This window comes from Martes martes, assembly GCF_963455335.1.
Source record: "Martes martes genome assembly, chromosome: 7".
In the NCBI taxonomy this organism is placed as follows: domain Eukaryota; kingdom Metazoa; phylum Chordata; class Mammalia; order Carnivora; family Mustelidae; genus Martes; species Martes martes.
This window is the reverse complement of record NC_137894.1, coordinates 106558696-106847053: the sequence shown is the minus strand read 5'-3', so window position 1 is coordinate 106847053 and position 288358 is coordinate 106558696. Positions and strand designations below refer to the sequence as shown.

Below are 288358 nucleotides of genomic sequence, written 5' to 3'. Positions count from 1 at the left end.
GACCAGAGGCAGCCTTAGATCAGGAGCACCTGGCTTCCCTCAGCTACTCTTCCAGACCTCGAGGAGTTTCTGCTTAAAACATGAACATTACAAACCCTCAAGTTCTTTTCTCTCCAGGGGTTCCTGGCTGCTTTGAGACACATACCTCAGTTCCAACAGAGAAAGAGAAAAGCAGCCCCTGAGATCTAGGACCTCGCCTGGCACTCATAGCTGGCCCTCGGCATTCTCCTGTTTAACAGTAATATTTCCATAGAACACCAACATCAGACAAGGTTGTTCTGTGACCTTGATGGACCAAAGCAAAAACAAGATTACTCCATAATCATGCCTGGACTCAGACAAAAATAAGAACACTGTCCAAACCACAGAAATGACCAAAGATGCCCTTTTCCTGGCTTATATGAATGACTGATATTTCATTACTAAGTACAGCTTTAGCCTTGTCTCACTCCTCTCAGCCTTTTCCATGAAAATAAGATACCCAAGCATAGAATCACCCCTGCTTCTGATAATATCTAATCCAGTCGAAGTCCCACCTCGTTGAGCCCTCGAGAAGCCCCTGAGCCAAGCCTCACTCCTGTAAGTTCTCTGACCAAGATGCCCCCCGGCTCCCCACGGTGTTGTGAGCCTTCACTGCAACCACTCCGGGACCCCAGCACCAGGTGAACCTGGTGATCTCTGGCGAGAGGGTATGGACACTCTGGACTGGAAGTCAGGCCCAGCCGCCTTGCCATTCTGGAGGAAGAAATGCTAGTTGGGCCAGCTAGTCAGCTAGAAAAGCCTGAACTACTTCGCCAGTGAATCAGTAAGACTGTCTGCCCGTTGGGTGTGTATCACCCAGCTTGCTCAAGAGCGGGGAGGTGAGGTCCCAGGCAGGGCAGCTTCCTGACCCGCACATGGCACGTGGGGGCCCAGCAGGTGCACCTGCGGCCTGCCTGGCTTTCTGCGGGCTTGGGGGCCGACTTTGGGGGTGGGTGGGATCTGCCCCAGACATAGCTGCTCCCTGTTGCCCATCTTGTCAAGTCAATCTCCCCAACACAGGTTCAAAAGCCAGTCACACCTCCACTCTTTTCCCTGCACCATTCTCCTTCCCGAACCAATTCCCTTGTGGATCCTCTTACTATTTTATCCACCACAGCTGAGTTGGAGCCACCATGGCGGCCACCAGCACAGCCTTTGCCACAGGTATGGGTGTCTGTGCCGCTGGGCTCTAACCTCTGAGCCTCCTTCCCTCTTTTAAAGCCCTGCGGAATGATTAACTCCCATCCTCCCCACAGTCATGCGGCTTGAGCCCTGCCGGCTACTTGCGCTGATACGCAGCTGCTCTCCACGTGTACCAAGCAAGCTCAGGTTACAGTAGCTGTCATCAGCTTGACTTCTGGGTTTGGGGTAATCTTGTGGACGGTATGTTTGTTTGATTTTGATGGGGTGGTGGGAGTGAGTTTCGGGTTGATCATTGCCCCCTGGTGAGCCCAAGGCCCCAGCGCCGAGGCCACACCTGTGACCTTCCTTTTTTGGCCACTCTCTCCCCACTGCCTGAGTCCAGAATGGTGACTGCCCGGCACCCGGCAAGCTCTCAGGGCTCTAGCAGAAGGTCAGGCAAGGACTGATTTCCTGTGAAGCTGAGGAATGATTCCGATTTCTCAGGAGATCCTCCATCCCACCCCCAGGCGGCCAGCATCTGTGCTGACAGGAAGAGGGCAGAGGGACCTGTTCTCAGGCATCCGAGAAGCTTCTAGGCTCTCCTGACCCGGCCTGGTTGTTCGTTCCTAGCTCTGAGCTTCATGGCCTTCTGGTCACAAAACATTGACCCTAGAGTATTGTTTTTCTAAAACGGAACATTTGCCAGCCCAACAACCCCGGGGACCAGCTTACTTCTGTTATGGGTAAGAGTTAATCTCTGATGTCCTTCTCATCAACCATCTCTTGTAAACACCTGATGACACTTTACACAGCAAGGTCAAAGATATATCCAGACACTTTTTTTTTTAAGGGGAGCATTAGGATAAAGGATACTCTCCTGCCTTAAATAGAACCAGATTAATGCAAATACAAGAAAGGGAGAAATGCCCAAAATACAATGCTACCTGGAAAAAAAGCAAAGGTTGCAAAATAGTATATATACCATGAGCTCATTTTTATAACCCTCTATTTTTAATGCTTTTATGTGTAGAAAAAGACTTGAAGGGATATTTACCAATCTGTTATAGAAGGAGAATTATGAGAGGACCTTCCATTTTTTATAAAGTCATGTCCATTATTTTTGCAATCCGTAACTAGTTTTTTAAAAAGGAGACTTGAGATAGCAACTCTTCCTCTCAGCCATTTATTTTTTGCTTTATCATTAAAAATTTTACTTTTCAAGGAATTTTTATGTATATCTTTGTTTAAATTTTTATTATCTGTCATTTCTAATTTCTTCTTTCCTTTAAGAAAAGAAATCTCAAAGCACAATATTCTCACAAGCTTCACACTGATAACCAGCCTAGGGAAATGCAAGAAGCAGAGATCATTCCAGAGCCCCTCAGAAAAATCGTTCCTTAGGGAAGTGGTTGAGGGGCAGTTATTCATTTATTTACTCAACAGACCTTAAGGAGTCCTGCTGAGTGTCAGGCTGTGTGCTTGCCACCAGGGCCAAACAGTTGACAAAAAAAGAGATTAGAATTTCAAGGAGACACTCTAGACTCTTGGATTCTGCTCAGACGGCAGGCTCATCCCCCAACAGCACAGAGCCATGGGCAAGCATGGGGAGTGGAGAGTCAGGCTGTCTGAATTTCCACCCCAACTCTACCACCTAATAGCCTCAGGGGCATTTGCCAGTTAGGGTCTGGGTCAGATGCTAATAACAACAACCAGAAATAACACAGGCTTAAACAAGATAGAAGTTTATTTTTCCTTCATTTAAACAGACATGTCTGGAGGGAGGCAGTGTGAGGCTGGGACAGCAAGTCACCATCACCAAGGACTCAGGCTCCTTCTGTCCTTCTGCCCTGCCATCTTCAGCTTGTGGCCTCCTTTCTCAAGGTCAGAGGTTGGTGTTGGAGCCTTAGCCAACAAATCCGTCCTCCAGGCAGGCAGCTGAAAGCAGGGCAAGAGGGTAAGAAAAAAAGCCCATGTAAGCCCACACCCTTTTTAAGATGCTTTTTTGGAAATGTAGCCCAGTGGCCACTACTTGTGTAATGCAGGGATAGCTGCCTATGAGGGAGTCTGGAAAATGTAGAAAAATGTCAACTTTGAGCTGTCCCCATTGCCTGCTTAAGTGGACTCCGGCTTCTCTTCACAAGTAAGAAATGGACTTTACGTCCTACCTGGGTACCTAGCTGTCTCTGCCCCAGGGTCCTATCATCGCCTGTTTCCCCAATACTAGAGGATTCGGTAAGATGATACTTGCGAAGCCTTCAAATGTCACTTCTCCTTTGAAGCTTTCCTCAGTAAAGTTGGTCACTTATTTACTTGTGGATCCAAAAGCACATTCTTCACGCCCAAATCCTAACACTGGCTGGGGTTTATTATAATTTCACATGACTCTCTCTACTGCTGGACTTTGAGGCCAAGGGTGAGGCCTTCCTTATTCACCTTTGTACCTGGAGTGCCAGCACACTGTAGATTCTCAATCTTTATGGACTAAATCAAAGAATTACCCTCTATTTCATTTTGATGGAACTTCTGGAACCAAGTTTATTTCTAAACCCAAATACCCTCTGGGCCCTAAACCATTATCTTTGAGAAGTCACTTTTATGTTTTGGTCTTAGGCCTGAGACAGAGTGGGAAAAACAATGCCACTGGCCTCTAATAGCTGCTTTGTCCCTTACCTGCTGTGTGACCTCAGGAAAATTGCTTAACCTCTCTGAGTTCTAGTTTTCACTGGAAAGTGGGGGTAATATTAATGATGCATTGTACGGCGTACATAGATTAAATGATGGTGTTCAGCATAGATCTGGGCATGGACCAGCACTCATTGGTAGACACAAGCATCTTTGGTCTTCTTTTGTTATTTTCCCCTGTGTTCTAATAGAGCTAGCCCAGGCAAGTTAAAAATAGCCAACACTTTTTGAGTGTTTACTGTATGCCAGGTGTTACCTTGAGGTAGGTATTATCATATCACCCCATTCTACAGATAAGGATACTGAGGTTCAGGGAGTCGGAGCAGTCTGGCCCCAGCACTCATGCTTCTCTGCATGGCACCCCACTGCCTTTTGTGGAAGATTTGGCAATATTTAGCAGTAGCTTATCCCCAACAACTTGTCCAGGGTCTAGCCATTGACCATTTCTCTGGGTGCTCCAGAGCCCACATCACTCTTGGGGTAGACAAGGAAGATTCTGGGTCAGTTTCCTCCCAGGGATGATTTTCTCAGCTTAAAAGTCCCCTCAGAACCCAGCAGCTCTTCCTACTCCTCAGAGAACATCATGAAAAGTTCAGTTTAAGAGCCTGAGAACAGCTGTGACCTCAGAGCTGTTGTCATTGTAAGAGTCACCCCTAACTCATGAAAATCCAGCCTGTGAAAAATTCAGACTTATAAAAAAAGATCAATGTGTATGCATGGGAGGGATGATGTACATTATCTAAGGATAATTTACTTTATAAAGTATGGCACCTAAGCCTTCCTTTATTTGGCAATCTTTCCCTGTGTACTTACAGTGATTTCATTTTTTTTAAAAATTCCATTTATGGGAAAGTTCACAAGGACACAGCTGTTAAGCCAAGTGAGATACACCCATATAATTCTGTGATCTTGATATTGCCAGGAAATTGCTGCAAACACTGCCCTATGTTACCCTTTCCCTTGTATTCTTCTCTTCCAAATTTTCCTCTGAGCAGGTACTTTTGAACCCAATTATAAGAAGAACATTGTTGAAAATCTTTCAATTATCACAGTAGAGAGAAGTTAATTTTGGCTGTGCCGGGAGCTCCCCCTCATCCACTACTATCCTTTTTCAGCACTGGAAAATTACAAAGTTTCTTTCCCTACTGTTTTAAAACTTGCCAGAGCCTTTTGGGAATCAACCTAAAGGATCTGGCCCCCAGCCAGTAGCAGAAGGGTGGGGGCAGATCACTCGTGACATCACCGAACTTGGAGGCTAGCAAAGGAAGAGATGGTTCCAGGAGCTGGCCTCCTGAAGCTGGCCTTGGTTCCTGGGCATGCTGTGTCACACGCTACCTCCAGTGTGCCTTTCTGACCAGACTGCCTGTCATGGGGAGTGAGATTACTGGCCAGAGAGGGCAGAAAGCAGCGGGGAATAGGAGGAGGACTGGGGATGAGAATCCATAAAACCTTGGAGAGAGAAATGAAGTGTATGTTTTCATTACATTTTCAGAAAGTTTAAACCCTACTTGAATATGAAACAGAAGTTATGGGTTGCCAGGGACTAGAAGCTACTCAAACACCACCAGCCTCAGCCGAAAAAGAATGAGGCAACCAAACATTGGATAATTTTTGTGATTGGCGTTCTAGAGGAAGCTGGAGCCAGCTGCAAGTTTACATTTCAGGAAAAACCTGGCCTGGTGAAGCCTCTTCTGACTCATGCTTAGGGGCTAGAGCTCATGTCTATTGCTGGAAAAGGTTCACATTTCCTTGTAAAGCAACAAAATGCAGAGATGGGACTCAGGGCTTCTTAGAAATCCCCTACAAGCTCTTCACTGAAATCCTGCACTGGCTTCTTTTATTTTTTTTTATTTATTTTTTAAAGATTTTATTTATTTATTTGACAGAGAGCAAGAGCACACATAAGGGGAGGGGGGGAGAAGCAGGCAGAGGCAGAGGGAGAAGCAGACTTTCCCATGAGTAGGGAGCCCAGAGCTGTGGGGCTCTTTTCCAGGACCCTGAGATCAGGATCTGAGCTGAAGGTAGACACTCAACCAACTGAGCCACCCAGGTCCCTCCCTCAACCCACTTCTTTTAACAGGGCTTGTCAGAGTGAGGCCTACAGGAGTATAGGACACAGATTTAAGGAGGCCCTCACTCTCAGGGCTCTGCAAGTACACAGTTGGTCCCAACAGGGAGGGCCTCCTTAAATCTGGCTCCCTGGAGCCTTGCTTTGTGCACTCTCCTCCCCACCCTGTCTTTCAAAGTCCCCACTAGGCAGCCCCCATTCTAAGTCCCCTTGGTTTGGGATAGGGTGTGAGATATCTAAGAGCTCCTCTGAAGATTCAAATGTGTAACCAGGATGGAGAGACACTGCCTTAAGTGAACAAGGGTTGGTGGTAATTGAATCCAACTAAAAGCCATGAATCAACCTTGACTTCCTCTCTTCCCAGCATGTTAAGTGGGGAAAGATTCTTGCCAAATTCATTTTGGTTCAGTCTCTTCACTATATTATAGGTCACAAAGGGTCCTCTATCCAGTCATCAGATAAATTACAGGACATCCAGCTGAATTTGAATTTCAGATAAACAACACGTGATTCCAACCCAACAAGGCATCCGATGTGTCTGTTTGCTAGATCTGGTGATCCCCATTTTGCATGACACGTCAAAGTATGTGGATTTGATTGCGGGCAGCATTTCCTAGTTTGTATTACAAAACAAAGTTGCAATGGATATAACAGTTATCATGTTAAGAAAAAAATTCCGTAGTCAACTAAATTTGTCAAACAGTGGGTTAAACCAAGTTAGCCAGGGTTTTTTTGACCACAAAACTTCTTGGAGACTTTAATGTGTAAATGTACACTGTGCCCCTTCAAGTTGGAGAACTAGTTAGTTCTTACATACCTGGGGGACATCTTAAATAACAGATATTCGGAAAAACTTAATTGTGGAAAATCCTACAGTGAGAGGTGGGGTGCTGCTGAAGGGTTTTAAGCAGGCAAGTGACAGAGACCAGTGATTGAGACAGATAATTCCACTTGGAGAACTATTGATTTTTGAGAGGAACAAGACTGAAAGCAAAAGACTGAGACAGAAGGCATTATTAGTTTGTTAGCGCTGACATAACCAAATACCACAGACTGGTTTCAATGACAGAAATTTATCTTCTCACATTTCTGGAGGCTAGAAGTCTAAGGTCAAGATGTCAGCAGGGTTGGTTTCTTCTGAAGAATCTCTTTTTGGCTTGGAGATGGCCATGTTCTCCCTCTGTCTTCATGTGGTCTTCCCTCTGTGCATTTTTGTGTCCCAGTCTCCTCTTCTTGAAAGGATACCAGTTATGTTGGATGAGCTAACACTCAATGGACCTCATTTTACCTCAGTTACTTCTTCGAAGTTTCTATCTCCAAATACACATTTCTGCAGTACTTTGGACTAAGCCTTCAACATAGGAATTTGGGTAGGGGGATACAATTCAGCCCATAGCAGAAGATATTACAGTAATCCTACTGGATGACAATGCAGTCAGTATTAATTAAGTTGGTGGTGTGGAAATGCAGACAAGGGATTGGATCCTAGAAATATTAGAGGCAGGACTGAAGGGACAGATGAGTTGATTAGATGTGGTGACTGAGCAAAAGTAAAGCATAGTGTCTAGCAGAGAATAGCACTCAAATATCTTTATTTCCATCTCTACTTTTCCCTGAGTCTGGAATAGAATCTTTCATGTAACAAAAATCTACACTCATGCAGTGTTGGTGTTGGACTGAATTCATGTCAAAGATAGAAGCATGAACAACACAGTTATTAAATATTTCCTCCTTATTTCAAAAAAATGACCACTAGTTTTTGTATTGGGGTGATTGACTAATCTCTGCATCATCTCTCCCCACCCTTGGAAAAAAATATTGAGCATTATGGGAATGCCTGGCTTACCTGTGCCAGATTCATTCTGGCTCCACTGAATGGAGTTCTCGTGGTTTCCAAGGAGAACAAAGGCTTAGTGAGGAAAAATGTCTTGGATAGACAAGGCTCCCCCGGATGCTGAGGTCCTCAGGCCTCTTAAGACACATTGAAGACCAGCCCTAGTCTCTGTCTTCAACCTAAGACTTAGCCAGAGTAGACAATAACTTCAGAGAATTGAAGTCCTGGTCAAATTTTGATCATATGAAAACAATTACTGAGTGGTTTATACAGATGAACAAGTAGCCAAAAGATATTTTTGGGGGTGGCCTTCAGTTGTGAAGGATCTATAGAATTCCACAAAAAAGAAACTCTTGAGATTGCTGGAGTTAGGAACTCCAGATCCACAGGTCAAGGCAACCTCTGAGTACCAGCTTCTAAGCTCTCCTGGCCTTATTTGGCCTGGGTACCAAGAACATCAACAACTGGATGGCTATAGTATGAAGGGGTGTCTTGGTAACACCCTGAAATTCTGCCAGACCTACCACAGGCTAGGACCCATCTTTGCTGAGGTGTACAGAATTCTTGTTGATACAAGTGTTCTTTAAATTAAAAGCAATAAATTCCTTTTGGTTTAACTTAAAAAAAAATCAGTTGAGGGAACTTGGATTCTTTTCCCTTTGTCTCCTGAGGACTGATGCATTTCTCAGCCTTTGGGCCTTTCTACCTATTAAATAAAAGTGTCAGCCAATGTGCAGCCACTGCCTGTAATCCTCGTCTCTTCTGAGTCTTTAATCTTTCCGTGGCTTCTTCCTTTCAGCCTACACTTGAAGTTTACCTCATTCCAAAGATTTTCCCTTGACCAGCCATCTTGTAGCATTAATATTCTGCCTTGTCATAGAGCTGGAGTCTTGCCCTGTGCTCCTTATTCAAGTAATAGCTACTTGAAAGGCAGGAAGGAGTTCCTCCCTGACTCTCCCTTGGCTTCCAGCATGCACCTTGATGATGGCAAATACTCAGCCTGTTGTCCTGAATCTGATGTAAAGCTTCTACTACTACCTCCTCTCCTTTCAACACTCAATAATTCCTAGTATGCTCCACAGTTAGTATCTTTTCTCCTTAATTTAAATTCATCCCACAACAATTTCAGTCCATTTCATGCTCCATTTGTAGTACCGTGTTTGCAAAAATGGTCAAAATCATCCCCTTCTGTGTATCCATGCCCCTTTTGCAATGTAACTTTCCATTTCCTCCCATCAAGGGATAGAATCTATTTTTCCAACCTCTGAACTGCTTTGCCAACAGTAAATCAGAGCAGAAGTGATGTTGTGCCTAGCCTTTGAGAGACTTGGTGAGTTTCTGTTCTCTCTCTTAGAATTCTGTCCAGCTACCACGTGAACAAGCTTAAGCTATGTGAATGACCACACAGCCAAGTCAACTTTGTCGCATCTGTTGGCTTTAGCTGACAGCAAGTTAACTTGCAGAAACAGAGCTCCTTAGCTGACCTGTAGCTGACCATGGATGCATGAAAGAACCCAGCAAAGACCAGAAGAGTATACAGTGGATCCCCCCAAACTGCTGATTTCCAGAATCATGAGTTATAAATGGTTGCTGTTTTGAGCCACTGAGTTTTGGTGTTGTTTGTTCCGCAGCAATATTTAACTACACACCATCCAAAATGTTCTTCTGAACATTTGAAGAGTGTAATGAACTTCCAGCCAATCAATATGGCTCCACAAGTTTATGCTTTTATGCAATTTTGGTGCTCTAAACTCATAGTAATAAGAGATAAAATAGGAAATAAAAACTGGATAGCTGGCTCATGGGCAAACATCTCAACAAACTAGAAATTTACAGTGCTCCAGGAATGAAAGCAAGGAAAGGTCACTGGGAGTTTGGTCTCTGCAATGTAAAGGGAATTCCACTTTAGTCAGAGGATGAAAGCATGTTTACTGTTGAAGCCAAGGGTTGGTGGGAGGTAGGTAGTGCCCCCAATGTCAACAGCTCATGAAAGGAGGCTTTAAAATAATTGCCAAGTATTACCATCCAATCAGTCATTCTCCCCTTACCTCCCCCACCTACTTTGCTAAAACCAGTGGTCAGTTTTCACTCTTCATTTTACCTAGCAGAGTTGATCCTCTCAAACTTTCTTCTTTGCTGTAGAAGGATACAACACTTCCCTGGTTTCCCTTCTACCTCATTGGCCACTTTCCTCAGTTGTGTTTTTTCCTTTTTTCTCAGTTTCACTTTCAGTGGTTCCCCCTCATCTTCTCAAACTCTTGATGTTGGAGAATGCTTAGAATCTGTCATTGGTCTTGTTGTCTATCCATCTTCACTCCTTTGGCGACCTTACGCATGTTCCTGGCTTTTAGATATCTAGATCCTGGCCACTTCCAATTTAAATTTCCAGCTCAGATCTCTCTTTAAACTCCAGGACATATATCCAGCAGCCTACTTGATATCTCTATTGGGATGTCTAGCAGAAATCTCAAATTCAAATGAACTCCTAATTTTCCCCTGCCCTACCTGCTCTACCCTCAGTCCACCCCATCTCAGGTAATGGCCACTCTGTCCTCCCATTTCTGAGACCCCACACCTTGATATAACCATTCTTTCATTATCTTTCAACAAATGTATCAGGAAATAATGTTAATTCTATCTTCAACGTTTGTCTAGAATCTGATCATTTCTTATTCGGGATCATGGCTTTTAGCAAACAGTAAGCCTGGGAAAGTGAGAGGACACAGTCTCATGAATGGAAAATGAATAAAAGCTACCTGCTGGCTCAGTGCCTAGATCTATAGTATCCCCAATCTCACCAAAAGACAGAAGCTTCCCTCACCCCAGCTTCTGAGTCCAGGTGAGGCAACTGCGAAACTAGTATTTGGGGCAAGTGGGAAGAGAAAAAAGTTAAAACCTTCCCAAATAAGATTTGGAGAGCCTGCAGATCAAAATTCTAAATCCTACCCAAAAAAGTAATGTTAATAAAGTAAGTCAACATATTATTTGTCCTAAATAAAATTATTCTATAGAATAGCCTGAAAAATATTTTTTAAATGAGTATGTTTTAGTGTCTCCAAAGAAATAAAGGACTAGCTTCTGTTTTTTTTTTTTTTTTTTTTTTTTAAAGAGCATGAAACAAACTGAGGGTTTTGGAGGGGAGGGGTGCGGGGGGTGGGTGATCCTGGTGGTGGGTATTAAGGAGAGCACGTATTGCATGGAGCACTGGGTGTGATGTATAAACAATGAATCTTGGAACACTGAAAAAACAAAAAGTTTTTTAAAAAGAGCATGATATGAAACACAAATAAGCATAAACAAAATAAGTTATGTAAATATGAAAAATAAGTTATTAGAAATCTTCAATTTAAAAATGATAGTAATTTGAATTTAAAATTCAATCAATAAGATAAGCTCTAGACTGAAGATAAAGATATAGAGAATTAAAGAATTGCAAAATAGCACTGAGGAATTTACCCCTACACAGCCAAAGATACAGAGAGAGCAAAGATATGAAAAAAGACAAGGCCCATAGTTTAAATAGCGACCACACATGGCAAATAGGAGTTCCGAAGAAGGAAACGAGGGAAGCAATCTTCAAAGAGGTAAATAGGAGAGACCTTTCCAAGACTGAAAGAAGAGAAGAATCCTCAAACTCCATGTCCTAAGATGACTAAAGGAAATTCATGCTTGTCAGATATGCTGAAGCAAAACTGCAGGGTGCTAACATTAAAGAGAAGAGCTCAGAAATTTCCAGAGGGGAAATATTATATTATCTACAAAGGAGTGACAACTGCATAACAGAGTTCTTATCAACAATAACAGAGTAAAAAACTCCACTAAAAGAACTATTAAAGGATGTTACTCACTCAGAAGAAGATGGAGTCCAAGGCATTAAATGCAAGAAATAGCGATAAAACAGCAATTGATTATATTTATCAGTAAGTTCAGTTAATTATTGACCATGAGGGCATACATATTAACGTATTTTTGGATTTAAAGAAAAAAGGGTACAATTCAAGCTCTACACAACAATAATAAGATAGGGGTAAAGGAATACCATGTTTAATCTCTATTAGGCCTATGCAATAGTAAAGAGAAGGATAGAAATTCTGAATAACTTTGGCTTTTGTTAAAAAAGTTTATGGCTAAATATGTGTGTCTAAAAAATTAAAGGGAACCACTGTAATCAATAAATACATTTATACCTATTCAAGCATTCTAAGTATATGGACATTTTATTAATACAGAAGGCAGAAAAGGAGAAATTTACAAAGCAAAAAAAAAAAAATTATAGTAAGGAGAAAACCCAAAATAAGAAGACAGAAACACAAATATACCACACTAGAAATAAAGGGATTACATTTATCTACTGAAATGGTTATCAGAGTAGATTTAAAAAAAAAAATCTAGCTATAAACAGACACATGAAAAAGTGTTCATCATCATTAGCCATCAGGGGAATTCAGATCAAAACCACATTAAGATACCACCTTACACCAGTTAGAATGGCAAAAACTGACAAAGCAAGATACAACAAATATTGGAGAAGTTGTGGAGAAAGTGGAACCCTCTTACACTGTTGGTGGAAATGCGAATTGGTGCAGCCACTTTGAAAAACAGTGTGGAGATTCTTCAAAAAGTTAAAAATAGAGCTACCCTTTGGCCCAGCAATTGCATTACTGGTAATTACCCCAGAGATACAGATGAAGTGAAAAGAAAGGCCATGTGCACCCCAATGTTCATAGCAGCAATGTCCACAATAGCCAAACTGGAAAGAGCTGAGATGCCCTTCGACAGATGAATGGGTAAAGAAGATATGATCCATAAATACAATGGAATATTACTCAGCCATCAGAAAGGATGAATACCCAACTTTTGCCTCAACATGGATGGGACTGGAGGAGATTATGCTGAATGATGTAAGTCAAGCAGAGAAAGTATGGTTTCACTTATTTGTGGAACATAAGGAATAGCATGGAGGACATTAGGAGAGGGAAGGGAAAAATGAAGGGGGGGAAAATCGGGTGGCAGAAGAACCATGAAAGACTATGGATGCCAGGAAACAAATTGAAGGTCTAGAGGGGAGGGAGGTGGAGAGATGGGTGAGCCTGGTGATGGGTATTAAAGAGGGCACGGATTGCATGGAGGCCTGGGTGTTATACACAGACAATGAACCCTACATCAATGAACCCTACATCAGAAACTAATGATGTACTGTATGGTGACTAACAATCAATCAATCAATCAATCAACATCCAGTTATATGGCTCTTGTAGGAGACATAATTAAAACCAAACCAAAAGAGAAACTTTGAATATAATGGAATAAAAAAGCTGTACCATGAAATAACAAAAAGAAACCAATACAGCAATAGTTATATCACACTAAATAGAATTTCGGGCAAAAAGAACTACATAATATTAGAGGAAATAATCCACCAACATGTAGCATTCATGACCCTGTACACATCTAACAGCATAACTCTGAAAACAACAAAAGCACGGCTGAGAGAAATGTAAGGAGAAACCAACAAATCTATCATCATCGTGTAGATTCCCGAGATCAAAGAAAATGAAAACATATCAGGAATGTAAAAGATTTGAACAACAGGTTTACTAGATATGTAGGAAAAAGTCCTTATGCTCAACGTTAAACCTAAATTCATATTTATTTAATCTTAATTCTTTTGAAATCACAAAGTATACCTCCACAAATATGAAAAGATTATAAAGACCATATTCTCTGATTATAGTGCAATGAAATTTGAAGTCAACGATGAAAAGTAGTAAAAAACAGTCACTACAACATATGTTGGAAACCAGTAATCTACTAAATAACTCATGGGTTAAAAAGGAATTTACAATGGAAATGATAAAATATTTAGAAGTAAATGACAATGAAAGTACCTCATATCCCAACCTGTGGGAGCTTGTCCAAAAAAAAAAAAAAAGTACTGTTAGGGATATTTTGGGAATAACTGGCAAAATTTGAATAAGGTCTATATATTAGATAATAGTATTAAATTTTCTGACTTCGATAGTTATACTGTGTTGTGAGCATCTTTGTGCTTAAGAAATAGTCACTGAAATATTTAGGGATAAAGGCATAGAAACTTATTCTCAGATGGATCAGTTGATGACAATGATGATGGTGACAATGATATCTAGAGAGAAATAACAAAAATGGTACGCAGGAGTGAAGGGTAAACAGGTGTTTTTCATACTATTTTTATCACTTCTAGTCAGTTGGAAGTTTGAATATCAAAGTAAAAATTTTAAAAAAGAGAAAACCTACATAATGCAGTTAGACTTAAAGGGGACTTGATTTAAAAATCCAAATAGCTCTGTCTTTCAAGAGGGATAGTGCTTTGGCAGACTTAGTTTCCCTTCCGAAGATTCTTGGGTTCACTGATTGAATAAAACAAAAACAACTGTTGTGTGAGAAAACGGCGGGTTCTGCAAATGAGCAGAAGAGACCACAATGCCCGCTGTGTATGAAACAGCATCTCGGGGCTGCCGGCACCGTTCGTTAGGAATTGCCTTGGGGATAAACACAGACTAGTGACTAAACAATGATGTCACACAATTGTTTTAAACAAATGAACCAAAAGGCAATTTGTGCCACATTCCAACTAGGTCATAAAACTTCATTTAAGAAGTTTTGACCCTAGGATTTCCCTAAGCCTTTCCTAATACTTTGTTTTGACTCCTCTCTCCATGGGCCATAATTCAAAACAGTGCAGCCCAATCTCGTTTTCAGTGTTTCCTGTGAAATCTGGCCCTTTACTTCAGAAGAGTGCTGGAGTGTCAACACATGATTGAGAAATTGTTTCCAGACGCTCAACACTATAGAGAACGATCTGACGGTGGAAGGGACAAAAACATGAATGTGGTGAACGCCGTGGGATCACGGGATCACCAAGGAGTAAACATAAGCCAGGAGGAAGGAGGAGAGAGAAGTGAGAAGAGAGAGGAGATGGACGACCAACGTGTGGTTTCGAGAAGAACTTTTTTAAGACTCAGTTTTGGGGAAAATCTACCAGCCCCCACATGTTCACAAGATCTCTCCGCTGCCAGGTAAGCCTTTTTGGTGAATAAGGAGAAAGCTCTAGACTGAGGACCTTGGGAAGGCTGCAGGGTGGAGAGGCATTACTAGAGATGGAAGAGGAGAATACAGAGTCCCGATGTGTGACGTCACTGGTTTCTCAGTCACTAGATGATGGTGGGCTGGATGGGGCAGGCCACGTGGATTGTTTGGGGACCTTACTCGTTTTGCAGCAGGCTCACTTTGCAGGCCTCCTCTCGGACACCCCTCTCCCTGACCCACCAGACCCACAGTCTTAGTCCTGCGTTACTTCACTAAGTCAGAGGGACTCTTGGGCCAGCGGCACTCACAGCACGTTGACAGCCAGCAAATGACGCCACTTCTGTAAGACAGCACAGTTTAGGTTTTTGATCAATTCTTGACCACTCTATTTTATGTCCAACTCTATTTTAATTAAAATAGAAGATAGAACATGGGACGGATCCTGGAAATGCACATTTTATCACTAGCAAGTATAGTGGGTCAGGAACTACCTGCAACGTGTATGCTGTGCCTAAGTACCATCATCTTTTGGGAGATGGCTATGCTTATGGGGGTTCCAGCCCTGGACCTAGTTCACCGGACCAGACCTCTGTCACAGCTATTTCCCCATCGGAAACCTTTGTAGCCTGGATGGGTCAAGCTGAGAATTCCTAATCTACCAGACGTAAGTGCAAATATCTCTTTCTAACCTTTCTTTCTTACCATTAGTTATTAGGATAAAAGAAGAAAAAGATGACTATCTGAAAATAAATATTTCATAGGAGCACTCAGTGAAGGTTCTGGTGCAATTTGGGGGGCGGGACATAGAATGTAGTGCTAGAAGACAGCAGTGTTCAACCTTTTCCTATGACTCCACCTTTTATAAAGATGCCTCAAAGGCCAAATCATCACTGCCATCATCATCACCATTGAGTCCATCTCCACCCCTCACTCCTGCAAAAGTTTTCACTGAACACCATTTGAAAACCTCCACCTTAAGAAAATGAGGCCCAGAGAAATTGTGTGCCATACCCCAGCATGCCAGCTCATGGGTGACAGTACTGGGACCACAGCCCTTTTGCCCACGGAAGCATGTGCTCATTACCCGGAAGACACCACATCACCAAAAAATGGATGGCAGAGACTCCAGTAATTTTCAGTGTAAGAGAGACCCTGTCTGACTCAGCACACACACAAAGATGTTTTCAAGCCCTCCAAGTACATGCAGCCAGGCTAAAACTCTTTGTAGCATTCCTATTAACATGTAGCAGACTGTGTCTCCAGGAATTGGTAGGCCCTCTCCTCCAGCCCAACATGAGGTCCGGGCTATCGAGACGGTGTAAGAAAGCAAACGAGCCAGACATGTACAGTGTGTGTATTCTTAGGAACTCTTGGGCCGATCCCACAATAGTGTCAGCCTTCTCCACTCTGGGCAGGACTTAAATCAGGCATGCCATCACACTGTTGGGCAAGGATTTGGTTCCTTTGTTTTTTTTTCCCCCAAGAAGAATAGGGAGAAAGGATAGGAAACAACGCCACATAATAGCGTGGTTATTTTAAACCTTTGTCCAGTTCACCCACATACTGACTACCCGTTAAGTAAGTTTTACAATAATTCTGTGAGAGCATAAGAGCAATATTTCCCTTATTCTGCAAACAAGGAGAGAGAGGTCACATGATTTGCCCAAGGCCACTCTGTCATTTGGTGACAGATGGGATGATCAGTCCCGGACTGAAGGAGGAATACTCCATTTTCTCTTCCAGCAGATTCTAGACCGGATTCGGGTTCTGTCCTTCAGTGAACAGGTTGTAGACCCAAACCGAGGGACTGTTCCAGTTTGAAGAAACAGAACCGAGAAGACATTTCCATGATGCATGGATCAGAAGGAAAAACCACCACCGTAGAAAAAGGGTAACAGACATCATAGGATTCCCTCTGACCTCTGTGTTTACAGGCCATCTATATCCAAATACAGACTTATATTTGGTGAATAAAGAAGTTGTAGTACCATAGATTTGCATACTCTTTACTGGCTGAAACTCCCCTCCCCTCTGAAGGGTTTTAAATGAGTTTAATTCACCCCTGACATAAGGTTGTACAAACTTTTTAAATGAAGAGTGGATGCTGAAAGGAAAGATCCATGGTTGTGCCAAAGCAAACCCAGAAGTGAGAGGGCTAATTTGGCAGCTGTCAGGACAGATCAGTGCATGGAGGGAGAAGCGGGTGGAAGGGAGGACGCCCTGTCTACAAGGACAAAGCGGGGCATGTGAGTCCAATTTTCCAAGCTTCTTCTCTTCCAGGGGGAGCCACCTGTAAACCCCCACATGCCTTTCCACCTCGTCTGATGGAAGCAGAATGCAACCTCCCGCACGGAGTCATTTCTAATTTCAATGGCATTACTAGGGCCTGAGACATCCACGCTCAGAAGTCCTGAAATAACACGGGTTTCTCTGCAGCTTGTCTGAGCACTCCTGGAATTCCTTTAAAATGCAGAAGGATGAGTAACCCTGGGTTCATTTCTGCAATGAGGGCCGGGGAAAGGCCCAGACGCAAGACGCCAGCAGTGCAAATTTTGTAAAGCAAATCTAGCGAGCAAGCTATTCCTTCTCAGATCCCAACCTGTTGAGAATTAAGATGTCTTTCCGGCAACGCAGGCATTCCTGCTTCAGTTGTACCTGCGGCTTCAGGAAACTGCAAGGTGGGACAGCCCGCAAGAAAGCTAGCATCAACCACAAAGGATGGTCATGGCTCAGGCGGAACCAAACTTGGTTACAAAGGCTTTTCATATAAGGAATCGCTTCCTACTCTAAGAAGAGTTTCTGATCATCCCAGCAGGGATCCTGGGAACTTCAGAACCTTACAGTAAATATGAATACCAAAGAACAAACTCAACAAATTCCTTCTCTCTCTTTCTCAGGGCCCAACGACCAAAGCCCCCCGACAACTCTGGGGAGTTCATCCTCCCTTGTGTACGGGGAACTGGAAAGCTGTCCTTGGTGTGGCAGCTGACTAATCCATCGACCTTGGGCTAATCATTTAATTTGGGATTGGTAATTCACAGTCAAAGCCGTGATTACTGTGATCTAACAGAAGTAAGCCTGCCTGGGCATGGGGACCCAAGGGTTATAATTTTAAGGATTTATTTCTTGGGAGTGGAGGCAAAAAGCCGATGGAAATAAAGCAGCCCAGATTTGAATGCCTTAGCTGTGAGTTTTACCAAGACTCCCACACCTTCCGACAAGGGCTCCCACACCTTCCAACAAGGGCTCCCATACCCTTCCACAAGCCCTGAGGGCTTTCTCATGGGCCTGGGAAGGCATAACCCATGTTAGCTCAGACGTCTAGAAGCAGAGGTGTACGGTTCATCAGACTACACATGGGACACTTGGAAGGCTTCGGAGAAATGAACTTTTCGCTCACCATTGTCTCACTAGAGCAATCTTCTGGAAACGTAAATGTAATGTTCTCATCCCTTGCTTAAAATGGCTTCCTACTGTTCTGAAATAAAAGCCGAACTCCACAATACAGTTTACACATCCCCGAGTGATCCAGCCCCTCCCTACCTCTCCGGATCCCTGCTTGCCTTCTTCCCTTTCATCTAGCCTCAAGGACGCTACTGCATTTCCTCCAGTGACCAAGCCCTAGCTTGAGCACCACATTGCCCCTCTTGCCTTTTTAAATACCTGTTTCTCTTTCAGTGCTCAGCTCAAATATCACTTCCTCTAAGAAGCCCTCCTCCAATCTTCTCCTATTCGATCAGATAAAACCTAGTGTTCCTGTAGACCCTCCTATTCTTTTCCTTTAGGGCCTTTATCACGGTTGGTAATTACGTACTTACCTGTTTACTTATCGGATTCCTTCCAGACTCTCCCACCAGATTTTAAGCAGTATCTATTTGCCATGGTATCTCTGATGTCTACCAACTACCAAGTGCCTGGCACATACCAGACACAAGATCCAGCGATCTCACTAGGATGAAGGTGATGTTAAGTGGAAGACAACAAGCTTATTCGAGAAATGGAGAACACTGCCATGATCCACACCTGCGGGCCTTATTGGGCAACGGCCTCTGACACTCCAGCAAGCCCAACACCTGCTTTTGGAGGGACGCTAATACCTCTGAATAAAACAAATCCATTCTTTTGTTTTGGTTGTTGGGAACACTGGGGGAATTTGAGAAGAGATGAAATCCCAAACTTCCTTGTTTACTTGCTTTAAGCAGAGACCCAGCCTGAACGCCTTCCACCACCTGCTCCGTCTCTGGGGAGTGCACAGGGTGAAGTGAGGGAGGCTGTGTGGGGACACTCTGGCCTGACTGTGGGATCCAATACAGCAGATACGTTAAAATATGCTGATGTGGAGTTATGTGTCTTCAATGCACTGAGGGCAAAAACCCAGAGAAAGGTGGTTTAAAACAAAGCATTCATACAGAGCCAAGAATGTTCCCGAGTCAATAGTCCTAGCCTTTCTCAGTCTGCTTGTGAGGCCCTGGGTCTCAGATGGACCTGCCACCTAGAGATTACTGTCCACTAAACCCAACTGACATCAATCAAGCACAGACTGTATACAGTAGGAGCTCGGGAGATAGCAGGAGATGAGGAACATAGACGGCTACTGATGTATCTAAGGAGACAGACAGGAACAGAATTATTCAAGAATAAATCCAAGGTGACACAGAAACAGGACTGTGATGGTCGACCCTGCTCCTGTGTAGTGACTTTCCTTTGCATTAAGGATGAGATCCCTATCAGCTGCGGTCATTCAGGAAGTCTTCCTGGAGGAGATGAGTTTGAGCTTTGAGGGAAAAAAATGAATTGGCCAAGTAAGCCAAACGGCGGGTAACTAGATCCACAGTAACCAGGCTGCTGGGACGACCAAGAGTCCGCGCTCACGCTGTCATCAGGTGGGATGCCTCTATTCAACCATTTAGGGAAAAATAACTCCCTTCGTGGCATCTATAATAGATTGCCCGGCAGTGAGATGATAAGGGTGAAACTTCGTTCTGCTTCTCTACCAAAAGTTAGGATGCGATGTAGTGCCAGTGCCTCTCTGATTCCCTCACTAATCCAGGGTCCCAAGTAATAGTCACTTTGTTCCACCAGCTGAATCAGGCACCCCACCCCCGCCAAAAGAGTAAAAAAAATTTTATAACTTGGACTGTGCACTTTTGCTTACTGTTCGTTATCTTTCCTGTTTGTCTGAATCATTCTCCAAGGAAACATTGAAGTTCCAGCAAATTTTAAGCAGCTGTGTCCACTTTGCTTCTGTTCACCTAGGCAGAGGTGAGGAGAAAAGCACAAGGCATACCACGACAGCAATTACTTTCCATGCAGAGTCAGAGATTGGAAGTGAAGCTAAAACATCTTCGGCTGTAATGGCATCTCTTTTAAGGTGAGCCATTTCCCCAGGGAGAGATTGCAGCTTGGAGTGAACGCAGGACAATAAAAGATCAAGGATGTCTTTCTAAGGCTGCATACAGCGGAGCTGACACATTGAAGCTGGTCTGCTTCTGACCTCTTTAAAAGCCAGGACAGCAGTGAAGTGCCCACATTACATTTGCTATAAGCTGGCCAAGCAACTCTCCTTTTTTAAGCCACAAGCCCCCAGTATCTCTAGAGAATAGGCAGGGAGGAACAATCTGGGAGATCAGGCCCTTGTCTCAGCTAGCGTCCCTCAAGATTGTCTGCCCCAGAGAAGTGTTCTGCACTTCCATCTTCCCCCGTCTGTCCCATTCTGGAAGTCTATCCAACTCTCTGCTCTTTCCTCCCATGGTTTCTGCACCTTCATTATCGAAGGCCAACGGAATAGTGCTAGACTGTGCATACGCACCCTCTGGGTGATCCTTCTCCATTCTCCCTATCGTATTTCATAGTTAGACCTCAGAACTGATTCCAGCAGCACTGAGGTCAGAACTCCTGTTAAAGCTAAAGCCAAATTCAATTTTGTTTAGAAAGTAGTCCCTTGTCATCTTCATCTTCAGATAGAAGACCTCTGTTTTCCCAGAAAATAAAATAATGAAAAAGAAGTAGCCCAAGGTGGGCAACTGTGCAAGCAAGCGAATGAGGTCTCTCTAGTGGTGGGAGGAAGGTGGATCCTCTGTGGGGGCGTGGCCAGCATGTCCTGCAGACAGAGCATGGGGAACTTTCATTGTCTGTTGTGGGTTTCCTGGATAGGAGAAAGAGATGACTGGGACTCTACTAATGACCACAATCTTTGGGTTAGGTCTCTCAAACTTTAACATGTGTGCAGATCCTCCTGACTTTAAAATGCAGATCTCCTAGGGCGCCTGGGTGATTCAGTCCTTAAATGTCTGCCTTCAGCTCGGGTCATGATCCCGGGGTCCTGAGATGGAGCCCTGCGATGGGCTCCCTGCTAGGTGGAAAGCCTGCTTCTCCCTCTCCCACTCCCCCTGCTTCTATTCCCTCTCTCATGGTGTCTCTCTCTGTCAAATAAATAAATAAAATCTTTAAAATAGAATAAAATAAAATAAGATGCAGATTTCCTTTCACTCTGGTCTGGGACAGAGCCTGCATTTCTACCAAACACCTTGTTGATGCAGATGCAACAGATCCCAGGCACATTTTGATCCCAGGCACATTTATTTACTGCCTTCCTACCCCCACCTGGGCTATGTCATTTTATCAAAACAGTATGGTAGGAGTGAGACCCAATTACTAGCCTCCTGAATCATCCATTGTTAGAGCTATTTCTCGCAGTTAAATTTAAAAAGCCCCTCCCGGTAGTTCCCCGTTGCACAAGAAACCAATCTGTAACAAGACACTTGAGGCAAGCAAGCCACTATGCAAAACATTTTTGGCTCTTTCTGCCGCCGGACAGGTGGCTGCCAGTTGATGTTGGAATAGGAAGTTTTATATGATAGTGTTGATGGTGGTGCTGGTTCTGAAGGCGGTGAGGAGTACTTTGCTGTGGCAGCCTCAGCTCCCACTCAGCGGCACCCCCTCCAACCCTCGGGCTAATGGGAAAGATGAGGAGGAAGCTGGAAGAGAAGCATGGGCCATTTGCAGACTGGGGGATATTATTTTTCACTTTCTTTGCTACTGGGCATCCCACGCCTTTTATAAATATTTATAGGACAATTTCCTTCTTGAGAGTGCCCAAGTGTGAGGGAGGGTGAGGAGGATGGTTGAACAGAGAAAGTAAGGAAAAAGTGCTGCTCAGGTGAATGGAGAGTAGAAGGTGGGGGAAACCCCCCTGAGGGCTTGTTTTAGGCCCGTTTCCTCACAGGCATGAGGAGGAGTTGGAATAGGTTGGAGATGTCAAGCCTGGGGTCTGTGGTTTAAATTAGCAACTCCCTGCAGTTGTAAGCCACGTGTGGTCGATGTGTAAATTTTTCTAGGGTGAAAAGCCATAGATTTCAACGGATTCTCATAGGGACATGATTTACAAAAGGTTAATTGTCACCTTTTCAAGCAGGATCATCTAGCCCCTCCCAGAGTGAGTATTTAGAGTCCAAGTCTTCTAGAAGCTGCAGACCTCAAGCTCAGGTTATGGGATTTGGAGGGACAGGACAGCCACTTAGAATCATTTTCTAGCAGAGGCGAAAAGGGGTCAGCTACCGGCAGCCTCATTTTACAGAAGGAAAGCGGAACTACAGTCAGTTCAAGTGACTCCCCTAAATCACGGGGTTAGAAGATAAGGCTGGACTAGAACCCAGACCCGGCACACACAACACTGGTCTGCATTTAGCGAAAAGCCCCCTTCAATCAGGCCATCGTCGCCTGGGAAGGGCAAGAAATTTGCGGCCACAGCGCCAGGAGCCCAGCTGGTTATTTCTAGCTTGCTGAATGTCAAAAATCCAGGCCGCTTCTCACGGCAGCCTCCGCTTGTCAGACCAAATCAAGGCATCCAGGCGTCAAGCAGGCGAATAAGCTGCCTCCAGCACCGGCCTGGCGGAGCCTGCCCGCCTGCGCGGTGCACCTGACCTTGTCGGAGCACAGTCCGCAGGCGCGCCCCGCCCCCGCGCCCAGGGAGCCTGCTCCCACCTGGAGCCTCCGCGTCACGCCTGTGTGGCCACCGTGGTTTCTTAGCGCGGAGCCAGCTTGGCCACCTGTTTTGGCCGAGTGTGACCACAGAAGACGGTCTCCCACGGCCTTTGACCCCAGCCAGGGCTTGGGCAGAACCCTCTGGCTTCTCTCTGGTCTGTTTTGGAATCTCCCACCTTCACTTGCTTTTCTTCTCAACACACCGCCCACCCCTGAGCCCAGGTCCTCCCTAGGTCCAAATCAATGAGCTTGTTGGTGTCTGCAGAATCCAGTTTCGAGGATGCGAACAATCCTGAGTGTCTGCTGGTGGTTTCTCCTCCCAGCTTTCCTTCATTGAACAAATACTGGAGCATTTGCTGGCTAGGCTTTGGATGCAGCAGGCTGGCCTCGACCCTCCAGGGTGCTGACAGTCTTCTGGGGGAAGAGAAGGTGATGTTTTAAAGCTGTGATTGGATGGATTGCATTGGGGGTTGCTAGAGGAAATGGAGGGCTGGGGGCAACCAGCATTGTGGGCAGGGAGAACCCCGCAAGGTGTAAGGCTTGAAAGAAGGCAGGGTGGCTGTGGGTGTAAAGAGATGGGAGTGAGTAGCGTACGAGTTGGGGAAGAGCCAGAAAGGGACTCCTGAGCCAAAGAAAGAGGATCCTGACAATGTAGGGATTTGGAGGCGGTTTTGTGGGTTGGGTTGCATTGTTTGTTTTGCCTTGGAGGGTTTTTAACAAATGACCCATCAGATTTGACTTCCTAGGTGTCCCTGGAGGCAGAACTCCTGTAAGTCCCAGTACTGGGGCCTAGCAGCGTTTTCAAGGGCAGGGGCCATGTCCTCCTATGTGGGGCTCAAATGTTCTTCACCCCCTCCCTGTTTTTTTCCACCCTTTATCCCCGCCGTGACTGGTTTGGCCTTCTGTGTCCCACTGGCCCTTCTTGACCTTTAGGTAAGTCGCCAGGTTGACAGCGCTCCCAACCCATCACCCTGTTTTCAATCATTTATTTACTGGTCTCCGTTATAAGATGTTGCTATACGCCAGGCATTGTGCTAATCACTGGGGGGTGCAGAAAGGAAGATTCACATGTTTCCCGATCTAGAAGAGCTTAGAATTTATCCAGTGGTGCCTCGGAGTCATCTGGAAAGTTTTCAAAAATACAGCCGACTGGGGGGCCCCTGGGTGGCTCAGTTTGTTGAGCATCAGACTTTTGATACTGGCTCAGGTCATGATCTCAAGCATGGTGAGATCGAGGCCCTGCGTTGGGCTCTGCACTGAGCAGGGAGTCTGCTCAAGATTCTCTCTTTCTCTCTCTCCCCCTGCCCCTCCCGCAGCACCCCCCATCCCCCCCACACACTCTAAAATACATCTTAAAAAAATTTTATAGCTGATTGAACATCACCAGACTGACTAAATTGGAATCTTTGGGGAGTAGTTTCCATGGAGCCATATTATTTAAACTCTCCTCCAAGTAACTCTCTTGAGCCGTTAGAACCATTGCTCTTTGGAGGAATTTCTCTAAAAGCTGCTCCTCTACAGGGTCGACGGGGAGAACAGATCTGGAGTCTGGCTCCTGGTCTTAAGAAAGTCAGAAATCACCAGAAAGGAAGACAGGGGCAAGCTCAGTCCAATGAGCTGTAAACCTGGGACATGCTCGCATGCCTTCAAAGGAGGAGGAGGGGTAGCACTGGGGGGGTAAAAGGAAGGGCAGAGTAGAATGTATTGGGATGTTGGGGAGGGCTGGGCCTGCCCTGAACGGACAGTGCCTCTTCCTCAACCTAAATTACATACATTGTCTGGTTAGGAAGCAGGAGACCAGCTTGTTGACACAAAGACTTCTTTTCAGGACCACCTTGATTGTCATGGTCAAGACCTAGGGATGTTCACACTGACCAGTTTCAAATGGTGACTGTGATGAATGACAAAAAGGAATTGGCAAGCCCATTATTCACAAGGCCGCATATCTCCACCAGCTACGCCTGAGCACTAGGGCAACTGAAGCAAAGGGGGTCTGTTCACCCACTCTTCGCAGGAATAGCCACCCTCTGGGGGATTCCAGGGAGAGGTTCTCCTGTCCAATCATGCCTGGAATCTCACAGCCCCGGGGATGGGTCTTCAAGGGGTTTGAGAGGATTAAATTTCCAGTTCCACTTGCTGCCTCTTGGTCTGAGAAATCTAATTGTTAAGTATTTATTTGTTGAAAGCTAACTGTGGGCCAAGTCCCGTGAAGGCTCAGTGACTATACATGTAGTCCACCTGGGAAGGTAAGGCACAATTACATGTAAAAGTAAATAAATATAAGATAGATATTTCTAGACCAGCCTGGAAGAATTGGCTTGTGGTTGACTGGGGCTTTGTATCCTGACCACTTAGCCCCCCAGCCTGGATTTGAGTACAATGTATTCTGGGTCATATGCAGACGTGCGAGGCATGGTCTTTGCCCTCAAGACGCTTGCAATCCAACAGGGAGGACGGAATATATCAGTATGAAATATATAAAAAGTAGCGTAGGCTGGGACAAGCAAGTGATTCAGTATTTGCTTTGGCATTAATAGGGCTTGTCCTGAAATATCCAGCTCTTCCCGCCTCCCACCCCCACCCCACCCCACCCCACCCCATACCATGGACATCTTTCAGGAAGATAGTTCCGATCACTTTGGAATTCATCTTATTGGAATTAGTCAGACATAAAAGCCTCTTCTCCCACCATGATCAGACCCTGCGATCTGGCCCCCGGGCTGGCTCTCCCTTCTCCCTCCACTCCTGTACCTCCCCTCCATGTCAGTTACACACCCATCTCTTCTATGAGGAGCTGAGTCACCCTGGGTGGGAGGGTGAGAAAGAAGAAAACTTAATGCCCGATCATCTCCAGAGAAGGGGGAAGGAGAGTTCCACTTAACAGGAGCAGCGTCTCACAAAGGCCAAGCATGTGAACTGGTGGGGGGGGGGGGTGTTGCACTTCTTTCAGTTACTTCCCAAAAATGCTTGTGATCTAAAATGACAGGCATCAAGAGCATCAAGCCTAGGCAAGCAGGTGAAAAGCGATTTCCATTGGGACAAATTCTCTGCGTCCCTGTGCGGGAGCCAGTGCCCTGAAAGCTGGAGGTGGCCTCAAAGAGGCAGGTGGGAGGAGGTCAGTTCATGTCTCCCTGAGAGGAGGTGAGCGGTCTGGCTCCTGCTTAAAAACCTAGGTGTGAAGGGCACCTGAGTGGCTCAGTCGTTAGGTGTTAGCTGCTTTCGGCTCAGGTGGTGATCCCAGGGTTTTGGGATCAAGCCCCGAGTCAGGCTCCCTACTCTGGGGGAAGCCTACTATCCCTCTCTCACTGTCTCTCTCTCTGTGTCAAATAAATAAGCTAAATCTAAAAAGAAAAGAAAAGAAAAAAAAAAAAACAACAAAAAACCTATGTGTGTTTGATTTTTTTTTAGGCCTGACCAGAGGAAATTACAGAGGCTTTGCCTGGCAGGTGTGGGGTGGGGGGGAAGGCTGCCACTGCACAGCAGCCTTGGGGCACAGCCCGCCTGTGGCTGTGGTGGGAGGAGCAGTCACGCACCTGGGGGGCACCCTCGCTGGCCATGTGCTTCGTATATCTGCGTTCCTCGCTGGGAGGCAACCTGCATTTCTGTCTCTGTTTGAGGCTTGGGCAGCAGTCCTCTGCAGGTGCCCATCTCAGCTGAGTCCTACTTCGAGGGGGAGCATGGGTAGGGGAGGAAACCGTGAAGACACTCTCCCCACTGTCTCAGTACGCAGGACTTTTCCACCTTGAGCCCTTCCCCCATTTCTCTCCTCCAACCTCCGGGGCCCTAAAACTGCCTTTTCTTCAGGGACTTCCGCAAGACACAACCCTCACCTCTACACTGATCCATCAGACCCTGGCTGGTTCACAGTTCCATGGGGGAAAATGGAACAGGGGACGGGCACCTTCTCTGATTTTAGACTCTTGCTTGTACCATCGCAGCGAGTGATTAAAAGCTTCTTGCTTTAATTGGCTACTCAGACTCCTGACAGCAAAGCCTGCTCTCCCCCACCCCCAGCTGAGCTCCTGACAGGAGGGACTCCTCAAGCTCCCTACCCAGTGGGAGCACACACTGCAAGCATGGCCCCATTTCTGTCGGAGCCTATGCCTTCTCCAACAGGAGTTCTAATCGCAGTTCTCCACTCGGTTTCTCTTTCTCTCAAGACACAGCAGTACCCAAGGACAAAAAGAAACCCAGGGTTGCCATGGGGGCTGGGCAGGGAGTCAGTAGGAAAGGAAGAAACAATGAAGCAGACCCCTGCCAGATCCAGACTCAGAGACCAGCTTCTTCCCATCTACACTGCCGTGCAAGAATCAAAGAGCCAGCAAGGTGTGTGACTTGTCTAGGACCACCCAACGAGAACCCAGGTCCTGATTATTTCGGAACCGCCTCCTGGATCTTTCCACTTCCTGCTAAGGCAAGAGCAGGGTTCTCAACTTTGAATACGCCTAGAATCAATCACCTGGAGGGCTAGTTAAAACGCAGCCAGCCCCACTCCCAGGGCGTCTGATTCAGTAGGTCCAGGGTAGGGTCTGAGAATTGGCATTTCTAACAAGTGTCCAGGTGCGGCTGATGAGAACCACTGGGCTAGATGATAACCAAAAAGCAACAGAGAAAAAGACTGGAAACTAAGGGAAGGAAGGAAGGAGAAAAGGGGTAGGGGTCACGTGGTTTAGGAGGGCAAGAAATGAACCCCAAGTGCTGGACCCTGGGAGGTTTTCCTCTTCCTCACCCACCCTGACCTCAGGCTTATGTAGAAGTCTTCAAGGCATTCTTTAAGCCCTCCCCCACCTTCCCACTCTGATCCACAGGTGAGGCCAAAATCTCCACTTAACGTCCTTAGAGCTGGTGCGTGAAAAAGACCAAAGCGGGCTCCTCTTCCAACACCCCTCATCTCCACCTCCCTGCTCAGAGGCTGCACAGCTGCCTGCCCTCTGTGAAGCCCATGAAGCCCGAGGGCTCCTGTCCCAGAAGCCCTGAGGATAGAGAGTCATGGGGGGGGTGTGGCCAACGCGCCCACTTCTCCCTGGCTGCCTCCATGCCCGCACAAGAGCCCTGGAAGAGCACGGCACTCAGAGAAAGGTAAGTTGGGGGGGGGGGGGCGGCTCATTACAATAGGATGGGTGGAGGAGCTGAAAACCACAGCTCATATTGACTCAGCTCATCTTTCAAGTTCTCCTGAATCATCAGTGAATGCGGACTTGCTTTCATAGTCATCAGGTCTGAATGTGGGTCATAAACGTGTTTGAATGTAACAGCACAGAAGAGAGCCAGGAACGCATGAAAAAAGAGTTTCCAAGTGGGTGTGAAGCCCCAGGGACGACCCTCCTCTCCAAATCTGTTAGCTGTTCGATTGGCTCCCAGTTGGCCATGGCAAAACCAAGGCACAGGTGATCTGCCCAGGGGCACAAAGCTGTTCTAGTGACAGCAGGAGGAGGGCCAGAGGTCAGTCCACACCAGGGCTGAGAGAAGGAGCCCTGCACCTGAAGCAGAGGCGCTGGGAGGGCAGCTGGAGCTGCAGCTCCTCCCCAACCCCCCACTGCCCCCAGCTGCCTAGGTGAGCCATGGAGAACCACCCCAAAGGCCCCTGCTGTGAGCTTGTGGCTGCCCTCGCACTGACGCTCAGAGCGTAGAGACTTATGCCTCCTTTCATTGTTGCTGTGAACTCCAGAAAAAAAAAAAACTGTGAATGGATTTTCTGTTTCAAAAAACTGAAAATATTTCCAGAAGACCTAAGAAGAATCTGGGGCTTTGAGGTCTTTCCTCTCCTCCCTATTTCTCCAGCCCCACGGGTGGGGAGCTACCAGGCAGCCCTCCTTCAGTCCCTGTGGGAAGCGCCTGTGTGTGGCTGCTGGGTGTCCCTCGCCACCCCAGAGGAGGTGGGTGAGGCCCTCAACGTGCTTCCTTAAAGCCACGGGGAAAGAGGAGGTGCTGATTCACCCACAGCTGCTTCCTGGAATTGCAGTGCCGGGCTGGCAAATGAATGGTATTTTTCCAAGGTGATCCAGAAGTGTTACGACATTCCTGCCCTATCCCCAGCAGACCTTCCTGTAAGTCAAACCATAAAGTTACCCGAACCATGCATTCCTGAGCAGTCAAGCTCATGAGGTTCCAGACACAGTGTTTCCAACGTGCCTCCACAGCTCCCGAGAGAGCTGAGATCCAGTCACCCCCAGGACCTCTGGACTTCCCTAGCGGGGCCATGCATCGGTCTGGCCGGCCCTGGAGTCATGTGGAGGCCTATGTGTGGCTCCAAGTCATCCAGGAAGTGCAGGACTGGCCTGATGCCCCTCAGAGGACCGTCAGCTGAGAAAGGAGTGGCGCCTTGAGCCTGCTTTGTCCTGCAGTTCACAAAGACCCTTTCTCTCCTCCTGCGCAGCTCTCCAGCTGGTCTGAATAGAGAGCTATCGGGTCCCACACTGAATCGGTCTTGGCTTTTTCTCAGAAATAAGGCACCGGTTTGCGAGTGCCCCTGATTAACCCTTGGTCTCCTCTCTCTCTCACGTGAAGGAGGCGTGAAGGAGAATCAAGTATCCTCTGTTCTTGAGTGTAGAGGCTTTCATTTGGGGATGTGTAGACAGGGGCGAGGAGAAATTCTGGACTTTTCATCTTCTGCCTCTGAGACAGATGGCGGTGGGAAACAAAAAACATAAACCTACTTGGTTCTCCTTTCCTCATCCCTTTCCCAGTAAGTGGAAAGCTACTGAGTGCCGAGGTGTCTGGGGACCGAAACAGCAAGAGCTGAGGACCAGGGCCTTGCTAAGAGCCTCCTCCGGGTTGACCTGGAATCCAACGTCACCCTCCCTCCCCCTTGGCCGGTGGCTTCTGAAGCCTTTGGATGGGAAATGCTGACCGAGCGGAAGGTCCTTGCTTTTAAACCTAATTCTGCAGTTACGGTAAATAGAATATAACTATAATTTGTCCTTAGAGTTAAGAGTTTACAAGGTATTTTTTTTTTCCTCGTCACGGTCTTATGAAGTTGTTATTATTGCTGTTGAATCAGTAAAGCGCAAGGTTGAGGGTTTAATAACTGGCCCAGGGTGAATGCAGAGTCAAGTTTCAAATCCATAGTCTCCTGACTCAAAGTCCATATTCTTCAGAAACAAGGCCTGACTGGCTAGGACATTGTGTTTTCTAGGGTAAGGAGAGCCTGTTCCCTTGGAGCTGGAGGACTGTGATTGGTATTATGTTTCTTGGGCAGGTGTTTTCTGTTAAGTGCAGGCTGACTTAAATTTGGGATAGGGCCGGACCCCTGGGGCAGCCTCTGTTTTATGGGTCCCTGATACATGCATTGGCTTTATCAGAACCCTAATGTTCTGAGAAGATACAGGTTAAATGGAGAAGTCTGCACTGCCCACGACCTTGTGGAATTGTTGGTCTGCAACAAGCATGTGGTGGTTGTGATATTGTAATGTATTCTAGATTTGGTTTCTGACCCATTCCTGACATGGAGCTCCTAAAACCCCTGGAATTTCCTGTGTTGAGAGCAAGAAAAGATGTCTTTTGTTATGCTAATGAGGTGTGTGTGTGTGTGTGTGTGTGTGTGTGTGTGTGTGTGTGTTTAAAAACAGCTAAGGACGGGACTGCTTGCCAGTGGAACCAACCACCTGATTAGAGGGTTGGAACATCCAGTCTCCCCCACCCCCACCCCGCCTTTCCCCGCCCCTCTAGTGAGAGGGGCTGATGATTGAGTTTAGTCACCAATGTCTAATGAGGTAATCAATCATGCCCGGGTAATGAAGCTTCCATTAAAAACCCAGTGAGGTTCGGAGGTGAACACACGGAGACTTGGCCAAAGTAGTGGGCTCTGAGAAGCATGGAAGCTCCCTACCTCTCACTGTTCCTTGCCCCATGGATGCATCCCTTCCATCTCTCTGTTCTTGAATTCTATCCTTTTCTAATAAACCAGTAATCTAGTAAGCAAATGTTTCTGGGAGCTGGCTTTAGCAAATTACTTAAAACCAGGGAGCAGGTGGTGGGGACCTCCAATCTCAAGCTGATCAGTCAGAAGCACAGCTGATAATCTGAATTTGGAATTGGTAAGGGGGGTGGGTCTTGGTGGACTTAACCTGCAGGGTCTGATGCTATCTATGTGTAGATGGTGTCAGAACTGGGTTGAATTGTAAGGCGCTGGAGCTGCTTGGAGTTACCGCCTCATTGAAACTGGTGACCAGAACCTTCGTGGTCCTGACGGGGCACAGAATGAATAGGGTGGCATGTCTTATGCTCTCAGTGTACACTGAGAAAGTTTTTTTTTCTTTTATTTTTTTAAATAATATTTCTTTTTGAGAAGTATTAATGTAAGGGTTATTGTTTATTTATAATTTTACTATTCTTATTGATACAATTGACATGACCTGGTGTATAATACCATGATTTGATGTGTGTATGTATTGATGATATAAGATTCTCACAATAAGTTAACACCCATCCCCTCACATAGCCACATGCTTTTTTTTCTTGTGATGAGAACATTTTTTATAAAGATTTTATTTATTTATTCATGAGAGACAGAGAGAGACAGGCAGAGGGAGAAGCAGACTCCCTGCTGAGCAGGGAGCCCAATGCAGGGCTCAGTCCCAGGACCCTAAAATCATGACCTGAGCTGAAGCTTAATGACTGGGCCACCCAGGTGCCCCATGATGAGAACTTTAAAGATGTATTCTCTTGGTAACTTTCAAATGATAATAGTATTGTTAACTATAGTCACCATGCCATATATTAGATCCCCAGGATTTGTTTATCTTCTCCCTGGAAGTTTATATCTTGACCATCTTCACTCGTTTCACTACCCTTCCTGCCTCTGCCAACCACCAATCTGTTCTCTGTATCTATGAATTTGGTTTTTGTTGTTGTTTTAGATTCCACATATCAATGAGATCATACAGTATTTGGCTTTCTCTGACTTATTTCACTTAATTCCCTCAAGGTGCATCCATATTGTTGCAAATGGCAAGATTTACGAGTTGGGTTTTTGTTGTTGTTTTAGATTCTACATATCAGTGAGATCATACAGTATTTGGCTTTCTCTGACTTATTTCACTTATTTCCCTCAAGGTCCATCCATGTTGTTGCAAATGGCAAGATTTCTTTATTTTTTTTTAATCCTGAGACAGAGAGAGAAAGAGAGCAGGAGGAAGAGCAGAGGGAGGAGAGACAGAATCTCAAGTGGACTCCCTGCTGAGCACAGAGCCCAATGCAGAACTTGATCCCATGACCCATAAGATCATGACCTGAAAGGAAACCAAGAGTCAGCCCTTAACTGAGCCATTCAGGGGCCCCAAGATCTCTCTATTGTTTAATGGCTGAGTAATCCATTGTGTGTGTGTGTGTGTGTGTGTGTGTGTGTGTGTGTGTGTGTGTATGTGTATGTATCCCATCTTTTTACTCATCTGCCTGTCGATGGACATTTCGATTGTTTCATGTCTTGCCTGCTGTAAATAATGCTGCTGTGAATTAACATTGGGTGTATGTTTCTTTTCAAGAGAGTGACTTTGTTTCCTTCAGATAAATACTCGGAAGTAGAATTGCTAGAACATACGGTAGTTCTATTTTTAATTTGAGGAACCTCTGTATTCTTTTCCATAGTGGCTGCATCAGTTTACATTCCCACCGGCAGGGTACAGGATTCCTTTTCTCCACATCCCTGCCAACACTTGTTTCTTTTCTTTTTGATACCAGCCCCACTTGCAGGTGTGAGAGTCCATCTTTTGTCTTAGATGTGCACTTCACCGATGATTAGTGATACCGAGCTCCTCTTTACATACCTGTTGGCCATTTTGTAGGTCTTCTTTGGAAAAATATGTATTCAGAGCCTCTGCCCATTTTTAAAAATCAGGTTTACAAAAATCCAGTTGTTTGTTCTCTTCCTATCAAGTTGTAGGAGTTCTTTCTATGCTTTGGATATTACCCCCTCATCAGGTATATGACAAGCAAATATTTTCTTCTGTTTTGGAGGTTGCCTTTTCATGTTTTTGATGGTTTCCCTTACTATGGAGACTCTTCAATCTGATATTGTCCCGCTTGTTTATTTTTACTTTTGTTGCATTTTGTTTTTGCTTTTGGGTGTCAAATCCAAAACAGTCACTGCAAATACTGATGGTAAGGTCCTTACTCCTAAGTATTTTTTGTTTGTTTCTTTTGTTTTTTAAGGGAGTTTTATGATTTTAGGTCTTACATTCATGTTTCTAATCCATTTTGCATTGGGGTGTGTGTGTGTGTGTGTGTGTGGTATAGGACACTGACCCAGTTTCATTTTTTTGCAGACAACTGTCCAATTTTCCCAACACCATTTATTAAAGAGCTTGTACTTTCCCCACTGTATTTTCTTGGCCCTTTGTCATAAATCGAACATATATGGTCGCTCCCATTTATGGGCTCCCCATTCTATTCTGTTGATCTATGAGCCTATTTTTAATGCCACTACGCTACTGTTTTGATTACTGTAGCTTTGTAATATAGTTTGCAATCAAGGAGTGTGATGCCTTCAGCTTTGTTCTTTATCAAGATTAGTTTGGCTATTTGAGATCTTACATGGTTCAATACAAATTTTAGGATTATTCTATTTCTGTGAAAATGCCATTGCAATTTTGATAGTCCTTGCATTGAATGTGTGGATTGTGTTGGGTAGCACAGAAATTTTAACCATACTCTTCCAATCCATGAACATGGAATATCTTTCCATTAACTTGTGTCTTCTTCAGTTTCTTTCATCGATGTCCATAGTTTTCAGTGCACAGGTCTATGACCTTGGTTAAATTTATTCCTAGGTGCCTTTTTGGTGCATTTGAAAAATGGGGTAGTTTTGTTTTTCAGACAGTTTACTATTCGTGTATAGAAAAGCACTACTAATTTTTGTATGTTGATTTTGTATTCTGCAACTTTACCAACTCTGATTATTCTGACAGTTTTTTTGGTGGAATATTCAGAGTTTTTCTATATATAATATGTCCTCTGCAATAGAAATAAATATTTTCCTTTCTGATTTATGTCTTTTGTTTCTTTCTTACCTAATTGCTCTGATTAGGACCTTCAGTTGGATAAGAGTGGCAAGGGTTGATATCCTTATTTTTTTTCCTGATCTTAGAGAAAAAGCTTTCAGGTTTTCACTGTTGAGTATGATGTTAGTTGTGGACTTGACATATATTTGGTCTTTATTATGTTGAGGTACATTTTCTCTATACCCAATTTGTTGAGGGTTTTTATAATGAAAAGATGTTGAATTTCATTAATTTTTCTGCTTCTACTGAGATCATATGATTTATACTCACTTTTTTATTGAGGTGTATCTCATTGATATTGGTATTGAATCATTTTTACATTTCTGGAATCACACATGATCATAGTATATGGTCCTTTTAATGTATTGTTGACTTCAGTCTGCTTATATTTTATTGAAGATTTTTGCCCCTCTGTTCATCAGGGATATTGGCCTGCAATTTTCTTTTCTTGTGGTGACTTTCTCTGGTTTTGGTATCAGGGTAATTCTGGCCTCATAAGATGAGTTTGGAAGTGTTCCTTCCTATTCTATTTTTGGAAGGGTTTGAGAAAGATTTGCATTAATTCTTGAAATGTTTGATGGAATTCACCAGTGAAGTCATCTAGTCTTGGTATTGTTTGAAAAGTTTTAAATTATTGATTCAACCTCCTTACTAGCGATCTGTTAAGATTTTCTATTTCTTTATGTTTCAATCTTGGTAGGTTGTATGTTTCTAGGATTTTATTTCTGCTATATTGTGCAATTTGTTGGTGGATACAGGCATACCTCAGAGATTGTGGTCCAGACCACTGCAATAAAGTGAGTAGTGCAATGAGGTCAAATTAATTTTTTGGTTTCTCAGTACATATAAAAGTTTATACTGTAGTCTATTAAGTGTGCAATTATAGGTCTAAAAATGTTCATACCTTAATTAAAATACACTTTATTGCTTAAAAAATGCTAACCATTATCTGAGTTTTCAGCAAATTGTAATTTTTTTGCTGATGGAAGGTATTACTTTGATGTTAATGGTTGTTGACTGATCAGGGCAGTGGCTGCTGAAGGTTGGGGAGGCTGTGGCAATATCTTAAAATAAGTCCACAATAAAGTTTGCTGCATTGACTCTCTTCCTTTTCATAAATAATTTTTCTATAGTATGTGATACTAATTGAAAGCATTTCACCCACAGTAGAACTTCTTTCAAAATTGGAGTTAGTCCTTTCAAACCCCATCAATGCTTTGTCAATAAAATTTGTGTAATATTCTAAATCCTTTGTCATTATCTCAACAAACTCCACAGCATCTTCACCAGGAGTGGATTCCACTTCCAGTAACTACTATCTTTGTTGATCCATAAAAAGCCATTCCTCATCCTTTCAAGTTTGAGTTTATAGCAATTCAGTCATATCGTAGGCTCCACTTCTCTCCCCTCCTTTTTTTAAGGTGGGAGAGGGGGAGGGGGCCTGAGAGAGAGAAAAATTTTAAGCAGGCTCCATGCCCATCCAGAGCCCAACACAGGGCTCGATCTCACAACCTTGAGATCATGACCTGAACTGAATTCAAGAGTCGAAACTCAACCATCTGAACCACCCAGGCTCCCCAAGGTTCAACTTCTAATTCTAGTTCTCTTGCTATTTCCCCTCACGTCTGCAGACTCCACTGAAGTCTTGAACCCTCAAAGTCATCTTTGAAGGTTGGAATCAACACCTCCCAAACTCCTGTTAATGTTATTTTGATCATGTAGTTAAAAATACTCTTCATAGCATCTAGAATGGTGAATTCTTTCCAAAGGGCTTCCAATTTCCTTTATCCAGATGCATTGGAGGAATCCTTATTTGTGGCAACTATAGCCTTATGAAATACATTTCTTAAATAACTGGTCAAAGTCAAAGTTACTTCTTGAACCATGGGCTGCAGAATGTATTTTATGTTAGCAGGCATGAAAACCAACTGTACTCACCTCCATCAGATGTCTTGGGTGACCAGATGCATTGTCAGTAAATGGTAATATTTTGAAAGGAATCTCTTCTTAGCAGCGGGTCTCAAAATTAGGTTCAAAATATTCAGTAAAGCATGTTGTAAACAGATGTGTTGTAATATAGACTTTGCTCTTCTATTCTTAGAGCACAGGCACAGTAGATTGAACATAATTGTTACGAATCCCTAGGATTTTCAGAAGAGACAACGAGCACTGGCTTCCACTTAGTCACCAGCTGCATTGGCCCCTAACAAGAGAGTAGCCTGTCCTTTGAAACTTTGAAGTCAGGCTCTGACTTCTCTGAATTTTATTTATTGAAGTATACTCGGTATACAAAGTTACATTAGTTTCAAGTGTAAACATAATGATCTGTGTAGGTGCCATCTGTCATCATATAGCATTAATACAATACCATTGACCATATTCCCTATGCTGTACCTTTTACCCTCATGACTTATTCTATAACTGGAAGCCTGTATCTTCCACTTCCCCACTGTTCAGCAGAGTTCTGGAACTAGATTCTTTATATTCCAACTGCCCTTTTATTTTTTTAATTTAAAAACATTTTAAATAGGGCACCTGGGTGGCTCAGTCGGTTAAGTGTCTGCCTTTAGCTCAGGTCATGACCCCAGGGTCCTGGGATCAAGTCCCACATCAGGCTCCTTGCTCAGTGGGGAGCCGGCTTCTCCCTCTGCGTGCTGCTCTCCATGATTGTACGCTTGCTCTCTGACAAAATCTTTAGGGGAAAAAAAACATTTAAAATTAATTTTTGAGTAAAGTTGACACTGTTACATTAGTTTCAGGTATACAATATAGTGATGTGACAAGTGTGTACATTATGCTATGCTCACCACACGTGTAGCTGCCGTCTGTCACCACACAGCAGTATTACAACACCTTTGATTATATTCCCTCTGATGTGCCTTTTATCTCCATGACATTCATTCCATAACTAGAAGTCTGTGTCTCCTACTCCCCTTCACCCATTTTGCCCATCCCAACACCCACTTCCTGTCTGGCAACCATCCATTTTTTTCTCTGTATTTATAGGTCTGATTCTGTTTTGTATTTTTATGTTTTTTTTTCTTTTCTTTTTTTGGTATCCACATATAAGTGAAATATATTTGTCTTAGTCTGACTTATTTCATTTAGAATATCTTCTAGGTCTCCATGTTGTCGCAAGTGGCAAGATCTCCTTTTTTATGCCAGTACCCCATTGCGCGTGTGAATACATATGTAATTATATATATGTCTGTGTGTATATACTCTTCCTTATCCATTCATCTGTCAATGGACACTTGGGTTGCTTCCATATCTCGGCTATTATAAATAATGCTGCTATAAGCATAAAAGGGCATATACCTTTTCAAATTAATGCTTTCATTTTCTTCGGGTAAATATCCAGTAGTGATATTGCTGGATCGTAGGGTAATTTTTTTTTTTTTTAAGATTTTATTTATTTATTTGACAGAGAGACCGCAAGCAGGCAGAGAGGCAGGCGGCGGGGTGGGTGGGGTGGGGTGGGGTGGGGGGTGGGCGGGAGCAGGCCCCCCACTGAGCGGAGAGCCCGATGCGGGGCTCGATCCCAGGACTCTGAGATCATGACCTGAGCCGAAGGCAGAGGCTCAACCCACTGAGTAATTCTATTTTTAACGTCTTGAGGAACCTCCCTCTGTTTTCGGCAGGGGCTGCACGGGGTTTGCATCCCCACCAACAGAGGGTTCCTTTTTCTCCAGAGCCTCAACACTTCTTTCTTACCTTGATTTTAGCCATTCTGGCAGGTGTGAGGTGATATCTCATTGTGGTTTTGATTTGCATTTCCCCCATGAGGAGTGGTGTTGAACAGAGATCTTTTCATGTGTCTGTTGGCCGATTGTAGGGCGTCTTTGGCAAAATGTCTATTCAGGCCCTCTGTCCATTTTTAAATCTGACTGGGGCTTTTTTTTGGTATTGAGTTGAATGCATTTTTGCAACCATCTTCTCCCATGCAATAGGTTGTCTATTTGTTTTGTTGATTCGAGTTGCCCTTTTAAACAGCAGGTTTTTCCTGTGCCCGGGCAGATGGATCTGCTCCTGGTCTGTTGGTATTATCCCTCCCCACTGCAGTTCATGGCGTCAGGGGCGGGGAGTCCCTTTATTACTGTGTCTCTGTCTCTCTTGTCATTCTCTCTGTGCTCTGTCCCTCGTTGTGAAGAAGCTGTTCCGTTTTCCCTCCATTCTCTATCAGGAAGAATTGTTCTATAAACAGGCGTAGATTTGGTTGTGTTTATGGAGGAGGTGAGTAAGGGTTTTTCTCTGTCACCATTTTGGGCCAGAAGTCTTCTGACTTCTCTTTAACTGTGAAAGTTCCAGATACACTCTTCTTCCAAAAGAAGGCTGTTTCCTGGGCACCTGGGTGGCTCAGTGGGTTAAGCCTCTGCCTTCGGCTCAGGTCATGATCTCAGGGTCCTGGGATCAAGCCCCGCATCAGGCTCTCTGCTCAGCAGGGAGCCTGCTTCCCTCTCTCTCTCTGCCTACTTGTGATCTCTTTCTCTCTCTGTCAAATAAATAAAATCCTTTAAAAAAAAAAAAAAAAAGAAGGCTGTTTCCTCTACATTCAAAATCTGTGTTTTGGTGCAGCCACCGTCACCTAAGTGAGAGCGTCTTGGTGACCTGCTGCAGACTTGACACCAGCACCTGCTGCTTCACCTTGCACTTGGGGATTACACAGATGGCGTCTTTCCTTAAACTTCCAGAAGCTCTTGTAGCTTCAGACTTCTGCAGCTTCCTCCCCTGTCTCAGCCTTCACAGAATTGGAGAGAGTGACAGCCTTGCTCTGGATTAGGCTTGAGTTTAAGGAAATGTCATGGCTGGTCTGATCTTCTCTTCAGACCACTCAAAACTTTCTCTGTATCAGCAATAAGACTGTTCTGCTTTCTTATCATTCATGGGTTTACTGGACTTGCACTTTATTTAAGATTTATTTATTCATTTGACAGAGAGAGTACAACCTGGGTGATCAAGGAATGAAGAAGCAGGCTTCCCACTGTGCAGGCAACCTGACGTGGGACTGGATCCCAGGATCCTGGGATCATGACCTGAGCCAAAGGCAGACACTTAATCGACTGAGCCATCCAGGCCCCCTGGACTAGCACTTTTGATTTCCTTCAGGAACTTTACCCTTGCATTCACATCTTTGCTCTTTGGCACAAGAAGCCTAGCTTTCACCTTATCTTGGCTTACAATATGCCTTATTCACTAAGCTTAATAATTTTTAGCTTTTAAAGTGACAGATGTGAGATTCTTCCTTCACCTGAATACTTGGAGGCTGCTGTGCATTATTAATTCGACTGGTTTCAATATTGCCATGTCTCAGGAATAGGGAGGCCCAAGGAGAGGGACAGGGTTTGGGGAAACAGCTGGTTGTGCGAGCCATGAGAACACACACATTAAGTTTGCCATCTTATATGGGCATGGTTTGCAGTGTCCCGAAACCATTTGTAACATCAAAGATCACAGATCCCCAGAACAAAAGAGGTATTTCAAACTTCTTCTTTAATATTAAAAGAATTCCCAAAATGTGACAGATATATAAAGTGAACAAATGTTGTTGGGGAAAAATAGTGCCCATAGACAGGCCCAATGTAGGGTTTTACAAATCTTTTAATTTTTACAAATCTTCAATTTGTAAAAATTAAACATCTGTGAATCTCAATAAAATGAAGTGTAACAAAATGGGCCATGCCCAGAATTGTTCATAAGAGTTTGTTAGGATCCTTTGTATTTCTCTGGTATCAGTTGTAATGTCTCCTTTCATTTTCTCATTTTATTTGAGACCCTCTTTTTTTTTTTTTTTTTTTTTTTTTAGTTTACCTGAAGTGTTTCCCATTTATCTTCTAAAAAACCAAACCAAAACAAAAAAACCCTCTCACTCTCATTGGTATTTTCTCTATTTCTTTTAGTCTCTATTTAATTTATTTCCACCCACCTCTTTATTTACCTCCTTCTACTTTGGGCTTCATTTGTTCTTGTCCTAGTTTCCACAGGAAAGTAGGTAAAGTTAGGTTGTAGGAGATCTTTCTTATTCCTTTAATGTAAGGGTTTATGACTTATAAACTCACTCAGTACTGCTTTTGTTATATTCCCTAAGTTTTGTTAGGTTGTATTTCCATTAATCCTTTGTCTCAGGGTATTTTTAAAATTTCTTTTGATTTCTTCTTTAGCCCATTGGTGGTTCAAGAGGATGTTGTTAAATCTCCATCTATTGGTGAATTTTCCATTTTTCTTCTAATAGTTGATTTCTAGTTTCACAACATTTTCTCTGTCCTCAATGTTATTTTTTCTATACAAGTGCAGTGACCCCAGCTTTCTACTACAACTATAACAGATTATTCTGAAGGTATATATTTGCCTTGACCAGTGATTTTTATACTTTCATATGCTTTCCTGTTGCTCCTTTCCTTTCAACCTAAAAAAGTCCCTTTAACATTCCTTGTAAGACAGGTCTAGTGGTGATGAAATCTTTGAGCTTTTGCTTATCTGGAAAACTTTGTCTCCAATTCTGAAGGACAACTTCGTTGAACATTCTTGGTTGGCCATCTTTTTTTCTTTCAATGCTTTGCAGGTAAGAAGGGAATGACAAAATATATTCAGTTTCTGCCCCCCAAAAAATTTCTAATAGTTTTTTGTATAACAGGCTTTTTTTTTTTTTTTTCCCTTGCTGCTTTTAAGATTCTCTCATTGTCTTTAATTTCTGACAACTTAATGTGTCTCAGTGTAGATCTCTTTGGGTTCATCTTACTTGGAACTCAGATTTTCCTGGATATAGAGGTCTGTTTTCTTTCTGAGGTTAGGAACACTATAACCATTACTTTCTCAAATAAGCTTTCTGTCCCTTCTTTGTTTTCCTTCTGGGATATCGACAATGTAAATATTGGCCTGCTTCATGTTGTCCCATCACAAGACCCTTAGAAGTTATCTTAACTCATTTTTCTTTTTGTTCTGTCAATTGGGTGAATTCTATTGTCCTGTCTTCAGACTTATTTATCTTTTTTTACTCCTTCATATAGTGTGCTGTTGAACCCCTTTATTGAATTTTCCAGTTCAGTTATTATATTCAGCTTTCTGAGTCATTTGGTACTTTCTTATATTTTCTATCTCTTTGTTGAAGTTCTCACTTTGTTTATACATTGTTCTCCTGACCTTGGTAGCCACCTTTGTGATCGCCATTTTGAACTCTTGATCAAGTAAATCACTTATTCCCATTTCATTAAAGTCTTTTTCTGGGGTTTTATCTTACTCTTTCATTTGGAATATAGTTCTCTGTATTTTTAATTTTCCTTGACTCTCAGTGTTGGTTTCTATGCATTACATGAAAGAACCACCTCTCCTAGTCTTGATGGAATGGCCTCATGAGGGAGGTTGAACCTTATTATTTAACCCTGCTCTAGATCTTTGTTGGTTGCTTGGACAATCACAAAGGCGTGTGGGTCATCTTTGTTCTTAGTGGCTCCCAGTAGTTGAGGGTGTGTCAAGACAGGTCAGTGTCCCCAAGGGGAAAATCTCTGTCAACACCTACCACCAGGCTGATTGGAAGCTGGACCCTCAGACAGTAGCTTTTAAAATATACCAATATAGTTCTTTCAGGGGAAGCCTGGAGATGTTTCTGTCCTCTCTGCACTGAGCTGTGGAGGGAGAGACCATTAAGAACGGTTTCATTGTTTCCTACTGTCCCATTGAACCTGTGAACATAAGCCTAGGCTACCAGACTCTCAGGGATGTGTCCTTAAGCAACAACTGCAAAAGCTGAGATACCAGATGTATGTAGAAGCTCCCTTTTTAGAGATACCAGTGACCTGGGCTGGAGCAGAGATAGAGTGCCAAGATGACACTCACTGGCTTCCCTGGTCCCTGGAGAAGATTGTAGTCAGCAACTACAGGACCTCGGGCTTCAGCTTTTAAGATCTGCAAATTGGCCTTTCTTATGGTAAGACTGGACATTTCAGTCTGCTGCCTGTGCACTGTGCCTTGAGATGGTTAAGAACAGCTTCTGTTACAGTCTGGTGAAACCCACAAATGTAAGGCCCACTGGTCACCAGTTAGGCAATCAAGTGGTGCCTCTCACTGGCAGCTATAAAACCTGGGGTGCCAGATGGGTGCACAAATTCCTTTTGGGGAGATACTAGTGACTGGAGTGAAGGAGAGTACAAAGATGGCACCTGGTGGCCTCCCCAGTCTTTGGAGAGTATTGTGGTTGGCCCCTAGGTATGTGTTAGATTGGAAGCCTGTGCCTCGGGCCATAGGTTTTAAGATAAGCAAATAGGCCTCTTATGGAAAGACTTGGCATTTAATGATGTTTTCTGTGCTGGGCCCCGCTGGGGAATAGCCATGTTGAGTCCATGCTGTCAAAAACTGTTTCTTAGTTTGCTATAGCCTTGTGGGTCTCATGGACACAAACTCCATTGGTTTTCAGAACTAGATGTTTTAAAGTTCCATCTTTCAGGTGGAAGTTTTTAAACATTGGGTCAGGGGTGCCTGGGTGGCTCAGTAGATTAAGTGTCTGTCTTCATCTCAGGTCATGATCTCAGGGTCCTGGGATCGAGCCCCATGTTGGGTTCTCTGCTCAGCAGGGAGCCTACTTTGCCCTCTCTCTCTGCCTGCCTCTATGCCTATTTGTGATCATTCTCTGTCAAATAAATAAAATTTGGGTCACCAGATATGAGGTCTATACCCTTTACTCCTCAGGGAGAAGATTGGAGTTTTGAGTTCCTTCCTGGTTGTGTGTCACAGCACTAGGGGGTGAAGTTTCTGATAAGACGATCTCTACCTCTTCTACCCATTTTTTTTTTTTAAAGATTTTATTTATTTATTTGTCAGAGAGAGTGAGCACAGGCAGACAGAGAGACAGGCAGAGGCAGAGGGAGAAGCAGGCTCCCTGCTGAGCAAGGAGCCCCATGCGGGACTCGATCCCAGGACGCTGGGATCATGACCTGAGCCGAAGGCAGCCGCTTAACCAACTGAGCCACCCAGGCGTCCCTCTTCTACCCATTTTTATGTGGGGTTTTTTCCCCTCATTTACCCCATGTGTGGAGTCACTTGGCTAGTTTCTGGATTTCTCTCAGAGGAAATTGTTCTGTATGCAGCTGTAGATTTAGTATGTCGCTAGGAAGAGAGGAGTTTGGAAGCCTCCTATATCGCCATCTTGAACCAGAACTGTAAAAGCTTAACCTTTGGGGTTCTTAGGCTGCTCAATCAATTAAGTGTCTGCCTTCAGCTCAGGTCATGATCTCAGGGTCCTGCAAATGAGCCCCACCTCAGGTTCCCTGCTCAGTGGGGAGTCTGCTTCTCCCTCTCCCTCTGTCTCCCTTCCTCCTCCCTCCTCTCCCTTCCCTTGCTCATGCTTTCTCTTTCTCAAATAAATAAAATCTTTAAGGAAAAAAAGAAAAAGCTTTACTTTCTCCTGCTACTCTTTTGTTCCTCAAATCTTAATTCAAGTTTTCACTTCTGTTTTCAAACAGTTGAGTATTTCACTTCTAAGAACAACCATTTCTTAATGCCTCTGTTTTTCTCTGCTGAGCTATTTGCCCCAGAAAGGTCACCAGTAGCTGGAAATGGAGACTGGGGCCAACACCGTTGGTTACTTGATGAAACTATTCTTTCTTTTATCCCTCCCACACTCCTAGAACCTGATTTGGTTGTCCTTCCTTATCTTTCAGTAGAGATTGAATTCTTCTGTAGCCCCAGTTGGCTAAGTCGTAATTTGTCTAAGACTTAGACTCTAAGCCACTGGTTCTGTATTTTAATTGCGTGGTGAAATCATCTGGGAAGTTTTAAAAAATGCCACCAATCCCACCTGGGACTATAGGGTGCCCTTGGGGTCAGTGGCTTGGCTTCCATTTCCCTTCGCAAGTGACTGGTTTTAGGTATGATCATGTGATGCTAAACTGGTCAATGGGAAAGGGAATAGGAAGCCAGGAAACTTCCAAGAAGACTTTCTACTTAAAAAAAAAAAAAAAAAAAGCCTTTACAAAATTGAAGTCATGATTTGGGGGTGTCCTTCTTCTGTGTTGTCTGTATGTGTAGGAGCTTTGTTTAATTTAGGAAGTGATCTGTGGATATTACCTCATTTGATCCTCCTATCCTCTGAGGTAGTTAATAGCTCGCTATTGGTGACGATTCCCATTTTACAGTCAAGGAGACTAAGGTTCACGTAAGTTTCAATGCTTTCTCCCCCATGACATTTCATCCCAACGACAACCGCCCATAGGAGCAGAGCCAGAATAAACCCAGCTCAGCCTGGTTCTGGAGACCATAATTTTCAACCTATTAGCAGGGGTGTGCTGATAAGCTGCCAACTATATAAAAAGCAAAAACTTCTGATAAATGCTACAAATATTCGTGGTATAAATATTCTCACTATGCCCAGTTTCAAGTTATGCTGTGAATTCACCAAATACTAACTTAAGAAGAGTTGTGCAGTTGATTCTTGTGAGCCTGTGTGAGCCAGCTTCAGCAAACCGCTAGAAAGTGAGGCAAGTGCTTAAACCCAGCCTTTGGTGCTAAGAACCACATTTCTTTCCAACTTCCAAAACAGAGCTTTCTCTTAACACATGCCTCCCCAGAGCAGATTTTTTTTTTAAGATTTTTTAAAGATTTTTGCAAAGATTTTTTGAAAGATTAAAGATTTTTTTTTAAAGATTTTTTAAAAGATTTTAAAGACTTTTAAAGATTGTCAGGGAGGGAGGGAGAGAGAGAGAGAGAGAGAAAGAGAGAGGGAACACGCAAGCAGGGGGAACAACAGGGAGAGGGAGAAGCAGGCTCCCCGCCAAGCAGGGAGCCCAAGTCAGGGCTGGATCCCAGGACCCTGGAATCCTGACTGGAGCCGAAGGCAGTCACTTAATCAACTGAGCCACCCAGGCGTCTCCTAGAGCAGGTCTTTAGGCTGGAGTTCTGCCTTGTTAAGATGGGTGCTTAGCTCTTGTTCCTTGAAGGTAGATAAGCACCATGAGCAGCAAACCATTAGAGGTAAACTTCAGAGGTGTTGTAATGCCTCCAGGATGCCAATGATGCAGACAGGAGTCCCAGGGGCCATTTCTCATTCTTTGGTGTAGTGAGCCAGGAGAGGCTTTACCCTTTGCTTTGCCTGTTTGCCATCTGAGTTGCTGTGCCTTTTGTACACACTTGCTGAGCCCCCCAAACAATGCTGTGCCAGATTCATGGCTGTGTGGTAGAGTAAAACAGGGCCTGGGGCATATGGCCAATGGAAGCATTACAGTAGGACAACTCTGGGCCTGTTCCAGTGGGCCAGGGGAACTAGCACAGTTAGAGTGTGCTTGCTAAGCCCATTTCAAACTGTGGCATGGTAGTCTCTAAAGGCTTGCAGAGACCTCTCTGATCGTTCAGGCTGACCTCCTGCTCATCCTCCCACCAGGGGCTATAGACTGTGTGAAGATGTCCAGTGATGGTAAATTCCCTCCCTGCCAAGGAAGTGACAGTACATTTGAGTACTTTTGTAAAAAAAAAAAAAAAAATTTTTTTTTTTAAGTCATAACAAATTCTTAACCCCTGTTAGAGCCTGACATCCTATTTCTGATGCTGGGGCTACACACTTCCAGGCTAGTCTCTCCGCATATGGCAAATCCATCAGAGTAGACTAGGTTACGCTACAGTAATGAAATGCCACAATCTCACTGGCATCAAACAGTAATAAAAAGAACTATTTCTTGTCAGGCAAACTGTCCAACAAAGGCTGGCTGAGGGCTTGGCTCAGGTAAATCACTGGGGATGTAGGCTGTCAGAGTCCAGGTGTCGTCTCTCAACCTAGCCATTCACTTGGAGGAAGGAGTCTGGTCCGCTAGAAGAAAAGGACAGTCTCTCCCCAGCACTGAACTGTTCTATCTCACAAATATTGTACATAACTCTGCTCTTGTCTGTTAGAACTATTCTTGTGGCCTTACCTGTCCATAATGAAGTCCATAATGTCCACCACCTGTCCAGGGGGCAGAGAGCTGGAAATACTCAGAGATCAGCCTTCGTGATTATCACAATAATTTTTCATATATTTGAAGGCAGTTAGGCCATTCTCCTGCCTTCTTCCCCAGGCTCCCCCCAGTTTACCTCCTCATGACTGTCTTCTATACTTTTTGCTCTCCTCATCAGTTGACTTTCCTCAGAACGTGGTAGAGCTTTGTGTCTCTTCAGGCCGGGTGTCTAGTGTGGTCCAATCTAATCTTGGCAGAGCTCGGTGGAGCTTATCCACTTACCCTCTGGGGCCCCATGTTTGGAATTCTGGAACCTCAGATTGCTGCGTCTTTAGTTTTGTGGCCATAGCCACAGAACCCTGCAATTGTATAGTCACTATTCACCGGACTATAAGCTCCAAGATGGTGGGGCCCGACGGTTTGACTTGTTGTAGTGTCCCCTTCACTTGGAAAAAGGTCTGATAAATCCTAACGTGTTGACTGCATACACTTACTCTTTTCCTCTGCCTCCTTTTTCACTTGTACTATGAAGTCCTGACTCTATCTTGTCCTGACATAATTAGCTTTTCAGACTCAAGTACAGGTTATATTCATTTCTTAAATCTGTTCCAGCATATAGGTATGAAAGACTATTGCAGGAGTCAAAAAATGTGTGTTTGACACCCAGCTCTGATTATATCCTTCAGTACCATGTTTAAGCCCCTAAAAGCTGCCAGGTGCCATGGATACAATCATGAGGAAGACCACCGTTCCACTGAGTAGGTTAATCCAGGCAAACCATATAACGACTTCAGACTGTACATTCCATGAATGCAAGGCTCTTTGGGTGTTTTTTCGTTCTAGTTTTCCCAGAAATGAGATCATGCCCGGCAGATAGTCAGTGCTCAGTAAATATTAGTTTAATGACTATGTGGACTTCTAAGCTTTGGTTAGCTCTTTTGTATCGGAATCTGCTGGGAGGGCATATGTAGTTTGAAAACTTAGTAGCTCTTTGTTCCATTGTCTAGTTTTTGTATTTCCTCGTGTTGCTTGCTTGATATAATGAGATTAAAGAAAGGTGTGAAATTTGTCTGTTAATCCTAAGGGAGTACAGGTTATCTAAGGTTATAGAACACTATTCCAGATTAGTATCCATCTGTTAGTTACCATACTTAGACTCCCATTGTTCACTGAATCCAGCTAGGCCACAAGTTGGTGAGACTTTGTCACATATGCTAATGAAGCTCAGATATGTGAAACCTATCCTACACCTCTGAACCAACTAGTTTGGATACCATCCAAAAAGAAAATGAGATTAGGCTTTCCAGATTTATCTCTATGAGCAGTCATGATCAGTACCATTTCTGGTGCTCCTAAACTACTACTAGAGTAATTCTGTTCTGCAATTTTGCTTGTACTTGCTTAGATGATCTATATAATCTCTTTATTTACCTTGGGCTACACTCCATTTTGCCAATGACTTTTGTAATTGTTTATATCTTAAATTCTTTTCCTCAAGGAAAAACACAGGAAGTAGTGCTGAGAAATCTTTTTCTTTCATTGTGTTCTAGTATCAGTCTCTAGAAGGGGGCATACCTTCTCTTGATCTTGTGCTGATCTTTAGAAAGCCATTTTTCCTTTCCATGTATGAACATGAGAAATAAGGCAATCAGGTATGAGAGATTGACATAACGATTTTAGAAGCAAGTGATCTGTATGAGCCTCATGGGAATTCGGGATTGAGAGGGTATGCAGAGAGGGGATGTGGTTGTGAAAATTGCATGGAGATGGACAGGGAGGCAATCGGAGTGATAGTCTTGTGTGAGGCATGAGCAATATGGCACTGACCAACCATATCCCTCTGCTCACCTTTAGTCATGAGAGCACAAGCCTGGAAGAACTTGAGGGATCATCTAGGTTATGACTGACACTGTCAGGTCAAACAACTCCTAGATTATCTCTGGTTTCTAATTTGAAATATCTGCAAAGAAAATTCTCGTCTCAACCTCTGCAAGCCACTTGCATGTTTGACCACCCTCAGTGCCTACATAATTGTTGCTCTGTTTAGCTGGAATTCTTCTAGCTATGGTCCAAGCCCTTAGAAGAATGGAACCTCTGTGGGTTAGAACTGCCTTGGTGGCCTGAGAAAGGCAGTCCTGGGAGGTGTGGAAGGATGGTACATGGGAACAGGGGTGTAATGCCCAGTTTCTAGTAAGAATACATAGGACTTCAGGGTCTCATTTTATTAGGGACGCTCATCACAGGGATCTTCGTCCAAGAAGTCAAACACCTTGGTTCTACTAACGGAATGCCAGGACCTGGGGAACACCTTGAACACACATCCTCTTTCCTCTGAACTGGTCCACAGACATGCTGAGTATCCAGAGGGTGACCAGCAGGTACTGGGATTGGGGTATGGTCTCTGTTACCTGGTCAGGAGGGACTTAAATGTGCCTTCGGGTTAAATATGAAAGAACAAAAGCTTTCCTGAAAGACTTGAGGAAAGAGCTACTTTAGGATAAACCAGATATTTCTTAGCCTCTTTTTTATACCCAGCAGCACAGTTTCAAGCACAGTACGGGTCATGCATGTCCATCAGGGCAGCAGCATGAACTCAAAACAGCCTGCAAGAAGTTTTTAAAAGAGTCTCCTGAGAAATCTCTGCAGCAAACCAGCCAGAAAAGCAAAAGCCCCCCGGCTTGGAGCTGGCACAGCCTCCCTGTCAGGTGAGATGGGCTACATGAGGAATACGGGCGTCCCCTTCTGCCCCCGTTCTGGTGGACAGCCCCCCGGCCCCGCAACCTTCCCTCGGTGCTCTGCAATCACGGACAATCATTGCCAATACCCACTGACCATTTTCTCTGTCCCAGCCCTGGCTGAAGTGCTTGACCTAGAATAATCTGGTGAATTTCTGCGGTAGTAACAGAAGGCTGGCAAGGGCTATTCTCCCATCTCACAAATGAGAACATTGTCATCTAGGGGCAGGAACGCCTTTCCCGAAGAATAAAGGGCAAATCTGGTTCCGGGGTCTGCATAGTACTCCAGTTAGTGCTCCTAAACCCCTTCGAGGAGGCAGGAGCACGCTCACAGGTGGTCTGTACCAGGGAGGGGCTGACGCAGAGGGATGCTGAAGACACAGGAACCCCTGAGAGAAAGGCGATGGTAGCGGCCCTTTCTGGGTTCTCAAAAAGCCTATGAGATAAATGTGCAGATCAGGATTTTATGGAGTCCTGGGGGTTGGAAAACTGCCTCCGACTGGTTGAGCTCTGAAAAATCAAAATGCTAGAGGGAGAGCGCACAGAAGGGATCAGCTCATGGGGGTGAGTGAGGGAGGTGGCAGGAGGGGACGAGTGCCTGCCCAGAGAGTGGAGGTGAGGGTGGGGGCAGCCGGGACTGCATGAAGCTGACCATGGCATTCTTTGTTGTGGTTCTAATTCAGCACAGGAAGGAAGGGAGATTACAAAGGCCCATTTATAACCACGCTCCGTCCACGGTGTTCAGCCTGCAACTCTGTTTGGAGAAACATCTGACCCTGGGTTGATTTCCACTGCAAAGTCTCAGGCTGTCTCTGAGTCTTATCCTTGGATAATGTAAAATAAGCTATAGGACCCACCATGACTGTGCGCCAAGGGTATTTTCATTTTGCGTCAGTGCAGCCAGATGAAGCAATCAGGGTGACCAAATTTGGGACTAAAGATTGGACAAAATATTGTGGTGTTGGCCCACGATAATGGTTAAGGCCAAAGCAGCGGTGGCTGGGATATTTGTGAGGCCACGTATAATAAAATTAAGATCAATAAGTGAGAAATGGGTGTTTTTATTTTTCTTCTTTTCTTTGCTACCAGGCTCTCGCAGCTCTGTAGCTGTCCCAGCTGCCACGGTCGGCCCCACACTACACACCTTCTTCCCAGTGATGCCATAGTTGGGTGGTAAGTTACTGAAAACAGGAGTACCCTGGGGTTGGGGGGCGCAAGAAAAGGCCTGGAAACCCCTCCTCGGGTCAGAGTGCTCCTCAGGGGTTCAGATGGGGTTCAGATGTCTCAGTATGACCCAGACCATTTCCTCTTCCTCGGAGGCCCGGATCCAGATTGCATCACTCTGGCCTGCCCCAGTTCCTTGGAGGGGGGTTAGTGGCTCCAGGCCCTTGACACACAAATCATATAATCTTACTGCTGATAAATGGTTCTGCAGACAGGATGACTAATACTGTCCTGCCCAGCTGGCAGTTTATCTAGTGTTCCCTGCAAAGCCCAGTCTACACCCTTCTTGTTTTCAAAACCCTACAAAACCGGGAAAAATAAAATTGGCCTTGATAGAAGGCACTCACGAACCTGACTAAAAGTGGGGATTCTGGAGTTAAACTGCCTGGTTCAAGTCCTGACCGTAATGCTTTAGTGTAGGACTTGGGACAAGTCAGGTAATCTCTCTCTATTTCAGTTTCCCCATCTGTACAATAGAGAGTGGCCACTTCTTGGGATTTGGAATGAGTAAATACACTTAAACATTTGGAAGAGGGCCTCACACCTGAATTAAATGTCAGTCATTAGTAAGTGAAAACATCTTCTGGGGTCAAAGCTGATCAAAGTCTCAACATATCAGTTCTCCTTTCAAATTCTCCACCCTTCATGGACTTAATGGGGGGATAGTTTGGGAAAGTAGGGAGGGATGGGAATGGGGATGAGGACAAAATGGGGAGGACAGTAGGGTGATAAGGCCTGATTGTTTTTCAAGATTCCTTACCCGAGAGGCAAGATGGTACTGCGGGAAAGGGTAAGTGTGACCTTGTCTTGACTCCCATGCCCTCAGCTGAGCGGGAGGGAAACCCGGCAGCCCTAGCAGCCCCAGCAGACTCAGCACCTGCTGACCAAATGGCTCATGTCCAGTCGATTGCAGGAAGTATGGGTGGGTGAACTTGCTGATCCTCAGAAAGGACCCAAGATTTAGAAGAATGGATTAAAGATGTGAAGAGCCCTAACCTTGGACTTGGAGACTCTTGGAGCTTTAGGTAAACATCCTGTACCTCTCTCTCCTCACATAGAGGAGGGAGGAAGCAGCAGCACTGGAAACCCTCTCCTGGCATGATCGCTGATATTCTGTTGGGTAGGCCTGGGATTGAAAGAATGGACTTAAACCAAACTGGGCAGCCCAGGTAGTGGGTCTGAATAGATCGCGAAAAGGGAAGCTGCTGAGTGATTAAAGAGAACATTTCGGGCCTTTGTGGGGCTATGATGGTTTTTGTAAATAAACACAGGAGGTATGCTTTATTGTTCATCCTTCTTTACCTGTGGGGAGTAAATAAACCACATCAAGTAGCTCCTCAGCCCCACACAGCCATAGAAGAATGAGCTGGCACCTAGCTATGAAGGTTCCTGGTCCCCTCACTGCCCACCGAAATAAAAAAATCCCTCCCTTTCCAGAAGTCTGGTGGATTAGAACTTCAATGATTTAGGCTCTAGACTAGATACACTACTTCCCAAGTCTGAAACCTTTGGGCAACCAATTAAACTTCCCTGAGCCTTTCCCTTCTTATTTATAAAATAAACTCTGGTAGTCACACTGGAAACGGTGGTAGAAGGACCCAAAGATGTAGTGAAATTGTGTAGCTTGGGTGTGTCTCTGCACCACTAGGCGCTAAACAAAAGTAAATGGAGGTCCCTAGTGACTCTGTTCATTCAAAAGTCCCTTTTCAGCTGGCAATACAAAAAGAACTCAGGACAGATTTTCAATAGTGGCTAGATACCCTTTGGCTGCTCTGTACTTCTGCACTGGGTTTGTAAACAGAGGCCATGTTCTGGCCAATCTTTGTGTGCAGAAGTGATGCAGCGTATCCTTCCTTGGAGATGTAGTTAAGCACCTCCTCCCTCTTTCTTCCTTGCTATATTGGAAGCTATATTTTCCAGACAGCATATTTATGAGATCCAAGAGGGCCATTGAACTTGCACTATGTTTTATGCGACTGAGAAATCAACGTTGCGCTGAGGCACTGAGACAGAGGCCTGCTCTGTCGCCGCACAGCTTAGCAGTCAGTACCCTGAGTCAGAACAGAAGTTCTGGGCAGTAAGAGGTCAAGTCCGCTTAGGGAGACGCAGGTTCTATCAGCCTTCCAGGAATTTGCTTTAGGAGTTCTAGCCATTCTGCTCAAAACCTTTTAAATATCTCATCTCCTAGTGGGGATGGGACAAATCATCCTAGACAGAAAGTTTGCTTTTGCTACAAAATGCATTTATTTCCAGACAGACAAAATTCTCCAGCTGCATATATGAGTACATATTCTAAGGTCCTTCGGTAAATGTCCTGTTTGTAAGAGTCATTTCTAATTATTAAAATGCATACCAAGCATTTTTGTTTCTTAAAATATAACTTAAATAACCTGCTAATGTGTAAGCCGTAAGTCTGGTCATTGACATGAGTGGCGTGCGATTCTTCACTGAGTGTGGTGCGGTATCAACACATCATCCCACGCCGAGCTTTCACAAGTCCTTGGGCAGCAAGCCCCTGGCTCACCTGCTGTTTGCGTGGACAGCTGCCCTTGTGGCAGCGAGCCCTCTTCTGTGGACAAAGTTATGTGGAGACAAAGAAGCATGATATATGCAACATGGAGAGGCATTTCACAGAATGCAAACACCATTCAGGTACATAAGTGGTCCGGAGCATGAAAATTCAGTGCACACGAATCTGTTTACACTAGCCGGGCGCGTGGCACCATCTCCCTGGGCACTCAATAAATATCCTTTCAAGTGAGGATAAGAGAATAAGCTGGAACAGTTGTCTTGGTGCCCAACATCTGTTTTCAAGACAGGGCTTTATGCTGTGAGTTTTGTTTCTTCAGAGTAAATCACTCTGCTTGGAAAGCCATTCATTTCCTTACCTTCAAATTCTTCATTAGCATTTATAGACTTCTTGTAGTCTGCTGGTATCCGGTGCTCACTGGCTTAAGAAGAGCACAGGGTGGCCCAGACCAAGTCTCGATTTGCCTGTTGACGTGAAAAGCCGGTTGGCTCAGAATTTCTAGGATCGAGTTGATTCTTCACACCTTCTCTTGTGTTGGTTCCTTCTAACATCCCAAGCCCAGAGGAACCATGGAAACTCCTAGGTTGAGCAGTATACTTCTTCATGAAATCTCATTTCGGTATCCACTCTTTCCAGCACCCTGGCTTCATGAGGACTTGAAAGAGTTGACCTCCTGAAGTTCTGTCCTTTAGAGTTTTCCACCTGCGCTCTGAAGGTAAGGTTCTTGTTCTAAGGCTGATACTGGGGAATGCCCCACAAAGGAAATTCCTGGAAAGTCTGGATCTGCTTGTGATTCTCATATCATGCCTTTCATTCCCCATAAGGCTAAGGTTGCAATTCTGGAGACACAAAGGAAAAGTTTCTAAATTCATCCTGGTTAATCATAGGAAGATGTCCCTCATCAATTGGGGTTAAAACTGGCTCTTCCTTAATGAAGTCAGGGTCGAAATTACTGACATCTTCTCGGGATTTCTGTCAAAAGGAAACAAGGGTCAGATTTTAGGCACAGGAGGCTCTCCTCTTCCCTGGGCCTGCACCCTCTCCGGGGAGGTCAGAAGGGCTCTGCAGCCCTGGGAGCCGCAGTATTTACAGTTAGGACCATTAGGACTAAGCGCGTTGTAGTAATTCTGCTGTGCTGTGTATTGTTATGGGCATTTGGGAACCCCCACTTCACTAACCCCATGGAAATCTTGCCGAGAAGGCCCGCCTCAAGCTGGGAGACGAAGCAATTACTTTGGTCACCTGATCCAGCCCTCTCAATCACCCTTCAGTTGGCATTTCCCCAAAGTGCCACTTCTCGACGGGCTCTACTGAGGGACACACATGCTCGGTTGTCAACAGAGTGTAAGTTCACACTTGCCTCACCAATTGCTTATACACAGGACTCTAGGTGTGAAGAGATTTTCTTGAAAGACGTGGAAGCACAGAGTTTAGGAAGCAACTGCCTCTTGCTTTACTCACCAGTTGGCTTCCTGTTGTCTCGCTGGCAAAGCCTTCCCTCCTACCTTAGGCATTGGCAGGGGAGGCCTGGTAAAGGAAGTGGCTTGACGGCTGGGTGCCTGGTGCCCAGCCTTGGGGGCTGTTACAGATTAAGCTGGCTGTATGTTTGGAAATGTTGATATTGTACATCTTTATAAGCTAATGCTGGAAAGCTCACTTCTGCCAGTGTTAGACCTCTCATTTTTCTTACCTAAGTTGAAGATATGTTTCTGCTTTCTCCACTGTGGATCTCTTGACCCAAAGCCAGAGCTAGACCACCCTCAGGAGTGCCCCCTCAGCTACCTTGCTTGGGAAGGTACCCCTGCCGTGCCCGGTATTTCTCGAGTCAAAAGGGATTTGGCCTGAACTCTAGGCAGCAGTAGCTGATCCAGACCCAGGCTCTCCAAGCCAAGGAGCCAGGTTCAGTGAGGTGGGTAGCATTTCATGCCTTTTCTACTTCCTTGAGGGCTTGGGAAAGGTACCGGGGGAGTGTGAGGAAACTTTAAGAACACTGAATTTCTCAGCCCCACTCTTTTGGGGAAACGTAGAAAGTTTGAGGTACTTTATGCTCCAGAAAGTTTAGGTTAAGGGAGAATGGATTCCAGAGCAAGCAAGAGGTAAAAAATTTAAGAGAAGTAACCTGGAAGGAGAGAGAGGCTGCCTCAAGGGCCAGCCTCCTCCTGGGTGAGCCCACCTTGCAGGGGTGAGGCTGAACTTCTGGTTCGGTTATTCCATAGGGGACAACAGAGTTTGGTAGAACACGGAGACATTTTAAGAAAGAGGAAAGTCTACTCTGATGGTCTTAAACACTTACAATTCTGGGTCTGAAAGGTGGTTCTACTTGGCGATGGTTCAGCTGGGCCCAGTCGATTTCCTTAAAGAAAGGATGTCTCAAAATGGCATGCTCTCCGCCCTGCGTAAGGCTGCCCAGGCGCATGGTGGGGTTCTTGGTCATGAACTGAGAGGGGAAGAAAGAGAGTCGATCATTCAATAACATACAACAATTAGGTCACAAGATGGTAGACATCAGCCCTGGCAGAGGAGCCTGTGTGAGGCTTTCTGGCTGATCTTGCTTAACTGGCTGAATTTTCCATTATGGGCACCGCCAGCATGAGTCATTCCTGAAAGGCGCATTTGCTTGTGTGTATTTATGGCCTTTGCCACTTCCATTTCAGACGTGGCCACTAAAATAAAGTTGAAGGGTCCAGTTTTCTTCACTGTAAATACCATGTATTTTTCTTTCCCCTTTAAAGAAAAACTCTTTATAAAATAGTGTGCCTTTCTCCAACACTGCAGTTGCCGACAGCCCACAGCTTATGAATAGGGCTACTTTTAAGAACAGCTGTGCCATTTTCTGAGGACCTGACCAGCCGGTCAGGGTTCCTACTCTCTGACAAGACCACAGAGAGAAGAGTGAGGGTCATTATTTTGAAGATCTGTGGGAAGAAGCTGCGAGAGTAAAAAACCCCAAAGTTGGCCACCCTTCTTTATGCAACAAAGATGCTCTCTTCTCCTACCCTTCTATTTTGAAATGGTGAATGACTGAGAAGCTTCCTACGTAGACCATTTAAGCAATGTGTGTAGATAAATCCTCTGTATATATACCAATTGGGTAACTTCCCTTAGGCTGAGCTCCTATCAGGATATTTGGAACTAAATCGTCTTTGACAAAAAGGCCCATAAGGTGTTCTGATCCTGTCCAAACCAAGGATTCGCACAGGATAATTTGCTTTTCAGGGCCAGAATGTGATTTTTCAATTTTAAAGACACTCAAGCTGATTTAAAATAATAATTCAAAGTAAAAATGGCCTTGGATTAAAAAGTTTTGTGGTAAAGTTTAAATCGAGTTATCTTTAACCAGGTTTGATCTGTGAGAACAAGAGAAGATCTCGCTCTGCTGTGGAATATTCAGAGTAAATAAAAAGCCCCTGTGGCTGAAGGTAGTGTTGGGAGGCGGCATCCCCGCCTGGCCAGGGGTCCAGAGCTACAAAGCCTCCACTGGGGACCCTGGGGTGGGGAGAAGGCTGCAGAACTCCCTAAGCATAGCTGACAGGAGAGACCTCAGAACATGCTGAATAGCTCTCCAAGGGAGCCAAGAAAAAATGCAGACACCAGTGTGGTTTAACAGCTTTTCCTCCCTCCTACGGACGAAGAATTCAGGGCCATAGGTGGGGCTGGAGTGGAGATGCAGCCCAAAAGTCTGAGGGGCTTTCAGGGCGGCACACGTCCAGGCATTTAGCTCAGTTCTGTGAGAGCGAGGCATTCATGCTGCCTAGGTTCTCTTGGATCAGCCTGTGCACTCAGAAAGGAAGGGGGAAATATGTACACGAGAGAAACATGCACAGGGATGCAATCCCTAATGGAACAGGCATCTATTCTAAGAGCTAACTAACAAATAATGCTGCAGAAAACCTCAGAATACAAGGATGGTAGAACAGACCCCAGTGGCTTGTGGGAAATTCCCAGGCCTGCCAGTGAGGAGAGCAGAGGACATCTTGTGAGTGTGCGGGTACAACTTGTTCTTCTGGGCAAAAGGAACAGTGCCTGGCTCTCACTGCCAGAGTGGCAGAAGCCCAGTGTCCAGCAGACTTTGTCCATTCTTCTTTGGCCCTGGCACTGAAACCAGACTTCCAAGGGGCACTGTGGAGAGGCACTGGGCGTGAGGGAAAGGAGACCAAATTACGGCTGTTCTTCCTCTAAACGCTGCATCCCTGGAAAGGAAGACCGTCAGAATAACCCTTTCACTAGCCTGATACCTTCTCTTAGGTTCTGGTAGGTCCTTCTGAATAACCAGACAGTTTTGTTTTGACCTTTAATATCTTGTTCTGAGCCCGTTAGACACAGCCATTCTCCAGTTTAAAAGGGAGATCAATTTACAAAGGTTTACGTGGTGTCTAGTGCATGCAAGGCCGTGTACCAGCCATTGTGGGGACAGAGATGGCAAAGACAGTGCCTGTCCACGAAGGAGCTGATCGAGTGAAGGGGGAAAGGCCAGCGAACTTTGTGGCCGTCACAGCTGGGTGAGATGAAAAGAGAAGGCGTGGCGGCTTTGAGGAGGGGCTGGTCACGACTCCTCGGTGGCACTTGATGAGAGAGGAGGGGATAAAGGGAATGAACATAGGCCTGAAGGAAGAAGACAGTCGTGCCCAAAAGCCAGCACAGGTGCAGAGGAACATACAGTGTGGTATGACTGGCACGTGCGGATGGTTGGGGAGCCAGGGGAGGGGTGGAGTGCCAGCCCACGGGAGCCACCGGAGTCCTAGAGAGAGGTGAGTGAGGCAGTCTCCAGCCACAGTGTACTGGGTACGTCCTGAAGGAGGTGGTAAGATTATTGGTGGTGGGTGGACAGTTAAGAGGTGGAGAAAATAGCTGAGAGGACTGGACAAGTTCAGAAACGAGCAAGGTTTCTGGTTAGTGGGAAGGCAAAGATAGAAGCAAGTCCTAGAGGGCTTGGGGAAGAAGGAACACAATCCCCACGGGCTGGCCTTGCAGTGAGGGTGAGCAGGAGTGCAGGGTCACGCGGTCTGCTCTGGCTGACTGCTGGAGGGTTGGTACTGGATAACAGACATCAGTAACAAAAAAAGGGCAATAGATTACTGGTAGCATTAACCACAGAAGCAGTAACATTAGTAATAGCAGTGTTTTGGGGGAATGGAACAAAAACATCCAGCATTTCTCAAGACCTGACACGGCACAGATCTGGGAGGCTGAGCTCAGCTTTGCATTTGAAGTGTGCAGACATCCCCATGGAAATGACTAGTCATGTAAATCCAGGGTGCAGGCGAGGATTAGAGATCTGTCTGAGATAGCGACATTTGGTGAGAGGGTAAGAGATGAAGCTGGTACGGCAGGCAAGACTATGGAAAAGGAGAGAGAGTATAGAAGTAAGACCAGCCCCAGGCCTCAGACATCTTATTTGGCTCACACAGCATGTTTTAAAATAACTTTAATTACTTGTAAAATATTTAAAAACTAGGAAATGTCATTTAGGAGTCAAGTTTCCCACTTTCTCTTGGAAAATAGAATATTCCAGAACACTAAACTTGCACTGGTTGATATACAAGGCCTAGAGTCTAGCAGCGGCTGTCTTTTCAGATGGAGCATATCATCCCTGGTCAGCCACATGCCCCACCACTCCACACTGCCTCACAGCTAGCGGGCTTCACTCACTGACTTTGCATGGTTCTGAGCCCTGGCACAAGGACAGAAAAGCCAGGGTAGGGCTTCCGGTTCAAGATGGCAAGCTAGGAAGACCCCAAACTCACCTTATCCCTGGACATATCAAATCAACACCTATTTTATAAAGCAGTTCTCCCTGGAGAGGAACTGAGGGGTGACCGAACAGCTTCTGCACAACACAAGCTAGATGGAGACATGATAACATGCTCATAAAGGGAATACTCAATGTTGCAAACCGAAGTGGGGAGGAATAGTACTGGGAGACTTTGAGTAGATTCAATTGCCCTGGAGCACAGAAAACAAATTTAAGAGTACAACTAGAATATAAAGCATTCAGCCCTAGAAGCTTGACAAATGGCAGGAGACGTGCTAGAAATCTCTCCAGGCTGGAGGGGCTGGCGAGTATTATGAGCGCAGTCCCCCTCCACCTTGGTAGCATGGAGAGGAGCAAGGTCCAGTGCCCTAGTGAGCCTGACACCTCAGTGAACCCTGGGCCCGTGGTCTGGGGTGACCCCAGCAAGGCAGCCCCCAGGGCACCTGTGCTCAGCACTCACTACAGTTCCAGACTTCCTGCCAAGGTGACCCAGCACACCATACCCGAGACACTCCAGGCCACACCACTTTGCCTCCAGATGACTTGCTAGTGCTCCCCCAGTACAAAGTGCTCTGGACCTTCTAACTCAGTTCCAGCAGCCCAACCAGGGCCCCCCTGTTAGAGCACCTTGGGCAGCAACAACCTTGGCTACAGGTGCCTATTGTGCCGAATACCTGGGGACCCCCTGGCTTGCACCAGCTTCAGCTATCCTGCTAGAGTGCCTTCTGCTCTCTGGGAGGGCCCAGCCCATGCCAGCTGTCCTGCCAGGGCACCCTCTGCATAAAGAGCTGCAGGACTGTCTCAGTCCAAACCCACTTCAACTCCTGCCATCCCAGCAGGGCGCCCCAACATGGAATGCCCCAGGACTCCCAGCCCACCCTAGCCTCTCCGGTGAACCAAAAAAGGCACCAGGTACACATAGTCTACACAGGGACAACCCTACAACAGACCATTCTTTCAGCTCTAGGAGAAGTAGCTATTCTGCTTAATTCATAAAAATTAACGGAAAGTCAAGCAAAATGAAACAGAGGAATATGTTCCAAATGAAAGAGCAGGACAAAAACCTCAACAAAGAACTAAATGAAATGGAGATAAGCGATATGCTGATAAAGAGTTTAAAGTAATATAGAGATTTTCACTGGACTGAAGAAAAGAATGGATGAAATGAGGACTTCAACAAAGAAATAGAAAATATAAAAAAGAATCAGCTGAAAAATATAATAAAGGAAAAGTACATGAGAGGGATCAATAGTCCATTAGCAGATGCAGAAGAATGGATCAGTGATCTAGCAAACAATAAAGGAAAGCCCCAAGCTGAACAGCAAATAAGAAAAAAGAATCTTTAAAAATGACAAATTAAGGGATCTCTTAGACAGCGTCAAGCAAACAAACATTCGCACTATGAGGTCCCAGAAGAAGAGAAGAGAGAGAGAGAGGGGGACAGAAACTTATTTGAAGAAGTGATAGCTGAAAACTTCCCCAACCTGGGGAAAAACACAGACATCCAGTTCCAGGAAGCAACGAGTACTGCAAACAAGATGAACCTAAGGAGGCTCACATCATGACACGTAATTAAAATGTCAAGGATTAAAGATAGAGAATTTTAAAAGCAGCAAGAGAGAAGCAGCTAGTTACTTACAAGGGAAACCCCATGAGACTATCAGTTGGTTTTTTAGCAGAAACTTTGCATATATCATGCTACTCTCTTCTGGCCTACAAAGTGCTGAGGCAAAAACCTAAAACCAAGAATACTTTAAACAGCAAGATTACTATTCAGAATTGGAGACAAAGAATTTCCCAAACAGAGGTTAAAGAAGTTCATCAACATTGAACTGGCCTTACAAGAAATGTTAAAGGGACTTTTTTTTTTTTTTTAAAGATTTGTATTTATTTATTTGACAGACAGAGATCACAAGTAGGCAGAGAGACAGGCAGAGAGAGAGGAGGAAGCAGGCTCCCTGCTGAGCAGAAGCCCGATGTGGGGCTCGATCCCAGGACCCTAGGATCATGACCTGAGCCGATGGCAGAGGCTTTAACCATTGAGCCACCCAGGTGCCCCTTAAAGGGACTTTTTTAAGTGCAAAAGAAAAGACCATAATTAGAAGAAAATTATAAATAAAAAAATGTAAAATGTGACTACATATACATAAAACATGGAATGGGGAGTAAAAAAAATTTTTTTAGAATATGTTTGTTTTTAGAATATGTTTTAGAATATGTTTGGGGCGCCTGGGTGGCTCAGTCAGTTAAGTGTCTGCCTTTGGCTCAAGTCATGATAACAGGGTCTTGGGATTGAGCCCCACAGTGGGCTCCCTGCTTAGTGGGGAGTGTGCCTCTCCCTCTACCCCTCTCTCCCCCTCTCCACTCGTGCTCTGTCTCTTGCTTTCTCTCTTTCAAATAAATAATCCTATTTTTTTATTATGTCCACTTAGCCACTGTATAATACATCATTAGTTTCTGATGCAGTGTTTAGTGACTCATTAGTTGCATATAACACCCCATGCTCATAACAACATGTGCCCTCCTTAATATCCATCACCCTGTTACCACATACCCCCACCTTCCTGCCCTCTGATACCCTCAGTTTGTTTCCTGGGGTCCATAGCCTCTCATGGTTCATCTCCCTCTCTGATTTCTCCCCCTTCAGATTTCCCTATCTTCTCCCATGGTCCTCCGTGCTATTGCTTATGTTCCACTTAAGTGAAACTATATGATAATTGTCTTTCTCTGCTTGTCTTACTTTACCTAGCATAACCTGCTCCAGTTCCATCCATGTTGATGCAAATGGCGGGTGTTCATCCTTTCTGATGGCTGAATAATATTCCACTGTATATATGTACCACATCTTCTTTATCCATTCATCTGTTGAAGGGCATCTCAATTCCTTGGCTATTGTGGACATTGCTGCTTTGAACACTGGGGTGCATATGGCCCTTCTTTTCACTACATCTGTATCTTTGGGGTAAATACCTAGTAATGCAATTGTTGGGTTGTAGGGTAGCTCTATTTTTAACACCTTGAGGAACCTCCATATTGTTTTCCAGAGTGGCTGTACCAGCTTGCATTCCCACCAACAGTGTAAGAGAGTTCCCCTTTCTCCACATCCTCGCCAACTTTTGTTGTTTCCTGTTTTATCAATTTTTGCCATTCTAACTGGTGTAAGGTGGTTTCTCATTGTGGTTTTGATCTGTATTTCCCCGATGGCTAATGATGTGATGTCTCCAAAGGCAAGGGAAACAAAAGCAAAAATGAACTTTTGGATCTTCATTAAGACAAAAAGCTTCTGTACAGCAAAGGAAACAGTGAACAAAACTAAGAGGCAACTCACAGAATGGGAGAAGATACTTGCAAATGACATTACAGATAAAGGTCTGATATCCAAGATTTAAAAAAAAAAAAAGAATATGTTTGAACTTAAGTGACCATCAACTGAATATGGACTGCTATATATTTAGGATGTTATATGAGCCTCACACCAAAACCTATATATAGGGATAAATTAACAGTTATACCATAATAGTAGGGAACTGTAACACCCCACTTATGTCAATGGGTAGATCATCCATTCAGAAAATAAATAATAAAACAATGAATGACACATTAGACCAGATGGACTTAAGAGATATATATAAAACATTCCATCTCAAAACAACAGAATACACTCTTTTCAGACAACAGAATACATTCTTTTCAGGTGCACAAAGACTATTCCCTAGGATAGGTCACATTAGGCCACAAAACAAGTCTCAATAAATTTAAGAAGATTAAAATCCTTCCTACATCTTTTCTGACCACAACAGTATGAAACTAGAAATCAATCATAAGAAAAAAAAAATGGAAAAAACACAAAACATGTCAAGACTAAGCAACATGCTACTAAGCATGTAAGAAGTAATAATAATAAAAAAAACCCCTGAAGATAAATAAAAATACAGTAGAACAAAATCTTTGGGCCACAGCATAAGCAGTTTCAAGAATGAAATTTCTAAAAATACAGGCCTACTTTAAGAAAAAAGAAAAATCTCAAACTATTTAACCTTATACCTAAAGGAACTAGAAAAGGAAGAATAAAGCCTTAAGTTAGTAGAAGGAAAGAAATAATTAGAGCAGAAATAAATAAAACATAGACTATAAAAACAATAGGAAAGATCAAAGAAACCAAAACCTGGCTCTTTCAAAAGATAAACAAAATCGATCAACCTTTAGCTAGACTCCTTCAGAAAAAAAGAGGACCCCCAAAAATCAGAAACAAGAGAGAAGTCACAACTGACACCATATAAATACAAAGAATTGTAAGAGACTGCTACAAAAAAATTATTTGCCAACAGATTGGACAACTTAGAAGAAATGGATAAATTCCTAGAAACATATAACCTTCCAAAACTGAATCAGGAATAGAAAATCTGAACAGACCAATTACTACTAATGAAATTGAGCTAGTAGTCAAAAAACTCCCAATAAACAAAAGTCCAGGACCAGATGGTTTCACACATGAATTCTACCATATAGTTAAAGAAAATTTTATATCTATTCTTCTCAAACTATTCCATAAAATAAAGGAAAGCTTCCAAATACATTCTATGAGGCCAGCATTACACAGATACCATAACCAGACTAGACAGTACAGAAAAAGAGAACTATAGACCAATATCCCTGATGAACATAGATGCAAAAGTCCTCAACAAAATATTAGCAAACGGCATTCAACAATCCACTAAAAAGATCATTCACCATGATTGAGTGGAATTATTCTGGAAATGTACAGATGGGTAAATATTTGCAAATCAATTAACAAAATGAAAAAAAATCATATCTCAATAGATGCAGAGAAAGCATCTGACAAAATTCAACATACGTTCATGATAAAAACTCTCAACAAAGTGGGGATAGAGGGAACATGCCTTAACAAAATAAAGGCCACATAAAAAACCCTCAGCTAATGTAAGTCAGTAGGGAAAAACTTAGAGCTTTTCCTCTAAGATCAGGAATAAGACAAGGATGTCCACTCTCACCACTTTCATTCAGCATAGTACTGAAAATTCTAGTGGCAGCAGTATCAAGAAAAAGAAATAAAAGACATTTAAATTGTCAAGGAAGAAGTTAAACTGTTACTATTTGCAGATGACATGTTACTACATATAAAAAATCCCAAAGACTCCACCAAAAAAAGCCTATGAAAAATAATAAATTCAGTAAAGTTGTAGGATGCAAAATTAACACACAGAAATCCATTGGCATTTTTTTTTTAACGATTTTATTTATTGATTTGACAGAGATCACAAGTAGGCAGAGAGGCAGGCAGAGAGAGAGGAGGAAGCAGGCCCCGTGCTGAGCAGACAGCCCGACGTGGGGCTCGATCCTAGGACCCTGGGATCATGACCTGAGCTGAAGGCAGAGGCTTTAACCCACTGAGCCACCCAGGCACCCCCATTGGCATTTCTATATACTGATAACAAAGTAGCAGAAAGAGAAATTAAGAAAACAATTCCATTTAGTATTGCATCAAAAAGAATAAAATCACTAGGAATAAACTTAACCAAGGAGGTCAAAGACCTATACTCTGAAATGTATAAAATACTGATGAAAGAAATTGAAGACCTCACAAACAACTGGAAAGATATTCCATGCTCATGGATCAGAAGAACTAATATTGTTAAACTGTCTACACTACCCAAAGTGACCTACAGATTCAGTGAAATCCCTACCAAAATATTAATAGCATTTTTTCCCACAGAGAAAACAATAATCCTACAATTGTATGGAACAGATAAAATAAATAATCCTACAATTTGTATGGAACCACAAAAGACCCTAGATAGCCAAAGTCATCTTGAGAAAGAAGAACAAAGCTTAAGAGTCACATTCCCAAATTTCAAGATATGCTGCAAATCTATCAAACGGTATGGTTCTAACACAAAACCAGACACATACTTCAAAAGGCCAGAATAGAGAGCTCAGAAATAAACTCATGCTTATAGGTCAATTAATCTATGACAAGGAGGTAGTGCAATGGGGAAAAGACAGTCTCTTTAATGGCTCTGGGAATACTAGATAGCTACATGCAGAAGAATGAGACTGGACCACTTTCTTACACCATATACAAAAATAAACTAACAAATGGGTTAAAGACCTAAATGTCAGACCTGAAACCATAAAACCCCTAGAAGAGAACATAGGCAGTAATCTCTTTGATACTGGCCTTCACAACATTTTTCTAGGTATGTCTCATCAGGCAAGGGAATCAAAAGCAAAAATAAATCATTGAGACTATATTAAAATAAAAGCTTTTGCATAGTGGTGAGAACCATCAACAAAATGAAAAGGCAACCTACTGAATGGGAGATGATATTTGCAAATGATATATCCAATGAGGGGTTAGTATCTCAACTATAGAAAGAATGCACACAACCCAACACCAGAAAACCAAAATTCCAATTAAAAATGAGCTGAGAACTTTTATAGACATTTCTCCAAAGACTTACAGATGGCCAACAGACACATGAATAGATGCTCAACATCATAAAATCAGGGAAATGAAAATCAAAACCACAATGAGAATCACCTTTCACCTAGTCAAAATGGCTAGAATCAAAAACACAAGAAATAACAAGTGTTGGTAAGGATGTGGGAGGAAAGGAACCCTCACACACTCTTGGTGGGAATGTAAACTGGTACAGCTGCTGTGGAAAAGAGTATGTAGTTTCCTCAAAATGTTAAAAATAGAAAGGGGCGCCTGGGTGGCTCAGTTGTTAAGTGACTGCCTTTGGCTCAGGTCATGATCTCAGGGTTCTCCAATCGAGCCTTGCATCAGGCTCCCTTCTCCACGGGAAGCCTGCTTCTCCCTCTCCACTCCCCCTGCTTGTGTTCCCTCTGTCACTCACTCTCTCTGTCAAATAAATAAATAAATAAAATCTTTAAAAACATAGAAACACTGTAAGACCTCATAATTCTACTTCTGGGTATTTACCCAAAGAAAACAAACAAACAAACAAAAAAAAACAAACACAAATTCATAAAGCTAGATGTCACCTCTATGTTTATAGTAGCGATATTTACAACAGCAAAGATATGTAAGCAACCAAGTGGCCACTGAGGTGAATGGGTAAGGAGTGGTATATATGTGCAATGAGATATTCCTCAGTCATAAAAAAGAATGAGACCTTGCCATTTGTGACAACACTGCGACAACATGGATGGACCTAGAAGGTATTATCCTAAGTGAAAGAACTCAGAGAAAGACAAATACCATATGATTTCCATTATATGTAGAATCTAAAAATTAAAACAAAAAGCAGAAACAGACCCATAAAAACAGAACAAACTGATGTTGCCTGGGCAGTGGGGGATTGGGGGAGGTCCTGTGGGGCATGGGCAAAATGGGTGAAGGGTAGCCGGAGATATGGAACAAAGAAGTGACAGTGATAGAAGACAGCATAGCGACCCGAATCAGTGGTATTGTAATAGCGTCGGATGGTGACAGACGGGAGCTCACCTTGTGGCGAGCAGAGCAGAACACAGAGACTTGTCAAATCATTTATGTTGTACACCTGAAACTACCATAACACTGTGTGTCAACTATACTTAAATAACTAAATAATTATTAAATAATTATTAAATAATTAAATAAATGTTTTAAAAGGTAGGAAAGATGAATACCATGAACCAGAAGCCAGGACAGGTACCACTGCGAGGAGGAGCCTTATAGCCTCTTCATGACTACTGCTCCAAAGATACAAAGGTGGGAAGTTAAGGGAACATTTATCACTAGCCCAGTCCTGAAAGCTCTGACAGTGCATCCTGCTGGAAGTATGCAGAGCGAGGAGGAGCGGGACTTGCTGCCCTAGGCCAGGCGCAAGACTCTCCCTACACGCTGCACTCCCGCTGCCGTGAAGTGATGCATGATCCTTCTTGCAGAAAACGTCCTCTGTTTGCTTATGTCCCTAATGGGACCCAAATGCCGAACAAGTTACCAACAATGTTTGGAGCAATCATCTGTCCATGTCTAAGGTCATACGTAAACCTGCCTCGCCTCAACTGACCTTTCCCCCGACCGTGGTCCAAACGAGGAAGTCAGCCAAGGAAGAAAAGAAAGTGACTTCAGGAAAGATTCTGGACACATTTACTAAAGGAAGCAGAATGTTTTCTAGGGTCAATAAAAGTGCTTTATAAGCTGCAAAGAGTAAGTGAGAAGGCCAGGGTGGAAAATCTGCTTCCACCCCAAATGTAAGTGTCAAGGTAACTGCAGAGCGGGGACAGGAGAGGGGTCAAGAATGCATGCATTCAATTCGTAGTTTCCTTCCTTTTGGGGTCCTCATTGACGTGGAATTTCACTACCAAAGCAATCAGAGATACATAGAGGCTTAATGGTTCTTTCACGGCTGCGGAAAAGGTAGGTCTACGGGGAAAACAGATCTGTGTCCTCTTGAAGGTAGCTCTCCAGTGAAACATAGGCTGAGTTTGTACAAGAATGTCCTGGGAAGCCTCCTATACACCAAGGAAAGGACAGAAGAGCTCCTTTGATAGGCGGGCACAGAGTTTAACTAGTTAGGCTCTGCAGTTTGACTCTGTGTGTTCGTGTACCAATGAGCTGTGTGACCTTGCACAAATTTCTTACCTTCTCTGGGCCTCAGATTCCTCAATTATAAAATGGAGATCTTCCTGTACTTCATAAGGATGTTATGACAAGAAAATGCCTGGCACAAAACAAGCCCTCAATAAATGCATTAGTAAGCATCTTGTTAAACCACTTGTCGGTCCATCCTGTTCCACCTAAAGCCAGAGCCATGGACGGCACACCTCCGAGAGTGAAGTCTGACGTCAGCCTTGACCCCGAGGCTCATCTGGCTTTCCCTGCTACTCGACTTTGTGGCCAAGAAAGACACAACAAGATCTGTTTCTGCTTTCACAGTTTCCAACAGTGGGGTTGTTAGGATGGTCTCTGGAAAATAGTTTTTCTGACAGCAAAGATTTCTAGAGACCATCTTAAAATAAGAAATATAAATAACAGTCAGGTTTTGCTGTTCAGTTGTGTCTGCTTGAACAACAGAAGGGAGATACTGAGTGCAGGATGAAGGGTGCACTGGGGCAACTTCTTTGTGAACCCAGAGCCGGGGGCAGCACTCGCATGTCTGGTAAGCTCTGCTGTGCCCCAGGAGGCTTTGGTTGTCAGTAGTCGAGTGTTCCAGAGGACAGACTTTAACCCCGTATAATAACGTCTCTTGAGAAAACAGGATCCAAATGTACTTTGAAACTCATTAAAATGTAGGCAATGGCTATTTTTTCCTCTTTCAAAATCTGTCTGATTGCAGAAGAAGACGACTGGTATATAAATAAACCAATTAGTCTAATAAGATTTTCTTCCAGGAGGGAGAAAACACTGTATTTTCTCCTAATAGTTGGATTTGGCTGTTGGACAAACAAAATGACCTTCTCCTTTCATTCAATTTCAGACCAAAGAGCAGAAAGCGTTAATGCTGGCAAATCATAAGGGATGGAAACCATCCCACAGGCCATCCCATCAATATTCCAGGGAGATGCTCCGAAATGGGAAGAAGGCATTCTAAGGCTCTACAGAGAATGCTGGAGGAGGGAGGGCAGAGAGAGAACACAGGACCCAGAATGGAGTAGGGTTCACAGCTATGATGGCCAACCTCACCAGGGGCATCCAGTTTATGGGGGTGACAAAATGCATGCCTGGGTGTGTCTGCTGCAGTCACAGGTCTGTCACCAGTGTAACAGGCAGAGACTAGCCTCTTATGAAGACCAGCCCTTGACCACCTCTTTCCAGCCCTTCGTGCCAGCTGCACTGGCGAGGCACAGACCTGGGGATGACCCATCCTGGCAGCACCGGCCAGCCCAGAGCACAGTTAAGAGGGACAAGGGGACATGTGAGCTAGCTGCTGGGGCAGCAGGGGAGGAGAGAGAAACCAGGGCTTTAACTTGGCATTGCTAAGTCCCTTTTCCACAGGCGAAGGCAGAGACAGATATTTAAACCTGAGATGAGGCTAGGATGAGGCTTAGAGGCCGGTGGGAAGGATACACAATGTGTTTTTTTAATAGCTCTGGGGAAACAAACTAATCTTCTCAAGTACAGGTTATTATATGGACTGGTGTTGCCATGGAATATTGGAAGCGCCAAGAGAAGGAAAGCTGTTCTAGCTTGTTCAGATTGGGTCCGAGCGGACTTTACTAGACAGGCCTGGAACTAGTGATCTGCACGCCGATGGCAGTAGACCACCTGGCCATTCTCAAAGCACAGAGAGATCCAGATCCAGACGGATTTGGGCGGGGAGCAGCTGTAGGAGTGGAAAAAAGAATTGTACATATTTTAGGATTATCTGCTCTCAGTTTGTGAACAATAGTATTGGTGTTTTGATAGAGATTACATTCTATCTGTAGATTGCTTTGGGCAGTATAGACATTTCAACAACATTAATTCTTCTAACCTATGCGCATGTTATATCTTTCCACTTATTTGTTATTATCTTTCCATTTATTCCATGTTACACTGTCAAATAATCCTTAAATTTGTATGGACACAAAAGACCCTCAACAGCCAAAGCAATCTTGAGAGAGAACAGAGATGGAGGCATCCCAATCCCAGATTTCAAATAATGCTACAAAGCTACAGTAATCAAAAACAGGATGGTACTGGCACAAAAAACAGACACAGAGATCAATGGAACAGAACAGAACCCAAGAATAATCCCACACTTATATGGTCAATCTATGACAAAGGACTATGAATGTGCAAAGTCTCTTCAATAAATGGTGTGGGAAAACCAGACAGCTGCATGCAAAAGAATGAAACTAGACCACTTTCTTCTACCACACATAAAAATAAACTCAAAATGTTTTAAAGATCTAAATGTGAGATCTGAAACCATAAAACTTCTCAAAGAAAACATAGGCAGCGTCTCTTGGGCATCGGCCTTAGCAACATATTTATGGATATGTCTCCTCAGGCAAGGGAAACAAAAGCAAAAATAAACTATGAGAAATGCACCCAAATTAAAAAGCTTTGCACAATGAGGGAAACCACCAACAAAACAAAAAGGCAACTTACCGAAAGGGAGATGACATTTGCAAATGATATATTCAATAAGGGGTTAATATCCAAAATACAGACAAAACTTAGACAACATCAAAAACCCAACAATCGGATTAAAAAATGGGCAGAGGGCCTGGATAGACATTTTCCCAAGGAAGACATACAGATGGCCAACAGACTATGAGAAGATGCACAACATCACTCATCAGCAGGGGAATGAAAATCAAAACCACAATGAGCTATCACCTCACACCTGTCAGAATGGCTAATGTCAAAAAGACAAGAAGCAACAAGTGTCGGCAAGGATGAGGAGAAAAAGGAACCCTCGTGCACTATTGGTGGGAATGTAAATTGGTGCAGTCACTATGAAAAAAGGTATGGCAGTTCCTTGAAACATTAGAAATGGAAATACCATATGATCCAGTAATCCCACCTTTGGGTATTTACCCAAAGAAAACAAAAACACTAACTTGAAAAGATATATGCTTCTCTATGTTTATTGTCACATTTTTTGACAACAGCCAAGATACGGAAACAACCCAAGTGTCCACCCATAGATGAATGGATAGAGATGTGGAATATACATACAATGGAATATCACTCAACCATAAAAGTAATGAGATGTTGCCATTAGTAACAACATGGATGGACCTAATATGTATTATGCTAAGTATAATAAGTCAGAAAGATGCCATATGACACATATGACATATATGTGGAATCCAAACAAAACAAAACAAAACCAGAAAAAGACTCCTAAATACAGAAAATAAACATGGTTGCCAGTGAGGGGGTGGGGTGGGGGAGAATAGGCAAAATAGGTGAAGGGAATTAACAGGTATAAACTTCCAGTTATAAAATAAATAAATCACGGCATGAAAAGCATAAGGAATATAGTTAATAATATTGTAATCATTTTGTATGGTGACAGATGGTAACTACGTTTATCGTAGTGACCATTTCATAATGCATATAATTGTTGAGTCACTCTGTTATAAACCTGAAACTATCATGATATGGTATGTTAACTATATATCAATTTTAAAAAGGTACAATTTTTGTCAATGCCATAGATTAATAAGTGGTAGCCATTATTACTACTTTATATACATATCTATGTTATATGTTCTTGTATTATAGCAGGTATTGACCTAAGTGTTTTGAATTTGTTCCGTATAATATTTATAGGGACCCTGATTATCATTCCCATTTTACAGATTGGAAAACTGAGGAATAGTCCAATCTGTAACCTGTTCAATGCCACCTAGTTCGGGAGTGGTAGAGCTGGGATTCAAACCCAGGCGTATCTAGCACTAGAAGCCTTTGCTTTCAGTCACTGCGCCAACCCTCCTCTTGAGGCAACCAATCTTCTCATTTGGATTCTGGATTAAAGAAACCAGTGTGGATTGACAGGTTAGGAGGAATCACAGGATGACATTCAGGACCTCACTTGAATAGGAATGCACAGCACTTTGTGTGCTTCCCAACGTTACACCTCCTTCGCTGGCCCATGGGACCAGGGGGTACTGAGAGAAAGGGGAGAGAAACCAGTCTTGAACCTAAAGAATCCTTTAGTCTGACTACCTTGCTTTACTTGAAACAACTGGGTGGTCTTTATATTGGAGAAAAGAAGATAAAAGGGCACTGTTGAAATTTTCAAATACCAGGAGAGTTTTTGGCAATAAGAGGCACTTCTAAATAAAAGAAATATGTTCGGGGAGGGGGAATTAAAGGGACATATATAAACTTATAAAGGCAATTAAAGTAAGTTTAATACTCAATGCCATGAAGTGACAGAAAGGGGTTTCCCAGGAAGAGCATGACGGTCTTACTAGAAACATCTGAAGAAGAACTTCTGGGATTTGTCAAGGATGCCAGATGCCCTACATGGCATCAGGTGGGAAGGGAGACCAATGGCTCCATGGACTATGGGCTGTTAACAAGATTCTACAGTCTTATCTTCCCTTTTGTCTCTTTTCAGATTTATCATTAAAATTTCTGGGAGAGAAGAGCTAACATTCTGACATGAAGGTGACCGTACCTCCTCCCTCAGCTAGAGAAGCCACATTTTCCTTGGGTCTCATGTGGACTTGTCTTTGTGAAAAGTAAAATGAACAAAACTTGCTCAAGCTAATCTCCTGGGGCTGGTCATGAAGAAGGGGGCACATGAGTACATTTGGAAAATACCAATGGATCAACACCTATACTGAGAAGTTACTTATAACTAACCTACATCAGAAGTTTCTCCAGAGACGCAGTACACGGTATACTTTATTTTCTCCTCATGAAAGCCAGTAGAGTAAATGCCCCGTCCTGTTGCAGTTCCCGTAAGGGGGCAGAACCAGTGCTAAAATCTACAGTGGGTTTGTTGGCCGTATTTTTCATGCTGTCAGTGATTAGAATCCAACAGCCTTTCTGTGGGCCTCTACTTAACTCCTTTTCAGAGCTTTGAACACTCTGATTTTCCTGTGTTTTATAAGCATTATAGCTTCCCCTGAATCCCAAGGCATAGAACAATGTTGGTTTAGAACAAGGCAAAGGTCAGAGGTGAGTCCCAGAGATCGAAGTCCAAGGTCAGGCACTTGTGACAACACTTGTGTTGGCCAATATGGTTTTATGCCTGGCAAATGACTGTCTCAAGTATCCCTGACTGATGGGGCAGGTTTTACCACTCTCCTGAGTGTTAAAGGAAAAGAAAGCTCTACTCACTGTGGCCACTCCACAAGCCCAAAGCACTTCTTCATTTCAGATGTGATTCCCCCCAAATACAGCTATTTAAAGGAAGCAAGTACTAAACAGGGGTCCTCCAGAGAACATGACACAGTGCCTTTTATTTCCTCCTGATGAACCTAGGCCAACACCCTTCTTAATATAGGATACACATTATCTATGGTGTCCAAACCAAACCTGACCATCAACTGCTAAAAATTATTGATCTTTGATAACTGGAAAGGACACATGAAAGAAAACAAAGTATACTAGTTCTGTTCACAAGAATTTTTCCAGCTTAAAACAGAAAGCTCTTCTGACCCACAGATCTCGGTTAGCAAATCACCCCATAGAAAAGGTTTCCACGCTCCTTTTACAAAACCTCTGATATCTTTACCCTCATGGATGAGATATGGAGATTAAAAAGGCAAATGGTATTAGTACTCCATTTAAAAAAGAAGAAGAAGAAGAAGGAAAAAAAAAAAAAACTCCTTCACACTGCCAGCCATAAATAAAACATTAGGACCTCTATTCTTAAGTGAACTTATGAGTTAAAAGGGGGAGGAGGGAAGCTGAGAACAGTACCTTTCATGAACTATGATAAAAAATGCCAAATAAGTCTGTGGGAGGATCAGTGTGCTGGTGTTTTTCTGTCTTCTGCCAACACTAGCATTGATCTATCTGTAAGGAAGTGGTTCATTTCTGAAAGATGTAATCGCACTAGCAGTTTCAGTAAGAGGGCTGTGGAGCAGCTCCATTTCCTCACATGGGAACTCCAGTCCCGGTAAAGCGCTGTCTGGTTGCATGTTAACCTTCTCTCTTGCTAAAGGATCTTTCGGTAAATTTCTTTTGGATTTTCCCCATCACAGTGTTGGAAAATCAATTCTAATGACCCAGAGTTGGATCCTCTACCTGGTCCCAGTTTTTCCTCCACCTCCTCAGCCTCCTTCAGGCTGACTGCCTCCCTTGAGCATCTCGAATTCTGCCAGGAGGGGAGTGGGAAATGGAGGGGGTCAAATTCAATGCTGCTCTCATCAACTGCCTGGCAGCAGACATGGGACACACTTGATCCCAGCATTAATTGTGATTCTCCCTTCGTGCACAGAAGCAAACAGAATTCCTGCAGACAAAGCACAGATGATGAAATCTGAGAGTTGTGAGGACAGATCAAACCCACACAAGCACACACACACTTTAGTTCCTATAAAGCTCAGGAACAAAAGCACTCTGTAATCTCCCTCTAATGCCGAGTTTACAATGCCTCCTGAGCGGACAAAGGTGACTCAGGAGAATACACCAAACTCCTTTCAGCACTTATTTAACCTGGCCACCTGTGTAAGCTCAGAGACAAGGGCATTGACTTCACCTGACTCAGCACTGAGACTCGTGATCCCTCGCAGGAGATGATGTATCACAAAGGAAGATTCACCTCACAGAAAGGCCCTTCTTAAGCTCTGTGGACTCGTGAGGGCTTCCCCAAGTCTGTCTCTCTCTCTCTCTGGAGCTACATGAGGGAAAACTCAGCGCAACCACAAAAATTCTAAGCAAACTCCGTATTTTCTTCTGTGTTACAATTATTAGCATTTTGGGATGATTTAGTGACAGTTAAGGAAACTCAGCCAACAGAAAGCATGTATTATTCTAAAACCAAGGGAAAGAAAAACATTTTTAAAAATCGGCTTTAAAGACATAAACCAGAGTGCCTTTACACAAGTGTGTCTTCATATATCTTTTCTGTGTTAATTAAGTCTGTGGGTAGTGCCAGTTTTTATAATATATAAGCGTGAATGGGTGGGACTGTTTTGCTTTTAGAGCATGGACATGTGAACATTTCACATACACATTTAAAGGGAAGATGAGAAATGAGAGACAGAAGGCCAGGCAAGAAAAACAGTCTTCCCACTGCAGTTTTTTTGTGTATGTGATGTTATTTTTAGTTGTAAGGATTACTGGTTAATGATTTGGGAATTTTTCCCAAGTAGAAGTCCTGGGCTAAACACTGTTATTCCAGCTCCCCTCTTCCTGATGGTTCTATGCCGCAGGGGAGTGTCCTCATAGGCAAGTCCTCTGCCTCTTGCCCCGTCAATATGAAATGCCTGGACATCCACACACTAAGAACTCAAAAGTTCACAACCTTGGGGGGCGGGTGGTAAAGGTGATCAAGGGAAGGACTATGGTTGGAGAGTAACATCGATTTGGGAGTTCTGTTGGGTGCGACACCGGTGCCCATCCTGTTCAACCACTCACCTTCTATGGAACAGGGGCAAGAACACCCCCTTATTCCCACGTCAGGGGACTCACATTATTACACCATACCAAGCCACAAGGTCCTTGACATCCATGATTCTATGGTATGCTACAAAAATGGGTATCCAAACAGTTTCTACAGATAATAATACCTTCCAGTTTAAAAGGTAAGAAGGAATTCAGAAAACATTTTGTTTTGAAGGGAAAAAAAAGGCAACCAAAATATTCATCAGACACCAATTCCAGGAACAGGGCTGACCTTATGTTCCAAAGAAAAGAGCATCAGGAAATCTCAGAAGCCAAGTAGGGGATGGCTCACCACGCTGAGAGTGGTGCAGGAAGAGGATGTGAAAGGCTGGCTTGGAGATCTTGGCCCTTCCTGCCTTGGTGGGAAAGGGCGGACCCAGCCTGCAGGAAAGGATCCCACAGGGCAGCAGGGGAGCAGCTCAGGGCAGAGTTCACCAGAGACGGCTCTCTTCTTCACTGCTCTTTGTTTAAAAATCCTTCTTTGGGGTACACATAGTTATTCAACTTGGGGTTGAGAAATACTTCTTGGGAAGGTAGGGAGACTGTTTATGGCTGGTTAAAGAATGAATATGCTAAAACCACAGATAGATTTTATCTTTTAGCATAAAAATGGACACCCAGTCCAGGACCTTGAGACTCTTAACAGCAATCAAAAGGCACAGTTGGATCCAGATCCACTGTTACTGAAACATTTCATAACAAATTCAAAACTAAACTGGAAAAAAAGCTGGATCAGCCCAATAGCTAGTATGTGGCTCACATTATCTCTTCTTTTTTTTGTTTGTATTGTTAAACCATTTTGTTTCATTAAATGAAGGCTGAGTTCACTTCTTCTACAGTCTGTACTGTGTGTGTATACATATATACATTTATACACACACACACGGGCACATATGTATACACACACCTTGAACTTGTATACAATGGATTCATATGTTAATTTTCAAAATTTGCTGTTGAGGCACCTGGGTGGCTCAGTTGGTTGAGTGTCCAACTCTCAATTTCAGTTCAGACTGTCATCTCATGGTCATGAAATCAAACCCTGCACTGGGCTCCACACTGAGCATGGAGCCTGCTTGAGATTTGCTCTCTCCCTCTCTAACCCACCTCCCTCCCACCCCAGCTCTCTCGCTCTCCCTCTCAAAAAAAAAAAAAAAAATTGCTATTCTGGAAATTTTCAAATATACACTAGTATGTAAACATCACGAAGCCTTGACACTTATGAAACATGCCCAAACTTGTTTCATCTGCTCCTCTCTGCCACCCTTGGATTATTCTACCAAAAAAAAAAAAAAGAAAGAAATTCCCAATATTTCATCTGCAAATGCCTCCATCTGATCTACAATATTTCTTTATAAATATCCAGAATGATCACTTAAACATGAAAAAACATTTTGTCCTCATACTTGCTCAAAATCTTTCAATGCCTCATCTTGGCACTCCTCCCCATGGCCTCCAGTGTCCTTCATGCTCAGCCTCAAGTCCTCTAACCCCCATGGCCCCATACCTTTGCTCATTACAGTCCAGCCACATTGCTAGAGAGTTACTCGAACAGACTCTTTCTCAAGATCTTGGTGTACTTCTTGAACCTAACTTGTCTTCAACCTTTGGGTTCAGCTTAAATGTCATTTCCTCAGGATGCCCTTGCTGGATGACCTAGATTAGGTTTGGTCTACCTGTTATATCTTCTCAAAGTGCCTTAGACCTTTTTTAAAAATCAAATGGTAAGTTAATGAAAATATTATTTTATTTAACATCAATTATAAGGTAATGATAGTTATTTGTAGAATTCCTTTTCTCTTATTTGATTTCTTCCCCAACCAAGCTGGACTTAAATTCCACGAAGGCAAAGATGATGTCTGGCATGGTCCTCTCTGTACCCCCAGCCTGTTCCTAGTACCGGAGCCTAGCAGACCCATGGCTGCTATGCATACATGCATGGATTCATGCCTGTTAAATGAATAGGCAGATCAGTATCTATTTGGCTATTTACATCCCATATATGTGTCCTTGGTTGAGATAGAAAGCTCCTGGATAAATGCAATATAGTTCTCTCTGGAATAAAAATGGAACCCAGCCTCGTGTACAATTTAGCACTTAACAAACTTGACGATGTTGGTGGACCTTGTTCAGGGAGAGGATGATGATAATGACACATTATGTTATGAAATTACTCATAACTCAACAATACTAGTAACTTACTCCTGTTTTGCCACTTTGCAAATGCTTTCATGTGTACGCCCTTATTTGAAGTGGGTGCCGTTGGTGTCCTCACCCCTGCTTTGCAGACATAGGCTGAAGAGCAGTGCCAAGAGTGGAGGAAAGTCCCCTGCCTCCCAGGCTAGTGTGGACTCCTTCCATGCTACCACATGAGGCTGGGTCACCTCCCTGGATCTCAGCTTCATCAATCAACCAGGGATTCAGACAAAGAGCTATTTAAAGATTTTCTATCTTGGCAATTCTGTGTGTTTTTAACAGTCACCAAGCTCTGTGACATGAAGGGTGATAACAAGTGATTATAATCCAAAACTTAGCATGCAGGGCCTCCTGACAATTTTTAGGACCATACAGGCCACCATGCAATGGAGTCAACATTCAATGTTAGGAACTCTTGAAGTCACCAAACTCCCAGAACCATAAGTGGCAGGGCGGGGGGTGGCGGGGGGCAGGTCACAAAATCCTAGAAAAGGGCTTGAAGTCTATATTTTTAAAGAGAGCAATGCACTTTAAACTGGAATTGCACGACAAAATGAAGGCTTGTTCAGAGTCCTTAAAAATGTCTCAGCTTATGTAACTTTTTAACACAGACCGATTCCCCAAGCCCTCAGTTATCTGGCCTAGGACTATTTGTTCCTTAGCTAGGACTACTCAGAAGTTACTGCAGGCATCAGTTTCTGAGTGGCTCACACTGTAAAACCACTGGCTTACTGCACCACAAATAAAACTAGTAGCCACGTTTTGGATTTATATGTTTATACAACCTGAAATCATTCCTTCCTAACCTCCTAAGTGAATCCTCTTCCATGGTCACTCTTTGAACTTTGGTGGGTCCTAAGCCATTTCCTCCAACCTCCCTCTATTCTTCAGCCTCTACCCTGTTCATATCTGTGCCCAAGATCTTATTAATGGAAGTAGAAGAAAAATGGGGAATGTAGCCTAGCTCAGAACACTGACAAGGATTTAAGAATATTTGGATTCTGATCCCAGGGTTTTGGTCTCTTTGTCTGTTTTTCTATTTTTGTTTAAATTGTGGAATATACAGAATATGACATTTACCTTCTTAACCATTTTTAAATGTATAGTGCAGGAGCATTAAGATCTTTCAAACTGGGGGCACCTGGGTGGCTCAGCTGGTTAAGTGTCTCCCTTCGGCTCAGGTCATGATCCCATGGTCCTGGGATGGAGCCCCTTGTCGGGCTCCCTGCTCAGCGGGGAGCCTGCTTCTCCCTCTCCTACTCCCCCTGCTTGTGTTCCCCCTCTCGCTGTGTGTCTGTCAAATAAATAAAATCTTTTTAAAAAAATGGTTAAAAAAAAACCATTCAAACTATTGCGTGATCATCACCACCATCCATCTCTAGAAACTCTTCCATTCTTCAAAACTGAAACTCCATGCCCCTTAAACACTAATTCCCTACACCCCCTCCCCTAGTCAAAAGCCAAAAAGCAAACACCATTTTGCTTTTAGTCTCTATAAGTGTGACTTTCTAGGTCATTCTTGATACTTCATAAAAGTGGAATCATACATTTGTCCTTTGGGGTTTGGCTCTTTTCATTAGGCATGCCTTAAAAGTTCATCGTGTTGTAACATGCCTCAAAATTTCCTTCCTTTTTAAGGGCGAATTATCATCCATTGTATGCATATACCACATTTTGTTTATCCATTCATCTCTAGATGAACACTTGGATTGTTGCCACCTTTCAGATATTGTGAATAATGCTGCTGTGAAGATTGGTGTACAAATATCTGTTCAAGTCCCTGCTTTCAATTCTTCTGGCATTACATCCAGAAGTAGAATTGATAGGCCGTGTGGTAATTTTATGTTTAATGTTTTGAGAAAATGCCTGCCATCTTGTTTTCCACAGTGGCTGCACCATCTTACCTTCCCATGAAAACTGCACAAGGGTTCTAATTTATTTGTTTAAGGTGCTGAATGGCCTTTGGTGAGTCATAATTTCTCTGGGCCTCAGTTTCCATATCTATAAAATGAGGGGATTAGAATGGACAATCTCTAAAGTTTCTTCTAGCAATAAAAAACTATATTGTTCTAATTAAATCAAGTAGCAATTAAAGCCAGAAAGCAGTATGAATGGTTTATAAGCATGACTTGATACCTTAAACCTTCTTCCTAATACAATAAACAAAGTAAGCATTTTTCAAAGAAAAGGGCAAAAAGTCTAAAAATCTTTTCATAGACCCAGCTGCCATTGATGACGGTAGTGGCCACCTCCTGAGCATCTCCTCTGCTGAACACTGTTCCAAATATTCCCCACATACTAGCTCATGCCCCACTTGCACAGATAAGGAAACTGAGGCATCCGCAGAACTACACTATGTGCCCAGGGGAACACAGCCAGATAGCAAAGAGCCAAGATCTGCCCATGGGCACAGGTTCTTCACCACCAAACCTGGATGAAGCCTTTCCTCCTCGGTGTTTCTCCTCAAGTCCTGAGTGTTCTTAACTGTTTTCTTTCTTTTCCTTGATCACGTTCCCATTTAAATGTCTCAGCCCTCTGCAAAGAATAGCTGAATTTCCTGTGCTATGGCATTTAGGCTTTTTATTTTTAGGCATAGAGGCTGAAATGTACAAAACTGTCCCAGAAATCCTCTGGGTGAATGCTTTTTAGTAATTTTATCTGATACCTTTTCAAGTGTTTTTCAGAAAATCACTTTTAAGGGACACTCCTTGAAGGAAGAAGAAACAGGATCCTTATAGTGTTCTGGATAATAATCTTAAGACGTGGATTTTATTACCTTGATTTTGTAAGCAAAGACACTGAGATTCAGAGAGGTGTGGTAGCTCACCCAGGTCACTGAGCCAAAATAGAATAGAGCTGGGAGGTAAGCCTGTCACCAAGCGAAGCCCACACTACAGGGAGACACCTCACCAAGAACACAGAATGCCACTAAGGAAAATCACTGCCAGGTCAATGACATATCACAATCTCAGGTGCTGTCTCTACCCAGTTGAGCAACCAGTGTCTGAAAGAAAAATAAAGGGAAGTGAAGAGGTTCACAGGTTCCCTGGAGCAAATCTGCAAGGAGAGGGAACTCTGTTTGCAATGAAGATTAGACTCTCTTTGGGCACCAGAGGCCCTGTTTTCACTTAGAGCAAAGATTGTGGAGGGAGGATATTACTGGACAACAAATATTCTAGTTACAAAACAAAAATTATATATATACACACATATATATATGTATGTGTGTGTGTATATATATACACACACACATATATATACACACACATATATATACACACACACATATATATACACACACATATATACACACACACATATATACACATACATACATATATGTACATATATGTATGTACATATATATATGTGTGTGTGTGTATATATATATCTCAAAGATATAGTTTAAAGTAATTGGACTTATCTGGTTAAGAAGAAACCATCTTAATAGTTCCATATGGTTCTTAATCTTGCTGAGTACTAATTCTAGGTTTTATAGGGATTCGGTGAGGGAGAGTAAGATCTAGGTCCCAGATTTAGTTGGGAAAAACTCTCCCAAGAGGGTTCTGAAATACTAGAATAAAGTTCAGGACTTCTAAAATTTTGAATAAAAAAATTAAGAGAAGCACATGTGAGTGATGGCCAACTCAAATGATAAGGTGACCTCAAGATTTCCACCGGATTCTGACAAAAGGTAGGAGATATTTAGCAAAGAAATGACCTGCATTGTTAACCCTACATGGAGAAATAAGTCATTTCCTGCCCTTCATGATACTTAGCATAATGACATTTATATACCAAGCCAATGATGGACATTTCTTTATGGTTTGAACTAGTATTTTCATTTGAATTATAAACTCTGAGGTCTTTCTTGTAAAAATTAAAAATGCTGCATGAGCTACAGTAAGTGAATGGAATATGTACGCCATGAAAAACAATGAAAAACAAAGAAACAGTAACAATGGTGGCGGTTGTCAGCCACAGGGGGTTAGCACACCTGAAGAGCCAGATTATGGACCATGGTACTGGAGAAGTAATAATGCAGCATAAGCCTGATCCTGTAGCATGATTAGGTTGTGTTAAAGTAGCTTAGGTCATCAGAGTTGGCTGGGGCCAACCTAGGTGAGGATAGTTCCCTTCCAGAAGTTTAGATGTTTCAGGGCACGAATCCACAGAGACAAGCCCTCCTCTGTCTTTTATTGATGAAATTATAAAAGCCACACAGTCTTTGTTTCCTGAGTCGAAAACTTCCACCAATGATACGAATCACCTGTTCTTCCGAAAACAGGCTAGGTAGGAGAGATTTGGTAGAATCCAAAGTGACTTCACTTTTGTTTCTATAAGAGATTAGTGTTTCCTCAATATCAGGAGAGTTCTGGCACGTAGCCTTGAGAATCAAGTTACCAATTACAGTTCACTTTGGCAATATCTGCCCGAGAAGGTTTTCTATGATTATCTCACTTGTAGTGATAGGGAGAACTCTCAGGGACAATCATGCCTTCAGCCCCAGTACATGGTGACCTGCATACAAAATGTTCTTGAAATGGCACTGATTATGACTGAAGATTTCTAAAGAGAGATAAGTCTCCAACAAGATAGCCAATATTTCCCAAATTTAGTTTTTGGTCTCAAATCACTGAAAAGGATATAACTTGAGGAAAGTAATTCTTATCCCCTAGAAACTATCTGACAGAGAATGGATTGTTCTGGTCTTTCCCTACTTGATGAATTGCCCTTTTATCCATCTTTACTCCGCTATGCCTCTAGTACGTGATAATACATGATTTGTGAATCCAACTAATGTGGTTATAGGAATGACAGAGATCACATGTGCTCTTTCATTTTCAACATAAAAGCATCAAATCCATGTTTCCTCCTCTCTTCAAAATAAGGCTTCCAGCACAGTACATGTATGCAAAAAAGACTTTTTATGATACACTAACCTCACTGCACCTGACTCCTGGGCCTGGCACCTCAGTTATTATTCATTAGAATAATATGGACGCACAGGAGATCTGCAGAAGTCAGGAAAACCTCTCCTGGCCCCGCCCAGCACTAAGGGAAAGACCCCTTCAGCCCAGAAACACAGTCAATACCCAAACAAAGCAGGAATGGCATTCACCTGATCCAACCCCCTGGCATGTCCTGACTGTATAAAGGGGGTGCACCACTTCACCTACGCCTCAGCCACAAGCTAAAAATACTTGATATTCGGCAAACAACGTTATCAGCGGCTCGCAGCTGGCCCAGAAAGAACTATTGCACTACAGAAGACGACACTCTGGTTCTTTACTTCTGCAGATTAAAACTATCCTGCAGTTAGCACTGGTCGCTCACCAGTGCAAGGTACTGGAAGGACCCAAAGCAGCACACACAGCCAGCTGGTTTGCCGTAGGCTGGAAGCTGGCTGGGAAAGGCACACTTACAGATTTCAGGATCCCTGTGGCATCTTCATGGAGCCATGTAGGGTAGACCACTTCATCATTCAGGATGGCCTCAAAGAGGTCATCTTCGTTCTCCGCCTCGAAGGGTGCGTGACCACAGAGCATCTCATAGAGCAACACGCCCATCGCCCACCAATCTACTGCGGGTCCGTAGAGCATTTCCTGGAGGATCTGGGCGGAGGGGGCAATGGGAGAACATCTGATGAACGCATGTGTCCTGAATGACTAGGGAAAACAATGGATTGGGAAATAGGCTTCATTTCATCTCTAGAGAGCTGTCTCTTCTGTGGTTCAACTCAGAGGACTTTCCATCCAGGTTATCAAACATCTGCGGCCTGTTTCAGCCAAGGTAAAGGCAGGTTCAGATCCAAAGCAGAGAAGTTTTGGGCACAGTGTCCCTGTAGAGGGACGAGGACATCGGTCTCGCTCACTCACATGGGTAAGACTGAGGGACTTGTCTTTACTTCCGCTAAATGGGGCTGGGATCAAAGTACCGAGCAGGGACAACGAGGAAAATAAAGCGCTGTGAGTAGAGCACACTCTGTCCCCGTTCAGGGCGAAGGCCTAAAGCCCCTGCAAGGTTTACACAAAATGTTGAACTCAAATCATTATTTGTAGGAACCAAGGACATTTTGAGGCACCCTTCATCCTGTGAGGCATCAGGTGTCCGCTTTCAGCGCGCCCACAGAGCTCAGTACACAGAGGCAGCCCGTGGCATTGATGCTTGGGATTCCCCAAGCCGCACTCACCTCTGGAGCAATATAGTCGGGCGTGCCACAGAAGGTCGCCGTGGTGACTCCATTACAGATGCCTTCCTTGCACATTCCGAAGTCCGCCAGCTTACAGTGGCCCTCATGGTCCAACAGCACGTTGTCCAGTTTGAGATCTCTGAAAGAAAGAGTGAGCAGCATGTGTAGGACAGCCAGGCCCCACACCCTGGTGGGCCGGCTTGCAGGGTGAGTGATGAGACCACACCAAGCAAGCTTCCAGCATCCACCTCACAGGAAACAAACTTCTCTGGGTTATCTTGGAAAAAGCTTTGGGTCAACTCTCAAAATTTGCCTCATGGTTCCTAGATGATGGTCCCATGTGAATAGGTCACCACGTCTAACAACTGAGAGGTCTGATGGCTCCCCCCCTCATGGTGGGGGGGGGGTCTTCATGGTTGCTATAGGACCGTCCTTCTGGAGCCTCACCCCTCCTCCCCCCACCCGCCGTGGGCTGTGGTGGGGCACCCATGGCTCTGTGTTCCTATCCCTGCTTTGGGAATCAAGTTCTGCTGGCCTGCTTGGCCTTAGGGAAAGATTGGTGTCTGTCCAGCCCAGGATCACGTTTCAGCTCCGAGAAGGGAGGGGATGACCGAGCGGGCGGGACCAGTTTCCAAGCTGTGCCCTGGGAGATGACGAGTTGATACAGCCTGACCACACAGGTCTTACAGAGAACGGTCACCGGAGACACCCAGGAATGAAAACAGAGTCCTGTTTTCTAGGAATCCCCGATAAGTGAGATAAAAGCAGAGGAGTTTTCCAGGCACACGTCAATGGGAACACAGAGCAGTCCTCCTCTCTGCTTGGGCCCTCCTGGCAGCAGTCTCCCCAGGAGTAAGCAGTGTAAGCAGAGGTGTGCTGGGTCTCTGTGCACCCATTGCAGAAAAGCAAGCTTTTTCCACCCTAAACCAAACCCGGCCTCGTTCCCCACCTCCATACAAAATCCCACTTTCTTTTTTTTTTTTTTTTTTAAGATTTTATTTATTTATTTGACAGACAGAGATCACAAGTAGGCAGAGAGGCAGGCAGAGAGAGAGGAGAAAGCAGGCTCTCCACGGAGCAGAGAGCCCGATGCGGGGCTCGATCCCAGGACCCTGGGATCATGACCTGAGCCGAAGGCAGAGGCTTTAACCCACTGAGCCACCCAGGCGCCCCCAAAATCCCACTTTCCAACAAGCAAGTGTTTTCAGTGGGCTGTGATCCGTGGGAAGTTTCCTTCCACCACAGCCCCCACACAGCAGAAGCGAGATGTATGTAACCCATGGGAGGGAGGACTCTCGAGACGCAGGGCGGCGGGTAGGATGACTGGGAGCATGTACACGGGAGGGAGGCCACTGCCAGGAGCGTGGTCTTTCTCACCTGTTCTTTCAGGAGTGGTCGCAGACCCCGGGCCCTACTAGCGTCTGCTTGTCTGGACCCTCAGGGACAGACAGCGCACATCAGAGGTGGTCAAGGTTAGAGATTACAGTCTGCCACCCCAGGAGGGAGCAAAACTATGGGGGATCGGAGTGAGCCCGCGGGTGGCCTCCGTCAGCACCATGTTCTAGCCCAGCCAGCCAGGCCCGTGTGGACCTGCGCCCAGAGCCTGTTCTCCCACGTTGCCCAACAAGGTTACTGGGTCTCTGAATTCTCCTGAAGCTGTTAGCCTGCTGAGGGCTCATAAAGGATTTTCTTTGGTAACAGAAAACAAGTGCTAACAGAAACCTACAACGGTCTCAAGAACTGACCTGTGATTGCTCAAGGGAGTTTGTGACTAACATCCCAAGTTCGAGGTTTAATTGGATATTACTCAGTTGCTGTCATGGGTAGCAGGAATTGTTCCGGGAGAGATGAGTGCTTGCGATCAGCGCTGTAAGCCACCCAGCACCGTGCCCTCTGCACAGAGAAGTCCGGGAACCCGGCCTCACGGCCTGGAAGACAGACCCAAGCGTGCAGGGGGTGTGAAGCATCCCCATTACAGGAAGCCTGAGGCCTCGGAGGGAGGTTATACACTTCAGTCCTGCCATTTCAGACTCATTTTTGGCATTCTTCAGAACTGTGTGAGGCCCAAGGGAAATGCCGTTGCTGGTTTCATACCAGGTGCTATCTAACAGACAAAACTCCCGCACTGGGCTCCCAAGGGGCCTCGATTAAGAGCATATTATAATCCCAGGCTACGAGTTCTGCCCTTTGTCCAAATATCTCACACCTTCTCTTTAAATTCTGTCCTGATATCCCGGGATAGTCAACATTGTCCCTGGAGTACTCAGTTCATGCCTCTATGACGGTGCACCGGGCACTGTATTCCAGAAGACTCTGTCTGTGTACCTGTCTCCCCCCTTGCTGGAGCTAAAGCCTTCCTCCCACCTCGCTCCAGCTTGAGCATGGCAGAAGGTGCTGACCAAAGAGATAAACAGAAGCATTTCTCACAGACGACAGTGAGCTGTCCTAGCCAACTCAGAGCCTGTCTTATTTTTAGGGGAAGAAAGGAAGCTTCATAAACCCCACTGGGATCCTTGTTCCAAAGTAATTAAACTTAGGCAAAGGGATGTAACTTACCCCTTAGAGATGGATTCCAGAGGGAAAAGAAGAATCCTGAAATATAAGCTCAAATTCTTCACTTTGGTGAAGCTGGAGAAGGGAAACTACTTTCGGAAAGGCAATTATGGACCCAATCATAATACTTTGCCTTGGCTTGCAGCCAGATAAAAGAGTAAAATAGTGACTGGGTTAGTCAAATGGATCCAAAGGTTAAAGATCCATTCATGGCCACGGTCAGCTTCCTTTCTAAGGGTAGTCATTTTTACTTAAAAAAAAATGCAAAAATCACCCATGACTATGACTTTGAAATAGGCAGAGGTCAGTTTTTGGCTTTGGAGTAGTTCCTCCGCCTCCAATGCCAACATGTAACTCAACAGCCAAACTTAACAAGGCTACACAATGAAGATCACAAGTTCATACAGGGCACAGGCTCAGATCCCAAAATGCCAAATACACAATTATGGGCTCATCATTCATTAGTGCATTGAACACCAGTATTTCATAGCTCTAACTTCTGTCATACAAGCAGAGAAGGGTAGAGAGAGTTATTTTACACATTGTTGTTGCCTGGTAATCAGGGTTAAAATGCCCACAGTGGTTTCACAGAAGCATCCCAAGTGGTTGAGGACAAAGGAAATTCAGAAATTCTATTTATTGTATTTCCACCGTGAACTATTCCAAGAGTCATAAAACAGAACAACACGAGTCTTTCTGCTTAGATCACTGGAATCAGTGACTCTTCCGAAAGAAATAAAGGAAGGTGAGTTGAGAGCTGGCTTCTTGAATGAGAATGACTCTAAGAGACTATTCAGTAACTATTTTTAATGTATTTGAAATTTATCATGGAAAATTTCAAATCTACACAAACGTGCAGAAAATAGAACAACTCCCGTGGTGAGTTGCATGCCCAATTTTGTTTGTGTATACCTTCACTCCTGATCTCATCCATCTTTCTTCAAGTTTTGAAGCAAACTGAAGACATAAAATCATCCCATCTATAAATATTTTAATATCTGAATCTAAGGGACAATAATTCTTCAATAAAATATAACTTTGATATTGCTTATTATAAAACATATAGTCAATATACTATTACAAGTATATTGCTTTTTGTGTGCTTGTTTGGGTAGGTGTGTGCATGTGTCCATGAAGAAAGATTCTATGGGTAAGAAAAATAGTAGAATAGTAGCTACCATACACTGAATGCTCACCAGATGGTAAGTGCTTTAACCATATTATTTTATCCTCATAGCAACTCTCTGAGCTAGGATCTACAGCAACATCATTTAGTTACCCAAGGGTAAATCCAGGATTCAAACTCAGTTCTGCTCACCTCCCTCCAAAGCATGGGGTCATCACCCCCTAGAGCAGGCAAATACTCTCTTATATACTGGTATTACATTGCTGGCTAATTGGAATAAGAACTACCCGAGAATCAGTAAGTATCCCAAGACTGAATTATGACAAAGGGACATTTTTGTGCACATCATTATAAAATGCATGATCAAAATTTACCAAAAAAATTTTTTTTGCTTTGGTTTTTAGTTTGTGCATGGAGAGGGAATTCAATGGATTTTACCCAAACTTTGAATGTATGGGAGTAGTAATGTGCACACCAAATGTGTCTCTTGTGGCCAAATATTCAGAAGATAAATCACTGCTCTCTCCTGAGGAGGAGAGGCTGGTGGGTGGGTAAGGGTGAAGAAGTAGATGAAAAGAATGAATTTAATATTATAATCACAATTTCACAACAAAACCATTTAGGGCTAGCTTGTATTTTGAATGTCTGGGTTTATATAAACTTGCAATTTCAAGGCAAGACTGATTGTGTTAAATTGGTAAAAGAATGTTGAGGGGCGCCTGGGTGGTTCAGTCAGTTAAGCATCCAACTCTTAACTTGAGGTCAGGTCATGCTCTCAGTGTTGTGAGATGGCCCCCCGCAGGCTCTGCTCTGGGTGTGGAGCCTGCTTAAGATTCTCTCCCTCCCTTGAGCTCCTACATGCACTCTTTAAAAAAAATGGTGAAACATCACTGAAATAGCAAAAGTCTAATATCTGATTTTATCATCAATTAGATAGAATGCCATTCATGTATTATTTAACCCAAGATATATTCAGCCATTCACCCACCCCATAAATCTTAGAGGACCATCTCTGAGCCAAATAATATGCTAGGGGCTCAGAGTCCGGAATGAGACAGGAGATAGCAGGAGCGTGATAAGGCAGGGGCCAGTCAAAATTCCAGTTTTTGGCCTAAAAAGAAAGAGAAACCATCAAGAAAGTTTTACACAGGAGATGGATAGCATTAACTTGTGATTTTACAATGAACCTCCAGCTGCAACGTGGATGACAGGTTGGAGGGGGTTGAGAGAACTTGAGGAGACTAGCTGGAAAGCCACTGAAGTGTTCAGAAAAACAATGATGGTGGCCTGGAGTAGGGTAGAGCAGTAAGGCAGAGGGAACTAGATGGTCCCAGAAGGATTAGGTGGTAAAAGTAATGGGATGTAGTAATGGAAGGATAGAGACAGTAAAAGGGAAGAAGGCGTGAGCATGTTCTGGGCATGTTCTGGCTCACAGAATTTGTTTTGGACATATTGAGCTATTTTTTAGACATCCAAGTGGAGACATTTAAAGGCAGCTGAATATACATGGCTAGAAGTCAGAGGAAAAGCTGGGCTGGAGATATAAATTTGCGAGTCATTAGCAGGGTGTGGATAAGTTCACCTGGGGAGAGGGAACGGAATGAGAAGGGTATCCTAAGGATAAGATCCCTGGTCTTTTTTACACTGGGTCCACAAATACCGGTGATAAATTAGAGCCAGAGTGGGTATACTGTTGAGTGCCTAGGGAAGTAAGTTTCCCAAGGACCCAACTCTTCTGCCTCCAAGTGGGCCATCCCTTGTCTTGCCAATGCTTAAAGGGTTAGAAAACATTAACCCTTTACATTCAAAATCATCTAATGGATTCTTCCTAGGTCTGACCCTCAACCCCAGCTACGTGCCTTTGTAAGCACAAACTTCAGTATTCTAGTTTACAAAAGGGTACATTGCCACATCTTTTGTAATAGCAAAAACTTGGAATTAAGCCAAATTATTTATTACTGGGGGAATGGCTAAACAAATATGGTATATACATGACAGACTTTTACGGAAGCTGCTAAAAAAAAGTCCTTTATAAAATACTAAAAATGTAAAGACATTTTTAATGACAGAAATTTTATCTTTTGAAAATTATTTCTTTTGTGATTATAGGAGTAATATTTTCATTACATAAAATTCAGTCATTCCTGAAAAAAAAATCACAGGGAAAATGATGACAGTCTCACAGTCTTCAAATCTTTTCTTCTTAATACTATACTAAAATGTATTATGAAGTAACTTGCTTTTCTTACCTAATAAATATTTTGGACATATTTCTATATCCTGTTGATCTGTCACATTTTCTGTAATGGTTATCTAAGATTCCATTTGAAAAGTGTATCACAATTTAACTAGTCCCCTCTCCATGAACATTTAGACAGCTTTTAATTTTTTACAACATCAAACCAGAAAGTAACAAACATTATTTACATATGTGTAGGAAGGTTTACTATGGATAGGTTTTTAGAAGTAGAAATGCTGTGTCAAAGGATATAAATGTTTATAATTTAAACAGATGTTGAGCAATTGCTGAGAAAGTTTGCACCAATTTATACTCCCACCAATAGTGTACAAGAACATCCATTTGACTTCCTTATTCAAATCAAACATCATCCTTAAGTCCTTGCCAGTTTGCTAGGGAAAATGATCTCATTGTTTTAACTTCATTTCTTGATTATTAATGATATAGCTTTTAAAAAAATATGTTTAATGACCATTTGTATTTCTTCTGTCTGTTGCCTGTTCACATGTTTTACCCATTTTAAAATTTGAGTTATCTTTCTGATTATTTTTTAGAAGCTCATTACATATCATGGATAGTAGTGATTTGTTATAGAGATTGCAAACATTATTGCCCAATTTGTTTTTAAGTTTTATTTATGGTAACGTTCATATTTTTATACAGTCAAATCTTTTCATTTTTCCTTTATGGCTGCTGGACTTCATGACTTATTTATAAGCTGATACAATTCTAAGTGGAAAAGCAGGATACAAATAATTTTTCAATATTCTCTTAATTATGGTTGTTAGAAAGGTAGAGGGAAGAAAGCAAAACAGGGGAGAAGAAAGAAGAAGAAAGATGGAATAGTAAGGAGGAAGGTTAAAAGTCTATTTCTGGGTGATAGGTTTATAAATAGCTTTTCTTTGCTCTGTGTTTTCTAAATTTCTTATGGGAATTACATATTATTTTGATAAGCTGGAAGAAGTCATTAAAATATATGTTTACATGTCTTGGTTTTAATTCTTTTCTTTGGTTTCTGTACCATTTATTGCCGTAATTCCCAAGGAAGATGTGTAGGGGTTATAATTCATTGGTAGAGATGGAAAGGATTTCTTTTTGCAATGCAGGCTACAAGGGGATGTTGAAAAAAAAAAGTCAACTTACTTGGTTACAGAACCTGAACATTTGTGGGCTCAGAATTCCAAACCTGTTGCCACAAGCTCATTATTCACTCCTGAAGTTACCTCAAGTGTCTACCAAATACATAATTGTGGATGACATTGATTTTTCGACTGCCCCATGATGTGTCCCTGTATTCTTAACCAACTTAAGCATGAAAATGAGGCCTCTGCTTTAAAAAAAAAAAAAAAAGGCCACATTCCTAATTATTAAATTGAGACCCCTTGCCATTTATCTTCACGAAGTGCCATTTTATCTGGTTCGATGGGGCTGATCCATTGGAACAAATTAGGAACAAATATGTGAAACATGTAAAATGACTCATTTTCTAATGAATAAAGTTCACAAGACATTTTCCAACTCTGAAAGTATCACCACCTCTCCTCTGAGGCTCCCCCTATCCTTTCATAGTTCTCCCAACAGCTACTTCAGTTGGGAAATGATCATAAAAATGACCCTGTACAAGCCCAGCTATTACACTCCCTTTAAAACAGGGCCAGGGACTCACAAACCAATCCCCCGTAGGCCAGGTGTTGGTTTCCATCCAGGTCTGGTGGTAGATGCCCTCAATACATAGGCAGCGTGTTTCCACCATCACCGCTGTGTACACATAGGACCAATTTAACTTGCGCAAAGGGACCGAGAGATTTCCCCTTGCCTTGTCTTACAGTTGGAGGGAAAAAATGTACAAGGAAAACACTCATTGCCTCTCTGGACAAATGCAGGAGGCCATGAGTGTGATGAACGTCACAGTGTGCCAATCATATGTCTCCTTAGGGACCACCAAATAAATGAGCCGTCAAGCTGACAGTTGAGCCTTCTCTCTAAAGTTTTTTACTCCAAGCTCCACATCTCTACTCCCAGGAGGGATGAAATTCCCTAGCTGAAGTGGCACAAATTTATTTAGTAGTTCCCTACAGTACTTTTCTTTTATACTTGCCAAGAAAACCTCTCTCACCGACTCTCCCTGCCAAAAGGCTTCCTACGTGATCCATAGCTGCGTTCCGCGTGCAGATGCCCTCAGCGAGGGAAAGCAGGCAGGTAGGATGGAGAGCTTTGGACAAAGACACCAAGGAAATGACCGATCCTTGGTGGTGAGGGGTCTCTTGACCATTGGGCCTCTCTCTGACAACACAGAAAGGATGCCAGAGCAAAGGATACACTTCGCCAACAGTTCTTTCTTTTCTATCCTTATAAGTAAGGATAAGGCGATCAACACGCTGAATTCCGCTGAACTCCTCAGGCTTCCCCGGTGCAGAGAGCTGGGTGCAGCTGACCCATGGAAAACCACTTGCCAGGGCAGCTTTGCTTCCCAGCCATACAAATCCAGCAGCAAAACAGATCAGAGAGTCACAGGATTCTGAGAGGCTGCAAGCTAGGGACAAGATAGGTGTGGCAGAGTTCCCTGCTGGCTGCTTGTAGGGCGTGTTCAGGAAGATAAAGGAAGGAATGATTTCCAGTGGGGAGGAATCAGAACATGGGTCCTTCTTAACCCCTGTCATCTTAATGATGACTGGGACAGCTGTGGCATGGGGATGGGGAGGGGCGGATGGAACCTTCTAGGTTTATGGAGCACACACAGCACCAACCCCAACAGATGGCCCCACAGAATGAAATTGTTAAACCTTAGAGGGCACACAGTGCTGGGTAAATAAATGTTAGCCATTGTTGTCCCCATGATTACTGTTATTAAGGGGATAAAATGTCGTGGCTGTCCTCCTCAGAAAGATTAGCCAGACAACTGAGGCATCAATGCAAATACACAGACTAACAAGTGAAGGACCAGTGAGACTTCTTAGCCTGTCGAGCTGTGGCTGGTGCCCTCCGAGGAAACCCAGGGCTCTTCTGACTCGGGGGTACTAGACTGTCAGCAGCAAGGTTGGTCCCTTGAAGGCATTCTGTCGAGAAGAAATAGTAGTGTCTTGAGAGGGGACACGGACACTGTTGGGGGGGGCGGGGGAGGGGGGAGGAGGGGGTGATAAGGAGCCCTTTACAACAGGAAGGAGTGCAGTTTATAGCACCAAGCTCAGGAAGAGATATGCTGTTTTTGGCAACTGGCCAACCACTAACATTTGCCAACCTTAGTAATGCCTTGCACAATATCAAAGGGGAGGGGAGACAGACTTCTGACTTGAACCAGAACTTAACCCACATAAGCCGGTCTCATTTGATTATCTGCCCTCTCCGTCAGAGAGTACACCTGAACTATTTAAACGGTAGTCTGTAAAACCCAAGAGAATATCTGTGGTTTCAGGACCACTCCTAGGTCCTTGGAATTAAATAAGAACCTCATATTTTATTTGTTATTTTTGTTGTTGTTGTTGTTGTTGTTGTTGTTATTATTACCTTTTTCTTTTCAGAACCTCACATTTTTAGTTCTGGGTTATAGTTGGTATTGCTGTGTTCTCTAATTGTGTTTTGCATTAAGCCTTGTTTTCTCCAACATGATCACAGTCTCCAAGGGTAGGCCTGGAATATTTCTGGGGTCATTTCGAGAGTATCGAGCTGGACATATGACAGCAACACACATCTGAGTCCCTTTACGGGGATTTACTGATCTCGTCCTAATGCTGGGCATAACACAGCAAAGCGTGCAGAAGACACCGAATTCACCCCTAAGAAACTCTCTGTTGAAGAACTCACTGCTACTTCCTGAGCACCTACCCCTTCTATCCCTAGCACTTAGTCTTACAACCAGGTTTCCCAAAACATCCATTTTGTTGAGCAATCCATTTGAGTAAATGTGGAGACATCATCCAAAGACTATTTCCAATTTTATGTAGTAGTATTCTTAATAAAAGTAATCTCTGAGATGCATAAGTAAAAGCCATTATAACTTCCTAAGATCTTAAAAGTAAACAATTCACGAATTAGGGAGAAAATTATTTTTTAGCCTGTGTCTTAATTAGCTTCGAAAGTTATCACCAAACCTCTAAGCAAAAGTTGCTGATGAAAAGATCTTTTGAGAGACTAACATTCTTGTTGCCTAAATGCTGGACTAACCTTGACCCAATAAATGGTGGTTACTTCAGTTTGGTCAATTTTTCAGCACCTCAGATGCTTTGTTAAAACATTAAGGTCGCAAGGTGCTAGACTTTAGTCACTAAACCTGGATTTCACTCCATAAGTGACCTGTGTGGCAACATTTTCTGTCCATATGTATATTACAGAGGCATTTAAAGATCTTCTGCAAGCATAAGGTTTCATATACCAATAATAGTGGGGTATATTTTACACTTCCTGGAGAACTGGACCCCATGCTGATGATCTTATCTGATAACAAATCCAGAGTGACCAATTCTGGGGACACAGCAAATTCAGACTAGTAGCCAAGCATGGAGTCCTCACACATGTGGCTAGACAGAGACCAAGGGCAAATTCTCCACGGGGCTCTTATGGAACAATATAGCTCCCATCTGCCTCCCTCATTCTGCTTCCTTCCCTAATCCCCACATGACCTTGGAGAGGTTGTTCAACCAACCTCTGATTCCAAAAGGCAGTATCGTGTGGGGTTAAGGGTATAGATTCTGGAGATGGGCTGCTTGGGTTGGAGTCCTGGCCCTGTGTGATCTTGGGCAAGTTAATTAACCATTCCATACTTGTTTCCTCCTCAAGAAAGGCAGGTAATAGTTCCTGTACCATGAGAATGGAGTTATTTAATGTGAATTATTTAGATCAGTGCCTGAATGCATTAAGTACTAGAGAAACCTTAACTATTATTTCCTCATCAGCAAAAAAGATAACACATTCATGGCCCATATTCCTTAAGATTTTTATAAGAATCAAAACAGATGGAGAGTATACACAGACTCTGAAAATACTGAATAACATTGGCAGCCTTTGAGTTTGGGGCAGGTAGGTCTACTATATGATAAAGTGACAAATCTGGCTTATAAACTGCTCTGTGGGTAACAGAGCAAGGAGCCAAAGTAGGGTGTTCATCCATTGCTGGGGCCTGGCACTAGCAGTGAGCAAAATGTCTCAAGAACTGGTTAAACTCCACCAGCCACCATACCTTTGTCTACTTCACCATCTTTGCTGAGATCAAACACTGAGGAATTAAGATAGAGGAATGAAGCATTCACCTACTGATGGACACTTGGGTTGCTTCCACATCTTGGAAATTGTAAATAATTCTGCGACAGACATAAGGGTGCACATTTCTTTTTGAATTAGTGTTTTCCTTTTCTTTGGGTAAATACCCAGTAGTGAAATGACTGGATGATATGGCAATTTTTGAGGAATTATAAGAAAACAAACAAAGGGAAAAAGAGACAAACAAACAAAAACCAGACTCTTAATCACAGAGAGCAAACTAGCGGCTGCGTGAGAGGAGGTGGGTGGGAGGGATGGGTGAAGTTGATAAAAGGGGATTAGGAGTACACTTATCTTGATAAACACTGAGAAATGGAAAAATTGCTGAATTATCGAATCACACATTGAAATTAATAAAATACTGTATGTTGATTATACTCAAATCAAAAATAAAAAAGATACAGGAATGCAGATCTCTGTTCATTGTCAGCAGCCCTGCTCAGTGCCATGAGAAAAGTTTGGTCCAAGTTAAGGTTCATCCAGTTCCATCCAGTCTGTCAAACGTACAAATGACCCATTCTTCTAAGCAGAATAAACTGACAGAGGAACTGTAATTCTCCAGAAATAAAACACAGAATTCCCAACAAGTGACATGGTATCGGTTCCTCATAACTCAGTCAAATAAAACTCAACCGGGGCAGCCAGTCCTTGCTTTCTGCCCATTCCCTGTCTAATTATTTAGGACATGAACCCAATAGCGGACGCTGGCCTCATACATTCAGTGATGTGATAAGACCCAGATTCTGCAAGGCCACTTTTGGGAGAAGTTATTTTGTTTTTCACTGGTACAAACACTGGTGTGAGGGATGAAGGTATCTGTTCGACAGGTCCAAACCTAGTAATATTTTTTTAGCATGTGTTTTCACAAATGAGCAATCAGCTCCAGGTGTCATGTTCACGATTAATAATCTCTGTTAAGGGGCACCTGGGTGGCTCAGTGGGTTAAAGCCTCTGCCTTCGGTTCGGGTCATGATTCCAGAGTCCTGGGATCAAGCCCCACATCGCATCGGGTTCTCTGCTCAGCGGGGAGCCTGCCTCCCCCTCTCTCTGTGCCTGCCTCTCTGCCTACTTGTGAACTCTGTCTATCAAATAAATAAATAAAATCTTTAAAACAACAAAAAAAGAATCTCTGTTAAGGCCATTGCACTGGTGTTTGGCTTCCTTTCCCACAGGAAGCCAACAAAGGTTATGGGGATTCAACGGAGCGGGAAGGCAGAGAGCTCAAATTCCAAAATCCTGCCTCAGGTTATGATTCTTTATGATTTTATGATTTTATAATTTTATGATTCTTATTTTCCCAACTAAAATGTGACCTCCATGAGGACAGGTGCTTCATTGTTTTCATTTTTCTATCCTTATATTTTGAATTCCTTTAGGTGCTTCAAACAGTGCCTTGCCCATAGTAGGTCCCTCATGAATGACTGTTCCTCTGAATGGAAAGCCGCCTCTCTGCCCACTGGTATTGGCTCGGTTCTGAGACCCCAGTGAGGCTGGATTAAAGAGAATGTGGAGGGCTACCAAGAAACTGGGTGGATTCTGGTTTGTGCAGGGTCCCTGGCACCCATCCGGGACTTCAGAAGCCAACATGAAGCTGGAGTCCTGTCTCGGGGACGACCTAGGATGACCAGGTCAGCACCCCAGGAAACTCTGTGGCTCCAAACACACTCTCAAATCCATCCTACTCCAGACATTAATCCTTCCAGACTAGCAAGCGAGATACCAGGAGATACCAAAAAGGAAAACTGGCCCTGCTTGGTGACTCCCTGTTCACGTCTGGCATATAGGTGAGAGTAACCTTTGTTCCTATAAAAGAAGGATATTAAAAATTCTGCCAACTGTCTAAACAGGATTTACACGGCTTTAACTAGCCACTACAGGACACAGTGAACCTTGGGGCAGCTTCGGTCATGTAGGCAGAGACCATGAGCAGAGAGCATAGGAGGTCAGGTAGACTAGCTGAGGGCAGCTGAGCGGTGGGGTGGAGGGGTGTGAGGTGTCCGTGAGCAAGTCAGTGTCTCAGTGTACCCGGAACCTTCTTTTTTTTTTTTTTTTTTAAAGATTTTATTTATTTATTTGACAGAGAGAGAGTACAAGTAGGCAGAGCAGCAGGCAGGGGGAGAGGGAGAGGAAGACTCCCCCTGGCATGAAGTCCGATGTGGGGGTCAATCCCAGGACCCTGGGATCATGAACCGAGCCCAAGGCAGCTGCTTAACCAAATGAGCCACCCAGCTGCCCCTACCTGAAACCCTCTGAAGGACATGTACCCTTCCCTCCCCTCAGAGGTAGCATGGGAACTCAGGGTAGACACACTAGGATGCTGGTATTACCTGGTACCCTGTCTGGTCAGTTAGTCAAGGGGCAAGAAAACTTGTCCTGAACCAAAAGCAGAACTTCTAGACCCAGCTCTGTCACCTGGCTGGGCCTCAGTTTCTTCATCTGTAAATGACGCGATGGTACTGGATGACATCTCTCCCCCACTTCTCCACCCCGTCACCGAGCACTGACAACTACTCCTCCTGACTGTCTTCAGAACCAGACGCCCTCTCCCCACCGCACTGCCCTGGCCTCCATATAGCTCCATCATGTCCCACGTGGATCACGGTCTCTCCTAACTGGTTTCACCACCTCTACTCTCCCCCCTTCTTTGTGCTGGGCCAGCTGTTTTTCTGAAATTCAGTTCTTGAATGCTTGTACCTTTAAGAGGCCCTGACTAACTTTAGCACCCACAGCTCTCCACAGTGGGGCCTCTGCCTGCCCCTGCAGCCCTATTTCCTCCCCCAGGACTCTCCCTCTGCTCAGATCCCCTGCTCTCTTGCAGACCTCTCTCCCCTCAGGTACACCCTGCTGTGCCCTTGGATTAGCACTCACCTATAAACCACTACCAGCCTCCAATGAAGTAGAAAAAGAATGAATGAATGAATGAATGAATGATGAATAAATGAAGTAAGTAGCAATGAAGTTAGAAGAAAAATTAAGACTAAGTGCTTAGAAGCTTTTATAACTATTGGACAGTACTTTTATGTCTGTTGAATCTACTTTATGTCTTTTTAAAATTTTATTTTTCTAGTGATTTACTTTTACCACATTTTATAAAAATACTGGTCCTAAAGGGAGCCCAAAGGGAAAAGAACCCACTGGCTTACCACCGCCCCTGGCCTTGCACCTTTCTTCCTTCCTCTCTCCTGGGCAGATGACTTCATTCTCCCTGAAGCCTCCGCATCCCTTCCTAGGACAAGCTTGGTGTATCCCCTCCATGCTCCAGCAGTATGTGGTGCATGCTTCTAATTACAGCATCGACGGTACTGACTGTAATTGTTGGCTTCCCTGCTGGACCTCCCCATGCTTATTTCTGCTAACCTTGGAACAAGGTGCCTGGCCTAGGGCTGAGTGGGCAATTAAGTGTGGACTGAACTGGACAAGCCCAAAGTTTCTTACCCTAAACTGGGGTTGCATTCCCTTTACCCAAATACTCCTTGGGCGTAAAATCCTTCTGGCCTGTGTATCTCCCTCCCCTGCCTCGCTGGTGTCCGGTACAGAAAGGGAGCGGAGGAAACATGGAAGAAGTGACAGAAGCTGCTTTCTGTATCTGCTGTGAATGTTTGATGCCACCCGTCCAGGAGCACTGTTCCTTCTCCAGCGCTCAGGCTGGTACTCCAGTTAACAGAAGGAAGCTGGGCTTGTGGGTACAACAACCGGTGACTAATGTGTGTGCCTGGTGATTAAGCATCCTTACAACAGAGCGGTATTATAACCAGACAAGACAAATCACCCTGGTACATCTTGCATAAAATTAAAAGGTCAGTCCAGGAAGAGAAGGAATAATGAGATTCCCGAACTCCTTCATCAAGCTGAAAAGCTCATTTGATTTTTTTTTTTTTTCAGCTCAATGGAAAACTCCAAAACCAGAAAGGATGGAATATTACATAGAAACTACTTAAAAGCTCCACTTAAGCCTAAACCGAAGAACACGATTTCCATCATATGGAACTCATTTCTTTTTGAAAGTTGATAAACCAAAAATTTCACTGGAAACCAGCCGGTTGCCTGTGTTTTTCAGAGAAGGCAGTCTGGGAACACATTTCCTGAACCTCAGCTTCTTGGGTTCCACTCCTGGATTTCCCCCCTGATGCCACAGAAAATGTCTTTTCCCTCCTCTCTGTTGCAGAACCCCTTTTTTAAAAGGGGTAAAATGATCACCTGCCCATTTATAGGATGTAGTGTACGGAATCCTCCCGAGAGCTTCCTGAGGGCCTTAGACGCACAGAGCCAGGGAACCTAGGCTCGCTTACGGTTAGTAAAAAAACAAAACAAAACAACAACAACAATAAAACCAAGCAAGTCACAGAGACAGGACAAGTGATCTTTTTCCCATTGGAAAAGGGACTCTAATCCTCATTCCAATTAAGAAGCAGAGAATCAGCTGATAAAGAAAATTATCAAAATTTAAGATCTGAAAAAGGTGAATTATCTTGGAAACAGAACATTTTCACGCGCTGATCTAGGTGACACAGAAGCAACTGAGTTCCACCTACTCAGACAGGTCCCAGTTTCCTTCTGAGTTTGATGACCATTCCAGTGTTGTCTCTGCCTATAGAGCCTGAATCCCATCGACAGAGATGTGAACTTGGAGTTTTTGATCTGGGTGACTGACACATTCCTGCCCAGAAAGGTAGTGCCATCTCTCCTCCTCTAACTTTCCACTGAAAGAAATGAGGTCAGAAGTGCCAGGAGGCAGCAAGGCCAGGGCTACGTAGGCGGAGAACCATGGGCCAAGGCACGCTTTCTTTTCTGTAAGAAGTATTTATACCATCCTGTTGGCACACATGGGGAAGGCTGTCAGCTTCGTGGTTTGTGCCACAAGGAAGTTGAGACAGCCTCCAAGCCATTGTTTGGAATTGCTTTTTCTTTCTTGTGTGGCTCAGGTGGCAAAAAGCTTCCTCTACCCTGCCAGGCCCTCAAAGGGTGGGACTCGGGGCCATTGGGGAGGTTCCGCCTGTTCTGGGCTGGGAGTTGCCCCAGCAGCTCCTGGCTGGCTGGAGCCAGATGTAACAGGGGTGAGTGACCTGAGGCAGAACCCTTTCCTAGGGACAGTAAACATGGCCCGCTCTCCCAGGATCCCCCAGAGAGGGCTAGGGAGAGGGCATTCTGGAGGCTGCTGTTTGTCCTGGGTGTTGCTCACCTGCGCCGCTCTGGCTCTCAGGAACAGAGCCCCAGCCGTGATCATTCTCTGTCCTAACAAACGGAGACTGTTAACTATCCCACCTGCTGAGTCAAGGAAAACCCCCTGCGGCTGTATGAAAAGGGAAAACTGACAGTGTTAGCAGGGGCTCTACCTGAGTCACAAAACCAGTCAGATGAGGGTTTACTGCACAGCGGTGGCTGTGTTTTCAGGTAAATCCCAAGGCAACTAACCCCTCCTAAGTATCTCCTTTGTGGGCTCTTCCTCTGCTCTCCCTTAAAAGGTAGGCTGTTCCCTAAGGTTCTGTGCTTGGCCCTTGCTTAGTTTTCTTTCCAGAACGACTGCTAGACCAAACGGTGCCTTTGCTCAAATTAGAAAAAGGCGCCCCTTTCTCAAGACATGTTACCACCAGCTCCTAGAATATTCAGTGTTATGACACAAATCTTCAAGGACCCTGAGGGGGTGGCTCTCTGAGGGCTGTTGAGTGCACAATGTGCCCAGCTGTGCAGTTGCTGTGTGCAACTGAATCCCATGGATTCAAATGATACCCGAGACAGATGGCTCCCCGATTTCCATCTCTACCATGACACCCCTCTCCAGAGATCCACACCTGCATGATAAATTAGAAAGAACTGATTTAGGGGCATAGCTCCTAGGGATGTCAACCCTTCAAACAACAAAGGAGGAAGCCTGGATTTTACCCAACTGCTCTCTTCACTCAGTTAAAAGTTTTAGAGTTCTCAGCTGGGAATCTGGAAATCATCCTTAATGTCTACTCCTTGGACCCCAAACCCGATTCCTTGGCATCTTCTCACTCTTCCTCTACTGTATCGCTCCCTCCCTCCTCTCTCCACCTCCCACTGTCTTGGCTGACTTCAAGTCATGACTATTTTTTTTTAAGTTTATTTATTTTTAGTCATCTCTACACCCTGCATGGGCCCCAAATTCATGATCCTGAGATCAAGAGTCTCCCGTTCTTCCGACTGAGCCAGCCAGGGGCCTCACCACGCCCCTTTCTTGGCTGACTTACTCTAAAGCCTCTTACCTGAACTCCTGGCTTCCAGGCTTGCCCTCTGTACCCTGTTTAACACACGACATTTATTTCCTGTGAGTCTCTTTCTCAAAAACCTCTGATGGCTTCTACACACAAGCAAACAGAGCCCACACTTCGTAGCCTGGTCTTCCAACTCCTCCGTGTTCTCGCCCCAGCCTACTGCCACCTCCCCCTGCTCTCCTCTTCTGGTCACACTGAGTCCTTGTGATTTCTTAGCACAGGATGCTGTTCTGTCTCCAGACCTTCATTCCTATCGCTCCATCTCTCTGACCTGTATTTCCACAGTTGGCTGTTAATGAAAACCTAGGGCTCAAATCCCATGTCTTCTCTAAAGCCTCTGCTGACCCTCTCCGTTAGAGTTAATAAGTTCCTTTCCTGTGCTCTCATTGCATTACATTTTCCTTTGAGCATTTATGGTACTATGTCATAAACTGTCAATTTATATAGCATTTGGAGCCCCCAGTAGACTAAATTCTTGAGGGCAAGGATACTGTTTTATTTATCTTTTGGTCATCAGAGCCAAACCCACTACAAAGCATTTGTGTAGGATATATTCAATGAGCGACTCAATGGCGAAGTCCTCATGGTCAAACAAAGTCCAGAGCCCACTTGATGATGGTCTACTCTGAACCTATATGTTTGTTTGAAAGCACCAGCCAAACAAGGACAAACGAGGGCACAACAGCACGTCAGGTGGAGGTGAAGGGCACTTTCCAAACCGAAAAGTCCATTTAAAATAAACACACAGGATGCCTGGGTGGTTCAGTCAGTTAAGCATCTGCCTTCAGCTCAGGTCATGATCTCAGGGTTGTGGGATCGAGCCCCATGTCAGGTTCCCTGCTCAGCAGAGAGTCTGCTTTTCCCTCTCCCTCTGTCCCTCACCCCATTCATGCTTTCTCTCTCTCTCAAATAAATAAATAAAATTTTTAAAAAATTCTCTGTAAAACAAACACATATTTATGCTATAATTCACAATCTTATATGCTATAACTCACAACCTGCTTCAAATGCAATTCCTAGAAAGCATGAGCTCTGGCAGAGGACTGAGGCTCGGCACCAGGCATAGGGTTGGCAGGATGTAGGGTCTGTTCGGGAGTCCCCTTCTGCCTCTGCCCAGTACTCTGGACCCTGGACTGGCCCAGCCCCACCACCCAGGCTAAGAATGCCTTACCAGAATCTGAACATTCCTCAGAACAGTGCTCACCTTGAGCAGGTGAGAACCTGGATGGGAATGAAGTGACAAGATGCTTACAACTCTAGTTAGTAGCACTGTCTTGAACAGAAACAACAAAAAAATGTGAGTGTAAGTTTGGACAGAGAGCAATAACACCCTCAGGCTCCAGTCTTCAAGGAACATTTAGTGAGAAGAAGTCAGCAGAGAAAGACCACTGCTAATACAGGGCCTCATTTCCAAGATAAACTCCACCACCTTAGCTGCATTTTTTATCTTTTCCCTATATAATACTGAGAGATATGCATACCCACTCTTATCTGAGACCAGATTCCCCAGCTTCTGGCAAAGAGATTACCAAGAGCACGCATTTACCAAGTTTGCAGAGGGGTAGGCAAACTTTGCCTTTCTGACACAGAGGAAAATGTGGGTGTCTCACATACCACTGTTCTTTATATACTCTCCTGAAGAAGCCTGACAAGCACATAAAGAGGGAAGAACTTGAAAATCCAGCCGATCATACATTTTTTCCAACCACCTGGGCTTCTGTCTCCCTTTCCCTGTCACTAGAATGGCCTTAATAATATCGTAAAACAAGCTAATCTCTATCACTCTGCCTACAGAGGAAAACAGTCCTCTTTTGCTATGTAGAGAAGAAAACTGCAACCTCTGTATTGCCTTGGGTTTAAGATCCATTCTTGCTCCCTTCCCTCGAATGCCTCCCAAACAGGTAAGTTCCTTAAAACTAATGACCAAAACAAAGCAAAAACAAAAAACTTACCAACTGCCAGTATTCTCATTTTCATCGAATCAAAAATTATCAGATTTTGTGATCTGTAGTTTCTTCGAATTCAAGAATCATAGTGGTTAGTACACATTCCTCGTGTCAGTTGCTGTGTTAAAGGTTGGGGACCAGCAGGAACAAGAAAGTTTATGCATATAGATTCACCTTCAAAGAAAATAGAATCTACATAATTCTATCTGAAGGCACCAATGCCTTATAAGAGGCTTCATGGAGGGGTACTTGGGTGGCTCAGTCATTAAGCATCTGCCTTTGGCTCAGGTCATGATCCCAGGGTCCTAGGATCGAGCTCCGCATCAGGCTTCCTGCTCAGCGGGAAGCCTGCTTCTCCCTCTGCCAATCCCCCTGCTTGTGTTCCCTCTCTCGATGTGTCTCTCTGCCAAATAAATAAAATCTTAAAAAAAAAAAAAAAAAGAGGCTTCATAGAAGGCCACTGACTACAGGATCCCTTCCTCTATTAGGACCAAACTATTACTTTCAGTGTCTGCTCAGGAAGTCACTGTGTGGTCGAGAGGAAGAGGAGGTGGTGGGGTGACTGACAGCCTATCCCATTCTTCATGGAAGGCTCGGGGAAGGATAGCGTCTGATTCTCTAGGAGACCCACTCTTGGCACTGGAGAGAAACTTTTGGGGAGAGTGACAGGAGGCAAATGTTGGAAAAAGAACAAAGAAAGATGAGCTTCTCAGAGACAGCCCACCCAAGAACCCAGGGGGTTTGAACTTGGCTTAGGAGGGTTAGTGTCACACACTCAAAGGAGCCTGCATTCCTGGGCTGGCATGGACAGTGACATCACTTACCCTCCACATATTCCCCCCACCCCTGCCCCGGGGCTGGGACCCTGCCACAGCCCGGCTGATTTGAGGCCTGAGGCTGCAGTGTGGCAAAGTTCCTCCTGCTGACTCACGGGAGACCACAGCAGTGCGGAGAAATTCCATGATGAAAGATGATATTCCTGACATTTCTCTTAGCTCTCAAATTTTCCAGCAGATTTTCTTGAGCAGTCTTTCCGTCTTCCAAACTTTGGAGGGATGGCTCAATGTTTCCAAAGTGAGGTGGAAAAGCTCACTTGTGGTTGTAAAATTCTAACACTGCCCTCATTTTCTCTGAGGGACCCACAAGGGGAGCTACTGAAATGGAAGACTGAACCAGGCCTCGTGGGTATTGATTTGGAGCAAAAGAACACCTGGGGCCTTTGGAGGAAGTTAATCAGCGGCCAGGGCCAAATGGAGTGTGGACAGTTCCTGATGGCCTGGCCTTGGGCCCCTTGTTTTTGTTTTTTAAACTGAACTTTAGTTGTGTAGACGTCTGAATTCTATTTGGCTAAAACTCTGTGACTGGAATGTCCTCATCAGACCCTATTCTGAAGCTCTTTCAGTTTGAACCCCAGATAAAATACACGAGCTGTTCAATAATGAAACACGTGGGGAGAGGTATCTGTCTCTTTCATTTCCCTTTTCTTTAGCTCTATGGAGTAAAACTGAAAATGAAAAACTTACTTGTCTCCTTCCACATAATTTTCACAAATGGTGGTTACTTTTACATCTTTATATGTTTGCACTGGACACCTGCTTCTGGTGGGCTGAGTCCTGGCCCCATCCTCCTCACTGTGACATCGTAAGGCACAGAGTAGGTCTCAGTGAATATGTGTTGCCTGAATAAATGAACGACTGACTGGATGCGTGGATAAACAAATGAGTGGAGGCCCATAAAGTTATGACCATAAATTTATATCACATGGAAATATATTAAAGTGTCATGTAAAGGAAGTAAACCATGGGACTCCAGGAAAGGCAATGCGCCCCAGTGTGTCTTTGATACCAAGACAGTGACGTACACTAAAAAAGGCGTTGTAAAATAGTTAGTTGCTACATTTCCAACTCATACACTAAGAGCAGATAGTCTCTGAATGGAAAATGCTGGGAGAATTCCCCTCCTACAGAAGGGGACCCCTCTCAGTTTGTAAAAATATCCTTTTTCCTTTGGTTCTGCCATTTCACAGAGGGGGAAAAAAAAAGCTGTAGCATGTGGACACTTCTTTGCAGGGTGACTGTGCAGTATACTGACCAAAATAGGACTCTGTGGATGAAAGGGGGTGTTGGGTGAGGAGGTCACAAGACCCAACTGGGACTTCTCTGGGCAAACTAAGACATGGGGGCTGACGATGTCTTTCCCCAGGTCAGTGAATCTAAGCCTACTCAAAGTTGAAGCAATTTCCTGAAATTCGGCTTTTGCTGAAAGTGCTTGTTCTTCATTGAATTCTTCTCATGGTGAATTCCTTGCTGAGTTTTTAATCTTAAGAACTAATTCTCAGAAAGTACAGTATCTTGAGTTTCTCTGGTAAATTGTCAGTTCTAGAGCTGAACGCTTTAAACACAGTGTGACACAGGCCACCCTTTCTAGGTTATGGGTCAAGGGAGATACCATGGAACTATCTCATGCCTGGTAACAAGCCCTTGCCTCTCCCTCCTTTTGGATGAACACAGAATGTGAAAATACACAATAGCTGCAGGGAAGGGGACAAAGTACAGCCAGCCCCTCAGACGGACTTCTGAGGGAAAGTGCTTCTTAACATATTTACTTCCTCTGGTGGTGCCACAGCACAAAGATTACCCTCAGCCTTCCCGGCCATAAAAACTTCAGTTTTTCCCATTCTTGCTGCCAAAGCTGAAATGCCAAGAAATGCTGGGAACTGTGATTATACACACTTCATATTTTACATTCTGAAACCCCAAGGAATAAGCTGTGGAGAACAGAGTCCTGTTTCTTCAATGGCAGCGGAACAGATACTGCACTCAAGCTCCGTCCAGCGGGGCCGCGTATTTGCATGGGGAGAAACAAACAACGACCTCACAGACTCTTCCAGTCTGTGTCTACCTTCCTGGCATCCGTGGCAGGCCTTGGCTAACTTTTCTCATTTATTTCTTTTTTGCTGTTGTTATTTTTTAACTTTCTGAATTACTCAACCAGATTCTTCTGGGGGGGGAAAAATCACTACCCCACATAGAAGTCAGTCATAAGGAAACTCAGTTACCGCCTTTGACAGGTTTGAACCTGTCTGTTCACGGAGGAGGAAACAAAACTCCACTGTTCTTTGGGCCCAAATCGTATCCCTTTCCTCTGTGGGGCAGTCACGTGGCCGGCCAGCAGCCTGCAGATTTCACTGTGTCAAAATTGGTTTCCCCAGCGGTAAGTTAATTTCACGGCCACCGCCACGGCGCATTTTTCCCAATTCCACCCTCTAGTGTGGGAGTTAAAACAAACTAACACAAAAGCAAAATAGGCTTCCTTCCCGCCCTCCAAGAATTAACGCAAGAGCCACAGGTACCCCAGGAAGGGCTGGCAATGACAAGACCTGTTCTCCCAAAGGGCGAACATCCTGACTCACTATCACCTGCTGTCCTCTATTGCTCATACTCCTATTTCTTTGTCAAAGGAGCGTTAAAGTCCTCACAAGGTGAACTTGGGAGGGGCAAGGCTTCTTACTGCTCGGATTAAAGGAAGATTTAATACTCGCTTCTTGCTTAATTTGCACGATTCGGATGCCTCTACATGTTCCCTGTGTTCTCAGAGACCGGAGCATACGCAGGATTTCTCCCCCTCCCCTGGGGCAGCGCTCGCTCCATGGCCTTGCAGAGAAAGGCTGAGAAGCTCCTGGTAGACCAGCAAGCCCCTTGTGCGGGAAGGCAGGCACCAGCCAGCCAGGGTGGAAGTTATGTGCTGCTGCTCCTTAATCCAGTTATAAATAACAGCTGATGCAACTGCTCTACGTGTAAGGCTGGAAATAAATTTCTCTTTGTGGCTATGTAACTGCAATAAACTTTTATAAGCCTGTGACACGATCTGAACAAACCAGCACAGTTTCTTCTAACAAGAGCAGAATTCTTTGCAGGTTTGAACCCTCACCCACACACCCTTCCCTGAAAAGAAAAGGAGGCTCAACTGCTACCTTTTTTTATACTTTAGAGCTGGTCTTTCTAAAGACTTAGGAAAAACCTCTGTGCTTCCAGCGTATCCAATAGTACCATTTGTCTTTCCACAGGAAACAGTCAAACATGGAGCTGGTATACGCACAAGGCATTTGTGAAAGGACACAGAGGAAATGGGTAACTGCTTGCCTTGAGAAAAAGAAACCGGGAGGCTGGATTTAGCGTCCCCTGTAATCTTTTTAGAAGAGCTATACATTTCTCCTTTTTTCATCACATGTATGCATTATGTCATCTAATTAAATGACACTGACGTTCTTCTCCATTTTCTCAGATTAAACAATACCTTGTTTACACCCATTGTCATATCACTTTTCTCTCCCAGTGCATTCCCCCAGACATGTGTTGGCTCACTAGCTAGAAATAAAAACGAAATGAAGAAATAAGAAATAATGCTATGTCCTGCACCAGAAACTGAGGGATACCAAATGAAAAAGAAAAATCAAAGCAAAGTTCCGGATGCGAGTCCTAACAGAGCCATGACAACTGACAGAAAAAGTGTGCGTCCTTTGGCTTTTCACTCTGCACTGTCCTGGACATCCTGGACAACACCCCTTCCCTCTGATAATTCCCTCGCAGGCCCCATCAAGAGATTTCTCCTCATCTTTGGTCTCTCCTTTTTTTTTTTTTCTTATTTCTTAAAAAAAAAAAAAATTGTTCTCAAAAATCACAAAAGTAACACAATCGCACCACAAGCAGTGATACAATATGAAGACACATAAAAAATTAATAATTGGGGCACTTGGCTCAGTCATAAAGCGTCTGCTTTCTGCTCAGGTCATGATCCCAGGGTCCTGGGATCAACCCCCACATGGGGCTCACTGCTCTACAGGAAGTCTGCTTCTCTGTCTCCCACACCCCCTGCTTGCATTCCCTCTCTCGCTGTGTCTCTGTCAAATAAATAAACAAAATCTTTAATAAAAAAAAAAAATAGTTGTCCACCCCATCCCAAACAGCTTTGTTTCCATTCTTCCACAACTTTCCCCACACATATATCTATGTTTAGATGGCTTTTGCTACTTCTTTAGTACAGAAAAAATGGGACTGAAATGAGCATACATACTACTGTTTAACTTCTTTCTTTTTCACTTATTTATCTGTCAGGGACAATTCCCTGCTACCCCCGCCTCTCGCCATCAATAAATGAAGATCTAACTTGGGACGCCTGGGTGGCTCAGTTGGTTAAGCAGCTGCCTTCGGCTCAGGTCATGATCCCAGCGTCCTGGGATTGAGTCCCACATCGGGCTCCTTGCTCCTCAGGGAGCCTGCTTCTCCCTCTGCCTCTGTCTGCCAGTGCTCACTCTCTCTTGCTCTCTCTCTCTGACAAATAAATAAATAAAATCTTAAAAGAAAAAAAATGAAGATCTAACTCATTCTTTCTTTTCACAGTTGCACAGAATTCCACAGAATGGGTATGTCATGATTAGGTTCAGTCATTTCCTTACTGAATCTGCCCACCCCTTCACCATTCACTGTTCAAGTTTCTTCCCTAATCACTTTTTCTCCTTACTACTGATAATGTGCATGGAGCATTAACTGATACCAGACCATAAGCAAGTCCTGCGAACTGAAAGCTCACAGTAATCCCGGGGACAGGTGGCACTGTTACGCCCATGCCGTAAATTAGGAAGTGAAGACTTAGAGAAATTAAGAGTTTATCTGGAATCACAGAGCTGGTACAGGGTGGAAGTAAGCTTCCAATCTGAGTTTGATTCCAAAGCCTCGTACTTCCCTATAAGCCAATACTGCCTCATTCTCATACTGCTGCCATGCAACCAGACTAGAGTCTGGTCACCGTCTTAAAGGTTAGCCTGGCATTTATGACTCTGAGATGGATCATCTGACTAGGAGTTCCACAGGTCTCTCTAAATTGAGGTGTTCGCATCTTCGTCTCCCCAGCCCCCACACCTGTGCTCATCCTGTGTCTCATCTCTGGCAATTCACCCTGGAGCAAGGCACTGATAGACCTGAGTGAAAAATGCCCACCTTTTCAGAGTGGACAACAGCCAGGGACCACTCATTCTGGGGTTCACGACTACCTCCTCTGTTTTATGTGCACAAGGAGGCTGACCGCTATACTATCAAGGTAGGCAGGCATTACATTCTTTTAAGATCTACATGGAAGGAAACCTTGAATGCTTTATCTTGACAGCCCACAACTAACTTCCCAGCACGCCTGCTACTCCAATAGTCAGCATGAACAAAATTCAATTAAAGCCCCAATCTGACCTGGGAGAGGCAACACAAGTATTCATATTAGTTTAATCAATTGCTACTTCAGATACTTCTAGTTTGACAAGAGAAGAAGACTATAACAAGTCAACTGGATATTGGCTCAAGAATCTAGAATAAAAAATTACACAGATGGCTTATGATTGCTCAGAAATCAGTGACTGCAACAAGAGAGCCAGAATAAATGACACCACATCACTAGGATTTTCCTTCTTTGACAGGTAAACTACACTGGAAGATCCAGATTGTCCTCAAATATCTGAAAGGCTTTCTTGTAGAGATCTGTGTTTTTTCCCTTTACTCCATCAAGGTGGTCCAGAACCAATGAACAGATGATACAGGGAGACCCTGTTCAAGCCAGTATAAAAGTGAAATTTCTAACAGTCATGGGTGCCTAGAAGTGGAGGTAACAAGCTACTCTCTGTTTGGAGGTGCTTAAGCATAGGAAAAAAGGACCACTTGGGAGGTTGCTAAGCATTCATGCTTTGAAAGAGAAAAGCATATAATGTTGAACTCTCTTCCAACTGAGACTCTAGAATTTTATCAGTGGGATATGGGACAGGTAAGTTTTGATGAGTATCAAGAATGGTGTAGCATGGTGATTGTGTATGTGGAAGAGAAGGTCTGAATGGGTACTCTGGAGGCTAGAGGAGCAGTGCCAAGGGAGGAAGGAGCACTGAAAGGCCACACACACTCACTGCCACCTTCCCACCGTGTGCACCGTGCACACACCTCCAGACCCAGATCACCCAGTGATGTCATTCTCCAGAGTGTGCGGCAGCTTGCCTTCCGTTTTCACTCACTTCTCTTTGCAACTGAACTACGAAATTCATCAGTGTCTGAGCATTTCTGTCAAACACTAACAGGCCACCTGCACCAAGTTAGGAAGTCTGCTAATACATAAAATTCGACATTTGCAAGACAATGGAAAAAACGTCCGCCTTCAAGCACACATTGCAGACCGTATGTCTATCAAGACAAGACCTCTTGCCTATCAAGAGGCAAACTCTCCGTTTGGCTATTTATCCTGCCAGGCTTAAGTACTGGGATCTAGGAGAAGGATCTGGTCTTAACACATCTGAAAACATAGCCCCAAGACTAATACGCATGGCTCAGTGAACTGAAAGAACGACAGAGCCGTCACCTAATCCTCAGCTGTTCCCTCACATCAGTCCACTGCGTTTTCAACTCCAGCAGGTGCTACTCTCATCTGGGTTGAAATCATTTCCACGTAGATTTTGTACTGTCAAGCCAAGTAGTTGCAGAGCGCCTTGCTTAATGTACTAGAAGTCATTAAAACACCGAATATATGTGTAAATAAAGGGACTGTATAGACTGAGTATTTACATGCCCCTCCAATTCATGCTGAAGCCCTAACCCCACAATGTGATATTTGGAGACAAGGCCTTTGGGAAGTAGTTAGAGTTAGATGAGGTCAGAAGGACGGAGCCCTCATGATGGGATTAGTGCCCTTGCAAGAAGAGATACTAGAGAGCTTGCCTCTTCTCTTTCTCCTGCCTTGAAATGGAGCAGCAAGAAGCTGTTGTGACAACGTGCAGGCCTTTTCACTGCGCAGTACCTCCAGGAATCTGGTTCTAGGGAAAGAATCCAGGACTGAGCCAATAGACGGATCCAACAGATAAAACAGATTACAAGAATATAAACACATCATTATTAATAATAGTAAATCAACTTAAATGTACTGTGAATTAAGGAGGCCCACCTGACAGACCATTCTGCATCACTTAGTATTAGTGAAAGATGAATGGATAAAGAAGATGTGCTGTATAAATACAATGGAATATTACTCAGCCATCGAAAAGAATGAAATCTTGCCATCTGCAATGATGTGGTTGGAGCTAGAGAGTAGTATGCTAAGCGAAATAAGTCAGAGAAAGACAAATACCGTATGATTTCACTCATATGTGGAATTGAAGAAACAAAACAGATGAACATAGGGGAAGGGAAGGAAAAATAAAATAAGATGAAAACAGAGAGGGAGATAGACCATAAGAGACTCTTCACTATAGAGAACAAACTGAGGGTTGCTGGAGTGGGGAGGGGTGGAGGGATGGGGTAACCAGGTGATGGACATTAAGGAGGGGCCTTGATGGAATGAGTGCTGAGTGTTACATTCAACTGATGAATCACTAAACTCTACCCCTGAAACTCATAATACAGTATATGTTAACTAAATTGAATTTAAATTAAAAAATTTTAAAAAAGAATGTAGGCAACTTTAATGGTAAGGGAAAATGATTATAACATATTAAGTAATTAAAATATCAGGTTAAGAATGTTTATATAGTATGACTTCAACTTTTTTTCTTTTTAAAAAAGTAAACACATTTAAAAACTTTAAGAAAACAGATCAAAAGAAAACTGGTTATCTTTCAGTGGTAGGTTTCTAAGTTATTTCATTTTTATTTTTTGTATTTTAAATTTTCAGCAGTATTGTATGTTACTTTTATAATGAGAAAGGTGAGAATAAATTTTATTTAAAAACTTTAAAATGCAGGGGAAAATCATTGTTCTCATTAATGAATATATACACCATGAAGACGACATGCATGTTTTTATGAGAAGAATAGTTTTGTACAGCCTAGTTTGAAGATATAGCCCCTTAAACTTTAGGGTGTAATATTCAATATCTTACACATACTGCAGAAAAGTGACATCACCGGGTTTCCTTCTTCACTCTATGTGTAAACATACAGTAGGTTTAAGGAACTTACGAAGCAATGTCCAGTTTATAAAATGACTGTGAAAAACTTATTACCTTTACTTTTAGCTGAAAGGCATAAAACTTGAAATCGATACACAGTGAAGTCCTCTGAATAGAGCAGACAGATGGAATGTAACTCTGAAAGGGATTAGCATCACCTTAAGCAAAAAGCATACAACTTCTAAGTCATCAAATATAGAGATGTGATAGAAGAAACGGCAGAGACCATCGCGGTTTCTCAAACTTAAGTACTGCATGGCCCCTTTCTAAAGAACCTTTGAAGAAGCACTGACCAAGTCTTTTCCTATGAAATAACTTTCCTTTGAGAATTATAATCGCAAGGGAGAACTGAATCCTTATAACAGGTGAAAGAATTATTTATATCAAAGTGAAAATTCAAATTTTAAAATTCTTAAGGAATTAGAAGGATAAGTTGAAAACCACGAGGATGGATTCTCAAGCACTCTTTTCAGTAAAGCAAATTCTCAGAAGGCTTTCATTTGCGAAAAGACACTACCTTAAATTCTGAGCAAATCATGGGTTTGGATTAGTGTAATGCTGGAGACAGACAATGAATGGGCTGGACAGGTGAGTTCCCTGTCCTCATGAAGCGGCCGGTATGAAGAGACGCACAGGTCAGGAAAAGTGTGAGGGGTAGGGTATTACAGGAAACCAGCAGACGGGATAGGAACCTAAGCAAGCTCATGGTTCGGGAGTGAGGAGCCTGGGAAGTTTCCTAGCAGAGGTGACTGAGCTGAGACTGCACAGGTTCACAGGAGTTAGCCTGGCAGAGAAGGCAGAGAGCATTCTGTGCACCTGCCAAGGCCTGTCGGTTGAGGGAACTTGGCGCCTTCATGGATTCAGAAACTGGCATAGGACCGTAGAGTTCCATCACATACTGTGTGACCTTGAACACGTTATTTTACTTCCCAGAGCCTCATGTTTCCTTATGCGTAAAATAGGGATAATTCCATTTGCCTTGGAGAGATGTCCTAAGAGGTTACAAATTCATTAAGTAGAAGTTCCTCACAGAGACATTTATCCTTAGAGAGAAACGCTAAGTTCACGTGGGTGCTATTCTGTATCGCAGAACCAGCTGGGGTCCCCTCCCTCCACTCTGCCCCAGTGCACCCTGCTCCAGCCCACGATTCTCTCTGCCACTCCCTGACTCTGCAGAGCACACTCCCCTCCTAATGGCTCTGTGTTCTTGCCATTCCTTCCACCTGGAATGTTCTTCCCGCAGATATTAACACAGAGCCTGCTTCCTCATGTCCTTAGGTCTCTACTCATCTCCTCAAATATCCTGTTCTCCCTGAATCTTATCTACCCCTTACACCACTTTCACTCCATAGAATTTATTGCCCTGACATTCAATACATTCACTTTTTGTTTATCTGACTACCTGTGCTAGAATTTAAGCTCCTTGAGAACGTGGGGTTTTGTCCGATTTGTTTCCACAGCTTAGCACAGTGCCTTGCACATGGTAGAGGCTTAACACATATGTGTTAAAGGACTGAATAAATACCCCCGGCTTGAGGGAAGGCCTTTCTTTGGCCTTCTTTTACTCTCTGGGGACCCGACATAAAGCTTTGCACTGAGTAGGCATTTCATAAACACTTCTTGAACTGAACAACTGAAACACTTTTTACAAATGTTCACCTGATACCTAAAGACTGAGTGACTGTATTTTTATTGCTTAGCAAATATATCCAGGATTGTATTTAATTATAATGAAGCAATAGGCTGTTCAATCAATTTGGTGGGGAGAAGAACAATGCTGGTGGTCTGATTTCATCAGTGCGTGGAATCAATTAACAGATTTATCCATTAGTTCCAAAGAACCACAGCCCCTGTTGATGCAAAAGGTCAAGTGCGGATGAGGTACGCCAGGATCAATATTCTGATTTAATAAGTACAGAAAGTGAAGTACAGAAACAAAATGTTTCAGGGCTGAAATTTCTTTCTGCCATTAATCTGGGTCCTTTCAGAAACTGTATTGCCGGGACTAAGCTGCCAGGAGATGGGCTCCAGTAATGGTCCAAAAAAGTTCTTGAATCTCCCCTCAAATGAAAAACCAAAAATTTGCTTCAGTACCAGAAAAGGTAAATCCCAAATGAGTTCCCAGCTGCTTCCCCCATACATTAGAGTTGAAATTTAAACAAAATGCAAAAACATAGTCTCCACGTCTTACAATCTGTCCCATATGCTCCAGGGCCTCTTAAGGATTTAGGATAAGTATGTGGTTAGTATACTAACTACACACAATTTCAAAATATTGCTAAAATGTAAATAAAATGATTTGGTCTGAAAGGAAATTACAAATTTAGTTTCCTATAAAAAGACCAGTCTTGGGGCGCCTGGGTGGCTCAGTGGGTTAAAGCCTCTGCCTTCGGCTCAGGTCACGATCCCAGGGTCCTAGGATCGAGCCCCGCATCGGTCTCTCTGCTCAGCAGAGAGCCTGCCTCCTCCTCTCTCTCTGCCTGCCTCTCTGTCTACTTGTGATCTCTGTCTGTCAAATAAATAAATAAAATCTTTAAAAAAAAAAAAAAAGACCAGTCTTGAGTCTGCTTCTCCCTCTGACCTTCTTCCCTCATGCTCTCTCTCACTCTCTCTCTCAAATGAATAAATAAAATATTAAAAAAAAAAAAAAGTGTCTGGGTAGCTCAGTTGGTTAAGCAACTGCCTTCGGCTCAGGTCATGATCCCGGAGTCCCGGGATCGAGTCCCACATCGAGCTCCCAGCTCCATGGGGAGTCTGCTTCTCCCCGCTCATGCTCTCTCCCATTCTCTCTCTCTCTCTCAAATGAATAAACAAAATGTTTTTTAAAAAGACCAGTCTTCGGAGGGTTGGTATTTATAAGCTACAACTCCAATTTCTGTAAAGAATTCTTGAGGAACTGTCTTCAGAATAATTTCAGCCCAAGCCTCTGCTACAAAGAAAACCCAAATTGGGGTGCCTGGGTGGCTCAGTGGGTTAAGCCTCTGCCTTTCGCTCAGGTCATGATCTCAGGGCCCTGAGATCGAGTCCTGCGTTAGGCTTTCTGCTCAGTGGGGTCCTGCTCCCCCCCACCCCACTCTGCCTGCCTCTTTGCCTACTTGTGAGCTCTGTCAAATAAATAAAGAAAATCTTAAAAAAAAAAATTAAAAAAAAAAAAAGAAAACCCAAATCAGCTGATAGCACATATACATGGACTAACTTCTTATATTGACCTGGCATGTTTCAAAGAGCTTTCACACTTTCACTTTCATGTGATCTGAGCTTCATCTATACCCTGCAGGGAAACCATGTCAGTGTACAGACAGGCAAAGAGGCTCAGAGCACTCTGCAACCTGCCCACATCTCCAGGACCAGCAGGAATCAGGGCTGAGTCTGGCACCCGGATCTTCTGAAAACCAAGCCCATACTTTCAGTTGAAAGCACATATAAGTGATCTTTTTCTATCCCCTTATAGCACTGTAATTTAAATGGAATTGCACTTTAGCAACACTGACTCTAAATGATGCGATATATCAAAAAATTTTGTAAGCCCCAGAGCCAAATTTAGGCAGATTTCTAATGGGGTCTGGTCTCCTAGGGTTCTGTCCTTGGCTCACTGCTCCATTTAAGACACTCTTGTTGGGTGATGTCATCTGGTCCCCATAATCTGAACTAATAGCTATGTCCTGATGACTTCTAACTATGTGTTCCAGCCCATCTTTTTCTACTGAGCTTCAGACTCATATCCACCTGCCCATTTCACATCTCCATGGGAATGTGTCTCAGTTATCTGACATATTATGTTTCTACATCTCCTCATCTTCCTCTTCTGCCCAGACGTCTTCCTGCACTCATGATCTCTCCCAGATAATGGTAGCATCATGCGTTCGACCTTCCGACTAAACACCTAGAAATGACCCCAGGTTTCTCCTTCACCTCCTGGACCCACCCAGTCACTAAGGTTTGACTGTTGTGCTTGCTCGTATCTCTTCATCTTATGCCCTTCCCCTCAGCCCTCCCACCACCGTCTCGGTTCGGGTCCTCATTATCTTCTTACTTGGAACACTGCAAGAGTCACAAATTGAACCTCCCCCTGCTACCCGCATGTCCATGTCTGTATGCTCCCTCCCCCAAATAAATATGAAGTGTAAGTCTACTCAAGTCAGGCAAGGTGCTGGAAACACCTCAAAGCTTCTTCTTCACCTGCTACACAAAACCCAAATTCCCTGGCATGGAATTTCTGTCTGACACTGTGAGTTTCCTATCAAATAACTATCCTGCCCCCTTTTTCCTTAATAAGAAAACCTTGATCTGTAGCTGGAACATGGACACATAATGATTTCCCAGCCTTCAGTGCAGCTCAGTGCGGTCATGGGACCAAGTCTGGCCAATTCCTTGGTAAGTAATGTGTGGAATTTCATTCTCTTTAAAGAGAGCTAACTCAGCTGGGAGACGTGTTCTTTGTGCTTCTTACTGCCTGGAACGAATACAGAGATGACTCTGGGAGCTTTAGCAAACGCCCTGGGCCATGAGGTGGCCTTGAAGATGGCTGAGCAGAAAAGATAGAAATCTCGGTCCCAAATGACTCCATGGAGCTTTTGTGGCACAGCTGGACTGCCTACTTCCAGACTTTTTATGGGAGAGAAAAATACAATTCTAACTGGTTTAAGGCACCATCATATCCCATTTCCTATTAGAGGCAATGGGACCCAATCGTAAGTGATACAGAACTCAAATATCTCAAGTATGTTAAGCCTTTTCATAGCTTTGTTTCTGCCAACCCCTCAAGCTTTATCTTCCACCAGAGTTCCAAATTTAAGTTCCAAAATTCTTGTAGTTTTCCACTCCACCCACGTATTCACCATGAATTTTCATGCTTTTCAACTTCTGCTCAAGCTTGCCCCCTACCTAAATACCTTCCTTATTTCTGTTCAGGTTTTAACTTTCATCACCTTCTACAGAAAGTCTGCCTAAACCTCCACGTTAGGGTAAGTGGCCCTTCCCTGGGCTCCCATAATATGCTGGGCATACTCCAATTCTAGAACCCACATGCCTTTATTCATGGGCCATCTCTCCCAATCCACAGAAAGAGCCTCAAAGGGCAGATACCACATCTATTCCTTTGGTATTTATATCTCCTAGTAAAAGTGGGAGCTCAGTAAATATGTTCTGAGCTCAACTGCATTCTCCTCACTGAAACAAGAGTGAACAGTATCAAATGACTCCAAATGTCCTGATTAGCTCCTCATGTCAGCAGTAAGTTAAAGGTTGAAACAAAATATTCTAATAGTTTTATTTTTCCTTTTTTTCCCCCTGGGATGGAAAACAAATTATAGGTGAAAACATCCACTCTGAGAAGCAATTTACTGTTTGGATGTTTCAGATTTGAAATTTCCTCATCTATAAAAGAGAACTTGGCATTCTCAGAGGCCTCGCCTGGCTCTAGTATTTTTATAATTCCATTGTTGAATATAAACACATAAAATCGGACACAAGGAATTCACTGTGAATGGATGGTTTGTTCTTCCAGCAACTGGCAGCAAAATGACCAACCTTACCAAACTTTTAAATAAATTACTTACAAGGAGTGTCTCACAAAATCTTGAAGTCATCAGATGACAATGAACACTCTAGGATAATGAAATGCCTATTGTGGGAGGCTATGCCTCCTAGACTCCAAACTCATTGGCCTCCTTTAGAGCCCCAGAACTTGCCATGCTTCCTCCTGATACTGGGAACCGGCATTTGCTATTCCTTCTGTCTTAAGTGCTCTTTCCATCCCCATTCACTGGCCACCTCAGCTCAAGAGTCACTTCCTTAGAACGCTCTCCTGTCTTTCTCTGACCACACTGAATTATGGTATTAGAAGTTCTCACTCATTGCAATGCTCTCCTCTTCTTCGTGGCATTGGCCACCACTGTGATTTTCTGTTAGTATGATTGATATCTTTTTCCCTCATTAGACCACACCCTCCTCAAGGGAGTATTTTGGTTTTACTCATCATTGTACTCATATCCTTGGCAGAGAGTTGATGCTCAATAAACACTTGCTAAAGGGAGAAGAAAAGTGGCCAAGTTTCATTGGGAGAAACGTCCAGCTATTCTAATAAGCTGGAAATCCTCTGAGTTCTTCTTCACATTTCTGAAAAAGGATCTTGAAGCCACTTTCTGGTGATAGTGGAAGGACAGGCACTGAGTGAGCAATCCGTGACAAGCTAAGAGAAGCAGCAGGAATGTGACTAAAAACATTTGGAGTTTTAGTAACAATCCTAGGTAAGGGCTCACAGGCAAAATCGGATGTGAAAGTTACCAACGTATGGAGAATCCCATGGCTAGCACATCCTGAAGAAACAAGGGCTATATTGAAAATAACAAATGACGATCTGTCGTTGTTTTCGCAGCAAGCAGATCAAGGAAGAGTAGACTTACTTCTTGGAGAAGGAATGATGTTATCAAACGGCAAAGAAAGAACAGAGCTCCTAATCTGGCTTTCATCTTTACCTGAAAAGAAGATTTTTCCCACTAGAGTGAATACAACAAATAAAAATATCGAAGTGAATTCCGATATAGGTGAGGTAACAGTAAGAGTCCAAAATTCCAGGTTCAAATGAAAGACATTTGGGGACCCTGAAATTCTGCTGGTAAGAAATACTTAGGAGTGAGAAGTTCCCTGGAGATGGGAATCTAACAGATGTTGTAACAGATGCTATGGTTTCCAAGAGGGGGAGAGGTAGATATCAGAAAACAATGACTCAAGCATGTGATAGTCATCATTGACTGACCCATGCACAAATTGGTTGGAAAATAGATTAACTGTGAATTCATGGACAGAGAAGGAATGCTCACGGAGGTGGCTCTCCAAACAAAACTATGCTAATTTTAAATCACGCAGGTGTCTGAAGTCAGCAAGGCATCTGATGATCCTAAATGATATCCTTGATAAACAAGAGTCAGATGATAGTAAAGACTGGTAAATCCCCACAGCTCCAGTAGCTGTTTTCAGAGATTAGCTTAACAGACCTTATCTTGGAGCGAGCTCGTCAATCTTCCCAAATTCTGAATTTAAAAAAAAAAAAAAAAGTCAAATGAGAGAGAGACTGTTCCCTCAATCTGAGGAGAACTCAAAGGTGATTTTCTTTAAAAGTTCATGTGCTATGTTAAGCACACATGTAAAAGACAATATATTTCAGGTCTGGAGTCTCTGTTCCACATCTGGACAATGGGACAACAAAATCACCACAGCAGGCGCGTGGGGCTTTTGGAGGAAACACTGATTACCATGCACACTGCATGCCAAGAAGTGCACAGGGCACAAAGTGACCAGACTCATGGGTTCCAAGTGTGTATTATAATGTACTATGGGGGCACCTGGGTGGCTCAGTGGGTTAAAGCCTCTGCCTTCGGCTCAGGGTTCTGGGATCGAGCCCTACATCGGGCTCTCTGCTCAGGGGGAAGCCCGCTTCCTCCTCTTTCTCTCTCTCTGCCTGTCTCTCCACCTACTTGAGATCTCTGTCTGTCAAATAAATTAATAAAAAAAATAAAATCTTAAAATGTACTATGTTCAAGTGTAAATGGTAAGGAGGAATCAAAACTCAAACCGTGTTCTTCTATAAAGGCTTTCTCACGAAACATATTTTAGATACATTCTATGCCTTGTCAAAAACAGCAAATCCACTATGGGCTGGCTGGCTTTAGGGGTTTGGGGTTGAAATGTCAATGACAGTTGAATTCCCCTTTAATACAGATTATGAAACATGATAGAAAATGGGGGCCTGTAATGCTGGAGGGCAGGTAAATGGGATGCATGCTCCTTTGTCTTCTAACTTTTCTGTAGGACTTGACTCTGAAAAAAGCCAATGGCCGTTGTAAATTATTCATGAGCTCTATCTGGGCTCCCAATCAGCCAACAAGCCCAGGACAAAGGAATGAATAGTCTTTTTTTTCCCCTTAGCAAAGTGGCTCATTGACTGCTTACTTCCCAGCCCTTTTTTCTTGGTCTCTGGGCCATGGCAGCCCCAGACCTTCCAACCAAATGCAAAGGCACAAACCCTGCTCTTGCTCTATCTCCAGGGAACTGGGCTTCTATTCCTCCAGGAAATGCAAGTGAACACATCTGAGAATCAGGGTCAAGCGTAAAAGCACAGAAATGTAACTGGCCTTTCTCCTCTCACACAAGGCTTGGCTGGCTGAGAGAGAGAGAGAAGGTCAAGGAGCCTAAGGTACTTCTAAAGTCCTAGTGGACAATGACTTACCCATGGTGCCATCTTTGTAACTTGCTGAAAAATAAAAACCTCCCCTAACAACAAACAAACAAACAAATAAACAATTAACCGTGCCCCTACAGGCACACCTCAGAGATACCACAGGTTCTGTTCCAGATGGAGCTACCTGAAACAAGTAAATACATTTTTTGCTTTCCCAGTGCACATAAAAGCTATGTTTACACTATACTGTAGTTCATTAAATTGGCAGTAGCATTATGTCTAAAAAAACAATGTATGTATTTTGTACGTACGTACATTATGTCTAAAAAAACAATGTACGTATCTTAATTTTAAAATACTTTATTGCTAAAAAATGCTAACCAGCATCTGAGGTTTCAGCAAGCTGTAATCTTTTTGCTGGTGGAAGTTCTTGCCTCTGGGATGATGACTCCTGACTCATCAGAGTGGTGGTTGCCAAAGGCTGGATTGGCCGTAAAAATTTCTTAAAATAAGACAACAATGGAGTTTGCCACATGATTGACTCTTTCTTTCATGAACCATTTCTCTGGAGCTTGTGATGTTATTCGACAGCATTTTTACCCACACTTCTTTCAAAATTGGACTTCTTTCAAAATTGGACTCAGTCCTCTCAAATCCTACCCCTGCTTTATCAACTAAGCTTATCCTATTCTAAATCCTTTGTGCTCATTCCAACAGTCCTCATGGCATCTTCGTCAGGAGTAGATTCCATCTCAAAAAACCACTTTCTTTGCTCATGCATAAGAAACAACTACTCATCCATTCAAGTTTGATTACGGGATCTCAGCAATTAGTCCCATCTTCAGGCTCTACTTCTAATTCCAATTCTCTTGCTATTTCCACATCTGTAATTATCTCCTCCACTGAAGTCTCAAAGCCTCAAGGTCATCATCCATGAGGGTTAGAATCCACTTCTTCCAACTCCTGCTCATGCTAATATTTTGACCTCATCCCATGAATGTTCTTAATTGCATCTAGAATGGTGCATCCTTTCCAGAAGGTTTTCAACTGACTTTGCCCAGATCCATTTCAGGAATCACTATCCATGGCAGCTATAGTCTTTATGGAATGTATTTCTTAAATAATAACAACTGAAAGTCAAAATGACTCCTTGATCCATGGGCTGCAGAACGGATGCTGTGTTCGCAGTCAACGAAAACAACATTCATCTCATTGCACATCTCCATAAGAGCTCCTGGGTGACCAGGTACACTGTCAGAGCAGTCATATTTTGAAGGGAGTCTTTTTCTCTGAGCAGCGAGTCTCAAAAGTAGGTCTAAAATATTCAGTAAACCATGTTGTAAACAGATGTGCTGCTACAGAGGCTTTCTCATTCCATTCATACAGTCTATAGTCAGAGTAGATTTAACATAATTCTTAAGGGTCTGAGAATTTTTGGAATGGCTCATGAGCATTGGCTTCAACTTAAAGTCACCAGCTGCATTGGCCCCTAATAAGAGACTGAGCCTGTCCTTTGAAGCTTTGAAACCAGCATGAACTTTGCTTCTCCACCTCAGAAAGTCCTAGATGATATCTTTTTCCAAAATAAGGCTCATTTGCCTACATTGCAAATCTGTTATTTAGTGCTTTCTCCTTCACTGATGATCTTAGCTAGACCTTCTGGACAACTCACTGTAGCTTCTGTATCAGCATTTGGGGCTTCACCTTGTACTCTGATGTTTATGGAGATGGCTTTGCTCCTTAAGCCTCAAGAACCAACTTCTGTGCTCCACATCACTCGGCATCAGGGAAATACAAATCAAAACCACAATGAGATACCACCTCACACCAGTCAGAATGTCTAAAATTAACAAGTCAGGAAATGACAGATGCAGGCGAGGATGCGGAGAAAGGGGAACCCTCCTACACTGTTGGTGGGAATGCAAGCTGGTGCAACCACTCTGGAAAACAGCATGGAGGTGCCTCAAAAAACTGAAAATAGAGCTACCTTATGACCCAGCAATTGCACTACTGGGTATTTACCCTAAAGATACAAATGAAGTGATCCAAAGGGGCATGTGCACCTGAATGTTTATAGCAGCAATGTCCACAATAGCCAAACTATGGAAAGAACCTAGATGTCCATCAACAGATGAATGGATAAAGAAGAGGTGGTATACATATACAATGGAATACTATGCAGCCATCAAAAGAAATGAAATCTTGCCATTTGTGACAACGTGGATGGAACTAGAGGGTATTACACTTAGCGAAATAAGTCAATTGGAGAAAGACAACTATCATATGATCTCCCTGATATGAGGAAGTGGGGATGCAACGTGGGGGGCTTGGGGGGTAGGAAAAGAATAAATGAAACAAGATGGGATCGGGAGGGAGACAAACCATAACAGACTCTTAATGTCACAAAACAAACTTGAGGGTTGCCAGGGGGATGGGGGTAGGGAAAGGGTGGTGGGGTTATGGACATTGGGGAGGGTATGTGCTGTGGTGAGTGCTGTGAAGTGTGTAAACCTGGCGATTCACAGACCTGTACCCCTGGGGCTAATAAGACATTATATGTTTATAAAAAAATTAAAAAATTAAAAAATTAAAAAAAAAAAACAAACAACTTCTGCTAGCTTCAAATTTTTCTTCTGCAGCTTCCTCACCCATCTCAGCCTTCACAGACTTGAAGAGAGTGAGGGCCTTGCTCTGGATTAGGCTTTGGCTTAAGGGAATGCTGTGGCTTGTCTGATACTCTACCTAGACCACTCAAACTTTCTCCATATCTGTATTAAGGCTGTTTTGCTTTCTTATCATTCATGTGTTCACTGGACTAGCACTTTTGATTTCCTTCAAGAACTTTCCCTTTGCATTTACCACTTGGCTGACTGGTGCAAAAGGCCTAGTTTCCACCCTATCTTGGCTTTCAATATGCCTTCCTCACTGAGCTTAATCATTTCTAGCTTTTGATTTAAAGTAAGAGACACGTGACTCTTCTTTTTCACTTGAACACTTACAGAGGCCACAGTAGGGTTATTAACTAGACCAACTTCAATATCATTGTGTCTCAGGGAATAGGGAGGCCCAGGGAAGTCTTGAGAGAGATGCTGGAATGGCTGGTCAACGGAGAAGTCAGAACACATGTATCCATGGATGAAATTTGCTGTGTCGTGCGGGTGCAATTCATGACGCCCCAAAACAATTACAATAGTAACATCAAAGGTCACTGATCACAGATCACTTTAACAAATGCAATGATAGTGAAAAAGTTCGAAACATCCCTAGATTACTAAAATGTGACAGACACAAGTTGAGCAAATTCTTTTGGAAAAATGGCACTGGTAGATTTGCTCAACACAGGGTTGCTGCAAACCTTCAATTTACACACACACAAACACACACACACACACACACACACACACACACACATATATATATATATATATATATACACACATGTACATAAAACACAGTATCTGTGAAGTACAGTAAAGCAAAACACTGTAAAATGAGTATCCCTGTATTTGGATAGGTCAGAGGCATCATCCTCAAGATCATTTTGGCTCTGATAAGGGTCATCCCAGGACATGTCTGATAAACGAGTCTATCTGATGCTCCCCAGGTTCTCTCTGTGCTCTCTGGATCAAATTCACACCTTGGGTGACCCAACTGTGCCCTTTACTGTGTGTGAGTCCCAAGGACATGGTTTTCACAGGCTTATCCTTAAGACTCTGCTCTCAGGCCGGTAACCTGAATGGAATTAAATTGTCCTGTGAAATAAATCCACAGGATAAAAATAGCTTTCGAATCTATCCTAATTAAATATGTCCCCTTCAAAGTCAACCATATCAGTTAGAGCTTGCATCTGGGATTCAAGCTGAAGAGTAAATTAAATTCTCAAAATTAAACTGCAAATGCCAAGAATTTAAATAAAATTTCTCAAGATGTGGCCTGATACAGCTCCACAGAAACGACATCAGGTTACAGTGTCCACCCTCCTTTCCAGACCAACCACACAAGCAGAATGAGAAGCGATCACATCCTACACATGAAAGGAAGTCCACCGCCTTGTAGCTGCGTAACATGGTGCTCGAGTAAAGCCCCTAAGGATTCAAGAAGATGAGGTTTTTTTGTTTTTTTTTTTTAATGATTTCATTTATTTGACAGAGAGAAATCACAAGTAGGCAGAGAGGCAGGAAGAAAGAGGAGGGAAGCAGGCTCCCTGCTGAGCAGAGAGCCCAATGCGGGGCTCAATCCCAGGACCCTGAGATCATGGCCTGAGCCAAAGGAAGAGGCTTAACCCACTGAGCCACCCAGGCGCCCCCAAAAGAAGAGTTTTGACCTTAGTGCTTTTCTCCACTGCTCTGGTCTGAGGTTTATGTCCCTTCCCTCCTGCCTGGGGCCAACCCAAATTCACAAGGTGAAATCCAACCCATAAGGGGCCTTTAAAAGGTGCTTCGGTCATAAGGGTGGAACCTCCTGAATGAGGTTAGTGCCCTCATAAAAGAGGCTCCAGAGAGTTCCCTAACCGTTCTGTCAAATGAGGACATAGAGAAAAGACAGCCCTGACTAGACACCAGACCTGCCAGCGCCCTGATACTACGCCCCCAGAACAGTCAGAGACCAATTTCTGTTGTTTAGATGCTCCCCTCCCCCACCCCCCAGTCTGTGGTGTTTTGTTAAGCAGCCCAAAAGAACAAAGACACACACTCTGTGTTGTTTCCATGAATTAAAGTCGCCCTATCACCAGAAGGGGACTAAGAAGCCCACTCTGGTACTCGGAGTCTGCAAGTCTCTCCTGAGGAGATGGGGTAGCCCAGTGGTTAAAGACACAATTTGAGTTGTGGCTTTACGACTAGTTAACAGTGTGGTTATTAAGCCTTTCTCAGACTCAATTATTCACCTAAATAATACCAATAAGGTTTCTCTCATATCATAACAGGGCTAGGAGGATCGGAGAGAAATGCAGGAGAAGAGTCGGTGTCACAGTGCTCCATGTAGCTCTTGTTGCCGTTGTTAGTATTTTTTGGATTTACAAGAGAAGTCCCTGTCAAGCGGGGAAGTCATAATTCTTAAAAATTAAATGTGAGGAAGGCTCTCTCTGGGGTAAGCAGAGCAGAGATGATAGATGGATGGATGGGTAAGCCACGGAGAGGAGAACAAAAGCAGAGTTCATGGCCCAGAGTCCCATGCTACCACCAGGAGACCTCTGAACTCCCTCCACCATCAGACACTGGGTCAGCAACCTCCCCCAAATCCTATACCGGGCAGGATGCTGTGGCAGGAGCAATCCCACACTGGAGCTGCCGGAACAGACAGCCTGGTCAAGAGGGCTCAGAGCACAGGCCATTGAAGGCCACCCGTAAAGCCACCTGTGCAGCTCTGTGGCCAAACAATGAACGGAGAGTCCTGGCTACTTCCAAGCAGAGGACTCCCGCGGCTGGTATCCAGCCTGGTTTGGAACTCTGCGCCCACAGGCCCCCAACCCCGGGCCTCACAGCTGGGGCTGAGACAAAGGGCTACATCTAGTTGAGGCTTTAGGGCCCTGTGCTGAGAATTTACATTTCTGTATCCTACCTGTTGTACCTGCTTTGCTTTCTCTCTTCCTTCTGGCATCAATGACCAGCCCTGACGCGTTCTCTCCTAGCCTTGCTCCTCTCTTCCTATTCTGACTCCTAGGATATTTAAGAATATTCCGCTTTCAAAGCTCTCTTACACTTTTATCATGATGTCAATACGGTTCTGAGCCCACAAAAGGAACAGCTTTAGCAAGGCTAAGAAACAGCCAGTTTCAATCAGGGAATTCTTTACTTTGACATTCACGCTCCTGAGAAAATGATTTTTTTTTCCTCAGAGGAAAGCAGCAACTGCATCTCAAGAGAAAGAAGGAGTTTATGTGGTGACTAAGTTACAGTGTCATTGAAAAGGAAGATACCGACCTCAGGGAACAAATGAGGAAGTTAAGAATAAACATTATCTAACACTCAACTATTGCACTTCCCACCTTACCTAATCTTATGCCTGAATAAAGTTTCATCCACCCATACCCCTTGCATTTTGAGATCTAACAATGGCAACCAGATTTTAAGTCCAAAATATATAGTATATGCAAAAGACTGTGTGCCATGAAATGGAATCGAATAGTATTCAGGAGGGGGTATAAATGATAATGTTTATCAAGCAGGACACCGCTCATCCATAGTTCACCTCTTAGCTCCTAGACTGGTGAGCTGCAGCCCCAAATGAACGAGATCCTCATCACGGAAATTAGGGCAACCGACAGCCGCGCTCTTTGGTGTAGGTATGGATTCTGAAGATGGAATGGATCGCTTCCAGGGAAAACAGGAAAAGGCAACAGTGGGTTCAGCACCTTGTAGAGTCTGGCCGTCTGAATTCATGGAGTCTCCGTGGAGCCACTGAAGCCGGTCTCATGCGGACCACATGGGCGCAATTCCGGTTTCAAGAACACTAGGTTATTCATTTATTCTACCGGACACTCACACCTTCACGAGTTTAATTCTAACGAGGTTTCAGCTGATTACCAGGAAAAATGGAAGGGTGGATGAAGTCAGGAGGGCAAACAGCGGATCAATCAGGAGAGGGGTTACCAGAGACCAAAACTCACCGATAGATGATTCCTTTCTCGTGTAGGAACATGAGCGCCGAAATGATTTCTGCTGCATAGAAACGAGCTCGTGCTTCATCAAAACGACGAGACTTCTGAATGTGAAACATCAAGTCACCCCCATTCACAAACTCCATCACGAAAAACAGACGGTCCTGGAGAGAAACACAAGAGAGAACCCAGCGTGGTGTAGCCGTTAGCCTAGAGCTCGGTCAACAGGCTACTCGGGGCTGCGGCAGGGACGGAAGAGGTCATTGTCACATGGGGCTTGGAGGGAAATGCTCTGTCGGGGTCAGTGCGAGGCATGAGGGCTGTGGGACTGGACCCCTGGGATAGGGGTGTGGCTGGGAAGTGACACCCAGATCTAATTCTAAGGAATTCCACACAGCTTTGATCTCCGCATTAAATAAAAAGTAGGAAAGCCTCAGGAGCCCCCGGTTCTCATTGCTGCTCTGCACCTTAAACACCGTGCAACCCCGAGCTTAATTTGTTTTTGGACATTTGCCATTAGTAAAGTAAGAACGATGACGCTATCCCTAGCTGAACCATGGGGTTCTGGAAAGCGGAGAAGCGCAACACAATGGAAAGGTACGTGCCTTTCCTCTGGAACACGCAGGGTTAAGCACAGAACGCAAGGGACGTCTAACAGGTCCTCACACTTGACCAGGGAACACGCATGGAAAAAGGAAACCGTTTTAGACAAGTCTGGCCAACAGGAGTCTAACGACAGCCTCCGAGTGGCTTCAATGTTAGAAATTCCATTCAGCCCAACAGAAAATTCCCGAGTCAGTAGTGGAAACGTGCAGAATAGTGCGATGTTGTCCACTTGGAAGGAGTGCTCAACCCTGCTGATGGAATGGGCTCTTCAGGGCACCTGGGGGGCTCATTTGGTTAAGCGTCTGCCTTCGGCTCAGGTCACAATCCTGGGGTCCTGGATCTGATCCCATATTGGGCTCCCTGCTGGGCGGGGAGTCTGCTTCTCCCTCTGCCCCTCCCTGCTGCTCACGAGCTCTCATCTCTCTCCTCTCTCTCTCTCTCACATGCTCTTGCTTTCTCTCAAATAAATAAATAAAAATCTTAAAAAAAGAGAGAGGGAGAGGGAAATGGGGCTCTTAAGATTCCCCATGCAGTATGCTTAGTACTACACAAGTGGTATGAACAAAGTGCCTTTATTAAGACTTCAATAAAAGAAATGTGGAGGCTCCATGAGAAAGCGTGTCTCCCAGCCGGGTACTATGTTTCAGGAACCCCTAAGATCAAATTTCCTGACTCCCTCCACAGGCATTTATGAAGTCCACGGCTAGCCCAGTGCCGAATGGGGTGCCAGGCATCCAATAGAAAGGGCATAAGACAGATTCAACCTCTACCCACATAGTCTGGTGGGGGAGACACACGTTACTTAAAAAAACAAGGAGTTATATATACAGGTAAACATACAAATTCTGGGAAATCCTGTGAAGGAAAGTGGAGAAAGCAGGGACATCTGGTCATCTACCTGGGGGTCCGTGGAGGTCTCTCCAAGCAAGGGACATACAGGCTAAGGCCTATGAGAGCACCCTGCAGGGCCAGCCATCATCCTTTTTGGGGTAGGGGCTGGGGGGGGGTCATTTGGTAAGGAAATTGGTATTTGCCAGTTCACGAAGGATGTGTTTTCAGAACTCCTCTCTGCCTGTGGTTTGAAGCACTCTGGTTTTGCTTAGCGTTACCACATGTCCACAGCCACACAGTGGAGAGAGGCTGTGCCTGGTGCCCTTCCTGCTCCGAGTTCACCCCTGGTTTCATCAGAAAACAGAACTCGTGACCTCTCTATTCCCGATTTTAAGGAAGACCTGAATTCAAAGGAAAAGAATCCTCTGGCTCTAGGAAACTTCTCTCTGTTCACGAGAAGCACAACTGTGAGAGTAAAGACAGAATGGTAAAATTCACACATGTGAAAACAAAACCCAAACATTAACAAAACAACCGTTCCGGTTCGTCAACTGAAAACTCAACAACGTAGACCATCGGACCAAGCCAGGGGCCTTCACTCGGGTGTGACTGACGAGCGGCGCAGCAGACCTGGGAGGGACAAGTCCGGAAGAGCAATGGTGTTCTTCCTTTTCTCTACGGGAAGGACTTGGGTGGAAAGAGCAGGTCAGCAGTGGTGCAGGATGGAGGGTATGTGGCGAGACTCATCTAAGAACGTGTCCACTCGGGCAGGTGTGACGCCGATGCTGTGTTCATTTGGATGGGGAGGCCAAGGCCAAGGGGGACCCAATGAAGACGCAGATGCTGAAGCCACCAGACCACCCCTCACAAGCTGGTCAGCCTTACACATTTTTGTCAACCACCCTGTCCGCCTTCTTCATGGCTGGGACTGGCCGTCACACGAATTCCAAGAGCTCGAAATACCTGATGACCGGAACTAAATCAATAGGTAAGTGGCTAATTCCTTAGGCTGCCGGAAGTCAGTGTACTTGGCCAGGGTTTCTAAGGCAGTAGGCATCAAAAGAGGAGGGCATTGTAAGGGCAATTTCATCCCTGTCTAGCTCCCCCCAGGCATCATCAGGTCTCAAGTCTGAAAAGCCAGAGCAGGGGCTGAGATCCAGATCTGGGGGAGGAAATGCTGCCTTCTTGTCTGACTCTTTCATCTGCTTCTTGGCCCAGTGCTGGAGGCAGATTCTCAGAAAATGCAGGAGGAGTCAGAGGGGCACAGCTACCTGCGATGTGCAGCAAAGCCAGAAGCCTGAGAACTGAGAGAACAGGGGCTTCTTTTCATTCAGAATTCCCTTTTGAACCTCCTGTCTGGCACTGCCTCGAACAGCTCTCAACCCCCAGGCTATATATGACTCTGGAAGCAAGTGGGAAGGGGAAAGAAGCCAGCCAGGTAGAATGACGACTTAACGAAAAGTAATGTGCCATCCTCTCAAAGATGTAAATTAATGTCACAAGGTAGAAAAATAAAAATGTGTTCATCCACTTGCCAGATGTTTTTGCCGAGAGGAGACCCTCTCTTGACACGCCGCTCTCTTCACCCTATCATCGGTGGCCTTTCTGAGGCCTGAAGGAACCAGGCCATCAGGCTTGTTGGGACAACGTCCAAAATGAGATGCCATTGCCTCTGGTTTGGGCGGCAGGGTTCCACGAGAGGAGAGGGCCTGCGTTCTCATATTCAGGCTTTAGAGAACCTCATGAGGCTTTCCGAGATCTTTTATGCTTCCTTGAAGGTTCTCTACAGGAAGGAATGTTTACTGAGCACACACGATACCAGGTCCCAGGTAGAGAGCAAGGATGGGAAAATGAACGTGGTCGCACACCTGCTCTTGGGAAGTTCAGAGAAACTCGGAGCACATCACCCTGGTGTGCTAAGTGCAGTGAAGGCACAAAGAGGTCATCATGGGAACAGAACAGGGGCCCCTGAGCAGCCCGGAGCCCAGGGAGGGAAGTGGAGAAAGCTTCTAACAGGAGCTCAACTCCGGAGCAGGAGTCAGGCTGGAGCTGGGAGGGGTGGAGGTCTCTGAACGGCTGAACTGTGAGGCGTGAGGCAGGGCACAACGGCTGCCGAGGGAGCCAGTCCCTACGTGCTGGAGCAGCTGTGGGGGGCCTCCCTGGGACACCGATACTTTCATAACCGAGTGCTGGTAGAAAAAGCAAAAGGCTGGTTAGGGTGCTTCGTTTCACCTGGTCCACAGGCCCCTCCAGCTGAGAAGTACAGGCCCAGAGTCCTACTGAGATGGACAGTCCTTCACCGGTTGGTCTCTACCGTAATTAGAGCCCCAGTGTCTGGGCTCAAACAGGTGGCAGCGTGGTGCTTGGCTTGAAAAAGACTCCAGTGAGCATCGGACACTCCACATTCCCTAAAACAGCACCCGCTACAAAAACCAGTCAGTCTGCCCAATGTTCCTGCTATGGAATGAATTCCAGCAACCTGAGGGAAATCTTTCCTATTTCTCGAGCACCCCTCACAAAGCAGAGACGTGCATGTGACGTTCTGACAGGAGGCATGAGACGACCTCCCACCTACAACTCCACTCTCGGTCTGCGCTGTTGACCAACGAGTCTCCCTGTTTCCCTGACAAACGCTAAGTGACGCTTCACAAACTCAACTGAGAAGCAAGGAGAGGAAGCATGTGCCGGGACCCCTGAGTTGAGGGAGGCACTGCGTAATGGACAAAGGCTGCCCGTGAGTCACTTCTGGGGCAGGAAAGAGGTTCCAGATCCCAGCCGAGGCAGAGGTTACAAAGACAGCGGTTTCTGTGTTTAAGCCTGTGTAGCTGGGCATTCCAGCTTTTCTGAAGTCCAGTTTCCTAGAAACAGTCTGGAGACCTGCACAGCTCTCCCTGAGGCCTCTGGCTCCTCTAGGGCACATTCTGCCCTGACCTGCAGGGTAAGAAACCCAAGGTCCCCGAGACAGGTTTAACCTCAGTTCTAAAGCCAAGAGGCCCAGCCCTTTGTCTGTCCTGTGCTCCTTCTCTGCTTGCCATTCAACCAACCGTGATTGCGAGTCATTAGCAGGAGTGAGGGACACCTGGGGCTCCTGGGGGAATAAAAGCAACTCAGAAATCCCTTTGTCCCAGCCTCGGTGTGGATTACAGGAGGCCAAGGAGCTGATGCCTGGTTAATAATAGAATTCCTGCCCCACTGCATTAACCCGCCGCAGCCTGGACCGAGTCTGTCCCGGCTATCAGCTCAGACCTGCTACTCCAGGTCCAAGGGGATAAAAATATCCTCTGAACTGACAATGGCTCTCGGCACAAGCAGCGTGCGTGCCCGAAAGCCCCTCGGTGAGACTATTCCTTAAGAATTAAAGCTGATGAGCAACTGCACAGACGGAAGTTTGAGACAAAAGGCGTGGGTCGTTGAAAGTGTCACACCAAGATGGTACCTGTGACAGGTGACATCACCTAGGGAGGGTGACTGCAGAGGAACAGGGTCGCTGTGGTGGGCACCTTTGGAGGTGTCTGTTCAGCTAATCGGTCTCTTGGAGAATGGCCTGGCATGGTCATGTGGGGAGACATGGGACATCCTGCAAACAGCTGGTGGGGACCATGCTGGCCACTCCCTCCCCAGTCTCTTTCCCAGAAAATTGGAATTGAGACAGAGAGGTTTTGATTTAGGCTGTGTGGAGTGCAGGAAGTGAGAAACATGAATTAGGAAGCTGAGGTTATCTCTGTGGTGAGACCATGTGAAAGGTCTTGGTAAAACAGTCCTGAAAGCATGGTGGGAGGAACGGATGGACGGATGAAAAAATGAAGCAGAAACTATGGTGAGGTGAAGACAAGAGCTGAGGGAGCACGAGGGAGCCAAGAAGCTCCCCGAGTTCCTCCTGCTTTTCCAGTTTCAGATCTCTGAAGAGAGCTGGACGATTTTGGCCCCTGGCTTCCACGACACACCACGCCCCGTATCTCTGCATCTCTATTTTCACTTCTCCCTTTTTGGCATGACCTCGGCTAAGTTGTTTTCTGTTACTTGCTACCAGGAGAATTTTAACGGAAACACACACCAATTCTTAAGGGGCAAGTTTCCTTACTTATAAGTCTGGGATAACCGCACCGGTACCTATAGTGATGGTGTGAGGATTAAACTAGAAGCGAAGTGTCTTGTAAGAGCCAGGCCCAGAAGAGTCTCCACAAACAAGTTTTGTTATTACTCCATCATGCAAAGGGGCTAAAGTTTATTCAAGGAGGGCTTGTGCCCAACGCCCCAGTCGCTGGTGTCACTGGGATGAAGCCCGGTGCGGTGGGGTACGTGGGGTACGTGGCCTCGGGAGCCAGGACACTGGAGATGCAAAAGCGGTTCTCGCTGTGTTGTATTTATTCTTTCTCTCTTTCTCAAAATGCCCATCTGTAAATTGGGGATCATAAGATGACTGAACTCCCAGGTCTGGGAGGATGACATGATTTAAGCTAAGAGTTTCTAACAGTGTCAGGCACACAGTGAGGATTCAGTAAGCGTAAGCCAACAGCATCCCCCACCCATGGCTGCCACCTCCACTCTGGCTTCGGCCACCATGGCTGGCTCCTCCTGGGGCTCAGCCCCCGCCACAGGGGAGCTGCAGCATCCTGGGCAGTGAGCCGTTGGCCAGGGACACAGCAATGAGGATTGCTCAGGGGCTCTCGGGCCACAAGGAGGCAGGAATGAAACGGCAGCTGAAACTGCACCTGTGGGTACAAGGCAGGCATCTGGAGAGCTGGAGGAGTCAGGGGGATGCCTATGCCCATGCAGGGGTGCAGGGCATTTCCTGGCACGGTCATGGCCTTGAGCTTTGAAGGAGGACTTTTCTTTCTGGGAAATGACTACTAACCAAGCTGTTACCACACTGGATTTGATAGCAAGGGTTTTGGTTCCAGCAAGCACTCTCATTTCCTAATATCTGATGATAATATTCTCTATTTTAAGAGCTTTATATTCATAATTGTTATTATGGCAAAGCAAACGGACTAACATATTATAGTGAGACGTCTCGTAGTAGCTCTTTTTCCTTTCCATAAAATTGATTCACTCTAATCGACAGATTAAGATTTTTCTCTTTAAAGCAAGACTCCCCAGTCCCTACATGTAATCCACAGGTAATAATTTCAGTTGAAGACGTATTACAGTGACAACATAGATAACCTTTTGGAAATAATTTAAAGAACAGAAACAACATTTAAGCTTAATGACTAATTTAATGATTACTTTAAGGGGATGTTTAAGCTAGGAGCCTCACCTAGACTTACCTACCCAAGTCCTAAGAATTGGTTTCGAATTATTTCTAAATGAGTAACATCAATCCTCTATCGAAAGCTACAGAGTGCCACTGACTGGCCGTGGGCAGGGAGAAGGAAATCTCTGGTAACAGACAGCATTATGTTGAATTTCTCATAAGTGCTCCTTGCTTTATGATTTTTCTCCAACAAAGTAATCCACGGGGTGAACAGGGAGTTCAGATCAACAGGAAACCGTTACTGACGTCAAAGAGGTCACAGTGGAAAAGCACCCTCATGAGGAAATCTGATTGCACCATGCCTGAGCTGGAAACAACTTAAATTTAACCACATTAATAATGATTACAAAGGCTACAAGGAAGAAACAAGGAGAGGGAATCTAATAGCTTCATTTTTTTTCTTTCTTTGACTTAACCATCTGTGTAGCCCAGAAGACAACAGCCACTAATCCAATCACTCAGCCACTCCTCTCTTGTCCACGGGCAGGATACATCCTCTCTGAGCTCAGAGACTAGTCTTTGGGAAGGTAAAGTGTGTCTCCGATCGAACAAGCCCTTAGGAACCTGCCTTTCAGAGCTGGAGGGACACACAGCCCTTTGCAAAGACCAAGTGCTTTCCCAGTAAATGGGATGCACTGGCCATCTCTTGTAATGAAATGTGACAAGGCTCACCGACGTCTATACCAGACTAGGCTACGGGAGGCGATCTAACTCGCCGTTCAACACACAGTGAGGCATCCAAGCCAGAATATCCTTAAAGCATAAATAAGTAAGCAGTCAACATATGACTGGAGATAGAGCAATGGCGGGGCTTAAGTCCCCCCATTCCTGGCAGAGTCACCTCTGGTCCACACACATCTCGTCCAGTCTTACTGGGCTGAGCTGCCTTTGTGCACTTGGTCTTGTTTTCTAGAAAGGACCGGAAGTCTTTGGAGGCAGGGCCCAGACCTAAATGATGTATCTCTAATACCACCAAGCTTAGCGCCTGGACCTGGGGAACTAACAGGACAGGAGGCCGTTTCTGTTTGCTAATACACTGTAAACTAGAACATTAGAAAAGCTGGCACAAACTGCCAAGATTAGTTCTATCCATCCATTTTGTGTGAGTCAAGGGCAAAGAAGTCAAGTACCTTCCCCATAGCTGAAATAGTTTGTGGGATAGTTGAAAACGACAAGGTCTGCTTGACACATCACTTCATTTCCCTTGATTTACAAAACTTTGGCTTTTCTGTTTTTACAAGGAATTGTGTGTGCAGAGTTCAGATGTAGTGATAAAGTAAATATAAGGAAAACTGAGGGAAAATAAGTGAAATGAAAATAAATCACCTATAATCCTGACACCCAGAGAAAGATAGAAACAAAACTATCTGTGGCCCATAGGTCCAAGGAACTGGAGATTTCAGGGCAAATAAGAAATTTTGAGGTGTCTGGGCGGCTCAGTGGGTTAGGCTGCTGCCTTCGGCTCAGGTTGTGATCCCAGGGTCCTGGGATCGAGTCCCGCATCGGGCTCTCTGCTCAGCGGGGAGCCTACTTCCCCCTCCCCCTCTACCTGCCTCTCTGCCTACTTGTGATCTCTGTCTGTCAAATAAATAAATAAAATCTTAAAAAAAGAGAGAGATTTACATGGAAGTTTTTAACTAGAATTTACTTACCCTTATGGCCTATTTATACTTAGCACTCTTTAAAGAGAAAAAACGAAAATGAAAAACCCATCCTTCTTTCTTCAGTTACGTCACATAATATTGCCTGATGTTCTCTGTCACTAAACTTGTGATTTTTTTAACAGCTGCATACTATTCCTGGTACCATTTCTACGGAGTCCTACAATTAGCTGGATTGTTGATTAAGTTAATGGAACTAAGAGGATGTGGTATGACTCGTCTACTTATTATACTATGATAAAGATAATTTTTATTGGCCTGGAGACCTGGAACAGACTCTTGCCTAATGCGCATGGTGTTTTAATTCTGAATTAAACATGCAAATCTAAATTCTGAACTTCGCAAATTCGCAAGGAAGATACCTTAGGCTATTATTCGCTTTCTCTTTCTTTTATTATTCACTTTTATTTTATTCAAATTTATTATTATTATTATTATTCAAATTCAAATTTATTATTCAAATTTATTTTATTATTCACTTTTTCTTTCTATTATTCACTTTTAAGTTTGGTCACTTAAAAATACGAGCAATTGGATTGCTCTAAATCGTTATTTCACACGGTACAATTCTCTGTGTCAAGATTTCGATTTAAGCACCAAATAGAAGAATGTCTATTAAAGAAATATATGGATTTACTTTGTACTGGGCTATAGGAGAAAAAGTAAAAATGCCATTTATTTATTTAGATTATTTTTCGTGAAAGAAGTTCCTAAACTTTGCAACCTCTTAAAGAAGGCAAGATTTCATCTCTTCCTGTGATCTGCAGACAACTTAGACATGTCTGCCTCACAAGAGGAGATTCTGGGTTATAGTTGTCTAAATAAACATTTTGCCCAGCTAGAGAAGTAGCAGATCTCGCCAAGAATATGGTCTGTCTGCCTTGAGAGGATTCCTGGGAATCTAATGGCCGAGAGTCTGTTCCTTCCTCTGCTCTGCAGTGTTGAGGCACCTGCTGAATTTCCATTTGGACTTCATCCCCCAGGCTATTTTGAGTTTGGATCTCCCAGCACAGCGACAATATGTTCTCCTCCGGCCCTTTAGCTCGAGAATGAGATGTGTTCAAGCCAATGACACCCTCCCTCCCCCAGTCCGTTTCCAACCTTTCCACACTGTGGGCCAAATACTGATCTCCACCATCCCTGAAGGAAGAAAGATGCAAACCTCACCCACAGGCAGGCTGACCAAAGTAAAAGAGACATAGTCTGATAAGATGAGGGCAAAGCAATTACAAATAGATTAAAAGGCTTAGCCAGGGGAAAAGATATTGTGTTAACCTTGCAGAGAAGCTTCCACTGGCGAGGTGGAGTTCTGATGGGCCCTTTAAACCCCGAGGACAGAGACAGAGACAGCAGCATCAACAATCTCATCCCAGACCCAACTGGTGAACTGGGCACTTGGCTCCTCCACCCATAAAACCACTTCCTTCTGATTCTTCTGTCTGACTCTCTGCCATCCTTTCCCACTCTTGCTTAGAATTCCTTTCGCAGCTGTCCTCTCCTCTCCATCTACGAATACCTAATGAAATATTTTAAATTGCACTTTCAAGTATACCCAAAGGACACTGAGGACACAAAATCCAATCTCCCATCTGAACCATGATTATGAGCAACAAACATCTTACCACCGGGTTTCCTGCTAAGTGAATTCATCATATTCGATTCCCCCAGGGTCCCTTCCTACCACTCTCCTACCCTAACAAGTCTTAATCCATTCTCCCTCCTTAGTGTTTCCTTGACTACACTCCCATGACCACTGCCTCAGAGCAGGCACGTCTGACAGGCCAGAGTTTCAACATCCTAACCAGGTCGGTGACCCCCTGGTTTCCTCCTTCTGCGATGGCCACCAGAGAGCGCCTCCTAAAATGTACTTCTTATTTGCTCTCTGCCTTAAAACCCTCACCAGCTGCCTTCACCTCCATGACTGAGGCTAAGCTCAGAAGCAAAGGATGTCAGACCCATTAGGGCTTTGCTTCTCCACTCCCCACACTTCCTCTCCTATAATCCTGCTGCATCAAGTTTTCTGGGGTGTCCTGGGCACGTCACACATTCTAAGCCTCTGGGCCTTTGCACTGCTCATACTTCTGTCTGGGAGGCCCATTGCCTTTCCTCCTCTTACCGCCCCCACCCCCCGGACTGCAGGGCACATACTCATCCTCCAAACACAGCTCAGACAGCCCCTCCTGTCTCAGAGCCCTTTCAGCCTCTGCAAGGGCCAACTGATGATCTTCTTCTATCATATGGTTATGGGTATGGTATGTGTATTGAAAATGATCCCTGATTGCAGGCAACCAGAGGGTAGGTCCACACTTTGTTTTTCCATGGGTCTTAGTTCCCTGGCACAAGGAAGCATTTACTGAATTGAATGAAACATGCACCCTAGATATAATTTTGGCATTCACAAGAGGAACAGCCAACGTGTCTAGTGGCCGGGGTCTACTGAGAGTAGTACTGAGAGTACTACTGAGAGTACTCAGCCCAGATGACAGCATCTAAGGTCTCTTGTGACTTTAAGTGGAAATAGCGTACCCATGTATGGAAAACAAACAAAAGAGAATGGCAAGTGTGCTTCCCCCAAAGCATACTTGTATTGCTAGCAGCACATTTTTCTAGGCTGGTTGAGAAATGTTTCTTAAAGTGTTGATTATCTCTGTTTGTAGAATCCAGTCACATGCATCACACAGGGGATGGGAATCTGACTCACAGAGAGGCTGGCACCTCTCTCGGTTCTGGGTGGAGGCGATTTTCATAAAAAGTGACTGATTCCACACCTTGATGGCAGAACAGAGGCACAGTCATTGAATGTGGAAACAAGAGAAGCTGTGCTCTTTCAATCCCAGGCTTTTAAACACGACCCCTTATAGACATAGGCTCTCTGAGCTAATCTTCAGCTCCCCAGCCACCCCAGGCTCTGATACGTCTGTCTTATCTCAGGAGGCTTTGCTGTTCAGAACTGCTGGCAGGATGCCAGCCCTGGCTCATGCCCAACAGACGCCCTGTGCTTCCCTGGCCTCCTCCCAGGCCTGGGGCCAAGCCTGAGCGACGTCACCCAGGCAGCCACTGAGAATAGGTACAAGCCCCCAAACAGAAACTTTGCCGTCTACAAACTCATATACATATTTATACACACACACACACACACACACACACACACACACACACACAGTAATGCTTATAATTTTCTAAGCAAGACTTGACACACTTTGCTTTGGACACCTGTAAAATGTCAAGTGATCTTCTAGTCCACTTAACGTCTTAGATCTAGGACAGACCACCTGCCATTCATACCAGGCAGTGGTTTTCAACCAAACAGATCCTCCTCCTCCTGGGGGACATTTGGTAATGTCTGGAGACATTTCTGGTTGTTATGAGGAGGGAGGCGCTACCCACAAGCCGTGTGTGGAGGCCAGGGGTGCCCCTGAGCTGACAGTGCACAGAACAGCCCCCACCCAACTTAAAAAGGATTATCCTGCCCCAAGTGGTAACAGTGGGTAAATGATATTACATGATGCAAATAAGTGACTTTTTTTTTTTACAGGAGAGGTTGAAAATTCACCAGGCATTTTCTTGTTCAAGCTATCTGACCTGTTGGTGAAAATCAAAGTAGTGGGGATAAAGTTCTGAGCCAGGGAAGGGAACTTCCTGCTTTCAGATCTGTTCTGAAGCGCAAGTACAAAGGGACAGATCGAGTTAAGGAGCAGTCCCTGAGTTCCATAGGCTTCCAGAAGAGAAACTTTGACCCACCTCTAGGTCAACGCTGTCCAATCTGCCCTGACCTTGCTGGTTATATCTAACATACCTTGATCTGCTTTTCACCCACTCACTGGTCGACAGACCCTGATTTAGAAGGTCTGGGCTTGCTGTGGACACGGGCCAGTCCCCACCTCACAAGCTGATCACAGTTCAGGGTTCCCTGAGAGTGAGGAGGTGACAGAAAGCATAAGGAAGCAGATGAAGGAGATTCCCATAGTCCACGGCCCAGGAAGGGAACAACACTTATCCGGAAGAGGGGAGGAATTTTGCTGGACCGACTTTCCTCCTTTGTTTTGGTTGGGAATTATATATTACATCATTTTAAGGTTTAAAATCTCATACACCATGAGAATGGAATTAAGAGATTCCGGGAAAAGTTCCAAGGCTCCCTTCATAACAGCTAAGCAATAAATCATTACCGGCCATCCTAAAGGCGTGGGCAGGAGCGAGCTGGAGACAGAGCAGGCTCTTTCACGGTACAAATGAAGTACAAGCCGGATGCCTCGCACAGAAAGGAAACAGGAACTCCCTGGGTGGCCCAAAGGGAAGACAAGGGCATGCCAAAGCCCTCCAGCAGGGAGGGGAGGGTCTGCTGGTGAGACCTGGCCAGGGTATCAGCTGACAACTGGGGCAGGAAGAGGAACCCTGCCCCAGAGCAGAGTCAGTCTTGATGGCATGGGGTTAAGTGGGGGAGCTGGTGTCTCTGCAGCCTCGCACCGGGACTGTCTGTGAAGAGACCAGTGTACTCCGAGGGACGAGGATGATGGGACCGTGGCCGTGGAGAGCAAGGAAGCAGGCTGGGCGGTGGCCCCCCGCAGTGTGCCTCCAGCCTTGGGCCCCCAAGCCTTTGAGTGCACAGGACCCAAGGCCAACCAGCGGCAGTGCTGATACCCCTCCCCCCAGTCATCATCACCAGGTCACCAGGTCCTCAATTCAGGACACCCATGTAAAAACAGGGGTGTGCTTCAAATGCAAATGCAGCTTCCAGAGAAGAGCCCCGATCGATTGGGCTGTTGTAAGTCATGCTGTAATCAACACGGGGGCTTGTGTATTTTTCTGAATTCGTGTTTTCATTTCTTTGGGTAAATGCCCAATAGTGCACCTGATGGATCATATGGCATTTCTGCTTGGAATGTTTTGGGAAACCTCCATACTGTTTTCCACGGTGGCTGTGCCAATTTTCGTTCCCACCAACAGCGGCCCCTACCTTTGCAGCAGGCAGAGCGTACTGTATGGACTTGCTGAATTCCTCTGTTGTATGCCTGAGACTAGTGAAGTGAGTGGTGGGCCAGCTAGACTCAAAAAAGACAAGGCTCCTAGACTCTCTTCGAAGCACATGGCTGCTCTGAGCCATCCCTGTATGCAAATCCCAGAACCGTCTGAGACCAACCCACCAAGGGCGGATGCCAGCTGACGGAGCCTTATAAAGGGCTGGTTCAGGCCCACAGACTCCATGAGAGAACAGCAGCTCCACAAGGGTGTCCCTGCCCAGTCTGGTTCCCTGCTGCTCCCCCTGGGGCTTCTAGAAGAGCCTCAAACCTAGAAGGCACTCGGTGCCCATGTGCTAAATGAATAACTACCACCTCGCCTCACCTGCCAGGGGCGACTCCACAGATGGCCAGGTGGGCTGAGATCACACCGACAGGTGAGGCTGATGGGTCGCAAGAGGCCCTGGGGACGTAGTTCCTGGGCTGAGAAAAGATGGCCACGGCTGGGCTCTCACCAAGGAAGTAATGACAGAGAACTCAAGGGTTTCAAACCTAGAATATATTACCATCTATGGTTCCCACCCAGAGCAGTCAGGTTTTGACACTGCACAATTCTGTCCTCAGGGTGGGGTGAACCCCCTCCAGCCATTCACAGGTGTAGTTGGAGGCCCTGAATGTCCCTGTCAGTCCTGGCAGGAGTCAACCCACCTGCCCAGGGAAACACCTGCCGGCTACTGCTTGGTGTCGGTTAAAGCTCAGATGCTGGCTGGATAGCCTCGCGGGCCCTCTGGTTACATGTGCGAGGAGAGACTGGCACACAGGCAAGATGTCCCCCAGAGCTCAGTGCCCATTTTCAACTGCCTTTCCTTCTGCAGTCTAACAACCGTGTTGACTCCACACCCTCTACTGTATCCTTCTATTTCATGTGTGTTGATCCTCTCTTCCCAGCCAGACAGGATTAAAGGGCCTGCTTCTCTTGCTAGCACTCAGAGCGATCGTGAACGGACAGACTGTTCACTGAACTATTTGATGAAAGGCCCGTCGCCTTCTCCTCCTTGGAGCCAACTCCGGCCCTCCAAGCCTCGTGCTCCACACAGGACCCCGTTGAGGCCGAAGCAGCTATAGTCTGGCAGGCTCCTGGTCTCGTCAGTCAGGGAAAACCAGAACAAAGCACTTACCACCATAAAGCATCGACAGTCCTCAGGAAGCACTGGGCCAGTTCCGACCGGGGCAAGTCTTGGATACATCCAGGGAGGGAAATGACACACGATCCAGGCACCACCTTACCAAACACGGCGGCGGCAGGTCTCCACGATCCCCAGATCATCGATGTGGACCATGGCCAATGACAAGGCCAGTTACAACTGAACAAGCCCAAATCGAAAAGCATGGCAACTCTTTCAAACCCCTCCATCACATCACGTCTCCAGGCCGTCCTGCCCAAACAGGGAAAGCCGAACGGACAGCACGAACTCCGCCTTCTCCTATTCCCATTCATTTACGTGGCCCTGGGTAGCCACAGAAAGTTCTGTGTCCCAAGAGGACAGAAGCAAAGTTCCCCTATGACCACCCCCCTCCCCCAGAAATCCAGAGCCTGGAGATGGTCTGTGTGCATTCTGTCCCCAGATGGAACACTACTAATAAGTTGGGAACATGCCCAAATGGGAAACACCATGTTCTGGCTCATTTTCTATTTTGATCTGAGCCAAAGGCAAACTATAACCAATGACCCATAAGCAGACGGAATAGTATTTGTGGCAGGCATTGCTCAGGGAAAGGAGGAAACCTAGTTCTAAACAGATAAGACGGAAATATCCTTAGGTGTTTCACAAAAGGCTGCAAAACCAGACATTGTGAAAAGCTGCCTTTATTCCTGCCTAATGACACTATTCTCAGCACATGTTCAGGGAGAAGACATTTCTACGGGAGGCTACTGCTTGGTGTAATGGCAAAGATTATGGCAAAGATTATGAAGCTAATGACCTGGTTAAGAATCCATGGTCTGCCTCTCGCTTGCTGTGTGATCTGGGACAAGTTATTTAACCTCTCTCAACCTCTCAGTGTCCAGATCTCTAAATGAAGACAACAGTATTCTGCACTACCCTGATTGTTCATTGTACAGATGTTCCCAAAATGCCAGCATGCACAGCTGCACAGGCACCGGTAATGCGGAGAACACATACTAAGGTCTCAACGAAGAGTAGGTGCCATTCCTCTTCACCCATTGATTCTTCCAAGCAGATACCCCTCAGGCTCTAAGAATCCACCAGCTCTCCAAAGGCAAGAACAGAGCCTCTTCAGACCCTTGTCCTTTCTAGCTTTTTTGGATGCGCTTTGCCCTCTCCTCACTTAACCACCGCCACAGGGTCTCTCCCCTAGTCTGGAATGTCACGGTAACTCAGGGCACCGCGGGTCACGCCCCTCCAGGGCCCAGTGTGCCTTCTCCTCCACTAGGCTGGTCTCTGGCAGCAGTTCAGCAGACAAACAGGCTGGCGACTGCAGCCAAGTACCCACTCAACACTCAGGAAAGGGAAAGAGAGCTGGAGGGACATGGAACAGGTCGGGGCTAGGCAGGGCTGGCGGGGGGCTGTGGGGGGGTTGCACAGGGCTGCGGGGGGTGGGGGACTGTGCAGGGCTGCGGAGGGCTGGGAGTTGCAGGGGGCCGCAGGGGGCTGGGGGGCTTGGGGGGGTAGGCTGCACAGGGCTGCAGGGAGCTATGCAAGGCTGGCAGGGGGCTGGGGGACTAGCGGGCAGCAGGGGGCTAGGGGGCAGCAGGGAAAGCTGCAGCCTCCCACCCACCACCTGCGTGAAGCTAACTGCAGGGTCACTCTCTGAACCCCTAGGCCCGTGAGAGAAAAACAAAGATTCCGGCGGAGTTGCTTATAAGGGTAAAAAAAATCAAATGCAAGACCTTCCTAAAAACAAGGGGGCTATGAATTAAGCCAGAAGTAGAACTCAGAGTTCTGACACGGGAGGTGGCAGTGGAGTCGCCTGCCTGATAAAATTCTGAAAGATTCATTCCAGAGCCACAGGACTCGCTATCTCATCTGTCTGTCTGTCTCAGACACACTCGCAGGCATGCACACACTCCTTTGCAAATATTTCCTATAACAACAAAGGAGGAAACACAGAGAGAGTTCTATCCCTGCATTCTCATGTTGCCAGGTGATTTTCAGAACGTATTGTACGACTTCAATATACTGAAATCACCGTGTAGCAATCATGTAAGCAGACGGCGTTTAGCATGCAGATTACTGGACACCTTCACCTTGGGAAGTAGGACTTCTGCTTTGTTGACCAATATTGGAGGAGTGGCTTCCTCTGGAAGGCTGTGTCCCTGCCAGAACTCGGGGTGCACTGCTTCGTGGACAAGACTTGGAGGCTGATGCTCTGAGGACCACTGACCACCCCAGCAGCCACACAGACATCCTGAGGAAAGCTCACCCCAGCAGCCACACAGACATCCTGAGGAAAGCTGGACAGGTAGAGAATGGGTGGGGGTAGAAATCCAGAGCACTGGGCTTCTGTCCCTGTCAAGGAAGGGAGTGTGTGTTTGTGGCCCACCTGAATGCAGGAGATTTCAAACACCAACACCGCGGGAGCATTCCCAACAAGGGAGGCTCCGCATGGCTTGTCTCTCTGACCTGGGCCTGGGTCCTGCAGATGACAGGCAGCCCTTGGGCACCAGGCACGGAGTGTCTTAAAATGGAAATTTTTTTCTTCAATTAACTGGGTCTCTGAACAAAGACGGAGGCATCTGACCAGTATTTACTTTGCCACTCCCCCTCCTGCTACTGCCCCGTCTTTGTTCTTCCGTCCCTCCACACTCAGCTGAGGCTCCAGGAGGAGAGCCAGTGGACAGCCCCCCCCCCCGGAGGGGGGGGTTGGGAGCTGGGAGCTGGGGGTGGGGGTGAGCAAGGCCTGGATTCCAGGCTGCAAATGCCAGCAGGCTCAGCGGCTGACTCCGGAGTCACTGCTGAAGATGAAAGGGCTGTGAAGTGAATTTCACCTAGAAGAGCAGGGAAGGCAGGGTTCACTAGGCCTGCACCCCAGCAGGGACCCTCCCTTCCTCCACCCTGGCTTAGCAATGGCTCACTCCTCCCCACCCCCGCTGGTAAAGGAATAGAGTCTCAAGACCAAAATCAGCAAACAGAACAAAGAGAAAACATCCTCCCTGCCACTGCCTTCGAGCCATCCCTGGCAGTTGAGTTGGCATAATTTCCTTCCAGGCTTTTCTTGGAGGAACTAGGTTTGCCAGTGCACCATCTTGGACAGAACCTGACATGGATACATGCCACTAACCTTCTTAATTCTGTCTTATTTCCTGGGCTCTAATTTCCTGGTTCCACCATTTACTGTATCAGATTTTAAGCAAGTGACTTAACTCCTCCGTACTTTATCGCTTGGCAAAATGAAGATAATAATTGCACCTGTCCTATAGGGCTTTTGTAAGACGTGGAACCAGCAAATAATACATGTTAAATGCTAATGACAGTGTCCAACACCGTATCATTTCGCCATGTAGCATTCATTATTGCTTTACTGGCTGAAAATCTCCACCCAATAATATATTATTTAAGTCAGTTCCTACTGCTAAAGTTGTTCCCAACATTTTCCTATTATAAATAGTGCACTGAAAATTAAGCATCTTTATGTATATACATATATATACATATACCGTATAACATTTCATTTTTTTGGTTAGCTTCAGAAATAAAATCAACAGATCTCAGAGTATGAACACTTTTATGAGTCTTGATCCAGATTATCAAACTATTCACAAACTATAAGGATTTATAATGCTATCACAAATGTATGAGGACGGCAATTTAATTACATATTTGCAGGTAACAAGCACTATCATGAAAGAATTGGAGGCAATAATTTACGAGCTCAAAATCCTAAGAAGCAAGCTTGATAAATTATGTACTAATTTGAAATTTATTTTTTTGTTTTTGCCAAGCACAGGAGTGGCTCTAAGATTTCAACTTCTGGGATATTTACTATACCCTCCGTATGGGGTCTGTGCTGGCCCTGGGAAGCCCCAGGACGTTTTTCTTTGGTGTAAAGAAGGAGGCAGTCATCACAGCAGTGAGTCTTACTTCTGAACAGTGCTGCACACCTACAGAGCATTTCTGCATTCTCTCCTTTGGTCCTCACTACCATCCTGCTTTCATTTTAACCATGAGAACTTTAAAGCTCAAAAGAATTTTAAGGTAGGCTCGAGCCACTCCAAGGAAAACAAAGCTGGAGGTACTCGGGTCTTCCACGTCCAAGAGCAATGGTGCTTGCATAGCAGCAGGATGGAGGGGAGCCGAGGCAGAGAGGAGGTGCTGACGCAGAGGACAAATCAGGGACAATGTGCACTGATGGGTCAGGGCACAGAGCCGGCTCCAGGGTCAGCCTGCCCCGGAGATGAACCTTGTCCCTCCTACTCACAGTCCAAGTGACCCTCTGCAAGTTACCCACTCCTGGTTCCCCGTCTCTGGGCCCCAGAGGCACTCATTCCATGGGGCAGGACATTAGAGGAATAACAGTTCTCCAAGGGTTTTTATAATGAGATGATACTTTGCAGATAGCTGGGTGTGACCCTAATACCTCACCTCGGCTCGCTTATAAATGCTGAGCTTAACAGTTCAGCATAACTCACGGATTAGCGTCTCATTTTAGAGGCCACAGCCTGCCAAACTGAGTGGTTACAAAGAAATGGATCTCTCCCGCTTCCTTGCAGTAGTTAGCATTTTCTGTTTGTCTAGTTAGCTTTGCAACAGCAAATGGGGATAGTCCCTGGGGATTTCTGACAGATGGACAGATGCACAGCAAATAAATGCCATGTATATTACGAGTCTGATACCTTGCAAGGGGGAGAGAAGTATGAACTACAGCAAAATGAAAATTGTGTCTCTCTAGCTCAGCAGGAGAAAAAGTCACTTGATTCTTTAGGCTGGTTCCCTTCGACTTTATCATCTAGACTTAGGACAGGGGGAAATTCCTTTCACCCTTTGCTTTGGAGACATCTACTGCAAAACAGAAGCTGTATAAACATTGGGGTACAGATGGCCCTTCTTTTCACTACATCTGTATCTTTGGGGTAAATCCCCAGCAGTGCAATTGCAGGGTCATAGGGAAGATCTATTTTTAATTTCCTGAGGAATCTCCACACTGTTCTCCAAAGTGGCTGCACCAGTTTGCATTCCCACCAACAGTGTAAGAGGGTTCCCCTTTCTCCACATCCTCTCCAACACACGTTGTTTCCTGTCTTGCTAATTTAGCAGCAATGGCCACGGTCGCCAAACTGTGGAAAGAACCAAGATGCCCTTCAACGGATGAATGGATAAGGAAGATGTGGTCCATATACACTATGGAGTATTATGCCTCCATCAGAAAGGACGAATACCCAACTTTTGTAGCAACATGGACAGGACTGGAAGAGATTATGTTGAGTGAAATAAGTCAAGCAGAGAAAGTCAAGTATCATATGGTTTCACTTATTGGTGGAGCATGACAAATAATATAGAGGACAAGGGTAGATGGAGAGGAGAAGGGAGTTGAGGGAAATTGGAAGGGGAGGTGAACCATGAGAGACTATGGACTCTGAAAAACAACCTGAGGGTTTTGAAGGGGCGGGGTGGGAGGGTGGGGGAACCAGGTGGTGGGTATTAGGGAGGGCACAGATTGCATGGAGCACTGGGTGTGGTGAAAAAACAATGAATACTGTTACGCTGAAAATAAATAAAAAATTAAAAAAAAAAAAAAAAAAAAAAAAAAAACAGAAGCTGTAACTCCCAACGTCAGTTCTGAGCGCTGGTGGAGAAATAAAATCACCTTGCAATAACGACCGCCACCTTGTGGCCATACATGAAACTACCGCTAGGGAAAAGACCCCACCAGTGCTTAAGGCCCGCTGAACACGGGAAATTCCGTGTGGCCACCAATAATTTGTTATATTGTATAATTTATACTTTTCTAGAAAATTCTGCACTGTTTATGCTATTTTCATTGGGCTCTCAATCTGTTCCAGGTTTATTCTTGTTCTACTCTGCCATAACACAATCTGTGTTGAGACCTCAGACTGTTCTATGGAAGCACAGGGATTTCCTTTTGCAATAGGGAGTTGTGTGAGACATTTCCTTATTTGTTCGTTAGCTATCTTGAAACAACAGCCACTGCACGACCAGACTAAATTCACTAATGGCCTCTCAACTGTCTGATTCAAAGGCCAGTAAAAATCATCTAACTTAATGTCATAGCAAATTATCCACTCTTTGGCTCAGGCCCTGGACAGATGATTTGAGGGTAACCGTGTCCGATTCATGGTATGAGTCAGACGCTCAAGCTGGCAAATGTAGGTAGACAACTGCTAATTAACCAATGGTACCAACCTTCCTGACAAGGGTGTTTTCAAGCCTGAGCTGTCACCCTATTCCCTTCCGAGGTAACAGCTGGATGAGAGAGATGAGGACAGGGAAGGGCTTTTTGTAGGCAAAGCACAGAGCACAGGAAATAGAATTTTAAGGATTCTCCAGGAAGTGGCAAGGAGGAGCACAAGGAAGGCTCCAGGGGAGCCCTGGACCTCAGAGATGGGCAGCCCAGAATCAGACAAGGCAGCAGGGGCCAGCTGTGTGGGTTCCAGGGCCTTTGGAATGAACCACAGACCAGGAGTTGAGGAGGATGTGGCTCCCTGGAGTCCAGACTACAGGGGAAGGAGGAAGCAGTACAGGAGCAGCTGGGACCTGTGTAGCTGTTGGCTGATGCCCCAGCTCCTTCTAATATGCTCGGACGGCATGGGAGGGGGGTGACTCCAGTACACCCTCACTTCTCCCAGCTCCCAGCCTTCCCCAGCCCACTCGTGGTCCTTAACAGCACAGATTTGAACACAGGTGATGCTCAAACATCTGTGAACGCTCAGCCTCGCTCAGTCAGAGGAATGCCAATGAGAACGCTGAAGAAACCGCCTATTTCAAACTCTCCAGTCGTCAACGTGATAGAGCGCATGGCAGGATGGGATGGTGGAGGCAAGTGGCCTCCCACAGCTGGGAAAGAAGAGTCTGGGCTCTGCAGTCAGACCACCTGGAGCCCAAACCTCTGTCTCTTGGAAGTTAAACTTCTTTAGGCCTCAGTGTCCTTATCTGGAAAATGGGAGTGATGCTAACCTTATTTCACAGGGCTACTCAAAGGATTTAATGAGACAATGCTCATAGACACTTAGAACAGTGCCTGGCATATAGGTGACAAGATGTTAGCCATCTTTCACCACTATGGGGATGGAGGCTGATGGGACTCAGTCCCAATCTTCAATGTACACACCCCTGGCCAAGTGATACCACTTCTAGTTGTGTGTCTTAGACAAATAATAGAACAGTATGTAAAGACAAAAATACAAAGGGACTCAATGCAACATTAATTGGAAGACTAGGTACAACCTATAGGAAACAAGTTAAATAAATTGTGCCAGGGTCTTCTTAAAAATTTAAAAATTTTAAAAATTTCAAAACTTAAAAATGTGGCAGCTAGATACGTACAGATATGACACAATCTCCACATTAAAAGACTAAGGTATACATTACATTAAAAGACAAAGTATGCTACCATTTGTGTTTAAATAAAAAAAAAACAGAGATGCATATATGTATTGTGGGTGTACGCTTTCATGTGCAAAAGCCTTTTGAAAGGCAACACGTGCAATCAGTAATACTTGTTTCTTTCAGAGAAAGGATCTGAATATTTGAGGGTGCTCCTATTACCCACTGCAGAAAGTTAGCTTTTTTAAAAGTTAAAAAATAATCTGCTACGTCATTCCTCTGCTTAAATCTCTTCCTTTTGCTCTTAGGTCTAAACTCTAAGGTCCTTAACAGAGCTTATGAGGCCCTTCCCAGCCAGGCCCAGGTCACCTCTGCCCCAGCCATTCTCTCCATGCACCCCCCACCAGGCCCCACACTTGAAGTGCGCTGAGCAGTGTTCACACCTCCCACTCTCACTAACCACTACACCTGTGCAGGTGCTGTTCCCTAGATGGCGTGTTCACCTCCATTCTCTCTGCCTCATCATTCTAATTTGCCCTTCGGGTCCGAGCTCAGCGGTCGCCTTCCCTAGAAAGGCACTGTAGGATCCCTGGTACCGCGGGGATGTCCCTATTCTGCCCCCACCACACCTTCCATGGCCCAGACAGTAGCAGAGACAAGGAGCGCGTCCCAGGTTCTCTTTCCCAAAATGCCTTTTGACTGGAAGAAGGTTCTGGAATATCTGCGGCAGACCTCTGGGGACCTTCTCGGGAGCCATCTTTCCTCTTTGTTGAGGACAGAAGCCAAGTTCTAAGCCCGATGCCAGAGAGAGAACAGAATGCCCTGCCCTAGGAGATGAGTCAAGGGTGGTGGGAGCCAGTCAGGGTAAACCTGCTTATCTTGCCTGGATACTTGTGCTTCCCCCATCCTTTGCACCTAAGGGAAAGTGGGTGACTCAGGTCTAGAAAGATTTTTTCTCTCTTTGATAAAAGGAGAGAGGCCCACAAGGCCCATGGGCTTCTGTCCTTGTGCTTCCTCCTTCAAATCCATCATACGAGGTGTGATGTTGAGGACTGTGGCAAATTACTTGAGAGCCCATGGGGAAGAGATGCCCCATGTCACCAAACTATGAACCGAACCTTAACATTGTCACTGCCAGACTTCAAGGAAAAAGGGTTGTACTCATGAGCTAAACTCATCCTTTCCATTTATCATGTAAAGGACTCGGTGGGGTATTCTGTAAACTGTGGCAGAAAGGATTCCACATTGCACACCGTGATCAAGTAGACAGACTTGAATCCCAGGATCAGTTCCCAGATATCAAACAAAGCGTCCATGATGGAGGCAAGGGCCAATGCCTTGAGCCTTGACAAATTAAGTTTCTCTCTCTGCACCTACCCTGATCTGAACTTTTGTGCCAAGATCATAACTAGCTCAGCATTTAGGGGTAGAGGCAAGGTCAGTCACCAGGATAAGCAGCCCATGACATTTACTCTGTTCTTAGGTTTCCATAACCTTCACTCTCCTACAGAAGACTTATGTTCGAAGACCTTTTCAACCTTCAAGATGATCCTTCTCTAGGACACCATGACAGTAAGCAGTTAGTTCATGGATTTCAACTTTCTCCCAGAGGCCATCAGAAGTTACTGGTACCTCCATTCAGCCCTACAATGAGAGTTCATCCCTCAAAAGTCTGATGCACTTCTTTATGAAATCTTTAACATCTTATTGTCTCATCTCTTTAAGAAAGGAGGCTGCTGAGGTGGTGAATGTGAGTCCTACTTACAGGGGTTTGAAAGCAGCAGAACAACTGTGTGAGGAAGGGGTGATTGCGAGCCAAGGACAGGATCCTTTTTTCCGTCATTGTGCATTCCACGTCGTCATCCTGCAAGATCACATCCTTCTTCAGCACCTTCACGGCATAGAGGTCTCCTGTTTCTTTTATTCTTGCAAGCATCACCTGTGGCAAAGCAGGAAAAGGGAGCACAGGCGTGAGACGTCTGGAGATTCTTAGGATGTGGGAACACATGGGGCAGAATGGGCCCGGCAGCTGGCAAGTCTGAGCATGAATACGTACACGCACACTCAAACAACATACGTGTAGCATGCTAACTTTAACCCAGATGCCTCAGAAGCCAAGACTCACCTTCCCAAAGCTCCCCTTCCCCAACACGCGGATGAACTCAAAGTTGTCGATTCCAAGTCGGCTGGAAGAATTAACCCCAATTCCATTTCCTTCTTTGCTGTTTTCCCTGCCTTGTCGTCTTAGAGTTGACCTGGAAACGAGCTTCTGTAAAGGAGAGTAGGAAAACAGGGAGTCAGAGGTCGCAGCATGGGCTTGAAGCATTTATGGATGGAGAAGACCTTATCTGCTGCTTTAACTCTCAACACAACAGATGGGGAAAGGTCCATTCAGCTTGACATGGGATCAAGTTCTGCCATTCAACACTACTTTAGTTCCATCTCCTGATCTGTGCTTACTATATCTGGGAAAGAATCGTTTTAAAATATATCTAAGCCATCGAGAGTTTCAGTTTGAACTCAGACGGCAGTGTATAGAACAAACGCCTTAGTCTGGTCCCTCCAGTGGCTTGGTAGTTTTCCCCAGGATGGTCAGATTCAAGAGCGCCACCTGGTGTCCATGTCATTCAAAGAGCGGTTTTCACGTTTGCTCAAAGGATCTATACTAGGATGTGAATGAATGAAGCAATATTCATTACACAGTATTTAAAATTATATAAGAGAAATAAAAATTAATATAAAAACTAGAATAGTGAACAAATGTATGAAGGATGAAATGAAATACCTCTAATCAGCACCCCCTCAAAAAATAAAAAATAAAAGCAATTACACATACACACATAACTACCTCTACACTTGATTAATTTTTAAAAATATAACAAAATTGTGATTTCATAATGGACATTTTTATTTAACACTTTGTAAGTGTATTTTCCATAACCTTCAAGAACATGAGTTTTCAGGGCTGTCCTGTATTCTGTTTTATGGATGGGTATATCCCAGTTTATTCATTGATTCCCCTGCTTATTGGAAACAGGTGATCTCCCATCTTTTGCCAGTTTCAATAACAGCATCATGAACATCCTTGCAGGCGAATCTTCAGAGTAGGGTGATTAACAGTCTAGGCACTCAAGCAAGCTGCCTAGGTTCAAATCACAGCTCAGTAACCTAATCCTGTAACTCTGGGCAAGTTACCAACCCATCGTCTCTGGGCCTCAGTTTCTTCTAACAAAGAGGATGTTACAGGACCTGCCACACAAAATATTATGAGGAATGAAAGAAAGCACACAGAGCACTTAGATCGGTGCCTGGAAGGTTCAATACACAGGAACTGAGCTGCTGTCATTATCATCATGATCACGAGCATCCTCTCTTTTCTTATGATAACTTTCTGGAAATGCAATCTTTGGAGCCAAAAATGTCAATCTTCAAGACTCTTGATACACAGTCAACTGGCCCTCTGGAAAGGCTGATGACCAGCACAACCAGAGCTCCTTCCATTCCCACCACACTGAACCAGAAAAAGGTGTGGCCTCCCCCATGGATAACCCCGTCTCACTGGTCCAAGTCCAGCCACAGCGAGGGAGCTCCCTAAGGGCAAGATGACTTGCAGAGGTCCACCTTGGGACATATAAGACAAGCTACCTTGTCTTTGGATCTAGACAACAGATCTAAAGTCTAACACTCTGAAGCTTTGCCCTAGTTAGCTGAGAAACCCCAGCTTATCTGGAACAACTTCTAAGTAAAGTTTTCAACAAACAACAACTGTGCAATTGCTCGAAGCTATAAGGCTTTGACTGACTCAACCCAATAAAACAGTGATTACAGATATAAAATGGATCATCTTTAAAAATCCCATTGTTTTTAGTAGTTTTTCCCCCCAGATCTCCGATCATAAATGTTTCAAAAATAGAAAAACTTTACTAGCCTGAGTCTCACTTCCTCCACTTAAATACTTCCCCTGCTTGGGCTAGAAAACTCTAAGCCAGTATTTCTCAAAAAAAATTTTTTTAACCCATTCTTCTTAATTCTGTTTCATGTTGTGCTGTCTAATGACAGGTAATTTTGGCTTTTCCACTTTTAAAAAATAACATTAAGGATCCTTGTTTCAAGTGTCAAATGACAAGTGGCATTCCCCATTCTACAACTTGTGCCACATGGCCTATCTTATTCCCATGACATTTTAGGAGTGCTGGTGCAGGCCGAAATCCTTAATCTGTGCCATGTGGGAACAGCCATCCCACACATTAGAAATCCCCTTCCTGGTGCTGGCAACCTGCCTGTCTGTCCATGGTGTAGACATTACACTTTGCTGATACTTCCCTGAAATAAAGGAATACAATTTCAGTTCAAGTCCCTAATCGACCAGTAATAAGGAAAAGGGGGTGGTGAGTACAGACATTTTCTGAATAACCAAGAACTTGACAGTGATTGTGCTTCCCCTCCTAAGAACTCAAAGATATTTAACAGGGAAGCCTAGAATTTTCCTAAACCGGATATGAAGCTACAGCTTTCACACACCAGGACAGGGGCCATGGCTCTTTCCCAGCGCTCTGTAGTCTCCAGCCAGGAAGGCAGCAAGAGGACACAGGCCTGGGAAGTGGTCGAGGCTTTAAGGGTCAACAGCAAGCGGAGGTCACTTGGGGAGGCTGTGAGACAAAACATGCCCAAAGCAACGGACAACTCCACCCACTCCCAGGAGCTGAGAGGAAGGAACTCCTGTTTGTCGCTGAACTTGAGAGATAAATACACAATCCACAAACAAAAGCTGCAGAACGGTGAGACTCCAGAGCCGCGGAGAATCTCAGAGATCCAGTTCAACCCCTTTGGAGAGGAGGACGCTGAGGCCTATAGCTGCCGGTCAACTCTCCTGCCTGGGCCCCGGCAAAGAGGGTAACCCAAGGCCCTGGACTCAGAGCTTCACCACACCACACTGACAGGAAGCTAATTAAAAAAAAAAAAAAAAAAAAAATCCTCCTTCTACTTCCTGCTATATCTGCATGCTTGTGATTTCTTGTCACATCATTGTATAAAGAACCTTTTTTGTGGAACAAAATGCTCTTTAAAAATACAATAAATCTGTTTATTGTGTTTGCTGAGATTAGGAACTTGGATTATGCTGCCTGCGCTCATTCGGACTCACCACATCTGAACAACTTCTAAATTACAATACGTCGAAGAAAGCCAAGTCTCACCGAGGTTGGAGATATATTTCCGGGCTGGAGGCCCATCCCGGCCAGGGTCTTGGCCAGCTCCACCGCGTTGACCCCGCAGTTCGGGGCCACGTTCGCCTGACATCGGATGTGGACATTCATCTTACAGACTGGAGGGGGGCGGGAAAGAGAAGGGAATCCAGGTTCAGCAAGGAGCCAGGTCAACATACGCTGCAAAAAAAGAACTTTAATAACCTGAAAGACTGGCCGGGGGAATGATCCAGGCAGAACAACGCCATCCTCTTGTTAAGCTGAACTTGCACTCAAAACAAACCCTGACGTTGCTCCCCTGCTGGTTCACGCAGCAGCGGCAACCCTGGCATGCTGACGAATAACACACTTCAGATGCACGTTTTTGACATTTACCTCGATCCTGTGTAAGAGTCACTGCCGATTTAACAGCAAGACTCAATACAGAAATCAAAACGTTCATCACCGTGACATTTCAGTCAATTAACGAACAAGGAATCGTGCCAACTGACTTTATGCTTTTCCTTGTATCACTCAATAAAAAGTGGCAATCTCCATGCCACGTAGAGATGGCTATTCAAACAGGAGGGGGACGGTGTTTCTGAGAGAAAAGCCTCCAAGTGAAGCTCGCTTTCTGAGTGCTCTTGTGGTCGGGGAGCCCTGGCGGCCCCGGGGCACAACATCCTGTGAGCCTCTGGTTCTCAGGGCTTGCAGCCCGTGGGTCTATCTCATGGGGGAGCAAAGCAAGTTTTTTTAAAGGTCAAAATAAAAGGAAACAGACTTGGGCTGATGAAGGGACCCGAGGTTTCGTCAGCAGGAAGCTCGGACGCGGTTTCCTCACATGGGCCCAGCGGATGGGAGGCAGAAGCGAAAGAGCGGGCAACAAATTCCCATATCTGGGGTGTCAACCCAGCTCTGGAAGCAAGCCCGGATCCAGGTTTGGGGGGGTCTGAATGTATGTGATTTAGGGTGCCCTCTTTAAGAGAAAGACTATCCAGTCCAGTGGAGAGGCTATGGAAGGGACCCTTGCAAGGGAGAGTCCTGAGGCTGAAGCCTCAGTAGCTCTTCTCGGGAAATCCCCCACTCTCAGGAAGGTGGCTGCGGTGCCCTTTCTAAGGTACCAGTGACAATAAAAGCGAAGAGTACGGGAGATGGCTCACTGTCTGTGTGCTACCCACCCACCCCCACCCCCAGGCCACGAGGCCCAAGAACAAGGTGGAGGAGCCCCACGCATGGCTCTGCCTTCGGCAACGACCAGACAAGAGCAGAAAGTGACTTTTGCCATGAAACCCATGCCCTGAGGAGACCAGCCAGCTTAAGATCAGGCAGGGCCTGAACCAAAGCCATGCATGAGCTGGTCGCTGGTTGGGTTGAAAAAGAATTACTTCATGTATCTAGGAAAAAATGAATTATGAAATGATGTTCTCAAGAGATGAAAGGCTTTGCAAGGGGCCCGTCCCCTTCTGTCGGCAGATGCAGGCTCGGTAAGTGCAGGCAGCTGACGGACACTGTCCAGCTGCACTGACATCAACTCGGCCTCCCCCAGCGACTGAGGATTTATCTAAAGCTTCAGGCCGAAATCTGCCTGTATTCCTGCAGGGGGCTGCGCCCCATGTCAGCCAGATTGTTACAGCAACACCCAAGGGGAGATGACTCAACAGCTCCCCAACTCCTAACAGGACGGGAATCACCCCTCACTCTCAGAATCTTGGCAAAGGCAAAAGCTCCACTGGGCACACTTACCGGCGTGCAAGTCCACGGCCAAAGCTGAAACATCCTTCACCCCACCTACCTCTCCAACCTCTATCAGTCTCTTCGAGGAGACCCAGGGCAGCTTTCACTGGGCTTTGACTCAAGTCCTACTCCTTTCTGGGGAGGTCACTAGACCTACTCTCCTGCCAGTTCTCACTCATAACCGAAGTCTCTCTTTTGGCCACCTCACCTCCTACCACCTCTGTTTCGGACCAAGATCCCATTTTTCCCTCTTTCAAATACCCATGCAAATACACAGCAACTAGCAGGCCCTCAGCACGAAGCAGCTGATAGCCAGCTAGACAGAACACTGAATTTAACACCTGACTGCAGTTACAGCTGGGAAATCTTTGGACCAGAGGTGACTCCCCGTACATGGCTGATGAGGGACATATAGGCCTAGAACTACAAAGACCTAATTCACAAAGTCTAAAACCATCGGTGCCAGCTCAGAAGATGCGCCGGCAGAATTCCAAGAGCTCGCGGCGCGGTGTTCCCATGAAGTGGGCACCCAGCACCCCGGCATCTCACTTTTACACTGCAGTCCTTGTCGCATGATCCCCCAGAGCAGTGAGCCGCAGTGATCGCAGAAGGTTGGCACTTTGTAGTTGTGGATGCTGAACTTGTGCGGGATGTTGATTCCGAACCTCTGTTCAGCAATCTACAAAAAAAGAAGCAGAAGGACGAGAGCTAGGAGGCCATGCCAACATCTTTGACAGAAACCGTAACAGGAGCCCCCCAAACGCAACATGTTACCATGACACCTGAGCCGGGGAGATTACTGCACTGGGCTCTGGCCTTCCTCACCAGTCTGAGCACATTTTCTCATCAACAAGACTCAAAAGAAAGGGTGTAGTGGTGGGCATTAGATCATTCACCATTTGGGGAGATAAGGAGGAATAAAAACCTTTTTTTTTTTTTTTTTAATCACCTTTTGTATTCAGGCTGGATTTCTCTCCCTGCCAAATCCCTCGGGCCCATGTCTAGTTTCTAAACCCTTCTAACTGCAGGAGCAAACAGGTCTCTTACTGACCTTACACTCACTGTTACCACAGGGTTTCCCAGATAGTGTACTGGGTGGGGGCCTAGGGGAGAAGGTGGCACCCAGTGAGTACGGAACCCCAGAAGGAATTCACCCCAAAGCGACATCCTAGCAGCTTATTGGGCCCTCCCAAGCTGTGCCTGCCATTTGCGTTTTACAATCTGAGGGCATAGGTCCTGCTTTCATCTCACAAACTCTTTCCAGCAAATAATTAGACAAGGCATACGCGCTACAGTTACGTCACCATTTGAAACGACAACGGGACAAGGAGTAGCGCAATTGTGACTCCTCTTGGAACTTTGCTGGTCTCTTTCTCATAAAAGCTGTGGCTTGTACCTCTCCAAGGGACCTTTAGCAACCCTGTATGTGTCCTGTAAGCAATCCCTGAACTCAAAGTCAGACTCCGATACGTCTGTAAACCCACTGCTCATTGTCAGCAATGCTCCAGCTGCTTTCTTTCTCCACAATTTAGAACGTGCCCTCCCCCGCTGAATGCAATGCGAGCAACGAGAATGAAATTCAAGCATTTATATATCGAAGTGCATCCTCCTGGAGATTTTGGAAGACACCGGAGGAGGTTAAGAGTTGCTTTATTGAGGAAGCCCAATTTCCAGTTAACAAACATTTGTCACATCAATTCTATCTTGTGGAAGCCTCACCAAAAAAGCGCATGAAGGAAATATGGATCCCATTCTAAGCCTGAGGCTGACAGAGAAGCTAGCTAGCGGACACTGGATTTGCATCTCAATCCTGGTCGTCTGAGGCCAAACTCAGGGATCTTTTCAGTTCCCTAAACCCCTCTCCAAATCAGAAACACTCATCGTGAAAGCTTGTAACCAGCTGATCACTCATGGGATCCACTCACCGACAGGCCATGCTACACAAGCACAGAAATAAAAAAAGCATACTATAAAAAGGAGAGAAAATTTGATTCTGATGCCACCATTCACTTCAAGGAGTGCAGAAGGGAAGCGGAAAGGGGATGGAGTAAGGAGAGCGAGCGAGCTCGAGCCGCCCCTTAGTTAGCAAAGTTCTACCTTCTTACCTTTGAATCCATCTTGTTAATATTGTTCTGGCAAGTGCAGGCTGTAACAATTAGATGATGGCAGCGTTTATGGACGACACAGGTGCACACTAGGGAATGAAATGCATGATTATACATTCCTCGGAAGATCACGAGCTGCCAGTTCTAGTAGAGTCAGTAAGGGCCACACCATGTCAAGGTGACTTGATTTGGTGTCTGGCCCACATGACGGCATCCAGCGTACCCATCCTTCCCACGGTCATTACCGTCTCCCTAAAACTCATGCCTTTGCTCACACCAAAACTATTTGCATTCAAGTCTTGAGCCTACTTCATCTTTCTTGGTTTTCCTCCTGCCCATACCCACGGCCACAGGAATCCTCTCATGGTATAATTCTGGTCACCGTGCCTCACGATCTAAACCTTTAATGGCATTTCATTGCCAGTAAGTTGAGTTCAAATTTCCCAGACAGGTTTCAGGCCCTCCAGAAGCTACTCCTAAGCTTACCTGTTACCTTTCTTTGTTCTAATAAAAACTAGACTGGTTGCTCTTCCTAGAGCAAGACTTCACCTTCCCCTGCCCGCCCTGCACTCTCTACGCAGGTTAAGAGACAACATTGTGTCATTTCTCACCCCTAGTAACAATGGGGTTGGAAAAGTCAAAAATTTAGCTTCAAGATTTAAGGGTACTGCTCACAAAATGGCACTACCTTTCGGTATTTTCACGTCATCTCAGAGACAAAACTTTAGACAATTCAACATTATTAGGTATCTCGGCTTTAGAAATAAAAACATCCCCTCTGTGCTATCTAAAATGTAGCCAAAATTTAAACCACAACCAAATACTTGCAATGGGAGTGTCACTTGATCAGCAGAGTAATCTATTACAATATTAATGAAATGTACCCTGTTTCCTCTAAATATAACCAGTCTTTAACATAGGAACATTAAACACAGTTTTTGAAATGTTTTCTTACCTTGACATTGATAACCTTGCTTCCCAAATACTCCCCTGTTCAAGACAATAGAGAAAAGTTATCATCAGTCTACTTCAGCCACAATGCCCCTATGATCATATAGTACTTTAGGAAAACAAATGCATGCCATCCTCTGCTCCTTCCTGAGAAACATAATTTCAGAGAACCAGCAAAGATGAGGTGATTTCTGAGCCCCTGTAACCACAAGACCTAGAGGATGTCCTATGATGATCCGAAACCCCTAGCGACGTACACAGGTGGGTGTTGGTGGTCCTCATTCTGCCCACCTCCCCCTGTGGCAAAGCCCAGGTCCTCAGCTGGTCATGTGACAAAGCCTCAGCCACAAGGGTCACTCCAGCACCTTCTCTGGCATTCTCACTTGCACACACATAAAGATGGGCAGGTCGTGAAGTAAACAGGTGAGCCCACCATAGCTGCCTGGCCTGAGGCACCCTCCCTCTTCCCTGTGCCCCCATAACCCCTGGAGTCCAGGGGTGGGGACAGAAATGCTGCCACAGGATGCCCCTCAGGCCCACGGCTATCATGCTGGCCTCTCCCCAGTATATTCTCTGGGCGATGATGATATGATCCTCATTCTCATTTAACACAGACCACATTTTATTAAACCTGGAGGATGTGCCAGGCACTGAGCCAAGCCGCTGATGGGCAGCATCTCACTTAATCCTCACCAAAGTTCTGCAAGGTAGCACGCATCATGGGAAGGCTCAGAGCACAGACTCTGAAACCAGATGGCCTGGGCGTGACTGGGGGCACATCGCTAACTCCCTTGAGCCATGGTTTCTTCATCTACAGAGGGCAACAATGACCGCAGTTCCTACTTCACAGGGTTGTCATGAAGGTAGAGAGAGGTGGTAATGTAAAATGCTTAGAATAGTGCCTAGAACTTTATGTTCTACATAAAAGTTTATGAGATAAGCAAAATAAAATTATCTTTATTTTACAAATAAGGAGACACTGATGGCTTATATAATTTATTTAGGTTCACACAGCTAGTTGGTGATGAGATTCAATGTCAGAGTCCATACTCTTAACCACATATATGTAGCACATACAGTACTACTCTGTATGTGAGAGAGAGAGAGCATACAAGCGAAGGCTGGCTGAGTGGGAGTTAATGTTTCCTTGGTGGAAAAAATTTAGTGAAGTTATCAAACAAGTTTCCATTGAGATCGTTAGCCGAGGTCACAGTTTGTCACCACAAATGCCCACAGGGGCAGGCAGGTCACATAAAGGAGGGAAACAGAATGGTGTGACATGAAATGAAGACTAGCAGACCTTTCAGGTCAGGAAAACCACAAGGAGAGTGGTGGACAGCAACTAACTAGCCAGTGCAGACAACCACAGGGGTGGAAAATGGGCTCAAAGATGCCAGAGTTTTTCATTTTGTTCAATAGAAAATGCAGCAGGAACTTGTTTCTGAAGACTAGAGTCGTGATGGCACATCTGTCGGTAACATACCAACCATCAGTTGTGGGTCCTTGGTTTAGACAAGGCTCTATTCTTTTTTTTTTTTTTTCAATTATTTTTATTAACATATAATGTATTATTTGCCCCAGGGGTACAGGTCTGTGAATCATCAGGCTTACACATTTCACAGCACTCACCATAGCCCATACCCTCCCCAAAGTCCATTATCCAGCCACGCTATCCCTCCCGCCCGCCCCCCCCCACCCCCCGCAACCCTCAGTTTGTTTTGTGATTAAGAGTGTCTTATGGTTTGTCTCCCTCCTGATCCCATCTTGTGACAAGGCTCTATTCCTAATTTAAAACACCAAAAACACTAACCCTGGATTCTGACTGCTAAAAGGTAGCAGGCACTTTTAAACCAAAGTAATCAAACACACACACACACAAAAACAAAAATGAAAAAACGCAAACTCACGGATCAGTACTTGAAAAAATTACTCTGAGCCAAGTGCTTTTGACTTAAACAAAATGACTACGGTTTGCAACACAACCAGGATTTCCCTTTATGCTATGGATACTAAACTGTCTTTTTCTCCTTCAGAGATGGGTATGGATGTGTACATGTTTGGAGGTGGGCGAGGGGACATTTCCTTCTTCTCTTTCCAAATACATGTGTTTAATGTTGGCTCTAAACAAAGGTAACTATTAACTTCAATTTATTTTACATTATAGATTTGCCACTGAAATTTCAGCTTCGGTGACGCATCTAGGAATCTATTGCCCCAATTCACCGAGAATTTCTGGGCTGTAAATTATCTCAGTTCCTAAATGCCAAGGATTATAGTATGCAATCACTGAAAGTCATTACCTTTGGCCACATACCATTAGGTTGAAGATTACTGTGTGCTTACTTTACTTACAACCAACCAAGTTCTATGACTTATCATGTGAGTCCTACTTTTTTAAAGCAATACGGTCATCGTTTCTTACTCAGTGGCCGATTATCCAATTTATTGATTATCCATATATTGATAGGTTAGCCTTCCTAATTCATGCTCTTTAGCCAGTTCATGACTCATTAGCATTTTCTCCAATTAACTGGAAAAAGAAATAACATCTAAACCTTGCATCCATAAATTGTTTAGATTTTTTTTCACTGGGAATTCAAATTACTGGGCCAACATATTGGAATAAAAGGCAAAAATCAGATCCTGAAACAACTCTTGAGAATCACGCTTCTTTCTGAAACCACACACAACATAGAGAGAAGCTCGGAGGAAGAGAGAAGCCAGGGAACCTCTTACCAGATAAACTCCCTGCAGTGAGAGCAGTAGGTGGGCTGTCTCAGGTACGTGGCCATGAACTTGTGTCCATTGATCTGGTGGACTCGCCTTCGCATAGCCCTTTGGCGCTTCCTGGTGAAATGTTTGAAGATTCGGTCTCTCTGCAGAGTGGCTGTACAACAAAAGAAAGGAAAAAAGAACGTGCAATGAAACTAGCTGTATCTAATGTAAGAGAAAGTCTAACAGCTCAAATACTCTCTAAATTGTCTCTTCTTTCTTCAAGATGCAAAACACCACAGAACATTATCATGCTTGCCAGTGACCTTAGGGCTCTTCGTGTCTAAGGGCTGGACCTAAGTGAACTCTGAGATCCCCACTCCCTAATCATAGCTGGCTCTCCAGCACAGACCATGGATTCCCCAGGGTTCTAATGTTCCAGTATGGGACATCAGCCTGACTTTCTAGCTCCTGTCCCATGGTGTGGAACCTCAGGGCCATCGCTGGCTAGAACTACTAGAAGTGAAGCAGATTTCTCATCATTTGCCTTTCATTCTGCCATCCTCACAAACAGAAGGAGGGAAAGGCCACAGCACAGTAACAACACTGCCCAAAAGCATCAGTCCAAACACCATCTCTGGAATGGGTAGAAATTAACCAGGACATAGCGCAAAGTTCCTTTTCCACATTTACATTTTTAAAAATCGTGGCTCTAAGTCTGAAGAATCAAAACTGGGCACTATCTAAAGACAACAAATTATGTCTTCCAGATAAATTATACTAGAACTTTCACAAGGTATACAGTGACTTATGATTAATACAATAAAGATTACTCCTTCAACAATGCTTTGCAATTAATCACTTCAGTGCAAAGAAAATTCAAGAAATAATGCAAGACTAATCTGCTAAGAAATTTTAAAAACCTGGAAGAAATTGAAGATATCCATGAAAACGCAAATGACCAAAATTAACTGAATAAGAGCTACATATACCAAATAGACAATTTTTTTAGAAATAAATTAGTAAGATTTTCTTAGGACTGCCTCTCAAAAATCATCCACGCCCAGATGGTTTCATGGGTGAATTATTTTTAGCCTCTAAAAACAAGATGATATTAATGTTTAAACCTGCTGCAGAAAAGAAGAGAAAAGAAAGTGCCCCATTTTTTTTTAAAGGGAACTATGTGATACAATCCTAGGACTAAAAGACACAACAGATTTATCCAAAGATATATCAGAAAAAAGAAACCAGGGGTTTGTGATCATTTTTCATGTCACAGACTCCTTAGTCTAGTGAAATTTATGGATCCCTTCTTAGAGTAAATCTTTTAATCATATATATATATATATATATATATATAATTACAAAGGAAATCAAGCATCAAAATATTAAATTTAAAGTGAGAAATATATTTATATTTTTAAGAAATTACTTAGTGTTGTACCTGATCACTCTAATAATTTTGAAGTCATGATTAGCAACAGTTACATTTAATAGTAGTGAAGTAGGAGTTGCATTTTAAAATATCCGTTAAAAAATTTAAAAAATGCTAAAAATCTGTAAAATCTATAGTACAGTATGAAAACACCCAGGATTTCTATGGTGACAAAAACCATAATTACCGCTAATACTGCCGTGGGTTAGTTAACAATTGAAGAAAATGCTACATCTGCATTACAGCTTAGTGAAAATATTTCCTTTCATCAAATTTCTGGACCACCTAACTTCTAATTATGGACTTCAGGACAAGTACCCCTCTGCTTCCATATCCAGCTCACTCATGAATACTGATGCAGGGATTTTCATTATTGAAGTTCATACACTTACAAAGTGAATAGAAAAGCAATATTAGAAAACATCAGTGGTTTTCATGTTATGGGGTCTTTGCTCTCCCATTCTTTTACAATTCATCCCCAACACAAATAGTCCTTCCCACTTAATAAGTGTCTATTCTTGCCCACTACATTGACTTCTTGGCTTCTTGAATGTGGTGTTATGGGTGGGGAACATCTTAATACGTAATAAAAACTAACTGCAAAGCAAAATTGAAAATCTTGTAAAAGTTGAAGAATTTTCATGCAGTCTATGGAAAGTAATGTTTGTGAATGGTAAGAGTCAAACCTGAAGGCAACGGTAGATAAGACTCTGATAGAGTTAGATCTGTTCATAGGCGAATAGAAGAAGTTTGATGTAGAAAACAACATGATGGTCATTTTAAGAAAGAATCATTTGAATAGTAACACACTGGGAGAGGCCCTTGAGAAACTGAGGAAGTCTCAAACTCTTGCTAAATATAGCCTATTTAAAACTGCACTATAATAATAAAAAATAAAATGTGTAGTATTCTGCCATAGAATTTTATCTGAAAAGTTATTGTGTTCTAAAAATTAGTGCCTATGATGAATCAACAAAATGCATTCAGTAATGTTTTTCATAATTTTAGCTTTGTCAAATTCCTTCTCCCACTTTCGAATACTAACAAAATTTAGTCCTCGTTTTGAATAATTCATTTTATGTGGATTTTTCTCAGTAGTAATGACACTCAGATAACCAGGAAATTCTATACTACTCGGCATTACTTTTTTTTTTTTTTTTTTTTTTTAAAGCTGGGGCAGGGAGGGGCAGAAGGAGAGGGAGAGAAAATCCTAAGCAGGCTCCACACCCAGAACCAAACCAGATGCAGGGCTCAATCTCATAACCCTGAGATCAGGACCTGAGCCAAAATTCAGTCAGATGCTTACCCAACTGAGCCGCCCAGGTAACCTGATACTATTCAGCATTATCTTAAAAGAAAAACCCACTCTGAGCGAGGGGGCAATTTTCCCAGGAGCACAACAATGAATGTATTATTAGAAAACCTATTATATTTTATTCTACTAACAGGTAAAAGAAAGTAAATATGATCATTTCAATATATGTTTAAAAGGCATTTGATAAAGTTTAACTTATAATCCAATAAAAAACTTCTTGGAAAGAATAGAAAATTGTCTCCTTAACATGACTAAAACATTATGCTCACGGGTCAAAAAATAAATGGTAAATTAAAAAAAAAAATCCCATAAGAGTTAAAAACAAATAAGACAATTATCACCTCAATTGCTTACTATTCTTCTGAAAGTACTTGCTGAAGCTGTTAGAGATGAAAATAAAATAAAAGATAAAGCTATGGAGTGGGGAGAGAAGGAGGCAAGATGCCATGATTTGGAGATGTTTAATACAAGACTAGAAAACTCAAGAGAAGTTAGCCCAATCTACTAAAAACAGAGTTCAGTAAGATGGACAATGGTAAATGATTAAAAGTTAACAGATCTTTAATATATCAAAAGAACCATTTAGAATATATAACAAAAACATAACCCCATTCATAAAGCTACAAAACCCAAACTAGGAATAATTTATCAGAGGAAGTTTAAGACTTATATGAAGAAAACTATAAACCCCAACTGAAGAAGATGAAAAGATATGTAAAAATGAACTTCTTAAATAGAAAGACTTAATACTATTAAGCTGTCAATTCCTTCTAAACTAAATTCAACAAAATCCCAATAAACATCCCCAAAGGAAGCCTTTAAATTTGACAACTTTTTAAAAGTTAATTTGGCATGTAATTAAAAATACTTAAAAACTGTCCAAAAATTCTACTGAAGGAAGGAAGACTTGTTCTACACAATAAAACATTAAGTTACAGTGACTAAAACAGCATGCTACCAACTCAAGAAGAATCCAAAACTAGAAGTCAATTTTGCTTAGAACATAGCTCAAATCAGTGGTAAGTGATAGATTATTAATGAATAGTGTTTAGACAACTAGTTAGCCTTTTAAAAAAATACCTTTACCTCATTCCTGACACCAAAATAATCTCAGGTAAATGTTAAGGAGGAAGTTCTGGAAAAATAGGAAAAAATAGGGAAAAAATATATACTCCTAGGATGGGATAAGAGTAACAACACTCTAAAACCATAAGAGACTCAGATTTGTAATTTAAGAACTTTAAAGTTCTAATTGGTAAAAGACACAAAACAGAAAGCTAAACAAAACAAAATGGGAGAAAAAGGACTTGCAACACATGACAAAGGGTTACTATTTATAATATGTAGAAATTAATAATAAAAAGGGATGAACAGTCTAGTAAAAATGGGACAGAGGAGGCAAAGAGGCAATTTATAAAACTAAAAATGCAGACAGGCAATAAACACACCAGATGTCTGATCCTATCTATCTTAGATGGGCATGTAAGAAGCAGGAGGTCAAAGACATTTTACTTAAACTGGCAAATAGTTACAAGGGTTGCTAATGTGCCTATGCTTATAAGGGAATGGGGCACCTCCACTCTTTGCTGGTAGGAGTGTAACTGGGCTCCAGTCCTGGCTCTGCCACCTTCTTGTTCGCCATGCAAGCCTCAGTGTTCCCATCCATAAACTGGGTAGTGCTGTCCTCATGTGGTTTTTCCAAGGACCTTCCAAGGAGGTAATGCAATCAAAGTGTTCAGCATGGAGTTAGGCCCAGGGTAGCATGCAACACATGTAGGAATATTGTTTTTGGAGACAGGTATCTGTCAAACACCTGTCAAAGTTGTAAATGTACATTTCCTTTCACTCAGCAATTCAACATCTATGATTGTCGGTGTGCGTTGGTGGTATAGTGGTGAGCATAGCTGCCTTCCAACATCTATGATTGTTTTTTCTATAAAAACATGAGAAAGAATGTATGCCATAGAGATAACAATTACTATTTTCTATTTAACAGTAAAAATTAGGGTTTACATAAGAAATTACATAAGAATGAAATGCAGAAATAGAGAAAATGAATTTGGTTAAGACACTGATGCTTTCAGAGGCTCTGGCATAGTTAAAATAGTACCTGCTTCATTTGTGTGTGTGTGTGTGTGTGTGTGTGTGTGTGTGTGTGTAAAACTTTTGGCAAGCAGCCTAATTATTTTCATTCTCAGGTTTCTCATCTGTCTCAAGAAAATAACTATATTCCTGTCCTCAGCCCTATGGGGATAGTGTCATAATCAATTCGGCCAAGTTTCTTAAAATTCTGGATAAGGATCACAAATGAACAGAAGTCACTCTATTATAAAGCTCTCTCCTGCAGTATTTCCAGAAGCCTTTTAGGAATGACAAAAAGACCAGATTTTAATTCTCCTTTGCTGGGCAGATGATAAAATGTGGCCTAATGACCACACTGTATCTCACATATGCTCTCCCCAGCCCGAGACCCAGCTCAATACTCGCCAAGGCCAAAACATGCATCGAATTTCTAAACACTTATCACACCTAGATGCAAATTAAATTCTCCCCAGGGGTCTAATTATCAAGAATTTACTTTTTTAATCCCTTAATACCATGAAGAGTGGTTAAAAGGTCAGTTCGCTTGTATTTTTAGTGTTTCTTGAATTGAATCCCTTTCCCCCAGCCTCCCTGACAGCTACTGCCCGAGTAATAACAGGAGCTCTGAATTTTCAGGTGATTCCTCCTAGCCTGAAGGACTTAGGAAGAAACGCTTATAGCCACCCACCATGTTGGTCATCCCCTAACGCCTTCGCTCCTGCCTTCCACCCCTCCTGGAGTGCCCTGTCCTCCCGCCCCCCGCCCCCACCCAACTAATTACCTTAGATTTATCCCATCTGCCTCAGAGCCTCAACGGTGTCCCCCAAATCCTGAATCAGGGTGAAAGGCCCTTCCCCTTCTTCCCAGCCTCAAACTTTTCCTTTATCCCACAGCAGATGTCCCAGATGTCTCAGAAGCACCTCCCATGTGCTCATTTTAATAAAGCGTCACTCCTCCGTCTTCTGTCTTCTTTTGCCCGGGTGCCTCTTTGTTTCAAAGCACAAAAACACACTCATGCACCCCTGGGAATTAGAAAGATGTTTGGTTAAGAAAATGGGGGCGGGGGTGCCTGGGTGGCTCAGTCCTTAAGCCTTGGGCTCCGGTCATGATCCCAGGGTTCTGGGATCGAGCCCCAGATAGGGCTCCCTGCTCGGCTAGAAGCCTGCTTCTCCCTCTCCCACTCCTCCCTTGTGTTCCTTCTTTCACTGTGTCTCTCTCTGTCAAATAAATAAAATCTTAAAAAGAAAAAGAAAAAGAAAACAGGGATGGATGGGGGCTGCCCATGGCTTCAAAGGACTTTCACTGTCACCTTCTCTTGATAGATGCCCTGGACGGGAAGAAGGAGTTCTCAGAAGGCCTCTGCCCAGGCACAGACTGGACCCCCACTTTACCACCAGAGTGCACGGGGCGGGGCGGGGGGGCGGGGCTTCCTCACTTTTTGCACAGCCCCCTGTTGCCTTAGGACTGAGTAAGAACAAAAAAAAAAAAAAAAAAAAAAAAAAAGTTATTTAATCCTTTTGCGCCTTAAACCAACCCAGGCTTGGAGAAATTTTCCAGATCACATGGGGTTTTTCTGAACACGTTAGGCAACCTGAACGTGCTCTGCAGCCAAAACTTGCATCACAACTTCTGTCTTGCTCCTAAGGTGCTCATGCCTCTAAGTAAATAGGAAGCTGGCTCCATGCCCACCAGGGAAATTCACATTCCAGGCTCAGAAGTGGGCAGGCCTGGAGCCCTGATCTGTCTCACCCGGAGTCAGTTTTGACAAGCCGTCCCATCCATGGGGTGGGGAATAATTAGGTCAAATACAACAAAGATAACTATTCTGAAATAAAACTCTATGTCATAAAATCTGACTGTCATCCCACGCACTCTTTAGAACTTCAGAAGGCACAAGTGACTAGAAGCCACCAAACCACTCCAGGGTTAGTTTTCATGGCAAAAAGTCTTGCTGGACGGAAACGTGTTGCTAACCTGAGGCCTCATGGGGGAGGGGCATCTCTCTGAAGTCTGGGTAAAGCTGCCTTATCTCAAAAAGAGTAAAGGTTTCATCCTTTTTAGCCTTTTGCTCTATCTACCTGAAGCTAAAACTTTCTATTCCAGGGGAAGAATTCTGTTATTTGAAAGTACTTCTGGAAGCAGAGATCACGTCTCCCTAGTTTTCAAATGACTGTAAGCAAATTCAATCAGAGACTGAAAGTCTATGGCATGGCACCTTTAAACTGTCAGAATTAAATAAGTATTTCCAGAATAAAACATGCATAAAAGAAATAACTTGATTCAGTGTTAAAATACAATTCAACTTTGTAAAGTTGAATTCACTTAACAAGCAAGGGCACCGCAGTTGACAAAGGTCCATGGCTTGTCGTTAAGGGGCCGAGCTGAGGAAGTTGTGTGGCCTTTCCACACAACAGGCTGGGAGTGTGTGGTGGTTGCGGGTGCTGGACCCGGAGCCGGGGCAGGAATTGTGATTCCTCCCTTCTAAGCTGACCTGGAGCAAACTGCTGAATCTCCTCTGCCTCAGTTTCCTCATTTGCAGAAGAAGCACAAGAGAACCTTCTTCAAAGGACCACTTTGATGACTCCCTGAGCCAATAAGTGTTACATAATTGTTAAAACTCTTACTTCACACTACCATAGAGACCAAAGAACAGAAAGGATTTAATTCAGTCACCGAACTGCCTAGAAATCAACACTTAGGAAACCATTACCTTAAACATGGCGCCCAAGGTTGATCTAGCTAGCTAGAGCCAGAACTACCACTAGAAATCCTCTGCTCTTTGTTTTATCCCTCGGCTTTATGGGTAACACGACACTGTGCTGTGTCCTTTATTAACATCAGGTCTACTGGAATCCCTGGAAAGTAACACATTTTCTGGTGAGGAAACAGAAGCTAACAGGAAGGTTAAGTGAGGTCAAGCAGCTACTGATAGAAGTGGGGTTGCCAGACTCTGTTTAGTATTGTTGAACTACGGAGCAAGGCTATCCAACGTCCTTTTTTCCTTCTTCCTGAGATATTTGTTTTATTGTTTGTACGTGTGGGAGGGGATAACTTGAAGAAAAACAAACAGGAAAACCTCAGAGTTAAAGAAGTTACTAGTCAAGAAAAACCCAGAAAGTATTATGTTGTTTAGCACTCCAAAATATATCCCGGAAAGGTAACAGGATAAGGTCGTGGGAGAATCTTACTTAATATCATCAAACACACTGAATAAGCAACCATCTGATCACAAAACTGTGTGCACAAAGAATGATGCATAAGAATTTAACATTAGATGATTCCTGTCTGAGACAATAATGATATAAGCAGATTAGGACACGGGCTAGGCAAATACCTATCTTAAATGAGTCTCTGCAATAAGCATACACCCCCAGTGGGTGAGAGCATTTAGCGGGTGCTGGGTGAAGAGAGAATCACTCGAGTTGTGTTTCTCGTCCTCTGATTAACTAAGAATGACTTTATAAGTGGACTGAGCGTAGCAGTTGTTTGGAAAAGAGGAACGAGAATTTGATACGCAGAATGGAGAAAAGGTTCCTGGACTTTAGGCCAGCACCTGTGACAAAGGCTACAAAAAAAGGGTGTTTATATTTTAAAATGGCATGCTAAAGCCCCTCAAGTAACACTAAGCAGTACAGAATCTTCTGTTTTTGAAAAGTACATACCACATGACTCATAGTTATTTCCAAATTCAGACAGAGTGATTAGACTCAACGCATTAGGAGACCTGACAGGTGTTTCTCAGGGGTTTGGCTCCCTCCGAGCAAGCTCAGTGCATAAACACCTTCCATCATGCATCATGCGGACGGCTATTGTTGGCAAAAGGAGGAGAGAAAAGTCACTTACTAGACTGACTCCCTTGCATGGCCCTCATAGCGCTGTGAACGCTGACCCCATCCTCACCCATCGCTCCAGCCTCCTCTGTGAGCAGAAAGGTGATCAGAACAGAGCTCCTGGATGTGACCAAAACTCCATCAAGAGCAATGGGGAAGGCCTTTCACTCCACTGTTAGGAGGGGAGAGCGCTGCCTCCCATCATTCCCTCCCCATCTTCCCCTCTGTTATGCACGAGTACTGTGCAAACTCTTCCCGTCCCAGCGCTTGGAGAAAAGTACTTCAGCTCCAACAGTGTCTGGCTCCTCTTCCTCTCCAACTTCTCTTTCTTGTCCTCTTCACCAGCTCTCCTCTTCCACCCAACCTTTAAACTCATGTGTGTCCCAATGCTCTTGGCACGCCACTCTGGTCTTTCTGGATGCTCCCCTCATCTCCTCAGAGACCTCCTATGTTCTCTTGATTTCTAACAATTGCCCATGTACTAAGGACTCCCAAAATAACAGCTCTAGTCCTGGCTTCTAACTACATATAAAAAGATACTAGGGGCTCCTGGGTGGCTCAGTGGGTTAAGCCTCTGCCTTCAGCTCAGGTCATGATCTCAGGGTTCTGGGATCAAGTCCCGCATCGGGCTCTCTGCTCAGCAGGGAGCCTGCTTCCCTTCTCTCTCTGCCTGTCTCTCTGCCTACTTGTGATCTCTCTCTCTCTCTCTGACAATAAATAAATAAAATCTTAAAAAAAAAAAAGATACTAAACATTTCTAGGTAGCTTCTTAGCATCTCTCCAAGTAATCCCCAAATTACCTAAAATTGACATTTGTAGGCTGAGTCCTCTTCCCTGCCTCTTCAACCCACCCTTTCTCTTAGATAATAGTATTACTATCCTTGGAGTCATCCAGAAAAAAAAAAACTAAAGACATCTTCAGATCCTTCTTCTCCACCCACAACCCATCAACTGTCAAGTTCTACTAAACCTATTATGATCTGACTAGATCTGTCCCTCCCATGCTCACCGGGGACAATTCTTGACGCCTTCCTCCTCTCATCTAGACTATGTACTAGTTTCCCAGCTAGACTCTCTGCATAAGGTTGCTCCCCTCTGCAATCCATCCAGTTATGCATATGAAATACAGGTGAGATCATGTCACATCCTGTCAGAAGACAGCTCCCCTGCTATAGTCCATGTAAATTTCTTGAACAGAAGATAGAGTAGTTCTCTCAGCTGGACCATAGTAAGGTAAAGGGGGTGCCCAAAAGGTAGTGTTCCCACTGTCCAACATCTGAGAGAAAGTCAAATCTTCAGGCAGCAAAATTATTTTCAGGGGGGCCTTAATTAGGAGGGAGACAGAGTCGTTCCCCTTGGTCCTCACTCTCTGGGGTCTGGACTTGAGGGTCCAGGAATGGGGTGTCCACAGAGTCCCGCAGAGGCAGACTGAGGAAGGCCTGGAGTAAGCGTGGTTGTGAAGGCACAGAGAAGATGTGTTCAACATCCCTTGCGAGGGAAAGCATCTAGTGCATATGATTCTGTGTATTGTTCAGTTTCCGCCATTAAGCCTGGCTTACATGGTCCAGGCAGGCCTGAGCTCTGCCTTAGAAAGTGTGTCAATGTGGAGAAGCCACCCTCAGAGGCGCCATGGTAGATAAAGGTCCTTGCGAAAAGTAGAATCACCAGGGAAAGCTGAATCCCGGGACATAAGACCTGGGAATACACAGCCTAGCCACATCTCCCAGGTAGCAGGTCTCCCTGTTTCCAACCTTGGAGGACTAGGATTCCTTTCATCAGGAAGCCAGCAGATCCTACACTTCTCTACTAAGCCTGTTCAGGAGACACCAAGGCCAACATCCCTGACCCAACATCCAACACTGCTGAGCTCTTTCAGCAATCTCAAGGAATTGCTAGAACATCCTCAAGGGGCTGAAAAACTGGGATAGTTATCCTCCAGCTGCCACTTGTCATTGGTTGATGGCTGCTTCAGGGGTAGGGAGCATCAATTCTCTAAAATTTCCAGCCTTTCTCTGTGCCCTGAGAGGACATATGGAGAGGACATCCACAACGTCTGCCACAGAATGAATTTATGCCTACTCTGGTCCTGCTTTCTTATTTATAGTTTGCTACCATAAACACCTCCTAACAAGTGCTTCAAACTCTTTGTGGAATTTAATATAAATAGAAAATTCCTACAATAATAATTTTCAACTATTATTGTGCCTACTCCTTTCTGCACACATAATTTAATGACAGAAATTCCCTCTTATTCCCTATTATCAAATGCAAGAATCCTGTAATTCCTTTCTATAAAAATGGTATGGATTTCTACCCTATTGCTGTGATTCTACAAATATTTCATTCCCACCATCCACACTGATTTCATCCATAAATAGACTTCCACCTGCCACTTCTTCATTCTTTAGTTTTTTAAAATCAAAGTTAAACACTGCTGAGTGGTTCATCACCACCAGGTTTCAGGATGAGGAGGAAACGTATTTCTGGTTCGTCAAATTTGGATTGGATTATATAGAGGTAGGTCTCCATTACGCCTCGTACTATCCTCCGACTATCTGGAAAATACCTCAAAATGGCATTACCTTCAACTCTAAGCTTAAGTTAGAGTGAGAATCTTGGTATATGTGCTTTAAAATGTAAGCATTTCCCAATTATCTGGCAATTTTTCTTTTATCCTTCATTACTAAATTTAACTGGGAGCAAATGTCTTACCCATGGTATCTCTTGTTCCCAAGAACATTTTGAGCTTAATGTAAGAAGATCACAAAGCTCTAACGTGCTAAGAGGAACATGTGAAATGTCTTTTTGCTCTTTTGCTGTAGTTGTCTATAAAAATAATAAACGATCACTTTAGAAAATGCAAATGATACCAAGAACTATAAAGAAAAAAGCTTCTTTTAAAAGTCATCTTAAATCTCACTGTACAAAAAATCACTGTAAATATTTTGATGAACACGCCAGATACATCCACCATATAGACCTACAGTAAGTGCCAACTACTTTTCACCCAAAGCGCTTTCCCATATCTTATTTTTCAGAAGACTTTAGTTGGTGAGAGTAGATTTAGGTTTATGGTAAAGTTGAGGGGGAGGGGCAGAGGTTTCCCAAATGCTCCTGGATGATAACACAAGCATCACCTTCCCCATTATCAGCATCACTCACCAGGATGGTACCTTTCTTAATAAGGAGAAACCTTCAGTGAGATATCACATAATCACCCAGAGTCCACAGTCTACCTAAGGGTTCACACTTGATGTTGTACATTCTGTGAGTGTAAAAAGATGTATAATGACATGTATCCACCATTATAATATCATACAGAGTATTTTCACTGTCCTAAGAATCTTCCGTGCTCTCCTATTGGTCTCTCCACCCCCTTCTGCCACCACCTCTGGCAGCATTGACCTTTTTATTGCCTTTTAATTTGTTTATGGTTTTCCTTTTCCAGAATGTCACACAGTTGGAATCAGACAGTGTATATAGCCTTCTCAGATTTGCTTCTTTCACTTAATGGCATTCATTTAAGGTTCTGCCCTATCTTTCAATGGTGTGATAACTCATTTCTTTTTAGCACTGAATTATAGCCCACTGTCTGCATGGACCACAGTTTATTTATTCCTCCATCTACTGAAGGACATCCTGGTGGCTTCCCAGTTTGGGCAATTATGAATAAAGCTGCTACAAACATCCAGGGCACCTGGGCGGCTCAGTTGGTTAAATGTCTGCCGTCGGCTCCGGTCATGATCTCAGGGTCTTGGGATTGAGTCCCACATTCAGGCTCCCTGCTCAGCAGCGAGTCTCCTTCTCCCTCTGCCCCTCTCCCTGCTTGTGCTTTCTCTCTCTCTCTCTCTCTCTCAAATAAATAAAATCTTTAAAAGAAAAAAAGCTGCCACAAACATCCACGTGCAGATTGTAGTGTGAATATAAGCCATCCATAATTTTAAAAAGTTACTATTTGTTTTTATAGCAATTAATACTAAAGTTACCATTTAGTCATCGTATCTTATAAAAATGAATATACATCCTAACTAACTTAAAAGTAAGCTAGTAGCATTAGCGTATCATCCCTGTGAAAGCAAGATTTCCCTGGAAAATCACCTCTGTGATTTTCTCATTCACTTGAATCTTAGGGACTGCTCTCTCCACCGCCCCCCCAACCCCGCTGGTCCCCCACCCCATCCCTGCCTCCAAGCTCAGGTTGGTCTTCCTTCCTCACCAAAAAAAAAAAAAAAAACCTCTTATACAAACAACCTGTCCATCCAAAATCTTTTCCAGATAAACATGTGTTTCCTGTCGAGAACTAACAAGAACCCTGCCCCATAGCTTGGCTTATTCCATTTCCCTTTCAACGTTTTCGCCCTCTTTTCCACAAGTAGATTTCTGAGGTCTCTTCGAAGTCTCAACTTCTGATTTTATGATTTTTAGAAAAACCTTACAGGATATTAGCCATGAGGAATATGATGCCTAATCATTTCCTACTCCAGCAACATGGCTAGTATGAAAGCACTACTGCCTTCCTCATGCTGCTGACTCAACACGATTGTTAAAACCACGGCACCATTGCTCATTATAAGCCGACCAATTCCAAACCTAGCGCTGAAGGTAAAATACCTTTATCACATAGCCAAATCTCCTACAACACTAATACCAGGGCTTTGAACCTCAGCCAGCACTTTACGACAGTTAAAAAAAAAAAAAAAAAGGAAGGAGCCAGCTGCTTTAATCAAATGTCTCTTATATCGTGTGGTCACTTCCTGTCAGAAGCCAGCAATTTAGAAGTGTGTATCTTGGCTACCAGGTTGGCTTTTCTGTTTGTTTGCTTTTTGACAATTACATTATGCCTTAAGTTGGGCAGGAACAAAATAAAATTAAAAAGAGATAAAGAAATTAAACTTTTTTTTAAAATAGTATAAATGAAGACTTGGTACTGACAGGGATTAAAACCTCTGATGAAAGTACATTTTTGGATTAGCAATGAATCCTATCTTTTATGATGCAGTGTTGTCATCCCTGTGCTTCCAGAAAGAGAACATTCCACTAGTCAATGAGTGGACCAATGACCAATGGTGGACCAATGAGTTCTCTTTTCTTAAATCCATTCAAATGGTTCTTTCTTGACTACTGTGAATAACCCAGCCTATATTGTGAGTACAAGTTCATACTTTACCAGGAAAGGCAGAGATGTATGTGAGAATTCTTCAAAAGGTGTGACAAATGCCTCCAACCCCAGGAGTACTGAATACCAGCTCAACACCCCACACCAACAAAAGTCTGCACATTGTAGTTGGAATTCAGAGGTTTATATCATAATCTAATAAAGGTACAGTTTAGGGCGCTTGGGTGGCTCAGTGGGTTAAGCATCTGCCTTCGGCTGAGGTCATGATCTCAGGGTCCTGGGATCGAGTCCCACATCGGGCTCTCTGCTTGGCGGGGAGCCTGCTTCCTCCTCTCTCTCTCTGCCTGCCTCTCTGCCTACTTGTGATCTCTCTCTGTCAAATAAATAAATAACATCTTAAAAAAAAAAAAAGGTACAGTTTAAACACACAATAGCTCAACAAACTACCAGGGCTCCCACAAAAAACTGAACAGGGCTCTCAACCCTCAGCTGTCACTAATTCACAAATCACTTTTGGGACAAGGAGGCATTCTGCTCCACTCTGGGGATTAAACAGTATGCCATCTTTTGCGATGACGTCAGTCCTCCGTCCCCATATGGGCTCTAAGCACACTCAAACCTTTCTTCCTTTTCCAGCATATGCTTATTCAACCAACAGGTCTCGAACCTTTATCAAGAGCTGGACACTGCAATGGGAATTAGGGGCACAGTGGTGAACGAGGTATGGTAATGTCTTCAACTGTCTAATGCTGGAGGAAAGCTGTGAACAGCTGTTACTATGCAGAGTAGAAACTTCCGTGGGAGTGTGGATGGGCAGGCGCCTTACCTAGACGTGGGAGAGTCAGAGATGGCCCCTCCGAAGAAGTACAGTAAAGCTCTAACCTTCAGAACAAGTGAAGAAGAGGTGAATCAGGAAAAATGGGGAAGATTGTCACAAGAACAGGAAGCCATACGTCCCAGTGTCCAGAGTTAAAAGAATACAAGACTCAAGGAACTCCTAATATTCACCTCCCGACCTGGTCACCTGAACACCTAGTAGCTGCTTCAGCATCATCAAATACTTGCCCAATGTCTACTACTTACCAGAGCCAAGAATACCAGAGAGGAGGCATAAGAGTACTCAAGAAGGTTCTTGAATCGCTTATCGCTATGCTGGGGTCCAGGAAGAAACTACTGGAAGACACTCCCATTTGTTTCTCATACTCTTCATTTCAATTCTGTGACACTTTATAGTGTTGATAATATACACTATTTCATATGTAATATAAATAATATATTATTTTACACACTACTATATACGATATATTACACAATATTTATATTATGAATTAATTGATAATATAAGAGTGCATATATGTAACATTTATAAGAAAAAATATATTTGGGGTGCAAGCTCAGCTATTGTTCACTGACCTCTGGACGATCAAAAAAAGTTCGGAAGCCATGACCTAGGTGGATTTACATTCTAGTTGGAGAAACAAGCTGCATGGAGAAGAAGGGCACCAAGGCTAAGGGCTATCTGTAAGTGTTAGAGGAGTAAAGGGCAGGAAAAGATACCTGAGGGCTGGGGTGGTCGGAGAAGGCTCCATGGCAGAGATGGCATTTGATTTAGGCCTTGACAGGGGACTAGATCTCAGACCAAGTCTGAGATAAGCCTGAAAAGAATGACCTAAGCTCAGGTATATGGGTGCTGGGAAGCAATGAGAAAACCACCTTCTCTAACACAAACGATTCCTACGGAGTAGCAGGACAGGTGACAGGGAGCGGAGTGGACACAAATGTAGGCAGGCCAGCGGGCATCTCCAGTATCGCTCTAAGAAATTGCACTTTATCTTGCCAGAAGGACAGACCCTGGTATAGGCATGTACTCCTTCTGTGTTCAGTGGCAAGCCTTCTGTGGAAATGGAAGAAAACCGAGCTAAATGCACAGTGAAGGTGTTTCTCATTTTTAAGTGTCTATGTTACCACTGAAAATAGTTTTCAAGAATGAGGACAAAAGAAAGATATTTCAGAAAACTTAAATTGCTCACCACCAAATACCTTCACTAAATGACTTTTAAAGCATTTATTATTTTTTTTAAGATTTTATTTATTTGAGAGAGAGAGCATGAACAGCGGGAGGGGCACAGGGACAGAGGGAAGCAGACTCCCCTCTGAGCAGGGAACTTCACATGGGGCTTGATCCCAGGACCCTGAGATCATGACCTGAGCAGAAGGCAGTAGCTCCAAGTGGGGCTTGATCCCAGGACCCTGAGATCATGACCTGAGCAGAAGGAAGTAATCGACTGAGCTACCCAGGCACCCCTTAAAGCATGTACTTTGAAGGAGAGGAAAATGATCCTCTGGGGAAGGTCTGAGCAACAGAAGAAAATGTGAGTAAAAAAAAATTATAAACATTTAGGTAAATATAAACAAACAACTATGGAATAAGTAATAATGTCTAGTTAATGGAGCTTCGAAAGAAAAATAAAAAGACATCTAAAATATCAACCAATTGTACATAAGCCAGGAGAAAGGTGAGTAGAAAGAAAGCATTCTAAGATCCTTATTTGCTCATTAGGATCTTAGACCATTTCTGCATTCCCACCAAGAATATGAAAAGTTCCAGTGTCCCACGTTCTCATGAACATTTAGTGTTGTCAGTCTTCAATTTTCGACATTCTAGTGGTATCTTATTGTGGTTTAAATTTGCATTTTTCTGCTGCCTAAAAATGTTGAGCATGTTTTCATGCTTATTGGCCATTAATATTTTTTCTTTTGAAAAAAAATCTGCTCAAATCCTTTGCCCATTTTTTAAAAGCTGTCTTCCATTTGTACTCTTTCTGACATAGCTGTTCATTTCTGGAAGGAAGTTAGCAACTGTTCTTTCCTATTAAGAAAAGAAACATACTCTTCCACTATTCATTCCATGGGATTCACCTGAGAACCTTCATCAAGACTGTGTCTGAACTGAGGAAGACAAGGAAGGTTTCAGAAAGGCTATGGTTCATTTTACCTTTTATACCTACGTATCGGTGGAGAAGGGTGTTGGGGGTGGGGAGCAGATGTTAAGAAATACACAGACTTACATTTTAAAATTCCATGCATATATTATTATTCTGGCCAGCAAGCACAAAAAATCACATTTTTGCCAAGTCTTTTTATACCATTTTTAGCTGAGTAAGATAATCCAGTTAAATTTCAATATTTTAAAGTTTTAATAAAATAATTTCATTGAACAATTTTTAAATAAAATTATTTTATTTTAATAAAATAATACAAATTACAATGATTCTACTTCATCTCCATTTACTATTTCTGGCATACACCACAGAAATATTTTTTTTTCTGGCCTCTCTAGAATGGGTCTGGTTAACATCACTGTCAATTTCTTTATTAACTGAAATCCATTTGGTTTTAGCAACTGCCACGGCAATCAGTCAACTATGGCAAAATCCAGGGAACACAGATTCTGGGATTCCCCGAGGCTCTGAGAGCATCAACTATGGGCGTGACTGCTCACCTTCTTCATTTGGTAGTAGTATCCTTAGCTACCGTATGGATTAAAAAATAAATAAATAAATCCTGAAATCCACCTTTGATCACAAGATTAAAAACAATGGATGAGAGTGTGCCCTCTACCTGCAAAGCATTTATCAACCTTCAGCATTTGCCCTTGAGAAACATAGTTTGGACTCAGTTCTACAGGTTTCTATTTGAGCTGTTGCCCAAAGCTTACAACTTAGTTCCTTAATGTGACATAGTAACTGATGAAAGAGGACTAAAGAGCCTCTATGCTCTTTCTGGCGCCCAAGTTTACTTTTTCTCAGTTTCCTATTTGTATCGGTTGAGAAGATAGGAGCCGGTTTCACTTGATCTGTAAGGAATGAAGCTTTTCATGTTTCCCTCTCTTCTCCACATTGACTGGAAACTCAGTGTAAAACTTAGGATTTCTCTATAACAATTAAGAGACAATTCCCTCTTGCTTTAATTTTGCTTCCTTTAAGAACTATTTTTAACCTTTGACCTTGAACATGCAACAGGAAATAACGGGGGGATGTAAACAATGGCGTTCAGAATTCTTTAAACTGTCTGTGCAAAAAAGGGAAAACTGTTACTGAAATTCTCATCCACCTCCTCTCCAAAAAGGGGGGATTTTAAAGAGATATTTGGGGGAATAGGCCAGCTAGAAAAACAATTTTTTTTTAACTTTTTAGGCAATAGTTGAATCTCAGATTCAATCAAACCAATGGGGAATGTTTTCTGTTATCAATAGACACAGAAATTTTCACTTTCCCTAAATAAGAGCTCCCGCGAACACACGTGAAGCATTTTGGGTAGTGACGAGCGGGTTTAATGATCAATTCCTAGAAATAAAGTAGATCAATTGTCAAATGACCTGTTTTGATAAGGGCCTACGACAAATAGTTGTGACCTCAAATCAGAGAAGAAACAGGCTCAGTAACTCTCAGCATCTGGCAGAGACTGGTAACAAGCTGGAGATTCAGAGAGGAGAGCTTTGTCTCCGCTTCTCCCTTCTCCGAGTGCCCACATTTCCGCATTACAGACTGTCCCTAATTCCACTTTAGGAATCCACTGCATTCCTAAAGCAGTAACTCATAAGAGATGAAAGAGTTGAATTTCCTCAAACAAAACTTTCCACGTTTTCTGGTAGTTGTATGAGAAAATTCCTCTGCGAACACAAGAACGGGTACTTCGGCTTCCTACTAGAAATATAGGTGAAGGACTGAACAGAGAAACTATTTTTATAAGCTCCAGCTTCTTACTTAAAACTATATGAATAATAATAAAAGGAGACTTTCCTCTTCCAGTACTTGTGGCAAACTCTAAACAAAAACAAGTCTTTATGGGAGGCCTCTTGGACTTCCTTGGGGGCAAAATTACCATCTAAGACAATAAAGGAATGACCCGGGATCAAAGGGTTATTAAGAAGAGACACCTTTGATGAAAACATTCTGAGCAAGGCTGTTTGCCCGGGCTTGTGAAAGCTACAAACCTGGCCTCAGCCATGACAGGGGCAGGATGAACTGAACCCTTTATTCTAGATCACGTGTCTCATGGCTTGAGCCCTGTGTTTTTTTTTTTATTAATAAACAAGGAAATCACAGTTCTGATTTTTTTTTCATGTTTTCATTGAAGGCACCGGCAGACACATTGCACAAGAGGGAGTGTGACAGCTTGGCGGTGTGTGTGGGGCACGCGCACTCGGAACAGGCAGAGACATGAAAACATTCCTCCCTGTGAAGATGCCAAACGAAACTGTCCCAGGATGCATCTTGGTCTGCTTTCCACTGACCTGGAACTCGAGAGTGTGATCAGCGCTCTCCACACCGAGCAGAGCACAGTCCTTACCCTAAGATTCAGAAATGCAGGACTTGGGTGAAGAAGGCGGATGGAGCTGGGGGTAAGGACAACAGACTCTTAAACAGCTGAAGTTGTCCAAGACCAAGTGATCCACAGCCACCTATTTCAGCCTCATTACAACCCCAGCCCTTCGCTGAAGGTCCTCTGGAGCCCAGACTGACATTCCCTTCCACGTTTCCCACTCTTGTCCCCTACCTCAACACAGTCCTACCCACTCTGGGCCCTTCCTCCTGCCGGACTCCACCCAGGTCACTCCCCTCACCAGGAATGGCTTCTCATCTTCCCTACTCAAAGCTGCCTGCCCACTCCTCCCGCACACAGCTCTCTCTCTTTTCCTTCTCCATTACTGCGTGCTGCTCTAACACTAGTCCGGACGCAGCCCTTCACCGAGCCTTTATAAACTTGCATAGTTTTCATTGCCTGGGTATTGTTGCCTTCTATCTTGAGTAGAATAAATTTCTTAGTGCAAGACTTTACAGTTTTATATCCTCCCAGGATCTGTCATAATGAGCATCGAACACCCATGAGTGATATCCTTGCAGGTTATATGAGTATACCACTGAAAATTATAAATTCAATTTAAGGATGCCTTGTTCCGGTTTCTGGGGATCTAGAATGCTATGGTTCAAAGGGACTGCCTGCTTCTCAGAGGCCATCGCATCGTGGCAGCTGCATTGTAGTGACCTCTCTTTTTTTTTCTTCTTTTCTTTTTTTTTTTTCTTTTGGTAGTCATCTTTAAAAGGGCCTGGCCATGGACTCATTTGTGAGCGTTCACTGAGGCTCCAACACAATTTATATACATAGATTTGGACGACTTCATTCACTTATTAAACTTTTCCAAATGAAATCAGAGTATCTGGGGGTGGGGACCAAGACTCTGCATTTTAAATTCTAAGAACCAGTGGTCCAGCAGGAAGGGCACATAAATAGTTAAAATACAAAAGCAATGGTCAGCTTATCTCTAGTCTGCTTGTCTAGGGTGCTGTGAGACCAGAGCAGGGAGCCCGGGTGGTGCGGAAGAATCCAGAGCACTCACGGAGGAGGTGATGCCTGGACTGAACCTACAGCCTGAGCAGCAGTGTGCCAGGGCACCTGAGAAGCGGAACAAACACCCAAGGGAAGACTTTTTGAGTCATTCACACTCCACCAAGCTCCTAGCTAGAAACCATTCAGTGGCTGCCTTCAGGCTTCAGGGCGCATGCGCATCCACAGCGGGCCTAGCCCCCCCACCATCACCATAGCACTCATCCATCCCTGCTGGGCCCTGGGGTCCATGCCTGCCCTCATGTCTGCCTTCCTCTCCTCTCCTTACTCTCTTGGCCTACTCCCCTACCCAAAGGACGTCAGGACTTGCTTTACTGACCCTTATTCAAGTCAGGGTTGGACTGTCCTCCTAATAGTATCCCCAGCACCAACACCAAAGGTTTTATCACAGAGACTCACATCTACCTGTTTAGACTGTGAACTAGGAGTGTGTGCATGGTGGGGGTGCTGGAGGTGTATCCCCAGTGCCCAGTATATAAGAAGCACTAAATTAGTGAATGGATTGAATCCTGCTCACATGAAAAGTTAACAGAAGTATAAAAGAATGTGCCAGATTCAGGTACCTCCAGGTAGTTTACTACTGCTAAGCCACAGTGAGTATGAATGACTAGGAAGAGATGAGATTTCAAAGGAAGGTTCGTGCCAAACCTGTACGGGAAGAAGGACCACGACCTTCCCAGATGCTAGGAAGGCACTGAAAGGTTTCATAGGGAGGAGCTGTGTTATAAGATTCCCCAAGTTCTCACAAGATAAGGCCAAGAGAAACCTAGGTCACAGGGCTGCTTTGCCATGATTAAGTGGAGAATACACGTAAGAAAAGGGGCACCTGGGTGGCTCAGCTGTTAAGTGTCTGCCTTCGGCTCAGGTCATGATCGCAGGGTCCTAGGATCGAGCCCCACGTCAGACTCCCTGCTCAGCTGGGAGGCCTGCTTCTCCCTCACCCACTCTCCCTGCTAGTGTTCCCCCTCTTGCTATCTCTCTCTCTGTCAAATAAATAAATAAAATCTTAAAAAAAAAAAAAAAGAATACATACAGGAATGATGTAATACGTTATAAAGTTCTGTGTAAAGGTGAGACTATCTTGTGCAAGTCCTAGCTGTGAAACCTATCAATCTTAAAGTGTTTAACGTTTGGATCCCTAAAACTGGTTGCACATTTTGGTGACAAAAGGTGACAGAAGGGCAGACATCAATTAGGGATGGTGGGGGAACAGAGCATCCTGGGAAGCCTTCCCTTTCCAGAACACACCAGTTATGTCCCTGGGACACTCATAAAACCACCTACTAGGTACTGTCTACTAGAAACTGGTCTATCAGTGCTTAACTTTGTTGACCCCATTTGTAGCTCAATGCTTCGTGTACTTATCTGATGGCAATAATCCACACCAGAGATTGAAGTCAATCAAACTGATTTCACACTTTATGCAAAGAACAGAAAACTTTTTTTCCAAATATTCTTACAGCAAGCTTCCCCATCATAGGCCAGACGGTGTTGTTGCGTGAGAAGTCTCTGGTCGCTTACCCAGTTCAAACCCAAGTTGTTCCCCTGAGCTCCTGCCCTCTAGTCCATCGAGGCAGTGACAGGGAGAGGAGGGGGACAGAGCGGTGTTGCAGCGGACTCTTATCAGCATCTTCCAGGAATTCTGAGCACACCTCTGAGGGACTCCTGAGGCATTTCTGGTATGGAGTTTCTCAGAAGGGCTGGAGATCCGCAGATGGACATAGAGATAAAATGAGTTCTGTTCACTCCTTTGTTCCCAAGGCTAACTGAAGCAATCATGTGATCTTTGGGGGAAATGAAACATTTTTCTAAGTGCCAAGAGACCATCGCAAGCAGCCAAACAGATCATTAGGACAAGGGGTGGGTCCTCAAATAGGGCACAAGATCTCCACCAATTTAACGCTAGACTCCAGCTCTGACATGGGGTTAGAAGGAGTTTGCCGGACAGACAGATGAAAGCTGAGCCCTCTAGGCAGCCTGTTCCCTCCCCCCCCTCCCTGAGCCCTGCATCTTCCCACACGTGAGAGTGACTCATTAAGCGGTATTGTTCTTTATACTAACTGTCGCCCACATACCTGGGGTACAGAGTCTGCCTGCAGGACAGGCTTCACCAGCCCGGGCTCCTGAGGAAAATGGAAGAGTGGCACGTGGCAAGCTCCCAGAAACCCTCCCAACCCCCACTCACCAACCAATGCTGAGCGTGGCAGGGGAGAGGAGGCCACATGGCGCTTCCCGAAGGAGAGGCAAGGTCACCCACTCACGTATATACAGAAGCACACATTACTCCCTAAGTATGAAAGGCAGGCATGTACAAATCCATGCACTGACTTTGAAGCAACGATGGTCCAAACTGGGTTTCAGCTGGAGTCTGGCTGGAAGAGGCTGCAGGCACTAGGTCATGTTTCCAGCCCTCCCTGAGCAGAGCCAGTCATCGTGCGTCTCACGGCAGCTGGGGTTCACCCAGCAAAGGTGACCTCCATCCCTGGGCTGATGGCCACAGGCCTTCGGCTCGTATTTCTGTCAAAACAGGACACACTTTAGCAGCCAAATCCCAGAAGTGAGGTGTACCTCACCCAGACGCCTCTCTCCCCTTATTCTACCATCCAAGCAGACCAACAAAGTAGACCTACATACACGTACAAACTCTTCAATGTATATGCAGGTTCAAAATACCTGTGGATTCGTCTAATTTTAGGGCCTTTTTTTTTTTTTTTTTTTTGCTTTATTTATAACCAGTTCCCTGTGTTTCAGGCTTTAAAAATGACAGCCTAGCTCTCTGGGATGGCACACCTGGGTAGGTCAGAACTCCACACCAGTTCCTCAAATGGTAAAGGCCAGGGGCTCTGCACAGGGTTCTAAGGGAGTTTAATCTCACTTCCAAAACATCACTTCCTTCTCTTGAAAAAATCAGTTTTACGTATTGTATTGCCTCCATCCTTCACCAGGTCTGATTTTGCCCCTGTGGACATTTGGCAATGTCTGGAGACATTTTTTGTTTGTCACAACTGGGGTGGGGTGGGGTGGTTTGCCAGTGGCACCTGGAGCTTAGAAACCAGGGAGGCTGCTAAGCACCCGACAAGGCACAGCACGGTCCCCATGACAACAGTGATCCAACCCAGAAGGTCAACCCTGCTGCTTAAGAAACCCTGCAGTATTTGGATCCTATAGATTTCATTTGGGGGAAAAAAGGTATTTTGTTGATCAAAAATAAGCTTGAAAACTTCTGCTCTAGAACACCTGCCTTGACCCAAACTATTCAACAACATGATAAAGACTCTTTTGTATTGAGCTTCAAAGTCCTAAGATAGTACAGATTTTCACATCAGACATTTGCTTTTAAATTCCCATAATAGGTCTCACTGCTATAAAGAGCTAAGGCCCCATCTTTTTTTTCTACTAAACCCCAGGTGGGAATGGAGGAGCTCCAGCCACCTAGCAGGACCTAGCGCGAGCCTCCCACTGCACCGGTGTAGAATCTAAATAACGTCAACCAGAGCGGGGAAGATCAGATGCAGCCCAAGGGTCTGTCCTGATGGGAAGCCACGGGTGTTGGCTCCACTGTGATCAGCTCTCATGGGTCCGGCAGAGAGCCAGAGGTTAAATATATTGCTCTTTTTAGGAAGGAAAGTGAACAATGGCCTCTTCATTTGAAACCACAATGGGAATTTAGGAAGGGGCAGAGCATAATTCCCAGGATGGAAAATGGCGTGGGCTCCTGGGCTGCAGTCGCTGCTCCTATGGGACAGACTTCAAGAGGTGTTCAGTCGTTGCTGGTCAACTGTCTGATTACTCATTCCTGTACAAGACAAAGGGACTAAGTGGCACCTTCTGATACCAAGCAGAGGAATAATCCCGATTCTTGGGTCAAGGGAATGAAAACAGCTGTCTATCCTATCATGAAGGCTTCCTGATACTCTGAGGGTCCCCGGCACATCTGTCAACAAACGAAAGTGACAGCCCACGGTTAGGTTAATCCTCCCAGATATAAAGACAGAATCCATGTGACACGTCAGGCATGGCCCTCTCTAAGCCTTGCTTCATCGCCCATCCCACTCTCTGCCCTAAGGCCAGCAGGAGGTGGCCTTCTTACAAGAGGCTCCCCAGGCTTCCTGTACACTCATCACTACATGCCATGGCTAACTGTGTTTACGTGACCACCCTCCTCTCCAGGCTAAGAGCTTTTTCTTTTTTCAAGATTTTATTTTTTTATTTATTTATTTGACAGACAGAGATCACAAGCAGGCAGAGAGGCAGGCAGAGAAAGAGGAAGGGAAGCAGGCTCCCCGCCGAGCAGAGAGCCCGACGTGGGGCTCAATCCCAGGACCCCGGGATCATGACCCAAGCTGAAGGCAGAGGCCTTAACCCACTGAGCCACCCAAGCACCCCAGCTGTGAGCTTTTTCAAAGTAGCCTGTGTCCTGTTGCCTGGCACACCAGGGACTTAATATTTAATGGATACATGAATGAGCTTGCCTGTCAGACATGCATCAGGTTCCCCAAAGTATGGGCCCCCCCAAACTCTGTTGGGCAGGCCAGACCCTCCCATATGCTGTACGTGCAGCTGGCAATGTGTGAACGTAAGCGCAGAACTCGCTTCAGTAAACAAAAATGAGGAACAGGATAGACCTGTGCAGATGTTAGATCTTTCTCCGGGAACCACTGCATATGTAAAACAATTGGAGGGTGGAGAAATTCAATAAACAGCTGCCCTTTGAGGTGGCAAAAGACACACTCTCCCTTTTCAAGTGTAATCAGCAGGTCAGATGACCTTGCCTCAACCCTTTTCAGCAGAGAAACAACTCTGGTGTGGCTTCCTCATCAGTCCTTAGAAGCATCCACTAAAAAAAAAAAAAAAAAAAACCTCACACACAATAAACTGCAAACACACTTTCAACCTAGATGCTTTCATTTAGCTATCAAGTCTTAGAAGATAAAGATTCAGGGGCGCCTGGGTGGCTCAGTCGGTTGAGCATCCAACTCTTCATTTCAGCTCAGGTCATGATCTCAGGGGCATGGGATCGAGCCCAATGTTGGGCTGTACACTCAGCCGGGAGTCTGCTTGAGATTCTCTCTCTCCCTCCCTCTGCTTGTGCTCTCTCTCTTGCTCTTTCTAAAATACATAAATAAATCTTTAAAAAAAAAAAAAAAGAAAAGAAAAGAAAATTATTCAATCACACTACAGGCTTTTTTTTTTTTCCTTTTCTTTTTAAGAAAACTGGCTGGCTCCTGGGACCATTCCCAAGTTGTGGGTGCAGAACTGCTGGGCTGAACACCTTATAAGGGAAGATGACTCCATAGATACCATCTAAGAGTACAAAATATGTTTAACATATACACAATTAGTGTTTAGATACTTCTGTGAATTTTTTAATCCAATTACAGACTTCACCGAATTCATCAAATTTTGCCATTAAGTATATTAGTAGTCCCAAGAGACACGGTGTCAAATGGCTACACTTCCACAAGACTGGGAAATGCGGTAAAGGCCTTGATAATCAACCTAGGGTTAGAAACCACTAAGCCAGCCCACTGAAAGCATTCCCTCCACTGTGCTGTACCAACACCCTAGGAATAAGGCTCTTTTGGTTCGACTGAGATCAGGAAAGATTGCCAAAAAGAGGACACTAATGGGGATTCTACTGGGTAAAACGGTCTGGGATGCAGACAACAGAGGGCACGCTCTTTCAAACAAGTCCACTCTGAGGACCAGTTTCACCTTGAGAGACTGAAGTTGCAATCACTGACCAATGAAGGGGTTGAATCCACATGCTATCCTGGACCCCAGCCCCTCCTTTTCAGGTACTAGGACTACTGAAAGGGAGAAGACAAGAGAAAGACAAAATTTCAGAGCCCTCATAAATGTCATATAGAACTAGGTCCCTTTGATTTTCTAAGTGTAACAAGCTGTGGGGTAGGAACTGTCCTCTCATCCTGGAATGATAGCTGAGGACAAAAGGCACTAAGAAGCTATAATCTAAGTTCCGAAAGCCCCCGCTCATCAAGGCTCCCTGGAGACAATACCTCTACCCCACAACACACCAGTTCTGTACCACTCCCCCAAAGTCAGAACAAGTCTGAAAAGTGGGTGTCAGCACTAGAGGGGGTGCAAGACTATTCCCTCCCCAACCTGAAGCTGGGGAGAGAAGCTCCAAGAAAATCACTCTTGGGGGACAGGCAGGGAGGAGGAAAGGAAAGGAAGGGAAGGTGGGAAGGAAGGGAGGGTAAGCTAGATCTCAGGACAAGACTGCACCCTCCTGGAAAGGGGTCAAAGGCACAAAGTTCCAGTTATAAAATAAATAAGTTATGGAAATGTAATATACAGCATAGTGACTATAATTAATACTGTTCTGCATATCTGGAAGTGGCTGAGAGAGTAGATCTTAAAAGATTTCATCACAAGAAAAAATATGGCCACAGATGTTAACTAGACATACTGTGAGTATTTCACAATATCATATCATTATGTTGTACATCTGAAACCCATTATCACATTATATATATATATATATATCTATATATATATATCAATTATACCTTAAAAAATCAAACTAATATCATGTTATATGTCAATTATTTCCTAAAAAAAGAAGAGACTTTCCCCTCTTCTTCACTCCAAGCAGCTGGGCCACAGCTGGGGCAGATGAGCCAAGGAGGTCTCAACAGAATGTGACTTAAGTTTTCAAAATGAACATGATTCAGTCTAAATCACTACATGAGATTGCACATCAACTGATGAATAAACAAAATGTGGTATTTACACACAGTGGAATATTATTCCACCTTAAAAAGTAAGTTCTGACACAGGTAAACCTTGAGGCCATCATGCTGAGTGAAACAAGACAGTTACACAAAGATAATGCTGTATGATACCACTCACAAGATTCCCAGGGTAGTCAGATTTACAGACAGAAAGAATGGTGGCTGCCAGGGAGCAGGGGAGAGGGGATGGGAATATATTATTTAAGGCATAGAGTTTTGGTTTTGTAAGAATTCTATTCAGCTTCAAAAAGAGTTCTGGAGATGGATGGTGGTGGCCATCGTGCAACAAAGCAAATATAATAAATACCACTGAAACGTGCACTTAAAATGTTTAAGATGGTAAATTTTTATGTTATGTGTATTTTACCACAGTTCAAGAGAACTTAAAAATTCTGAAGGTAGTGACGGATGTGTTAATTAAGTAGGTGGTAGGAACCCCTAACAATGTAGATGTGTACCAAATCACTGTGATGCAGACTTTAAACATCTTGCAATTTGGTCAACTGTACCTCAATGAAACAGGAAAAAAAAAAAAAAAACCTGAAGGTAACAGGATATAGATTTGGCCCAATATAGTGTAAAGGAATCCACTACCCAAAGGGAAAGAAGATTTCACATAATATAATATAAAGTAAGTGCTGTTAAAAGAATTCCTATAAACATCCCCAGCAAGAATCCTCATTAAATGGATTCCATATCCTCATCTTTTATTGGCTAATCCTGTCCCCTAGCTCTCCTCCTGGCTGGAAATAAAAGTCTGGATAAAACCTCTTCCAAAAATACCATTTCTGACATAATGTCAAAGTCAGAGGGTTGGAGGTTCTGCAGATGCTTGTTAAAGTGGGAAATGGTTGGAACCACTTCTCCTACCTTCTCTTGGCCTCACTTTGTATGCTCACATACCAGCATGCTGAGTGTTGGCGTACAGAGCTACACAACAGAACGCTAACTTCAGATTACTCTTGCTTTGGTTGGAGAGACAAAACACACAGGTGGAGGAAATGTGTAGGGTTCAAACTTGGGTGTCCAGGAGAAGAGAGGTAGCAGAAATGGAGTATGCAGAAGGGACTGATCGGAGATGAAAATGATGACTGGGGCTGGAGCCATCGGTGTTTGAAAGATACCACAGAACCAGGGTTTATGGGAAGAAATGAGTGCAAAGGTAATAACGGTCTCTCTGAAGATTAAAGACCTTCTGAGGATGGGTGTCCACTTTTAAGACCTAGAATGAGCAATAGAGGTCCATTTAGGACATAGAGGAAAGACAAAGAGATGGGAGGAGGATCAGAATAGTGCAGCACCTCACAGCGGGGGGAATGCTTTTCATCATCATATTCAACAAAACAAGGGAAGGGAAGATGCACGTGTTTGCTAATTCGAAGAATGAATGGACACCAAGGTGGGAGTGCCCAGCATATGACTGGATACAGGAAGCTGATACTCACGAGAGAGATCTAGGCTGCAGATGTGGATGTAGGGGTAGAGAGCAACAGGCAGATCCTCAGGAATGTGAGTGAGGACAGCACTAGGCTGAATACTGACCCTGAGAATACAAACTGGAAGGAGAGGGAGAGAAGCCCAAAGATACATAGAAGAAAGAGTCAGGGAGATGCAAAGATGATCAGTAGACTTCAGAAGTCACAAAGTGTAGGGCCGTGAGGTGCAGGGAGTGATAAGCCTTATTGTATGCACTGGAGATGTCCAGTAAGATGAGGACTGAGAGCTGCTGACCGGATGTGGCACTACAGACATCCTTGGTGACTTCATTAAGATGAGTAGAATGATGGTGAAGGAAGTCAGAAAGCTGTGGTAGGAATTGGAGGAGAAAACAGAAGGCAAAGAAGTGGAGAGAGTACACAGACTATGCTCTCAAGATATTTGGATGAAAAAGAGGAAATGGATTGGAATTACCCTTGAAGGTGCTGGAGGACTTTTAGGGTGCAGAGGCTTGGCACGTTTATAGGTTGGGAAAAGCAACCAAGAGTAAGGGAAATAGAGAAGTTAGGGGGAGGGAAACAAGGTCCTTGAAGAAGCACAGGTCTTTGGCAAAAGGACAACTATCCTCTGGGACAGAGGCTAAGGGACGAGAATGGGTGGGAGTGTAGATAAGGTCAGGAGCAGGGTGCAGTTCTCCCTCACATCTGTGGGGATCTGTTTTTGGGAGCCTAGCTGGTTTAGTTGGTAGAGCATGTGGCTCTTGATCTCAGGATCATGAGTTCAAGTCCCACATCAGACATAAAGCTTACTTAAAATTTTTTTTTCTAAATATGGGGATCTGTTTTCATCTGGGGATTTCACTCTGCCTGTAGCTCTGTACTCCTACATCTAAGTCTATAGCCCAGACCCCCATTCTCTCTTTCCATCTCTCTCATGCCAGGGAGGTCACACCTGACACGATTTTCTTGATTACATAGGAAGCAAACCACCTGCTTAGAATGAAGACACCAGGGTAAAATGGGGACTTAAAAATAATAGTGAAGTTTAGTCATCATTGAAGGGAATGAGAGACGGAGCTGTAGGTGTTGAGGACCACCACTCAGAATTCGGAGTGGTGATTTAGGGTCTCAGAAGGAGATTAAGCAGAACCAAATACAGCAGCAAGATCACAATGGAACCTTCTGAGAAAGACCTGGTGCATTTTGTACTTAGGAGGTATCTGAACAAGAGAGAATCAGAGACTGAGAAGAAAGGGAGTGGTGAGGAGTAAATACAGAGTATTTGTTAAGATGCTCGGATACAAAAGAAGGAAAGAAATGGGATGGTGGCCAAGGATCAAGTGAAAAAAAATTTTTTTCCATCCATATCACCAAAGGAGAAGCAACCAAGGGAGACTCAGGGACGCAGAAGGTCTAAGTCAGACAAGTGAGAAAGCAAGAATATGTTAAGAGGGCAGAGAAATGGATCTGCCCAGGAACAGGTTAGAGTCTCTGTGAGAAGAGAGGCTTCCCCAGCAACCAGCAGAAAGGCAGACAGGAGACGGCCATGCAAGGAACAGGGGATACATAACAGATGGGCATCATTGCAGGATTTTTCTCAGCAGACTATAGAACCAGAATTTGGATGAGAAAAAAGGATGGGCTTATAGGTATGAAGGTTTTGAAGTGCCTGAAAAACCCACAAGAAGCAAAGTAAGACTTTTGCTGGGTCCCTGGGTATGCAGAGAAGACATACACCAATGGATCCAGCAGCATTCTTTGTCCCAGGAGCAGCATTGTGGGATACTGCTCAAGTCTGGCACGGGCATGGCAGGCATGAAGGAAGGTAAAGGGTCAACTAACTTCTAGGCATCACTGAGTTAGCACTGCAGTAATGACCCTGGAGTCTGGGCTCGAGAGACTACCGAGTGGACCGGGAAGAGCTTAGGAATCAGATCCATCAGGAAGGCCAGGTTTCCGTCATGTGGATTTGGCGAACATAACGTAAGGATTAGCAACATAAGGAAGCAACATGAGGACTGATTGAAAAACATGCCCTGTTTGAGATCTAATTGGTTTCCTTTTTTTTTTTTAATCTTTCATCTCTGTCTTTAACTTTTGAACATATGGAATAGTTATCATAACTGTCTTAATGTCCTGTCTGCTAATTCTAAGATCTGTGTTAGTTCTGGATTGCTTTCAACGGATTGATTTATCTCCATTACAAGCTGTATTTTCTTGCTTCTTCACACGCCTGGTAATTTTTGACTGGATGCCAAACATTGTGGATTCTACCTGCTAAGTGCTGGATAGTTTTGAATTCATAGAAATATTCTTGAGTATTGTTTAGGGACACAGTTAAGTTACCTGGAAATAGTTTGATCCTTTCGGCTCTTGCTTCTTAGATTTGCTAGGTGGGCCAGAACTGTGATCAGTCTGGCTGGTTATTGCCCACCAGGCAGCCAAGGCCCTTCTGTAGATTCAACACGATGCTCTGTGAATCTGGAGTTTTCCAGTCTAGCTGGTAGGAACAGGCATCATTCCTGGCCCTATGTGAGCACCAGAAATAATTCTCTCTGATCCTTTGAGATGGCTCTTTCCCTGGCCCCGGGTAGCTTCCTTAAACTGATGAGCACTCAGCAGAATACTCAAGGGGACACCTTGTGCATCTCTGGAGTCCTTTCTCTGGGCAACTGTCTCCTTCCTGGTATTCTATCCTGTGTCCTCCAACTGCCTTACTCTTCCTGGACTCAGATCCATCTCCCCAACTCAGGAAGCCCCCTGGGCTCCACCTGAGAGAGGGGAAGAGAGAGCATCCGAGAAAATGAGGGAGCTGCCAAAGGAACAAGCTGGCCACCACAGTCCCCACCATTACACTCCATGGCCAAAATGGTGCTAGAAGCAGGAAGCAAGCACCCAGACCTGGACTCTGTTTGCCTTCATAGGCAGCAACCCCTCCCCCAGACCCTAACAGGAAAAGAGACTTTAAGATACCTTGGTGATACCTGTCAGGTTTCCCAGAAACAGTTAAGCCTGCCTTCAGCCCTTCCGATTCATAGCGTTCCACCTGCCAGCCCCACGGAGTTGAGAGGCTAACCCCAATCCACACAAAAATTGTTATTCAGTGTACGTTCTTCCTTCACATGCAACAGAACTGTGATTTTGCCTCCAAAATATGCAGGACACATTTTAATTAATAATTAAGTACTAGATTTAAAATGGATTCTCACTTGAACTCAACACCACCTTTAACTGAAGACAGAACTGGGTGGTGCGTAAGCCCTAAACAGAACAAGCCGCAGGCAAACAAAGCCTGCTTATGGACTCAAACAAGGGACACCATCTGGTAACACAAAGACAACCAAGCCTGTGAGATTAAAACCGCCAAAGCCAGCACACACTTTAACTTGTAATTCAATAAACTAAGGCAAATATTTGGGGAGAGACCAATGCTATAAAAATATCCACATGGAGGGCACCAACTGCAATTTGTGAATAAACAACAAAGTAAACAACCAGGGTGGCTCCAAGTCGATGGGCAACACTTAGGTCAGGCTGACCACCAGACCTAATGATATCCTCACGCTGGAACAAAGGAGGGAGACAGGGGGCCAGTTCTGCCTGACAATTTACAATGCCCACCCTGGCATTTAACAGTCGATCCTTTAGGGATAATTAACAGTAGGGGCGCCTAGGTGGCTCAGTGGGTTAAAGCCTCTGCCTTTGGCTCAGGTCATGATCCCAGGGTCCTGGGATCGAGCCCCACATTGGCTCTCTGCTCAGCAGGGAGCCTGCTTCCCCCCACCACCTCTCTCTGCCTGCCTCTCTGCCTACTTGTGATCTCTGTCAAATAAGTAAATAAAATCTTATTTTTAAAAAAAAGAAATTAACAGTAAATAGTTCATATAATCTGCTCTTAAAACACACCTTTCTGGGGCGCCTGGGTGGCTCAGTGGGTTAAGCCACTGCCTTTGGCTCAGGTCATGATCTCAGTTCCTGGGATCGAGACCCGCATCGGGCTCTTTGCTCAGCAGGGAGTCTGCTTCTCTCTCTCTCTCTCTCTCTCTCTCTCTCTCTCTCTCTCTGCCTGCCTCTCTGCCTACTTGTGATCTTTCCCTGTCAAATAAATAAATAAAATCTAAAAAAAAAAAAAAAAAAACAAAAAAACCCACACCTTTCTTTCCGGGACCTAGAAATTTCTTGTAAATATTGACTCATTCATCTTAACAGAGCTGTTGGAAGAACTCACTCATTGCCATTGTTTATCTGTGCTATAAGAACTAGCCGACTGTGGGGGCTTTTTTTCCCGTATGATCCCAAAGAGTAATTCCCTGGACTCACTGATCTGTATGTCATGCTAGACAGGGGAACAGACCACTAATCCTTATCTGTTGTCCTATCAACATTCCTAGGAAGCACCCATGACTAGGGCTGGTCTACACACACACACACACACACACACACACATCACAGTCCATGATACAGTCAGTCCTCACAAGGAGATGGCAGCCAACATCAGTCTAGGCATTATCTAGATCCTTGAGGATATTCCCTTAGGAGAAAGTGTAGCATTGGCTCTAATGGGCAGATTCAGGAATAGGGGCAACATATATTCCCAAAGGGCCCAGCATGCAGGAAATGGACACAGTAGCCATCCTTCCACACATTATCTTCCACCCACAGCTTCACTGATGGTAATCCCTACCAAAAGCACAACAACACACACACCAGGATGTACTTTGCACCTTCCCAGAATATGACATACATATGAAGTTCAACTGCTATCGCAGATTTGAAACAATGGCTGAGAAAAGGGGTTTAAGTCATCATAGTTTTCCCAGTGCCTCTTAGATGATTCACCACAAAATACGTGGGGTAACTTGGGTATGGATTCCCTTCCAAATGGGCAGGCACATAATCTGCATCAGGTCCTAATACAGCCCTTTGCGGGTATACGCATGTTTGTATGATCTCATGTAACCTTCACAGTAATCCTGGGGGTAGATGCCACTAGCCCCATGTTTGACATATAAGGACACCATTGCTCAAAGCCACACAGCTAGGAAGCACAGGAAGCAGAGCTGGGTCCCTCTGATCTGAAGCTGATGCCTTTCCACCACCACCATCCCCCCCCCACCACATCTCTAGCACAGTAAGAATCCCCAGTAGCAATTTCCAGGGAATTCTGTCCATAAGGTTCTGTTAAGGACAGGATTAACACTAACACCAGGAAATAAGTTTGGGGGCATTCATGAATTTGGAGGCCTCACTACAACTGACATATTATCTAAAAAGCTTGACTTATTTCCTGGGTTAAAAAAACAAAAACAAAACAAAGATTGCTCTCCCTACCCTTCCTCCAAAACTCCCCAGAATAGTGAGACGGCCTGACCCCAAACCGGAAGCGGAAGTGCCCCCAGGCTGGGCTGGGATGCTGATGGTGCAAGAGAAGAACGCTGACGGTATTCAGTAAAGCACAAGTGTTTTTCGGTTGACTCCAGCAAAGAAGGGATCCTTCCCCTCAAAAGACCAAGAAAAGTGCCACTGTAGCTACTGCATGTGCTGAACACACACACTGAGTGAGTGCTCAGATCCAGGCTGAGAGCCGGAGACATGGAGCTTAAGTCAGAGGCGATTCGGAGGACAAGTGGTTCTGGGGAAGGTAGTTCTGGAGAGCCCTGCCCTGTGTGAAGAGGTCACGATGGGAAACTCCAGAAATATTGTAGGATGCTAAGTACAAAACAAAACTGGGCTCTGGGCCATATGGGAGAACGAGGACACAGCCAGCACGCAGTCAGGACTCTGCATATTAGAGAGGCAGCCCATAAAGACTGGACTTAGGGTGACCATTCGCAAAGGCAAGGACCAAGAATGTAGGAATTGGGGGCCTCCATGAGGACATGCAACACCTGAGGCAGAGGCATGAGACAAGACATGACCCATCACAGGACCGCTTGAGGAGGGTTGTAAAACTGTCCTCTCTGCTTCCCAGCTCCCACGGGGTCCTCCCTGAGGTGCTAGTGGGAAATACCAGAGTCCAACTGAATCATCATGTATTAATATATTTAACAAAATCGACGAGCGTTCGTTCTCTTCCAGAGTTAAGCTTCAGTCTTTGTCAGTGAAGCCTTCCTAAAGTCCTGTGTGAGAAAGAATCCATCCAGGGTAGATTTTTTTTTAATTTTTATTTATTTTTTATTTTTTTAGTTACGAAAATATCACCACAAGGCTGAGAACAGTTCCATGACCTTTAAAAGCAATCACTTCCATCAACTCTAGACAACCATTAATTTACTTCCTGTCTCCATTGCTTTGTCTATTACAGACAGTTTGTATTAATGGAATCATATAAAAACTATGGAAAGCTTCATGAATTTGCGTGTCATCCACGTGCAGGGGCCATGCTAATCTTCTCTGTGTCAATCCTATTTTAGCATATATGCTGCCGAAGCAACCCACCTAGGTGGATTTTAAGAAAGCGTTAGATAAGATGGTGGTACCCAGATATGGAGTCCCTCCTACAGAATGGCTTCCCAACAACTTGCGTAAAACCTACTATACCCAAACTCATCATCTGAGTTTTCCTGACCCAAATCCCCATAATGGTGATATTGCTATAGGTAACCTTAATGCCAAAGAATAAAAATAGTCATCAAGGAGTAACTGAGCATTTTTAAATTAGTCCCTTCTCTGACATTCCTTCCTGCTTAAAACTACCCTGCTCCAGCCCTCCATGTGAATGGTTTGCTGGTCTCACTTTCTGAGTATTAGAGACATCCCATGCAACAATTCATGCAATAAAAACCAGTACCAGATAAAAGTGAGATCGTGCAGCTGATGCAGGTCATGAAATTGACTGACAAGCTACTCCAATCACAGCCAAGCCTTGACCTACTAAATCCAGGTGTACGTCCATCACCACTGAAGAAAAGATCAACAGGGATGGAGCCATGCCCTGCCTCTGGAAAAACTGAGGACGCCTTCAAATATTTCTGCAAATAACCCTCTTCAAGACAGTGTTGAGAAAGTCATCATGAAGTTGAAAATGTTATGTTATCAGGACTTCAAGCCAGTCAGGAAAAGTACGCAACTGAATTATTTTATCTGTTCTTGGTTCTAAGAATTAGCATAAAGGTGTCACTTCACCTAAACACTGATAAATATAAGAAGAAAGGAACTGATCAATCATATTAAAAAATGGGCAGAAGATCTGAACAGACACTTCTCCAATGAAGACATACAAATGGCTACCAGACACATGAAAAAATGTTCATCATCACTAGCCATCAGGGAGATTCAAATCAAAACCACATTGAGATACCACCTTACACCAGTTAGAATGGCCAAAATTAGCAAGACAGGAAACAACATGTGCTGGAGAGGATGTGGAGAAAGGGGAACCCTCTTACACTGTTGGTGGGAATGCAAACTGGTGCAGCCACTTTGGAGAACAGTGTGGAGATTCCTCAGGAAATTAAAAATAGAGCTTCCCTATGACCCTGCAATTGCACTACAGGGTATTTACCCCAAAGATACAGATGTAGTGAAAAGAAGGGCCATCTGTACCCCAATGTTTATAGCAGCAATGGCCACGGTCGCCAAACTGTGGAAAGAACCAAGATGCCCTTCAATGGATGAATGGATAAGGAAGATGTGGTCCATATACACTATGGAGTATTATGCCTCCATCAGAAAGGACGAATACCCAACTTTTGTAGCAACATGGACGGGACTGGAAGAGATTATGCTGAGTGAAATAAGTCAAACAGAGAGAGTCAAGTATCATATGGTTTCACTTATTTGTGGAGCATAACAAATAATATAGAGGACAAGGGTAGATGGAGAGGAGAAGGGAGTTGAGGGAAATTGGAAGGGGAGGTGAACCATGAGAGACTAGGGACTCTGAAAAACAACCTGAGGGTTTTGAAGGGGCGGGGGGGTGGGAGGTTGGGGGAACCAGGTGGTGGGTATTAGGGAGGGCACAGATTGCATGGAGCACTGGGTGTGGTGAAAAAACAATGAATACTGTTACGCTGAAAATAAATAAAAAATTTAATTAAAAAAAAAGAAGAAAGGAACTGACTTGCATGATTTCTGTCATAATTTTTAAAGGCAGAATACCAATCAAAACTTTTAAAATATATATTTTTAAACTGTTGGCTTCCATTATAACTGGAATTGCTCTAAGTTGCCTTTTCCTGATCCCAGTTACTCTAAGAGAGGGAAATGCCTATAACTTGTCTTCAGTCCAACGGCTGACAGGCAGCACAAGCAACATTCCCAGCCTGCTTTTACCACTTTCAAGTCTGGCTTGAGTCTCAGCATTAGTACTGAGTGTTTGCAGACATTAGCAAGGCCCTTAGCCTCTCAGTCTTATTTTCCCCTCCTAAAAGCACAGGAACTGTAACCTGACCTAGCTTTTTAAAAAGCTCTTTAAAAAAAAAAATTTTTTTTTTTTGGTGTTTTGTCAACTCTTAAAAGACTATACCAAAGTAATATACTTCCTTCTGTGTTTTTTTTCTACCTTTTTTTTTTTTTCATTTAGCAAACCTTTCAGTTGCTAAAACTTTCCATTAATCACATTAGATATAATTTGGGATGCAACAGGGGTGTCAAAACTTGGTCAACCTTTAGAACTAGCCAAGGCATTATTAGGAACCTGTTTCTCTCCCCCAGAGATTCTAATTCAGTCTGAGGCCTGAGAATCCTTATTTTTCAAAATTCTCAAGTGATTTCATTGCTCTAGAATAGATCCTCTCTTGCCACCTCCTAGTTTTTCAAGACCCTATTTTCAGTAATTGGTAAATCCCAACCCAAGGACTCAGATATTGGAAGTATACTCATTTACACTAAACAGGAAGTATCATCAAAATTCAATATGAACTAAGCTTCTAAAAGTTATATAGTAAGTCCCTACAATGTGCCCGGGTCACGCTCCAACCTATTTACCTCCCCAGATGTTTACCAGACAGATCACTAACATTTATTAAAGCTTCACAACAAATGATAGTTCCCACCAAATTCAAGAACAGAAGACTCCAGCTAAGCCCAAGTTTTCCATGTTTTAAGTGGGTGAGGTGCATAAGAGTAATGTCTTAACAACCCATAAATAGAATTGAATTACAGCTAATTATATTGAGAGGTGCATGAACTTGTTCTATATCTCCAAACAGTCGTTTTGAACTTTTAATGCTTTCTTAAGCTGTGTAATGGATCCTAATTTAGCTTAGAACAATCACAATGGAGTTCACAGAACTTGGGAAAGTCTTCACGATGAACTTAAAATAGTTTAGGCTTTAGCAACTTACATTAAATCATCGTTGTTGTCCTTTAAGATTGTATTTGAAAGAGTGTGAGTGGGCAAGAGCGAGCTGGTGGGGAGGGGTGGCAGTGGCAGAAAGGGGGCAGGCAGAGGAAGAAGCAGACTCTCAGCTGAGCAGGGAACCTGACATGGGGCTCAATCCCAGGACCCTGGGATAATTACCTGCGCCAAAGGTAGATGCTTAACAACTGAGCCACCCAGGCGACCCACACTAAATTATTGTAAATGGATGTAATATGGTGCTCTTGAAGACCCTCCCCAAAGGAGACAAGATTATGCTCTATCAGCCAGCATCAAACATAGGTGAACTTCACCTAAGCAACAAGGCATGTTCCTGAATAGGGAGGTGACATTAACAGGGAGCTGACCTTGTGCCAGCAATGATGTAGGGCACCTCCCCAGGACCTCACAGCCCAGCTCCACTCACCAACCATTCCCTGCCTCCCTCACTTAGGGTCTTTCTACTTCCTGTTCCCTCCTCCCCCAGATAGCCCCAGGGTTCACTCCTTCCCTCCCTTCAGATCTCTGGCTCAAAGGTTATCTGATAGGAACAGAACAACACACCCAGCCCTCCTGTTTATCCTGACTCTGCCTTATTTCTTCATAGCACTTACCACTTGGCCTACTACATTAATTTATCTAATAGTTTGTTTCCTCCCGCACACCGAATTTTGAATTCTGTGAGAATAAACCAGTGTCATGAATAAGCGTATGTATGCATACTTCACATAACGTCACACATGAATACTCTGCGTGTACATACGAAGAGTCCTTTTGATCCACAGGACCCAAGTGGTCATAATCTAGAAGTATTGCTCAACCCAGTCCATTCTGCAACTGAATGTAAATTCATAGAGGTGGAAACTGATTTCCTCCAAAACAATTTGAGAAATAAATCGCTACCTATGAGAATCTATGGCAGTCTCCGACGTATGCAAAGAACATGCCTGCAAACTCGGGCTGTGGAGCCCGCACCCACACACTCATCCTCTCCACCTCCCGCAGGGAGTCCTTCAGCACTGACCTGAGACCCTAGAGAGATATCTCAAACACCAGAATGAAATCTTGATGCTCAAGACAAATTTCAGGGGAAAGGGGAGAAACAGGTCTTCCTCCTCTTTTCCTGCCCACTGACTGACACGGGCCAGGACTGGGGCAGACCCCAAGAAAAAAGATTCCAGGATAACTGGCCGTTCATTTGAAACAGAAAGAGCGCAGATCAGGAGTCACGAAAAATGAGATTGAAGCACAATGAAAATGGACTCTGGAGCAAGTAGTATTTCTATCAAAAAATTAATTCGTTTCTATTTTACCTAAATCTCAGTTCCACTGAGAAAATACCACATTAATGTAATTTCAACCAAAAAAAAAAAAAAGGTTTGAGAAAAATTAAGAAACTAGTCAGACTCTGTGTTTCCAAGAACCTTGATATCAAAGGAGCATGCTAGTTAATAAGCCAGTGCCCCATGAAGCGAATCTACTGATACTTCTGTCCATAGACCTCGGAGCTATTTTTGAGGTTCAGCTTTTAGTGCTCACACCTCTGACCACTTGCTCAGAAGCGCTGTGTCTGCCTTGTTCTGCTCCAATCAAGCAAAGGTGCAGCATAAAGCTACCCGGAACAGCCATCTCCAAAGTTAGAAACCACCATAGGCTTCTGGTTGTTCGGGTGTTACTTCCTGACCTTCCTATTTTTATGAGAAAGGGCCTGTGACAAAAACTGGCTGAAAAAGTATACTGCAGAGTAAAAATAATTAGAAAAACAGGATTATGGTTTCAAAAAATTGCTGAATTATTCTGTTGTCCATAGGACCTGACTGTCACCCAACATCAGTCCCCAATACAACATACACAAGTATGTGTCAGTTCCTTCTTTCTGTAGTCACTAAATTAAAAGTGCTGGACTTCTGAAAAAAAGATAAAGGGAAAAATTAAACTATGTATGAATTCTAAAAATAATTTGGTCTCAGGACCCTTTTGTCGTCTTAATTAAAGATTCAGAGTTCCGGCTTATATGGATTTTATGGATATTTGCCTATTTGAAATTAAAATTGAGACATTTAAAAACAGTCACTTGGGGCACCTGGGTGGCTCAGTGGGTTGAGCCTCTGCCTTCTGCTCAGGTCGTGATCTCGGGGTCCTGGGATCGAGCCCCGCATTGGGCTCTCTGCTCAGCAGGGAGCCTGCTTCTCCCTCTCTCTCTGTCTGCCTCTCTGCCTACTTGTGATATCTCTCTGTCAAATAAATAAATAAAATATTAAAAAAATAAATAAATAAAAACAGTCACTTAATTAACCCATCACATGACAACATAAGTAACATCTTTATGAGAACTGATATTTCCCAAAACATAAATAAATAAATAAATAAATAAAGAGAGTGGTATCATTTTACAATTTTGTAAGTCTAACATCTGACTTTAATGGCAAGCTGGATTCTTATATCTGCTTCTATGTTCAGTGTGCTGCAGTGTTGTTTTAGTTGAAGTATATGAATAAAATCCAGCCTTACACAGAGAGTAGTTGAAAAAGAGACTGTTTTAAGAGCATTTTTTAGCTAACTGTGAGTATTGTTTGATACCTCATCAAACTGAACAACTGGTAGTTCTTTAAAACTTAATTGCAGTGTGAAATCTAAAACCATAATCAATAAGCTTTTCATACTGTTACAGTAAATCCATTAGTCTATCTTATAGTTTCCAATGGATCCTTGACACACACATATGGTTTTGTAACATCTTGTACTGGTCATTTTGAAAATATATGTTCACTGAGTTATGCAATCTTCTTCCAAATGTTGACCTACTTTACTATACAATATTTAAAGATCACAATTGTTAATTAATATCAACAACAAACTCATGAGAAAAGTCTTTCCAAAATTCTAATTATGGCTTGGAGGATCCAATTTTATCATTGGTATCAAATATTCTGTTGTTTCCTTGAAGTAAGAGGCTCACTTTGTCCATTTTTAAGAAAATGCCTGAGAAACTCCTTAAACTTCATTACCATAGTTTGTCATTCTTACAAGTAAAAATGATGTTCCACAAAAAAAAAAGTGACTACCTCAGCTAACAACCCAATCATAAAAGTGGTTTTTTTGAGCCATGATAGTATTTCATAGCAGAAGTGCTTTATGAATAATTCCCATTTTATCACACAGATTATAAAGATATATAGTCAAACGTTGAGCTTAGTAACACTGATAATGCTTACTGCTTCGACAAAGATATTCTTTTTTTTTTTTTTAATTTTATTTATTTGACAGAGCAAGAGAGGTCACAAGTACGCAGAGAGGCAGGCAGAGAGAGGGGGAAGCAGGCTCCTCGCTGAGCAGAGAGCCCGATACAGGGCTCGATCCCAGGACCCTCAGATCATGACCTGAGACAAAGGCAGAGGCTTAACCCACTGAGCCACCCAGGTGCCCCTCAACAAAGATATTCTTAAATGAAACTATTTTTTTTCCCCTGCAATTGTCTGGCAATGAAGACAACACTGGCTACACTGTTGACTGCACAGTTTGGTGCCCTGATTCATTCCAAGGCGCCAGCAGTTTTACCCATCGTTTCTTTTGCACCGTTGAGCCAACGTCAATACTCTAAAAAGGGCAAAAAACATCTTAGGATTATAAAGTGAATAGTTTTGACCTCCTGAAAATATCTTTGGAACCCTCAGATGTCCACAGGACCCCACTCTGAGAACCAATGGAAACATTCTGAACAAAACCATCAACAGTCCATTAAGGTAAGAGAAGTAGTCAGGACGAAGCCAATGATGATTGGGTTATAACTACACAAATACAGCTATCATACCTTAAGCTGAACTGACTTATTTTTTTAATTCCTTCCAAGTCCTAGTTTAAGATCTGCATTAAAGGAACCTTGTGATAATCATGGTAGAGCTTGAGCAGCTCTCAAGTTCAACCTTTCCAGAACTCTGATCCACGCCTGACCTCCGAGAAGATGGCGGCTTTCCCAGGTGAATATCTATCTTTAGGTTTAAAAACAAGGAACCTAAGGGAAGCTTTGCAAACACAGATCATCCCAAAAGATGACACAACTCTGAGGAGGGTGAGATTATACCACCGAGAGGATTGTTTTCTTCTAAGGTAGAATAAAGAGAAACCACAAGACGCCTCCCAGACAGCTGGGTGGCCTAGAAGGATTCCAGACCTCCACCCCACAGGCGGAGCTGTGCGTGGGTCTGCCACATCCTCTCCAGGAGATCACAGCACCATCAGTGTCTCCGTGCTGGATTCACCATTTGCACACTGAGCATCACATCAGCCTCAGAAATTTGGTGTGGGGAACAAACGACGTAAGATATGGGATGGGATGAACATTGGTCACCAATTTGAGGGTAAGAGGCCATCCTGCTTTCAGAAAGAAAATAAAATAAGGGCTAATGCTGCTATTTGTCAAATTATGGCCTAGCCCCGTATCTGGTCCTCAGAAGGTGTTCAGTAAATGAGCTGGCTGTGATTCAGAAGGGGGCAGGCAAATTATGACATCGGACAATTCGTCTCGATCCCTTAAGAAGATCGGTTCTTCCATTTCTAGTTTTCCTTCTTCTCTCCCTCCCCCAACACCTCTTTCTTGCTCTCCTGCCCGGTCTTCAACCTGGCATTCATTTCTAGTGGTAGCACAGGACTGCTTAGACCAAAACTAAGGTGGTCACTCATTTCTCAGGCTGAATACACCGAAGGAATGAAAACTGTTACAAAAGCTAAACTGAAAGCAAATTAAATCGACAAGCTGTCACCTGGCTTGAAATGAGAAAGGAACCCTGAAAATTAACTTTTTTTTTTTAAGAATTTATTTATTTGACAGAGAGAGAGAGAGAGATCACAAGTAGGCATAGAGGGAGGCAGAGGGAGAGGGGGAAGCAGGCTCCCTGCCAAGCAGAGAGCCCGATGCAGGACTTGATCCCAGAACCCTGAGACCATGACCTGAGCCGAAGGCAGAGGCTTAACCCAATGAGCCTCCCAGGTGCCCCTGAAAATAAACTTTCATCAGAGACAAACTTTTTCCCTTTAAAAATGAAATACCACTGTGAGTATGAGATCCAGTGAGAAACTGGGGGTTGCAGTTTTCAAACGGTAACACGTTTCATCTGCTTTGGTGCATGTGGTCACAATGATTTAGCAGAGAACTTCATTATTTATAAACCAAGGATTTGACACAGGAAATTTGAGCTAAAAACTGAGGCGATGGTACAAAACAAAAAAAAAAATTAGAATCTTACTCTACAGGGCAATGCACTGTTTTGGCAGAAAGAATATGCAGATACCAAAATTCAAGTGCACCTTCCACGCTCTCCCCAGGAATCAGTTCCAAGTAATGTAGTAAGAGTGTGAAAGAAGGGGGCAATTCAAAGTTTTAGCAAAGTTTTCTTTTTTTTTTTTTTAAGATTTTATTTATTTATTTGAGAGAGAGATCATGTGGGGGAGGTGCGGGAGGTGGTGGGTGGTGGGGGAAGGGGAGAGGGAGAGGGGCAAGTGACTCTACACTGAGTGTGGAGCCCCTCGTAGCGCTCGATCTCACAACCTGAGATCAAAGCAAGAGTCAGATGTTCAACTGACTGAGCCACCTGGGCTCCCCTTTAGCAAAGTTTTCTAGACTAGCATCAAATCCACCAACGACAGGTGTTTTGTCAGGTTGTATTTTTGTTTGTTTTTTAAGAAGTTACGCCCGTCCCCCACCAAAACAAAACTGGTACAGAATACCTTCAAGGCATGCTTGGGGAACGCCAGGGGAAAAGCGTGTCCACTCAGAACTTCTTCTACCTTCATAAAGATACTTCTACCATTAATTCTTTCGATTTACTTTATTCTTTTAGGAAACTATCTTAAAACTAAACTTTGCAAGTACAAAATGTTATGTAATGGTTAGTAGGAGATGATTTACTTGTCATTCATTTTAAGTGAGAACTTTGCAATGGAATGAAGGGCATTATCTTACTCATCTCTTCCTACCTGCCGTTTTTGACTCATGGCTTAATATTGATTTAGAACTTAAGAAAAAAAAGTACTGAAGTACCTTAGTCATTTAAAATCTTTAACTTGCCACCGCACAATACACAAAAATTGGGAACTAATGATAAAACATATACAGACCAAAAAAAAAAAAAAAAGAGCCAACACCAGCTTTAATTTATAAATGAGGATAGGCAATTATGTATTCAAAATTAAAGCATCATTTTGATGTTACAGAGGCAATCCAGACTCTGTTTTTTGTCAGGAAATAAATAATTTTTCAATGTGTAGTTTTCCCTTCATTTTTTACTTCTTATAAATACAATTTCAAACACAAGCAGAAATAGAAGAGTATAATTAACTCACATGTAAACAACACCCAGCTTCATCAATCAATTCACAGCTAATCTGATTTTATTTGTACCCCATTCCCTCCTCCCACCTCTTGATTATTCTAAAGTAAACCTCAACTATCAAAGAATGTCACTAGTAAATATTTCAAGTATCTCTAATAGATGCTCTTGATTTAAACAATGACAATATCATAACCATACATAAATAACACCAATAATTCCTTAATATCATCATGTGTCCAGTCATTGTGCCTATTTCCTTGGTTGTCTCTTGAGAGTTATTGTTTGGACAATTTGTGTTGGAACTGGAATAAAATATGGTCCATATACTGAAACTGGTTAATGTCTCTCTTTTGTTATTTTGGTTTTCTCTCCCTCTCTTTTCTTTCTTCTAATTTTTGGTTGAAAAAAACCAAGTCTCTCCCACGATGTCATTTTTTTTTTTTAGAGATGGAAAGAGAAATGGCAGGAGGAGGGGCAGAGGGAGAAAGAGAGAGAGAATCTTAAATAGGCTCCACACTCAGCACAGAGCTCAATGTGGGGCTGGAGCTCATGACCCTGAGATCATGACCTGAGCAGAAATCCAGAGTGGGACACTCAATCGAATGGGCCATCTAAGCACCTCTCGCATGGCATCATTTAAAATGTTCCCCCCAGTATTTCCTCTAACCTGGTGGTTAGACCTAGAAGCCCAATCAGATTCAGGCTTGATTTTTTAAGCATACCTCCCAGATGGTGTGGCGTGCTTCCAGTAGGAGGCACGAAATGTCTGCTTTTCTTTCTGGGGACCAGCCACTGAAGTTTGAAGTACCCTGAGTCCAGGCAAACTTTACTATGCAAACTCAATCTTCAAATCTGACACTGTATTTCTTAACAATGCATCAACATCTTTTTTGACTTGTTTTCACATGAGATATCACTACTTATTTTCTTTCTGTTACTTCTCTTTCCAAGTGGAGCAGTTACAAATTCACATTCATGCATTTTCATTAATTTCCTTTATTTCACTTTTTTTTTTCTTTTCGTCACTCCACTCTTCCAGGTAAAAACTGGTCCAGTACAGTGACAATCATAAACATGGCCAGATCCTGCCATTCTGCCAGCATCTAGTGGCTGCTTTAAAATCTAGGGCTGTTTTGTCACCATGATAAATTTCACCTTGATTAGGTAGCAGATCGACTTTTAGCTCTAGAAAGGCTTAGCCAGAATGAGATAAAGAGTGACGTGAGACAGCTTTTTCAAAACAACAGAACCCTTCATCTGTGTCTACTTCAGCAGTAATGCTAAGGGGAATTCTGCATCTGATCGAGAGTCAACAACGCCTTTCTTGAAACAGTGGTGATGGGTTTTTGATCTAGATGATAATGTTCTGCCACGGGCACTGAAAGAGACTCACACTAAGAGTTTTTCTCGTTCCATCTTAATTCAGTAAAGAGGGCCCTCAGTGTAGGTTTTCTGAGCAGATTCATCTGTTGTTTTTACCCCAGCATTAAGAATAAGCCTGCACCCAGCCCATGGTACCAAACTTCGAAGCTACTACAGTTAACGCTAATTCACACGTTACTTTTCAAAGACTTTTATGTTCTGTTCTTTATGCAAACTTCATTATCAAACAGTTTGATGCCAATTTGAAAGACATTATTATACCATTTGGTGAAACAGTCTCTTGCATGTAGTAAGCACTCAAATATTACTGAGTCATGAATATATAAACAAAATGGGTGCTCATTAAGTAAACCTTCAACAGAGCTTGAGTGAGTTTGACAGATTATAATCTATGAGCCAGAGACCTTACGTGCTGTGTTCCAGAGAGTTCTGCTGTTGGTCAGCCTTGGCTTGGGGCTCTAAATCTTTTCACTGGGCCCCTTTATCTACGGATCTGTCTCTCACGGACATCTTGAGCTATATCTTGGGACCAGATCTCTTGCCAGACTTCAGACTCTTACTTCTAGTTCCTCCTAGACATCTCCACTTGGGTTTCCACTAAGCATGTCAAACTCCACCTATCCAAAGCTAAATTAATCACCTTCCATCTCTGTATTTCTACCCTGGTAAATGACTCCACGACATCCGAGACTCATCCTTACTCATCCCTAACGTCCACTAAGTTGCCAGCTCCTGCTGGTTATACTTCCTATCCATGTCTTATAGCTGTCCCTCTCTCTATATCCATCCCCATGGATTCCAACTGAACCCAGGCACCACTGATCTCTCTCTTAGACAACTTTAACAGTCTAATAGCTTTCCACACCCTTGTCTCCTCTTATGCTCAAACACCCCTTCGCCCCCAGCCCCTTGAACCCACTGCCACCAAATCAGATCTTATTTCTCTCTGCTTAGAACCCTTCATGGGCAACCTCATCCTCTCCTAACCTAGAAGTAATGTGACCATGTCATTTATCTTTAACCCAGGACCCTTTCAGAGTGAAAGGTGGCACTGTTCTCAGTTACACAGGTCCAGCAGTCAAAACCGAGACCGTCCCAGGCAAACCTTCACAGAAGACCCTCCCACAGCTCTGGTCGCACCTCCCCTCTGCCCCCCAACCTCCAAAACCAACCCCCTACTTTCAGTCGCTGGAACCTGTCATTGCTCTCTCACCTCTGTGTGTCTGTACAAACCCTCCTAAACTATCCGCCCTGCCCGGCACATTTCCATTTATCACTGAAACTTGCTTTAAACATCCTCTCCCCTGAGAAGCTTTCTCTAAAACCTTCCAGCTGATCTGATTACAAACCCCCACGTGCCAACACCGTGCCTTGGACTCGTTCCCATGGTAGGACCTGGGCCCCTTGCTCCGCACACATGGGGTGCTGTATCTGCCCCCCACCCCACCACTCCTGTGAGCTCCCTCCGGAGAGTATCTAAGTCTTGTCCATTGTTATCTCCCCAGCATCTATGGCAAATCACAGGTCTGTACCCGGCAGGTATGTCCCATGTCGTTTCTCAGTCATGCTTTACGTTTAATAAAAACTGTTTGCCTTAGCTGCTATTTTAGCATAACTAATGAAAGATACAAAAAGGAGAGGAAGAAATGAGAAGTAGTCAGTAGCTCCTAACACCCGCCCTGTATATCACAGATCACTGCCCCATTTGAGCACTTTCTTTCTTTTTTTTTTTTTTAAAGATTTTATTTATTTATTTACTTGACAGAGAGAGATCACATGTAGGCAGAGAGGCAGGCAGAGAGAGGGAGAGGGGAGCAGGCTCCCTGCTGAGCAGAGAGTCGGATGCGGGACTTGATCCCAGGACCCCAAGATCATGACCTGAGCCGAAGGCAGTGGCTTAACCCACTGAGCCACCCAGGCGCCCCGAGCACTTTCTTTTCTAAGGAGAGTTTTGGAATTATAGAATCTGAGCTGGTGGCAGAATTCCTATAGGGAGCCATGAAAAGAAAATAGGCATGGAGCTAAGCCCGCAGCACATCTGTCATTGTTCACCAAATTCTTGACGTTTCTAGTATAAAATAAATCCAATGTCAAAATAAAATAAACCTGCTGAGTATTCATGGGGTCCCAGGCAGGGGCGGGGAGAATGACAGGAATCTTGCTACCATGACAAGAGGAACGTGGAGATGGGAATCCCACCAGCACACTTTCACACAGCACCCTACAAATTTGCGTGGCAAAGCACCACACATTTTCACATCTGGCCTTCAAAACCACAGCCTCCGATGGACCCTGAGGCTCAAGCAACATTTCTGGAGCTTTGGCCATTCCTCTGGGATCCCAGGCCAATGCTCCTTCTGCAGCCTGAGAACACTGGGCAGGTCTGACTTCATAGTGCTTTCTTATGTAAAGCCCTTCAGCTTCCAAGATAAGGACGAGAGCTCCAACTCCAAACGTTCCATGAGCCAACCTGTCATTTTATGGCTGGGGGTCATCCAGAGTGGCTGCCAGGAGTGAAGCCAAGCCAGGGACATTCTCACAATGCCAGGCCCAGGCTGCAGCCACAGCTATAGCAGGTGCGTGGTAGGGCTGCATTCCCTCATGTCACACACACACACACACACACAGGCAGCTCTCACGTCCTCTGCATTTGACAAGGGAGCTGCGGTCTAAAGCAGCAGCAGCGTGCAAGCTCGTACTGAGCCCCAGCCTCAGAGCCAGAATGACAAGACAGTGCTCCCACGGACCGAGAACAGATCCGAGGTTCTAAAATGTATCCCACACCTAGATGCTTATGGCTTCTGAAATGTCAACACTAAAAATCTCCTTCTCATGGATAAAACATCAGTTTCAGCAGCTTTTAAAATATACAGGCACACCTCCGAGGGGTAGAACACTAAGATATTATTGATGACTATCACTCCAGGGTGAATTAGTCCACAAATTCACTGTCTTCCTTATGAGCAACTGTTCCTAGAGAGAAGAGACCACTGGGTATCTTACTGGAACTAAGAGACAGTTAAAGGCAGAGAGCAAGAAGGACTAACGTAAAGGGGAGGTGGGAGTACCAGAGAGGAACTCAGCCAGCCTCATAATTTTATCCAGGGTCTGCTCTAAAAAGAACAGCATTGCAATGACCTGGTAAGAACTCACCCCTAGTAATATTTGGCCTTCCTTTCTTACCACTAACACTAATCGATTAATATAATGACAACATGCACAAGGATTCCAGTCCCAGTGTTCTAGTGTTTCTAGTGCTACAATTAAGGAAGACAGAACCTGGATACAATTTAGTCCTTGAGAGGTGACATAACTCTTAAAAAAAGGAAGTCACAGATGACTATGGCACAATGACACGTGGTCTGCTGTGCATGGCCTCACTCCATCGGTCCTGTGTAACTTAGTGCAGAAAGGTAGTTCAGCACACTGAGAACCTCACCCACTCCTTGCTCTGCCTCTTCTCTCATGGCGGGGTTTATCTCTACTGTGGTTTTGCCCATGCTCCATGTGCTATGAGAATGTTCTAGCAACAGTGTTCTGTAACCACATTATATTTTATTTGAGCTATCAGTAGACTCCTCTTTCTCAATCTTCTATGTACAAGATACCAGGCAAAACAAAAAGGTCTTTGAGCTGACCAAACCGTCATCTAGAGAGCTTTTTCAGGTTCAAGTATCCCACATATCTGCTAACTTCAATATCAGAGCAAAAAGATATGATGCAACAGTTGGGGCAAGATGGAAAAATTAAACATTAACATTAAAACAATTCTCCCACGTGAACAACAGTCAGCAGAGAGAAGAGAAAACCAATTTTCAAAAGTGTCACCAATTTGCAAAATGCCAACACCAAAAGGACAAACCATTAAGCCACGGTTTAAAAGTCTTCACAGGATTTTAGTGGTAGAGTGGCTTTTAATAACTAACCCTCCCACCACAAACAATTAAAACCTCTAGAAATATATTTTAAAACACTTAGTTGAAAACACTGGAGAGCATCCAAAAGAGGACAGAAATTGGAGGGAATCTGACATTTGAAAGAAGGAAAATGCGCTGGTCAAGATCCATATTTATAGGCCATCTCCCAAGGTTATTCCCCAGGCTGCATAGGTCGAGTGAAAAGAATTCAAGCAGAAAACTACAGTTTTACTGGCTTGAAGAGTGAAATGACAAGATTCAGGACTAACAGATGACTGGAAATTGAGCAGAGAAATCCTGGAAAAGATACGGCCACAGAGAGAAGAATCCCCAAATCTATAAACTCCTCCAATCTGTGCATACACAAGAGAGACTCAGAGAAGTCCACCAAAAGCAGTAACTAGAAGGCTGAGAGAAAGGAGGTGAGATGTCTGCTCTCTCTCACTGCAGGAGAGAGAGTTTGGAGGCCAAGTTCCACAAAGTTAAAAGGACTTAAAACACCTTAGTTCCACTAAAACCCCAACTTGGTTAGACCTTGTGAGTGAGCAGTATGTGCCAGGACTATGGAATCTGTCCAAGAACTAAGGGGGAAAAGTTTAAAAAAAAAATCCCACTCTCAAAAGCCTTCACAATCTCCAGGTGATAGCCAGTAATTTAGCTGCCTGCTGGAAAAAAAAAAAAGAACAAAGGAGAAAAACCACATGCTCATGTCAATGATAAAGAAAAAGGCCTTGCCAAAATTTAACAGTCACTCTTGATTTAAAAAGAAAGAAAGAAAAAAAGAAAGAGAAAGAAAGAAAAGAAAAACCAAACCTATCAGAAAACCAGGACTTGAAAGAATTTCCTTGATTGTGATGAAAAGTATATAAACAAAGTGCACATAACTAACATCATACTTACAAGGAAAGACTAAATTCCTTCCTTCTAAAAGTAGTTATGAGACAAGGAGGTCTGTCCTCAAGGCCTCCGGGCACAATAAAGCAGGAAAAGGAAATAAAAGTCATAAACATTAGAAAAGAAAAAGAAAATTGCCTTATTCATAGACAACATGATTATTTACAGAGAAAATCCTAAGATAGGTACAAAAAAAAAAAAAAAAAGGAGAGAAACCTACTAGAACTAGTAAGTGAAATTTTTTAAGGTCATAGGATGCAAAGTAAAACAAAAAATTCATCTTTATATACTGTTACCAATTTCCAAAATATAAATTTTTAAATACCATGTATAACAGCATCAAGAGCTTAAATACTTAGAAATACATTTTTAAAAATATGTGCAAGATCTCTGTATTGAAAATTATATAGAATTTCTAATATTGATATGGATGAGAGACATTAGAGACCATCAGCGAACGGAGGAATATACCCAGTTTACGGACTTGAAGATGTTCACAATTGCTAAGATGTCAGCTCTCCTCAAATTGACGGATAGATTTAATGCAACTTTAATTCAAAATTCAGTAGGCTTTTCTGTGGAAATTGATAAGCTGATTCTAAAATTGACATGAGAATTTAAAATACTGAGGACAGCTAAAATAACCCCCAAACAAACAAACAAAACGCATTTGGAGGACTCGCACTATTTAGCCTTAAGATTTACTATAAAGCAACAGCAATGAAGATGGTATGGTACTGGCATAATGACAGACCAGTAGATCAATAGAACAAATTAGTTTATAAATAGATCCACAGTAGGGTCAACTGATTGGTGACAAAGGTGCCAAGAAAAAAGAAAGTCTTCAAGAAATGGCAGGGAGTAGGAGAACTGGATTGTAGTACAGGGAAAAGAAATCCCAAACCCTCCACACACAAATATTAATTTAAGAAGGAACAAAGATCTAAATATAACATAACACAGACCTAAACATAAAAGCCTGTAATCTTCTAAAAGAAAAAAGGACAATATTATTGTGACCTTATGACAGATTTCTTACAGAGGATACAAAATGTATAAGCTATAAGAGATTGATAAAGGGGACTCCAGAGAAATTTAAAACTTCTGCTCAAAGACACTACTAAGAAAGTGAATAGGCAAGCCACACACTAGGAGAACGCATTCACCATACCAATTTCTGACAAAGGATGCTTATCTAGAAAACAAACAACTATAAATAAGTAATAGAAAGACAAACCAAATTTCAGAAAACAAAAAGACCCTAACTGGTACTTGGGAAGAAAATGACCACATGCAAAAGTACTCAACACCAGGGAAATGCAAATGAAAACCACAAGATATCGTTTTATACCCACGAGACTGTCTAACGTTAAAGAGAATGACCATACCAAGTGTTGGTGAGGAAATGGAACTGGAATGCTCATACACTCCTGGTGGGAGTATAAAAATATAAGCACATTAGAAAAACATTTGAGAGTTTCTTATAAAGTTGAACATATATTTCCTTTATTACCCAGCAACTCCAGGACTATGTATCTACCCAAGAGGAGGGAAAGGGCACATCGACAGAAATGTATGAACGAGCATGCATATAGCAGCATTGTTCCTAATGACTCCAAATGTCCATCAGGAAAAGAATGGGTAGGTCATCCAATGGGGTGCTAACACACACAAGGACACAGGTGGGTCTCACAGAAATTATGCTGAGCGCAATCAGACACAAGAGAGAACATACTATGTAGTTCCATTTACGTGAGCTTCTGGGAGAGACCAAACTAATCTATGGTGAAAAAAATAAAACATCCCATTTATTGTCTCTGGCAGCAGGAGACTGACTGGGAAAGGACACAAGGGAACTTCCAGAGTGGTGGAAACGTTCTTTATCTTGGATCAGGGTGCTGGGGATGTGGCTGCATGCCTTTGCCAAAACTCAAATTCCTCCCTTCCAATCTGTTCATTTCACTATATATACATTTTACCTCGATTAAAAAAAAAAAAAATTAGGGAGTGGGAGGTGGGGGTGGCACCAGGGAGAGAGGACTAGAATCCCTTACAGGGCTGAATGAGATAAAGATTATAAGAAAGAGAATATGATCCTTAAATTTTTTAACACATTCAGGGCAAACTGAAAAGTTGGCCCCCAAACCAAAAATCTATAATACAATTTGATAGACACGAACAAGAAGAGGCAAGAACCCATTCAGCTAAGATGTTGATGAAGAAAATAAAATTCAGTGAGTATGTCAAACAAATCATGAGATCGCCAGATTTAGCAAATATATTTAATCTGGCAATTCAACCCAACAAAATACAAGCCAACCCAACATAAAACCATTTTCAAAGCATCTTTTACAAAATGCTTTTCTTATAAACTTCCAGGTCAGAAACTCCTACTGACAGCGGCTAGGATTACACTTACAACAGAATCCACCCAAACTCGTCCTTACCTTCAGTGAAGCTCCCTGTTAGGGTTATTACCACAAACACCTTCCCTTCTGGCTCCAGATCCACCTAGAAGGAGAAAAGAATCATGTGTTATATTCTAACTTTGAAGTCCTTTTTGTGGGGCGTCAAATAATTCTTTACAAAGAGGCCTACATGTGCAAAATCACAGCATTGATCAGACTTAAGACTTTCATTCAACAGCAGAGGGGTAAGAAACGAGTGAAACCACACGAAACTCTAAAGGCAGAAAAGTGAATCTAAGGGAAATCGTTCTTCCAATGTTTCCACTTGTCTTGAATTTTAGTCTCTTCCATTTGGGCTCTTTGTGATATTATTGAGAAGTACCTGTAAACTTTGACATTGTTTCTGAAATAACCCTATCTTATGTCAGAGCAACATTTTATTAAACCACATGGCAGGAAGGGGCTCCTGGGTAGCTCAGTCGGTTAAGCATCGGACTCTTGATTTCGGCTCAGGTCATGCTCTCAGGGTTGTGGGATTCAGTCCATTGGGCTCTGCGCTCAGCAGGAAGTCTGCTTGAGATTCTCTCTCTCTCTCTCTCTTTCTTTCCTGCTGCCCCTCCCCCCTTCTCTCTCTCTCTCAAATAAGTAAATCTTAAAAAAAAAATAACCACGTGACAGATGTATGAAATAGAGAAACAATGGCAACATAAGAGGTAATTAACAAATGTGGCACAGTCAGTTGCAACCTTTCCTTTTAGGAAGCAAAAAGTATGAGAAGAGTACAGTCTCCATCTCTACCATTTTCACTTGGGTGTAATTAATCTTCAGCAAGCGCAGGGAAGGCAATTCAGGAGCTCTGCACCCATGACTCTTGCCTGTTCATCCCTTAAAGCTCTCATCCATGCACTCAGATAGGGAGACATCCACTCTGCCAACTCAGCAGCTTGTCGTCTCCGGGCTCTGTCCTGTCCGGGTGCAACACGCTATTTTGGATTCGGGCAGCACCCACTCTGATCTCACTAGCCCAGGCACACAGGCTCTGCCCTCTTCATGTTGGGTGCTAACCTCGAACTATCCAAGAACATCTCTAAGCCTTGGATTGTGAGGTTCTTTTGGACCTAAACACATCAATTTACAATTGTCAATTGTCTTTTGGACCTAAACACATCAATTTACAATTGTTGGATTCAGCCCATGGCTCCATTTCTGCCTTGACCTTTCCTCAAAGAGAGAGACAGGTCCAGAGGAGCTGAGTACAGACACAACTGGTCATTTTTGGTAGAACATTACACTTAAAGAAGTTGCAAATCACAACTGTGCTCAAACTAAATGAGGACACGGCCTGACTGCGGCATCTGGTTCTAGACTCTGAGCAAGGTCCTTAACTACCCCAAGCTTCACGCTTCTCATCCAAAAGTCTGTGACATCGCCATTCAGCATTTCCGACCTGGATTCCACCAAATGAGCTCAAAGAGCCTTGACAATACTATTTACTGTTTTGACTGTACCCCTAGGTGACAAAGACTGGGGAAAAAATGCATTGACCTTCCCCTAGCTTACCACCACATATTTTTAATGCCACACCCTGATTACAGACTTTTTCAAAATAAAAGATGCCTGCTTTGTTCTGACTCAGAAAGCTTTACCTGTACAATAGCCTATTCTTATAAGCCCCCCCATCCCTCGCACAAAATCTGCCTCCAAGGCATTACCACACTCGATCACCCAGCGTTCAAATCAGCTACTTACATCACCACGACCACTAAATTAACAATATCCCCTAATCTGTCTGAATACCCCTTGTGAACCTTTACAGAACAGTTCTGAAAATAGAGCTCTCTGGAGAGATGACTAAACAGGATGTCAGTCTCTAATTGTCTCCACTCGCTGCCTTGACTTGTTTCAAGTCAAAAATATGTTATTTTTAAAAAGCCACTCCCTCATCTTCAATATAAAGGCCTGGCGGAGAGCACACACAGGCACACACATTCATTCTCACAACACAAGCGGCTGCTGGCACAGAAGGAGCCACTGCCAGCCTCCAGACAAACAGACAACCCAGTCCGGCCTCGGAGATGCCCTGGCCCAGGGCCAGCCCGGAAACTCCCTCCAACACTGGCCTGCGGGCCCCAAAGCAGGCCACGCCCTCACCCTGCCCTTGCCCCACACGTGGCCAGAGCTGCTCTGACACAAGAGATCCCACTAGCAGAATCCAGAGCTCCCTTAAGCAGAACAGGTTTGCCTCCACAGGCTTGACCAGTGCCACCATCACCACGGACAAGCCAGACTCAAACACCAGCTTCAAGCCTATGCCACCTACACCCCTGACCTTCGAAGACAGTTTTACAAACGGCGGGTTTGGCATTAGTGTGACGTGAAAACAAATGGAGTTGGGTTGCACACAACTGGGATTCTGGAAGAGTAAACACACATGTGTCATGTAGTAAGGAAAAGTGTTATGTCATGAAACTTCTGCTTGCGGTTTCATATGCATTTTGAGGGTGTACTGGGTTTCAGTGTAGAAATGCATTCCTGTGTTACAGAGAAACAGTTTGGAAAACGGCCTTCCAGATCCCCTTTTCCATTTACGCAGTGCTGATGGGCTGCCGATATCTATTGGTAGTGACTGCTTAGACCCCCTCCCCACAACTGCGTGTCAGCCAACTTGCTACCTCTGCAGCGGGCCTCATTCATTCCTCCAGTGCAGAGAAAGATCTCTCTCTAAAAGCGGAAGTGTAGCAACCAATAATTTCCATGCACTGATCCTAGTCTCTCCCCTACTGGTGGATGTTTTCTTTCCAGCTAGAACATCCATTCCAGCCTCCAGGAATTACACTTCGGCTCCTTTCCAGAACTACCCTTCCCTTGTAAGTAGTCCCAATGATTCAGCTGGGATTCTGCCCCCAGCTCCATGGACCACATGACCCAGGTCTTGTCAATCAGAGCACTGAATTCCTCCAGCCACGATGACTGGCCTAGAGAGGACACATGCCCTCTACACGGTCATCTGAGTAATCATTGCTCCCTTCCCCCAGTCACTGGCTTGGGTTTGGGCACAAAATCCAAGTGGGTCCAATTAGGAATCCTGGACCTACAAGAGAGAGACAAGATCTCACATCTGCTGAATTTCGATCTAGAAGGACATAAACTTGGGAGTATCTAGTTCCCTTCCTGCCAGGCTGGAGAAGGAAGCCAGGTAAGAAGAGAAAGCAGAGAGACAGAAAGAGACCAGATCTTGATATCACTTAAACCCTGAGATCAAGCCTTGCTTGATTCTTCTGGACTTTTCAGTTATTTGAGCCTATAAATTCCTTTCAGTTTGGCCAGTCTGAGCAGGGTGTTCTACCATTAACATCCAAAGACTTATCCAAATTGGCAGCCAAAGAGAATATTCGTCAAATATTTAAAAACAGTTACACCTCCCTCTATACTTTCTAATGTCTATGCTACCACGTACACCCTGACCCTCTGCCTCCCTCTGGCACTGAAGCAGCCCATGCAACCCTTAGGCAAGTGCCACTGTCAAATCCAAAGCATGTCTGTTTTCATCTCCACTGCTCTCTGCAGCCCTGATCCTCAACAGCTTCCTTGTTCAAGAATTTCTTTGCTTCCAGGACACTCTCTACCCTGGTCTTCTCGCACTCTTCTCTTTCTCTCTCAGGCTTCTTTCCAGCATCTTTCTATCTCTCTTTCCTCCCCCCGCCGCTCCCCCTCCCTCAGGTTGCCTTAAATCTTAAGAAGTCCTCTTTTTCTTCCATTGGAAGATTCAGCCTTGTGATTTTAGCACCAACCTGAGATTCTCTGGGGTAGGAGTAGGAGAAAGAAACAAACATATGGGAACCCCCGAGAAAGGGTACAGGTTAAAGACAGGGGGCCGTGTCATATTCATTTCCTAAATCTCCGGCACAGACCTATATATACACCTTTTCTGGAAAGTCTCCACCGCCTTGTCCCACTGAGACAAGTCCAATTCAATATACCAACATGCCCAGAATCCAAATTCTCATTGTATACTCCCTTAATTGAAACCCCATAATCCTGACTCCACCACTGACCCAGCAGCCTAGGCTCCTAGCCACATACATCTAATTCTACCCAATCCGATCAAACCCACTTTCTGTGCCTCTCCTAAACCTGCCTCTTCCTCCCTCCTCCTACTGCCCTGCCTCACCTGGCCACCTGCAAGGGCCTTCTAGCTATTTCCTGTCTCCAGACTCACCCTCCCCCACCTGCTGCCAATGACAGGTTTCAAACTCCTTAGCCTGGCACACAGCCCTGCATGCTGTGTCCCCACCATGCCAAACACATATACAACCTATTCCCCAGCCTCTTCAAATTACTTGTAGACTCTTGAGGGAGGCTTTTTTTTAAATTTTTTTTTATTTATTTTTTTTTTCATTTAATCTGAGAGATCAACAAAACATGTTACAGTCAGACAGCATACTGGGGCATATAGTCAAAACTGTGAAAAATACACATTACCTGTCTGACACTTACTGCCTGGAAAACCCTTTCCTCTCTTTAATTGTCAAACTCCTATTTATCAATCAAGATGCCACTCAAGCGATGGACATTAAGGAGGGCACGTGATGCAACGAGCACTGGGTGGTATATAAGACTGATGAATCACTGACCTCTACATCTGAAACCAATAATACATTATATGTTAATTAACTGAATTTAAACTAAAAATGGACACATTTAGCATGCTTTCTGTAACAGATACTCAGGGAGGAACTCTAACTCATACTAACCCTTCTCTCCTACAGACAACTTTGGTGCGTCAGTAGGGCAACTCCTGGGCCCTGGTCAAAACTCAGTAAGCAGGGACGCCTGGGTGGCTCAGTTGGTTAAGCTGCTGCCTTCGGCTCAGGCCATAATCCCAGGGTCCTAGGATCGAATCCTGAATTGAGCTCCTTGCTTGGCGGGGAGCCTGCTTCTCTCACTGCCTCTGCCTGCTTGTGTGTGCTCTCTCTCTCTCTCTGACAAATAAATAAATAAAACCTTTTTTAAAAAACTAAGCAATAAACTTATTTTTTTATTTTATTTATTTATTTGAGAGAGAGTGAGAAAGAACATGAGAACGGAGAAGATCAGAGGGAGAAGCAGACTCCCAGTGGAGCAGGGAGCCTGATGTGGGACTCGATCCCAGGACTCTGGATCATGACCCGAGCTGAAGGCAGTCGCTTAACCAACTGAGCCACCCAGGTGCCCAGCAATAAACTTTTTAAAAATGACGTTCTAACGCACAAACAGGTAAATGGGAAAAACTCAGAGACAACAAATGGTGCTGTAACCACCAGAGGTCCACATGCAAAACAACTTCAACTCCGACATTGTAACCTACAACAAAAATTAACTCAAAATGCACCACAGACCTAAATGAGAAACTTAAAATTTAATAGTTCAAGAAAAATACATAAGGGAAAACTGGAGGCACTCTGATTTAGTCAGACAAGCTTTTCTAGATACGAAACCAGAAACGCAATCCATGGGAAAAAAACAATAAATCGGACTGCACCAAAATTAAAGTTCCTGCTCTTTGAAAGACACAGTCAAGAACATGAAAGATGAGTCACAGATTAGGAGAAAACAGTTGGAAATCATATATCTGATAAAATACCGGTATCCAGGATAAAGACCTTGCAAAACTCAATAATAAGAAAACAAGCAATCCAACTCTTCAAAAACGGGTTTCATCATTTCACGTTTCCCCAAGGATATACAGATGGCAAAGAGGTACCAAAAAAACAAGCTCAACGTCATTACTCATGGGAGAAATGCAAATTAAAACCACAATGTAACAATAACATATACCTGCTAGGATGGCTAAATGGAGAAGTCCGACCGTACCATTTGTACAAATACGGAACAATTGGAATCCTTACACACTGATGGGACTGGAAAATGGTACCACTACTTTGGAAACAGGTGGACATGTTCTTAAAAAGCTGCGCGGACGCCTCCCGTCTGACTCAGCTATTCCCCTCCAGGTAATTACCCCAAGAATCAAGACCACATGTGTCCACACAAAGATACGTACACAAATGCTCCCAGGAGCTTTTAAAAAATGTGGTAAAGCCGCACACTGGAATAGTATCCAACAATAAAAAGAATGAACTGTTGATGCACCCAACAGCACGGGAGATTCTGAACGAGAGACACCAAACAGATGGAGAGGGTGGTTGGGTGAGGCACCTTGGGGAGGGTATGTGATATGGTGAGTACTGTGAAGTGTGTAAGACTGACGATTCACAGACCTGTACCCCTGGGGCAAATAATACATTATACGTTAATAAAAAATAATAAATAAAAATTAGGAAAAAAAAGAGTACATTCTGTCTAGAAAAGGCAAACTAATCAATATTGACAGAAGACTCATCAGTGGTTGTCTGGGGGTGGGAGTAAGGAAAACAGGGTAAGTGGTAGAGCAGGATTACCCAAAGGAGAGTAACCAGACAATTAAATGGAGAAAGAATATTCTTTTTAACTAATGGTGCTAGGACAACTGGATATCCATATTCTGAGGAATGAAGGTGGCCCCCTACCTTTTACCATATGGAAACATGGACTCCAAGTGGATCACAGACCCAATGCCAGAGCTAAAACTATAAAAATCTTACAAGAAAGCGCCAAATTAAATTTTCCCAACCTTGGGTTAGGTGATGGTTTCTTAGGTACGACATCCAAGTATAGGATATAAACAAACGACCAAAAAAAAAAAATTAAAAATTAAAAACAAATCAAAATCGAGGAAGAGTCTACACCTCACTGCCCAGATGCCCTTTCCAAAGTGCCACTCTCATCAACTTTCCCCAGCAAAGCCTCCGCTGGCTTCCCAGTGCCTTCAGAATAAAATTCAAGCTGTTCCACCTAGCTTTGTGGGCCACTTGGCTTCTCTTTTACTGCCTCCCACTAATTTACCCAAACCTCTTTTTCAAGCTTCCATTCTTTAAACCTGTTCTTTCTGGTCAGGCCTGTCTCCTCACCAGGGCATAGCCATACCTTTGCTTATCCTGTTGTCTCTGCTTGGAAAACCTCTCTTCAGCTATCCGTTCATTCAAACCTTTACTGAATTACTCCTAGGGCTGGGATCACGGCCAGGTGCTCAGGATCTCCCAAAGTTGTTCCCTGGGGCTGCCGGTGGGATGCGTAACCAAGTGCACCTGACAAGAAAATGACGCAGCCACAGGAGCTGAAGGAAGAAACTTATGCCAGGAAGATCTTGACACGCACATTGATCCCTCCAGTCTCAAAATTCCTATCTCGATTACTATCTTAATACTTATTTATGCCCTTGAACAATTAGATAAATTTCATCTACTTATATCCTGTCACTTGCAATAAGTCTGTATGCTCTATTCCAGGATCTGACAATTTTATGTTCCCCAAAGGGCCTAGCAGAGTTCCTTGAACCAAGTAAACACTCCAAATATCTATTGGTTTGGTCTAATGAGTTGAATTGGAAGTTTCATTTGACCACCTCAATTTCATCACCTATAAAATGGAATAATATTTTATCATATAAAAAAATGTGACAGCACTTCATAAAATATAAAAGCACTCCAAGATACCAGTAACCTATGCACTGCCTATAAATTATGCTCCATTCACATGATATACCCACCAGATATCCAGGAACCCCTTTTTCCTCCCTACACCCCCTAACCAAGGTTTGCTTTCCCCTTGGCATCACTTGAGCAAGTCACTTACATCCCGACTCCATCTCCTTGGCCATGAAATGAGAGGGTTGTCTAAAAACCTTTCTAGCTCTGAGGTCGCATGATTCTAAACAGGCTTGGATAAAAGCCTGCACACAGGACTCAATGGAAACACTCATTTAATTAACTGGTAATAATTTACAACCATTTCCCTTCGCAAAAGGCATTAGAATTGATCATAGACAGGAACCTTCTGCCTACTTAATATTCATCTTGTCCTGGGATAAGCAGAGGGATCTAGCATATTAAAAGGAAAAACAATCCTTTATTTGGGCAAAGGTAGAAGTTCACCTAGACTCTCTGGGCCTTGAGCCAGACATCTGTGATATTCAGTTTTTGGCCCAGTGACATGTTTCTATAACTTTTCTAAGTCTTGCTCTAGGGATAAGTAACAACCTAAAAACATGATAAGGCATTTCACAATTTTCTTCCAGCTGAAACTATCAGGCTTAAGAATGAGAGTTCTAATTCCTAGAGGAAAAACATACAGGACTGTCCCAATAACCAACAAGGAGGTGTGTGGCTGTGTTCTTCAGTAACAGAAATAATAGTTACTATGTCTTGAGTTCATCAGTGTATAGGAGCGAAGTGCCTAACCTACACTGTTTCTCACTTTCACCATCTGCAAGGTAAATACCACCACTGCCACTATACAGATGGAGAAAAATGAAGGCTCAGAGACGTTGTGGAATTGACCAAGGTCACCAGCAGTCACTTGGTCCTTTGGCTTAGGTCCCTTGGGTCACCTGCCCCAAGGCTGCTGTGTGTAACTGCACCTGCCTACAGGTTACTGCAGCCTTGCCCACTGCCTTTTGCTCCCCCTGATGCCAGCCTGCCTGGGCTTCCGGCATGTTAGGGCATCACATCACTGGTCTCCTTTGGCAACTCAGGTAAGACTCATGCTGTCAGCACCTGAGGGTGCTCCCTGCCAAATGCCAGGCTTCAGTGTACCAGGCGCACCTCTTCACTGCCAAGGCCAGTGGATGTGGCCCCAGACCAGCCTGACAGTGTCACTAGATGGCTCCCTACCGGGGTACGAGGCAGAAGTTGCTAAGCATGGCAAGTCTGTGCTGGGGCTGGTGAAAAGCAGCGGGCAGCTCAGGTCCCATTAGTCAGCTACCTGAAGGACCCGAGTCAGGGTCACGTGCTGTAGACACACAGTGCGTCCCCTCACTGTGGGAAGGAGTTTAGAACAGAGCGGGGTGAGTGAGGCAAATCCTACAGCCCTGCTAACTTTCTGTTTTCATCTAACAATCAGATAAGTTTTAGGAGTTAAAGGCACACTAAGAAATACCACAGATTAAAAATTATCAGAAAAAGGTGGCAAAAACTGAAAAGTGGGACTTATCAAATCTGAGGTTGAAAGTGAAGAAAGATATTATCTTTATTTTAGTGATTAAATCCTCATCTCACCAAGTCTGGACCCTTCACTGTGGTGAGAGAGGAGGCTGGGAAAAGAGCCCTGGGCTGTGGCCACAGCTCTAGTAATAGGACACCTGGTAGGTAGACTAGCATTTAAGTCTTTTTCGTATCTAATATTCTTAGAGCTCCAAGTCAGAAGTGGTTTCTGAACTCCACTGAGCAAGTAAAGATGTTTGAAGACTACTAAAGAATCGGTCTCTAAAATTCATACTTAAGGCATATATTAACTCTTCACCAGCCCAGCTACACATACCCACAAAACTGCTGTAAATTTAAATTTAGAATTATTTCAACTCAGAGCCAATTACCTCTAAGTTCTAGCATAAACTATGTCTCTTCTGGCAAAGGTAAAAGTCTAGTGCATTATAATTAATTTTTCAAAGTTTCACTGCCCATAATGAAAAATCAGGAATAGTCAAAATTGGATATCTCTGTGGACTAATTTTGTTTTTTCTCTGCCAAGGAGTGGGCTAAGGAGAGAGAGAAATGTGTACTTGTATGTTCTGAGTGCTGTGGGTGTGTTTCTCTCAATCTTTGACTCCAGTATCTGAGGGACTGAAAATGTAAATTAAATGAAAGTTGCCTTAGGCTCTTCAAAAGGCTCCACTACAAGTCCTCCCCCTTTACCTCTCAGGCAGTTTAATCCGGTGCTGGAAGGTTTACCAGGTGCCTTCTTTATGAATGAGGACAGAGGCTCTGTAGGGACCTGCCTAGGCCTCCAGGCGGTCTAGAACTGCTACCGCTGTTCCTGATAGACTAAAAGTAACAGGCCAAGTCCTTGGAAGAAGCCAAACACCCTCCCTAGAAAACAGCAGAGGCCTCTCAAAATAGCACCCTTCAAAACTAAAAAGGCACCTTCCTTCTCCTCCAAGAAGGTGTGTCCACAGGATCTCATGCCAAAGCAGACTCTGAATCTAGGGAGAGAACCATAGTAATTGTGTTCCCTCTCCATATGAGGTATCCCCCACATGAAGGAACACTTTAAAGGGTCACTTTCTTCATGATCTCTACCTTTCTCTTTTCTGCTCCATAGATCCTTCTAGAAAGAGAACATACTATCTCCTTGTCAGGATGAGACACTAGATGAAAGGGACAGGTGGCTTTTGACCACGGCTGGAGGAGACGAATGTCGTCCTACTCAGCAGCCTCAAGGCCTTTTTCCTTTTCCACAACCTCTGTGGTTGTCTGATAAGAACTGTTAGCCCGATAAAAAGCCTCCTTCTCTGAGCGGAAGCTCCCACAAGAAAGGAGAAATAGCAGGAGCTGGAGAGTCTAGTAAGTTTTGCCATAGATGTTACGTTTACGTTTCTAGAGTGAAGAGGCAGATATGAAATATTTGTACTGAAATAATTATTCCCTCCTGCTCTGCCCCCATCCTAACATTTTAAACTCAAGATCTCAGGTTATTTAAAAAAGGGAGGGGATATAAATAAATCCAGAATTATTCTACATTGTTGACTCTCACTCTATGCACTATAATAATAGAGGAAGAAGGCAAAAGCTCTAGCAAAACCAAAGCAAGGAAATAAGTCAAAACTGAATATTTAGCATCCTTAAGCATTCAAGATGCTTTATAAACTTCTCTACTTAATTGTTCATTAATCAGGCTCCAGGTCAACTTTAGAAGACTCTGAATTTGAAGGGACACCAGAAACTACATCAAGCCCAAGCGTCTCTCCCAATGGTGATCTTATGACACCTTTATTCTTTTTGGTCTTCCAGAGAGAAGGAGAGATGAAAGCTCTGCAGAAGGGGCATTTATACCCTTCCAAGAAATTCAGATAGTTTTCCAGATAGGTCAGAGAAGGAAGTCTATACAAGTCCATAGAGGGCCTTTTGGGGTTACATATGGTTGAATGTAGACTGTGTCAATGAAATGCGCCAAAAACAAGGCTGGAGAGGAAAGGGTATTCAATCAATCATGGACTCGTGGCACACTGGAAAGCTAGCCCTTACCCAAGGACAATGGAGAACCACTGAAGGGTTTCAATCAATAATATTGCAGAATCACACCTACATGACAGGTCCCTATAGATAGGGTGTTGGGGTTATAAGGAGAGAGAAGCTAGTGTTGGCAATACACATTCAAAGGCTAGTCAAGAGGTCTTAACAAAGAATGGAGAAGACTTGAGCTAAGCCAGCAACAGAGGGGATGGATAAGAGGAGGCAGACAGGGGAAAGATAGGACAGGGAGAAGCAGCTAAACCTAACAAGCAGTCACAGAGTCTCCAAGGCCAATGATCATCCCTGGTGCCATTAACTGAGATAGGAACTCCAAAGGGATGGGCAGATCTGGAGAAGAGACAGATTCAATGCGTGATCATTACCCATCTCAACAGACCATCTAGTACTGGGCTGCCTCAGATGGAGAAGGAGGAAGGCTATAAAGATATAAAATAGAGCCCAGCGCAGTCTCAGCAGAAGAGGTAAGGATAGCATCAAAAGCACTGTGCAGATCAAGAGAAGGAACATTCAGGCTTCAATAAGTGGGGGGGAGGCCACTGTGAGTCAGGAGAGCATCATGAGCAGAGCTAGAACAAATAGCAGAATACAGACTAGACCAGTGTATGTGCAAGAGCGTCCATTCAGAGGACTAAGAGAAGGTTGGAGGCAAAACCCTAGAAGCAGCTGCTCTGCGAGGACTCTGACCTTATTATGCAGGCCAAGGGCAGTCACTGGAGATTTCTGATTACGCAGATTGATGGACAGTAACATGTAAAAGGGACATTTTCTCTACTAGACCAATGAATGTGGAAGCACTATAGTCTAGAAATACAAAAAGTTTCATAAGGGTAGAATCAGCAGAAATTAAATATCCTAAGAAGAGAGTAAATGCAATTAGTAGAAAGGCAAAGAAATATTGAATTTTGGACCTGGGTAACCTAGGGGTTGGCAAACTATGACCCACAGATCAATTTCAGCCCACTGCCTATTTTTGTAAGTAAAATCTTTTTGAAACACAGCACACCTATCTTTGTTGACATATTATCTGTGGATGCTTTTGTGCTACAAAAGGCAGAGTTAAGTAGTTACGACCAAGACCTTAAGGCCCACAAAGCCAAAAATATTTACTGTCTGGCCCTTTACAGAAAAAGTCCGCCAACCTCTGTTGCCATAAATCAAACCAGGGAACTCAAGGGGAAGGAACATGTTTTAGAAGGAAGGAAATGAATTCAAATTTGGATACAAGGTACTCAAATAGAAACATCTGGCGAGAAGTTAGAAACACAGACCAATTATAAAGACAGGGTTGGGGGTTTTATTTGGGAATCTTTCTCAAAAGGTGATCACTAAGAGCCATGAAACTTTTCAAGAAAGCACAGAAATGGAAGCAATAGGAGAGGAGACTGATTTAGGAGATGGAAGAAAGAAGAACCAGAGATGCAATCGAGAGGTGGGTGACCTTGCCCAAGCAGTGTCACGGGACATGGGGAGAAAGCAACTTCAAAAGAGAAGAGAAGCCACATGCTTGAGAGGTGGAGGACAATAGGACACCTTAAAGGTGTCCTCAGGCTTGGGAACCAGGAGGCAACGGACAGACTTCTTCCATGATACCCAGCCCATCTTTAGCAGCTCTGTTGCAAAGGTCCTCCTCGTTCTAAGCTAAGGTACATCCATGGCCCTGAACCCTCCCCTGCAAGTTTAGTTCCACCCCTAGGATTTCCCCTGCCGAGATAAGAAGAGAGAGAACAGCACAAAGGCAGGAAGGAAAACGTAGTTTAGTTAAACCGGACTACATAGTTTGACTGAGTTTGACGGTAAAGCTGGAAACGCAAGCTTTGGATGCCCAGTGCAGTTCAAATTTAAATTTTAAAAAGTGGACTAGTAATAGTAAAAGACAGGCTGGAAGCCAAGCCGGCAGGGAGTAGACTGGACTGGGGAAAGGGGGCACAGTTAGGAGTCTGTTCCGATGGTATAGGTGGGCAGCGGAAGAGACAGGAGGAAACCACTGCAAAAGGAGCTCAAGATAGGCGGACTAAGGGTTTGAGATGATGAAAAGCCAAAAAAGGGCTCCAGTATCTGGAAGCTTCTAACACAGCCTGGAAGCATAGAGTCTAGAAGTTCAGTTGGTTGAGGACGACTTTAATTTTTAAACACATTGATTCTGTAAGGAGACATCCAGCTAGAAGTGTTTGGCAAAAAGACAGATGGGTCAGAAACTTAGAACAAAGGGCCAGGCTGGGTTTTAGGCATCACCTGTACAAAAGCACGACTGAGCCAAAAGACAGTTGATTCCAAGGACAGGAGGTACAGTTCAAAGAGCAAAGGGTCAAGGACCAAAGCCATGTTTAGAGGCTAGGAGAAAGCAGAACAAGTAACAGAAAGAAGAGAGTGCAGAAAGGCACCGTATTCACACTCGGTACCCTGGGCAGTTTCACACGATTTTTTTCCCTTTAATCTTCACAACTGCCTTCCCATAAGGAGAAGATTAGTACCATTATCCCCACCATATGTACAGTCACCCAAGGGGAAAGAATAAATTGGTGGCAAGTTAAAGTAGGTTTGGACTTTAAGGTCCCACTATCATTCGCACCACTCTGTGAGCAGAATCCTAAAGCAGTTGTCTTTTTGATCGACCTGATTCATAACTGCCACATGACAAGATTTCATGAAGGGGCGCCTGGGTGGCTCAGTGGGTTGGGCCTCTACCTTCAGCTTGGGTCATGGTCTCGGAGTTCTGGGATCGAGCCCCTCATCCGGCTCTGCTCAGTGGAGAGCCTGCTTCCCCCCTCTCTCTCTGCCTGCCTCTCTGCCTACTTGTGATCTCTGTCAGGTGAATAAATAAGATCTTTAAAAAAAAAAAAAAAAGAAGGTTTCATGAAGTTCACCTGCTCCATTCTCTCACTTCCTCCTAAAGCAACCTTTGTCCACTTTTAGGAGCTAGTTTCCATCCACAGCTGCAACCCCACCAGGTCATCAGCCCGGTGACAGCCTAAGAGCAGAGCAACTTCTAAGCATCAGGTGGACTTAGAACAGAACTTCTTCCAGATACAATGGGCTGGCAGGACTTTCAACAGGATGTTAGACAAAATGGTGAGTCGGGGCTATTGATGAGCTTGGGAAGGAAGAAGAAAGACCTGAGATAGAACACCCACCACCCCCTTCCTACCCCACATCTAAATCAGAGGCACTCAAACATCTTGACTAGGACTCTTTGGGTGGGTGGGGTTTCACCAAAAGGTAAAACCCAACCCAACACGGTTTCCTTCTCTTAGAGCAGCAAAAAGTCCCCACAGACTTGCCTTTTCCTATAAGATACTGTTGTCTAATACTTATTCCTATTTCGCCTAGCAGCAGGTTCAAATTCTTAAGAAGGCTTTCATTAGCACAGGGGGGTTTTCTAGGGCAGTAGGAGTAGGGTAGATCCAGGACACTCAGCGTTTGTCAAAACCCTTAAAACTTCACAGCACCATGAACTTGAATGCATGTCATTAAAAAACAGAAAGCATTTAGGGAGTCAAGAGATCCCAGGATGGAATGCAGACCATGACATGAGACTCAGCTGTATTAAGGTGGATGCAATCACCTCACTGAAGGGAGTGAGGGAAAAGCCGCTGATGTAAGGAAATGTGGACGTGAGGGAAGACTCAAGGCAACAGGAAGCACTGAACTCCAGCTAAACTTGTGGGGTAGGAGTTAACCATTCCGACAGCACTATACCTGGCAGTAACAGATGGATGGAGGGTGGTGGGAGTCTGCAGATGAGGGAGAGGGGCTGGAATGGCCCATGTGGTACTGCCCTGGAGTTGGAGACATCCCTGTGAGCTCAGGTTTGCTTAATACAGCTACAGAGGAATAGATCCAGAAATACTTACAGATATGTATACAAAAGTTAGGATACATACACCTATTTCCTTGTCCTGTCAGCTGGGAGAACCCGGACGCGATGAGCAACATGCACACCCAACCATCCAGAACTTTGGTTTCTAATTCCATTCTCTGAGAAAAAGGAACCAGGGCTCCTGGGAAAAATGGCTGATTCCAAGACTGTGTCAAGGACTATATAAAATGAGCCTGGAGCATCTTATAGTGCCAGAAACAGTAAGAAAGTGTTTAAAAAAAAAAAAAAAAAAACACCGTGATGGGGGTGGGGGGGTGGGGTTCTGTAGTGTAGTGCTTATCACATTGGCCTGACACAATGATAGGGCTTTGCCACAAAAGGGCAAGGGAGACCCCAAAAGAGCTCCCAAAGGCCAAAACTGGAAGAGTTTGAGCCACAATGTAGTATTTTATATAACCTAAAGGATCAAGTAAATATTCCCAAGTCTACACAGACCTAAATAAATGATTGAATAAATAAATAAATGGGGGGAAGGGACAAATCTCCAAACCAGAAGAATATCAAATGATGTGTGTACATACCACCCCCCTCCAGGAGGGGGTGCATAACTTGCCACACCTTTAGTGTGGGCTGTGCGCAGTGACTTATAGTGACTTCCTTCCAAAGACTACAGTACAGAAAGGGGAGGGGAGAGGAGTCATTTCATAGGAGAAACCTGACAAACACTAGGCAAGCCATGTGATCAAGGTCTACACGGACAGGATTAAATCATGTTGATAGCCTGTATGTATGCGTAATGATGTAACTGATGTGATGTAATGAAATATGGTACTTTAGTTCTGGGGTCTTCCTCCCCAAAATTCCATTATCCCCTGTCTAACAACAAGAGAAACCTTACGTAAAGCCAAATTGAAGGATATTCTACACAACACCTGACTGGTATTCCTCAAGCTTTTAAGCTCACCAGAAACAAGGTCAGTCTGAGAAACTGTGACTTAAAACCCTAAAAAACACGCTTAATTTTTCCACTTTCCATTTCCCCCTGCCCTGTGATCTCCAACTATAGCTTCTGATGGCCAGTTCTCCAAGGACTGATGGGAAGAGGTGGTCTCAACACCACAGCAGAATTCTGGGTAGAATCCTGACACAGAAAGGGAACCAAGATGCCCTTTGACGGATGAATGGATAAAGAAGATATGGTCCACATATACAATGGAGTATTATGCCTCCATCAGAAAGGATGAATACCCAACTTCTGTATCAACATGGACTGGAGGAGATTATGCTGAGTGAAATAAGTCAAGCAGAGAGAGTCAATTATCATACGGTTTCGCTTATTTGTGGAGCATAAGGAATAACATGGAGGACATGGGAAGATGGAGAGGAGAAGGGAGTTGGGGGAAATTGGAAGGGGAGATGAACCATGAGAGACGGTGGACTCTGAGGAACTGAGGGTTTTGGGGGGGGGGTTGGAGGTTGGGTGAACCTGGTGGTAGATATTAAGGAGGGTATGTATTGCATGGAGCACTGGGTGTGGTGCATAAACAATGAATTCTGGAACACTGAAAAGAAATTTAAAAAATTAACAAAAAAATTTTTAAAAGATTGCAAAAAAAAAAAAGAAAGGGTACATTAGGTAAAAACTAAGGAAATTCAATTAATCTATGGGGTTTAGGAATAATATATCATTACTGGTTCATTAGCTGTGACGACTGTACCACACTGACGTCAGAGAGTAGTAACAGAGGAAACTGGGTGTGGGGATGTATGGGCATTCTCTGTATTATCTTCACGATCTTTCTGCAAATCTGAAATTATTTTTAAAATGTCTATTTAAGGGCGCCTGGGTGGCTCAGTGGGTTAAAGCCTCTGCTTTCGGCTCAGGTCATGATCTCAGGGTCCTGGGATCGAGCCCCACATCGGGCTCTCTGCTCAGCAGGGAGCCTGCTTCCTCCTCTCTCTCTGCCTGCCTCTCTGCCTGCTTGTGATCTCTGTCTGTCAAATACATAAATAAAATATTTAAAAAAAAAAAAAATAATAAAATGTCTATTTAAGAAAAACACCTTTTAAATAAAACCTGCCTCCAGTGAGCCCTAAATCCAGGTAACTTTTAGAGAGATTAAAGTCTGAATTTAGCAACAGTATGATGGGTGATAAATCTGATTCTGTCACCAAATGAATGAAAAGAAAGCCAGAGGCAGCTGTGCCAAAGAATACCTAACCTTTTCAGAGTGTGTATGCAACATTACCATATGAATGCTAAGACAACCCGTTCCTAACTTCCCCCACCTGGTACAGGGGCAGGACTTCCCGCCTGAGCCAGTTCCCATACTGTGATGTTCTGTGACTCCACACTCTTGGAGGAGGTCCAAAGTGACAACCCCAGGGCTTTAAAAAAAAATTTTTTTTTATTATGTTCAGTTAGCCACTGTATAGTGCATAATTAGTTTTTGATGTAGTGTTCAATGATTCATTAGTTAAGATTTTATTTATTGCAGAGAGAAGGAGAGAAGGAAGGCAGGGGGAGGAGCAGAGGGAGAAGCAGACTCCCTGCTGAGCCGGGAGGGAGCCTGATGCAGGACTTGACCCTGGGATCTTGACCTGAGCTGAATGCTGAACCACCCAAGCACCCCCACGGGGCTTTATTTTAGAAGTATACCTTTCTCACCTGTTTTCAGATAAGCTGTTGGGTGTTCTCCCTTAAGTTGAAGTAGAGGAAGAGCACAAAGTGAGGGAGAGAAAGGGGAAATGAGAAGGAAGAGGGGAGACAGAGAGAGAGAAATCAGCTACAAACTGCTTCCAACTACCATCTAACATAATGAGTATTTTTTCTGAAGCTAAGGCTGTGTAATGTGAATGACGTCATGCCCATTACACCATCTGATTTCACAAAGAGTTGTAGAAAATCTGAATAGGAACGCCTCAGCTAAAAAATAGATGGACTCAGAACAGGTTTTCAAGACAGTCCCGCTTTTCATTATTCTGCCCAATGCCAAGCGAGGAAGAACTGTACGACCTTCTCCCGGCCCCTGGCCGGGCCTCCCCATCCCCCGACCCCCCACCCCCGCTCCAGAGTCTCCTGCTTTACCTCACACAAATGCAGGCCCCCAGCCCAAGCCTAGAGAACGGCAGCCCATCTATCCAAGTCTTCCAGGGACGGACTCTGATGCCCACTCACGTCTGGCCACCACTATAATTACTTCTTCCTTCGCTGTTCTCATTACTCCATCCTTCTCTGTCCACCCAACAACCCAAGCAACTGTATAATTTGCTATTGTAAAGTCCTCAATAAAAAATATAATTTTTTGCATACCCATTGTATCATATTACCTATGCATCAGTTGTTTTATTAAAAAAAAACACAATTTTTTTTTTACTGAGAACTTCCTCGTCTTCTTAACCAAACTTTTTTTTTTTCAATACACTCTGGTTAGTAGCTATCAATAATCCAAGCCTTCTAGAGAATGTATTCCCATAGCTAAAGAATTAAACACTTGAAACATAATATTTTGGAGTAGATTTGAAAGCCAAATACCCAAGGAAAGAACACTGACTACAGTTATATTTATCAACATTTACTATATTCCACAACACGGAGTCCATTTACAAGAAGTTCTATAACAAAACTGCAAAATAGTAACAGTTAAAAAATCAGAATGGGGAAAATGAAACAGGAGATCAAGGCTGGGGCCAAGCTTAAGTGTAAACTATTTAACTTTTATTCAAGTTGAGCTACAAATCTGAATCTGAACTTCTGAGGCAAAGCAGAAAGGGAATCAGCATCACAAACACGATTCACATTAACCCTAATGAAATTACACCAATTTCTCAGGAAGAGCAGTGTTTCCAAGGACCTTAGGTCTAAAAAAAAAAAAAAAAAAAAAAAAAAAATCCCTAACATGGTGTTTCTCAAAATGTGGTCCCCAGTCTAGCGATACCCACATCACCAGAGAATTTCTTAGAAATGCAAGTCTAACCCCACCCAAATCTGGTGAATCAGAAACTGGGGGTGGGGTGCAGGGATCCAGCATCACAACCCAGCCTTCCAGGAGCTTCTGAGGCGGGCTTAAGCTTCAGCCTCCCTTCATAGAGGGTGCATAGGAAGTGGTTACAAACCTCGGAATTATCCCAACAATAGGTCAGTGGTGTATTTCACAGAGCAAATTCTAGTAGCATCCTTCAGAGTAAAGCAGATATAAAAAATCCAAAACCCTGTGGCCAAGCACACAGACTGGGTGTTGAGAGGAAGCATGGGCTGAAGCAGGTTTCCCAGAGCCTTGCACAGAGTAGACGGGCATGTACCCGTGTTCTGGATAAACGATGAATAAATGCACGTGTGCATTGTTGAATACCGTGCAAACAACACCCCCCCCCCACTGTAAGCACCCATTATTATCAACTGTGCTTTGGATGCTTACACCAAATATGTCACTTTCAAAGGCTGAAGTGATTTTTAATGACTTTATTTTAGGAGGAAGAAATCCCCATTTGTAATCAGATATCTTTTTACCTTTAGTTTTTTAAAAAATTGCAAAAACGTTCCAACCTCCAGGGCACAATCAAGCTATCAACCCATGTTAGCTCTACAGCCAGGAGGGAATAAGCACTAGTCTTCATTTTTACGGGGGTGGGGGGGGGGGTGGTAGAATACCTACAGGAGATCTCCATGGGTTGCCAAAAGGACAACAGCACAAGGTCCTCTGACCTCCGCCCTAGTTCTCCTTCCTTATTCCATAAACACATGGGTGTCTGCTGGGCGGTGACTCCATTAAGTCGGCTCTGCCTTTAAAGGCTATCCTTACAAATCTTTAGGGGGCTCCTCCTCCCTCCCTCCACTGGGCAGAAGGAACATTAGCATGAAGCCTCCTGCCGGGTCAGGACAGGTCCCAGGATCAAAGAAAGACAAGATCATCTTGGAAGTATGGTTTCTCTGTCTCTCCTTTTTTTTTTTCCCCTCTGTAACAAGGGGGCAATTCCGGGAATGCTGGTAATAGCCGGGGAAGAATGAAGGGTGGGTGTGTCAAGAACCTACAGCAGGTGCTAAATGAGAGGGTGCCGGGAACCCCATGCAAGGACTAGGCTGGGTTAAAACAGTACCGCTTTGCTTGACTGGGTCTCATATTCCTCTGGCCCCTTTCTTAGAAAAAGTCCTTACTTGGCAATCGGCATCACGAGGCTCTCAGACACCCAGAGGCTCCTCCAAGGATCCCAGGTTAAGAGCGCATCACCTATCTGGGTGACACATTGCTTGCCGTTGGTGCAGGAAGTCACAAGGCGGGCACAATTCCACCTTGGGCAGAATTCCTTCTAGAATGATTCCAAGTCATAGAACCTCTTATGTAGAGGTTAGTGATCCAGGAAACAGTAGGAAGCACCTACTGTGTGCCAGGCACCAAGCTGGGTAATGAAAATAGGGAAATCCAGGACAAGAGTAGCACCGAGAGACAGCTTGGGCGAGCTGCACCTCCGGCACGTGATCTCACCCATCGCAACCCGTGCGGCAATTCATCGGGGCTGACTACACACACACACACACACACACACACACACACGCAATATCGGAGTCGTGCCACCTCATCTTGGTTCTCCTGGCTGCATGTCCTCTGGGGAGGTTGAGTCAGATACGGACGTTTAGACTGGGGTAGGGCAAGGAATACTGAGCATTACTAGCTGACTCTACCTTGTCTCTGTGGTTGTAATGCCTGTTTTCTTCATCTTCCTGTCTGTTTCCTCCTCTCCTGTTGCTCTTGGTCACACCTGCTGCTTTCTCCTAGCTCTACATCCCCAACCTATCAGAGTAGGGAGAGTCCCACTTATGATCTCCAGGTCACAAGTTTCGGACACAGAGAAGGGGTAGAGTGATGGAATATGTGAGAAAGTAGATGTACTCAGGAAAATAAGAGTTCCCTATCTATTCAACCCTTGTTTCAGACATGTCACACTTAGTGCCTCTCACCACTATTATCTTAGGAGAAGGGAAGACCACAGCAGGAGCCGTCTCCCTCAACAGAGAAGCACTCTTAGTGGTTTAAAGCAAGTTCAATTTCCATCGCCATTACACTAGAAGCCCCAGGATCTTTGAATGCCCCCTCAAGGCCTTTGGTAACTGAGGCAAGTATATAAATATGCATAAACATGGAATACAGAGATCCTGAAGGATTGCTGATTGTGTAAGAACGGGTCCCGTTAGTTGCAGCGTGGGTACACGCCCCCTTGCCTAATGAGTACCATTCATATTCCCAAACTAATTAACAACAGTGTTGAAATGCCTGATACCCGAATTCTATTCGGGATACCCATGAACTCTGAGGCCATAGTCTCCAGAATGCCAGAGGTCAAGCTGGCTTCCCCAAAGTGGCCACCAGCCAACCTGCACTTTCCACTAAGCTTCCTCGAGGACGCCCGGCGAACAGGTGAATGACAAAACATTTTTCTCCTGGGATCTGGAGGGATCTGGCTCCTCTCCTGTTTTGCTTCCTTATCCATCATTACCTTTTCTCGAGGCAATGAAGAAAGAAACATGGAAACCATTTTCCCAAAGTAGTCATTTGCCTTGTAATTTGCTTCAAATGTCTTCAGAGTTGGAGTAGTCTTTCTTTACTAGAAAAACAAAACAAAATGATACGAGGCAAAACTTCCAGCAATACGCTGAGGCTTTTCATCATTCTTGGTAAACGCGAACAACAGAAATGACACCCTAGTAACCTAAACCTCCACAGACCCTCCCAAGGCGTGCAGGAGACGCCTCCTACACCTCACGGCAGACCGGCACTTATGTGCGGAGAGTTCTGCAATCACGGGCTCGCCTTCTGATGGGACCAGAGGGAGCACATTGTCCTTCTCTCCTCAGCTTGGGAAACCGAGCAAAGGTTGGGTAGAAGTTGCAGAACGAGGCTTCAGTAATTTCCAAGTTTCAGTCTTTCTGCTTAACCCCTTTCTTCTTTCCCTTCGTTTCTGAAGCCACTACACCCTCCCCTTACCGCCACAGCCGGAAATGACCTTTCTTCTGAACTCCTGTAGGAATTGCTGCCTGAACAATGCATCTGTCCATTAGTCATGTAATGCCTTGCTATTTAAATCCTGCATAATTATCTAACTTTTCCTGTGTTTATGTCTTGGTTTCTTCGACTAAATTTGAAGTCCTTTGGGGGCCAGAATTAAGTCTTATGTGTCTTTGTGTCCTCATGCCACCCAGCACATAGGAGTCCAGAGAAATACAGAGTAATGTGATTTATTCTGATTTTTTCAAATCTCAGAAGACACGGATGCCTGCAGTTTATCAAAAATAAACATACACACAAACAAACAAAGCCACAGAAATATGGGCAGTTTTTAATAAAACTTCAAGTGGGATTGCACAAAACTGCATATAATTCGGCATCAATCTGTTGCCTTCCTTAGCACTAGAAAATACTCAAATTTACTTTAGAGGTTTTAGTTCTTTTGGTTAGTAATTCTCTTGCTCAGGGAAATATGTGAGTTACATGTTCCCTCCCACCCTTCCTACAGAAAGGAACAAAAAATTGACTTTGTATAACCTGCATTTAAGAAGATTGCTCAAGGGGCGCCTGGGTGGCTCAGTGGTTTAAGCCTCTGCCTTCGGCTAGGGTCATGATCCCAGCGTCCTGGGATCGAGCCCCGAATCGGGCTCTCTGCTCAGCGGGGAGCCTGCTTCCCCCCTTCTCTCTCTGCCTGCCTCTCTGCCTACTTGTGATCTGTCTGTCAAATAAATAGATAAAAAATCTTAAAAAAAAAAAAAAAAAAAGAAGATTGCTCAAAATATTTAGGACACATTCCTATCCATCGCGTTCTTAAACATCCAAATATGTTTTTTTATTCTACACATTAAGTTTCATGATTCAGTACGAATCCTACAAGTCTGCCCAAGTGGAATCAAAGTCTTTTTCCCACACCTTTTCCCTGCAGGCCCTCCTCCAATCATCTGGCCTTCAGGGCCCAGCCACTTCCGCTCCCCCATGCCGAGGCCCATACCCTGGAACTGTCCTGCCCTGACATCCACACCACCCTCCAGCCTCCTGCCCTTCTCCCACCACACCGGGCTTTGACCATACAGAGCCCTCCCTAGGCCAGGAACTATTTCCTGCCAGCCACTGGGGCCCCTTCTGGCCACATTTCCTTCCCAACGCTTACCAACCCACCCCCACAACATCCTCACACCTTGCTTTTCAACCATCTCTGATTAGCAACACCACCACCTCGCCACCCCCTCCCCCGGCCCCCTTGGACCCGTCTAGTGATCTGCTTCCTCTGCTCCTGCATACCTCACTGGGGAGCCAGATCCACAAGGCCCTAGTAAATTCAGTGTCTAATCCTGGCTGGGCCTCATTACTGCTTCACATTTCTTTCACTTTTTCTTGATCAGCTCCTCTCCCATGTCCTTTGGTGACTGGAATTTTGTAGATAATCTCCATTCTTCTCAAGTTCCCAACCCCATTCTACTTTGCCTGCTACTTCATCAAATACTTACGGTGACCTGGGGTTAGCTATGTCAATTACCAACCCCTTAAGTCTCCCCTCCCAGCTTCAAGGATAACCACAGAGTTTACCTTCAGACCCATCCTTCTGGAACTTCTCTAGGAATGCCTTCTTTCATCCATCCCTGCGTTTCTTTCTAGGACTCTATCCATTGTCCACTGCCATCACCTGTACTCTCCTTGGGCGTCTAACTACTCATAGTGTTTAACTTACCACCTCTATGCGGATGACTCCCAGATTCCTTTCTCCAGCCACCCACTCTCCCAGAGCTCCAGACTCACATTCGGCTGGCTAATGGACACTTTAAAAATCAATATATCACCTTAGCCCAATGTCCATTATTCCTCCTACATTCCCTAGATCCACAGTGACACCAAAAACTTTACGAGTCATTCTGGTCTCTTCCATCTCATTCATTTCTCATAGGCAATTGAGCAAAATCATATAGACTTCACATCTTGCGCACTTCTCAAACCTATCTTCTCCCCACCTCTGATTGTCACTACTTCTTGCACGTCTCATTGTCTCATCTGGCCTACCATGATAGCTTCCCGGCACCCAACTACACATCAATGATCCCCCATGCTGCCATGACAACCCATCCAAAAGGCAAATGTGACCATTTACACCCTAGTGAAAGTTCTTCAGTGGTTTCCCAGCAGCTAGAGCATATAGCCTAAGCCCTCACATAATATATAGCTGACTCCTCATGGGCTAGTCCCCCTTCTACACCATTCCCTTGACTCCCACCCCATGCTTTATACTTAAGAAAGCTTGACTTTTGGGGGCGCCTGGGTGGCTCAGTGGGTTAAAGCCTCTGCCTTCAGCTCAGGTCATGATCTCAGGGACCCGGGATTCAGCCCCACATTGGGCTCTCTGCTCAGCAGGGAGCCTGCCTGCTTCCCCCCTCCCCTCTGCCTGCCTCGATGCCTACTTGTAATCTCTCTCTCTATCAAATAAATAAATAAAATCTTAAAAAAAAATAAAGCTTGACTTTTCAAGCATACACAGGCTATTTAATACATTACCACTCATGCTGTTCCCTTAGCCTACCACCCTTTCCTTCCCTCTTGCCCATTCATCATCTAAGTCTTATTTCTCATTCAAGACTCAGTGCAGGTGACTTCTCCAGAAAGATGTGTCTTAACCTCCCTTCTTCTCACAGGCAGTAAGAAGCTGTTCTGTAGGATTTCTCAACTCCCTGGCATGCCACTCATCACTGACATCACCTGTGCTCACGTCCACATCCCCTTCAAGGTGGCACGCATCTGCAAGGCTGGGATATACTTGACCCATCCTTGTCCACTAGAGGATGAGCCCATCCTAAAGTGGGGAGAGTGTCATGATGCTAAGAGAGTCACTGACACATGCTGTGGCGTCAGAAGAACACCGGCCCAAGCGGCCCAAGCAGCCCAAGCATTGAGGAAAAGGGAACTTCATTTCCTTCTGTTGTGAGCACTGCATAGTGTTCTTGGGAGGAACACTTGATCATTCCACCTCCTCTGTGTCAGAGTCACATGCAAGCTGACTTTTACAAACCTGTAATAATGTATGTGATCAGTCAACACTGAGAAGTCTGTCCTCAAAAGCTCTCTGGAAGACCAGTTGAATTCATTATTTGACTTAGGCAGGACTGAAATCCGTAAAGAAAGATACAACTCCAAAGAGCAAAAAGTTTAAGTCATCAAGGGTTTTGTTGTTTTTCTAAGTGAATATCCTTTGAATGTCCTAGTTCCCTTACTTCCCTTGAGCCCTTTGTTTTCTTTTAAATAAATACAGCGATTTGTCTTAAGAAGCAATCTGATATTAAAACATACCCTTCTGGGGGCACCTGGGTGGCTCAGTAGATTAAGCCTCTGCCTTCAGCTCAGGTCATGGTCTTGGGGTCCTGGGATCGAGCCGGGCATCAGGCTCTCTACTCAGCAGGGAGCCTGCTTCCCCCCCCTCTCTGCCTGCCTCTCTGCCTACTTGTGATCTCTCTCTCTCTGTCAAATAAATTTAAAAAATCTTAAAAAAAAAAAAAAACAACATACCCTTCTGATCACCTTCAATTTTATTTTCAGATGAATACCCTAATAGGAACACAGAATATGAGACTGTCTTACTGATTTCATCAAGAGCCCTTTCTACTTACTTTTTCACTTTGAAGATTTTATTTATTTACTTGAGAGAGAGAGAGAACAAGTTGGGGGAGGAACAAAGGGAGAAGCAGACTCTGCTGGTCAGGGAGCCTGACTTGCGGCTCAATCCCAGGACCCGGGGATCATGACCTGAGCTGAAGACAGACACTTAACCAACTGAGCCACCCAGGCACCCCTCCTTCTGCTTTTATAACACTAAGTGGATATGCATGGTAAAAACTAAATATGTGGCCCAATGTAATCATAACAATGATCAAGGAATATGGCACGTTTAATCACTTTTAAAGGTCTTTCTGAAAATGAGTGAACTTGACTTAGTTTCTTATTCTACACCTGGAAATGTCCATGTCTTGCCTGTGAGGTAAGCATTGTTCCTCTCTTTTTACAGGTTGTAAAATTACGGTTCAGAATTTTAAAAACTTGTCCAAGCAGTGACCATGGGTTGGCCTCTCCAGCCTCCCTTGTCCAAAGCCCAAGTTCAGAACACTCAGCCGTACCACCTGCACTGCCTCTTCTCAAAAGAGGACATACAGGGTTTTAAATGAGCCTCGTTATCATTAAAGATGACAGAGTTGGAAGTTTTAGAAAAACCATGAGCAGAACCCACAAATCTTGATTCTGTGAAATTCTAATGTTTCACTGGTAAAGTAAAAGGTCTCCTTATAAAATAAATGTATCACGTTGGCTAGGAACCCACTTTGTGCCTGTATAACAACCACTGTGATTCTGTGATTATCATCTAGGACAAACACCTCTAGCTCTTCATCTCTTAGAAATGTTGCCACAGGGCACCTGGGTGGCTCAGTGGGTTAAGCTGCTGCCTTCGGCTCAGGTCATGATCCCAGGGTCCTGGGATGGAGTCCCGCATCGGGCTCCTTGCTCGGCAGGGAGCCTGCTTCTCTCTCTGCCTCTGCCCGCCTCTCTGTCTACTTGTGTGCGCGCGCTCTCTCTCTTAAAAAAAAAAAAAAAAAAAAAAATGTTGCCACACTCTCCTCCAACTGACAGGTCCTCTATTCTTTTCCTCAATAATGAAGCACCCCAAGAGGAAAAAGGCACAGAAAGGTAAAAGTAAGGGAATTCAATCCCCTTCACCCTCAAGCTCAAATCTTTCCTCTCAAAAAACAAAACAAAACAAAACAAAAAACCAGTTAACCCTAAGAACTTCCCCAGGCACTGTTCTGAACAGGTTAGGAAAGGAGCTGTGGATATGAAACAAAATAGCATTCCATAATCCACAAAAGATCCCCCGGCTGCAACCTCTGCACCAAGTTTCAATAGCCGTGCAGGTGGGAGACGTCTATGGTCTCCGGGGCCTTTAATCACAGAAAGACTCACAGCATTCTCTCTGGGCCCGGCAATTGTGTGAGCGAACGGCACAGGCCTGAGGTTCCTGTTCTTTCTGAATGATGGTTCCTATCCCTCCAATCCCTCTATAATACTGATATCTGAGGCATTCTAGGTACTGTGTTCCTGCTCCACAAAGAAATATTCTAGCAAGTTCCATAGTATACCAGATGGCTAGTGCTTCCTACCATGATTCCTGCTGCACTAAACCTAGGTTTACTCTTTGCCACTGGAAGCCAAATGGATAAGACAACTGGGGAGGAAAAGAAGATAGGAGAAGATCTCATCCTTTGTTTAGCTTTTATTTTTAAAGTGTTTTTACAGGGGGCACCTGGGTGGCTCAGTCGGTTATGCCTCTGCCTTCCTCTCAGGTCATGATCTCGGGATCCTGGGATGGAGCCACATGGTCCACTCCTTGCTCAGCAGGGAGTCTGCCTCTCCCTCTCCCTACCCCACTCATGCTTGTTTGCTCTCTCTCTAATAAATAAAAGTTTTTTTAAAAGTGTCTTTATATTATCCAACAATACAAATCCCTTGTTTCTCTGTCATCCAAACATACACACACACACACACACACACACACACACACACACGGAGTTTCTTTAAGAAATGTAAATATTGAGGGCGCCTGGGTGGCTCAGTGGGTTAAGCCTCTGCCTTCAGCTCAGGTCATGATCTCAGGGTCCTGGGATCCAGTCCCTCATCGGGCTCTCTGCTTGGCAGGGAGCCTGCTTCCTCCCCTCTCTTTGCTTGCCTCTCTGCCTGTGATCTCTCTCTGTCAAATAAATAAATAAAATAAAATAAAATAAAAAAGAAATGTAAATATTGAGTTCCAAGATAGATTTTAGCCTCTGAATTTTTTGGATAATGTGAACCAAAGAAAAGTAATTCAATTTACTCAACCCATGTTTTTTCTTTTCCACTTTGTGTTTTATAAGAAAATACTTCCAGATAGACACTTTAATATTATTTGGTATATGAATGTTGTTGTCCCTAAAGACAGAGACATGCTCAGGTCATAAGGTGATGTAATGCTTCATCCACTATATAAAATGATACAGCAATTCTATGGTGTTCCCTATAAGGATTCTTATTGCACAGCTCTGTAAAATTCCCTCTCTGGGAAGGTGGCTTTGGTATTATCCATCAAGACTCCTACATTCAAAAACAGTGTGTTTAATAAAGTTTTCTGCAATGATGGGAATGTTCTATAGCTGAGCTCTCCAATATGATAGACATAGACTTGAAATATGGCTAATGTGACTGAGGATCTGAATTTTAGGCTACCGTGTCAGGGAGCAGAGTTCTAAAATATTTGAAGCTCGGGGCGCCTGGGTGGCTCAGTGGGTTAAGCCTTTGCCTTCAGCTCAGGTCATGATCTCAGGGTCCTGGGATCGAGCCCCGCATCTGGGCTCTCTGCTCAGTGGGAAACCTGCTTCCCCCCTTCTCTCTCTGCCTCCCTCTCTGCCTACTTGTGATCTCTCTGTCAAATAAATAAAATCTTAAAAAAGTAATAATAATAAAATAAAATATTTGAAGCTTTTTAGTATTTGGCCATCATCTTTTTAAAATAGAAGACTAGGAAACATGCAGTCTCTAAAATAGGTCAGTCTACATCTCTCTGAAGTTCTGTCTCAAACTATACACATTCTCTATCTCCATACGATGGAAAATAGGTCCACTGTGGTGTAACACTCTCAGAAAACTTCACACCTACAGTTATCTCCCATCAGTGCTCATGCAAATAGAAAGTGTTAACATTACCACAGGTTTTTAAATACTGAAGTGTTCTCTGAGGGGGAAAAAAATGGAATAAAGCCAATATTGTGATATATTTTCTTTTATTCTTCACAGGAATAACTTTTTAGGTTCTGACACTCCAAAGTTGACAACCTCACTCCAGGACCTAGGACTAGGGACTCCGAGGAAGGAATATTAGGGTTTCTACCTCAGGTGTGGCCATCCAGCTATGGTTTGAATGGCTGATACCCAGCCCTGCCCCAGAATATTGTCATCCTCACAAACAGGAAACCAAGGTCATGCGGAGGTTCTCTTGTTCTTGAAGTCAGTTATTCATTTAACAAACATTTCACGAGACTATGACATGTCAAGCATCAAGCCAAGCACAAAAAATACAAAGTTGAATGACATCTAGTTTCTGCCCTCCAGGACTCCCACTGGAAGGAAAGGCACAGAAATAGATCATAACCCAACATGGTAAGTGCCTCAAGAGCACAGAGAATGACAGGACTCTATGGACGGTTACCTAACCAATTTTAGAGGGTCCCAGAAGGCTTCTTAGAGGAGGTAACATCTGAGCTGAGTCCTTGGAAGAAGGAGTTAGTTAAGGCAAAATCAGGGACAAAAACATTCTAAGCAGCGTGGATAATAAAAGCAAGAAACAGGGGTGCCTGGGTGCCTCCAGGGGTTAAGCACCAGCCTTCAGCTCAGGTACATGATCCCAGAGTCCTGAGATGGAGCCCTGCATTGGGCTCCCTGCTCAATAGGGAGTGTGCTTCTCCCTCTGCCCTTACCCTGACTTGTTCTCTCTCTCTCAAATAAATAAGTAAAATCTTTTTTAAAAATGAAATGAAATAAAAGCAAGAAACTGCCTAAATGACATGGCATACTCAAGGAACACAAGAAGGTGTTGCTTGACAATAAAGTAGGAATCAGAGAATAGTGAAAAAACAGGCTCAAATGCCAGCAAGGGCTAGGGGAAGGCAGGTGTACCATGTTAAGGAGCTTGGTCTCTGATTTGCACATAATGGGAGTCACCAGAGGGCTCCAGCCAGGGAAGAGGTCCTGTTAGAGAGAGGCCACCAGGAAGCATACTGAATTTGCGGGAACAAAAGGCAGGAGACTAAGACTGTATATATATTGGAGAGCAATAATGAGGGCCTGCATGCAGGCAGAAGTAGGGAGAATCAAGACAAGAGGAAACTCAGAAATTTCCAGAAATAGCAAATAGGCAGTGATTAGATATCAGCCACACCAGGTGACTGGCCGGACCTAGGAACTAAAGAAACCAGCGTGACTCCATGATGAGGTAACTAGAAGAGACCACTACCAGTAGCAGCTAGGTTGTTTTTTTTTTTTATTTTATTTTTTAATTTAAATTTATTTAGTGAACATAGAATGTATTATTAGCTTCAGAAGTAGCAGCTAATATTTATCACACTCTCACTCTGAGCCAGGCACTATACAGAAGCATTAGGGTCTGCCTCAAAGGACCCTCCCGAGATAGGTACTATTTTGATCCCCATCTTTAAAAGGAAGACATTGAGGCTGGGTAATTCAATAACCTGTTCAAGATCAAATATCAAGGAAGTGTCAGAGTCACAACTCAAGTCCAGGTATGTCTGGTTCCAGAGCCCAAATCGTCACCACCATGCAATCATCTCAAAGGACGGGAGAAAGGGGAGGTTTAGGAGGAAAGGTTTTGAGTGCAGCCCCTGTAAATTTAAAGAGCCTTTCAGATATACACGACAACCAGCAGACGGTTGCACACTGTGCTGTAGTGCAAGGCAGAGACCTGGGGTCATAGGCATATGGATGGTGATGAAAACCCAGTGAGCAGCTGAAGTCCTGAAGCTAGAGCATCGGAGTACTCCCAGAACTGAATGCCAACAGCAAAGTGTGCATCAAGGAAGAGAAGTCCACAAAGAGAATACAAGACAGTGACACAGCAGGAAAACCAGAAGCATAGACCATGCCCGAAGCCAAAGACGCCAAAAGAGAGTTGATAGGGTGTGTTGCACATGACAAGGAGGTCCAGAATGGCAAGGACCAGAGCACGTCCACTGGATTTGACAAATAGGTCAATCACTAGTAAGAAGGAGAAATGCAAAAATGGGAGACACAGAACATTTCATAGCCAATGGGAGAGAAACAGTAAAGATGTGAAGGCTGAAAATTAGAGAATGAGGAAGGCACAATGAATGATAGTGTAAGGCCCAGAAGGGGGTGTGCTGGAGAACCCAAAACAAGCAGGTGAGAATAACTGTGACTACCACACTGTTTGCAGGCATTGCACAGGAAACTGGTGATCATTTCAGAAAGTCTCAAATTCTTAATCAAATGAGATGCAAGGTTTTCTGAGTGAGGGGGTGGGGAGGTCTTCCAGGGAACAAGAACTGCTTGGAGTAATCACTCATTAGAAGGGGAAAGAAATGGGTGGCACCAACCTGCCACGCCGTAAGTCTCCTGGGCACCACTTGGTGGCCCTCACACAGGCTTAGAGCGGGGGGTCCTGGCTTTGGGGCACGACTGCTGCTGGCTGAAGACAGCAGGAGCTTTCGAACACCATTAAACTGGGGGAACTCACTGGTGTTCAGATAGCCCACCATTTTCTGGAAAACCATCTCACCACTAATTCTCCATTGGTTTTTATTCTACTCTCAGGTGGGTTCTGGCCATAGTAACAAAGAACTAAGAAGGTAACCCTTTTCCCCCGAAAGCTCCCAAGACAACACCTAAAAATTATCAAAATAATACTATTGCTACAGTTAAATTATTTGACTCTTACTATATAAGCTTATAAACGGAGACTAAACACAACTGACACTCAAAACATGTCAGTGGCAAAGCCAGAAACAGCCTGTAAGAAGTCTTTTGGCTCTCAGACTTCCCAGAAATTTGACATAAGAGAATCCCAATTCTTAAAATGATGCTAGAATTGTCATCAGTAGAGTCCAGGGCTCACTGTGAGGGGAACGGTAAGGATCACGAGCAATCTGGAGTCTGCAGCAACGTAAGTATAAGACAAGTACGAGTTCTCCTTGACAAAATGGCAGAGGACATCCGCTTAGGAGAGCAACAATGAAGTACAAGATTCCAACTCTTCCCCTCCCCCAAACAAACAACCGCTGCACTCGAGCTGACAGCCTGCAAAACAATGGAAATGTCAGGTCACCCTCCTGTTCCATGCACACCCCCTACTTCCTCTTTCACCCTGGATGAGCTGTCATCTTTCCATGAAAGAATGCCAAGCGTCTAGTCAGTCTGACTGGCGGTTCCTGCTCTTCAGGTTCTCTGGATGCTTCAAAAGGGCGGTGATGTGTGACCAGAAAGACTACCCTCCTTGGCAGGCTGTTTTCCAGGCTTCCACCCCTGGTGAGTCACCTGCCAGTTTCTGTCATATAGGAGGAGATCTGTGATTACAGAAGACTACATTCGAGTCTCACCGGCCTGAGGTTGCCTCTCTCACAAGTGACACTTTTAAATTCAGACTGGATTATACAGGTGCTTCGGTGGAGAGCTTCCAGATTCCAGGTGAACTAGAATGTGGAAGTGGTGACAAAGAAAATCATGAAATAGCAATAGTAACTGTTGGTCCTGACTAGTAACATTCCCCTCAAAAATGAATTCAGAAGCTACCCATGAAGCAAAAAAGTCAAAGCAAGAGTAGTGAAGAGATTTCAATCTTGAACATGAGACTCCAAAATCCCTCTTAAAATTATATAGTGTGAGGGCACCTGGATGGCTCAGTGGGTTAAAGCCTCTGCCTTCAGCTCAGGTCATGATCTCAGGGTCCTGTGATTGAGGTCCACGCCGGGCTCTCTGCTCCACGGGGAGCCTGCTTCCCCCTCTCCCTCTGCCTGCCTACTGGTGATCTCTCTGTGTCAAATAAATAAGTAAAATCTTTTAAAAAAATTATGTAGTTTATGTTTTTAGTAAACAAGTAAGAATGAATTTAAGTCCATTACTTACATACTTATTTGATGACCATAGTTTAAAAAAAAAATCCTCCATTTGACCTAAGGGATCCATTAAAGCATACACAAGAAAATGGATTTTCTAAAGTCTTCTACCAAAATTTTATTACCAACCCTCTTCTGCACGGATCTGTATTAGACATAACTGAAGATCAAACCATCCCTTCCATCAAGGAACTAACAGTTTTTCAAAGAGTGGAAAGACCAAAAGAAGTTTAGGTATCAGGTAAGATCAGTTAAAAATCCTGAAACAGATTTTTTTATAAAAGAAGAAAATAAGAAAACAAAGATATCAAAATAATCAAAATAAGCCCAACAGGTGAAGAATGCTAATGGTGTACAATGCAATGACAGATAAAGGATTTGTACAGAAAAGCAACAGCTTTAGCGAAAAAGAACTCAGGATGAACCTGTTCCTACAGCAGAGTATAGGCAAACGGGTTGTAAGACATGGAGTAGGATGTTTGCAGTGAGTCCTTTTCCAGGGACTTCACCGCAAAGGTTAAAAAGTTTATTTTGGGGGGACGCCTGGGTGGCTCAGTTGGTTGGACGACTGCCTTCGGCTCAGGTCATGATCCCGGAGTCCCGGGATCGAGTCCCGAATCGGGCTCCCAGCTCCACGGGGAGTCTGCTTCTCCCTCTGACCTTCTCCTCACTCATGCTCTCTCTCACTGTCTCTCTCTCAAATAAATGAATAAAATCTTTTAAAAAAAAAAAAGTTTATTTTTTTTTTAATTACTATTTTTAAGGAGGGGAGGAGGAAAGGGAAAAGGAGAGAGAGAATCTTTTTTTTTTTTTAAAGATTTTATGATTTGGGGGCGCCTGGGTGGCTCAGTGGGTTAAAGATTTTATGATTTAAGAGAGAGAGAGAGAGAACATGAACAGGGGGAGGGGCAGGGGGAGAAGGAGACTCCCCACTGAGCAGGGAGCTCAATGCGGGGCTCCATCCCAGTCCCTGGAATCATGACCTGAGCCAAAGGCAGAAGCTTAACCGACTGAGCCGCCCAGGCACCCCGGAGAGAGAATCTTAAGCTTCCCACTGAGTAGGGCTTGATCTCACAACCCTGAGATCATGATCTGAGCCAAAATCAAGAGTTACACACTTGCCCAACTGAGCCACCCAGGCGCCCCAAAAAAGCTTATTTTCTATAAAGCATTTACACATCATTGAAATTATTCATCCATCCATTGTTCAACTCTAATGTTCTAAAAACAGGTTCTAATGTTTCCGAAACAGGGAACAAATCAAGTATTTATTCACTTAATCCACCTCTTCAGGCATTCACTCACTAGAGATACTCAGGTACCTCTTTTATGCCAGGTGTATGGTATTAGGTACGGAGGCCCCCAGGGGGAACAAATCAAACATGAGACCTGTCTCCTAGTTTGTAGTCTAATGAGGAAGGCAGAAATCAAACAAATAATCCCAGAATGACTGTGTACTCACAGACGGGATTAAATAATAATCAATCAACTAATTAATTTTTAAAAATGTAATTAAATGAGGGGGGCCTGGGTGGCTGAGTGGGTTAAGCCTCTGCCTTCGGCTCAGGTCATGATCTCAGGGTCCTGGGATCGAGCCCCGCATCGGGCTCTCTGCTCAGCGGGGAGCCTGCTTCCCCCTCCCCCTCTGCCTGCCTCTCTGCCTACTTGTGATTTCTCTCTGTCAAATAAATAAATTAAATCTTTTTTAAAAATGTGATTAAATGAGAAGGAACAGCACAAAAAAAACCTAAGCTAGTTTGAGGAATTCATAAAAGGCCTCCTGGTAAAGTGGTATTTAAATGGAGAATTAACCAATCAATGGGGAGAGAGTCCCAGGAAATGGACACAGCTCCTGCACAGGTCCTAAAAATTCATTTTTGTATTGCCAGAGCTTCACAAATAGTAGGTGCTCAATAAATGCTTATGGAATAAATCTTAAGACTATATTGCATTCAGGAGCCCCTGGGTGACTCTAGCTGGTTGAGTGTTCAACTCTTGATTTCAGCTGGGGTCCTGGCCTGGGGTGGTTGGATGGAGCCCTGGGTTGGCCTCTGGGCTCATCACGGAGTCTGTTTGTCCCTCTCCTTCCCCTCTCTGGTCCTCCCCACCGCTCACTCACTTTCTCTCAAATAAATAAATAAATAAAATCTTAAAAAAAAAATTCTTATTGCACTCAGGAAATCTTTACCAAGAAAATAACCCCTAGATACAGAAAAAAAAATTTTAAATTTAGAGTTACAGGCACAAAGAGGTGTTGTTTGGGACAAAAAAATCAGAAATAGCAGTAGAAAGACAGCAAAATGTAAAGCAGTGAATGAAATATTATGCAGCTATTACAGAGCAACATATAAAACTAACTATGCAGGGCACCTGGATGGCTCAGTTGGTTAAGTGTCTGCCTTTGGTGCAGGTCACGATGCCAGGGTCCTAGGATCGAGTCCCCAGTCTGGCTCGCTACTAAATAGGGAGCCTGCTTCTCCCTCTGCCTCTCCCCACTGCTCATGATAGCTCTCTTTCTTGCTTTCTCTCTCAAGTAAATAAATAAAATCCTTAGGAAAAAAAGGGCCATGCAATTAAGTGGGGAAAGGTAATAAATAAGTGTATTTTCATTAGACATACAAAAACATTTGAAAATTAGGAATATAGGCCCTTACATATCAACTGATAAATCAACTATCAACCTTCTGATTTACATTCCATACATAAACCTGCAAGTTTCTTCTATTTTGAAGGAATTATTCCAGTCAATTTTCAGACAAAGCCCATTGCCACCAACTCTATTCATTCTGACCCCCAAAGAATTGCAATGTTACTTTAGTAACACCTTATATTTCTATAAGGCCTTATAGTTCCAGAAAGTCTTTTCCTATACATTATATTTTTGCTATTATCACTAGCTTCTTCCATATGATTTTCATTATTATTTTCATTTGAGAAAGAGAGCACATGCAGGAGTGGGGAGGGGAGGGGAGGGGAGGGCAGAGGGAAAAGCAGGCTCCCCGTTGAGCAGGGAGCTGGACCTGGGGCTCTATCCCAGGACCCTGAGATCATGACCTGAGCCAAAGGCAGATCCTCAACTGACTGAGCCACCCAGGCGCCCCTGATCTTTATTCTTTTATAGGTCAGTATAATGTGCTCTACAAGTCAGTAAGAAAGAAATGGCTCCTGGTTTCCCACACAGGACTCCAAGGGACTTACTGTTCACCACTGACTTTTTAATTATCACATATTCTTTTATTTTTTTCATAATACTATTATTTAGGGGAAAAGTCAAGGATATTTAAAATAATATATTTCAGTAGTTTGAAAAATTAAGAAAAATCATTCAAATCTTAATGTCCTAACCAAAACATTGCTATCAATTTGTGAAGTGTGTCTCTACCTGTGTTTTATGCATATCTTTAATCATTTCTTCTGATTATAAATTATACATGCTTACCAAAAAAGTATAATTTGGATAATGAAAGTCCTCCATAATTCCACCCTACTTCTCCACCCAAGGAAACTATTGCTAAGGGTTTGCTATAAAATCTTCCAGACATTTTTCCCTTTGGCTATGCAGGTCCACAATCCCTTTATTTATAACACCATTATTCAAAAAGCTCCAAAACCCAAAGAAACCTTTTACAACGTTTGTTGTCAAAATCTGACTGGAACGCAGGTAAGGTAACTTGTCATCTTTATTTTTCCCCACTTAATGTGAATATTCATGTTTCACTACAGAAGCATTACTGTTTTTGACTACATGGGTCCATGCCATCCCAACCCCCACACCCCTGCACCCCCCCATGGAGCTATTATTTAATAGAGGACACTTGGCTCTATGAAAAATTGAAAAATCCTGAATCCAGAAACACATTCGACTCCAACAGTTCAAACAAAAGATGTGTACCTGTACTAATATTGCTCTCATTATCACTATTATTTCAGAACTGGGTCAAACCATGCATACTTCTCTGCAATGAGTTTTTTTTTACGCAATAACACATCAGGGATATCTTTCCACAGCAAATCGCCGTGCCCTTTTAACAGCCATGCAGACAGGAGGGAGGAGGCAGAAGGACAGGAAGAACAAGGGGAACCCTGATTTTTAGGAAAGGATAAGTAATTCAAAAGGAGACCCATAAGAACCGTTAGGGAGATAGTCTACAAGCCCAAAGTAGATATCATACAATTTAGGGCCAGAGAAGCCCTTAGAGACAATAGCCTGATTCTTCTGTCAAAAAGACAATTTGGGGTAGACAGATGTGATGATTTCCTAGCCGTCCCTGCTGCCTTTTAGCAGGTCAGGGTCCTAATTCCCCACACCTGTTCCCAGGCTCAGTGCAGGTGCTCTGAGACTCTGCCCTCCCGAAAGCGGAGTGCACCGCAATTAGCTATAAGAAACATGGAAACAATTTTCCCCGTGCAGAAGCAGGGGTTGCTCCCAGGGTCAGCATAAGCTATTAATGCAGAGTCTGTTCCCCTACCACTGTGGGCAGTAGCTGTCCACAACTGGCAGCATGCATTTTTAGACTTTTATTGCTAAACAGAAAGAGGTATGAGAAGACATCTCCCACTTAAGAATCCAAGCTGGATGTTCACATTTAAGTTGCGTTTTCTCAATACAAGCCATAGTGTGCCAAGAGCATGCCATTTTCACTGCTAATCTTGATTTGTCGTTTGGGGCCCAATAGAGCTAACCCCATATCAGAGAACGCTGACACCATTCCACCAACTGGAAAACCACCAATACCAGACGAATCTCCCCAGAATCTCCCCACCCCTCACTATGCCCCCAAAGCCACAGAGTTCACTCAGATGTATCCCTCCCAACAAACAAGTGTGCTTTCATTTACATAGAGCAAATCTTAAATGTGCATGTACATCCAAATCCTAAAATTCAGAATACAGAACAGCAGAGGAGAAAAGTGTAAAGCTATAGGGTCTCAGCCTGCCTTTCCCTCGCCTCCTCCCCACGGGCCCCCAACCACCATGTCCGCTCCCCAGTCCCCAGTCCCCAGTCCCTCGTACTTTCGGCAGCAAGCGGGACAGATGCAAGTCTGCGGGCCCTCAGCTAGAAGAGCCATCTGTGAGGAAGAAGTATATAAACATGGTCTTCAGAATCCTGCGGCCCTTCAAAGGAACGCCCACCCCACAAAGACTACAAATAAAGCACAGGGATGCAGCCTTCTCTCTCTCAACACACCTGGTGCTACAGCCCCATTGCTTATGTGGGGGGGAAATTCAAACTTTTCAATAGAGGATCATTTCACAAAACTGCTGCCGTGTCCTACATGAGCACCACTTAAACTGTGTAAATTGAGAGATTAAAAACGCGCAGTGCGCCCCTGAAGCCTGCGGTGCTAACATGCAAAGCGAAGAGGTCCCTCATCAAAGCCTACCCACTTGGAGGGGCACCTGGGTGGCTCAGCCAGTTAAGTAACCAACCGACTCTTGATTTCAGTTCAGGGTCAAGGGATCAGCTCCCGGTAGCGCCCTGCTTGGGCTCAGCAGAGAGCCTGCTTGGGATTCGCTCTTCCTCTGGTCTTCCCCCCACCCCTGATGGAGCGCATGCACACATGCGCTCTCTCTCTCTCTCCCCCTCTCTCTCTTTCTCAAAAAATAAATAAATCAAAAAAAAAAAAAAAAAGCCCTACCTATTTCCGCAGAGGCTGAGGTTGCTGAAGCAGACTGGCTTTTACAGGGAGAGTAAAAAAAAAAAAATACCCTCTACGATCCCTCAAGAGAATGTTTGCCACCCCCCAGACATGAAGGGACTGATCTCGGAGTACTGTAAGATCCAAGTTACCAAGGTTATTTTGAAGTTACGTGAGGGTCTAAGCCAAGAGAAGGGCTTTCACTGGGTCAGCACGGTCCACAACTCTCCCCGATAAAGGAGCACGAACAATATTCCCTCCCTCCCCTTCCTCCCCAGGACGCTGGGGAAAGCTAGTTGTAAAGGGCTTTGAGCTTTCCCAGTAGAGAAAGACACTGGGGAGGGAGGACAGTCTTCAGTGTCTTCTAGAGGCATGGGACTCTGACGAGCAGTGAGAGGGACCCTACTGCTCTTTCCAGTCTCTGTTTCAGACAGAAACAGAGACTGAGAGGCAATGAGATGCTCCTGGTCCCTGGAGAAGTATGGAACCAGAAGGTGAGGCATACACCCTGACCAAGTAAAAGAGATTATTTTCTGTAAAAGCCCATAAATCTGAGTATCTGTCAGTTCTCTTCTCTCCCTTTGTAGGCTGTTTGTGTACAAAACAGGCCTGGCAAATGCACGGGTTGGTGTTTTCTGGGGCCCAGTGGCTGACACGTGGCCTTTGGACGAGCTACTGTCTCATCCTCATCCCTGATGGGAGAAGGATAGGGCAGCGGGGAGGGAGGGCAGAAGAGAGAGAACACAAACAGGAGTGAACTCAAGAGATGGCCTAAAAAGGGCCATACAAACCTCGGTCATCCTCCCAGTTCTACATTCCTACCGCACTTCATGTAGACCTCTTGGGGACACGTATAACATACTATTCCATCATAGTTCTCTCTGTAGTCACCTTATTCATTCATCTTTGTACCCAAGCACTCTGCTGGCACATCACTGACACTTGCTAAATACAGTATTTGTGACACAGCACAGCCATGACCACAGGAATAAACGTGCACCTAGACGTTGCCCAGAATCTCTGAAGCAACGAACACTGCTCCCCACTCCCTACCAGAGCAGTCGTGCGTTTCGGGTGGCAGCCTCTGCAAGCAACACCCCTGTCCTCCCGCATGGCAGGACTGGGTGTGAACCCAGACCTTCCTTCCCCTTCTACTGGCTGTATGTTCCTGGAAAACTTCCTTGACCTCTCGGAGCCTCCCTGTCCTTATCTGTAAAATGGGGATAATGATATCTGCCTCCACAGGACCAACAGGAGATCAAGTAAGATAACAAGTGTTAAAGACAGGCACATAGTAGGTGCTCCATAAATATGGGGAGGCCAGCAGGAGCCAGCAAGAGGAGCACTGCAACCTCAAGTCAGAAATGCGCCCCAGTCCCAGCTATGGCCCTCCGCTCGCGGGCTGTGGAAACGCCTTGGTTTCCTGTGCTGGGATGGAAGAACACTCTGCCTGCCTCAGAGAACCACTGGGAGGGTCAAAGTGGGAAACAACTATGAAAGGAAACAGAGAAAATACTCAGAAACCTGGAAAGGGCAAAGCAAACAAATGGCCACTTACAAGTCTCAAGGACAGACTTAATTTTAAGTGTAGGCCGGGATCCCATCATCATTCTGTCAAATTCTCAAAATGATTCCACTCAACACTTCCCAAAGCTGCCCCTGTGTCAGTCTATGCACTGGGGAAGCAGGGCCAGTGGGACACCTACTGCGCGCCTGGCCCGATTCAGTGACCGTGGCCCTCACCTGCAGGAAGCCTACAGTCTCAGGGTCAGGGAGGAGGATGACTCATCAATTACAAATAATTCTGTGCAAAGGGCTAAAGGCCGAACTGCCGGTTGTGATGAAAGCGTAAAATGGGGGCAGCAGTGGTAACCCTGAGCCCGGAGGACTCACAGGAAAGGTGACATTAACCCAGGGCCACTGAAAGTGGCGTTCGGCAACGGTGACAGAAAGCAGAGGAAAAGGTCAGCCGCAGAAATTATACACCAGAGCTGGAGTGCAAACCTGCTCGGCACAGCTTACTAGAATTAAGAGCACAGGTAATAAAAATACTTCCCTTTTACTGGACCCCATAAAGAACCAGAGAAGCTTCTGTCTTCACACAATCAAAATAGAAAAGTGGCTTCCTTCCCCCCAAGCCCAAACATCAAAAGTAGAGGCAAAGCCTTGTCCTACCTACCGCCTTTCCAGACACCACACAGGCTTTAAACGGCCTTCTGTTTTCATCCGCCCTGCCCTTGCCCTCTGGTCATTCGGAATCCACTGTTTGGCCACATGCTTCCAGAGCATTCTAAAGTAGGGTGAGCCCCGAACATACATGGCCCAGTCAGCCCTCTCTACAGCTACCTTCTCTGGCTGTGACACCCTCCCTGAGAACATGGACGGAGCTGTCCACCAGGTAGGGGGCCACAAAAACATTTCCGTGCTGATAAAAATGGAAGCCTGGCTAACAGATAAACTGGGCAAAGATCGTATCAGAAAGAAGAATGGAAAGGAGCCAGGGAATTCCCCTGTGGGTCTCTACAGCTCTACTGGCACCAAGATGAATCAGCTTTGGGAACCCAATGACAGAAGCTCCCCTCCCCGGGCCTACTACCCCCCTCTCCTCACCCCACTGCCCCAGTCGTGCTCATTAAAGTATATTAATGCCATTCCCTACAAAATCTGGGCCCTCTTCCTTTCTATTTTGGTAAAAGGTGGTTGCATTGCCCTCTACCCCAGGAAGCTTCACTGGCTGAAGTTAACACTCATGGTGTAAAACAGATTGAATATCTAACACTTCAGGTCTGCCAATATAAATTACTAATGAGATTCGCTGCTAGTTATATTAGGTTTCTGGGGTGTAAAACAGAAGCATCATTACCCAACTTCTGATGGAAAAAGGACCCAGAACCTCTCTCTGAGGGGTCTCCATGAGAGGTATCACCTCCAATGGATTCTAGTTAACCTTGACCACCACTTAACGGGTAATTAAATCCAAGCTAACAGCACAAAGCTCCAGAAAACTGGGATTTCAGAATAAACTCCAGGTGCTCCAACTGCCACAGCCCAGAAACACCACTGTTTTGCCCCAGCAGGCAAGAGGGACTTCTGGTCAACACCTGCCCAGGGTGGGCACCACAGCCAGGCAGAGAGCAGAAGAAGGCCATAGCAGGGAGACGGCATGGACAGACCCGCACCAACACTTTCCACGCAGCCCTGAAGATAATCAGAAAAATCTTACCAGCACAAAATTATCGCTTTAAACAGCAACACCCCATCCCCATGGCTCCAGGGAAAACAGTTAAACAAAAAGTCAGTGCAGTTAAAGAGTCAGTCAGTATTCTCTCCTTCGCTTGGCACCTTAGACTGACACCAACATGACGGCCTTTCCTGAATTTTCACCGAACGCTCTTCAGTTTTGGGAACATCTATCACTTGTTTCCCTCCCCACCAGTCCACCTCTCCCCATCCAGCTTCAAAGGAATGCCAAAAAAAAAAAAAAAAAAAAAAGCCAGAATCACCGGCCAACAGATTACAAAGGGGCAGCAGACAAGCCCAAGTAAATATATGGTAAAACTCCTACGCCATCCCTAAGCTATGCTTAAACATGACTTCTGAGAACATTGATGTCATTAGCTAATGATGCAAGATAAACGAGGAGAGCTAAAATGCTTAGGGAGAGTTAACTCATTTAGGAGTTCATTTCTATAATGGCTGTTTGGTTGAAGTCCAGGATGGAGGGCAGACTTTAAATCAAGCTCACATTCACAGAGTGGTTCACAAAACACACACAGAAAGACATGCAGTGCTGGCTTGTGCTTGGCTTAGCTCATGAAGACAGAGTTCTGCACCACATCCTGATCAGACACACACAATAAAATATGGGACCCCTGAAAGTATTCATGTATCTCTTTCCCCTACAAGATAAGCTCCTCGAGGGCACAGAACCTACCTTTCTATTTCGGCACGTTCCGTGTCTAACATAACCTCAGACACAGAGTAATTGCTCCCACAAAGTGGCGAACCTATTGGCCAAGTAATAGTTCCTTTAAAACTAGCTGCTACCCGACGTTGCCCTTTGTAGACTCCACCCAAAATGGGACACCGCGTGCTTGTGCTGATACACTCAACCGTGACTTCACCTAGAAATTCACCGCTCGGCTGGGGAGAGCATGAGGTTAAAGGAAAAAGAAGTGTACTGTATGGCAAGTGCAGTGTTTGAAGGGAGGTAAATCCCAGAGGTCAAATGTGTGCTCTGTGATCATTTGATACCTCACTCATTCCGTCACTAAGCTCAACAATGAAACCTTTCATCATTTCTCTGCCACTTTATCAGAATGAAGGAACATATACCCTTACAAGGCAGACATGCAGGAGTCCCTCTTGCATTTTTTGCTTTGCCTCCTCTCAATCACCTGAAGCAGGTATGACTAGGGAGGTGCCGGAAAGGGGGGATGGAGGGAGAATGGAGGAAGGCGAGGGGTGGCACCCAAGGGTGTTCACACTCTAGCTCCACCATGACCTGGGAGCAAGTATCCTCACCCTCTCTGGACCTCAGCTGCCTCCTAAAGAGAGAAGATGACAAACTATCTCAAAAGTATTCTGACGACTGACTGAGTTCACGACCATGTGAGCACTCAACCTGACATCTAGTTAACCCTTACTGAGTGATATCTACTATTATTCAGCATTATCCCACCCCCACGCTACCCCGTTCATCACTTCTCTGCCCTTCTGGACCCTGTTGAGACTCACGGGGAAGGACCACCTGTCCTCCTCAGTGCACACTTGATTTCCACCGCCATCAAGTGATTGTTGGAGGCTCTGTCCATCTGCTCTCCGTCAACACTGCAAGTTTTACTCTAAGGATGGGAAAAGGACACCAACAACATACTACTTCGGTATAGCGGCCAGTGTGAATGAACAGCTTGTGGAAGCTCCTCTCTTTCTACTTGAGGTCTACTACCCACAAAGTCTGAGGAAATTAAGTATTAGAGGGAGACTCTTACAAAAGACCTGAAAGGGGCGCCTGGGTGGCTCAGTGGGTTGAGCCTCCTGCTTCGGCTCAGGTCATGATCCCAGGGTTCTGGGATGGAGCCCCGCGTTGGGCTGTCTGCTCAGCGGGGAGCCTGCTTCCCACCTCCCCACCTCCGCCTCTCTGCCAACTTGTGATCTCTGTCAGTCAAATAAACAAACAAAATCTTAAAAAAAAAAAAAAAAAAAAAAAAAAAAAAAGACCTGAAAACACCCTGCTGGTGCTGGCCGCGAAGGGACCACAAGTGACGGAAGACTTTAGAGAGAGATGGTACTCCATAAACGTGCTCCCTGGAAAAGGGTTTGAGAGAAGAGCTCATCCATGTGTGAGTATCTTAGGACTGACTACCCTAAAAATAATGGAAAGAGGAAAATGACTTGTGAGGAAATATACAAGAAAAAGGAACTGAGAAAGAATGAGTACACAGCCTAGTGTTGTGACAGGGACAGAAATAAGCCCTTAGCAGGCCTGAGGTCATTCTCCCAAAGCAGAAACCAAAACACTGCCGCATAAAGCAGCACACCCAGTAAGCAATTCAAGCCCGGCCTCCATTGCTCAGCCGTAGCTCAGGACGGTTATGGGGATTTAAAATTTAAAATACAGGGGCACCTGGGTGGCTCAGTGGGTTAAGCCTCTGCCTTCAGCTCAGGTCATGATCTCAGGGTCCTGGGATCGAGCCCCGCATCGGGCTCTCTGCTCAGTGGGGAGCCTGCTTCCTCCCCCCTCCGCCGCCCCGCTCTGTGCCTTCCTCTCTGCCTACTTGTGACCTCTGTCTGTCAAATAAATGAATAAAATCTTTAAAAAAAAATTTAAAATACAAAATCCTTTGTCCTGAATGATCTCTGAGGTCTTTGGTTCCTCTAAGGTTGAAGAACCTAGCCATGGGGATCTGGCGAAAACAGAAGGTTATACAGACGAACCGTGGGAGGAGCTTCTAGAAGTGTCACATGCGCACACACACACGCACACTCACACACACATCACCCAGGTGAGGTGAGCCGGGTCAGGGCGTTCATCAGAGCAGACCTGCAGTGGTCACCCCACCTATCTAGGTCACAGGCCAGGCTACTGATTACAGCCCCGAGCACCGCCCCAGGCTGCACCCCAGCTGTCTACTGGTCCCCCAGCTGGTTCTGCAGCCCTGAAAGGAGCAGGCTGGGTCACAGAGCAACCAAGCAGCGCTCTCCACCAGCTCCTTTTCTCACAAGGAAGCGACACACATCAGCACTTCATTCAACAAATCACCAAAGCGGGGAGAAAATCTCTGCTTGCAGCACTACTTGCAGCGCTATACCTGCCACTCGACAGCTTCCTTTCATGGAAACACCTGGCACACAACGGACCCTTTGGCCGGTTTCGGTTTGCATCACAAGATGTGGCTGGGAAATGCCAGGCACCATCTCACTCGACTGCTGACCCACTTCCCATGGGCTCCATGGAGCCAGGTCTCTCATACTTAGTTCCTCTTCCTCTCACCCATCTGGCGTCACAAGGCAGCCACCCTGGAAGGCGATGTGAATGACATCAGAATTCTCAGAGCTGGGGGAACTTTCAGAGATCTCTCATCAACGTCCAGAACCAAGGCTATACCTGTTCAGTCCCAAGCCCACAAGCAAGCCATGTCCCTCAAATGGCAAGCTTCGTGGTGTTCCAAAGGGATACTGACATCACTTCAGGGCGATGAGAGGAGACCGCCCAAAGTAGAAAGTCACCATCATCCAAAAGAGCCACCGTTACGAAATACCTGCACAGCATAGAGGGGACGGGATGCTGCGGTTAGAAGACTAACACACAGGAACGGTCAGATGGACTAGTGCTCCGCCACAAAAAAGAATGGGATCTTGCCCCTCGCAGCAACATGGGTGGACTGAGAGGGTACTATGAAATAAGTGAAATAAGTCAGAGAAAGACCAATATTGTAGGATTTCACTTACATGTGGAATCTAAAAAATAAGATACACACACACTCTTAAAAACAGAGAACGGATGGTTGCCGGGGAGGAGGGCGAGTGAGATCAACAAAGGGGATTAAGAGATACAAACTTCTAGTTATAAAACAAGTAAGTCCCAAAGATGGAAAGGACAGCATAAGGAATATGATTAATAATATTATAATGTTGTATGGTGACTACACTTATTGGGGGGAGTACTGAGTACTGCACAGAATTGTCAAATCAATATGCTATACACCCGAAACCAGTATAACATCATATGTCAATTTACTTCTTTAATTAAAGAAAAAGGAATTTTTAAAAACTGTCAGGATCCTAAACCCAGAAGAAACCCAAGGGTTTGGGCTGTTCTTCCACACAGAAGATGGGAACCAGAAAACCTCTGTTCTGAATAATCCAGCTCTGTTTCCTGGTGCCAACTATAATTCCACTCATTTCAGTCTAACAAAGCTGTAGGTCAAACTCTTTTTAAACGTCTTCACACTCATACATATTTTCTAATCAATTTTTGAATTTTTATGATGTGTCACACACTTTAATTAAGCAATGAATATCACTCAAAATACCGATTACAAAGAGACCAAGTACTACTTTTAGATACTATTACTTTTTTTTTTTAGATTTTATTTATTTATTTGACAGAGATCACAAGTAGGCAGAGAGGCAGGCAGAGAGAGAGGGGGAAGCAGGTTCCCTGCCGAGCAGAGAGCCCGATGTGGGGCTCGATCCCAGGACCCTGAGATCATGACCTGAGCCGAAGGCAGAGGCTTTAACCCACTGAGCCACCTAGGTGCCCCAATTTCTTTTTTTAAAAGAGATTTTTTTACTTATTTATTTGATAGAGAGAGAAAGAGAGCACGCACACAAGCGGCGGGGGTGGGGGATAGGCAGAAGGAGAGAGAGAGAAGCAGGCTCCCCACTGAACAGGGAGCCCAATGTGGGGCCTGATCCCAGGACGCTGGGATCATGACCTAAGCCCAAGGCAGATGCTCAACCGACAGAGCCACCCAGGCACCCCGAGATTCATTAATTTCTTAATTGGAGTAATGTTAAGCCTTTCTCCAGGCAGTACACTAACGCCCAAACCATTCCTTTGACGTATCAATCCCAATAACTAGGCCTCTATGGCAACTGCTCCACTGGAACACCAACCGGGCAGTAACCACAGCGTGCAGTTAGCAGCGGACTGTTCCAGGCCATGCTGTAGGCCCTGGGAAAAAAATAAAGGCAAATAGTCTGTGCAAGAGGAACGACAGATTCATTTGGAACAGTATCTGTTGGAGGATACTGGAGATCCATGTAGAAGCCACTGGCTTTGGCCAGAGGTAAAGCTTCTCTATCCGTCTTGACAGTGATGCTAGATGGTTCCTGGACCTTCACAGCAGCTTCTCCATGGCATGGTCTAAGGTTAGCTGGTCGAGAAACTCTCCATGACCTTTCTGGATGCTAGTCTTCAACAGATCATTTAAGACCTCTAATCATCAGTTCTTATGTGGTAATCAGTGAACCTGGTTTTAAGACTCCATGCTGGACCAGAACCCACTGGAAAATCTGTGGTAAGAGATGGAAAGATCTGTTGCCTTTACAACGAGGGCTAAGCCACCTCCGCCCTGTGGTGGAGCCCTCCAGCCACAACAATGACAGTGGCGAGGGGCAGAGTTCCTGTGGAAACACTTACGGTGCGATTCTTCTGGTGGAAATGGGCCTCTGCAAAAACAAAGGCTTCAAACCAACAGCGCAAAGTGACGGGGCCCTGTGGAATGGTGGGTCTGGGGCAGCGAATTCAGAGCCTAAGCCCAGAACAGACATTCACTTCGAATACGTGAAGACAAAACTCCCTCATGACTGAAAGCTAAAACCGGCAGCCATGACAGCGTCTGGCGTTTTGAGATCTTCAAGCAGCAGCTCACTGACTAACTCATAATCAGGGGCATCTCTCCAAGGCGCTGCTGCAGTTAGGAAAGGACAAACCACAATAACCTACATTTATAGGAGTTCGGTTGATCATATTCTATGCTAATAAATGACTTAGTTCCACCTTCACCAGCCTTCTGCTTGAATTTAATTACTGGGTTAGCCTTTAAAAGGGTACGCCCTCCACCTGCAAATGAGTTTGGCGCTCGTGCTCAGAGAAGAGTTGGACATCTAGACGACACTCTGCCCCTCCCACGAGATCCACTAGAGAGGCAGGTCACCAAGCTTGGGACCTCACAGCATCACCCCTACACAAGACTCAACTGTCACACTGACTTCTACCACCTTCAGGGGAAAGAGAACCTCGCCTCACCCCTCACTTCAAGGCATCCCATTCAACCATTCATTCAGCATCTACCAGGAGCCATGCACTGAGAGTAAATGAGAACAGACCAAGACAATACTCCCGTCCTCACGAAATATGCTCCTGCCACTGGTATGGACCAGGTACAGTTTGCTTTTAAAAAAGCACTTAAATGTTGTTAGCCCTGCTTAAAATGACCCACACGGATAAAAATTCCATGGGAAAATTACAACTTTCCAAGGGGGAAACGGGGAAAGGTGTTTGTACCACCTCGAACCTAGTTAATACTGACTTACTCTGAAGACCGAAGTCAAATATCACCTCCTCCAGGAAGTCCTTCCTGAATCCCCAGGTTTGCAACCCCCTGACCTTCATTTCTATCACTGCACATATCTCCATTCCTGAACTCAGCTACCCTCCTAAAACCGTGGGCTTGTGCTGTCTTCCCCACTGCAAGGTGAGTCACTTGAACTTGGCATATCCAGCACCTGGCCATAGCAGGTGCTCAGTGAATGCTGTCAGCTGACGCACGGAAGTGTATAGGTTTGTGCATGTGCGGGCTCAGGCCCGTTTGTGGGTGTGTTTGTAGTCCCAAAGAGAGTGACATATTTTTTTCTATATAACTTCCTTCATCCCTCCTATCTTTCTCGTGTTATATAACAAGACTTCTGTGCAAATTACAAAGGAATACCTGCCCTCCTCCATCGACATGTACTGAAAATGAAGTGAATTAGACAAGACCAGGAGCAAGAAAACCTAACTTGCTCGTTTGTACCCAGATCATGAGCTGGAGACAAGGAGAGGTGGGAGATGGAATGGGGGAGGTAGGCGAGGCCAGACTGCTGGGAATCTTCCCAAGAAGTCTGAACTTTATGGGCGATGGGAAGCCTTTAAAAGATTTCTAGCAGGAGAGAGGTTAGGCTTGAGCTCTAGACAGCTCATCCAAGCAGCTCCGTGGAAGATGGATTTGAGGGAATAAGATTTGACTCATGGGGACCAGTTTCAAAGCTACTGCAATCATCCATCCATAGGACAAGGGCCTAAACAGGTGTGGGACAGGTGGAAAAGAAGAAACTGAGTCAAGAAGTAGTTAGCAAGCTAATTCCGCAGGACTTGGCAATGGACTGAAATGGGGAAACAGATGAAAGAGAAAATTCAAGAAGGAACACCTAGGTGACTGAACAACGGTGAAACTAGTTCTAAGAAAATGGGCAGAGAAGCAGGTTAAGGGGAAAGATGGAGTATTTAGTCGTGGACAGTGTTGGCCCAGAGATGCCTATCAGATGTCGAAGTAGATCTTCCCAATGAGCATCGTAAATGTGCGATTTTGGACCTGCTCTGACACCTGCCTAAGCCACAGCTTCCTCCGGAGGGAATGGTACCTGTTCATGCCTCACAGGCTTCGCGAGGATTGAAGGAGACAGAATATAAAGCCCTTTGCTTAGAGCTGCCCCCGTCCTAGAAGCAGAATCAGGCTCAGGGACAAAGCATTGGAAGGCCTTGGCCTATGCACAATACGGTTAAGACTGTGAAAGTGGAGATCATTTGGAGGAAGACAACAATCGAAGGACGAAACCCCAGGAAATACCAGTATATAACAGGCACAAGGAGAAAGTAGCAGCCAACAAGACAAGAAGTGACAGGATGACATGGTCACTCTTGGGCTTTGCCAGAGCACTATCCATGCACACTGAGAAGAGAAGGGGAGACACTGGGCCCCACCTCAAAAGGGAAGCAAGACAGGCCAGGAGAGGGCTGTGTGGCTCATTGCATCAGAGCTGGGAAGGGTGAGTGTTTAGAGAGAGATCTGGGCCTGTTTCTAAAGGGAAGGTGTCAGGAGGAAGGAGAGGATGAAGGTGTGGGAGAGGGAACACCTGACCCAGGGAGGACACAGAGAAGATCCCAAAAAGGCAGGCAGAAGGCTAGGCCTGATCAGCAAGCTCTCCTCACCCCAAGCCTGCCTGCGGCAGGAAAGCAGGGCCATGAGGGGATAGGCCACAGGTGGGAGTAGAAGTTCCCCCTGTGACCTACAGTTTTCTTGGGACACGGGTGCACTTGCCTACAGAGAATGATCTGGGTGCTGGGAAAACCCGGATTAGGACTGACTCTGAGCTCTTCCAAATAATGGCCCAAGGAGAAGACAAGTAAGGAAGCAAGGGTCTGTGAAAAGTTAAGAGAAGGAGCTTCAGGAGAGCAGGGACACCTCATTATTTGTTCTGCCAACTCTCCGTCAGTTTCTTACTTTTCACATGAGCTTCACTGAAACAGAACTGTCACTAAGTAATTCGACTTGGAAGTTTTAACGGAAATAGTATTAGTGGAAAGACTCGTTTCATATCTTGACAGGGCCAATTTTGGAATCATTATTTTTCGTTTTAAAACAAAATGCTACATACACAAGTTTGATAGGACCAAGTTATAGCAGAAGGAGTCGGCAATGAGCCACGAGAAATTCAGTTCCGAGAGAAAAATTGGCACATCAGAGTCACAATGAAGCCACTTCAGGAATCCCTTATTTATTTTGCCAGAACAGGATTTTTTAAGAAAAAGAAGCTTAATGGGCAACTATTACCTCAAGGTCACCATTAACCCAGGATCTAGTTTATGCCCCTTGCCGGTGTCCTGTCCTCACCAAGGGCAGGCTGTCACTAATATCTCCCCGACAAGTGTGGACCAGAACACGGTCGAAGACTGGTCAGTTTCTCCTATTTTGAAAACCATCTCGTATGGCCTAAACAAAAGTTAGCATCTTATTTGGGGAACCTGGGATGCAGCTAGTCCCTTCACACACCCTTCCACTTCTTTAAATAATGAAGAGAAGAAAAATCATGCTGGCACATTCATTCTCTCTCCACTACTCCCGGGGCTGCTCTTAAACTCTCTCGCACACACAAAGTGTTAATGTCTTTATCTGAAATACGAATGTTTTAAAGACAAAATCTTTTAGCAGAAGTGGTTACAATGTCTGGCTCCTGAATCAGACTCAAGACCTGAAAACCATGAGGAATTTCTTCATTCTACAAGAGTTTCCAAATCCCTATCGCATGCAGGGCACTTGGCCAGGCCCTGGGGCCAGGGACGGGGGTGGTGGTGTGTGCTGAGGGGCCCCAAGAGAGGCGCTCACACAGACTGAGGTACCGCTGGCTGCAGGTTGCAGGTCCGGTGGAAGTGAGGGCAGACACCCACGATCACATCCTCATTCAGCCCCAGACACTTGCAACGGCAGTGCCCCAGCAAATCAATACAACCACAAGCCAAGTACAGGATGTGCATGACAAGACAGCGAGGGGGCCCAGCAGGAAGATTCAAAAACAATATATTCTCTGCACAGCCCATGAGCTAAGGCTTCTGAATACCCAAAACCAAGACTGTGCTAAACATCAGTGCAAACACTGTTGGGCCTTACTAGGGAGCAAATGCAACTTCTGTTCTGAAAAATTAAATACGTACTTTTCAGAAACCTCAAACTTAAAATCAACTGTTGAAAGATCTAGGTCCCAAAACAAGTCGCTAATCTACAGCTAGAACTGGACAAAACCACCTTCAAAATGAGTCAGTGTGGGGGAGGAGGGGGCTCTCGTATATTTCTGCAAACCAAATCAAAATTGTTGGTGCCCTTGATTTCATCCATAAATCCCAAAATTCAAATGACGCACTTTTAAATTGTAGTTTTCCTCTTTGAAAGCATGAAAGAACAATTTACATCCAATGACTAGCATCATATGTTCAAACTTAAATCAAGGAAACATCTTTTAATGCCAGCTCAGAGAGGCTATTTACCATCATTTCCCTTAACTGCAGTAATAAAAGTGCTCACTTCAGCTTCTGAAAGGGCTCCTTCACTCCTTTGCAACTAAATATTACAACTTCCTTCTGATTTTGTTATTCACACTAACTCAGAATCTTCTATCTGTCCAACACAGAATGAGCAAACCAAAAGACTCAATTTCAAGGCTTTCCACAAACTGACTTTGGCCAACATTGTAGCTACAGTATTTCCAGCTTCATTTCCCCATATTCCTTGTAAGCTCTTTCAGTGTGGACTTATGTACAAAATTCACCTGAAATCCCTAGGATTCCAGGGTAAAGAAAACATCTCCTCTCCCACCAGTAATCATCCTATTGATTTACACTCCAGAATCTTAAATATAAAGCAAAAACAGTAACAAGGCTGGATTCAGGGGTACTTGGGTGACTCAGCTGATGAAGCATCTGCCTTCGGCTCAAGTCATGATCTCAGGGTCCTGGTACACTGAGCTCCATGCTCAGCAGGGAGTCTGCTTCTCCCTCTCCCTCTGCCACTCCTCCAGCTTGTGCTCATACTCTCTCTCTCTCTCTCTCTCTCTGTGTCAAATAAATAAATAAAATCTTAAAAAAAAAAAAAGACTGGACTCAAAAATCCCTTCTAAAATTCTCAAAACTCGAAATTCTAAACCCTGAATTCTCTAAAATTAAAAACTCTAAAATTCTATGTAAATCAGTATCTTCTTGTTTTCAGAGTTAATTTCAGAAAAGGCTGGGCCCCTGACTTCATATTTAAGTATGGGCGAGAGTGGTGGGGGTGGCAGTTATGGGGACACGGTTGATAATTTACCATGGAGGTCCTGCACTGCGATCCATGGTTTACCTAAGTCCCACCATGTTCTCACATAAGACTGGAGGCAGCTACTGTGTTATGGTGAGAAAGCTGGGGCTCGGAGAGCTTCAGTGGCCCCTGCTAATGAGAGGCAGACTAATAGCTGAACCCCAATCTGGCTGACACCCAACTCTGACACTATGATGCACTGATAATTATGGTAGTTGTCTAATAAATATTCCTCAAAGCCTGTACTTTGTACTATTACTCTGTAATTGTAGATTCTGCATCCTAATTTATGTGGCTTAGGCAAATGCTAGCGTGTCTTTCTACATAAACACAGACCAAATGGATACAGAAGGGAAGGTCAGGAATACTCCAGAGGTCAAGGAGATGCCAAAATAGACATTCTTTGACATTATCCAGATTTAATTCACAGAATTATAGTCCATAAAGTAAACAGGCTTTTGGTAGTTAAGAACAAACTCTATCTAGTCATTCATAATTTTTGAGGTTTTCTTTCCTTTATGATTACTGACACCATGTTTATTAATTCTTATCCACAAGTTTATAGTTTTGTAAAAATAAAAACACTTCGAGCCCTTATCAATTATATCACCACAGTATAATTAGCCTATCCTTCTAAGAATTGAAACTTTCCATTAATAAGTAGGAGTCTACAGAAAATATGCCATTCAATAAAGCAAAAATGTGGAAGTAACTTCAGAATCTTTTTCTTTCTCCTTTAGAAAATACAGTGCTGGGGCACCTGGGTGGCTCAGTGGGTTAAGCCTCTGCCTTCGGCACAGGTCATGATCTCAGGGTCCTGGGCTCTCTGCTCAGCAGGGAGCCTGCTTCCCTCCCCTCTCTCTGCCTGCCTCTCTGCCTACTTGTGATCTCTCTCTCTCTCTCTCTCTCTCAAATAAATAATTAAAATCTTTAAGAAAAGAAAAGAAAATACAGTGCTACAGAGCATAAGCAGATGCTTCTGTGTCACTTGAGAGGCACTAAGACTATATTGTCCCCTCTCCCCAAGAAACTTAAATCTCCACCCCCATTGTCTCCAATGCAGCCATCTGAAGGTCTTTCCTGGGTTAACAGGATCATTTTCAGAAGGCCCTTGTTAAAATATGAATATCCTCAGGAGATTAAATATCCTCAGGAGATTAACCAAAGCTACCATTTCTTGAGGGACTACTTTGTGCTGGGTACTTTTAATGTCTTACATCTGATCTTCACTCCAGTCCTAGAAGGTAGCTAACATTAGCACCACTGTCCGGAGGAGAAAACTGTCAGAGAAGGAGGACTTGCTCACTGTAGCAGAGCCGGAATAATGCACCCAACTTGGTAACTCTGAGTCTACCTTCTCCATTACCTCCTTCTTGTTCCCCCACATGTCAAGCTTGTCCCTACCTTTGGACCTTCGGCTTAGCCAGTCTCTCTGCCCGGGATGCTCTTTCTCTAATGTTCATATGGCTGAGTGCTTATCACTTGGGTCTCAGCCAAAATGTCCCCTCTCTGGGAGTCCTTCTCTGCCCCTTCTAGGTAAAGCAGTCATCTCATCACACTCTACCTCATCACCTTGTTTTTGTTCTCCAGGGAGCAACTAACCACCATTTGTTATTTTCATAATCACCTGTTTGCCTGTTTATTACCCACCTCTCCACACTAGGATGGAAGCTCTGTGAAAGCCAAGATTCCAGGTGTTGTGTTCTCTGTCCTATCTGGAACACCAGGAATGGAGCTGGACACATAGCAAGAACTCAGTAAAGATCTTTCCTGCTGCCTCCACCCCATAGTGTGGTGGCGTTGGGGAAGATTCCTGGATTCAAGTCCACAGAGCTACACTCTAACTTCACTTCTAACCAGCAAGGGAGCAGCGGTCTGGACCACCTCTACTCAGATCAATTTCTACCATCATCGGGTCATTTCCCATGGCGTCCGTGAGGTGAACTGGAACTCAAGAGAAGACTGGAAAATCTTGTTGGGTCAGAGGGACCCAGACCATACAAGACCAGGGGTCACAAGACAAGAGGAGCAGACAAGCATCACTGACTTCATGGGCTTGTCTTAGACTAACACAATGGTTCACCATAACACCCAGTGCAGCTCAAAAAGAGGGTAAATGTTTTAAGTATACACCTATATCCTATCTCTCTTTACAGGCAAAAAGTTGATATTAACAAAAGATACAAACCAAAGTCAAACTGTCCTAGTTTTATAGGTGGTTTTTTTTTTCAACTTTTCATCTACTGCAAACCTCAAAGAAACCCCTTCAAAAATAGAGGCTTTTGAAAATACCTAAATAACACAACCAAATAACCTTAAAATGGGTCATCTTCTAGCATATTTCACCAAGAACCAGACATTAAGTGAGAATACATTTTTTAGGCATGTATTATTCTCTAAAATTTACAGCTCTTCTTTTCAACTAGTTAATTGTCTGCTATAATTAGCTGAAGTGAAAATGCCCTCAAATACAGGGGGAAATATTAGAACCACACCCTGGGAATTAGAAATTAATGAAAGCCTTATTTTTTATACCTTTCAACTGGGGTTTCTTAACCTGAAGCTGTGTCTACAGTCAGGCTTTGGGGACCATAATCTGGTGACACTGATCCCAGCACATTGTCAATACGCATGTATATGTGCATTTTTCTAGAAACAGGGCCCAGAGTTTTTCATGATCACTAAAAGGATCCTGGGCTCAAAAACAGTTTCAGAAGCACTGCTTCTGCTGAGAATCTGTTCTCAACTCTTCCGTACTATGACAAAACAATAGTAAAATATAACAAAGAACTTAAGAGGTCTGCAGCTCACAAATTAATAAATATTTTCTGTTTGGGGAATTATGCTAGTATGTTTGTGACCTTTATGTACTCTTCCAGATATAATTTCAGAGCTTAGAACAAATCTGACCATCAGAATAGTCTCCAGAAGAAATTTCAGAAGGGAGCAAAACTTTCATTGTCCAGTGGAACCCTATCTAGAACCACTTAACTCTGATGCTGGAAGGGGCCGCAGGAAGGGGCCCTGTGACATCACAGGCAAGAATACCAAAGCCTCCTGTGAGGACAGAGGCACAACATCACATCTAAGTACTATGAGAAAGATCTAGAAACAGTGTCGTGCAAGTACAAGGGATAAATATGACTTACAAATGAAAATGCAGGGGCGCCTGGATGGCTCAGTCGTTAAGCATCTGCCTTCAGCTCAGGTCATAATCCCACGGTCCTGGGATCAAGCCCCACATCGGGCTCCCCACTCAGCGTGAAGCCTGCTTCTCCCTCTCCCACTCCCCCAGCTTGTGTTCCCTCTCTCGCTGTGTCTCTCACTGTCAATTAAATAAATAAAATCTGTAAAAGAAAAATGAAAATGCAGCTTTGGGATTTTGGTTTAAGCCCTTAAAGAACAGGGGCTAGGTCTAAAACAGGCTTACACTGGCCCCCTCTGTTTTGTTATATTAATATAATTATGAGGGGCTCATGTTGGCCGTGGTTGTATCCTCTGACCAATTTCTTAATTTTTTTTTTTTTTTTAACCACAAGCACCAATGAAACCTTTTAGGCATTCCTTTCTCTGTAAGGTGCAAGGGTAAAGCTTATGTAAAACTGAAGGAACTCTCCAGAAGTCAGCACTTAATAAAAGCAGTGCTGATGAGCCCTCTATTAAGTGGTCTTTCTGCTAAAAAGTCCTATGTGTTTTGAAAATCACTGCTGTATATACCAAAATACACCAAAATAATAATCTTGGTAAATCTCTCTGGATAGTACCATGATTCTCAACAAAAATTTCCCATCTCATAAAGTTCTTTGACAGAGTACTTCAACACTACAATAGCCAATACCCTTAGGCTCATTCCTTCATCTAATTAAAATGTCTGTTCTACAAGTGATTTATAGTATTTGTCATCACCTAAGGTGAATATATAGACTAGTGGCTACAGACATGTTGTGACTACAAAGCATTAATTACCATGTTGGTGAGAATGGCTTCTAGCAACAGCTCCAACAGTGGGATTCTCAGTCTCTCTCTGCCAACAAGTAACAGGGACATAACTTACAACCATCCCATAGGACAAGGAGCCCATTACTGTAAATCAAGAAATACAATTGTGTGGCTTGACACGAGGACACACTGTAATTCCTTAAGGCTGATTCTAAACCAAGGAAACAACACCAACATCACTGTCAATGCTAAAAACCATTTAGACGTGAGCTAAATCCTCCTCAAGCCTGAGCAATTTAGATTTGGACCAATTCTTAGGAATTGCTAACTTTGATAAGACATAATTCATCTTGACTGCTTAAAACCAAACCAATCACTCCAAAAGAAAAGAAATTATGTAACCATCTAACACACGGAGGCCGAGGCTGTACCGATGGGAAGGGTCCTTGGAGATATTCTAGTGTAACCCCCTCATGATCTAAACCAGGGAACAGGGACCCTGACACACAGAGACTTGCCTAAGGTCACAGCTGATAGATGGCAAAGCCACACCTTGAACCCAGCTCTCCTGACTCCCATTATAACACAGCACTTACATGTTGCTGGAAATTGTATGATGAAATACAAGAGGTTTTTTTCTTTTTTAATTGGGAAGTTAATATAATACTGATTTTCCGTCAAAGTTAACTCCTCATAGGGATGCCTGGCTGGCTTAGTCGGAAGAGCATACAACTCTTGATCTCAGGGTTGTGAGTTCAAGCCCCACATTGGGTGTAGAGATTACTTAAGTAAGTATTTTCAAAAAGTGGACTCCAGGGGCGTCTGGGTGGCTCAGTGGGTTAAGCCTCTGCCTTCGTCTCAGCTCATGATCTCAGGGTCCTGGGATTGAGCCCCACATCGGGCTCTCTGCTCAGCAGGGAGCCTGCTTGCCCCTCTCTCTCTCTGCCTACCTCTCTGCCTACTTATGATCTCTCTCTCTGTCAAATAAATAAAAAACCTTTAAAAAAAAAAGCTGACTCCATATGTTTACTAATAAGCCAGCTTCCTCTAAAATTTTAGGACACAAATATATATGTGTGTAAATAAACATCTACATAAATATACATCTAATTTAATGTATTTATGAATAAATTATTATGTATATCTAAACAAACCTAAGTAAATATACCTACATCTTGATGTTAAGAGTGTGAGTGTGTGCATCACACATCCTATGAGCCAAGGCAACAGTAACACTTTGGCTATAGCCTTTGTTCCCACATTCTGCAAACAAGGCTGAGCTACAGTAGGTGTCAAAAGCCCGAAAACCTCTAGAACCAAGCAGGTGTCGAGTGAAGAGGGCCAGTTCATCACCGGGAGTGGCGTGGTCTGGCTAACTGGAGTACCACAGAACTAAGTATCTTCAGATTCAACATGAAAAACATCTCGGCCAAATGAATTCATCTGCAGGCTGTCCCTGGACCTCAGTAAGACCCATCAGGCTTTTTGTCATTGTCCTGAACTAGATAACCCTCCTGCTTCAAATCTATGGTTCTTTACTGATCGGCATGAAGCTTAAGGTATTTACTGGTTCAAACAGGGTGTTACGGTGCCCTGCCTTCGGGAGTTGAATGTTCTTTCAGGTCAGGTCATCTGTTCATAGGCATCACAACTTAGTCACTTTCCAAAGATGGAAACATTTCTAATGGGTCAGGAACATTTACCTTTCAAAAGCGCACCTGTGATGTCTCCCTGGGAAAGCATTATCAGGTCAAAAGTTCCTTTTCTTCTTTTGAGGAATGATGTATCAGTCATTTAACTAAAGCAGGCCTGTGGCTATCTATGCTCGGGCTTTAGAAAAATCAACTGTTTTCCCTCCAGAAAAATGTTCCTGATCTCTTCACACCAGGTACTCACAGCATCTTAATACTTACTCCTTTTCTGTAATTTCCTCGTTGTTGGTTTTCTCCTCCAACCTCTCTCCCCCCGGAAACTCCAGGGCCTATGAAGGAAGAGGCCATGTCTGTCTTATCCCCTTGCCTCCCCGAGGGTAGAGCGCACCGTGCCCGGGACATAGGGCATGCTCAGCGGTGGATGAATGCTCATCTAGGTCTTGGCATGTCATACAGACACATGTAATAGTCTGTTAGAGGAGCCACCCCAGGAACAGAAAAGATAAATCCTAGTTAATCACCCATACTATCACATGCTGAACTCCCTCCCTCCAACCAATATCACATACTTTCAAGAGAGAAGTCCACTCTTCCAGGATGGAGGGAATGGTGGGCAGTGGTGGCCCCAGGATGCTGAGGGAACACTAAGGAAGAGGACCCAGACTTGGGATGTCAGGATAAGTTTTCTGGGTAAGTGATGCCTACAGTGAGACCTGAGGCACAGGTGGGAACTAACAGGTGGCCCTTGAGGATGAAAGATGTGATTGGAGCACAGTGTGGGTTGAGGAGAGGTGAGCAACAAAGCTCGAGAGGAAATGAGAGGCCGATCAGGGAGAACATTCTATACCATCTTAAAGATGTGTGCTTTATCCAAGAGTAAAGGGGAGCCACTGAAGGTATTAAGGAATGACTATCAGGTTGGCAACAGAGAAAACTCATTTTGGATTCAGCAATGTTAACCACGGAAAAGAGTGGTCAAGGCACTGAGTTTCCACTCAGGCCTCCATTTTATCATATTCTAGTAAGACAGAGATAAGCAGTTAACACAAAAGGAGAACCTGATCTAGTCAGTTTCTAGTCCTTCTATTTCAAAAAATAGAAAAAAGACTGCAGACGGTTGAGCTTGTGCCTCTCGATTTCAGCTCGACGTCAGGGTAGTGAGATGGAGCCCCGTGTAGGGCTCCACACTCAGCAGGGCGTCTGCTGGAGATTCTCTCTCCCTCTCTCTCTTCTTCTGCTCCTTCCCGTCCCCCTGTGCCTTCTCTCTCTCTCTCTCTCTCTCTCTCTATCAAATAAATAAAATAAATCTAAAAGAGAGAGAGAGACCACAGAAAATCCAAGGCACCTTTCTTATTCTAAGTAAATGCCATCCATCTCATAAAAATGTATTGCACTTTTACTATCATAACTAATCATCAGTCTGAACACCTGCCAGATACCAAAAGAGTTACATAAGATGAAATGATTCACCCTCTGCCCACCAACCTCATTAACTCTCCAAGGCTGAATGCTTACTTCTTGCCTCGGTCCCAAATTTAACATGTTGGGCCTACAAATCACAACCTATTAACAGGCTTAAAAATCACAGTCTTTTCACCTGAAGCAAAAGCCAGGAATTTTTTTCATCCACAGAGTTTTCAATCCATTACCATATGCAGAGGGCATATAAACCCAGCCCAATATTTCAAGTGCATATTGACACATCATTAATTGACTTTTAAAAAGGGACACTGCAATAGTTATAAGTCGTCACTCCCCCCATGATTTTATTTCTTTTGGAAAGATGAGTAAAATGTTTAAAGACGTTCCCAAAATATTTACACTTTAACTTGCTCCAAAATCACATTTAAGAAATTCATTCTTTGGACTAATATTTAGTGCATTCTATATATGGAACACTGCTCCAGGGGCTGGGTTTAGAACAATGAATAAGAGAGAAGGAATCTCTGCTCTCGTGGTGTTTATACTTGAAAGGAGGAAGGTATAATAAGTAAATTAACAAAATGATCTCAGAGAATGATGAGGGCAATGAGGGATGACAAGATAATAACATGGTCAGGAAAATGTTCTCTGTAGGGGGGATCTTTTGAGCCACAACCTGCCTGATGAGAAGCAGCCAGCCCCACTGCCACGAAATTCTTACAATGAAACTGAAGACACAAAAAATCCAATTCAATTCCTGTAAACTGGAATAAACCTCCCTAGAAATGCTAAAATATGCCTTTCCCCTCAACACTGTGAGCTCGTCAGTGTTGGACACTGTTGGCCATTTGGCTCAGAAAGAAATAATTGTTAGAATAAATAATTGCACTGCAAAGTACAAAAGACAATGAACCGCTAGATAATGAATCTGCAAGAACTTAAATGCTATCAATTCATGCACCTGAATCCAGGAATCAGGAAAAAAAAGGCAATCGACAAGGGTCCAGTGGAAACCTGGCACCTCCCCTGACAGGACTACCAAAAATGTACCTCACTGAGAAGTTCAGAGAAAGCAGCCTTCCAGGGCTGCAGGGAACATAATGTCTTCAGGAGGGGTGAACGAGGAAAACAGCCTGAGATCCCGCCAAGCAGGTCCTTCCTTCCTGAGGGGATGCCAAGGTCTTTCCATGACGCAGCCTCCAGCTCCTCCTGCCTCCCCCCATTTCCCCATGTTCTGCATTAAGCATTAGATGCTGGTCCCATTTGGACAGTCAGCAAATAAAGAGAAAGTATATGAAAGAAGGAAAGGTTTAATGTAGACAAATTTTCAGCTTTCGGAAACCTAAGAAATTGTGCAAGATCAACCAGTTCTAGAAGAAACAGAAAAAGAAATCGGCAGTGACAACTTAGAAAAATGAGACTATATCCCCAAAATCAGAAACTATAATGAATTTCTGATGCTCTTACTCTGATAAATATTTTCTACACTTAAGAGGCAATGAAGTTTTCAAGAGTCTTGACTCAAACCTAATTCAGTCACTCACTTAACATCTTCTTTGGTAAAATCCTCATTATTTTTTCCTCTACAGTTTTATTGACATATAGCCATCATACGATAACATGCACATACTTAAACGTGAACTATTTGATGAGCTTGGACGTAAGTGTATAACTGTGAAAGCATCACCACAATCAAAATAATAAATATATTCATCTCCCTCAAAAGTTTCCTTGCGCTGCCTTTGAAATCCGTCTACCCCCATTCCGCATTCCCAAGCAACCACTGATCTGCTTCCTACCACTACAAACTGCTTTTCATTTGCTAGAATTTGCCTAAATGGAATCATATGGTATGCACTCCTTTTTGTCTGGCATCTTCCACTCAATAAAAATTATGTTGCGATTCAACATATCGTTGCACATACGAATGTTTCACCACATTTTATTACCGAGTAGTATTCCATTGTATGGGTGTAGAGTTCATCTGTCCAACAGACACATGAAAAGATGCCCAACACCACTGATCATCAGGGAAATGCAAATCGAAACCACAAGGAGGTACCACCTCACACCACTCAGAATGTCTAAGATCAAAAAGACAAGAAATAACAAGTGTTGTTGAGGGAGTGGAGAAAAGTGAATCCTCATCCTCTGATGATGGGAATGTAAATTGGTGCGGCCACTGTGGAAAACAGTATGGAGGTGCCTTAAAGATTTAAAAATATAAATACCATACAATCCAGTAATTCCACCACTGAGTATGCCCCAAAAATGAAAATGCAAGGAGACACGGGCACCCCTATGTTCGCTGCAGCGTTATTTACAATAGCCAAGACATGGAAACAACTTAAGGGTCCATCGATAAATAAAGAAGATGTGGTGTGTACACATGCATACACACACACACACACACACATACACACACTGGAATATCTTGCTATTCACAACAATATGGATGGACCTAGAGGATATTATGTTAAGTGAAAGAAGTCAGAGAGAGAAAGATAAGGACCATGTGATTTCACATACATAGGCAATCTAAAAACAAAACAACAACCAACCAAAACCAGACTCATAAATATAGAGAACCCACCAGTGGCTGCCAAAAGGGAGGGGTGGGGATGGGCAAAATAGGTGATGAGAATTTAGGGGTATAAAATAATTCATGGGGATTAAAATTACAGCAGAAGGAATATAATAATATTCTAATAACATTGTATGGCGACAGATGGTAAGTAAAGTTATCGTGGCGAGCATTTCATAACATATAGGATTATCAAACCACTATGTTGTACACCTGAAACTGATATAACATTGTAGGCTAACTATACTTCAATAAAAAATATATTTTTAATTCAACTGTTGACTGATATTTGAGAAGTTTCCAGTTTTATTACAAATAAAGCAGCTATGAACATTCATGTATAAGTTGCACAAACGGTTTCATTTCTCTTGGTAAATACTTAAGAGTAGCTAGGGCACTTGGTAGGTGTATGTTTAACACTTTAACTACCAAACTGTTTTCCAGTGCGACTGTACCATTTTATATTGCTCACATTGGTGTATAAGAATTCCAGTTGCTCCTTTTCCTCACTAACACTTGGTATGGTTGATCTTTTTAATTTAGCCTTTCCATGAATTTTCGTTTCAATGTGCATTTCCTTGATGACTCATGATTCTGAGCATCTTTTAATGTGCTCTTTTCCATGAAGGTACCTATACAAATCTTGTCCCATTTTTAAGTCAAGTACTTTCCCGTTGAGTTTTAAGAGTTCTTTTATATGTTCATGTTACAAGTCCGTTGTCTGATTTAACGTTGAAAATATCTCCTCCCTGTCTGTGGCTTGTGTTTTCACTTTCTTAAGTCCTTTGAAAAGCAATAATTCTTAATTTTTATGGAGTTCGATTTTTTTTAATAGTTGGTGCTTTTTATGTCCTATATAAAAAATATTTGCTGAACCCAGTGTCACTACCATTTTCTTCTGTATTCCTATAGAAGGTTTACAGTTAAACTCGTTTGTTGAGGTCTATGATCCATTTGGGGTTAATTTTTTTTAAAATATTTTATTTATTTATTTGACAGACAGAAATCACAGGTAGGCAGAGAGGCAGGCAGAGAGAGAGAGGAGGAAGCAGGCTCCCTGCTGAGCAAAGAGCCCGATGCCGGGCTCAATTCCAGGACCCTGAGATCATGACCTGAGCTGAAGGCAGAGGCTTAACCCACGGAGCCACCCAGGTGCCCCTGGGGTTAATTTTTGTGTATGTTATGAGGTAAGGGACAGTGCTCACATTTCTGCATTTTGCTATTCGATTGTTCAAGTACCACTTCTGAAAAGATTATTTCCCCATCAAGTTGCCCTGGCATCCGTCAAAAAAAAAAAAAAAATCAACCAATCATACATATATGAATTTCTAGATTCTCTTCCATTCCACTGATCGATTGGACTCTTTTTACTGCAATATCACATTATCTTGATTACCGTAGCATTACAGTAAGTCTCAAAATCAGAGAGTTTAAGTCCTCCAACGTGTTCTTTTTCAAAATTATTCTTAGATCAGTCTAGGTCTTTTGCATGTCCATATAAGTTTTAGAATCGGTTGATCAATTTCTACAACAAAGCTTGCTGGGATTTTGAGTAGGATTGTAACAAATCTATTGAACAAATTTGGGAAGAACTGGGGTCTTAACAATTTTGAACCCCCCCATTCACGAACACAGTCTCCCCTCCATTAGCTTAGATCTTTATTTCAGCAATATTTTGTCATTTTTCAGTGAACAAGTTTTGCATCTTTTATCAAATTTACCCAATTTCAGATATTTTTGATGGTCTTATAAATGGTATTTTTTTCTAGTTCAGTCCGCTAATAGTATATAGAAATAACAATTGACCTTTGTGTATTAGTTTAGATCCTGTGACCTAGCTAAACTCACTTGTTAGATCTAGTAGCCCGTTTGTAGATGTCTTAGAATTTTCTACGATCATACAGAAGGGAAATATGGCCAATCTGTGATGGCTTGTGTAGAACTGTTTAATAACACCTCTTAAAAGAGGTTTTTAAGAATTATTTGAAAGATTCATTCACCATAGCATGACATCAGTGAATGGAGTTTATTTACCCAATAAGGCTGTCTGCAAATAAAGACAGTTTTACTTCTTCCTTTGTAACCTTTATGCATTTTATTTTTTTAAATTGCCTAATGCACTGAATGGGACCTCCAACACACTGTTGAACAGAAGTGACAAGAACAGACATCCATGCCACTTCTGATCTTAGGGGAATATCATTCATTCTTTCACCATTAAGATGTTCCCTATATGTTTCTCACAGATGTCCTGCATCAGACTGAATAAGCTCCATTCTATTACTAATTTGTTGAGAGTTTTTATTACAACTGGATATTTAATTTTGTCAAATACTTTTTCTGTATTATTAATATGGTCATACCAATCTCTTCTTTTATTCTGTTAATAGGAAGAATTGCAATGACGGATTTTTAGATGTTTAATCAATCTTGCAGTCCTGGTTATAAACCCCATTTGGTGATAATGTACTACCCATTTGCTATATTGTTGGATCTGATTTGCTAAAATTTAAGAATTTTTATATCTATGTTCATGAGGGGCACTGATCTATAGTTTTATTTTCTTGAAACGTTTTCATCAGGTTTTGGTGTAAGAGTCATGGAATGAGTTGATTTGTGTTTACTTCTCAAACTTTCTGAAATAGGTTGTATAGAGTTGGCACTATTTCTTTCTTAATTATATGACAGAATTCATCAGTAAATCCATCTTGAGACCTTGAATCTGCATTGTGGAGGGTTTTTAATGAGAAATTTAAATACCTTAATAAACATAAAGCTACTTAAGTTACTTGAATAAGTATAGGTAGTTTGTATCTTTCAAGAAATTTATTTCAGGGGCACCTGGGTGGCTCAGTTGGTTAAGCGACTGCCTTCAGCTGAGGTCATGATCCCGCAGTCCTGGAATCGAGTCCCACATCAGGCTCCCAGCTCCATGGGGAGTCTGCTTCTCCCTCTGACCTCTCCTCTCATGCTCTCTCACTCTGTCTCTCTCCCGAATAAATAAATAAAAAATTTTTTAAAAAGAAATTTATTTCATCTAAATTGTGGAATTTGACATAAAATTATTCATAACACTTTTTTTTTTAATGTCTGTAGGATCTATAATGATGTTCTTTCTTTCCTATATTGGTAATTTTGTCTTTTCTCTTTTCTTGATCATCCTGGCTTGAGGTTCATTAATTTTATTGTTCCCCCCCACCAAAGAACCAGCTTTTTGTTTCATTGATTCTTCTCTATTGTTTCTCTTTTCTACTTTACTTTGCTTGCTTTTAGTTCCACTTGCTCTTCCTTTTAGTTTCAGCTGGAAATGTAGATCTTTGAGATCTTTTCTAATTTAACTATTTAATGCTGTGAAATACTGCTTAAGAACTTCTTTAGCTGTATCCCGTCCACCTCCTTGAGCTTTTATGCAGATTTAATTAAATATGTATAGTCAGTCAGAAAAGAAATATTTAACTGCCCACTCCATATCAGGCATTAAGGTTGGTATTAGGAATACACTGCATTAAAATAAATCTAATCCCTTCTCTCATCAAGATTAGAAGGTAATACTGAAAATATTGGTCCAAAATAAATGTTATCTTCTTGATACTTAGAAGGTACATTAAGCCAGAATGCAGAACCATGATTTATTCTAATGAAAAATGTATTTTCTATTTTTGTCTCTCTACTCATGAACTAGCAAAACTTAAGTCACTAGGTCCTTTTTTTTTTTTTAAGTTCAGAGATTTGTAATTCCAATTGCACCATATGAATTTATTGTGGAGTAAAATCAAATATTCTATTTGTAAATGTCTGAATAAACTACACATTTCAATACACTAAAGATAAATAAGTATTCCTGTAATTCTAAACTTGAAAACCACCTTTAGATTTATAAAGAATCCTTTAAAAAACAAGCATTCCATACATTTCTAATATTTTCCTAGCAAGATTCTTCTTAAAAATTAATGAAACACTCTACTCATACTATCTATCCTATCCTGTTTCAAATTACCCAAAACTTTAAAAAAAAAAAAACCCAAAACTTTTTATAAAATACTCTGCCCCTGCCCCCAATCGAATATAAATGCATGGCAAACCACTGATTTCAAGGCCTTTTCAATGGTGACCTAGCCTACCAAAATGTTCATGTTTTCAAAAACACCACCAGTGTGTTAGTTAAACATCTCAGTATAATTAATTCAGACAACTGTAGATATAGATATTTAACATATATTTAAATCTTTGTTCATCCAGGATCTTCCTACCATATGCTTCTTACATTCCTATTCTCTTGGTCTTCATTTAGGCCACAGGTTCTCAACCTTAACTGTACACTGGAATCACCTGGGACCTTGAAAGTACTGATACTAGCTAGGGTCCCACAACCAGAGATGCTCGAAGTTTCTAAAAGTAGGGATTTCCAAAAGCCCCCCGTGTGATTCAATGGTGCAGACCAGGGGTAAGAAGGACCAGTCTGGCTCCCTCCAGGAAGTCATGCTTCTAATAACCATTGGCCATTCCGTACCACCATACTTCAGAACCTGGTTCCTCCAGAGCTTTCCCAATAAAACTCCTAATCAAACACTAATTCAGTAATTCCATTTGCATTCCTAGGCTCACCTCTATTTCTATTTAGAAATTCATAGGATAAAATGTAAGTCTCTAGTTTAGCCATTCTTCTCCAATCCACTTCTAAATTTCATAAAGTTCAACTGAAGAGAAATTAACTCAATATAATTTGATGATATCGCTAAATAGTCATTACGTTTTCTTCTACAAAAAGACAGTTCTACAAGCCACCTGTAATTTTACAGAATATATGATAATATTACCAGTTTCTCAAAGTATAAAATATTGAAATGAGTCTTTGTTACTATCCATCTGATTCCACCACTTGTTAATTTCAAACAGGCTTTCACTACTGAATCACATTCTGGACTCAAAACTGACTTCCTCTGAACTTAAACCATTAAACTCCTGAGAATCTTCGAACCGCCTACTCCACTTTGCCAAACCAGACCACTTGATTATAATTATCATTTCATCCTGTAAAAGTGGGAAGGAGAACACCTGGATCACAAAGACAGTACCGAGAATAAGCGACGGCATTTTAGCACTGAGCAGAGTGCTAATAGAAATTTTAATTTACTTGCAGCAGAAATGTTGTCTCATGGGAATTATGTGAAAAGTAGAGGCAAGCAGGAAGTTGCGGGTAACTACTTGTCAATACACAGAAACACCAGCAGGAGAGATGGGACAACTGGGGGTGGCCCACAAACTACTGAGGTGTTCTCAAAGCTCCCAGACCAACAGCAGCAGAAAGGCGCACGCAAGACTCGCACCTCTCAGGCTGTGACAGAACTACTACCGAAGTTGCTTACAAACACAGGTAAACCTCATCTCCTTGGAAAACTGCTAAGCAATGAAACTTCGCCAACGTGCAGATCCAGGAACTCAGATCCCTGCCAGCGTGGGTTATGTACCCATGGGATGTAATGGATCTGCATGCTGAAACACGTGTGCACGTCTGAGCAGCTGAACCAACACGTATCCATAAACATTATGAATAATACTTGCGAGAATGTATGGCTTTCTCCTAAGAAGCGCTTTAAGGACTTTACCCAGATCAAATCACTTTCATATCACATCTTCCTCACCTTTCTTTGTACTACCCGCGTGCGCAGAGTTAGGGCGCCTTATCCAAAGTCTGGGCAGTGGGGGGTGGAGGGTGTTGTCACTCCCTCCGCCCTGACTTCCCGTTAGCCCAAGCTGCCATCCCAAAAGGGGACCATGTCCGGGCTGGCTTCCTGGAGACACGCATGAGCCCTCACACACCCACCGCGGTCGCGTCACCAGTGCCGCGGCCACCTGGGCGAGGACCAAAATCTGGAGGGAATTCCCTCCGCCGCGGAGCTCGGCAACAGGATGGGAAAGCGGGACCCGGGCGAGATTTGAAAAGTGGAGGGTAAAAAGTCAAGTGAACACAACCGGGAGGGATCACAGCTACTCACCCAGCCCTCGAACGTGTCCGAGGCGCCGGCCGTGCGCAGCAGCTCCTGGAATTGCAGGGTGCAGTTGGCCACGAAGTGGTCATAGCCCAGGGGCGTCTCGTGGAAGACGGCCAGTTCGAGGTGGCCACCGTCGGTAACGTTGGTGCAGAACTCCTCATTGTAGGTGGGTTTGTTGGTCTTCTGTTTGGTGCTGGTCTGGCCCACGCGCACCTGGTCCACGCTCACCGTCAGGTAGGGGTCCAACAGCTGGTAGCCCTTCTTGAAGAGCGAGTGGCGCAGGGACCAGCGGGTGGGCTGCAGCCCCACAGCCTCGCCAATACGGACCCTCAAGTAACCATTGAACTTCATGGTGCCGGACGTCATGCCGGCGCCGCTGCCCGGGCCCCGGGGGGCCGCGCTGGCTCGCCGCGGGAGAGCCTGGAGCCCCAGCTCAAGCCAGCCCTCGCGGCAGCCGCAGGAGTGGAGGCAGCTCCTGGGAAAAGCAGCGCCCAAGCCCCCCTCGACTGGTCATTCTGCCTCCTCCGCGGGACCTTCCCCTCCCCTCCTTCCCTCGCCCCCTCCCTCGCGAGGTGGAAAGGAGGGGAGCCCGGAGCCGAGCCCTCCGCGAGCCGGGGTAGCCCGACCGTCCCTCTCCAGCGCGCGGCGCTTCCCGGGGGCTCTCAAAGGACTCGCCCCTTCTCCAGAGCCGGGAAGCTCCTCTCCCCAGAGAGCCGGAGCGACCCGTCCGGTTAGCTCCAGCCCCAAGCGTCTCTTGCCCCCGCCTCCTCCTGCTTCTCCTCCTGCTTCTCCTCCTGCCCCCGCCTCCGCGGGCTCACGCTCTCCCCCACTCGGCGAGCTTCAAACCAGGAAGCAGCTACCGCCGCATCCCCGGTAGGAGCCTCGCGCCGCCAGGCTCCAAGTTCACAGAAGCCCTGCGCGGGATTCCACGCGCGCCGGGTCCCGCGCCTTTCGAATCCCGGGGGCGTGGCGCGCAGCCCGCGGGGACTGTGGGTCGGTGGCCGGGTGCGCGCAGCCCGGGAGCCCCACGCGGGCTCGCCCGCCCAGCTCTGCGCGCGCTCCCTGTCGCGCGGGGTCTGGCTGTGCTCGGTGGGCTAGAGGCTCCCCCAGGTGCAGGCCTTAAAGGGCAGAGCTCGTGGCCAAGCGCGAGCCAACACCTGGCGCCTGGGAGACCGGTCCAGAGAGTGCTGGGGGACGGGAGGAGGAAGGGGGGAGCAGGAGCCGGGAACCCGCGCTCCAGGAGTCACCCGCACCCTCCTTACCACCGGAGGAGTTGGGCTGGCGAGCCCGCCTGGCGGTGTGGGAGAGGCAGCGGCCTGAGCGGGCGCATGCCGGGGAGGTTCCTTTTCCTAGTCTTTACAGGGATGGCTCATCCCGGCTTCAGCTCGGGCCCATCCTGTTTGTGCGCCTTTCCTGCATAGAGTAATTACACGGTTGCTTTTTTGTTGTTGTTTTTAATAGGGTGGTAGTAATGATAGAAATCCTGTCCTCCTCCTTCCTCGGAGAGGTGTGTCTTGTTGCACAAAGAGCAGGAAAGGTCGGTTCTGAAGAGAGACTTGGCTGAGAGGTACTAAGTCTCTCTGAGGAGTGGGTGGTTCCTGGTCTGCCAAGCCGGGCATAGCAAGGGCAGAAGATATTCACACACAAACACTGTCCCTGACACACGTGTACAGAAGAAATCGCCTCTTCGAGGAACATTCCAAATTGTTGCTGCGTTTGCAAGTCAGAGTAGGCAGCCTTTTGTTCCTTTCCACCGTGGGTCCAGGAGTTTGGGGGCCCTTGGGTGAACCGTTCCATCTACTGTGCTTTACCACAAAGCTAAGGGCCAGCCACAACCAATTTGTCTCCCATAAAGCCTAGGCCATTTTTAAGATACTTAAGTACATTCTGTCTGGCTGTTCTGGTTCCCCTGAGAGCAAGTCAGGTCTTCCTAGCCCCCTCCACCCACAGCCCTGTTTGGGGCTCTCCTCAACAATTTCACTCCCGTGAATAGAGGCACACTAGATAATGAAAAGGAGCAATGGGACGGTCAGGGAGGGCCTGTCTTAAAAACATCAAAACTTCTCTTAAGAGAACTAGGCAGGGATGCAGCATATCGTCTTAAGGACACTTTAGCTCTAGGCAAGGCTTGTAAAGCAAGCTCCCAAACAGCCAGGGAGCGCCCATGTGGCCCTGGTGCTCCAGGGAAAGAGGTCAAGGGGACCATTTGGGTCAACTCCGTCACCCTCTCCAAAGAGCAGGCCTCTGGGTGTTACACGTAAACAATGACTCTTGGAACACTACATCCAAAACTAATGATGTACTGTATGGTGACTAACATCACACGCACACAAAAAAAGAACCACTGAAAGATGGACTGCTGTTGAACTTTGGCTTTAAAAAAAGATAGTCCCCAAATGGTGAGCAGCCACACATCCTGGAGCTGGAATGTGAGGGACACTAGACACTCCATCTCTGCCCTATCAGCAGTAGGTACAGGTGGGCAGTGGTGACAGAGCCAGGAGAAAGACAGCAAGGAAAAACAAGGTATAGCTCACACACATGGGGTGTGCAGGGAAGGAAAACTCAGGTGCAATGGGACAGTGGAACCTGGAGGGGGATGGTCAGGGAAGGGTCCCCTGAAGAAGGACACAGAAAAAGGACCACTGTATTCAGGGTTCCCAAGGAAAGGGACAGTTTGACCTATTTCAGAAACAAGAGGGACTCCATGTGGCTGGAGCCCAAAAAAAGGTGAGGGGTAAGTGGCTGAAATTTACCTGAAAAGGTGACTCAACTGGTAGGTCATGGGAAAGTCTTTGGACATGATCTGTGGGCGGTTGGAAGCCTCTGAAAGTTAAGCGGGTACAGGGACAAGATGAGATTTGTCTTTTAAAATCTCTTTCTGGGGGGTGCACCTGGCTGGCTCAGGGGAAAGAGTATGCAAATCTTGATCTCAGGGTCGGAGTTCAAGCCCCACTTTGGGTGTAGAGATTACTTAAATAAGTAAGTAAACCAACAAACTTCAAAAAAAAAAATCTCTTTTCGGGCCATGTAAAGAATGGATTGAAAAGACAAAGCATGGGTGTGGGGAGACCCATCAGGAGGCAGATGCCAAAGTCCAAGGAGAGAAAACAGTGACTGGGACTCAGACGGTGCTGACGGAGATGGAGATGGATGTGAGAAGGGTTTAGGAGGTAGAACACCCAGGCCCTGGTGTTGGACTTGGTGTTGGAGGAAGAGGAAAGTATCAAGGGTAATTTGCAGGCATCCAGCTAAAGCAGCTGTGTGGACTGGGGAGCCATTTGTGGTTAGGAACCACTAGAGAAGGAACAGATTTGTGGAGGGAGATGAACAGTTCAGTTTGAAACCTCTGAATTTTGAAATTTCTTCATACATTTGAGCTGAAATATGAACTGGGCACTCAGCTATGTGCCTGTGAAGCTCAGAGGTGTGGTCTGAGCTAAAGACACAAAGTGAGGGGCCATTGGTATATAAGTAGCAACCAATGCCAGAATAAGGGATGACATCAAGATTGTGGAGAAAAGTTGGGAACAGACTGTAGCATGAGGAAAGAAGGGGCCTTAGGATAGAGTCCTCCAGAAACCCCAGCATGGATCAATGGAAGCAAGGTGGGCAAGGGGGTTCTGAACAGCAGCAGGGGTGTAAGAGAAAAACCAGAAGGACACAGTATCCTGGTATTATGAAAACCAACCAAAGGGTTTTCAAACAAGAAGGAATTGGTTGGTTAGGCCAAATGACACCAAGAGATTGAGTAAACAAGGACTAAAGGCAGTCATGAAGAGATGGCAATGGACATCCTTAGTAATCTTGGAGCCGTTTTTGTAGAGGGATGGGGGCTAAAGCCCGTTTCGAGTAGCTTGAGGTGAAAAATAAGGAAGTGGAGAGAGTAAGTGTAGACACTTGTTCAAGAGGTTGGGCTGGAATGAGGAAGAGAGAGAGCTGAGGAGGAAGATGGGATCACGGGGTGGAGGGCTTTTTATTAAGGGGGAGCAACAGAAGAGAGGAGAGAAATCATACAGTTCTGAGACTACAGGCGGGAACGCCATCTGAGACATGGGGGCGGGGGGGGGGGATGGCACTTAGTTTAGGACAAACTTCTGTGTTTGTGGCTTTCAGACTGCTGTCCAGAATTGCCTCTCTACAGTCAGGAGACATGGTGACCCGCAGCCCCAGTGGAAAGAGGATTTTCTTGACCCACCTTCTTAAATCAACCTGGGGAAGACCCTGAATGTCCCCAGCCTATGTCATGTGCCCTTGGGTGGCTCCTGGGGGGGGGGGGACACCAGACAAATAGTACACAGCACACAGTACAAAGCGCCTGTGGGAAGGGACTGTCTGCCAATACAAACTTCACCTGTGTCACAGCTTCTGTCTAGAGCTGGTCCTGACTTTCAAGGAAGGCAGGGGACAAAAAGTCCCCTCTCTATATACATCCCACCCCGCTGATTAGCAGCATGTAATGTAATGTAGTACTTTGCATATTTGTACTGACTGCTTTAAATTCAGTGTTGTAGGTCCTTTTATACACTAGAGGTTTGTTCTTTTTTTTTTCTTCTTTATTGCTATTACTATTTCTTTTGTCAGTCACACTATAACTATGGACTTCTCATATACGATTCCTAGCACATTATCTAAATGCTTTTTTGATTGATTGCTTGATTGACTGAATTACTGTCATTCATCTAATTTCTTTTTTTTAAGATTTTTGAAATTTATTTACTTGAGAGAAAGTGAGAGAGAGCATGAGAGGGGAGAAGTTTAGAGAGAGAAGCAGATTCCCCGTGGAGCTGGGAGCCCCATGCCAGACGCGATTCTGGGACTCCGGGATCACCACCTGAGCTGAAGGCAGTTGCTTAACCAGCTGAGCCACCCAAGGCACCCCTAGTCATCTAATTTCTTAAGGAACACTTCCCACTTTAAAATAGAATCAGAGAATAAACAGCTAGGTCAAAAATTATCCTATGCCATTATGAAATGGCACAGCCTTTGGACGGCAGTTTGATGGTATTCGTCAAAAGCTTCCAACAGGGGTGCCTGGGTGGCTTAGTCAGTTAAGCATCTGCCTTCAGCTCAGGTTAGGATCTCAGGGTCCTGGCATGGAGTCCAGTATCAGGTGCTCTGCTCGGTAGGAAGTCTGCTTCTCCCTCTCCCGCTCCCTCTGCTTGTGCTCTCTCTTTCCCTCACCCTCTCTCTGTCAAATAAATAAATTAATTTTTTTTTTAACCTGGTTTTTCAAACCAGTTCTTTGCCGCAGGAGGTCTGGCAATAGCAGAATGACTAAGTAAATCACAGAATAGCAACTAAATGGAATAGTTATTAAAATGACACATGATAAACAACATAGAAAAAAATAGTAAATAATATTTTTAAATGTAGAGTAAGAAATACAAATATGTTATGAAGTACCTAAAATAGGTAAACCAAAAGATAAAGAAATCAACACAAGTAAATGAAAACAGCTCTTACAGTGTTGGACTCGCAAGTGAATAATAAACATACTTATCTAAGAGGGCTCGGAAGATAAAGTAATTCACATGAAGTATGTGATACATATACAAGAAGTATGTGATACAATGTGATACATTGCACACGTTACATTTCATTACATTTCAACCGTTCCCTTGGCTGTCCTATTATTATGTATTGAGCATCCACCAGCATTGTAACAAGCCACTTCACAAACCTTATTTCATTTGATCCTCATGACCACCATGTGAGGTAAGTGTTACTATCTCTATTTTACAGATAAGGAAACCGAGAGTCAGAAAGGGTAAATGAATTGGAACATAGTTCGTACATGGTAGAGCTGGGATTTGACCCATTCCTTCAAATGCATGTCTGGGGCTCCCAGACAGCTCAGTTAACAACTCTTGATTTCAGCTCAGGTCATGATCTCAGGGTTGTGAGATCGAGCCCTATGTTAGGCTGCATGCTGGGCATGAAGCCTGCTTACGATTCTCTCTCTCCCTCTCCCTCTGCCCCTCCCCCCAACCCCCCACCCCTGTTCCTACACGGGGCGCTATAAATAAATAAAGTGCCTAAACCCCATCCCAGAGTGGTTGTAATGCACAGTAGGATTGAAAACTACTGCTGTACATTGAGAACAAGGAGAAGATCGAGATTCTCAGTAGGTGGGAGAGGGTGGTGTGCAGGGCAAGACAGCAGTATTCCCCATGCATTCTCTAAACATGCTAAGGTATACATGAATAAGTGGGGCCACCCTGTCGTACCTGTAGGTGTTCCAAAAAGCATGGAGAAAGGTAAGACATTTCACGAATAGAGTAACATTTCTCAGAATGGAAGGAGGACACCAGTCTCCTATGAGAAAGGACACAGTGTATTAGGCAGAATGATTTTAAAAAAGACCCTCCCCTGTCCCATCATTGTGAGGTTTCTGAACTCTAGGATAAAGGGAAGATCTTCAGGGACTTCCAGGAAGAAACAGAAGCAAAATAGGGGGCTGGGAGGGATGTGGGATGAGTGAGCCAATGGCTCCTGATACACCAATCCGTGAGTCAATGGGTCAGCAGCTTACAGTGAAAGAGGGAATGAGGGAAAGGAAGTGTGGACGGCAGAAGTCCTAGAAGCGCCGCAGAGTGGGTGGGCGGAGCTTCTCAGCCTTCTTTAGGCTTCCTCAAATGAAGAGCCTTCAATTACCATTTGCCTCAAAAGCCCACTTAAGCCCCACAGCCATGCGGGGGCTCAACCCTGCCATCCACAAAGACCCTTCAAACCAGATTCCAGAGACTGAGGTCAGAGCAGAGGAGCAAGTGTAAAAGTAATACCCTCGTAAAAAGCGGTCAAGTTGATAACACTTTGCACTGACAATTGCCTGGACATAGCCTAGTGATCAAGAACAACAACTCCACAAAACATTTCTGCCGTTGTTTCCTAACAGGAAAATCGAATGAAATTAAAAATGTACGTGTGTAAAGCAAACAAACACGAATCTCTCCCACGGCCATTTCCTTTTTTCAACATAATTCACCCACTTAAATCTACCCATATTGGAATATTTTCATTTGAAATATTTTCATTTGAAATCCATCACCTAAGTGCATTTCTTAGTCGGTGTATGGAACCTTGGACAACCTTACATTCCTTCCATTAAAAAGCAGGTTCAGAAATGTCCTCAGCCTGAATTATGGTTGTGTGATTAACAAAAAGACCACACCTCATATAATAAAAGAAGAGGTAGTTTAGAGGAGTTAAGACTAATGACGTTGAGTCACCTCGAACATTCTGTTGTATCCACCTCTGTAACAACAACATAAAGTAACATGTCACCCAATGAGGCAAAAATTCCTTTTCAAACTAAAATTGTTTAAAAATCCTAAATTCTGAGTGCTGGACTTATTATTCCTCCTCATTTTTAATATTTTTCTTGTTGTGTTAATATTTGTAAGGCACTAGTAATAGAAGCAAGTGTATATGGTTTACAATAGTAATGACTTTGTCTAAAGCCTACTATTAATTTAGCTATTGGACAGTTTGTTTCATTCACCTTCGTCAGTTAACTCCAGTCCATTAACAAGCCAAGTGGTTATTAACTACAAGTAGTGACCAAGTTATTAGATTTTGTGGCTTCTGTAGGAAACCCGTAAGAGGAAAATGATCATTTTGCTCTAATAGCATCTTTCTCTTGCCCTTCACCGGGTTTCCTCCATGTTGTTGGTGGTATCCTCTGGTTCACTTGGTGACCAGAGGTACTGAGAGTTTTGTAGAAGTTATTATTTGTAAAGCACTTGGAAGAGTACACAGAGCAAAGTTAGCAATTTTACAAATGTTTATTACTATAGGTGGCTTTTTCTTCTTTTCATTTATGTAATTTGGGATTTTTCCATAATGAAAGTTTTAGCCACTTGTTTAAAAAAATTTTAAGCTAATATTAAAAAACTACACACCAAATCACAGATAAGGTTGACTTTAACCCTTTGAAACTGTAATCACTTCCTGTCATCTTTCTGGTGAAACTTAAACGTTTTCTGATTCTTGGAAATGAAAAAGCAGTTTGGCCCTTCTTCTTAAGAGTGTAGAGTTCATAGGAAGGAGGCATTAAAAAAAAAAGACCATTTGTCCTTGAAATCCAGACAATGAAGAGTAAAATTTT

At 44.1% G+C, this 288358-nt stretch overlaps 1 protein-coding gene across 1 annotated transcript; it reads right to left on the bottom strand.

The window, feature by feature from the left end:
- Positions 1-51872: 51872 nt before the first annotated feature.
- Positions 51873-281633, bottom strand: PRKCH (protein kinase C eta). Its single transcript, XM_080808358.1, has 14 exons — positions 280252-281633; positions 212619-212682; positions 159992-160142; positions 157260-157294; positions 156305-156393; positions 154749-154878; positions 152478-152605; positions 149408-149551; positions 149048-149221; positions 125457-125611; positions 82354-82492; positions 81587-81775; positions 54473-54616; positions 51873-53151 (listed from the first exon to the last, which is right to left on the bottom strand). Exons 1-14 carry the CDS (start codon positions 280612-280614, stop codon positions 53005-53007), a joined length of 2052 nt encoding a protein of 683 aa, XP_080664484.1. The 5' UTR covers positions 280615-281633; the 3' UTR covers positions 51873-53004.
- Between the last annotated feature and the right edge of the window lie 6725 nt (positions 281634-288358).

Bases quoted from the DNA above. Each gene is read 5' to 3' on its own strand.
- PRKCH (XM_080808358.1), bottom strand. From the start codon at position 280,614: ATGACGTCCGGCACCATGAAGTTCAATGGTTACTTGAGGGTCCGTATT. The intron at 152,606-154,748 runs GTGAGATGCCGG...GCCCCCCTCCAG, and splicing joins ACAAGGACTGCAGTGTAAAA to TCTGTAAGATGAATGTCCAC. The intron at 53,152-54,472 runs GTAAGTGTTTAA...TCCTTTTGACAG, and splicing joins CACCTTTCAGACCCAGAATT to AAATCCCGAGAAGATGTCAG.